Source organism: Dermacentor andersoni, chromosome 3, assembly GCF_023375885.2.
Source record: "Dermacentor andersoni chromosome 3, qqDerAnde1_hic_scaffold, whole genome shotgun sequence".
NCBI lineage: Eukaryota > Metazoa > Arthropoda > Arachnida > Ixodida > Ixodidae > Dermacentor > Dermacentor andersoni.
The window spans coordinates 41,947,986-42,167,131 of NC_092816.1; the positions used below are offsets into that span (position 1 = coordinate 41,947,986).

The 219,146-nt window shown below is 46.5% G+C and overlaps 5 protein-coding genes across 6 annotated transcripts; 4 read left to right on the forward strand and 1 right to left on the reverse strand.

Annotated features, from left to right (window-relative positions):
- Positions 1-20,695: 20,695 nt before the first annotated feature.
- On the forward strand, positions 20,696-41,490 carry LOC126516918 (leucine-rich repeat-containing protein 47-like). Its single transcript, XM_055064365.2, has 6 exons — positions 20,696-21,566; positions 23,989-24,147; positions 28,609-28,725; positions 29,473-29,591; positions 31,807-31,909; positions 35,978-41,490. Exons 1-6 carry the CDS (start codon positions 20,739-20,741, stop codon positions 36,260-36,262), a joined length of 1,611 nt encoding a protein of 536 aa, XP_054920340.1. The 5' UTR covers positions 20,696-20,738; the 3' UTR covers positions 36,263-41,490.
- A 4,002-nt stretch (positions 41,491-45,492) lies between these two features.
- Flo2 (flotillin-2) lies at positions 45,493-68,263 on the reverse strand. Its single transcript, XM_050167011.3, has 9 exons — positions 67,906-68,263; positions 64,780-64,861; positions 62,957-63,171; positions 60,425-60,657; positions 58,774-58,893; positions 57,683-57,897; positions 55,673-55,856; positions 54,791-54,937; positions 45,493-54,176 (listed from the first exon to the last, which is right to left on the reverse strand). Exons 1-9 carry the CDS (start codon positions 67,952-67,954, stop codon positions 54,144-54,146), a joined length of 1,278 nt encoding a protein of 425 aa, XP_050022968.1. The 5' UTR covers positions 67,955-68,263; the 3' UTR covers positions 45,493-54,143.
- Positions 68,264-68,492: 229 nt separating this feature from the next.
- On the forward strand, positions 68,493-114,566 carry Pp4-19C (protein phosphatase 19C). 2 transcript variants are annotated; one of them, XM_050167039.2, is made up of 8 exons: positions 68,493-68,635; positions 69,028-69,186; positions 79,430-79,582; positions 81,820-81,993; positions 86,412-86,538; positions 99,198-99,387; positions 106,671-106,749; positions 113,846-114,566. In XM_050167039.2, the coding sequence occupies exons 1-8, from the start codon at positions 68,633-68,635 to the stop codon at positions 113,894-113,896; spliced, it is 936 nt and encodes a 311-aa protein (XP_050022996.1). In that variant the 5' UTR covers positions 68,493-68,632; the 3' UTR covers positions 113,897-114,566. The 2 variants fall into 2 exon arrangements, with proteins under 2 accessions (XP_050022996.1, XP_054920335.1); XM_055064360.1 differs by lacking the exon at positions 68,493-68,635 and adding an exon at positions 73,321-73,403 and having other exon boundaries at positions 69,097-69,186.
- A 2,468-nt stretch (positions 114,567-117,034) lies between these two features.
- On the forward strand, positions 117,035-182,300 carry LOC126516865 (uncharacterized). Its single transcript, XM_050166955.3, has 3 exons — positions 117,035-117,690; positions 164,477-164,642; positions 167,695-182,300. Exon 3 carries the CDS (start codon positions 167,738-167,740, stop codon positions 169,523-169,525), a length of 1,788 nt encoding a protein of 595 aa, XP_050022912.1. The 5' UTR covers positions 117,035-117,690; positions 164,477-164,642; positions 167,695-167,737; the 3' UTR covers positions 169,526-182,300.
- A 1,797-nt stretch (positions 182,301-184,097) lies between these two features.
- On the forward strand, positions 184,098-218,784 carry LOC126516938 (TBC1 domain family member 10B-like). Its single transcript, XM_050167021.3, has 10 exons — positions 184,098-184,654; positions 189,912-190,196; positions 191,624-191,723; positions 194,023-194,130; positions 195,583-195,689; positions 195,789-195,969; positions 199,663-199,737; positions 203,286-203,400; positions 207,278-207,432; positions 208,465-218,784. The coding sequence occupies exons 2-10, from the start codon at positions 189,973-189,975 to the stop codon at positions 208,561-208,563; spliced, it is 1,164 nt and encodes a 387-aa protein (XP_050022978.1). The 5' UTR covers positions 184,098-184,654; positions 189,912-189,972; the 3' UTR covers positions 208,564-218,784.
- Positions 218,785-219,146: the final 362 nt, after the last annotated feature.

Consider the following 219,146-nt stretch of genomic DNA (forward strand, 5'->3'; position numbering starts at 1 on the left):
AATGAAGACTGTCAACGCTTTCATGAGCCGATCTGTAAATGTTTGGTGGCGAGAGTAATGGACGTTCATTGACATTGTGCCCTTTTGTAGTAGCACATTGGTGTGTGTGAACGCATGTCACCTACTATGTGCTCCTTTCTTTTCGATCGAGAACGTATGATGTGGGCTCCGCTGCTAGCTGGCGCACTTCGAATTTTTATATTCTGGTAGCATTTCCAGCGTCATAGTTGCTTCACCTTTCCGGGTTCATACCTGTTGAGAGAGAGAGAGAGAATTAAACTTTATTGTTAGACCAGGCTTCTTGAGCCCGAAGGTGGGTGGCCTCCTCAGTCCAGGTAGCCATGGCTCGCTGCCGCCGCCCGAGCCCTGTTCACCAACCGTAGCTGGCTGTCAGGGTCTTGCGTCACCAGCAGAGCCTCCCACTGGTCTTCCGATTCTTCGTCTATATCCGCTTCTTCCTGCATGTTATGGCCTGGTGGTGATGATGACGGTGGTACCTCGCGGTTATTTCTGCACTCCAGCACCATATGGCGCAAGGTGTTGGGCGTGTCCGGCGGGCAGAACTTGCAGTCTCGCCTGTAGGTGCCCGGATACATGGCGTGCAGCAGTGTTCCATGCGGGTATGTTCCAGCCTGGAGTCTTCTCCAGGTTACCGCTCGCTCCCTACTCATAGTCTTATGCGCGGGTGGGTAGCGACGCCTCTGCTTCCTGTAGTGCGCCAGGATATCCGGGTACTTCTTGGATATCCGTTCATCATCCTCGTCGCAGTCGTTGGTCCGTGTTCTCTGCGTGTCGGAGATGGCTCGGCGTGCATGATCTCAAGCCGCGGCGTGCGCCGCCTGGTTCCCCGCAAGAGACTCGTGTCCCGGCGTCCAGAGGATTTGTGCTGTTTCTATCTCGGTGTTGGTCAAGACCTGAAGTGCTGCCTTTCCGATCCTTCCGTTCACGTACCTCCTGCATGCTTTTTGAGAGTCCGTCACCACGGTAACCAGGGTCCTCTTGCACGTTGCGATGGCCAGGGCTATGCCCGGCTCCTCCGCTGTGCCCGCATCCTTGGCACGTATGGATGTGGCTGTAAGTTGTTCGCCCTTCTCGTCGACCACGCTGATTGCAAATCGGTCGTTTGTTCCGTACGCAGCTCCGTCCGTGTATCTCACATTTTCTTCTTTGCTGTTGGTGCCTTCCAGTATGTGCTTGAGCGCCTGTATTCTCGCCGGTCTCCTTGTCGTACTCGGGATGCATGTTTCTGGGAATGGTACTTATGTGTAGCTTGTCTCTGATCTCGTGGGGAATACGCTGAGGTAGGTGCCTCATCCTCGACTTGGTAGCCCAGATCTTGGAGCAGGGCTCTTCCCGTTTTTGTTAACTTTAGTCGCTCCAGTTGGTTGACGTTGTGGACTTCCTCGAGCTCTTCCCACGTGTTGTGAACTCCCATTTTGAGTAGTTTCACTGTGGATGTGGAAGGGGACAGGCCCAACGCACTTTTGTAGGATTTTCTGATGAGGGCGTTTACTTTGTCTCGTTGACTGTTCATGTCTACGTATGGGGTCCCGTAGGTGACGATGCTCCTGAGCAGCGCTTGTATTATTCTTGTGCAGTCTTCCTCCTTGAGACCGTGCCTTTTGCTCGTCACTCTTTTGATAAGGTGGGTTATTTGTTGCATTGTTCTCTGAATTTTTTCCAACTCTGCTCTCCCGGCACCGTCCTTTTGAATCAGGAGACCGCGGATGCGGAGCCTCGTTACCTGCGGAATCATGATGCCTCCCACCTTTACTTCCGGGTCTGGTATATACTGCGGTTGTCGGCCTCTTGTGCGCTTTCCTAGCACCAAGAGCCCTGACTTTTCTGTTGCGCACGTGAGTCCACATGCTTCCAGGTACCTCTCCGTTGTGTCAACCGCTTTTTGCTGAGCGTCTTGCTGTTTACCTGTCAACCCTCCCGTAGTCCAGATGGTGAGGTCGTCAGCATATATTGCGGGACCAATCCCTTCTATTTCCTTCAGTTGTTTGGGTAGCGAGCTCATCGCTAGATTAAATAGCATCGGCGAAATGACAGAGCCTTGTGGCGTTCCCTTTCGCGGTATATCGAATTTCTCAGAGCACCAGTTGCCTATCCCCACTGTGGCTGTCCGTTCTTTCAGAAAAGCTTTGATGTAATTATATATATATTTACCGCAGTTATATACGTTGAGGTGTTGCAGTATGGCTTCGTGTGACACGTTGTCGAAATCCCCTTTCACGTCAAGTGCCAGGATGGCTCTTTTGCTGTGCGTGTCCAGTTTGTCGATGACTTTTTCTTTGATCTGCAGTAGCACGTCTTGCGTGGACAGGAGAGTTCTAAATCCGAACATGGAGTTTGGGACGTGTCCGTTGTCTTCGAGATGTTCGATCATGCGCTTGTGCACCATGTGCTCATACACTTTTCCAGCACACGAGGTGAGGGATTTAGGTCGAAGGTTCTGCACGCTGATGGGCTTGTTGGGTTTAGGTATCATGGTTACCTCGGCATGTTTCCATTCCGGTGGTACTTTACCGTGTTCCCAGCACTAGTTGATGTATTTTAAGAGTGCGTCTACAGAGGGTCCGTCAAGGTTCCGGAGTGTCTTGTTTATCCTGTCGCACCCCGGCGCCGTGTTGCGGGTGAGCTTGCTCAAGGCCCTCTCGATTTCTGCTTCTGTGAAGGGCCGATCCAGTTCTATATTTGGTTTGCCTCGATACTCGTCAAAGTGCGAATCGACAGTTATGTTCGCTCTGTACCGAGGAACTTCTCCTTCACTTCTTTGATGTCTTCCTCTTTCCCCGGGTGGTTGTGTATAAGTCTCTGCACTTTCTGTTTTGCGGCGTTCTTGTTCTCCTTCTTTGATAGGAGTGTCTTGAGTACCGCCCAAGTGCGCTTGCTGCTTAAGGTCCCTTGAAGCTTGTTACATGTTTCGCGCCAGTTCTGTTTTTCAAGTTCAGAGTACTCTCGCGTTTCCTTGGTCAGCTTAGAGATTCGAATTTTGAGTTGCCGGTTGCATTTGTTGCGCTGCCAGCGTTTCGCGAGTCCCCTCCGCGCCTCCCACAGGTGGAGTAAGGGGGGGTAGACCACGGGGGTGACTTAAGACAGCTGGATTGTCTTCGTATGCTTCTCGGCTCTTTCCACGACTCCTCTGATCCATATTTCTATGTCGTCTATCATCGCATTAATGGCGCTCTCGTCTTTGCGAAAGGCCTGCCAGTCCGTGATCTTGGCTTTTCCAATCTTCATCGTCGCTTTGTGTGCGGGATGATCGTTTGCACTATATAGTGGTCGCTACCCAGATTCTCGTCCATGCAGCTCCACTCATACTGTTCGAGTCCGTGTACAAATGTGAGGTCGGGGCTGATGTTTCTAGATACACTGTTGCCGATGCGCGTGGGTGTGTGCGGGTCGTTGAGTAGCGTGAGGTGTTGTTGGGCTACGTTGTGTACATCTTCTCCTTTTTTCTTTGAGGCCGCATATCCCCAGGCCACATGTGGAGCATTGAAATCACCGACTATCAGTCCGTTATCCTTGCTCAGCTTCTTCACTTCTCGCATTAGCTTGTCTAGATCCTTTAGGTGGTCCTTTGGCGGGCTGTGCACGTTTAACACAAAGAGGCTTTGCTGCTGTTTTTTTCTCGGGTACGATTTCGACGAGGGTGTGTTCGATGCGGTGTTGGATGTCGTGTCGTTGAGCGTTGATGGCCTTCTTGGTCAGGATTGCTGTCCTCGTCTTACCGTCGGTGACGTGAGTGAGGTAACCACTGACCTTGAAGTCTTCAGCTTCGGTTTCTTGTAAGGCTATAATGTCCGGGTTAAACTGCGTGCAGAATTGTACAAGGCTGCTTCTCTTACTTCGGATAGAATGACAGTTCCATTGCCAAATTTTGAGCCGTGGGTGTTGCTTGTAGTCATCTTTCTCTTTAGTTAGCCACGCCATCTTGTTCGCCTAGGGCCTGCATGATCTTGGCTTCTCTCGCAGGGCTCTTAGGCTTCTTGCGAGTATTATCTTTCTTTTAGCATGTGGATGCGTTGACAAACTTTCTCCCGATTGAGTCTTTTTGTCCTGTAGGGCCTGAATCTGGTTGTCCATTTCGCTCTTGAGAGATTGGAACCCAGTCTGTATCATCTGGGTTACCGTGTTTTGCATAACCTGTGTTACCGTGGACATTGTAGTTTCCATCATGGCGGTGACGCTGGCGTTGATGTGGTCTTCAAGTGTCTTGAGGTCGTTCTGTTATCACCGCTTGGTTCGACAGTGTTGCTGGCTTTGGTTGTGTTGCTGAGGATGGTGGTGGTGGGGATGAAGGTCGCGGTGGTGGTGTTGGCGATTGCTGGCCCTTTTCTCTCCGTAGTTCTATAGTTCTATTTCTCGCATGAGGTATTCGAGATGTTTCTCAGTGCTAGCTTCCTTCTCTTGTGTCTTCTTCTTTTGCTGTTGTAGCTCTCGCTTCAATTCATCGTTCTGTCTTCGGAGAATCGTTATCGTGTCCTCGTACCTCGAGTGTATTGTGGTTTGAACGCCGTTATTTTCCCCCGACGTATGATTGTGCCCTGTGATGACATTGGCCCAGCTTACCTTGCGCTTGGTGTTGTTGTGTTCCACGCCCGTTGCTGGTATCCGGGGGATGCTCTGTTCTCTCTCCCTCGATCCCGATTTGGATCTCGACCTTTTTGTTGGTTCGGTCTCATTCGGTGACTGTGGCGATGGTGACATGGCCATCATGTGCTCGTTGTCGTTGGTCGTTACTACGCTGGCCTGGTACCAGAATCTTCTGTCTTGATCTTGACCGCTCCCTGACTCTCAACGGTGGCGGGGCCGGTTTCAGCTTCCTTCGACACTCTACTCGCCGTTTCATCGGGCATTCCGCAATGCTTACATTTCGGCTCGCATTGGTGGTTGTTTGGATCAGCGTTGTGTTCTCCGCAGTTGTCGCATAGTTCGTCGTTTGGATTAGGGCAGACGTCTGTGTCCTATCTCACCGCAAGATCTGCAGTACTGGACTGACTTTCTGTATGGTCTGCAGCGGGTGAGCGTACATCGAACTTTAACGTAGAACGGCACATGCGGGCCCTCGAAGGTGATCAGTGCCGACGTCGATCTTCCCAGCATTCTAGCGTAGAGGATTTTGCAAGTGTTGGTCGTTGCTAGTAGATCTACTAGCTGCTCGTCGGTGGTGCCTTCCTCTATTCCGTGAACAACGCCACGTACAGTGCCCGGAATTGGCTTGAGCTACGGTGTGACTTCGTATGTTGCCTGTCCTATTTCGATGCTTGTTATTTCCGCTTTTAAGTGCGCAGTCCTCTTCTTCGGTACTTGCCAGAATTTTTTGTTGCCACTCTGTCTGTATGATCACTTTGGCGTAGAGCTCCTGGGGTGTGACTCCGCATACTTGGGCTAATCCTCTTGCTATCACTCCGCCTTTCCACTTTGATACTTTCATACCGGCTTTAGGTCTGTACACAATCTTGTAATGGTTTTCTGGTAGCGGTGGAGTCGATGGCCAGCGAGGACGTGGCTTGCTTGCGTTGGTTTGGCCCCATGGCTTTTGAGGAGCTTGTCGTTTTCCATCATTCGTGTTGTGCCCCTTGCTGTGTTCGTATGAGAACTCCTTCTGCGTATTCGACGTTGCAATGGATTCTTTCTTCTTCTGATGTCGCGCTTGTAGCATCACCCACAGTCCGGTCTTGCATAGTGTTTTTCCGCTGTTGCTGTCGAACGTCGGCTCCGTGTCGTCCATCTCTGCTTCTTTATTTGTTATTCCTGCTATGGAGGTCGTTCGGTCAACTTCCATAACGCTTGGTTGCGGCTACGTTTGACGAGAGAAAAAAAACTTTAAAAAGCCGTTGTCGGGCAGCCCGGCGTGCACGTGGATCTCGAGGCACGACGCGCGTGGCCCCGGGCAGCGGGATCGGCAATCGTGGGTAGGCTCAGCTGGGCACGGCCGTCGCCTTGCAAGTTTCAGGAATAGTACTTGCCTGAAGAATAAACTCACGTCGGTGTGCGTGGTCTGTCTGAATGGCGTTTCTTGAGATGAGTCAAATGCTGCGGACAGTCAGGCGTTGCTAGGGGGCGATCCGCAGGAATTTCAAGCTGAATCGGGAGCACATGTATAGCAAGTCTACTCGGTTCCTGGTTTTATGGCTTACTATCATCTCTGGACATCCCATTTTAGTTTGGTCGAACCGCTGGTTTCTTTGGCTTTGGTCCTTGGGTCGATTTCGGTACTCGTTTCAGCATTCAGCGGATTTATTCAGGCGTCTTTCTCGTGTCAGTAACGAGGTCTTCACACATTCTCGGTTCTTCCACGTCGCTCATCACTGGCTCGAAATGATCAACGTGCCGCTAGAAAAGGACACAATGTCAAAGAATGGGAAAGGGGAGGGTGGTTATTCTCGCCAACAAAAATTTCCCGATTTGCTCATGATAATGACGTCGATCTTTAAGAGTGGTTGGTAGTGTAACCGGGCTCACTGTTTCTAGTTCTTTGGTGTGCTTGACTAATCAAATGCTTTTATGGATCTAGATGGCCCAACTTACGTATTACCTGTCGTTTGTTTATCGTACAGGGCTACCCGCTGTCGTCGCTTGTTCACCGCGTATACGGCGCCGTTGTTTGATATTTGTGTGTCAACTATCATGTACTCTGCAAGATCGCTAGGAATACTGAAGCGCCATGGCGCCCTTCACGCGACTGTGACGTCATTGACTGCTGACTGTATTTCAGATTACACACATTTGTGTAATTTCGTGATTAAAGTGCACCGCGTGAGCCATTGTCACAGCTGCTTCGAAGAGGCTGCGTGTACTGCCCTTATGCCAAGTCGTGTGTAAACACGTCTAGACAAGTGACGTGCACCAGCACGCTCAAAAAAATAAGAACATGTCCGCTTTACTTGATTTTTTTGTTGAAGCGAATTAAGCCTACCAGTGTTTCCACCGTAATTTTTTTCTGTACGCTGTTAGTCTTCCCATTGATCTTCGTATGCATCTGAATGCGTTTACTTTGAACAGTGTTTGAATTTGCACATGCTACCGCTATTGTCCTAATCTTGATATAAGGGTGCACACTTGATTTATTACGAATTACTTTCATTGTTCTCAACCTCTAATAACCTTACCTCTGCGTTGCTCGATAACCAAATAAAAAATGAACACTGTCCATGGTAAACGGTTACGTGTGCCGCATTGCTCTGCCTTTTTTTTTTTCGCTTCCTTCATCCGCTGCGATGAAAAAGTCAAGCAACCACGCATGCGCTATTGTGCTCAGTCGAATGCATTTTTTTCTTAACCTCGAACGTACACACAGCGTAATGGAGACTTACTGTAGAAAGTCTTTTTATTTTCCATCTTCAGTTACATGACAGTCCTTCAATTGTGCCACACAATACTCACAATCGGTTTACCATACGACCAGTGTGGAGATTTTGACTTCTTGATATGCATCCGCCGTGGTTGCTTAGTGGTTATGGTGTTTGGCTGCTAAGCACGAAGTCGCCCTATCGAATCCCGGCCACGGCGGCCGCATTTCGATGGCGTCGAAGTACGGAAATACCAGTGTACTGCGATTTAGGTGCACATTAAAGCACTCCAGGTGGTCCAAATTTCCGGAGTCTCCCACTGTGGCGTGCCTCATCAGATGGTGGTTTTCGCACGTAAAACCTCATAGTTTTGTTGGTATCTGTCATCTTGGAGGCCTTTTTTTTTTCTAACGCAACGGGTACGTGGACGCAGAGAAAAGCAAGACACGCCCACGCAGCACTCAATAGTTCACAATACGACAGCGATGCACGAAGTAACTGCACATTGGGGTCACGATATTGGAGGATGTGACGGGGTATATATAGATCGTCGTCTAGAAATGTTTTAACCGCTTTTGTGCGTTTCGCATCTAACTGGGAAAGTGCAAATACTTGCGCGCTTTCTCGTTTACTTAAAACAACTGCCGAAAGTGTTTTTTTTTTTTTTTTTTGTCATCTCCCAGCGAAGGTGCTTTACAACGCTTACCCATTTCAGATAATTTTTACAGGTTGAAGCTATTTGAACTTTATTGTATTCAAAGAAGTCTGTTACTGCACCTTGAATGATGCTGTTATTTTCGGTTTATTGATCTAAGAAAACTGTTTACCGTTTTACATTTTTATACGTCGAAATATCGTGAAGCTGAGAAATTATCTGCGTTATGTAAATTTCGGTATCTATTTGACATGTATTCCTGTACAAATGCATAAATGTATGTTAATGTACTGTATATATGCTCCTGTTTGCAGCATCTGGGATGCGTCCAGTGAAGTAGCATTCAATCGCATTTAATTTCGTTTATACAACAGTGATGTCTTGCGCTGGTTGTACTGAGCATGCATTGCATTGAACTGCACCTTGCCCAAATCATCTGTCAAAATAAAACTTCTTATTCTTGATGCCCGTCTCACTAACTCCATGTAGTGCAAAGACTGTGCCGTGCCATCCAACCGTGATGGCACATCCGCTGTCTGCAACTGGTCGAGCTACACTGACTGAATGGGAGCATCACTGGGCACCATTCAGAGTATAGGAAGACTGGCTTTCTATGAAATTTCTTCGTTCTCCACCTTTCCGTTGCGTTGCTACCAAAGACAGGATGCTGGCGTTTCAGGGCACTAACATCCGGAATTTTTAAAAAGTGTAATGTGGCGCAAGTGATAGAGATCGAAACGTTGGTAACGCGTATGCCTTTAATGGACGGCAAAACCCGTGTCACTATAGCAGTCAGAAGCAGTTAACCCGTCGCAGTAGCTGAGTGGCTGTGGGCTTCCACTGCTCAGCTCCAGGTCAAAAGTTCCACCTCGGCCACGGCGGTAGCATGTCGATAACGGCCGAAATGAAAAAGCGCTCGTGTACTTAGCTTCAGATGCAGCTCATAGACCTGCTGAAACTAAGGCTTCCTGATGGCGTTGTGCAAGTTTTTTTACATGCCCGGGAACTGCGGTAAGTCCTACTGTACTTGTACATCTAATACGATTAGAGCAGTATTCATATCTCAGAGGATATGCAGCTGGTAATTGGTGCTGTACAAAGTTTATGGCCCGGGGGCAGCCAGCTGGCGTGCATTTCACGTATAGCCAATGTAAATGTGTAACCTGCCAACATTCATCACACCATAGCCTTGTGAATTTACACCCATAAAGTTAGGGTGTACAGACAGACTGGGATGTTCCAAGGGTGTTCCCTTGTGGAACACCCTTTCCTGGAAGAAAAGGGTATTTCATAGGTGTTTACAAAGGTGAGAAAAACCGAAACACCCTATTGCACTCGTAAGGGTCAGTCAGTCAAGAACTTTATTGAGGTCCTGAGGAGGTTTAAGCCGTTGGAGATCGCACGCTGGGAGCTCCTTGGGCCGCAACCGTAAGCGACGCCCAAGTCGGGACGGCAACGTGGTGACGCTCCGCCAGTTCTTGGGCCCTCTGGACGGCCTTGAGTTGGAGTTTGAGGTCCGGGCTTTTGACGGCTTCTTCCCATTCGGGCTCACTGGAGAGAGGGCCCTTTGGTAACGCGGTACATTGCCATAGCATGTGCGAGAGTGAGCAATAAAGTTCTGGGCAGTCTGGGCAATTTGCTGGGATTTCCTAGTTGTAGTGGCTTAGCAGGCCTCGTGACGGATACGAGTCCGTTTGTAGCATTCGAAACGCGGCCGCCTGCGCGCGTTCGTGTTTGGCGTGCGGAAGCGGGTATTTCATTCTGCCTTTTCGATAGTGTGAGGTGATTTCTTGATAAGTGAGTAGCGGGTCATTAAACTGAATGTCCAGCCCCTCGGAGGCCGTGGGACCGTCGCGGCGGGCAAGTTCTCGAGCACGGTTGTGGGCCGTTTCATTGAGGTTGGGTTTTTGGGGGTGAATGTCTCTCCCCATGTGAGCGGGGAACCAGGAGAGGCATAGTTTGCTCTCTTTTGAGCTCGCTAGTAGAGTATGCGCTACCTCTTTAGATACGTTGCCGCTTTCGTAAGCCCGAATTGCAGCACGCGAATCCGTGAGGACATGTGGAGTCTGCCATGGCGCTGGCTACGGCTATCTGTTCTGCTTTAGCGCTGGTGGTCGATTTAACCGATGTGGATGATCGTAACGTTCCGTTGCCATCCACTACTGCTATCGCGAAAGTTGATGTGTTGCCGTACTGGGCCGCGTCCACAAATGCGGTGGCTTCACGATCCGCGTCGGTGCGGTCGAGAATCGCGCGGGTCCGGCGCCTACCCACCTTGTGTTGTGGGTGGACGTTTCTGGGAAACGGTGAGGCTCTGTCGTTCTCTAATTTCGCTCGGTAGGGTAACCGCGTGCTCGAGATAGGGAGATGGGGAGACATTAGCTTCGCTTAGGATTAGTCTACCGGCTTTGGACGAGGATAGGCGGAGTATTTGCGCCATAGTCGTAGCCTCAAACACTTCGTCGATGTTGTTGTGCATGCCTAGCTGACCATCCTTTGCTGTACTTGCTCTTTGTGGAATCCCGAAGACCTGTTTGATGCTCTTGCGCATGAGTGTGTTTAGTTTCGTCTTTTCTATTTTAGTTCAGTTGTGGGCAGAGGCGACGTAATTAAGGTGGCTCATAAGGAACGCGTGGTATACGCGCAGAACGTTATCTTCGCAGAGACTGTTCCTGCGCCCTGAGACTCTGTGGATGAGTCTGATCATGTTTTCGGTTTTGGCGGTTAAGTGTTTGATCGTGTGTCCGTGGCATCCGGTGGCTTCGATTAGGAGCCCAAGAATGCGTATGTGGTTGACTCGCGGAATCTGTTGTCCGTCTCTTGTGTGTAATGCGATCGGAAGTTCGTCTAGAGGAGTTAGGTAGCGGACTCCTTGGCAAGACTTGCGAAATAGTAAAAGTTCCGATTCCTTGGAGGATAGTTTCATTCCTGTGTGTAGTAGGTACTCCTCCGTGGCATCTAGGGCAGACTGTAATGCCTGCTCCATGTCTGCCAGGGAGCCTCCCGGGCTCCAGATGGTGATGTCATCTGCATATAGAGCGCAGTTTACGTTCGGGATGTCTCGTAGTTTGCCTGCGAGTCCTATCATCACTATGTTAAATAGTAATGGAGAAATGACTGAGGCTTGCGGTGTTCCGACGGAGCCCAGCGTGTAGGGGTCCGACTTAAGTTGCGAGACTCGCACTCGGGCTTCTGTCTTTTAGGAAGGAGCGTACGTACTCCTGAAATCTCTGGCCAAGGGTGTGAAAATTTTAAGAGTGCAGAGAGTATCTTCGCATTTACTCGGGTTGGGGTGATAACATGATCTACAAGAGAAATTTTCCGCCAAGAGACGCACCATAACTTTAAGAACTTCGTGATGCCTTGCGTCTCACAATATAACGAGGAAATGGAACTAATTCTGTGTCATAAAACAGCCTATCTAATGTCACCACTCTAATAACAGCTTCTCTAATATTACCGCTTTGACTTTCTAATACGCAGCTCACGCGGGTAATATCCGTCACACGTTTGTAAACATCTAGGAACGTCTTTAGGTACACCAAGAACTGTCTTACAAACACGCCGAGATGGGCAGTCTGTCTCCTAGCGCGACTGTTTATCCCGAAGTATTTTTCACTGTCAACATGTCGTGGCTTTGCGCATGCAAAGTCATGCCTTGTGCGTCTGACGTCATTTGTCTGACGCGTATACAATGCACACGCGCCGAGCTCCTTTCGAGATACCTACTTGTATATCTATGCAATCGAAGAACTCCCAACGCGTCGCCACGCATGCGCGGACGACGGAGGCTATGTTATAGCGTCGTCCGTCAGGGGTCTTCCCACAGGCTGTCCTCCCACTATTTTGCATATCACGATCGCGATGCGCGCGAGGCGACCCGGGACGAAGATTTCAGCAATGCACTCTCGAAGCCGTTTCTTATTCGCTTGCCCACGACACCCGCGAAGGAGAGCAAATGGCAGGAGAGCCGAAACGTCCACTTGATCAACGTGAGTCACAGCGCGAGCTACTGGGCGCGTGGGCTTGTTCACGCGTGCTGCGGTGAAGGAAATTGAGATGCCACCGTAGAGTAGGCGAGATTAAGACAATCGCCAAGGAGTTAATATTTAGGCCGCCCTGGTACGATATTTTGAAATTATTTGCTCGCATCAATCCAGTCTTCCTAAACTGCTGCAGCCGTACACAATGAGCTGAGCTACTCTATCTAACACTTCGTGTATTTCTTTCTTTCTTTCTTTCTTTCTTTCTTTCTTTCTTTTTTCTTTCATTCTTTCTTTCCTTCTTTCTTTCTTTCTTTCTTTCCTTCTTTCTTTCTTTCTTTATTCTACCACAAATGTCCCTGTATTTGGGTATTACTTGATGGGTGGGCTTTTAGAAACAGTGGATGATTTCTTCGATGAATTTCTTGAAATCATCGGGACTGGAGTGGTGCACGGCGCTGACGGGTAAGTGCTTCCAGTCGATCACTGTTGTGACAAAGGATTTTGCGAGTGCAGCAGTGCGCGCAGGTGGGAGATGCACTGCTCCGAGTTGCATTTCATACAACTTGGGAGATAATGCGGCTGGCGAAATTTACGAAAGGTGACGGGCATGTCACTGGAAGTGCCGCTTCGTGGTCTACAGAGGAATTTAGAGACGAGTAATTATTTGAGATACGTTCTCATCGCCCCGTCAGCAGCGAGACTGACTGGACAGCCTGGCTCAGTTCCGGGGACGTCGACCGACAGCTTGAACTGGTGGACTGGGCGGAGAAGGCCAAGCAGGCCCAGGGCCTTACTGGAGCCCGATCTCTAGGCCATGTCCCCCTTTACCTTTCCCCCTTTCAATAAAGTTTACGACCACCACCATCGGCAAACGACACTTCCGCGCTACTAGAAAGGTCAGTATGTTTCTCGTCTCTAAGTTAGGTGATGTGTCTAAGTTAGTGCATGTGAAAGTGCGTTATAGACTCACATTTTCTCTATCTCTCTCATTCACTCCCCATTCCCCTCCCACGTGTAGGGTAGCAAACTGGACTCAGTCTGGTTAACCTCCCTGCCCTTCCTTCCTCCCTTTTTTTCTCTCTCTCTCTCTCTCTCTCTCGCGTGGTTAACTACGAAAGTGTTCATTGACAAAAAAAATTATTACTTTCCCTTGTAACTACTTCTATGTTTCTGTCTCTTTTCATGTAGAGTAGGCAGGCGTTGCAAGTGACCCTTCCGGTGGCAGTTTCCAGCACTCTCCTCGCTTTCCCTTTCCGGCGATGTGTATATATGTTTTCAAAGCAAATAATAACCAGTAACCCCCTTCTAAGCAGTACGCCACAAGTCAGAAACCAGGGCTAGGATACCAAATTGGGGCTAATTTGGCTGTTAGAATGAACGACGCGCAAAGCACGGCTGAAAACGAGATTTGCTTTGAAGCCAGGTACATAATGTAAAAAAAAAAGCTTTCTTTAAATTTATTGGAGGAAGGCAAAGAAGTGCAACGTCCATAGCTACCCGCCGTGGTTGCTCAGTGGCTATTTTGCTGGGCTGTTGAGCACGAGGTCGCGGCATCAAATCCCGGCCACGGCGGCCGCATTTCGATGGGGGCGAAATGCGAAAACAGCCGTGTGCTTAGATTTAGGTGCACGTTAAAGAACCCCAGGTGGTCGAAATTTCCAGAGTCCCTCACTACGGCGTGCCTCATAATCAGAAAGTGGTTTTGGCGCGTAAAACCCCATAATCTCTTTTTAACGTCCATAGCTTATGTTCTCATCGGCTCTGTCTTCTTGAAATGTTTTCGCCGCGATTTTCTGTGAATACCAGCCCGTATTTTGTACCATTCGAACCGTGAGACCACCAGGACTCTGTAGACACCAAGTTATCAAGTGGGACATTTATTTTTCCGGGACTGTGACCACTTTTGTGTTACGACCACGCCGTCGCCGCGCTAAGACTAAGCGCGTGCGCCAGGTGCTCGGGCTCCCAGGTGCTCGGCCTACCAGGCTACCTGGCCCGTTGCAGCGCGTGCCCGTGCGAGCTCTGCTGCGACGCACAAGCCCCTGGCCAAATCCGCGAAGCATGGAAGTCCAAGTGTGTGGCAAATATATTTCCTCAGAGGAGTTAACCACCGAGATGGGCTGGTGTACCGCCCCTTCCCGCCGGTGTACCGCCCGTCGCCCCGACGACAAACGGGGCCAAAAACTATTTCAAGAACAACAACCTAGGACCCAAGACTCTCGCTTTCGCTATAGACCCAGGCAGCAAGTTAGGAATAAGGTTCTCAACGCCGGGCACGTGCTGCCACTACCAGCAAATGAGATCAAGATCATCGTTAGACTCGAAGGAGCGCTCAATATTTCCAAGGTCGGCAGCTCTACAATGAATGCAGCTATTCATCAATCAACACAACTTAACTTCGAAGACAGTCAAACCGACACAATCTGCTCGAACAACCAGCAAAACCTCATGGTGATCAGCACGCCCAGCCCGCAAAATGCGGACTGGTACGTAAGAATAAAGTCCATCCAAGTCAACGTGGTAACCCACGAGGTCAGCGCGTACGAAGCTGCCCCAGATAATACTACCAAAGGAGTCATCAGAGGCACCCCTCTCACCGATAACGCCAGACAAGTCGACGCTAACATCATAAATGATCGTAACGGTCTAGCCCTACCCGCCAAGCGAATCGGTTCTACCACGACCATCGTCATTGCCTTCGACGGATCGGACGTACCATACATGGTTCGCTATGGCGCAACACTAATACCATGCTCCCTGTACCGCAAGCAAATCGATATCTGTTACCGCTGCGACCGTCTCGGTCACCGCATGGACGTTTGCCCGTTCCCTAATAACAAGATCTGCCGGGGCTGCGGAGCTCGCAACCCAGATCAAGATCATCAGTGTACACCCAAGTGCATGTTGTGTGGTGGACCCCACCCCACAGCGGACAAAGCTTGTACTGCCAGATACAAAACGCCGTACGTTATACGAAGACGCCTCGGAGAACGCCGAGCAGCACAGCAATCAGCCCTTCAATCAGATTTCCCGTCCATGGAGACCAAGCACCGGTCCCGGGTCCCGCTCCCTCTCCAGACCGAGGGCGGGCAGTTCCAGATCAAGATCCACGTAGACTCCAGGAGCCAGGTATACCTTGGAAAGGGTGAACTTCGCAGAGGCCCTGACGGGCGTCTCGCGAGAGGGTCACATTAGATCCCCCCCCACTGCCTAAACCCAACACAGACAACACAGATATCGAACACCTTAAGAAAACGCAGTTATGCGTGATTTAATCCAAAAGCTTACCCAGAAGGTTCACAGCCTCAAACAACCCAAAACGCAACCCACACCCGACACCCCAGAACCCGCTACCAACTGCCGACCCGAAGAACTCTCAAGACTAGCCCCCAAAAAACGAGCCCTCCAAGAAGGAGCTCAGGACCAAGTACGCTCCGAAGTAAAGGACATGCTCGTAACACTCCAAAGCACGGTAGAAACATTACACAATTCTCTAATCGAATAAAATTTGATTGATTGTCAAGTGGCTTGACAATCAAATTTTATTGAGGGCTTCATTATGCATTGCTCATTTATGTGCTCATTGAAATGCGTGTTTTAGTACTTTGAGAACACAAACTTACTTGTGGTAGGAAAGGTTGCTGTTTCCTGGCTGTAGTCTAGTGTCGCAAAATGGGTAAGTGCAAAGCCACGCCATAACGCTTCGGAAGCGGTACGTCAATATAAAATATGATGAACCATACTCGTAGGAGGCCACTAGCGTCCTAGCTAGCACTGCAGCTGATGTGCTTAAAATACTTGAAGACGTTCAGCAATCGTGATAGCCGACGCAGCCTTTCGAAAGAGCGAGAGAGTTCGAAGTGCCTGCCGTCTGCGAGAAAAGTCTGGCGTTTGCAGCGAGCAGGCGTCGTAGCAGACGACACTTGTAGCATTTAGCTCAAGGGCGCAACACTTTCTCACAATAAAAAAATTTTATTTCCATAAATACTTCATGAGTATTTTTATATAAGTACATGCAGGGTTGTTATTGCTGTTGCAAAAATAAATAAACAATTATTCTCTGGCGTTAAATCGAGAACAGGATCGCACAAGAATGCATACCCTGGTGTGTCCTGGTGATAAACCATAGTAAATCATGCTTCCATCTCAAAGTCATACAAAGTTTATGTAGCGTGTTGTGCATTATATAACATACTGCAAAATAAAATTAGATTTTATGCGATAATATTTGAGTATAGCTTTGTTTACTGCGCCGCAAGCAAACACCACTATTCTAAAGATCGAAGTCAATCCGAAGCCTGTACTTCCCATCATTCCCATGTAGGACAGGCCGCCATTGGAATATGAACCTGGCAACGTTTAACGCTAGAACGTTATCTAGTGAGGCGAGTCTAGCAGTGCTATTGGAGAAATTAGAAGGCAGTAAATGGGATATAATAGGGCTCAGTGAAGTTAGGAGGCCAAAAGAAGCATATACAGTGGTAAAAAGCGGGCACGTCCTGTGCTACCGGGGCTTAGCAGAGAGACGAGAACTAGGAGTCGGATTCCTGATTAATAAGAACATAGCTGGTAACATACAGGAATTCTATAGCATTAAGAGGAAGCTTTAGCTCGGGCCCAACTCCGACGCGGCCTATTCAAATACATGTAAAACGCAAAAACGTTTTTATGAGATAACCCCTGGACCGATTTCGATGAAATTTGTGGCATTTGAAAGCGAAAGTTAAATTCTAGTGACTGTTGGAAGCGGAATTTCGATTTAGGGCTTGAATTTTCTTAAATCGACTTTCAAATATTTGACCGTTTGAAAAAAATGGAAGCACGAAGTTTACAAATTCATAGCTCTGCATCAAGAACTGATATCACGGTTCTGTAAACGGCATCCATTAGATCATTCAAAGCGGACAAATTCAATATGTCATTTTACATGTTACGTGAATTTGTCACTTCGGTTACAACGGTTTTGCAAAAGTTGTATTTCCCTATGATTAAATTTTTTTTATATTCATGTGTAACATATCAATTTTGTCCGCTTTAGATGTACTATTAGATGCAATTCACAGAATTGTATTATCATGTTTAGTGGTTGAGTTACAGAGTCGTAAACTTGATAGTTTCGTTTTTTGAAAATGTTCGATTTTTGGCAATTTTTAATAAAAAATTCACGACCTAACTCAAAAATTCGAAACCAACAGTCACTAGATTTTAAGTTTGTCTTTTAAATGCAACAAACCTCGTCAAATTTGCTGCAGTGGTTGCCGAGAAAAACGAATTCTCCTTTTACATGTATTTAGATAGGAGCACTCGAGCTAAAGCTTCCTCTTAACGAGAGGGTGGCATGTCTTGTTGTGAAACTTAATAAGAGGTACAAAATGAAGCTTGTACAAGTCTACGCCCCTACATCTACTCATGATGACCAGGAAGTCTAAAGCTTCTATGAAGACGTGGAATCGGCGATGGGTAAAGTCAAAACAAGATACAGTATACTGATGGGCGATTTCAATGCCAGGGTATAGGCAAGAAGCAGGCCGGAGACAAGTCAGTAGGGGAATATGGCATAGGCTCTAGGAATAGCAGAGGAGAGTTATTAGTAGAGTTTGCAGAACAGAATAATATGCGGATAATGAATACCTTTTTCCGCAAGCGGGTTAGCCGAAAGTGGACGTGGAGGAGCCCGAATGGTGAGACTAGAAATGAAATCGACTTCATACTCTGCGTGAACCCTGGCATCATACAAGATGTAGACGGGCTCGGCAAGGTGCGCTGCAGTGACCATAGGATGGTAAGAACTCGAATTAGCCTTGACTTGAGGAGGGAACGGAAGAAACTGGTACATAAGAAACCAATCAATGAGTTAGCGGTAAGAGGGAAACTAGAGGAATTCCAGATCAAGCTACAGAACAGGTATTCGGCTTTAACCCAGGAAGAGGACCAAAGTGTTGAAGCAATGAACGACAATCTTATGGGCATCATTAAGGAGTGCGCAATAGAAGTCGGTGGTAACGCCGTTAAACAGGAAACCAGTAAGCTATCGCAGGAGACGAAAGATCTGATCAAGAAACGCCAATGTATGAAAGCCTCTAACCCTACAGCTAGAATAGAACTGGCAGAACTTTCTAAGTTAATCAACAAGCCTAAGACAGCGGACATAAGGAACTATAGTATGGATAGAATTGAACAGGCTCTCAGGAACGGAGGAAGCCTAAAAGCAGTAAAGAAGAAACTAGGAATAGGCAAGAATCAGATGTGTGCGTTAAGAGACAAAGCCGGCAACATCGTTACTAATATGGATGAGATAGTTCAAGTGGCTGAAGAGTTTTATAGAGATTTATACAGTACCAGTAACACCCACGACGATAACGGGAGAGAGAATAGTCTAGAGGAACTTGAAATCCCACAAGTAACACCGGAAGAGGTAAAGAACGCCTTGGGAGCTATGCAAAGGGGGAAGGCAGCTGGGGAGGATCAGGTAACAGCAGATTTGTTGAAGGATGGTGAGAACACTGTCCTAGAAAGATTGGCCGCCCTATATACACAATGCCTCATGACCTCGAACGTACCGGAATCTTGGAAGAACGCTAACATAATCCTAATCCATAAGAAAGGGGACGCCAAAGACTTGAAAAATTATAGACCGATCAGCTTACTGTCCGTTGCCTAGAAAGTATTTACTAAGGTAATCGCAAATAGAATCAGGAATACTTTAGACTTCTGTCAACCAAAGGACCAGGCAGGATTCCGTAAAGGCTACTCAACAATAGACCATATTCACACTATCAATCAGGTGATAGAGAAATGTGCGGAATATAACCAACCCTTATATATAGCCTTCATTGATTACGAAAAAGCATTTGATTCAGTCGAAACCTCAGCAGTCATGAAGGCACTACGGAATCAAGGTGTAGATGAGCCATATGTAAAGATACTGGAAGCTATCTATAGCGGTTCCACAGCCACCGTAATCCTCCACAAAGAAAGCAACAAAATCCCAATAAAGAAAGGCGTCAGACAGGGAGATACGATATCTCCAATGCTATTCACAGCATGTTTACAGGAGGTATTCAGAGACCTGGAGTGGGAAGAATTGGGGATAAAAGTTGATGGAGAATACCTTAGCAAATTGCGATTCGCTGATGATATTGCCTTGCTTAGTAACTCAGGAGACCAATTGCAATGCATGCTCACTGACCTGGAGAGGCAAAGCAGAAGGGTGGGTCTGAAAATTAATCTACAGAAAACTAAAGTAATGTTTAACAGTCTCGGAAGAGAACAACAGTTTACGATAGGTAGCGAGGCACTGGAAGTGGTAAGGGAATACATCTACTTAGGGCAGGTAGTGACCACGGATCCGGATCATAAGACTGAAATAACCAGAAGAATAAGAATGGGCTGGGGTGCGTTTGGCAGGCATTCTCAAATCATGAACAGTAGGTTGCCACTATCCCTCAAGAGGAAAGTGTGTAACAGCTGTGTCTTACCAGTACTCACCTACGGGGCAGAAACCTGGAGGCTTACGAAAAGGGTTCTGCTGAAATTGAGGACGACGCAACGAGCTATGGAAAGAAGAATGATAGGTGTAACGTTAAGGGATAAGAAAAGAGCAGATTGGGTAAGGGAACAAACGCGGGTAAATGACATCTTAGTTGAAATCAAGAAAAAGAAATGGGCATGGGCCGGACATGTAATGAGGAGGGAAGATAACCGATGGTCATTAAGGGTTACGGACTGAATTCCAAGGGAAGGGAAGCGTAGTAGGGGGCGGCAGAAAGTTAGGTGGGCGGATGACATTAAGACGTTTGCAGGGACAACATGGCCACAATTAGTACATGACCGGGGTAGTTGGAGAAGTATGGGAGAGGCCTTTGCCCTGCAGTGGGCGTAACTAGGCTGATGATGATGATGATGAGGCATAGAGTTTCTCACTACATTACCATGATAGTGAGAAACTCTATGGCTTGAGGCAACGCTCATGAGAGCCCCCGTAGACAGTAGCGCCACATTTCCCTCTAGGGTATTTATTTTGAAACTCTATGGTTTTTAATCCAGCGTCTCTTCACACCATAGAGTTTCTCACTACATTACCTAGAGGGAAATCTGGCGCTGCTGCGCTGTGGTATGCATGGGAATGCTGGTATATTGTGGCTTCGGATTGGCATCGTTCTCGTAGAGACAGGACACCTTGAAGACGCGCTTGGCAAGTACCGTTCCGTCTGTCACAATGATTCATTTTCTACTAGAACAGCACATGAAAAGCTGTTTTAGCTTCATTATTACGCGAAAACATGTTTTGTTTAACTATGAGAACTTGTTGTTGTGTGTACGACTACATGTTACGTAAGAAGTATCAGCGGGCCGCTAAAGTTGGAGGACAGACGACAAGGTTCGCGCTCGCTTTGAAACAGTTGGTCGTCCGTTCTTGCTTTTCTTCGCTTGGTCATGCATCGTGGGTGAGTAAAGATTTAATATGCGTGAATGGAAACATTTTATGAAGATCTTACTTTGAGAACACGCTATTTGCGTAGCCATATCCACGTTTTAGACAAAGCCTTTTACAACACCAGCCAACACGAGCCTCGCAGACACACATACCGTCATTCCCATGACGGCACGGTGCTTCCTTAAGAAACTCCCATAGACGGTGGCGCCAGATTACCCTTTAGGTGTTATAGTGAGGAACTCTATGATCCCCATGATCCCCGACATCCATACGCCAGGCGTCGCAGTAGTCGCGGAATACGAGACTGACGCCATTAAAAGCTCACTTCTCGCCGGTTGTCACCGCACATCACCTAAAAAATGGCGCCCGCGTGGCAAGAAGTTGACCACGCTCGAATAGAAAAACGGTGCGAGCTTGTGCTAACCGGCGCGGAAATATCGAAAAAGATCGAAGAGGAATCTTTCGATGTCTCCGTGTACACTCTTTTTCACCTCAATTTTTTAGAGGTAAGCCATACGTGTCTGACGGCGATGCCCGATGGCATCGCTCGTCTTGTCAACCTCACCCGACTTGCGCTGAATGCGAACCAGCTTTCAAAGTTACCTCCCGATTTGGGCAAACTCCGCAAGCTGAAGTTCCTCGACGTCTCAAGCAACTTTCTCGAGGAACTACCTGTCGAGCTGTCCAACCTCGGAGAACTGCAAAGCTTCAATGTGAGCAACAACCGGCTCACGACGTTCCCCGACGAGTTTGCAAAGCTGACGCGCCTCATTGTGTTCAACTTTTCCAGGAATCAGCTTGAGGAATTTCCCTCATTTCTTTCTGGGGAGACCCGGTTCGAACAACTGTCCGAGCTTATAGCCAACAGCAACCGCATAGAAACGCTGCCGGGCAAGCTATCCAACACCCTGCCGTCGCTCAAATTGTTCGATCTCGCTAGCAACTCTGTGAAGCAGGTTCCAGGCGAAATTGGAGACATAGGCAAGCTTAAGGAGCTCCTCCTGAAGGATAATCCGCTGAGTGACAAGCGCCTGAAGAAGTTGGTCGAACAGTGTCACTACAAGCAAGTCCTAGAATACGTCAAAAGCCACTGTCCGCGAGAGTCGAAAGGCACGGGACAGGACAAGTCCGGTGCGTCCAAGAAAGGAAAGAAGAAAGGAACCAGTGCGCCCGTCGACGTCCAGGAGGTGCGTTCAGTGTCATGTTATTCTTGATAGCAGTAACGCTCTTGTGCAAACGCGTGTTGCTTCGGCTGCTTCGAAAGTTCGTGTGCTGCAGCGCTAGTACATTTCAGTTCTGAATTACGGTGCTAGTAGGTAAAGTCTTGCTGCATACTTCTGGATTGGCAACAGTGGGTACTTGTGACCATTGACAGGATGTCTTGAAATTTGATGCCTGGCTTTACACAACATATAGTAGCTGATTGCAGAAGGAGTGTGGTAAGCTATCCATAACCTGCAACACACCTCCTAATTTTGCGGCGTTCCTTTTTTTTATTGCCACAGGTACACTCAAGCATGTTTGTAACTCGATTAGGCTTACAGGCTTGGCTTGCAGAACTCACGGGTATTGAAATACTTGCATTAATAATTGTTAACAGTGACCAACTTGTACTGTGTGCATGGCATGCATTAAGACATCACCATCAGCTCATTTTTATGTCCACTGCAGGACAAAAGCCTCTCAGAGCAATCTCCAATTACCACTGTCTTGCGCTAACTGATTCCAAGTTGCACATGCAGATTTCCTAATTTCATCACCCCACCTAGTTTTCAGCCATTCTCGACTGCACTTCCCTTCTCTTGGCAACCCATTATGTTACGCTAATGGTCCACCGGTCATCTGCCTTGCACATTACGTGACCTGCCCAGCTCCATTTTTTTCTCTTAACCCATTCGCTGCTGCGCATGTGCGTGCAGGCCATCTGTACTGCACTTTTTTTTTTTTTTCAAAAAGCGAGCGCACATGCCACACGTTCACCTTTCTGTGCGTCATGAGCACCTAAGCAAAATATTTGCTGGACACTTATCAAAATACATTCATTGACATTTGAGAAATATTCACACTTTACTCTGTGAAGTTCTTTCAAGTCACAGGCGTTTCACCGTGTGAAAAATCTTGAAGCACTCAGGCATATGAAGAGCAGCACCACACTTTTCACACTCCCAGCGGCTTTCACATTTTTTTCCTTTAGCCTTATACACCTGGCATTGCCTTGAGGCTGCTCATTGCCGTCGCTATCAAGGAGGATATCCAATGTCTCACGATCGGAGAGAGCACGCCGTCCACTAGCCGCCGCCATTCCTTCTGTCGCCAGACATCATCACGAAAAAACGAAAACATAGAAAAGTGCGTTCAAATGACAGCTCAGTACTGCCACCTATCGGTAATATATCCAAGCATCTTCAGATAAGGTGATAAGTGCTGCAGTCTATCAGCAGCTTCAGGAAATCCTAAAATCAGCAGCTCGGTGATTCACCTGCTCTGGCAGCGAATGAGTTAACATCAACTACAATACTGGCTATCCCATTTGCTCTCTGATCCACACCATTCATGTCTTCGTCTCTTAACATTACACCTAAAGTTTTTTTTTTTTTTTTTTTTTTTTTTTAAATCCATCGCTCTTTGCGTGGTCATTAACTTGTTCCCAGGCTTCTTTGCTAATCTCGGCAAGTTTTTTTGCCACATGTTAGTATCGGTAGAATGCAATGATTGTACAAATTTTTCAACAACGATGGTGTCCTCCTGATCATGATTTGGTAATGTGTGCCTATGCGCTCCAACTTATTCTGTAAATTTCCTTCTGATCACGGTCCTCTGTGAGTAATTGATCTAGACAAATGAACTCCTGGGGAGGTGTTCTGTAGATGTCCACCTAGTGGACATGTCCATTTCCTCTACTGCTGAAGTTCCGACTGGCTGGGCTGGGGTATGTGTGAGGAGGCAGGTGCACCCAGCCAATCATTACTCCATAGCAGACGAAATGGACACGCCCACTAGGTAGACACTTACAGGGTACCTCCCATGCACAAATTCTAGAGGCTGACTGCTGATCATGAATTAATGTTCTTTTGGCAGGCTATCGAACATTACCTTTGTCTACTGCGTATTAATCGTCATCCATACTCTTACACTTCCTTTGCTAAGGACCTCAATAATTTGTTGCAATTCGTCCCTCACCTTGCTAAACAGGACTGTGTCATCTGTAAACCGAAAGTTGTTGAGATATTTGCCGTTGATCTTCACTCCTAATCTTTTCAAGTCTAATAACATGCAGCGAATGGCCTCATTTAGGGCCACTGAAAGTGGCTGCAAAAAGTTATCTAATCAGAGGACCTTTACTGCTCCATCCTTGTAGTCAGGAAGTGGAAGTAATATTGAAAGAAAAGTTAGCCATTTATTTTTGGAAGTTGCTTTGTTGTTGTTGTGTGCTACCACAATAGCACAGCAGTTTAGCAGAGCTGAGAGTTAGTAATGCATGATTCAGTGCAGTGGTAGTGCAAGATAGCGTCTTTATTCCTTTCCTTGTCGTTAAATTTTGTGCACTACCTATGCTGAACCACAATAACCTTCTATTTTATTTACTGTTTTGTCTGCTGATGTTTTCAGGTCCAGAATGCCTTCGAAGTGCTCCAACTGAGTTCCCAGAGCCCCACGGTGATAGTCACCGACGCTGTGCAAGAGGTGAGGCCTTACATCGTCTGCTGCATCATCCGGAACGTCTATCTTGACCGAGACAACCGACTTCGCAAGTTTCTTGCTCTCCAGGTAATATACTTCTTTTGCAAGCTCCCATTTATTGGTACATTTGACCCGTTCTTACTGCACTAAGACACATTTCTCCACTTATATGGAGGCCTCTCAGCATTGAATCTGGAGTAAGCATGCCTGATGCAAATATTCAGCTACTCCCAGAGTAAGTGGAGGAGTCACGCCATTGGAATATTCTGTCATATCCAAGTCACGCTACCAGCTCGAAGGTGGGAGCACCTCTGAGCGTGACGCGATGAATGTGGCGCTCTGAATGAACCAGGCAAATGTGTTCTGAGCAGGCACGTACCCAGGATTTTTTTTTCGGGGGGGCCCAACCCAAGGTGACTTTTCTGTGCAAATGACGGGGGGGGGGGGGGGGGGGGTACCTTTACTAGCACAAATATGAATAGCGCCCAGCATTCGCCATAAAAATGCGTAAACCCACAAAAGAGGAATGAAATCAGGTGTATTTTACAGGTACGCCTGTGCGATACGCCTCTCCCTTACTTGGCAAACAAAGAACCACGTCAAATGGACTCGCGCAGGAAAGAAGCGCAGGAATAACACTGCCAAGAACAAGTACAGAAGCGAACGTGTAACATAAATATTGCTTTAGTAGAATAGAACTTTAAGAAACAGCAGTTGACAACAAAGGCACACGGACTGCGCGGAGTTGTGTTACTCCGCCAGCCAAGCACAGAAGCAAACAAAATCCTCGTCATGCGGCCTTTTCAAAATGGCGTCGTACTTGATACCTCCGGAGCGTCTGCTATTCTTCAAGAGTCTTTTCATCGGCGGAAGCAATGAGGTGTGCAACAGACATGGACAAAATGTATGAAATCTGAGCATTTCACTCTTCAAAATCTGCTGTGCAGTTAATTTCACTGCTGAACCCGTTTTACTCATGAAACTTCACTGCTAACTGAAGTGAAACTTCACAACGAATAGTTGTAGCGAAGCGAGCATGTTATTGCAGTTCAATAATGAATTAGGCATTTTATTTTTGTAGTTACCGCCTTATTTGGGTAACAGAAAAAGTTTGAAGTACGAATTATTTGCAGCCTCGCGGAGGAGCAGTGGCTGGCGGTTATGACAGCGTGGGCGGGCTTCATTGCAGACTTAAGTGGAAGCTTTAGCTCGGGTGCTCCTATCTAAATATATGTAATGTAAAAGGAGAATTCGTTTTTCTCAGCAACCACTACACCAAATTTGACAAGCTTTGTTGCATTTAAAAGAAAAACTTAAACTCCAGTGACCGTTGGCTTCAAATTTTTGCTTGAGATTGTCAATGTTTTATTAAAAATTGGCAAAAATCGAAAATTGTCAGAAAACGAGACTATCAAGTTTGCAACTCTGTCTTTCGGCAACGAGAAATGATATCACAATTCTGTAAATTGCACCTAATAGTACATCTAAAACGTACAAAATTGATATGTTACACATGAATCTAACAAAAATTTAGTAATATGGAAATACAGCTTTTGCAGAACCCTTGTAAATAACGTAACAAATTCACATAAAATATAAAATGACATTAAATTTTTCCGCTTTGAATGGTCTAATGGATGCCGTTTACAGAACTGCCATATCTGTTCTTGATGCAAAGCTATGGATTTGTAAACTTCTTGCTTCTATTTTTTTCAAACTGTCGAATATTTGAAAATCTGTTTAACAAAATTCAGGCCCTTAATCGAAATTCCGCTACCAACAGTCACTATAGTTTACCTGTCTCTCTCAAATCCAACAAACTTTATTAAAATCGGTCCAGGGGCTATCTCAGAAAAATGTTTTTGAGTTTTACATATATTGGAATAGGCCGCGTCGGAGGTGGGCCCAAGCTAAAGCTTCCTCTTAAGTTGTATCCGACTATAGTAGCACTTTTTGAATTAGCTCTGGAAGAAATATGCAGAAATATATATTTGCGGAACAATTACAGTTGTTTTGGATCCCTCGTTTACTACTCTAACAAGTGCCACAACCGACTCGTATTGTTATTCGGGAAGCTACGTAACGATGCGTGCACGCGAGCCGCGTACATCCGTGTATGGCGCAGGAAGCTGCGATTCTACACGTACTGCGCCCACCGCGGAAGGTTAGAAAAACATCTACATAAGCACAGCAGAGAAATGGCAACGTTAAGCGGCTCGAATGATAACTGTAGAAGCGTCATTCAGAACACACGTAATTGTCCTCCACTTCCGGCGGCGTTTTCTCTACTTCCTTTTTAAATAAAAACGTGTTGATCCATAAATATTTTCATAAACAACGGTTACAGTTGTTCATTTTCGCTTTTCCTTCCTGTTTGGCTGTTGCCTTGGCTCTCTTTCCCAGGAGATCGCTTAATTTCTCAAATCCTTGCGACTATTGTTTCCAGTTGGCAATTTCGCACAAAAAGAGCTGTAGAATTACGGAAAAACCAGACGAATTAATGGATGACTGTCATATTGCCTATGAGTTTAAGGGTTCTTGCAGAGATCGATGATGGATGCTGTCTCGCGTCATTTTATTTTCCACCTTATCTAACCCATATCACGGGTATATTGTTCCGAGGATCTGTCAGCGTCGCGGCGAGCCGTCGCTCGAGGAAATAATGGAACAAAAAGAAAAGTTAAAGGCAATTGGTATTTTCTCTGGCCGCAACTCGCTCCACGTGCACACAGACCAGCTGACCACGAACTGAATCCCTTTCCTGGCCTCTGGATCAATCTAAACGAGGAAGGTTGAATATACGAAGCAACAACGATGGGCGTGACCTTTGAATAGACGGTGACAATTGAATGCATCTCGAGTTAATCGCGCGGGCACTGAATTGATGAGGAAACTGGCCATCACATCCCAGGAGACGCCGATAACTGCCGCCATACAAAAGGAGTAAGAAAGGCAGCAAAATGTTGACCGCCGAATAGCTGTCAAGCCTCAACATTGATTTGGCGGCGCTTTAAGAATGTGTGTGAGAAATAGTGACGTGGGCGGGGAGGGGGGGGGGTGTATGCGTCTTAATTTCGGGGGGGCCCGGGCCCCCCCGGGCCCCCCCTTGGGTACGTGCCTGGTTCTGAGCACTTAATTTCGACCACCTGAATGTAAACAGACCCACAAGAGTCCTGTAGAATGCTACCAGGTGAACTCGCATTTACGAATGAATCAAATGAGCTTTTCATAACCTTGCTCTGTTATTAATCTATAATAATATTTTTGCATCCACAGCAACTAGCAGTAATTTTTCTGTTATTGTCGTCAGTGATGGTTCTCCTACCAGTGTCGCCAACCAACCCTGCCTTGCATCAGCCAACTCTACTGCGTACTTGCAAATTTTCTTATCTTGCCGCTTCATATAATCTTCTGCCACTCTGTTCCATGTTTGCTTGCCCTCTGTGCCAATTTTGTTGTTGTAATAATTCACCAGTTATTTGCTCTATTACTTGACATTCCCAACTCCCCTTCCTAAGCTATCAGTTACCTGCATTTCCACTCTTATCAATTCCTGTCTATTAAAGGGGCACTGAAACACTTAACGAACATGGTAAGACAGTGCTTCCCTTCCGTAGGCACGTGAGCCAATATATTATTCCGCAGCTTACAATAGGGGATCTACATTCTAGCATAATAAACTGCTTGCTCTTTCCTGTCGCTCTCCAAGCCCTTGCTTTTCTTCCACCTTAGGATGTCAGCGATGAGTTACATGAAGTGCGACAACCCGTAGATGCTGGTCACTGAGTACGCACTTCCAAATCTTCCAGGAAACAGTGAAGCAACAGTTGTTAACGCATCCCGCCTGCCCTGCCGTTCTTCCTTTGTTGCCTTGAGTGCTTTAGTCAAAACGTCAGCCTCCAAATATTAGCATACGTGCACCACAGCAAGAAAAGGAACAAACGCAGTGATATGCAGAGCAGTGCTATCAGTGCCAACCCAGCTGAGAGGAACCAGTAAGTTGAGGGATAATCGGGGCAAGTGAACATTGCATCCTGCAAATCTCTGTTCATATTTGGTCCTTCTAAAAATTTCTTCGGGAACACATTTGTTTGCGGCATCGCATTCATCACAGTGTCTTGCCCAGTTTCTAGAAAAGGTGTTTCAACACCCCCTTTTGCATGACCCCCATAATTCTCTTGACCATCACTCATTCTGCAGTGCTGAACTTCAACTTTCTCAGTCATTGTGCCAGTTTTGATCCTATAAATTATTACTTGGTACTTTTGGGTGATTCTTTTGAATTCTTTGACATTGAAGCCAAGGTTTCATATGTGGTTCAGGTTTGGTTGAGATTTTGAGGAGTGAATCTAAATTAATACCAGTGTTCATAAGATTTGCATGGATCGCCAAGCCAGATTTCATTTTTTCTTTTTTTTTTTTTTTTTTACATAAAGGAGTGAAATATCGAAAATGGATTCGGTCAATTACATGTTGAGAGAAGTTAAGGTGCAAGTTCAATGCCCTTAGGCTTATCTTTATTTTCTTTTATGTTTTCCAACTTTCCAGAACAAATTACACGATACAATTTGTGTGAAGCGATCCGAGGCTACGATAGCTACTCACGACCTTACGAAAATAACTGGGAATGTCTACTACGATGCCATTGAGCCTGACAAGCTAAAGGTGAGCCATCCTGAACGTTAGCTTTGCATTACTTGTACTCCATTGAGGCATTACACTTTACTATTTTGAGCTTCTGGTTTGAAAACACTCTTGCACATAATTACGTATTACTTCAGCATAGTATTCCAACAGTATCTACCCTTGGCAAACGTTGATACACAGCTGTTTGATGCATGCGCTCCTGTCAATGAGGTTCTTGAAATGGCCTGTCAAATATTGGAGTGCTAAAGCTTCTTTTCGTGCATTGCTTTTTAGTGTGTCTCATACCATTGTGACCATGGTTGCAGCGCTGTAGCTTCATGTGTTGCATTTTTGGGCAGTGATAGGTTTTAACATATGCTATACTGGTTTTGCAATTCTGTGCTTGGGGTAAGAGAACACTGCAGTAGTAACAATTCAGTACCCACTTTGCTATCAAACTGAACAGCACAGAATGAAATTTTGTTTTGACAGTGAACAGTTGAAAATATATGGACGACGGTTTCTATTTGCAAGAAGCCAAGTGGAACTGTAATTCTATAATAGTATCTCCACTCACTGAAACACTATATCAAACTGTCCTTCATCTAGTTCTGTCTTACTCTAATGCGCTGGGTGGCTGCAAGTTGTTCAAAATCTACAGTCTTACTATGCAAAGCGTATCCCTCTGCAACTTCAGCTTTTTCATGTTTTGTCACAAATCAGTCGGCACACAAATGCAGCGTTACAGATGTTCAATAATGTGTCACTCATTGTGTGTTGTGACAGCTTATACCACTGGGAAGAAAGCAGGAGGTGAGCGGCAAAGAGCTGTATCGGCAGATGACGGAGGAAGCAGATGCCCTGCGCAAGGAGAAGAAGCGAAGCACCTACCCGGGAATATACAAGTGAGTGTGCATAGCGGTGAATCTCTATTTGCGTCTTAACCCTTTAAAAGGGCTCTGAACCACCCCTCAAGCTTGGTAAAAAAAAACATAATCTGCCAGTAGCATACGCTACTGTGAATATCTCAGCCAAGTTTTGCTGTAGTTTGCGGTGCGTGGAGCTCGCAAGTGGATTGTGAAGTCACCTTTCTCTCAAACGCTCTCTTTTCAACAGAGGGCCCTGTCCTCACTCTCTTCTGGACACTTTATTTTGTCATTGGACGCTCTATTTCATCATTGTTGTATGTATTGCATTGGACTCTGAGCTGTATTATTTTGCACCCTCCTATGAGCTGTAATATGTTAGCTGGGCAGGTTCCACCTGTTTCGTTTAATGGTTCTAGTTGCACTAATATGTTTGCTTTGTATTATCCACTTTGTGTTCTTGTGTGCTGCGCGGCTTCATTCGTGCCACAAAACTGCAATTGTATAACAAAAAATTGCTCACCTGCATGGTCCTTCATGACCGCAGTACACTGTACGTAAATAAAATAAAAAATTCCCTTAAACGGCTGCTATTGGCCGATGGCTGACATCACGCTGCGGTCGGCTACATGGTGTAGGTATCATGCCCGGCGTGGTGTGCCGCCACGAGTCAACTGACTAAGCACACTGCAGCTCACTGAGGACAAACGTGTCTGACTTATGTTTAGCGTGTTGTAGGTACAAAGGTGGAAGTCATGGAGTCTACGTTAACATCCAAAGTGAAATTTGAACTGCGCACCACGGTGACATTCAGAAGGCTGAGTGTCGTGTGCACACCCCACTGCGCCGTAGCCTTCGCAGTGTAAAGCATTGAAGAAGGAACGGGAGCACAGCAGAGGCCATGTTTGATTGCCAATAACTCCGCTTCTGCTGAACACGTTGAAGTACTTTTTGCGGCAGAATATTTCTGAAATAGCCCAGTTTCACTTCAAAGTGCCTTTCTCCACTTCAATAAAACGTGGTTCAGGGCCCCTTTAAGGTAGAGTGTGAACCATGGGATTATGTCAGCAATATGGAAGGAAACTCGCACCCACACAAAAATATGTACCTTTAGTGATGAGCTCACTCAGACATGCCAGAATCACACCCAGTTTGGTGGCTCACTCGTACTTGCACTCACCACAAATCTAACCTTGCCAAGCCCATTTGTGCTCGAACTCGTGTGCATTGGGAGTAGTGCATGCTTATTCCGATTCGTAGCTCATGCACACATACTTAGGCTCACTCACACTCAAGAAATCACTGAATTATTCAGGCTCATGGAAGCATGTGTCCACCCTCTCAGGCTGCTTTTGGATACGCAGAATCAGACTCAGAATTTGGCATGGCATATTATGTATTATGGACTCATAAGAAATTAATATTATATGTGGGTCAGGCTTATTTGAACTCGTCTGGAATTGGTGTAACCCGATCAAGCGTTGCATATAGTAGTGATAATGCCAAGATAAGCAATTATATTATGAATGGCACTTTTGAATGAGAATACTGAGTTTTAAGTTTGAATTAGAAAATTACACTTCTTCAGTAGTGAAATGGTTACTTGTGGCATAAGGCATGGTAAACTGGGAAAGCTGCAAGAATGAAGTGCGACGACAAGACCCAGGCATTTATGTACCAGCTCACCGTTGCATCACAGGCTTTGACAGTGTTGACTAAGTCTAGTTAAATGTACATCAGTGAAGGACTGCATTGAGTTATAAAGGGATCAAGGACTCGACCTAGCACTTTTCAAGAATATTTTCCTGTACCAAGACATCCAAAACGCAGAAAAATGCTTTTAAATTAGTGATGTCACACTAATGTGCCAGAGCTGAGGTCTTCACACAAAATTAAAAAAAAAAAGTTTGGCTTCCATTTTTTCACGTAATCAACCAACCTTTTCCCAAAATATGAATCTAAATAGGGTTTGGAAAGACTACTTGAACAATCTCAACTGATTTATTGTTGGTTGTTAGTGTCATTTTAAGAGCTTTTTAGGCCATTATCTTAACCATTTCTGTTTACCCCTGGGTTGTAAAATCGGATAATGTAGGCAAAGTGTGTTATAATGGGGCACTCATAAAAGCACATTTGGGTTGTTTGTGGAGGCACTGGTACGTGGTGTTATATTAGTTATGCATACACTCCTTGCTTATTTCTTGTGTTGGACAGGTTGGAAATGGTTCACGCTAAACAGAGTTTATGTGTCCAGGTACTTGTACCTGCTCAAGGACAAGGCCCTGTACCCTTTCCTGAGAGATGAATCGAAGCTGGTCATCTCCTTCCCACCAATGACAAACAGCGACGGAACGAGGGTATGTCGACGTGTTTACCTCATTGACTTGTTTTTCATAACTTACCTTGCTTTGCTTACCATAGAAAAAACATATAGCCTTTGCCCTTCCTGTTCTAGCAGCTGTGAAAGCTGAAAACGCTATGCCTGGGCTACTGCTTGACTGGTTGAAGTTTGTTACATACAAGATAAAAAGTGAAATCTTCATGAGTGCCAGGTGCATATTTTTCTTTTCCGGACTCCATATTTCCGAAAATCTACAAAAATCAAAATTGGAAGGGAGGGGGGATGCTGAAGAAACATGTTTAGCTCCACAGTGAATACAGATCTAGCGGTCATGTGATCTTCATCTGATAGGCATTCAAAGTGAACAAATTTGCAATGTTAATTTGTAGTTTAAATAAAATACTGCTTGCCTTCTTTATACAACTCCTACGAAACTCTTACTCACAATATACAGTGGCGGTATCTACAGTCAATGACTGGTTTTTTAGATGCCCAATTGTTTGGACATGCCTCATAATTCGGACACCTTCGTGGCACCGCCATGTACTCCATAGAGCCAATGTATAAAGGACGCCTGAAATTTCAGATGCTGAAACCCTCCTCCATCCGATCCTTCCGACTTCTTGCCATGACCGCAGGTCAGAAACAGCATTAATTGAAGCCACCCAAGGAGGTTTTAAAAATTGCTGGAGTGGACCTGCTCTTAAAGGGGATGGGACACCAAATTTTGAGGCTATAAAAAGCATGTTGTAGGCTGCTTCCGTATGCAAGGACACCCAGAACGAGGTATTGGACGCTGCAAACATTTCAAAATAATTTGAATTCAGCTCCAAAAAGTCATTAAAAACTCCTTCTCGTGGTCGAGACCCATCGCTAGCGCGGCAGTTATGACGTCACAGAGGAGGAACGAAAATATTGACGTCATAGCACGCTAGCACAAATACGTGACGTATGATGAGTAGGGATGAACTGCCGATTACGGAGCCTGCTGAGCCGAGCGACCGAGCATAGCCTCCACTATGACAGAGCTACAGGCATATAGAAATCCTTTCTGCAGACCCCCATGCGACGGCGGTTTTGCTCGCGAACGGCGAGATTTCCTAGCCGTAGAGAGGACGCGCCCGGGACCCATTTGTGCGGCAGCCGTACGGCGAAGCGGCCAATCAGCGACCGAGGAGTGGTCACTCTGGCACCGACGGCAGCCTCACCGCCTCTGATCGTTCGGCGCCGCCGATATCGTCGCTAGGCCTTTTCCAGTTCACTTCAAAGCTAAAGCTTGCGGCGCTTCGGAATGAATTCACCAACTCTCACAAGCCGCAATATTTTCTAACCGTTGTTGTCACTCTTCGCAATAATTATAATAATCACGACATGCACTTCGAATCGCCAGTTGTTTACCTCTGCTGGGAGAGCACGCGTACGCGCGAGCAGACGACGCAGCATCGTTTTATGTCACTATTTTTTGTGGCCCACGTGACCAAGCCATGTTGCGTTTCCTCCTCTGTGACGCCATAGCATCCCCCGGAGCCCAGAAACCGAAACCGAAATCACTCAGTATAATAATGCTATTATTAAATTATTTATCAGATATATATGAATCCCGCTGTGTGTATCGTGCTCCCTGAAGCATGACGCAACGATTGAATCAACAAACGCATGAACGAAAATTTTGATGTCTCCACCCCTTTAAAAGTGAAGCCGGACCGTTGCCATCTTACCATAGGCACGAAAAAAATGTCAGCAAATACCGGGAATATACGAAGCGTTTTCTTCCCACTCCATGCTATTTAGGATGGTTAATTTAGCCATGCAGATATAATTCAACGTCTTTCTTTCTGTTACTGGTTTTAGAAGGAAGCCTAAATGTCTTTTTGAATCTTATGGTGGATCATATCAATATGCAGCCAAAGGTAACATTTTAGGCAAGGACTTCCAGCTTTTATTTTCAAATTAGCCTAGCATTTGCAATAACTGACCAAAATGACGTGAGCTGTGAGCAGATTTAAGCTGTCACGGCACTCTTTCAGAGTAGAAGTATAGGCAAACTCTAGCTTCACCTGTGCTGGTAAGAAACCTCAAGGGCTGCCACTCCAGCAATTTTTCTTTAAAACCTCCTTGAAGCCGCCATCGCTGCCATTTTATGATCTCACGCACTGATCCGCAGGCAGCAGTACAATTTAGGCCTAGCTGCTTCGACGTTCGCTATCAAGCTTTCTGCTGTTCGATACCATATCTTTTATTTAAGGGATTCGCCGCTCTCTGCAATCGCGCCGACTTCGCCTTCGTCATCTTCGCCGATGGTGTCGGATCACAGAAAACGCGGCAAAGGTCTGAAACATTGCATAATGCTCGTTTCCAAAAGTAAGCATTGCCCCAATACAGCGGTGTTATGCAGTCTAGCATATGCAAAGTATTGCAGTGCAGGATACTAAGAGAGCGAAGAAGCTATGTCATGGGACATAAAACGTGTTCCTTAATTACACATGCGTGCTCCTGCAGTCTTCTGTCACAACACGAGCACGGAGACCCCGAATAATGGTACTGATAGGCCATAAAAGCTATTTCGGAAATTGCTGTGGCGATTTGAGCCTTTGCAGGCACTTAAAGGCATGCATTCGTTTTTTGGTACTGCCCGATTTTCCATACGTTTTTGTGGTCTCATGGAGTTGGAGAAATCGGACATTGATGTATACCTTAGATGCTCTACACAGGATGTTTATGAAATTGGGATGGCTGCTGCTTTTAGTGCACAGGTAGAATTGCAGACTTGCTGCTTCAGTTTTTCTGGAAGTTCTCAGATTTTTGCAATTTTTGTACAGAAAGGATTGATGGCATATGTTTAAAAAAAGTAATTCCTCCCAGTAGTCCCTATAATTTATCCCTTTTTTTTTTTTACACCAAACGGACTTCTTCCAAACAGCTCCCAGTCATGCAGGAAATTGCTTTTCGCATCTTCGAACAGAATTTCACACTGGCTGACAGAATAAATGCAAGGATGAGCGCTGTACAAAGCTGTCTTCTGTCTGTCCATGTTCAAAGTCGTACTGCTTTTTAACAATAAACATAAACCAAAGTGCAACAAAACAGACTGGAGGGCTAGTTGGTATTGCATGTTAATAGTTTTTAGTGCAAAGAAACGCATGACACAAGAAAAAATCGCTATCTCCTTTGTGCTTTCTCTCATGTCATGTGTTTCTTTGTGCTAAAAACCATTAACAATAACCCAAAATGCCCAACTTTCAGGCTTTTTAAATATAGAGCAGTCATCCTGCAGACTTGTACGATTTAAATTTGATGTGATGCATCGTGTGGGTGTACTAGGTGCACACGTAGTCTTATTAGGTGCCATCTAGAGACTGCTAATAAATTATTACTAGGGGTGTGCGAATATCAGAAATTTCTAATACGAATTGAATATGATACATTTATTTGAAAAGCAACTGTTTGGTATTTTTGAGTATTCATAACCAACCAAATTGTTTAACAACAACCGGCCGTTAAACTCTTCTTACTCTTCTCTATCTGCGAAACAAAGTATCACAAAGTATCAGAAGTGAAACAACCTAGAAAGTTCTCTAAGGAATGCAGAAACAAACTGATAATGCAAGTTTTGCTTTAGGTTTCATGATGGAAGCCTACATAAAAACCTACAGTTTCGCTTGTAGTCTATTATTTAATGGTTTTGTCACTCTAGTCTTGCAGCATAAATATTTTTTATACTATGACCGGTTGTTTTCCTTCATCTGTCATCTTTTGCTGCACCCTACGTTTCGGTACAGTAAGTAATACCAACTAGCCCACCTATCCATCCTATTGCAGTCCTGCAGCTTTGCCAAGGTTTTTACAGTGGTATTGTGAGACAGCAGTTAGGTCAAAGGTTGCTTCAGCCTCATGAGGTGATGAGTATGCACAGATGAGGAACATGACTTGCACTCGCAGCGGTCACAATACATATCACTCAATTGTATGACCAATTCAGCCAAAGTGAAATTTTGTTGTAGTTGGCCTGTAATTTCCCTCCATGGTGCAGTTAATGTAATGACTGTCCTGCCTTAGCTGATGTATGGTGTTCTCTCCCAACCAGATCTGTGAGCAGACGCGGGATGTGTTTGCGGAAGTGACCGGCAACAACCTTCCGTTCTGCAAGAAGGTGATGGACGCCCTGTTAGCCGAAAGCCTTCAGCTCGGCCTAGGTAACGAGGAGACTCTCTCAGAGGCGGGAAGTACTGGTGACAGTGGCGCCAACACACATAGGCTTCAGTTGGAGAAGGTCAAAGTAGTGGACAAGGACGGAAACCTGCGTGTTGTGTACCCTTCCAAGACAGACCTCGCCTGCCCGGGAATCGTTGTCGAGCAGCGGTCCGAGTGAAGTCGATCACGCATTTTTTGGGGGAGGGGCGGGGGGCTTTACTGCTGCTGTTCCAGAAATGGACTGGTGTGACGTTCCTGGTGCCCTGTGGGCATCTGGCTATTAAAAATGATAGCAAGCAAAACAGAGGTTCACTGAAAGCTCAAGTCTTATTAAAATGATAACAGTGGTCAAACAAGGGCTGTCGCTGGAGCTGCGACGAGGGTGCTTCTCTATGGACATTCCTTGCCCAAACCATGTTAAAAATTGGGATTTTTAAAGGGACACTAGAGGAAAATATTAAGTGGAGTTACATCAACGGATTATTCGTCTAGAAGTCTATCACAGTTTTTATTGTGCCAATGCGTGACCTTGGTGTGTTTGGAATCGCTACCACCCTTGCTCCTCAATGAACCTTTCCCAGAAATGCACAAGTACCGTTAGTGCCGGCCGCACTGCTGATAGTTAGGCACAAGGCATTGTTGGAAAAGGGTCCATTTCTGAAAAGTCCACTTGAATCACCTGTGCCAAAACAGATGAGTTGAATTAATCCCCACATGACCTCCCTCTCTGCTGCTCTCTCTAAATCAGCCAGTGCTGATTTCACAGGAGGTACCGTGGTCCAAAATAGATGGCACCACATTAACTTTCCATTTTTTTCCATTTTCTCATTTACAAAAGCACTGTTCTTGATATGAGTGATGAGTTCATTATTACACAAGCCTAATTTTTCTATCTAGCTCAAGTTAACATTTTCTTTTAGCACCCCTTTAAAGATTTTGCTGGCTCATCATAGTGCTACATGCAGACTGAAGAAAGATCGCAATGCCTGAGGCCAAAAGAACATGGTTGTATTGTCCGTGGCATGAGATTCGGGATTTTTGCGCCGACGGGGAGAGGAAAGAGAGGATTGGATGTTTTGGGTGACTTATGCTTTTGGTGTACAGCCATGATGTCAGGGTGTGTAGCAGAGGTTAGGAAGGTGGGCAGGGTGAAGTGGGACCGTGGGTGGGTGAAGTGGGTGAAGTAGCACCAGAGTAGCGCTTCAGTGCTAGAACATTTCCTGGAATTTTCATAGTTCCTGTAACACCCACCAAACAAAAAGAAATCAGGTTGGTGCGGGCTGCAGGCATCCCCAGAAATGGTGGCTAGGCTACTGCACGGAATGCTGAAAGTTACATGGCAGTGCTTGGCTGTCTGCAGTTCCAAAAACAAACATCTTTGCAGCGAAAGCCATAGTATGCTGCCTTTCAATATACAGGAGAACCTTGTTGATAGTTTCCTGTTTGTTGTGTTTGCCCAGCTTTTACGCCCTGAAGCGCAGGTCCTGTTTAGTTCCCACAGCATGGTGTGCATTAGCTTTTTTAGCATGGTGTGTATTAGCATTTTATGTTTCCCTTCGTGGTTGTTATGTCCAAAAACTACAGCAGCCCACCACTGACATCGTCAGCGGGGCTTATGTTAACTGCCACGTGGCTTTTGATACCTTGTACAATTACTGAGACACGCACGGCTGCATCGAAACTGAAAAAGTGGCCGTTATTATCGAGCATTTGACACACACGCAACATAAAAATTGCAAGCTTCATTTTGTGTGATTCATGGCTACGAATGCTCATAGAAAGTCTTTAACATTCACTCTAACTGCTAGGCAGCAACAGTGAGTTTTATATAGTAGGCTTTTAACTGTTTGCTAGCTTCAAATAAAGTTGTGTGTGATGATAGCTGTTTGCCTCATCTGTAGTGCTGCCACAGCATTACCAGATGTTACGTTTTTCTGGATCACTTTTCTCATAGTCCCCCTAAGAATCTAAACGGGGTTCTACAGTACTTATATGTAGCATTCAGCAGCGCTGTAAGCCAGGTTCACTGGCACATTATTTTTCTATTTAATTGTAGAGCACAGCTCTTAGGCACTTTTTGCTGCGTTGAGCATGGGCATAACCGAGCAATTGAACACAACCAAGGATTAAGGAGTGAATGCGGAGCGTAGCAAGGGATGAAAGACGGCGATAGCAAAGAGAGCCCAAGGAAGAAGGCAGAGGAGGAGGGTGCAGCATAACCGTGAGACGAAACGCCGAGAAGGGTATGGCGAAAGCGTGAGAAGAAAAGCATAGTTAGACGCAAGATGTGTTCTGCGGCGACGATCGCTACGAGGTGGCACCAGAGTAGCGCTTGTCATCTGTTCACCGGTGACTCCATTGATAAGGCATGTGACGAGCACGTCCACCGATGCCATGTATGGAAACAAAGCGCTGCATGAACGGAAGTCTGTCTGCTGCAGCTGCTGTGAATCACGCCCACACACTGCCTCTTGTGATCTCCCGATTAGCGAGGCAGTCGCACCACACTTCGTTCCGTTTGCAACATGCCGCACGTGACACGTTGTCCATGCCAGCCAATATATCGCGAAACGAACATTCAAATTTCGCATTAGGGAGTATTATAATCGTTGGTTAATTCTTTTATTATGGATTTTATGCAAAGTAAAAAGAGAAACTGAACCACTTCTGTCTGCTTTTTGTACTGTACAGATACCTTAATGTTTCTTTGTATATTCTAAGATATAGAACAAGAAAGTCCAGCATGAGAACTATCATCATAGTTGTACCTATATAGCTGAGTGGAGAAGCCTGCATTTGAAATTTCTGGTGTCATCTTCTCCACAGTGCTGCCAGGTCACGTTTACAAGTTCTGTCTATATGTGATGCCCGCTTTTTTATGGGATTAATACACACTAGTTTTAATACAAGCAATGAATGTCTCAAGCTTGTGTGTATTCCGGCTGTCAAAAGTAGTATTTCATGGTGACTGGGCCAGAATATTGGTTATACTGTGCTCACAAAATGAAATGTGACAGGAAAACTGCATAGAACTCTCTATACATGGAATCACTCGATAGTACCATGTCCACCTGCTGTGGTTGCTTAGTGGCTCTGGTGTTGGGCTGCTAAGCACGAGGTTGCGGGATCGAATTCCAGCCATGGGGGCGAAATGCAAAAACACCCATGTGCTTAGATTTAGGTGCTCATTAAAGAAACCAGGTGGCACATATTATTCCGGAATGGCGTGTCTCATAATCAGATTGTGGTTTTGGCACGTAAAATCCCTTAATTTAATTTTTAATAGTACCACATCCTGTCATAATGAATTGCTAAAGGTGGCACGAACTCTGATCCAAGTGCACGATTTGAAATTACGCCGACGTCACAAGAACTGCAGACACTGGTAACAAAAGTATGCATATTAGTTTGCAGTAAATTGATGTATTTCATTCTGTGAGCACTGTAAGTGGCTTGGGCAGCGCAATGCAAATTTGCTTAGAAAGGCATGGGTCAGGCAGAAATGGACATGCATTTCACTTTTTGGCATCAGTGGAAGTACCTGCCTTAAACTTTAAGTACGCTGAAAGATAGGATGCTTCTTTCACAGAGTGACAGCCTTAAAGAAAGATCAGAAGTTGTGCTTTTCAGCATAGTGGTGACACTGTCTGGAAAAGGAATGACACTGATCACTAATTCAAGAATTATGGGTTGAATGTTGGCAGATGTACAAACAATTTTTGAAACTGCATAGGCACATTGAACACAAACAAGCTGCTCACACTCATTGTCTGAGAAGTGTTTCAGGAAAACCGCTTCCTTCCTCCATTAAAAGTTGTCTGCCTGCACAATTTACGGTGTGTCGAACCACATTTGCCATGCCAAAGACTGTGGAGGACAGGCAGTGATGCCATTTAGACTTGCAATAGCTTCAGATTTTTAGTCATTCAAAAGATAGTTGGATCAAATTTTCAGTTAAGTTAAACTTCATTGCAGCCACTATAGCTGCTAAATGAAGGCATTTTCTGCAGCTTACGACATATAAAGCAGGCCTTATGCATATTTCCCTTGACACTAGCTGATTGCAGTAATTAAATTCATTCTTGGTTTCTGTGGAATATACCTGCCATGGCAGTTCTGCATGATGCTTTTATTGGTTCTTTGCTGTGTATAATTTTAGCTCTTCTGGGCCCATATCTACGCAAGTCTTGTTTTGTAAATGCCTTTTGCGACTGGCCATTGACACAGTGCTTGTAACCACACCAATCGCAATCCTGAGTGGCAGGAAACTCCAACACCATCCAATCAAGAAATTCTTTTTAAGACCAACTGCAATGAAATGTCAGACTGTGTAGTAAGTTTAGTTTCAGATAGTCTATTATATAGCGCTACTTCCACTAGCAATTTGTTGACTAAAGCACAAGTGGGTGCATCACAAAGACATTTCATTCTCTTTCTTTTTTTTTTTAAGTATTCGTATCAAAACTGTCTAAAGGTTTGCTGGAAATTATGCAGAACCTAGACCATTGAGAACTTCTGTGGCTTTTGGGCATGGCCTCCAAGATTGCGGCACCGACGACATGCTGAAAATCTGCTAACCTCCATATGTACTTGTCACCTGTTTACACGAGACAATTAGACAGTTACCAGCCTTGCAGCATTGCCAATATTGATTAAATGGTGCATTCTGAGCACTTATAATCAGTTTAGCCAAAGTGAACTTTCAGTGCAGTTGACTTTCAAGTAAGAGACGTCTTTTGTATAAAGGCTCTGTTGTACACATCATTTGTATTGCGGAAAGGGTAGACGGAAAGACACCAGGGGCTGCTTTCTTAAATGGTCGCTTTTGGGATTATACATTCAACTATGCGAGATTTTGCACGACTAGCACCAAACACGTTGGCATCTGTGAGTGACAGTATTCTCGGCACAGAGCCTAGGATACTATTACCTGTGTATGCTGATGCTTCCAGTGAGCATCACGACAAGTGATCATCCAAGAGCACCACCTCAGGGATAGGTGCTTTTTCATGCGTACTTAATTGTTTGCCATTCCTTGAATCAGTGTAAAAAGTGAGTAGAGCTGGAATAAGAAAAATGGTGCGTTTGCAGAAGGCTATGGTAATGGCACAACCACGTGGCTGCTAAATATTCCTTTCTGTATGCACTGGGCGATCAAGATTGTTGTGGTATTTCTTCAAAGCCAAAATGCAATTGCCCTTTTGCAAGTGGAACAACTTGTGTTGAACTAAGAAAGGCAGCTGATCTGCATGTTTTGCATTGATGAGGGCTTTGAAATGGACTACTGCTTTTACTGAACTGTGAAAAAGTGAACCTTAATTTATTGAATGTTTTAGAGTGCCACTCATCTTTGTTCTTGCGAAGCACTGTTGATTGAAGAAATAAAAATGAAACACTTGCATTGTACTGCTTTTGAAAGTAATTTATTACTGTAATATTTATGAAGGGCTGCAGTATGTACGAGGACTGTGTCGTCGTGTTATATCCACTTTACCCAAGGTGGGCCAAAAGTGGCAGCAGCTTTTACTGGCTCCGATGCTCTGTTCATGCGATTAACATTCTTTGCCTACTTCAGGCACATTGAGTATATCTATCTAGCCTCTTACACCAAACCAGTGGCCCAAGTTCTCTAATAAATTGAGCCACTAGGTATGTGGTCATGATACCGTCATGGTTGTTGCAATGGTGACATTCCATCATCGTCATCAGACTCTTATCATGCAGTCATCGCACCTGTTACGCCAACCCAGTGACCCAAGTTGTCTACCAGCTTGTGTCACTAGGGGCGCCCTGTGGCTAACGACTCGGCGCGGCCTAGGCCAATCGCGTAAGGCGAAACTGAACACACATTTCGAACAGTGGCCTCCAATTGTGCCCCAGGTACTTGCTCATCATAATACCATCATGGTTGTTGCATAGTCACCCCAGCTTCATCATGCCATCATATGTACAGTCGCTGACGGACATGGCATGACGGACCATGTCATGGTCTTTCATGCCATGTCAAGGTCCCATTGTCCTTGTGTCGCTATACCATTGTCATCATTTGGGAATCGGCAACCCTTTGTCATCAGGCTGTCGCCATCATGCTGCCTTCATCATTCTATCATTGGCTTGGTCATGGCCAATCCTGGAAAGTAAGTGTCATAACAAAGAGGGCCGATACCAAAGACAGTACGTCATTAAGAAGCCAACAAGCAAAGACACTAAGGACAACACAGGGGAAGTTACTTGTACTTACTAATTGAAATAAAGAAATAAATTAATGGAACTGAAAGTGGATGAAAAACAACTTGCCGCAGGTGGGGAACGATCCCACGTCTTCGCTTTACGCGTGTAATGCCCTACCAATTGAGCTACCGCCGGCACCGTCTTCTCATCCACTTTCTGGGGTATTTATGTGTTACTATTAGAACTAACCCTGGGAGTGTTAGCCTGTGCCACCACTCACAAACCTTGGTGGCAGATGTGGAACATCCTTTCTGCCACAGGCGTCTCGAGTATGTGATCTTTTTGGGTGAAGGCAACTGGTCGAACCCACACGTGCTACCTGAAGGCATCAATGTTGCCGGATTCGAGACCCTCGTTATGTAATGAACGAGAAGAAAGGGGGCTAACCGAGCAGCCCAATTTTTATTATTCATATTAAGAAGCCAACAAACAGACACCAAGGACAACACAGGGAAAATCACTTGCACTTACTAGTTGAAATAAATTATAAATTAATGGAATTGAGAATAGCTGAAAAAACAACTTGCTGCAGGTGGGGAATGATCCCACGTCTTCACATTACACGAAGACGTGGGATCATATTTTTGTCAACGTGAGTTGTTTTTTATTCACTTTCAATTACATATTTATTTTTTTTTATTTCAATTAGTAAGTACAAGTAATTTCCCCTGTGTTGTCCTTGGTGCTTTAGTTTGTTGACTTCTTAGTGATATGAATAATAAAAATCGGGCCTCTCGTTTAACCCCCTCTCGTTCATTACATAACGAGGGTCTCGAATCTGGCAACAGTGATGCCTTCAGGTAGCACATGTGGTTTTATTGACCAGTTGCCTTCACCCAAAAAGATCACGTACTCGTGACGCCTGCGGCAGAAAGGATATTCCACATCCGCCACCAAGGTTTGCGAGTGGTGGCACTGGCTAACACTCCCAGGGTTAGTTCTAGTAGCAACACATAAATACCCCAGAAAGTGGACGGGAAGACGGTGCCGGTGGTAGCACAAATGTTAGAGTATCGCACGCATGATGCAAAGACGTGGGATCGTTCCCCACCTGCGGCAAGTTGCTTTTTCATTCACTTTCAGTTCCATTAATGCATAATTTCTTTATTTCAATTAGTAAGTACAAGTAATTTCCCCTGTGTTGTCCTTGGTGTCTGTTTGTTGGCTTCTTAATATGAATAATAAAAATCGTGCCTTTCGGTTAACCTTCTTTCTTCCGAGACAGTATGTGTCGCATATAGCCGAAGTAATAGAACTTTCAGAATGACCGCTGCAAATTCTAAGTAAAGGTGTCTTCAGCAATACGATGTGTCACTACATTGTTTGATTGCTAATCACATTAATATGAAGTCATTGCAAGATAGGTTCTGCCAGCATTTTAATGTGTCAGCATTCTTTAGGTACTTCACGCACTTTCTGGGAGCTGTAATATCTAGTGTGCTTGCATAACCATTTTTCTGCTTATCTGTGTCACTAGCTAGTCAGTGGTTGATTGGGTAGCGCATTGGGCTGCTGTGCTGGGGTAACAAGGTTCGAAACCAGCCATCCAAACAACTTTGGTCACCGTTTATACTCGACATGCCGTTCAACAAACCTCTTTCACGCCAACATAGGTCACAGTATACCTGGGACTGGATAGGTACCACTGTTCGAAGAAACGCTTTGATGCCAACTTGGAGTACTGGGTATCTGCCAGTCAGTCTGTGCTGGTCTCCACTGCACCTCTTTTACACCAACTTGGACACGCTGTGCCACAAATGTATCGGGTATGTGCCACTTTTCAATGAACATTGTGCCCGCCAACGCTTTAGCGAGCTGCACCATGATGCACTGCGTACGTGACACTCTTCAATAAACCTATCGGCAACTTGGGTCACCGATTATGTGCCATTGACTGTGGCACAAGCGAGAGAACAATTCTCGGCCTTCGCAGGCACCGACGTGCCACGCTTGTTTCCGAGGCCACATGCGGACTCTTCAGCAGTGCCACTAGACTGCACAGCACGTCCAGAAAGAAACGCGACAGAGAAGCCCAATTTCTGCACCGATGCATTTCTCTAGCCCAGATGGTGTTGAGTGTTCTTGGGGAATCGCAAAAGAGGAGCCCCGCTGCAGTGAACACCTCATACGCAACTTGTTTCGACGTTGGCAACATGTTCTCTATATTCTATGCTAGCACATTATCGACAGTCATCGCGAAATGGGTTCTGCCAAAATTTCTTGAAAATATAGAATCCAAATTCCCAGCTTCGGAGCAGAGATGAATTTGTTCGAAAGTAACAGTAACCTGACCTGGTTGAGAAGGTAAGGAGGCCTTGCATGCGAGCATTGTTTTGTCTTTCAACAAATCCAGCCTTCATGTGTAACCATTTACTGTGGCCAGTATCTTTCTGGCATCTTTCACTTCACTGGAGTCCTTTATGAGGTGTCTGTTACCAGCTCCTGCCTCTTCTGTTGCATACTCTCCATATAAATAAATAAAATAAATTTGCTCCCATCCGTAGAGTTCCCACGAAAATTACGGGAGGGAACTTTGACACTGCAATCAATCAGTTACCATGTCAATGAGGGTTAGTACATAGACTTGTCCAATATTGGTGCTTGCAGCTTTGTTTACTATGCTTTATCTGCCTTAATTGGGCCAAATCTTAATCCCATTTTCTAAACACACGCGGCATCATGACTGCAGATGTGTGCAATCCCTGTAATTTTTGTCATTAGTAGCCATATATTTTGTTGGAAATCATGAGTCTGCAAAGTCACAAACCTGCTTGAAGCCAGAAGGACGAAGTTTAGGCAAATCCATGTATTAACCATCGTCCCAAGCTAGCTGAAGCACCATGCTGAATGGCAGCACAACAGTCCCCTCTAGCCTTTTTTTTTAAACTCGCTCCCACTCCTCTGCTGGCCACCATTCAGGTGTCACCAGACAAAGCTAGACAGTGTGGCCAACAGCAATGTTTTCCATTCCTAAAATAGAAAAGCAACCACTTGCTATATGTACAGCGGGAGAGAAAAGTTTCTGCGATTTGTTTTTTTCACAAGGCTAACTGTGAAAATGAAGCACGACAATAAGCTTTGCAATAAATGGTTGTGTAAGTACTAACAAGACGCACATGTTTCCTTGGATTACTTTCACTTCAGAAAAGTAAACATACAAATGAGGGAAATGGTAGAGAAAGCTGCAAAAATGTAGTTTATTGTCCGTTCACACTGGCGATAGTTGCAATGCAGCAGAGCTCATGTACATTTTTTTTTTCCCCGTCCTAACTCTCAAAGCGACACTTTGATGCGAGCACAGTGAACAGTGCTGTGCAGGAGCCTTCAAAGGAGGCATGTGCCAAAGGTGTGCAGATACTGTGGCAATGTCATAGGTTTTGTCATTACATCTAGCAAATCAGAGGAGTAAAAACATTGCAAGGAAATTTAGTTACAGCACTTCAATTTCCGAGTCAAGCAATTAGCTCTTGCCCACTGAACCTTTATTTCAAAAATGTGGTACAGACACTATAAAGAAAGAGCAACTGGAGAGCTTTGGTATCAAAACCATTGCTTGCTATGCCTTAATTTTACACATTTCAGGGTGAAAGCATGTCTTTGATGATTAGAACTGTCTGGCAGTAAACTGTGGCATAGTCGCACAAGAATAGCTTACCAATCAATATCTGGGTGACATTCTAATATAAATGTTGCAGCAGTCAAGGAACATATTTTTGATTCGATGGCTGCATTCAGTATGACTATAAGATTTTGCACTGAAGTACTCCAAATATTTGCACATACCCAGCACAGATAATTTGTGGCATTGTTATAAATACACAAAATTAAGAAGAGCTCTGCACTTCATTGAAAGTACAATGAATCAAATATGTCCACCAGCTGTACTGAACACCCACATGTAGCCACTTGATAAAAAAAAAAAAAAGAAAGAAAAAGCACGCTTCTTGAACACAAGTTCAGGTCTAGAGCCGCATGCCTTGGATTTTTCCAGTACGATTTGTTTTACAAGGAACTCCACTGAATAATGTTAAGAGGTGGCAGCAAATGTCTCAACAGATGTAGAAGCACAAAAGTTGTTCAAGGTTGACCAGGACCTATTTTTATGTAGATGGCAAAATCTGCTGCAGCTATAGAATTAGGTCGATTTTTCCCCAAGTTTGTATCATCTACGTTTTGGCACTGCTGCCATAACTTTGGCAACTTTTTTTTTAAGTTCCTGCGGTGTAAAAGGAACCAGGTAGCTGCTGCAGCCCATGACATTTTGTGGCAATATGAACATGCCTGCAGTTTACTTATTGCCTCCCACTCTTCAAATGCCAAAACCATGCACACACTCGTGTACATGACGGCCTCGTTAAGCACAGTCCACTTGGAAAGTCAGCTGTATGACATCGTCTTTTGTTAGAAATACGACAGCACACCACTTGCGGCATCATAATCACAAGCACATAAATGCTGAAGGATAATTTTACAACATCCAAAAATTTCCTCGCAGTGCTTCTATTCGTATACCTTCTTAGGCAAAACTACTGGCCAACCTTGAACAACTCTTTACAAACCATGCAATGATGTCCACACTGCACAAGTGAACTCTGCCTCTGAAACATTATGTAATTACTGTACGTTGATGTAATGAGAGCATGTTCATCATGCTACACCATCTAACAAGGTGCTCCACGGCTGACGCTGTTCGAGAGAATTAAGAGTGCAGTGTCTTGCTCATTTAGGCGCTAACACACAAATATGCCCATTTCGTTATGGTACAAACATTCAAAAGAGTACCCGACCACACGCCTGAATTTACTTACATGAAATTATTTCACACGTGATGGTCAGCCAGTGCACCCCTCAAGTGTCTCTCGAACACTTGAAACCAAATTCCATGCAATAGGTGTGCCGCTTTGGGAAAATCTTGGTATGCAATACCATGTCGACAAGGCAGCCCAGTATTAATGGCTCTTCTGGCTGAACTCGTGACTAACTCGCGCTCGAATTTTGTAGAACGGTCTTATGTCGCACTGTGTTTTGTTCAGTATCGTCATGCTTGGACGCAGTGCTCACGTGTTTCATCCTGAATGAACCAGAAGCACACATCAGCGGCAACACCAGATTTTGAAAAATGTCCCTGTTCTTTCCACTGAGAAAACCTGCAAGCTGCGGCCTGAAAGGATTAGCTATGCGTATCCAGTTGTCTCGGTGACTAGTGTTTTGCCCTTCTAGGTCAGACGGTGCCACCATCCCACCTAGCAGACATACTTCTAATCTAATCCTGATGCAATCAAGTACTGCGCCCGAGCAAACAAATCCGAGTACTGTACCTAATAAATCCGAGTATTGCATTATACAAAGTCAACCTTGAAATGCAACTTCTTTGCGAAATATGAGCACGAAAAAGCTCATAACTTAGCTGCAAGAGCTAGTAATACCAGGCACCATCACCCACCGACATGATGCAAAGTACACGAATACTTGGGGTTTACGATTTCATGCATAAAAGTCAATCAAGCCCATTTCCTCTATAGTACTCTACTACCAGTTCGAAAAGCTCAAATGTCGCACTAATTCAAGGCATTTCCAGGTGTCCATAAGTCACACAAGCACACAAGTCCCTCACAAACTCCACTGCAGTGGGCAGCAATGCCTGATCTAGCAGAACTGAGAAGGCGCATCTTTTTTTTTCTTTTTTGCCTACGGCACAAAGGCACCACGACTGTAGGGGAAATTAGCAAACCTGAGCACTTTCTTCACATGATAGCGCACTAATTTATCACAAATGCTTCTCACAGATTGCCATGCGAAACATTCAAATCAAGTGGAGATCACCACATTGGCAGAAGACTAATCCAGCAACTGGGCAAAGCACAACCCTCGCTAAAGGTAGTCGCAATAAGTGCCACACTTTGATAAATATAATGCAGGAAGCCTTTTGGCAACTGAAAACTTGACAAAGAAATGGTATTAGTATTTTAATGCAAACTAACAGTGCATAACGCAACCATATGTATATGTAGGCTTTATGCAATACACGAAAGGGCCAGATGTGTCCCCCAGGAATCTGCATTTGCATTGCAAAGCTGTACATTGCTGTGGTGAATCGGCCCACTGGGATTAAAGCCACAAGATACCCTCTTATTGTATTTGAACACACCTAAGCCAATGTCAGCATGCCCTTTCGCTTTCACCCTCACAATTCGCATATCCGCGCCTGCTGGCATAGATAGGTCGATTTTCTCGTGAAGCTTAGTTGCACGACTACTGAGTTTGCTGAACTTTGAAGTAAGAAAGGTGGAGTACAAATTCCTTGCACTTCAAAGCAATTTACAGTCTTCCTCTTCCATTTCTCTTTTCTCTCTCCTGTTCAAGTGGGTTGGCATGGTGTCCCTTTTAGGAGACTATTGCTAGCTTGCTTCTCTTTCTATGTGGTGTTTATATATGTTTACATGATTCTAATAATAACAACAAACAACATAAGGTGGTATAAGAAGCTGATAATTTCTTTTTTACTTATTTTGTGCAATCACAGCTAATTTCAGACATATGCCATTGTTACAAAGTCACTTGGGGTGGCTTTGCTTTCCCCCAAGTAAAATTCCGTAGGGATTGAAGACAACTCGAGAGCAAGAATCTGTACCATATTTTGCGTACTGTATCATGGTAAAGCATGCTCAAGGACTGCAAACTACTCTGATGTCAAAAGCAGTCCCCAAAGAGATGAAACATTTCAGCCTGCCTAACAGGTCAAATACTCCAACATCTCTTTGCAATTATGCAGTTTAAATGTGCAAACTTTTTCTACAGCTCCTTAAATGCATTTTTTTTTTTTTTTTGCCAGAACAGCGGCTAAGCTTCGTATGAGAAAGGACAAGCTACAAAGATGACTGCCTGCTCAGGGACCACCCCACAAAGGAAACTTTCAGCCCAAAACAAGCCACCACAGCAGAAGGTGCCTTCTCCACTATTACAATAAAGAGCTCTCAGCTACAAGATTACTACAAATTGCATTTTCTAAACAAAATTTACAAAATACGTGCTGTATTCCATGTTCCGAATCAGCAGCACTAGCTGCACAACTTTTGACAATTTGATCTGATCAGCGAGAATTGCGTTAACACTTGCCAAATTTGCAAGCCCACTGTAAAACAGTGCCAAAGTCCTCCGCATCTATGTGGCAGTGGCAATGCTAGTGACAAAGACATTAAACTGCAGTTACCAGAGCACCGCTCGATAACAAAACCCACAAAAACAGAGATGAGCAGAAATTTCTCCCCCTTTTACTTGGCACAAGTAGACTCATTCATGACTGGGACACTGACTAATGACTGGATCGAGCTAATGACTGGCAGTGAAGGAGCGAGACAGTTTCTTGAATGTCTGTGACCTGAATGGCTGACCTCGGCTGTAATGTTCGCTACTTGCCATGTCATTGCAGGCAGCACAACAAGCACGCTTGAACCTGATTGCTTTGAGCTCTGATATTTTGGTTAATTCTTCATACAGAACAGTACCTGTAATGCTACTGTCTTGCTGCACAGTTCACAGATCAGTTGAGCAAGCCCGACAGAACTAGTTTGCTTTCCTATTTCTACACAGCAGTCCAGGATCTGGTGGTTTAGGTGTGTGAAGTCAGTTTTGTGCACTACATGAAATGTTTTTTCCAAAATTTTGTGAAAGCTCATATCACATAATAGAAATTCATTCACATACTGCTTGGCAGAGAAATTCAACCATTAAAGGGGCCCTGAACCACCCCTCAGGCCTGGTGAAATAACAGTCCACGGTTAGCATACGCTGCTGTGAACATCTCAGCCAAGTTTTGCTGTCGTACGCAGTGCATGGAGCTCGCAAGCAGAGCACGAAGTCACCTTTTTCTCAAACGCTCTGTTCAGCAGAAGCCTGCTCCTCGTTCTGTTCTGTACGATTTATTTCGTAATAAAGCAGATTCCCATATGTGGTTGCTACTGGTAGCTGCAGTATGCTACGTAGTGTAGATACCACGGCTGCCGTGGGGTGCTGCCACGAGTCCACTGGCTAAGCACATTGTGGCTCGCTGAGGACAACCACATTTGGCTTGCATTTAGCGTGTCGTAGGGACCAAGATCAGAAGTTGTGGCATCTACACTAACATCCAAAATGAAATTTGAACTGTGCGCCATGGTGACATTTAGAAGGCAGAGCGTTGTGGGCACACACCACTCCGCCATAGCCTTCGTAGTGCAAGGCATTGAAGAAGGGGCAGGAGCTCAGCGGAGGCTGTGATTGATTGCCAATAACTCCGCTTCTGCCGAATTCATTGAAGTACTTTTTGCAGCAAAGTATTTCTCAACTTCAATAAAAAGTGGTTCAGGGCCCTTTAACAGTACTGCAATAGCACAGACACTCAAAAGTGGCCACAGCAGCTTTCATCTTCACATATAAAGAGGCGCTAAGGAAAAATGCTCTCATCTTTATATAGATACCTTTAAACTTTCACTTCTTTGGCAGTGTAACATGTTAATATTTATGAGGAGGCATAAAGGCCTACTCTTACTTCAAATTTTAAGCTATACCACGGCGTCTATGATGTCTCTGCAATGCATATTATGTAGGGGTGTGCGAATATTAACATTTTCAAATACGAATCGAATATGAATACTTAGCATTGAATATCGAATAATTATATGCACATGCATTTATTAGCAAGTTCGTTTATATTAACATGTTTGAACACAGCAATTACATTGCTATTGGTAAAAAAATTAATCAGTAAGCCATTATACCAAAATCTTGTGTGTTTCGGTCATGTTATTGCAAAATTGAATAATTTCTGCAAGCTGTCTGTTCTTGCCAGTCTAAGCCTTATTATACCGCATAAATTTCGGGTAAACTCAGAGGCATTTGACCCTGTACCAGTCGCCAATCATCGCATTTGCTGTAAAGATTAACCTCAGAATTGGGGGTGGAACCTGCAGAAGAGCGCATCCTCGCTGTTTGCAAACCCATGCCCCTTGTTACTGAAAGGCTGGCTTTCCTGCACAGCTTTGTCACCTTGTGGCTAAGCATCTTTTACAGGCAAAATTTCATCAGCAGCATAAAATCTTAAAATTCAGCACAAAATCATACACCTTCTTAGAATAGATAGAAAAAACGCCAAGAACCACAGCCAGCAATATAATCGATTTGTTTCGAATATTCATATCTAGTCTAATATTCAAAAATTTTCACATAGCTAATTTTCAAATCGAACACGAGTAATAAAAATATAATGTTCGATAATATTATGTAATAGTATATTTTCGCCCTCGCGGCTCATTGAAGTAGGTCGAGTATGCACAAGTGGTTAGATTGCTCTTCTGCTTACTTTTTAATATAGACCAATGCCTATTTTTACTGATAAACGACTAGCAGCAATCAACATCTGACAAAATCCGACATTATGGAAAGCTACTGCAGAATGTTTTGTTTGTTTGTTTTGGGGAGGGGGGTCGGGCTAATTTTGACGCAACAGTGCCCCGACAATCGTTAGTGCATTTTTTTAAGTTTTCCAAACCACCACTTACAGTCATACTGACCAATTTTTAGCATTAGAAGTGCAATCTAGAAATGTAACTGTTTGCAACGTATTTCCTTAGTGTTTCTTCAATACCTTGATGATGATGCCGAGAGCAGCAACGCATTCAGAGCACAGACACAAAAGACACTGTCCACCATAGTTCCAAGTGAATCCCGTGGCACCAATGTTTTTCATCCCTGCTCGGCATGTCTCAAGCTTTCAGAAAATGTTCATTGCAAATATTTTGTATTCATAGAACTTTTATTACGTTTCCTGCGGTCCCTGGCAATGAATAAAATGCTCAGAAAGAATGCAAAAACAAACGAGTACAAGTACGAACACTTTGAACTGCTGAGGTAAAAAAGAAAAGCAACAAAAATAAGTTGTGTAAATAGGAAATTTCTCCTAAATGATGTCACCAGGAACAAGGTCAACATACCAAAGCAAAAACACGGAAGTGTGACAGCATTAATAAAAAACAATACTGTACACAGCTGAACACAAGAAAGATGCTTCTAAAGTCGTTGTACAAAATGAAACAAAAGCACTGCCTACTGTAAAACATGTGAAGAATGTGCAAAAAACAGCACAGCTAGCTAGCTATCTATACAGTGCTTTAAATGTCACGAAAAGATGCCCACAACTTCGGTAACTTAAAATGAACAACACAAACTTGCAAAAGTTGATCACTGAACTGCTTTCCACAAGCAATAGTGATGAGAGATTTCTAAAATTAGAGCACACATTTTGAGATACAAATAATAACACAGATCATATCTACAAATCTATTGTATTCAAAAGAATGATGCAAAGCTAGGATTAAAAGCCTTCACTTCGTTGTGACAATTGTCTTCATGGCTTAAAAAGAGTTGCCATTGCCAATAAAAGCTGGGACAATGCTCTCGTTAGCAATAACAAATGACCCTTGACATGGTGCTGCTCTCGAGAGTATTGCATTTTAGTTGCTAGGTATCTTTGCAATAAAGAAAGAAGCGACTAAAATTGTTCACATGTTACTCGCACATACTTCCTGTACTCAAGTAAAAGGTTTGGAGCGGGCAATCATTTCACATAGACGAATTACCAACACTTACCTTTAAAAATACAGCTTATCGCTAACCAGTCCAAGCAACACGACCTTCATAAGTTGAGATTGGCTGGTGTGGTATCTCAACTGCCTATATTGGAATAATGGCTGTATGCTTTCGATGAACATGCTCATTGTCAGTCTCGACTAACATTAGCGTCAAAGTTGCCACAACAACCTCGCATCATTACCTTGAAAGGAACATCTGTGTTCTAATGATTGCATACAGTTCGTAGACGACACAGCTATGAACGAAAAGTCTAGCGCTACAAGGGTGTGCGTCGCTGCAGTACATGGCACAGAGTCAATTTGCCACTTTGTTTTACACACGAGCACATATCAATGCAAATTATTGGCCTGACTGAACGTGGGAAGATGCAACACTTCTCAATGACGAAACTGTGGCTATGTTGCATGAACACTGCACGTCAGATATCAACAGTGCCACACGAAGTGCTAAAACATAAACGTGACCCTTTCTTCAACATGCAACTTATTGAAAAGAATATTGCGCAGGCTTGCATAGACAGCTTGTGGCTGTTCTCCAATAAGCATGTACAACTGCACAGCAGAGTTAGTAGAACAAAGATAAAAAGCTGAGAACATCCTGAAACACAGAGTCGAGAATGCTATTTCCGAAACGAAATAAAAAAATAAAAAAAAACAATGATAATGTAAAGCTTCAAAATAGAGAACAAAATGAAACAGTCTCCAATGACATTCCGCATCTGCTCGGACACATTATGTGCGCATGCTGCAGCCACGCACAAGATTGGGCAAAGATTTCTTCCAATCAAAAAGTTTGGAGGCACTAGACGGTTTTTTTCTCTCTGGTTTGCTGCAGCTTCAGGCAAATTGCCCGCAGGGAGTGCAGCATGTCATTTTTCTTTCTTCGCACTCTCCATTTTTACTGTCCAAAATAGAAGTGTATATTATGCGCACCTAGCCTTCCCCCTGCCTTGGCTCCCTCTGATTTATAGTAAGCGTCGTCTGACCGTGGTGGGGGGGGAGCCTGACTAGCTGGGTCACCCTCAAAGAGGGGGCAAAGCTAATGAAGCAACACAGCAAGCACACGTGTGCACACACACACATACACACATGCACACACACAGACACACTGCGACAGATGATGCTACAGTAGGGAACCCCCAAACTTCCGTTGTGTTCCGGCACCCTTTGTTCCTTTCCTGCCTCTTCTTGCACCCCGAGAGGTTATTTCGCCATTCCAGGTATCTTAGACATCATCTGTGTAGGGATGAAAGGCCAAGGATCAGATACAGACGACAACAAACGAATAGGAGTTCAACATTCACTTTTTTTGCAACACTCTCACACTGACAATGTTACATCCTGTGACATATGGCTGTTGCAATAGTTTCTGCATATGCCCTGCAACATGTCTTGATGCAGTGAGATTCGTATGCTAATACAGTCAATCCTGGACATATCAAATTCGAAAGACATCACAATATAGGTAATAGTATATTGGTAACTAATTCTAAATATAAATGTGTCTATCTGAAGCTCATCTGAAAACTCGGCAAGCATCAGACAGTTCCCGTGAGATTATGAAAAGCAGGAATTTGCAAATCTGTTTCTACAAGGCTATGTCAAATGCATATAAAGTTTACTTCTTTTTTGCCACATACCGTATTTACTCGAATCTAACGCGCTTTTTTTTTTTTTTCAGATAAAATGAGTCCAAAAATGGCGTGTGCGTTAGAATCAAGTTCGACCCTAAATCTGCATTACCATATCACCATCGGTATTTCAAAATGGCCACCTCATACGCACCAATGTTCTTAAACTTCAGTTTCACAGCTCCGCTCGGGAGGTGGCCGAAGTGGTCACCTACTCACCTTGGCGAGGTCTACGCCCGTCAAGGCTTGGACGGTGGGAGGTATCTGGCTGACCAGCTTGGTCACCTCGGCAGTGGTGCGGTCTTCTCCACTGGTCATCACAATCTCTTCAGTCTTCGCCAATGGTGCTGACACTTCTGCTGCAATCTGCATGTGCAAAGAGAAACATGGCCGATGACAGGCAGAACAACAACAGCAATACAGACAAGACAAAAAAAGTATTTCCCGAACAACAGCTGGTACAGGACTTTACTGCTATTACCTATCAGGTTCTACTACACGGCAACAGAAGTTTCGCTTGAAGGAAAAGCTTGCTCCATTTCTACTGCCTTTGCACATAACCATGCTAGGAGGCTGTCTTTGATTGTCTCTCCGTCCTTTGATGAACATATCAAAGAGTCAAGCACTGACAAATTATATTCTTAAGTTTCAAACTAGAACAAGAATTCTGATAATGCATCAAAAATTCGAAAGGCATGAGAAGTTATGGCTATGGCACCAACAAGGTAACGGTGAAAAAAATCATGGGTTCAAACAATGACCCTTCCATTTTCCCCTTGAAGAAAAAATTCCACATGTAAATCGTACCCAGATAAACACTCTTGATAAAGCTCTTAATAACTAAAACCAACCTCGAACAATCCTTAGCAGAGCAAAATCTCTAACTGTTTTCAGCAGCACATTCACTGCTGTGGCATCACGGCAGTGCGTAGTGCACTGTAGTGAAGCCGTACAGCAGGGAAAAACTGGTGCATTACCTACTTTTTACTTGGAGATCTCAATTTCCAACGGGCACAATACACGCAAAAATACAGCAATGTACCACTATAATGACCATTACAGCTGGGCACCTCCAGTATAGACATCTGGACGGCAGCTCACCTTTGGTAAGGTGTCCAGCACAAGACTGAGGATGGCAGCATCTCCGAACTGCTTGTACGCAACAGCCTTCATACGCATCCGCTCCGCATCAGCCTTTCCCACGGCTTCAATAGCGTACCCTTCCGCGGCACCAATCATCTTGATCCGTTCTGCCTCGGCACGGGCCACATCCACTGTCTGCGTTCTGCAGTCATAAAATGCAAGAGTATAACAGGAATGTGTCAAACAGATGGGTTCTTTAAGCATACACAAATTGTATAGTACACGACCGTTTTTTGCATTCCACCCACGTCAGAGTGTGTCCATGGTTCACTAGAACCAAACCCGCAGCCTTGTGCTCAACAGCAGAAAAATGTAGCCACTGTGTCACAACTGTGGCTGAACAGGAATCTACTGAACAGTGATGAAGTGTAGTCTATTGATGGTTCCTATGAGGGAGACGCATGACGAGCACAAGTGAGCAGTTGAATGCTGTGCGAGCACTACATCTGCTGGTAGCAAATGACAGCTGAAAATGAACATAAGAGGCCAAAAGCCAGCCCTGTAAAAAAAAAAAGAACACAAGAGACTTCTGATAAAACTCCTAAAGAGCCCACAAGCAAGGTAGGGCAAATTAGGTATGACAGTCTGCAAATTTGCGTAGCCACCCGAAATGTCACTCAACAACACTTGAAACGTTTGTGCAGAGAAAGCAAACAGGCCCTCTATCCCCGAGTTGCCGTTGGCAATGTTGAGAGTTTATGCGACTGCTAGTGTTCGTGAGGAATACAAGACCTGGTGATGTCAGCAAGGACGACAACACATGAAACCGTTACAGCTTAGAACGCGGACATGCCACTGAATGAAAGTAGAAATGAAGGCACTCTGCCACAATGCAAATTTCTGCATAATGCACATTTGACATACAGATCTCCAAAGACCATATTGTTTTGCACATTCAGACAGCAACACTGCTCACTGCTGATTCTAGAAGAGGAACACCACCATGAAACTGCATCACAAAGCATTACCTTTACTACACCTTTTAAAGAAGTGCTAACAGTTAGTAATTCAATGGCCTCTTAAAACTGCCAATAGAAAGCAAGATTCGTCAAGACATGATTAACAGGGTAACACTGGCAATTTTGTCACTTTGGAGAAGTGCTTCTAGGTTTCTTGTGCCTTCTTGCCAGGCATAAGAGTTCAATCCATACGAAAATGCACAAAAACTTAGCAGGAACGCTCGACTCTTGCCTTCCTTAATGTTTTACCCGCATGGGTCTCTCGCTCCTGGAATCTGGCTTACTCACGTAGCACCTGTGATGCCAGGAGTCTAGTTATGTAGCAGTGAGAAAGATAAAGATGGTGCTAGTGTTCCAATGCTAGTGCCACCTGACGGCATGGATGCTCAGTCTAGAGGAACTTGATTCCTCCTCTTTCAGTGCAAGATAGTGGCGTGCACAGACTGACTGGGCTTGTCCGTGCATTTCGCGGGATTGACACACGGAGGCCTTCCAGATCGTTCAATTGCGTCTGCTTGCATGTTTACGTAAGCGTACTGATCTTCCAAGATTACCAATTCACAGAAAGTATGTAACTCTGTCACGCTGTTCGATGCACATGACCAAAGTTCCCGGAAGTATTTATGCTGCATTTCGTGGACGTGTGAAAGAATGCTGCCAGAGTTAGCTATTCAGCCTAACACAAACCAACAACAATCATTAACAGAGCAGTGGGACGTACAGTTCGCCAGCGTGGACCTGGGCATGCACAGAACATTCTAGTAGGCAGCCAAGACCAGTGGAGCCCTGGACTAGATGGGCCACCCATCAATTTTTGACCCCTTTCCCCACTGTTTACTACTACTACTGCTATTACTACCAATTTCGTTCAAATCCGCACCCCTTAAGGTGCAACAAGACGAATATCCCCATCTGGAAAGCCTACAAGAATGCCACGGGACTTTCAAGGTCACCCGAGTTGTCCGCTAAAGGCCCTGTGATGTGAGCACAGTGATGGCAGGTACTACACCTCTTTCCTTGGGCTATCATTTCCACACGATAGGCTTCAGCCTCGGCAGGCAACCGGACAGTGGCAGTGAGCTCCTTTTCTCGACGCAATATCTCCTTCTCCTCAACGGTGATCTGCTTGCGCCGCTCCACAACGTCGATCTCGATTTCCTCGTTACGAATCCTCTGCTTCATCTTGGCTGCCTGAAGCTCATATGCTAACTGCGCCTCCGCTTTCTGCAAAACAAGACAGAAAAAAAGGCACACACAACGATTTAAAACATGCCATGCTATAAACTGGCATTGTTAAACACAGCAGTGGAGCAAAATGTTGTAAGATTTTTAAAAAGTGACAAGGAGTCTCTTCGATTTGTCATTCTGGACAGCCCAGGACTGCCCGAGATGCTGCATGCAGCAACACTCATTGGTTGAAAGCTGCGTTCTTGGGCACTTTTGGATGAAAAAAATGAAGAGGTCATAGATATGGCTTTCTCCGGCCTTCTATCAGAATTAAGAAAAAGCTTTGAGAAATAGCCCGGCTTCTTTATGAAGTTTAATGAGGCCTTGTATAGTGAGAAAAATGCCACGTCTACTCAACAATTTATGAACGTAGGCTGCATGAATGAATGCTGACTACTCTACTCTGTATTGAACATGTTTTAACCACACAAGCTAAGTTCTCAATCATCCCACCTAGCGTGCTTATTCATACAAGAATTTTAGTATGTACAACATTCTTGAAAATCAACAAAAACCAGGACAGATGTCATGGATATATGTAACGGCGTTAGGCACAGGCTCCAGAAGCGATTCTCGCTCATTTAATATATATATATAGATATATATATATATATGTGTGTGTGTGTGTTTTAATTTAGTTGTTGGCCTGCAGAATAAACTGAGTGGTGCATTTCATATAAACATGTATAGCTGGTTTTCTTCAATAAAGTCATGCAGGAATCTATGACGTTGACACTAAATCCATTGATGTTAAACAAGCCAAGCAACAAAAGGTATACAAATAAGACAAACAGAAAATTCAGAAACTTCCTAAAATTATGAACTGACTGTACGACAGAGAGGTGTCAAATGAAACACATAGCTCCTTCTTACCCGTGCATTGACTTCACCGTCAAAATTGGCCTTCTGCAATGAGTACATCCGGTTTGAGTCCTCAATTTTGGTGTTGGCCCCATACTTGACATCCATGGCAGACTTTTCACATTCCGCCTCCTGCAAAAGAAAAAATTAAGGAGAAGAATGGCATACCAGTCAGGTTCAATAAGCGGTTAGCCTATCAAACCAGCTTAAAACATTTACAGTAGAAACTTGTTCTTTGTTATGGAAGAAAGCGCAAGAAAACAAAAACATACTACTGACCAGGAAAACATACGATCTGAAGTCACTAAAAAATATGGCAGACTCAACTGTAGTTGACATCTATGTAATCAGAAGTGTTGCACGAATAGTTGCAGCACGAGACAATGACGAGCACACAGTTCGTGAGTACCGAACGATCTAAGATCCACATTGTCATTTTGGCAGCTTCGGCTGGCTTACTACACACGTGCTCCTTTAATTCAGCCTGGGTCAGCAGCTTCTTTGAGCAGAGGCATTCTGGCAAGATGTTTTGACGTGCCTATTCATCAAGAATCGCTGTGGCACAAGACACAAACATGTGTCAAGCAGGTAGGACCCGAGCGACCTGAGGCCCACTATGTTCTTTCCTATTGCATATTGTTTAAGAATAAACCCCATGCAAGCGATCTTGCACACGACAGCGACAAGCGATGCGATGAACATGGCTGTCGCGTTCACTCGTCGCCTACAAGTCGCACCCAATGCGAGCTATGACTTCAAGCAACGTCTCCCCAGTGTTGCCGGTATGAGAGCAGCAATATAAGCGCCGAAACTAGCGTGACGCGTGCTTCATTAAGTTGACATGTTTTACTGTAAAAAGCAGCATAAAATATTTCTGAAAGTCTTGCAGTAGGTTCTTATCCTTGCACATATAAAAATTCAATTGTTTGCTCATTCCGTGCGGCAATCGGAAGTACTTGAGTTATGTACATCCAGTTCCGACTTCGCACTATTGGCTAGTCTCTCGTAGTGCTTTCGGTTGACGAGCGACGCATTCTAGATTTGCAGAACTGAGCGATCGCGCGACAAGACCGAGTGATCTGTTCACGCGATGGCCCGATCCATCGCTCGAAGCCTTCGCTCGTCGCTGTCGCACACAAAATCACACTCATGGGGTTTAGCCTTTAAAGTGGCTAAGGGAAACCAAAACAAAATCGAGCTGGTGGGAGACGCCGGAATACGATGCTGCCAGAGCAAAACATGCTCATTTCGCATTGCCCGAAGCACGGAATGGTGGTGCGTTTTGGTTATCGCCTATTAAAAGCATGCAGTATACTTCGAACAGCACTATACCACACACAAGCACATGCTGTCAAACAGATAAATGAAGACGATTATTGTGATAGGGTTGGTGGCGATAGCTGTGAATACAGCGTGCAATGGCCAGTGAGGAGATTTGCTGGTACCAGCATAGAAAACTGGGTGCGAGCACTGCGCAGAAGCTGCAGCGCTGGGCAACTTCCTCAAGGCACAAGGGATCAAGCCACCGTAAATTGTACCGTCTGATTGCAGTTTGCCGACGTATTGAAAGTTGGTACAGAAAGATTGTGTTCTTCAAGGACACATTTTTCATAGCCCTAGTTTACAAGCATCAGATCGACGTGCTAGCACAAAGCCAACGCACCCTAATGCCAGCGTCCCGCTCAGCCTGGGCCACACCAATGTCGGCATCTCGCTTGACGGCCGCAGTGCGGGCGCGTCCCAGCGAGGTGAGGTACTCGACCCGGTCAAAGACATCCTTGATGGTGAAGCTGAGAATCTCGATGCCCATGCGCCCAATGTCTGGTGCAGCAACCTCCCGAACGAGTGAGGCGAATTGGTCTCTGTCCCGGTACACCTCTTCCACTGTGAGCGTGCCTGCACACCAGAGAGAAGGGCGTGACCAACACTGACTGAACTCAAGCTGACACTTGAACCAACTTGAAGAAACATCATGGAAATATTCACACAAGTTTGCTCAACTGAAACCTTAATACAGGGCCTTTCTATGGGTAGGGTGGGAGCGATGTAAAATATCATCAGAAGCAGCAACAGCGTATTTATGTACACTGCAGGACTAAGGCCTCTCGCATCAATTGCCAACTATACGTCAGGCTTTCACCACCTGACCCCATCTTATGCTTAAAAATTTCCCAATAGTATCAGCACACCACCTAGTTCTCTGTTGTCCTCAACTATGCTTCTCTTCTCTTGGCATCCATTCTGCAACTCTAATGGACCATGTTGCACTTGACTTCATTTCTTCCTCATAATGCCAACTATATTATCAGCTAACCAGGTTTGCATAACGCCTATAATTTTTCTCTATTGCTCATTGTGCAGCCCTAAACTTCTAAGCTTCTTTGTTGATCTCCAAAGATAACTATCCCGGACAAAGAAAAAAAAAAAAAAACATGCCAGACATGAATAAAAATAAGGGTGTACTTAATGTAAATGTTTGTTGATGTGAATAGCAAAGGGGCATTTCAATGTTAAGGAGGGACACGACGGTATGAATATTAAATTTTGAAGCGATGGTCACACCTGAATAAAATTTAAACGGCACATTTATTATACCATTACTATAAGCCTCTGGGACAAATTTAATTATTCAGAATACTATGAGGGTTGACGGAGACGCCCTGTCCCGTGAGACTGTCACAAGCCCGTGCATCTGGCATCACTCACGTGTGGAGCCTCTGTGAACAAGGTTCCCTTTTGCATTTTATTAGATAAGCAGTACAGATGTCCTGTCTAGCTCAAGGTACCCTGCTAGAGTAGATTGTTTTTAAAGATAAGCTGGCACCCAGAAGTTATTCAACACAAAGGTTAAGCACATTTTGTCTTTGCAACTGCTGTCTCACAAATTTGAAGGAAAGCAGAACAATAAGTGGAAGCTATGCTAGTGTGCCTAATATTTTGGGTGGGCAAATACAACTAAAAACATCTGAAAATCAGTTATTTTCACTGCAGTAAGGGGCTAACTGCCAAAGGTACACAAATGGTGCCTACATCTAACGGAAAATGAAAAATTCACCAAGGACTATTATAGTACTCCCTAATGCGAATTTTGAGTCCAGCTACTGATGTGTTTTGACTTCGCGGTATATTGTGGCAAAGAATTCGATTCTGAATTACAGGGTCCTCTAGGCAGTGGCACTGAACCTCTGCTAGGGTAGCTTCTTTAGCAGCAATGGCAGACGAAGCATTTCCACCAGTTGCAGCAATCACTGTACCAAAAGAAAGCATGAACACAGGAACATGTGGCGCACGTGGAGCGCACTCTCTAGTGGCGGTAGCGCAGGCAAAGTAGTGCATGCGCAGGGGGTCTGCAGCCAACACCAGCCCTTTGTTTCCATGGTAACGGGTCACGCACTTGCCACATGCCTAATCGCCACTGCGAAGCATATCTTGTGCAGCACTCCACTTTCTTGCTGACCCTTTCACCATACTCTCCTCTGCTTCTCTCCTTGCACTCTCGCCATCTTTCATCACCCGCTGTGCTCCGCATTTGCTCTTTCATCATTCGTTGTGCTCGTTCACCCAGTTACGCCGAGGAAGCCGAAGCTCAATGCAGGAACTGGCACCCAAGAGCTGCACTCTAAAAAATTGCTGATGCTCATTCATCTTCGTAATTAGAAAAAGCATGTGGAAATAGGGCCGGTATAATATAGGAATTTTTTTCATTTGATTGTATTCCTTTCTTATTCACCACTCGCAACCGGCCAATCGTGACAATAATACCAATCGGCCAATCCTGGTGCTTTTCGTGCCAGCCATTGAAATTTACTAAGCTGTTTTTGTAGCTGCTAAAACCTCGATTTTAGCTTTCAGTTTTTGTTTGCCAAGTTACTTTTTTAATTGTATTAATGCAGAAGGTCCTTACCTGCGGCTTCTAAATACGGCACCACCTGCATATCCTATGTGTCACTATTATTATAAGAAAGATAGATTGATTGACAATGTAAACAGACTACCAATTGAACCAGTGACAAAGGGCACAAAGAAAAAAGAATCTCAACCTAACAGCAGACCCATAAAGAAAAAGAATGAATCCAACAGCAGACGTTGCTAATCTGAAAATAATCACCACATTTGCACAGCCCAGGATAACACCAGGTCTTGCTGTTTCCCATCTTTCATTCTCTGTTATAACAGCAGTAACAAAGACACGCACCCAAGATTGCACGCAGATGTCCTTCGAGGGTCTGCAGGATAACTCCCTTGATGTGGTCAACGTCCTTGCCCAGAAACTGCTCGGCCGCTGTTGACAGGAACTCCTTCTCCGTCATCACCTTGCACTGTGCCACTCCGGTCACAGTCAATGGCACACCTTGCGACGTCTCCACATGTTCACAACGGGGCGTCAGTGTCATCACTTCCAGCGACAACCTGGAAAAGAAGTTGCCAGGCAACAGCCTCCTCAAACACAAAAGGCAAAGAGAAATCACTGTGGCTCTAGTTCTCGTACACTCCTTAAGTCACTTTGGAATCAAGTGCATTGAGGGAAGTACTAGACGGCACCTTCCAAGAAGTCTGCTTAACATGTCCACTGCGATGTGGGTCATGACAGTTATTCCCACTGTGCGACTGTGCAGGGCTTTCCTACAGTGCGCAAGCGATGTCTTTGCTAGGAAACAACAGAGAGGCAAATTGTTGCTTCTGATTAGACATGTTGTGGCGCCATCTCTGTGCACCTTAAGGAAGTTTCAAAGGAACACAACTCTCTGGTGGCTAACCAGTGCGCCACTGAGCACTGCCGAGGAATGTGACAAGTGACCCACCGGTGGGTCACCACGCACATTAATCAGGACTTCAAAAAGTGCCACTGCAGTGAATGTGTCAAAGGAATACTAAAGAGAAACACTAAGCCCATATATAAAGGCAATGTATTCTGCCAAAGCTATATTTCTTTCATTCCCATGAAGCAGAAATATTGATTAGTAGTACATAAAATGAAGGGCAAACTTGCCTTTTTGAATTCCGTGCCTGAACAGCAGTGCCAGTTTGTCAAAGCAACTTTGCAGATTTCAAAGTGTTTTCTTGTATTTAAACCACTTTAGCACAGGAGAGGTTATTCAAGCTTGCCAAGCTGAGCCTTCCATTCCCTTACAATAAAATTTACTAATCCTACCTTGTTAATAAACATGACGCAATACAAGGTGCTGTAAGAATCTGATGTCATGGGAAGCTAGCGCAGGAAGTTCATGGGGGAGGGTTTAACACCTATGTTTCATTTTTGGGTATCTTCTTATTTAAGAAGCCTCAACTCACAATAAGACAGCTTTCCAAAGCATTCTAGAAAGTTCATTAATATATCTTAATTTGGCATTTCTCTTCTGCCTCCCTTTGACAAATGGGGCACAACATGCCAACTCATGCACATTATCTCTCCATTTTAGTATTGATGACAAGATGGATAATGTATATTGCGTCATCTTGCAAAAACAGCAACAATCAATATCAAGGTTGCCAAAATGCAGATTTTCCCCAGAAGTGCACGCACTGATGCAGAAGGGCCATAGATCTGCACACTCGCTCACAAATACACTGATTCATGCTTGCTATACACTGGTTTCACAGGCAGAAAACAGATCATTAGCAAGTGAAGTGTGCATGTGGATGAGTACGAAAGGGAGTGAGCGCTGATGAGCGAGTTTATGCAGGTGTGAACCGAAGTCAGTTCTGCTTAATGCGAGTACAAACGAAAGTCACTGACAGATTTTGAGTAGACGAGAGTATGAGTGGCTGCCTTACTGACAGCCAGCCATACTCTCGTCTACTCAAAATCTGTCGATGACTTTCGTTTGTGCTCGCATGAATGGAAGCAACTAAGAACACAAGTGAGTGTTGACGAATGTGAATAGGCATCGGTAGGAATGCAAGAGAGTGCAGGCGAGTACGAGTGAGCACATAACACGCGAAAACATTGGCGTGTCAGTATCGGTTTATCCTGCCGACCTACGACAAGGACAGATCTTTGCAGGTTAAAGCACTCACCTTTGTACATCTGTGACCAGCCACCATGCCCAAGCCCAACCACCAACGACCATCTTTTTGCCAGCATTCCCACAGCATCCACCTGACACAAACCAACAAAGCTGTAGAACAAGCACATGCTCTAGTTCTACATATATTGTTCAAAGAAGAGCAAATAAATGACAAGAGGAGCACTAGTGACAATTTTTCTTTCAGTGTAGGAAAATTCCAGAGTGAAGCGACAAAGCCCAAGCTATAATGGAGCAACATCCTCAGTTGCAAGAAGACCATGTGGTGCAACCTTGAGGCTGTGTTTCAAACTCAATCAGCATGTTTAACTTCCCCATTAAGAACTTGGAACAAAAAAAAGAAGGAAGGGACAAGATCAAGAACCTGTCCCCTTATGTCTACTCATCTGCATACTTGTGCGTGCCGAGAAATTCTTACAGGACAGTAAACGCATTCTTGTTTTTCATTTTAAGCATACGTCAACATGCTAGTTTTCTTTTTCTGTGCTGAATCATTCTAATAGTAAGCCAGTTAGATGCCACTACACCTAAACATAGCATGTGTGCCATGGTATTATTAAATTCTGGAGTTTTACCTGCATCATGGCATTATTGTGCTAGAAGCAACTATACAGGTTGATAAGCCACTCTATGCAGATCTCCTTTTTCCTTCACCACAGTGTTTTCCACAGAACCATTTGCATTTTCCACTGGTTGTGTCAACTGACTCATTGCTGTAACAGTATAATTTCTTACAACATACTTAGATTTGGAAAAGCAGAGAATGCTTGAACTGCTCACTTAAGTATTCAGGTAGCTTTTCGAAAGGGCCATCTATGCTGCAGCACATGGGATATGTTTCAGACTTTTTCAAATTAATGGCCAGTTTGCAAGAAGCTGCCGCTGTTCTATTTCAAAAATCTATAACAAAAAAAAAATAAAGTTCGAAATTTTAGCGCTCTTCACTAATTGGTTCCTTCCATGTCGCTTTGAAGAAGGCAGGTCTGACAACTAAATGAATGTAGCCATTGTCTGTGTGGCTTCACTCAAGCAGATTGCCAAGAAAGATGCCTTCGACATCTGGGGCCGTCGCAGGGAAAAGTGTTGCTTAACACCACAGCACTACAGCAAGGACCGAAGCAGTCAAAGGAGCAGCACATAGTGTGTGAAGCTGAGTCACCCTACATTTTTTCCTTGCTCGACATGTAAGCCCAAGTACATTTATTATGCTTACATCGGCCGAGTTTTCACTGAAGCCCTCTACACACATAGTAATTAAAAAGACAAATTAAGGTAAATCTCGTTCCTCCAAACAAGTGCATGCACAAAATGATAGGCGTACTACTACACATACACGATTTAAACAACATGCTTTATTTCAAGGCACAGTTCTTGCGCAGTTATTATCCATGCATCTCAACACTGCTGCACCTAAATAACCTGTCTCAAGAGTTCACCCGCCGTGGTTGCTCAGTGGCTATGGTGTTAGGCTGCTGAGCACGAGGTCGCGGGATCGAATCCCGGCCTCGGCGGCCGCATTTCGATGGGGGCGATATGCGAAAACAGCCGTGTACTTAGATTTAGGTGCACGTTAAAGAACCCCAGGTGGTCGAAATTTCCGGAGTCCCCCACTACGGCGTGCCTCATAATCAGAAAGTGGTTTTAGCACGTAAAACCCCATAATTTTTTGTCTCAAGAGTTGCGCAGCCACACAGCTGCTGTAGAGAAGTGACATGCTGTACGTAGTAGAATAAGTTATGTGGAACAGTTGTTTATGTCACTTCTCTGATGAAACTAACCAAATAATGAATTCATACCACAAAGCTTCTTTGACATGTCATCTATTTAAAGTTCCAGACACTTGATTAGATAACAGAACTTCCAACTGCGATAGTGTGCATATGGAACCGTGTGATGAACGGACAGTCTGCCATTGAGGACCTTCGAAAAAAAATTGCAATTCGTGCTCAAAGTCCGCTGCGTCTAATCTTCGCCCTGTGCAATTCATCGAATAAATACAACGCGGTAAATATTTCCCGGCGTTAGTTCTTTTTTAAGCGGTGTTCCAGGTTCGCCATGCGCCTTCGATTCAACAAACCCTCTGGCCGTCGGCGTGCGCTAAAACGAGTCGGACAGGAAAAGCGCAACAAAAATACGTCCACGTGTCGGGGCCCAGCAGCTCGGCTCCGCCTTGATAGCCACTGCCCTCTCGCATGTTTTCGCCTGCGCGCGCGTCCTTCACCGACATTTTTCTTTGCTTTTGCGCAGTCACGTTTTACAGGCAAAACAAAACAAAAAGGAAGCGCAACAGCTAATCGCGTAAGCTGTGAGCGGGGCGTGACCATAGTCGATCCAGGTGAATGCGCACCCTCTGGCACGCTATTAAAAGGGAAAGTTTAGTCGGTAGGTTATGGCTGAAACTTCGATACTAGAGTCTCGGTCGGTCTGTCCGGGAATCAAACAGCGTTTTGCCAAGTTTCATTTTTGGAAGCGTGAAAGCGCATTTTTTTATTTTCCCGCAGCGCAGTCTTAGATTTGATCGCACAAACAGTTTATCAATCACGCAAACAACCTGTTTCATTTTTGGAAGCGTGAAAGCGCATTTTTTTTATTTTCCCGCAGCGCTGTCTTAGATTTGATCGCACAAACAGTTTATCAATCACGCAAACAACCTATTGCCAATCCGCTGCACAGCCGTTTGGCGCTACGGAGAGCATACGGCGAGCAACGTAGTTGTGCGACGCGTGCGAAACAAGCATGTAGGTAGCAAAACATCCAGGGGCGCAAGATTATCGCGCGTGCTGTTCGCGAGTTTAGTGTCCCCGTGCTATTTGCCGGGCGCGCGGCTCTGCGCCCCTTGTTGGCGCCGGTCTCGGTCAAGCTCGGTCAGCGCCTGCTCTGACGTACCGCGCTTTCGTCACCGCTACGTCTCGACGAGGGAAAAAAGAAGCGACAAAATGAAGCAAAAGCAAGAGCGCAATCGAAATGTGCTGTTTATTTTACGAGTAGGCCTAGGCGGAGCGGCTGTTTTCGTGTGTGTGTGTGGATGCGGCTATGCGGTTCCCCGTAGCATCGGAAGCGCGGAGAACGAGCGGGCCGAACCGGTGCAAGGAAAATAAGTAATCATAAGCGCACTCACCGGACACTATGAGGGCCTCGTTGGGGCCAACAGTCTGTATGTTGCCCATGATTTATCAGTTTATCCTTCGAACTAGTCGCACTCCGCGTGCAGCAGGGATCGTATTGCAGAGAAGGGACAAAAGACGCCGTCGCCGCCACTCAGTGGAGCCAGTGGAAACGCGCTTTGCCGAAACCCACCATGGAGTAATCCGGCGTCGAAATGCGCCGTCAGTCGATTAGGCACTCGTTCGTTTGCGTGTCCGATGCGGCGAAGGGTGCTAATGGGCGTTCCTGCAGGTATTTCCCAAAGATGATAGCGGTGGTCGCAAGCGCCAGGACAACTCCCACTCCGGCGAGAGAGCGCGGGCGAGAGGTGCGCCGGCTTACGTGCGTGCGGGCGGGTGTACGTTAGCAACGGTTGTTAGGCAAGCGCCATCCCACATTTGAGCGTGCTTTAGAACAGCTTAAGGCCACTCTTAATTTGTTTCATGTCGTAAATGACCGCTTTATTTTGTGAGTAGTCAACTAGCGGGCTATAAAGTTCTGTTTTTTGCACAACTCCGAAACTGCGCGCTCACTAGAATCGGCCAAATCCGGTCACGTGTCGTTATTCTTCCGTCCCTTGTTTCGTGGTGCGTCCAGGCCCTCCAGGCGCCGAGGCGGTGTGACGATGGTCCAGAATCGATATTTGTGATTTTTTTTCTCTTTTCACCCGGCAAGCTGAATTTAAGCAAGCTGTGGACGAAATGGCAAGTCTCTTCCTGTCCTTTATGCGCCTGTTTTGTCTACAGTTAGCAGTTTGTGTTCGTAGCGCCTTGCTGGAATGTGGCAGCGATGCCAGCACAGTGGCCAGTGCCTGTCAACCGTGCAGCGAAGTTGGTGTGGCGTTACGGGAGCCCTTTCGCGCTGGTTTACTCGCGTGTCTAGACTTTGGTTCACTAGGTTACGTCGTTTCTTATCTACTAGAGGATATCACGTTTGTCATTATCCAGTACTGAAAGTCAGTGGTGTAGTATGTGTTCTTCCTGCTGGCGTAACATCCGATGACTCGCATATGCATTACGCCGGGAAGTCGGCGATGGCTTCTTACCGCGGAACCGTTCGGTAGCTGTAATTGTTTCGCATCTCCGCGTTATCTCAGGATGGAGGCATGGGCGATTGCAGCGATCTCGATCGCCAGATCGAGCAGCTGCGAAGATGCGAAATCATCAAGGAATCGGAAGTCAAGTCACTCTGCGCAAAAGCCCGGGAAATCCTCGTCGAAGAGAGCAACGTCCAGAGGGTGGACTCTCCGGTCACCGTGAGTTTCACATCAGTGGTTTTGATACAGCCACTGGCCTGTTACACTGCGTCAGTATCTTTTGTGCATATGAGTCACTTCGAATCTCATGATTACTGTGTCGCTGTGTAAAGTGGGATACATGTGGCGATTTTTCTTTCCCTCGGTGCTATCCTCGTATGCACAGTGTTTTCTTGCAACATCGATAAATTGAGTTATCTGCCTTCAGGATTATACACGCGGTGACTCGTGTATAATAAGAGAGTATTTCACGCGTCGAGTAGGTAAATACGTTTTGGTTTAAGGGAGCGTGACCTCCCGTTTCACTGTATGGGAACGAGCTTAATATGTTCTACATCGGGTCGAGCAGTGAGTTCAATCATGACCTGAATACTCGCGACTTACTGTAATATAGTGCTTAAGTGCTTCCGCTTGTGTAGTAGCGTATTTTTCGCATAGCGATTACACCGGGGATGTAAATTTATGAGTGTGAGTAGCTGGCAGTGTTTCGTAAAAAGAATGTAAGAGCATTCTTAGTTTACGTCCAACATGTTGTACATTCTTGTGAAGCAACGTTCTTTGTACCTTAGCAGTGAGCTTTAAGTATGTAGATACTAAGATTATAAATGCAAAAAAGGGGTATGTTTGTATACAATCTTCACACATTGCAAGTGTATTTGGCCAACAAAATCTGCGTGTTCTACTCGAGTCTATATTTCTGAACGGGTACCTTGCAGAAGTTATGCGCTACTGTCCTTAGTGGCCAGGGACTTCGTAGCATATCCTTCTGCAATGTATCTGTATTGAGCATGTTACTCATTACCAAGGAAATGTCTTGACCAGTCAGACTTTTGTTGTGAGAACTGCATTTCACCAATGGCAGAGGGCAAAGACACTAGCGTGTCAAACTTAAAAGAACACTGAAGGGAAAACTTTTTTAATCTCTATTAGTAAATCACCCATCAACAATACCAAAAAGGCCACCCTTACGGTGAGATGCTCGGTAAGCCAGATAAGACACAAGAACGAAAAGCAGGTGGCACCACCATCATAAAGTTCCCACATCAGCTTGCCATGACGTCATGAATTTTGAAGGCGTCTGCTCGAGCTTAGTTAATTCTTTATAACAAACAAACAAAAAAAAAGGACCCAATTGTATTCTAAGAGAGCCACAGACTGAACTTAATAAGAAGTTTTAAGAACCCTTATGGAGCCACAACTGCCCAAATTCAAAAAGATGCTTTGAAATCCACAATGTCACAATATTATCGGTGCTGACATTTTGGTGAAGCTTTTCAGAAAAAGAACTTTGACGTTCATTTTCCTTTCAAATAGTCAGCTTATTATCACAAAATCAACATAACTAGAGTTATTCAAAAATACTTTGAGTCTAACCAGACTTACTGTTTTTCTTTAGTGTGCCTTCAACATGGAGCTCCTTGGTGTGACAGTTCGCCCTGTGTTACCTTTGAATGTTAACACTCATAATAGAAATTTTTTTTAGTTCTTTGTGTCATTCATCCTCTTGTACTCAGACAAGCTGTTAACAACGTGTTGTGTTGCTCAAGTGCGAATGAACTCTGCCACTTACCAGGAGACGGTGTTTGGTGGGAATAAATAGTGCACACTACACTCAAAAGCTCCAAAAAATATGTTGATTGTTTCAGAAAAAAATGAAATGCTGAGATTCTGCCTGCCAAAAACACGATCTGATTATCAGGCATGCTATAGTGGCAATTTTGACCACCTGGGGTTCTTTAATGTGCATACGATACGTAGGCATTTTCGCATTTCACACATATCAAAATGCGGCTGCCGTGGCCGGGATTTGATGCCGTGACGTCGTGCTTGGCAGCACAATGCCCTAGCCACTAAACAACCACGGCGGGTAGTTGTGATTGTTCAGAGGTCTGTGGCAGATAACACAATCATTCCACCACTGCAAATGGATTAGTACTAATTGGAGAGGCGGATGTTACTTGTTCAACGAATCACAGCATCCGGTATGGTGAACAGCATGAATTATGGGGCAGTAATTTACAAACAAGACAGTTGCACTGATGTTTATTAGGAGTCAGAGTATACAGGAGAGATAGACATGTAGTATGCATCTTTATTTTTGTCTCTTATTTCTGTTATATACTGTACAACTACAAATGAAGTTCACTTGATAATTAGCACACTTTCCGATATTTGCACTTTTCATCATATTGAGCTGGTTAACCAATGCACCTTTTTTCAAGCAATCCCACATTGTCGCGGAGGGGGGGGGGGGTGCACTATGGAGAAAGAATGTACATAGAGCGAGCAGGCTTGCCCATTTGCCAAGTTGGCGCTGTGGGAGTACGAAAACAACAAACAAATTTGGCAGGGGCACTTAAAACTGCTTACATGTAGGAATGCAAAAGCATTCTAGTAGCTTTGGTGTGTGAATGAGTGAGTAACAACTTTATGAATTAAAGGGGTGAGAGGTAAGGGAGGCTGAGCTACATAGGCTGCCAGGCTGTGCTTCTTGATGATGTCGTCAGTTTATGCCAGGGCCCATGTCTTAGTGTCTCGGTCAGCGCTGGAGAGAAGGGCCTCCCGTTGTTCCTCTGTGGGAGGTAGCGAGACAAGGTCGGCAGGCGGGCACTCCTCCGGGAGAAATGTTTTCACTTAAGTACTCATCCACATGTTGTCGTGCACGGTGTAAATTTGCATGACGTATCTTTTGAGACGTGATGGCGGTGGTACACCTCGTTTTATACACTCATGATTTGGCGTCGAGTGTTGTTGTGCTTGTTGTTTGCTGTCACATATGTAGCTCCTACCCACTATGGGGGATTGTCCAAGAAAAGGGCACGCCAACATTTTATATTGAGGGATCATTGGCGCGTGGTAGAAAACGATGACAATGATCCAGACACCGTAAAAAGTGTTGCGTGAAACTTTGCATATAGGGAAGACATGATGTTGGGTTCTATAAGGCACTGAGAAATTTGATGTCAATCCAAGCAAGCTTGACATGTTTTTACTCCTTGCGCCGTTGGCCGTTTTTCGTACTCTACTACATAAGCGGAAACACTTAAGTTCTATATTAGAGTAAGTCGCAAGTATTCAGGTCACGCTGCCGCCGTATGTTTGCAAAATCTGGCATATAATGCTTTCGCATAAAAGGAGAAAGAATGAGGTGCGATTTCTTTCTTGACGCTCCTCATGACATAGCTACACGTCCACAAGTTACGCAGTTATTACCGAGCTGCTGCCCTTTCACGGAGAGCTAAGCTCTGCCGTAAGCTTGTCGCCTCCATCGTTTACAGAATGTCGCATTGCTGGATGGCGCATTGTGTAAACAGAGACCATAGCTTCCTACAAGAAAAGGTGTTTCTGCCTCTTCTGCTGCCATAGTGGTCTGAACAGTAAAGCGCATAAACCTTGCGAGTAAACGGCCAGTGGCACTCGGCGGTTGGTTGCTCATGTATTGAATTTATGGCCTGGCTACTCCCCATATTGCGTTCATGTGCCACGATCAACCGAAAGTATAGTAGTTCGCAATACCATTTTCCTTTGAGCACATTGGTCACAAGTGAAGTAGATTGCTGCTTCTAGGTGACAATCTCTTTGAAAATCAATCTAATCAGCTGCAATACATAAAATTGGCAGTAAGGCGTTTTTGGGCACATGCTATGTGCAGCACTGTTCAGACCTTAAAACACAAATTGCAACTACTAAGTGATATGCATGCATAAAATTTGACTACCTGCCACAGGCAATTCCTTAAAAATATGTTTGTTATACATACATACAGGCTGTTTATATACATGCAGAATGCACTACTGTAAGGCTAAGCCTTCACTTTGCCACCACGCCAACACTCCTGTGATATCGCTGCTTTCATCCCTGTCATAAAACCATGTTATGATTGCTAAAGAGAAAATGTACTCTTGATGCTTCATACATTACTGCACGCCAATTCCACGCAAGACTACTCATTTTGTGCAGTGAAACTTAAGATTGCTTGGCTCCTAAACATAATTGACTCTTCTTTTCGTTCATTTTGTGTGCCAGGGTAACACCTTCCGAAAATACTTTCCGAAAGTGTGTTCAGTAAACTTTCGTAAGTGTTTTTCGATTTCGGCCAAGGTGTCTTGCCGTAGTCATGTGTCTGGGTTACAGTTGGCGATGGCAAACTGCTGTGAAGCACAAACTCACTGTTCTGACATCTAGATGCCATGGCGCCATTCTGGTGGAGGCAGAAAGCAAGTGTTTTTGCTTATTGAAATATTCTTGCCTGTTAAAAGGGTTCCGAAACATCTCTTTCTTGAAACTAAGCAGCATGCTCGAATGGGTGCGATTTCTTTCAGGTATAGAGATTTGTATAGAGAATGTTCCGAATAATCAATGTGGCAGTGCGCACAGTGCAGGAAGTAAGTTCCCAGGCAACTTTTTTTGAAAAGGACTTGATATGAAGGTGATATAACGTATGCAGTGTTTGCTTTCATCTTTAGTACTCTTTTAAAGTACAATGAGAAGACAAAAGAGGAACGACAGGACAAGGCACTTAGGTACTCCCACTTGAGTAAGTGCTTGTCGCAGCTCTGTCTTGGTCTTTTCATTACGCTTTAATATGTTCTGAAGATGAATGTCAGACAACTATCCTGCTTTCCCGTATTGCTAAAAGGTTTACTTTTCACCATCCCCTCCTGTTCATTGGTTCCTCCCAGCCGTTATAATGCCAATAGAAAAGCCCTACCTATCGCTTCTTTTTTGTTTGTAACACTTTGAGGCTGGCATCTGACAAAGATGCATGAGAGTGACAAAGGAGCTGTGATAGGATGGGTGGAGTGCTATGCTTGACAACCAGCAATTTCTCATTTCCTAAAAATCTGGAACGGTGTGCATGCATGTGTGTGTCCATGGCTGAGGTCTATGGGCCATCACTTTTCATGTAGCATTTGGCATTGTGTAGCATGAGGGGAAAAAAAATGTGTGGTTTTGAAAGCTGCAGGAGAGAGCAAGCGATCTATTATGCAAGATGAAAGGTTTTCTGCTGCGCGCAGTGAAATAATTTTTGGTTCGTGACAGCATCATCAGCACATTGTAAACATTTTCTTACCATACTCAGTAAGTGTTTCAGTGTGTCACGCATACGTTAACGCCTGGTACGCTTGCTTCAGCGGGCGGAAGGAACACACGAACGCAAGATGCAATACACACGTAACATTCATTCAATAGGCTATTTTAGTAACAGGAACACACGGTCAGATTCAACACTTATCACACACGGAATGCGTCCACCCTTGCTCAGCTTTCCGCTCACACTACCGCGTTTACAAACGTCTGTGCGGCGATCGTCTATTCGCTGTAGGAGTGGCGCTTACAGTACCGGTTCTGTTCGAAGCGGGTATCGGCGTCCCCCGGTCTGTGGTCCGTCGATGCGATCTGGTCGTCGTCAGTCGTTGTTAGTGTCCGGCGTCACCGATGCCCCGGTCGACGTGACGAAGGCACGGTCGCTGCGGGGCTGTCGCGCTCCGGCAGAGCGCGGCTCGTGCCGGCTGGCGCTCCCGGTGCGCGCCGGCCCAGCGTAGTTCTCCGGACGTGACGGTGACTGGCTGTAGCCAGCCTCCGCGCGTCTACGTTCAGCGGCACAAACGCTGACGTGTCCTGGCAGGTAGGTCCGGGCCAGCGGTAGTTACGGGGACATCGGACATCTGCTCGCCGAGCCTGGTACTCGGGCGGGACGTCGATGTGTCGCCTAGGAACTGGGGCAGGACCCAGAGAGGCGATCTCCGGCCGTCTTCTCCTGGAACGCTGCGCCCTGGCCACCACGTCCTTCCCTGCGCGCGCCCCTTCTCCAAGATGGCGGCTCCACGCGCTCGCTTCACTCCTTCTTCCTCGTCTTCCTTCTTTGTTGGCGCTTGTCACTCCTGACAATGGCCCCCCTGTTTTCCGAGTTTTCGCTCCGCGAAAACTTCCCTCACTGCTCGTCACCTCTTGGATTTACACGGACACTGCACTTCACTTCGTCACACCACATATAACTTCATTCGCCGCTTCTTTCACCCATCACTGCACTTCACCGCACTTCACTGCACTACACCACATATAACTTCACTTCGTCGTTTCTTCACTCACACATCACTACACTTCACCGCACTTCACTGCACCCCCGCGCACATCACGTAGGCACGTAAGTTTCTGCCGAGTCTTAACACTACGTCAATGTCAACGACAGCAGCATTCACAAGGCATTGTATTCCGCGAGTGTTTGAGGAAGACTCCTCAGAAGCTCTAAACACTATATGCATGCGCAGCAAGCTATTCCCCAGTATACGAACATATTCACAAAGTAAACACGTAAACGAACATATTCCGCAAAGTCAGTGATGTCCTTCGTGGCACGTTCAATCATGTGGTCCGTGAACTCCTGCATACCGGTTCTTGTCTGACCTCGGTACAGCAAGACATGAAGTTGTGCACTGGCCCTGGCTCTCGACGGCGGCGCCTCATCGAGACATGACCTCGGGGAGGGTGATTTGGATGACACCATGAGTTGGCGCGGGACCCAGACCTGCATGCCTGGGGCTTGTCAAAGTTGTCGGACCCAGCGATGACACGTCCATTGCTCTTCAATTCTTGAGCCCGTCTTTCCTCACATACGCTCAATTTAGACACCGTGCTTGTCATCTTCACCTTTTGAGGGATCATTTCTGTCGTTGGGATGTCTGCTTGGTATGGACTTTCAGCAGCCGACTCTGTGATGACCATTCCTGTGTCCTTTTGAAACGGTTGCTGAATAATAGGCGTATTCCCTAGAGGTAGCTTTGATATTAACCATTTTGGTGTGGTTCTCTGACATATCTCGCAAGATCGCACAAACCGTTTAATGTCACTTTGCATGCACGGCCAAAAGAATTCTTCTGATACTCGGCTGGTCGTCTTTCTTACTCCTTGATGGCCAGCCATTACAGTGTCGTGCGCCAACTCGAGGACTGCTCTTCGTAGACTCACTGGCACTACTAGCTGTCGTGTTTCTCTTCCATCGTGGGTTCTGGCTATTCGGTACAGTAATTCTCCAACCTTCTCAAACTTATGTACGACCCGGCTCTTCTTATTCTGAATCCATTTCCCTAACATTTCAAAATAATGTCGCAGCGTACTGTCCGCTTTTTGCCTTTTCTTCATTTCCGTCGCGGTAATATCGATGCCGGTGCCTGAAGTATTCTTTATACCGACATCTTTCCTATCCTGGTTCCTTGTGCTTTTCTCTACTGACAATATGCTAGCTTCTCCGGTATACGGATCCGAACTTCTTTCGTTATCTCTGCCCCCGGCTTCGGTGGATTCATGCTCCATCCTACATGTAATCTGGATATTGGGAAAACTCCAGAGGGGATCTGGATCATCCACTCTTCTGACTCCTGGCACATTCCCAAGAATGACGTCGTAAAGCGGTTCTTTGACGCACCGGGCTTCAATCCAACCGCAATAATAAGGCGTCAAAAGCAACACACGAGCCATAGGCATTCGCCTTACTGTACCATCCGCCAATCGAACTGGCGTTTCTGTACCGGTGATATTTCTTTCCGGCACCATGGATTGTCTTACCAAAACAATGTTAGACCCAGTGTCTCTGAGTACAGACACTTTTCGTCCCTGCAGCATTCCCACTACTACTGGCATCGAGGTTTCCGGGTCTTCTGACCTCGGAGCCGTCGGGACAGCACTTGCCTTGTCGCTGGCCTCCTTCTGTTCTATTCGCGTACTGTCAACAGCAATGGGATTTTTGCTCTCAACAATGCAGGCAGTCTTATTTTCTGGCTTAGCTCGGCAGGTTCGTATTGTATGTCCATGCCGTCCGCACCCCTCGCACTTCAACGTCGAACTGCGAGTACGACCCAAGGGGCAATTCACAGCCCGATGCCCTATCCTGTCACACATAAAACATTTGATTGTGCTTCGAGTCTGTTCTCTCTCATCTGGTGTCTTTTTATCTTCCTTCCCCTTTCCCAAATTCTTTTGGCCTTGGGCTTCTAAATAGCGGTCGGCGTGTTCAGATAGTTCCGCCACCGTCCTCAAGTTGCGCTCTTTCAGGAATATTGCCACGCCCTGATGACATGATGCTAGGAACTGTTCTGCAATCATGTTGTCCCTCAAGTCTTCGAATGTCTTCTCTATGTTAGCCATCTCCAACCAACGATCAAAGTAGTTGGAGATTCGAGCGGCGAATTGCTGGCCTGTCTCGTTATCGTGTGGCTTGGAGCTTCGGAATTTATCCCGGAAACCTTCGGCCGTTAGTCTGAAGCGTTGTAGGAGAGCCTTCTTTACCTTGTCGTAATCTAGTGCGTCAGTCGCTGACATCCGGCTGTACACGGCCAATGCTTCCCCCACGAGACACATACTCAATCCCGTCGCCCAGTCACTCTTCGGCCAGCCTTGTCCAGTTGCTATGCGCTCGAAACGCTGCATGTAGGCATCTAGGTCATCTCGCCTTTCGTCAAAAGGGGCGATAAGCTTTTGGGGACACACTGTCACTATTCTCTGAGGTAGCACGTCTGAGCTATTTCCTGCCTCTTCTCCACTGTTACTCATGCGCAGCTGCAATTTCTTTTCTGTAAGCTCTTTTTCCAAAATCAAATTCCTATACGCACGCTCGTCCGCATCCTTCGCTCTCTCCTCAGCGGCCTTGGCTCTCTCCTCAGCTGCCTTCGCTCTCTCCTCATCTTCCTTCGCAGCCTCTCGCGCCTCTGCGCGTTCTTCTCTTAATCGCTTCTGTTCCTCGTGATACAGTGCTATTATGGCCTCAGCCGACATGCCCGCGGCACTCCCTGCCGTCATCAAACGTTCAAGGTCCATTCCGCTGCTCAAGACACACCGAGGCACGTGACAAAGTTAAAGGGATCCTGGCAGGCTCGCCAAATGTTGTCACGCATACGTTAACGCCTGGTACGCTTGCTTCAGCGGGCGGAAGGAACACACGAACGCAAGATGCAATACACACGTAACATTCATTCAATAGGCTATTTTAGTAACAGGAACACACGGTCAGATTCAACACTTATCACACACGGAATGCGTCCACCCTTGCTCAGCTTTCCGCTCACACTACCGCGTTTACAAACGTCTGTGCGGCGATCGTCTATTCGCTGTAGTAGTGGCGCTTACAGTACCGGTTCTGTTCGAAGCGGGTATCGGCGTCCCCCGGTCTGTGGTCCGTCGATGCGATCTGGTCGTCGTCAGTCGTTGTTAGTGTCCGGCGTCACCGATGCCCCGGTCGACGTGACGAAGGCACGGTCGCTGCGGGGCTGTCGCGCTCCGGCAGAGCGCGGCTCGTGCCGGCTGGCGCTCCCGGTGCGCGCCGGCCCAGCGTAGTTCTCCGGACGTGACGGTGACTGGCTGTAGCCAGCCTCCGCGCGTCTACGTTCAGTGGCACAAACGCTGACGTGTCCTGGCAGGTAGGTCCGGGCCAGCGGTAGTTACGGGGACGTCGGACATCTGCTCGCCGAGCCTGGTACTCGGGCGGGACGTCGATGTGTCGCCTAGGAACTGGGGCAGGACCCAGAGAGGCGATCTCCGGCCGTCTTCTCCTGGAACGCTGCGCCCTGGCCACCACGTCCTTCCCTGCGCGCGCCCCTTCTCCAAGATGGCGGCTCCACGCGCTCGCTTCACTCCTTCTTCCTCGTCTTCCTTCTTTGTTGGCGCTTGTCACTCCTGACACAGTGCCCCTTTGTAGAATCACAGGTGGTCAAAATTCATTTGGCAGCTGACAAAGTGTGACATTGGACTAGTTAGTGCATAGCTGTCAATGTTTTTGATGCAAAAGTTTAGCGGAGGAAACAAGAAATGAACAGACACAGCGACAAAACACTGTTGTCTCCGTTACTATTCAGCATAAGGTTCGCAATTGGGGGTCAACCATCTACTGTGGGAAACGTGACTCAAGGGAAACGTATAACCATACTGGCTTCTAAAGCTCGAGCTTGATCATTTTGCAGATGCGCTTCACATGACCGAAAGATGGCCGTTCTGCACCAAATTGAAACAGCGCAAGGATGTCTTAAGGCACTATACCTTTTCTGAGGGAGTACTCAATGAACCTTGCATGGCACAAATCATATGTTCTTTTTCTGTCTGTTTCTTCATTGTTCCACTGACTTTGTGCCACAAACATTGCTTTGTGCCCTTCTGCTATGACACCCCTGGAGCTCTTATTTAATTTGGGCACACAGAAAGATCAGCCACTCAAGCAAGTCCCTTTCTGCAACATGTTGCCTATTATTTTCAGGTATGCGGTGATATCCACGGCCAGTTCTATGACCTAAAAGAGCTGTTCAAGGTGGGTGGAGATGTGCCCGACACTAACTACCTCTTCATGGGAGACTTTGTCGACCGCGGCTTCTACAGCGTCGAGACCTTCCTTTTACTTCTTGCACTGAAGGCAAGTGCTCCATAAAATGCTCTTTTGAGATCTTACCTCCACATTGAGATATCTGCCATGACTCAAAGCTTCTCCTCAAGCATACCAATCACAGGGCAATGTTGCCAGTCAACTGAGGTGTTTTTGTAAAGATTTTCGGCAACATTTATGATGCAAAGTTGCTGAAGAAACTCCTTATCACTGTAAAGTCCAAGGACGAACCAGAGTAGCATCATCTCCCCTCCTCCAACTTTTCCCTTCAAACAGTGCCAGCAGCACTGTCTAGGGAATCTGCAGAGAAGCTCCAGCTGCAAATGTTGCCCCTGTTGTCAACGTGCTGGAGCACGTTGACCGCTCTTATTCCTCAGTATGCATTTCTTTGTTTTTGACACTGGATAAGCCTGATCCCACATTGTCACTTCTCAGAACGTAGCACAGCCCTTTTACCCCCACACACCATACTAATATCCTCTCGAATGCTTAAAGGGACCTTATGGGGAGCACCCGCCTCCATTTCCTCCCGCGTGCCCGCGGCGTCCCGTTCGCACATGGCGACGGGACGGGCCGGCATAGACATGGGAGAGAGGCACTACGCACCCTCCCTTTCTCCGTCGCTCCGATGACGCGCGTACCCCTCTTCCCCCACGCGGCTCACGGGAAAGGGAAACGTATCCGGCGGGCGAGGAGGACTTCCCCTCGCAAAAAGGTAAAAAAGCATAAAAGCGCGCGACCGGGAAAGACTCCCTCTCTTGGGACGCCGACACCTTGGACCGCCTGAACCACAGCACCTGCCGCATCCCGTGAGTGATCTCGTTTGTCTGACCCACCCAGACAACGAGGCAAACCTTTTACTACTATTACTGAGAGGACGTCCCTTTGCGAGTGTTCGCTATTGCTAGTCGCAATAAACGTTGTTACCGTTGACACCGCTGGTTGCCTTATTCGTCCGAACCCGGCGTAGTCGCGATTCCCGCGCTACGGGTTGGGAGTACCACGAAGCGACTGCGTGGGGCTAGATCCGGAGCTCGCCTTCAGCCCTAGCCGCACGCAGAGTGGAACCCCCACAAGGTGAACATTAAGTTAACATAGACTGTCAAAATACCCTTTCAGAAACTTTGTAGCACTTGTTTTGGGCCAAGAAATTACTAAGTTGCAGAGAAAAATCACGACTGCAGTGGCCGCATTCCTCTAGCACAATTCAAATTGCCCACGACAGGCGAAGCAGTATGACACAGTGCAAGTCATTGCCCTCTTTCACTATGCAAGAGTTCGCACTATATTTTTTGCACAAAACGTGACAGGGTGCATGGCCAGAGACCGAGGCAAGACAGGGATGTAGGCCATTAGGGCATCCCAAGACAATCACAGGCACGCAGCATTTTCTGCAGCTTGCAGTTAGCACGGGCGGTGCTGGATTGAGTAACAATTAAACTTTTTAACCATCTGCGTCATCGTCTAGGGTAGCATCAATTAACTTTTTCTGTGAATCGAATAGAAGTGACGAAGCAGCAATTTCATTCTGTTATAATGCAACGTAATTATATTTTTACTATCTGTGATGAAGTAGCATTAGTAACAAAGTTATAATGAGGCAATACAACGTCAGCTGGCTATATTTTAATGTCGTAGGGAAATAGTAAATTGGGCCTTGCACTTACCTCTATTTTTTGCTCACTAAATCTCTTTCTCAGTAATATTGACATCACAGACATATTTTAGCATTAACTTATCAGTTTTGCACGACTTAATGTTTGCCTTAGTGTCCCTTTAACACTCCCCAATTTCAGTGAGAAAGTCATGGTGTGCCTTGCAGACACTGCATTGGACTGATGTGCTCACCAATCGCCAAGTACAAAGAATGTGGACATTCAGCATGGCACTCATTGGGACGTGATCTCGGCGATCAGTGAATAGTGCACTTATTCCTACATGGTCACGGATGTTAATGATAAATGGTTCTACTCCAGTTATTCTAGAGTCTTTAGTCCACTCCAGTGTTTTGAGTTGGCTCTGAAAGTGTCTGATTACAAAACTTGAGTGCTCTATATAGAAATGCGTGTGATTGCCCTTACTCACAGCCAAGAAAAAGCTTGTCTCGCAAAAAAATTAGTTACTAGTCATGGCATTTGCTAAGTAGTACAGAGGGCCACATACAAGGTTACACGTGTGCTACAGGATGTCCCGTTGTTTCTGCTGTCTAACGATTGACCATGTATGAGTGCATTGCAGCCATTGTGAGCCTGTGCTGCTGTGTGCAGGTGCGCTATCCTGACCGCATCACACTGATCCGGGGCAACCACGAGAGTCGACAAATCACACAGGTGTACGGCTTCTATGACGAGTGCCTGCGCAAGTATGGCTCTATCACCGTCTGGCGCTACTGCACGGAGATCTTCGACTACCTTTCCCTGTCTGCTGTCATCGATGGCAAGGTACATTGCAGCAGAATCAAGCCAGAATGCCGGTAGGAGTAGCTCACATAGGAACATAGGCAAGCTGGCGTGATATCGGTACTCAGGCCAAGAACTGGGCTCTGCAATATTGCACTGCTTATTCCTACCTGGATATATCAAATTTAATAGGGATCGCAAAATGGAGTTTTAGAAATGTATTACAAGGGTGAGTCAAATGAATGTGAGCCAATACGAACATATGAAAAACAAAGTACTTTATTTAAAAGTATTTTCCAATAAATAAATAAAAATGAGCATTTAGACATTTGTCCCACTGTCTCGTAAAACTCCTTGGGTTGCTGCTTCAAAAATCCTGTAATGGACTCTTTCACGTCATCATGTGACACGAATCTGGTTCCCTTGAGCTGTCTTTTTTTTTTTTTTTTTAAATTGCCCAAAAATGTGGAAGTCACAAGCTGACAGATTTGGGCTGTATGGTGGATGTTACAGTCTTTCCCACTTGAACTTTGCCAATTTGTGTTAACCACATCAGCGACGTGGGGATGGGCATTGTCGTGGAGCAAGATGACCCCACTCGTCAATTTTTTAACCACATCAGCGACGTGGGGATGGGCATTGTCGTGGAGCAAGATGACCCCACTCGTCAATTTTCCACGTCATTCTTTCTTGATTGCGACACGCAGTCAATCCAGTATTTCACAATATTAGAAATGATTGCTAGTCTTTCCAGGTTTAGCAAATTCAATCGCTAAGGGCCCCTGATGATCAAAAAAAAAAAGTCAGCAGCACCTTTCTGACGAAAATGATGGCCTTTGCTTTCTTTGGGGGTGGTGAATTCGAATGTTCCCACCATAAGCTTTGATGCCGTGTTTCAGGATCGTAGTAGTGGCACCATTTCATCCCCGGTCACAATTGCAGACAAAAAGTTGTCACCCTCATTGTGATACTTTATCGGATGAGTCAAGGCTGTGCCGAAGCTCTCCATCTTCTGGTGGTGGTTCAAAATTTTGGGCATCCATTGTTCACACAAGAGCTGATAACCAAGATGGTCGTGAATTATAGTGTAAACCAAACCATGACTAATGTTCACACGCTCTGCCAGTTCATCTATGCTTATCCTCCGTTCTTGTCTAATCAGCTCATCAGCCTTTGCAGTTGTGCCTCTCAACTTGAGAAATCTAGAAGAAACACTGAGGCGAGATCGCCACAATCATCTCGCCACGTACTTCTCAGTGGCTTGCACAAGGAAACCCTATGTCCGCCAGCTTTGCATGCTTTACGCAGGAGCGTTGCATGACTAGGAGCGCCGGGTATACATGGCTGTTTAAGGCGCTGGCTGATTTTAGCTCAGATTTGACAGCAAGGAAGCATTTCGCAGTATGTTCAGTTTCATGCCACATTTGCAGGCAATACTTGCCTGTTTTGTTCCCATTATAGCTGAAGTGCACTTCATCTGCGTTGGCACCACTTCAAAAACGTAGATTTTGCTTATACAGAACTGGCATCATCTGTCACCGCCATGGGTAAACACCTTCAAGCGCATCATTCTATTCAGTAAACCGAATAGTAACTTTATAGAATGAGTTGGGTATTCTCATGCATTGACAGTCATCCTCGATCGTATCTGCATCATTCTTAAAGCAAATGACTTTGTTTAGATCTTTCACCTGTTTTCGTGGTCGTAGGTTGGTGGTTATGGTTGGACTTGCAAAGAATGTGTGCTCTCACACAACTGTGCTGCAGGGCAAGTTTGTTGCCAAACACCTATTATAGCTCTTTAAAGGGGTGAAGACATCACAATTTTCGTTCATGCGTTTGTTGATTCAAACGTTGTATCATGCTTCAGGGAGCACGATACACACAGCGGGATTCATATATGTCCGATAAATAATTTAATAATAGCATTACTATACCGAGCGATTTCGGTTTCGGTTTCTGGGCTCCGGGGGATGCTATGACGTCACAGAGGAGGAAACGCAACATGGCTTGGTCACGTGGGCCACAAGAAATAGTGACGTAAAACTATGCTGCGTCGTCTGCTCGCGCATACGCGTGCTCTGCCAGCAGATGTCAACAACTGGCGATTCGAAGTGCATGTCGCAATTATTATAATTATTGCGAAGAGCGACAACAACGGTAAGAAAATATTGCGGCTTGTGAGAGTCGGTGATTCATTCCGAAGCGCCGTACGCTTTAGCTTTGAAGTGAACCGGAAAAGGCCTAGCGACGATATCGGCGGCGCCGAACGATCAGAGGCGGTGAAGCTGCCCTCGGTGCCAGAGTGACCACTCCTTGGTCGCTGATTGGCCGCTTCGCCGTACGGCTGCCGCACAAATGGGTCCCGGGCCCATCCTCTCTACTACGGCAAGGAAATCTAGCCGTTCGCGAGCAAAACCGCCGTCGCACGGGGGCCCGCGAACGGCAAACGGCGTGCGGCGAGTTTCCGTGCCGGTAACGTGGACAGGCCCTCACATTGAGAAAGGCCAAGCGAATGAGAGACCGCTCTGAGCTGCCGAACTATGCGACTATGCGAAGAGAGAAGCGGACAACACGAACGCCGCATATCCTGGTCCCTTTCGGAGTCGGCCGGCTCAAACGTAGGCCCGCCCGCTCGGCAACTCGCCGCACGCAGTTTGCCGTTCGCGGGCCGCCGTGCGGCGTTCGTGTTGTCCACTTCTCTCCTCTTGTGTCCGTGCCTGCACGCCTTACTCTTTCTTTGAATTAAGAAAGGATTTCTATATGCCTGTAGCTCGGTCATAGTGGAGGCTATGCTCGGTCGCTGGGCTCAGCAGGCTCCGTAATCGGCATTTCATCGCTACTCATCATACGTCACGTTTTTGTGCTAGTGTGCTATGACGTCAATATTTTCGTTCCTCCTCTGTGACGTAGTAACTGCCGCGCTAGCGATGGGTCTCGACTACGAGAAGGAGTTTTTAATGTCTTTTTGGAGCTGAATTAAAATTATTTTAAAATGTTTGCAGCGTCCAATACTTCGTTCTGGGTGTCCTTGCATACGGAAGCAGCCTACAACATGCTTTTTATAGCCTCAAAATTTGGTGTCCCAACCCCTTTAAGACACGCAGGCTTTCACACGTACTGTCCACCTGTAAAAACCGCATCAGATGGGCTGGCTAGCGCCTGTGTTCTCTGCGGAATTATGCAGTGAAACAACTAATGCTACCCAAATATCCTGGCTGCAATAAATATATGCCTTCAAGCACACTGTACCTTTAATAAAGCAAATACCGTATTTACTCGCATAATGATCGCACTTGTGTAATGATCGCACCCCGAACTTGTCGCAGCGATATGTCGTGTGCCAAGTCTAGCTAATGATGATCGCGCTTACCATTTGTCGAATGCTGTCAAATGCTACGCGAACGACTCTTGAAGCCATACCGAGCGGTCTGCGCGCACCAAACATTCTTAAGCAGATGCCTCATTTCATTCCTTTAATCACTTTCCGCATTTCCATGAAAAAGAAAAGCTAGAACCAAACTTGCCTTGGCTTTATTACTTGTAGGCTTCATAATGGTTTTGGCCAACAACGACGGCAACAAAGGTGCCTTTCGATTCTTTTCATCTGCACTCATGGGCACGCAACAAATCGTGAGTGGCAACGATAGTGGCCACGTTTGCACGGACACGTTAGAAGTGTACCCTATTCATACGCTGACGCTTGTAGCGCAGGTAAGATATTCGCCCACCTTTGGCGGAAACGTGCCGTATTAGGATAGTAGTGAAGACAAATGCCGCAGTTTCCGCAGCATGCCCACCATGTGTTTCTGTGTCACTGGCAGCTAAGCACGCCCATTTCTGTTTCTGTCCCCTCAGAGTGGACATGGCTATGTTATTGTCGCAAACTTGCCGATATTAACTATATTACTCATTGCTGATACGGAAGAAGCTGTTTCAATGCGCAAAATGTACTCGCGAGAAGAAAAAAAAATCGCGTTTGGCGCGTTCGGCTTGCTCTGCCGGTAGCCATGTTTGTTTAGGTGTCCCGCACCAGTCCCGCACTATTACAGCGCAATTGTACAGCGGCAGCCGCCTGCTTCATGGAGTTTCTTACAATAATTATTGTATGAAACTATATGGCCTGCTTGACGTGTTGTCATCCAGCAGCAAATGTGGGGTGAAAAAGATTTTTTCGCTGAAAATTTTACACGCGTAATGATTGCACCCCTGAGTTTGCGTCAATTTTTTTTTTACAAATAAGTGCGATCATTATGCGAGTAGATACGGTAGCTTTTGCAAAGTGTTCAGCTATTCGCTTACATTGACAATGATTGTTGATGGTTTCTGCATGAATTGTTTTGACACTGCTTATACTGTGTGCTCCTCTTTAGCTTCTGGCAGCCTCTGTTTTGGACATTGCTTGTTGACCAATGTTTGTCAAGTGTTCTTAACGGCTTCTGCTCTCCTGACATGGGCAGATCTTCTGCGTTCATGGGGGCCTGTCTCCATCCATTCAAACCCTGGACCAGATTCGCACCATTGACCGCAAGCAGGAGGTGCCTCATGATGGCCCCATGTGCGATCTGCTCTGGTCAGACCCTGAAGGTGAGCTCTTATATTCCTTGTGGGCAGCAGCTTGCACAGTGCAAGCTTGGTGCATCCCAGAGGGAAATGCTGCGATATCAGAGAGCTTTTGAACAGCCTCTAGAGCTGCTGACTGGTTATTCACACTCTGCAGCCGGCCCTGAAAACCAGGTTCACTAGAAGAGGAAGTGTCTTCATTCTGCATGTGGCCAGTAAAGCTTGTCAAAGCATAGCTGTTGCCTAAAGGCCAACAAAAAGAGGGGCACAGTCGCCGACCATTAATTCATACATGCTTATTTGGACATCTTCATGGCACCGCCTGTTGTCTTACAGATGTAATGTAAAGACAACCGAAATTTCAAGATGCCTCACAGTGCTCCATTTGATAATTCAGACTCTGGATACACCACTGCGTGCTAGTTGGCCACCGAGTGCTTTGGTTTGTCTGTAGCACTTCTTCAAAAGCGAAAATAGCGAGGCCTAGTTGATCCAGTAGTTGCTGACTGCAGCCAAATCGTGGGACAAGCCAAGCCACTAAGTTGTAAAGGCAGGATTTATGGTCTGTTTTGCCCATTCTGCACTACCAGCTTTTTTGCTCCTTTAATGTTAAGGGGGAATGTGGCAATGAAAATGTTTTCTTTTTAATTATTTATGGGAATAAATTGATGAAATTTGACATGCAGGTGTGGTTTGTTATGCTGCTATCGTAACTGAAATCAGTTTTGTGCTATCTGTTACAGCTTTCAAGTTACAGCACTTGACAGCCTCTAATGGTCATCCCCAGTTTATTTATTTAATTTACAATACTACCAGTCTCTATTGAGACTGTAGCACTATGTGCGTAATGAATGAATTGCACATAAGCACCAAGGTTCTCACACCAGCATGTTCACAAAGGCCTGTTCTGTGCAATAAAGCTATTAGGTTATTTTTTAAATGCTTAAATGAGCGTAATTTTTTTTTACCTTTCCTGTGCATATTGTCTTAACAACTTTTGCAAAAAGAAAAACATTACACATTTTTTTATGAGATGCAGATAAAGATGGACAGCTTTATTGCACTCATCATTGTTTTATATCATCATCATCATCAGCCTGGTTACGCCCACTGCAGGGCAAAGGCCTCTCCCATACTTCTCCAACTACCCCGGTCATGTACTAATTGTGGCCATGTTATCCCTGCAAACTTCTTAATCTCATCCGCCCACCTAACTTTCTGCTGCCCTCTGCTACGCTTCCCTTCCCTTGGAATCCATTCTGTAACTCTTAATGACCATCGCTTATCTTCCCTCCTCATTACGTGTCCTGCCCATGCCCATTTCCTTCTCTTGATTTCAACTAAGATATTAACTCGCATTTGTTCCCTCCCCCAATCTGCTCTTTTCTTATCCCTTAATGTTACACCTATCATTCTTCTTTCCATAGCTCGTTGCGTCGTCCTCAATTTAAGTAGAACCCTTTTCGTAAGCCTCCAGGTTTCTGCGCCGTACGTGAGCACAGGTAAGACACAGCTGTTATGTACTTTTATCTTGAGGGATAATGGCAACCTGCTGTTCATGATCTGAGAATGCCTGCCAAACGTACCCCAGCCCATTCTTATTCTTCTGATTATTTCAGTCTCATGATCCGGATCCGCAGTCACTACCTGTCCTAAGTAGATGTATTCCCTTACCACTTCCAGTGCCTCACTACCTATTGTAAACTGCTGTTCTCTTCCGAGACTGTTAAACATTACTTTAGTTTTCTGCAAATTAATTTTTAGGTCCACCCTTCGGCTTTGCCTCTCCAGGTCACTGAGCATGCATTGCAGTTGGTCCCCTGAGTTACTAAGCAAGGCAATATCATCAGCGAATCGCAAGTTACTAAGGTATTCTCCATTAATTCTTATCCCCAATTCTTCCCAATCCAGGTCTCTGAATACCTCCTGTAAACACACTGTGAATAGCATTGGAGAGATCGTATCTCCCTGCCTGACGCGTTTCTTTATTGGGATTTTGTTGCTTTCTTTATGGAGGACTACGGTGGCTGTGGAGCCGCTATAGTATCTTTCAGTATTTTTACATACGGCTTGTCTACACCCTGATTCCGCAATGCCTCCATGACTGCTGAGGTTTCGACTGAATCAAACGCTTTCTCGTTTTATAATCTAAGTGCAAAAGGCGATGATTTTGTCGTGCTTCGTTTGAAATGGCACTTGGATGACTGAAAGTAACTGCACAAAGAATGAAAACTGTGAAAACGGAGCTCAAGTTATTTGTTGTAAAAATTTAAATATTTACTTTGAGCATCTGAAACCCACCTGAGGTGTAGTCTTTTGGCTGTGAAGACACATTTTCTTTACATCTTGATGTCGTTTTTCGCTTCTTTGCAGCAGTTTCGAGCGTGTTAGTTACCTTTTTGATGCGTCATGCATCATGCAGAGGTATATGAGAGTGCATTCAAAACGTCCGCTTTTGTCTCCTGTCGTGAAACCTCTTCATTAGTGAGAGCTGCTGCTGAAATCCGCAGCTGAATATCTGATATCACGTTGCCGTAGGCCGTTCTGAACTTGCTTCCTTTGGGGCTTATCACAGAACACGTGTGTAAGGCTGCCACGGTCATCAATCACATTGACGGGAATGCACTGCTCGCTGCTGTGCAAATGCGCGCGAGAGAGGTTCATCAGTAATTCAAATCTACAACAGCCAGTAGGAGCACTCCCTGTGCCCCATGTGACTACTGCGCCCTATAGTGATGCCGCTTTTGCCTTTCTTTCCCTCGCGTTTGCTGGTTTTGTTTTTCAGTAGAGAAATACATCGCTGCGGCTATCCGGTCTCTCCTATTTTCGATGATACCAGGACGGGGGCGCTGTCTCAACGGATAGCTAATGGATAGTGAAGTACCTGACGAATGGAGGCTAAGTAGGATGAGAATGATATAGTATAAGGGAAAGGGGGACAAAGCTGACATAAATAACTACCGGCCTAGAACAGTGACGTCAGTGGTTTACAGGGTGGTTATGCAGATTATAAAGGACCGACTGCAGACATGGGTAGAGAATGAGGGGGTGCTTGGAGAGCTACAAAATGGGTTCTGGAAGCATAGGAGGCTAGAAGACAATCTGTTCTCACTAACACAGTGCATTGAAACAACTGAAAAGGAACACAGACCTCTGTGGCTGGCTTTTTTAGATATCAAGGGAGCCTATGACAGTGTACTTCAAGAGGGCCTGTGGGGCATTCTGGAAACTTTAGGAGTGCAAGATGGAGTAACCAATTCCTTAAAAGATATCCATAGATGTAACCGGGTGATTATACAATGGGAAAAGCAGGTTTCGGAGCCTGTAATGATTCGGCAGGGGCTTAGGCAGGGGTGCCCATTGTCACCTCTGATGTTTATGCTGTACCTACAAGGTTTAGAGGCCAAAATACAGCAAAGCGGACTCGGCTTCAACCTATCATTTTTCAAACAAGGAAAATTGATTGAACAGTCATTACCAGTACTGATGAACGCGGATGATATTGTGTTAATGGCTGATAATACAGAAGATCTGCAGGGATTGATGGACATATGTGGTACAGAAGGAGACAGATTAGGCTTGAAGTATAGCAAAGAAAAATTAGAAGTCATGATTTTTAATGATAACATTTGCGGTGAGCATAAGATATAGGAGGCCACGCTGGAAATAGTCGATAAATGCAAGTACTTTGGGGTGTGGATAAATAATGGCATTGAGTATCTGACAGAGTACGAAAAACATCTAACGACTAAAGGTAACAGAAGTGCAGCGATTATGAAGAGTAGGGCACTGTGGAACTACAATAGGTACGAGGTAGTAGGAGGGATATGGAAGGGGGTAATGGTTCCAGGCCTGACTTTTGCCAATGCAGTTCTGTGTATGAGAGCAGAGACCCGGCAACAGTTAGAAACTAGGCAACGTGGTGTGGGTAGGCTCGCTCTGGGAGCACATGGCACGACGCCAAATCTTGGGGTGCAGGGGAATCTGGGATGGTCTTCTTTTGAGGGCAGAGAGGCTAGTAGCAAGGTAGCAATTGAGGAGTGTTTCAGAAAAATGGGGGAAATGTGGTGGGCTAGGAAGGTTTTCAGTTACTTATACACGAGGAATGTTGACACAAGGTGGAGGAAGCGAACTAGAAAATTGACAAGCAAATACTTGGGCAGCAGTGGGGGTCAGGTAAGGAATAATTGGTCCAGAAAAAGGTTAAGGAGACAGAGAGGGGTATGTGGAAAACAGAGATGCAAACCAAATCAGCATTAGAGACATACAGGACGTTTAAGCAAGAAATAGCCAAAGAAAATATTTACGATAACTCTAAGGGAAGCTCATTGTTGTTTGAGGCCAGGACAGGTGTACTGCGGACTAAAACGTACCGAGCCAGATACCAGGAGATAGATTTGTTGTGCGGGGCATGTGGAGATTAGGAGGAAACGGCTGAACACCTGATACTTGCTTGTAAATAACTTCACCCTGCAGTTGAATGTAACGGGGAACTATTCAAAGCTTTGGGTTTTAAAGACAGTGAAAGAAAAATAGACTTTGAACAGGTAGAAATAACTAAACGGAGGCTATCTGAATGGTGAATAATATCAACGCAAAAGTAAAGGAGTAAATACTGTGGGGATGCGTGACTCTCACGCCTCCCCTGAGATCTAGTTTTCCCGCATAGCTCGTCTCCCGCAGGGCGGCTTCGCCCGCGGCGGTCGGAGTGGTACAAGCGCGGTGCGAGAGATGGCGCGAGTGTCGCGCCGCTGCGGGGTTACTTGGGTGCGGGAAAGACAAGGGGCTGTCTCTTGGATTCGTTACTGCAAGCGGGACGGACGTACCGTGCCGCGCGTGCGCCGACCCATGCTTCTGCGAGGCCGTCTCGCGTGGCCGCCTTGGAATGCGCCACCGTTCGCGCGACTGTATGCGCGAACGACCAGGCGTTGGGATCCAGCATGGGGCGAACATATTCGCCAGCTATGCGGTCGCGGTGAGTCGGACTTCTAGATTTGTCGCGCGCCCATCGGCATGTTTTGTGGATAGCAACTCTGCTAGCTGGCATTGATCTATGAAAGGTGCAATAAATGCCCTTGTGATTGTTTGCACTACTGTGTTGTTGTTCCTTTGTCCCAAGAGTACGGAGGAGAACCCTCTATCTCCCACAATACATAGGTATGCATGCATATAGTACCATTCAAGCTAGGTGGCGCACGTCGCCGCCGCCTGATTCAAAGGGTTGAGCCTCAATCATCCATCCATCCAGCCGAATGGTCCACAGTATGACAGCGCCTTCCGAAGCCAGATTTTTTTGCAATTTTTGGTGACAGCACTCTAGGAAAGTGCTGTCTTCTCTGTTGGTACCACATGTTTTGTTATATTTCACCTCTAGGTAAATGAAGGTTCCAGGATCGTGAAAAAGAAATCTGAAAATAAAAGAATTTGACTAATTTGACCGATTCAATTGCCGCGTCCCCCTCTAAATAACGATGCAACATTGGTGGCAACATTGGCGTCAGAAATTAGGCAACATTGGTGTCAGAAATTTTTGTTGCTCAAAATAATCAAGGAGCTTCAAATGGTGCTAACTCCATCCTAGATGTTTCTAACGACAAAGGTGTCAATGAGGCAAGAAATGTGCCGACGCAGTATTGGAATGAAATGTTTTTCATTGTGGTGTTAGTTTGGTTCCACTGAAAAACGTTCCATTCTGGTTCTGCTCCAGAATGACAAAAGAAAAAAATGATCTGTAACAGTTCATAACAGTTTTGGTTCACATGCAAACATTTTTGAAGCAAGTAATGATAAAAACATAGTATTTACTTTTCTGAATAAGTGAATTATGAATTCCGAGATCACATTCAGTGCGTTGAGCCAAGGCACTGAGCATGATCTCAGAAGCAGCGTGTGATCGAGTGTACTTGCAAAAATGCGAGACCGATGTCCCGATAATACAAACTGAAACGAACGATAAGCTCTTCACCACGCAATCCCTGGGTTTTGCTACAATGCCGATCATCTAGTGCACCAAGCGACAGTCTTAGATCGGTGGAGCTCTCAAGCCGCTATGGCTCGCACTGTCTCTGCCTGAGATATACGTGCTAATTTTTGACGTTGCCCGAAGTCGGTTTGTTTGTTTTTTGTTTTTTCGAATTACTGACTTTCCCCTTGAACTGAGAAACGATCAAAACTATTTCGGTTTCACTCCAAAACGAAATAATAAATTATGTTTTGGTTTTGTTTCATTTCAGACAAATGTTTTTTTCATTTGGGTTTTCGTTTCATTCAGAAACACTGTGTGCCAGGTAATGGCTGTTGTGAAGGAGCCCACGCTCATTCAGCAGTCAGGCCACAGTTGACCTCTGTTTCAAGTTCCAGAGATACAGATTTAATGCATACATTTGACTGTACTTTCATCGCTCTTCAGCAACAGCGCAGCATGACGATCATCAAAACAATCGCCTATCTTCTTTTACCCCTGTTCTTTTTTTCCCCTCTCCACTTGGCGAACAATGTCACTTATTTTCTGGCAAATCGTTATTTATGACTTCCTATTCTGACTTTTAGATGGTTCCCAGCTAGTCTAAATTATCGGTCAGCAACCAAATTTATTTGCATCTAAGCTCTCGTATGGAAACCTTGTTTACAGTAAGACCATGGAAACAGTTATATGTTCACATGCACTTCAGTATGTTGTGGAACCCCATTGATGCATTCTTCGGCACATTTTCGTGGCTGCTGCGTCACATCTACATGGTACCGACCTACAGCCCTTTGACTCCTATGTATCATGTTCCCATTTGATACCTTTCCATTCTGTTATGTTCCCGTATTGTACATTGCATTTTAATGCAGTGGTCATGTAAATTTAGCAATGCAGAAGCAAATTCACTCTCACACATTGCTGAGAAAACGATAAATGTTTACTTGCAGTTAAGCCTGTAGAGTCCCACCTGTTGCCCCATCTCAGAATGCTGAAGTACAAGATTGTCAGTCGCGACAAATGTGTCTAGGCGCGGTGGTGGTTTTTGCCAGTCCCTTAAATTTAGTCAGCTTCGCCGAAATGTGAAACGGGCTTAACAGGGATGTAATGCGGCACAGCTGACTTGAAAAATTATGTGGCGAAGCTGACTTTAGAAAATTGGCCGCCATTGTGCAACATTATTTTCTTGCTCGAAAATCGGGTGTGCATTAGATTTGTGCTTGGGTTAGGAACTTTAATATCATTTCTACATTAGCTTACTACATTGGAGACAAAAAATGGGTGCAAATTTATTTCTGGGACATGTTAGAATCGGGAAATACTGCCAAATGACTCAGTGGTGTGCTCTGCCATTTTTGAAGCGAAAGAATGAAATGGCCCATTGAGCGAAAAATTACCTAAACTCACATTGCCATTGGCTGCAACCCCAAGTCACGAGCATGTATCGACGGAGTTCCCATTGGCTGCGGTGGCATGTCACGAGCTGCACCTCGATGGAGCAGAGCAGGTGAAAGGGAACACCTGCTGCAGCAGTAGCGTGCGAGGTGTTGCATGAGGGGAGAGGGCATCACCAAGCCGCCACATCACCCTTGCTCTCGGCGCGAGTGCTTTTTAACAGGGCAGAGCCAACGCCTCCTACGTTTGCCTTTTGTTTTATGACGTCATGCTACTTGGACTGAAATATTCACTGTCAAGCCCAGTGTGACGAAAGCGGTGACGTCAAAATCATTGCGGCTTACCTGGGAACATCCCCATTAGATTCTGTGGCAGTCAGGCAAGATAGCATGGCACCATGGATCGTAGTGCCCAGACTTGTGCTACCTAGAAAGCGTTGGCAGAGTGGGCAAAAGGGAATGCCTGCTGCACGGTAGTGCACCAGGTGTTGCTTAAGGGGAGAGGGCGTCACTGCAGCGGTGGCATGTGGCGTTGGCACCACAGGCTGCTGCTGCTTGCTGGCTTGGGCAGCACATACCGCTGTAGCACATTACTCGCAGCATGAAACACAAAGGACCGCTCAGCGCTGTTCAGTTGGACATTAACGCTTTTGCATGCACAACTCGTAAGAAGTGCTTAGGTGTCCTCGGATTTCTTTCTGCATCTCGTTTAATTCAAACCGCCAGATAACTCTATCAATTTCGTCTGTCCCGTCAGGGTCTAATTAACGGATTTCGACTGTACTTTATTTTGAGGGGACACCGGCAACGTTAAAACTAGGAGATTTCCCTTTTTGTTATCAAAATGGCTGAATTTATATGCTGCCAAACAAGTGAAGGGGGACTGCAGGGTGAAATAAACTTCTGGTATTGTTATAAATTACTTCTGCAGGGTGAGTGGTAGTGCGCCAGAGATATCCAAATAATTTGGCACGTGCAAATTTTCTATGTCCAAGCAACCTTTCAGTAACTGGATAGGTAGGTGTTCCTGTTTACAATATATCGTAGACACAGATGTGGATATCTGCACTCGTGGCAAACTCTATGGCACTGAGTTGAACCACAGCATGGAGCACACAGAACTCAACTGCAACATATGACTGTACAGTATTCTACCTAGCTACTGGTACAGTAAAACCTCGTTAAACCATACGCACTTAAACAGTACTTTCGTTTTAAAAGTAGTAAAGTCAAATCCCCAACTCAGTGGTTATTGAGCATAATGTGTTTTGTATCCACATAAACCATACCAGCTTATTGCGTACGTATTGGTTAACATGTACTGTTTCCACTTTTCGTCGCACAAACACGGCAGTGCGTCTCCATCGGGCGGCCCGGCAGAACAACAAGCCTCAGAGATCAGAACAACAGCCTCCAAGTGCCCTGTGCGTTTGCTCATGAAGCCATGTGACCACTGCGGCCATGAAGAATCAATTGGCCATATTTTGTGCGCCTGCCCGCAGTACAGTCCACAGAGGGCATGCCTTCGCCACGAACTTGACCAACTGGACGACCAACTGCTATCCGAAAAAAGAATTCAACATCGATAGGACCTACCGTCATAGAAGAAAGCTGTGCAAGCGCTATTGCGCTTTTTGCGATCTACCGGCCTGTGTGAACGACTTTTAACTGGAACGCCTTTTGTGTGTGTGTCTCCATGTGTGCGTTTTTTTCCCCCTTTTTTTTTAGCATTTTCCTCTCTGTCATCTTTTTAACCCCTATCCCCCGTCCCCAGTGTAGGGTAGCAAACCAGAGGCTCATATCTGGTTAACCTCCCTGCCTTTCCTCTTCATTCTCTCTCTCTCTCGCATGAAGCCACATCAACACCAACATCATTTCGGCGCCATGCAGAGAGCGTTGTGGCATCATGCAAACAAGGACTCACATCATGCTGAAGCTTGAATTAAAAAGGCGTCGGGTGCCCAGCATAGAAGAAAAAATATACATTGTTTGTGCTATCGAACGTGGCACGAAGAAGTCCGCTGGCACACGACTGGGATCTACAGTGGAACACCGATTACGTGACTTTCTCGAGACTTCGAAAAGCGTCATAAGATGCGGCCGTTGTAAAATCTGAACATAAAATATGCCTATAGAAATGCTACTTATTTAGTGTGACGGATTTACGAGAAACTTCAATGTAAACTACTAACATACTCTGCAAAGCTTGGAAACCCAAATTACCAAAAAAGTAAGTGCGATAAGAATTAATGCTGCAGTACAGGTACCAATCATGCTTTATTCAAACGAACCATTACGCACCCCACACCACTGCCGGGATTCCCGCCAGCCGGCGCGAACTTTAAAAAATGTCGGCAAGTTTTTTTTTACCTTGTTTGATACGTGAACCAAGAGCTTTCGCTCGAGTTGGGCAAGGTCCAAAAGGAGGTCCTCTGCGGCCTCACGTGAACAGATGAAGTTCCGGATGCCGTCTATGTGCCGTAGCACCTCAGTGAATGTGGTAGGTACAGGCACGGCATCTGTGGCATCGTTTGATGTCGCAGCGGTGTCGGCACTAGGCAAAGCCTCCTCAATGGCGTCATCTAGCGACACCTCGCCGCAGATCGCAACGTTGTTGTCGGCCTCCACATACTCGGGGAAGGTCATGGTGAGGTTGAAACCCACGAAATTTTCGTCGGCGAAGCCTGCATCGGCCTCGAGCAGCATCGAGGTCGTTGTGTCCGCAGCAGAGGAGGCAGTCTCCCACTTAAAGCCACAGTGCTTGAATGAGTTAGCGATTGTGCTTTGCGACACTGCGTTCGACGAACTGGCAATAAAATGCATGGCGTCGAGCGCAGTGATCTTTTTTTCTGACTTGCTGTGCTCCATAGCCGCCAGCCGACGCTGCACTAACTGCTTCCGGTACCCTTGCTTGACGCACTTAATGATACCGGCATCCAGCGGCTGCAGCCGGCCTGTGCTGTTGGGCGGAAAAAAACAACCTTTATCATGGGACATTGTGTGTCACGTTGCTCCACACAACTCAGAACCTCCGCTGAACGATGGTTGCTAGGATTACGACAAAGAACATGTATGATAAACCTAGGCCTCTCTGCGCTGCCTTGTCGGCGATCTGCTGCTGGGAAACTGGAAGGAGAGAAACAGTTCCCCAACGCGACGAGAGGCGACGCCGCCGAAAAGAGAAAGAGAAGGTGATTGTGGAGAAGAAAAGGCGGTATTTCAGCACAGCGGGTGTCGTGGGCGGCTGCTGGTGGGGGGAGACAAACACATCCCCAACGTGACGAGAGGCAACACCAAGATTACCAAAGAGAGCTCTGTAGAAATACTATAAGGTAATGTGTTCTCTTCTCACGCTATGAAACACTTTCTTTTCCTCAGTCAAACATTTAACCTTTTTCCACCGAGTAAGTGCAATGTTTGTGTTTTGAGAGAATACTACATCTGTCTAAAGCAATTAGTGTTTGTTTTCGTTGTCCCCTTTAAGCCTAAGGGAACACTAATTATGAGGTAAAATGTGTCGTCCTTGCTGCTAATGGTGTTCCTCTCTGATTTCCAGTTGTTGAAGAACATCACATCATCCACATCATTTCATTTGTGAAAGCAGCTTGTTCACTTTTACCCCTTTAACTGCGAAAGATTACTCTTAAGCTGACAAAGAAATCTTTTACACTCGCTTGATATTCCACTGTACTTTTATGTCATTCTCAAGAGAAAAAAAATATTTGTCTTGCAGTGCTTTGACAGTCCTATGTGCTAATACAGTAAAACTCTGGTGATGCAATCACAGCTGGTACGAATTTCGGTGTGATACGAATTGGTAACCTTCCGCAGCCGAAATACATTGCTACAGTAAGGAAAACATCTGCTGTTCCCAACACATTGCTACGCTGCTGTAGATCATACAAACATGTGAGCCACAGTTCCGGCGGTGGCCAAGCCAGTGGAGTGACCGGCACAGACAAGCCGGCACAGTGGGACTTGAGCTTGATCTGTAGTCACTAAGCAACTGGCTACGTCACACGGCTGCACAGTCTCTCATTGGTCCCCCTGTTGAATGGACCGGACCACATCACAGCCTGATGCTTTGACCATCGGTGGAAAAGACGAAGACTGCTGCTTCAACAATGACTGCGGCACCAGCCACAACAGGCTATCCACGACGGTCGAAACGCCCCTTGCACTCTATGTGCTGAGGGGTGCAATGGCGAGCGAAAACATTCGTGAGGTCACGTGTGCACACCTTTACGCCTTCCAGAAGGCGATCGTTGACGGTTTCGGCAAGAAGAAAACGCACGTGGATAGTAGAACCACGTTGATACGTTTTTCAAGGAACTGTGGAAAAAAGTAAAAAAAAAAAAAACATAACAGCCACGGAAACATAGCTCTGAAGAAGGCCAGCAATCACCACAGCTATGTCATAAACGGCTCGGAATGGTTGCCATTACACTTATCGGACGTCTCGGCGCTTGTACTGTGACTGAGGACGTTGCGTGCGTGTGTGTGTATAATTAAGGGACATGTACAATGTTTTGTGACAGTGGCCCCTTTCAACTCTTATATGCACCACTGCAACATTTTGCCTATGCTTCACCGCATAACACGGCTCCATTGCGGCGAAGCTTACTGAAGAGAACTAGCAGTTATGCTACGCATATAAGACCCTTACCGACTCCAATATAAATGTGATGCTGCACTCAATAGATCTGGCCCAGTGTGCGTGGTTCCCGGTGGGCTTTAACTGATGCACACCTCGTTTATGGTGCTTCACCAACTGCTCTGTGCACATGGCTTGTGCAACTTTGGTCGCTTACTACAACATGTCGGTCGCTTGTTGCGACGCAACAGTCACTTGTTGCAACGTACAAGCCGGCTGCAATGCTAAATTGACATGACCGCCACATTCAAATGCAACGTAAGATGCACAAACATTACAGACTGGCGACGTATCAAGGGGAACATAATACATACATGGAAGTCAATGGGATTTAGGTCAGGACTGCGAAAACGCAGCAGCGAGGAATGTAGCAATGGGGTTCCACTGTATTAGGAATTTTTGCTGCTAAAAATAAATTCATTTTTTTCTTCATTTTGTGTATGTTTCGATACGAATTTTGGGTGATATGAATATTTCACACAACCCCGTGAAATTCGATTTTACTGTAAATGCATAGCTGTTTGCAAACCTCGAAAGTGTTGTGAGGTGCTGCCTGTTTAAATAAGTATTGTTATGTATCTGTAATAGACAACAAGGATTGATTGACTGTCTGTAAGAAACAACATTGATTTCATGATTGAGTGATTGAATGAATTATTTTTGCTCGCAGACACGCAGGGCTGGGGGGTTAGCCCGCGAGGTGCAGGCTACCTGTTCGGCAGCGACGTGGTCTCACAATTCAATGCAACCAACCACATCGACATGATCTGCCGTGCCCACCAACTTGTCATGGAAGGGTACAAGTGGCACTTCAACGAGACCGTCCTCACCGTCTGGTCAGCACCAAACTACTGCTACAGGTGACTGATCACATTCTGCCTCTTTGGATATCACAATTAATCTACTGGTTCTTAACTTGGTCCAAACACAAATGCAGCCATTTGTATTGGAGTTCTTTATGTAAAAGGCAATCGGATGTACTCCTACTTTTTCAAGTATAACTTCTATTTCCCTTTTGCCAGTGTGGGAGACCTTGAAAGAGCTTTCGTGTATACAGTCAAATCTCGTTAATTCGAACTTCCAGTTTATTCGAACTGACGCCATGGTCCCATCAAAGTTATGTGTATTCCAATGGACCAATACGCCCGGTAATTTGAACGCACAAGCATTTGCGGCGGTTAATTCGAACATACCGTGCTCCAACAATGCTCTCAGCAGCGCGCCAAATCACGTGGAGGCACCTCCAACCAGCATTGCTCTGACCCCGCCATAGAGGAGAAAGGCTTAGGAAAAACCCTTAAAAGCCACATGCGAAAAAAAGCAAAGAAAAGAAACGTGGTGGGAATTTCACCCGCTCTCAAAGGGTAAAGTCGCCATTTCTGCGTCGCGCCGTGATGCCCCAGCCACACTAGTGGCAAAATGCGCGCCATGGGAGGGATCGGTCCTGGGCCGATTTTTCGTGGCTCGCCGTGGTGGCAGGCGAGCTGCTAGCGGAGGAGACCAATAAGAGTGGCCCCTACGGTGACGTACGCACGGGAAACTGGTATCGTGCGGACTCGCCCGACTGCCCTATTCGTACTCACGTCTGGTTCAGCCGGGCCGCTTGTTTCGCACCATCGTCTGCTCGCGTCGGCTCTCGCTTGCACTTGTTTTGGTTGCCTTGGTTGGTCTCGTTTGCACTCGTTTTCTTTACAATTATGCATCTAAATCTAGACATCTCGATGGAAAAGTTGTTGGAGACAGTACGCCATATCTGATTCTGTATGCCAAGACAGACCTTGAATGGAAGGGCTCATTCCCTCATTCCCCTCGTCTTTTGGACACGGCGGCGCCACAGCAGAAGGGAGCACACCTAGTGATTATGATCAGTGGCAACAACTTCGTGATCTTGATATGACATCACTCGCGTTAAGGACCCAGGATGAAGAAGGTAGACGCGTCAATCTTTCAGCAGACGAAGGAAAAGACATGCAAACATGCAGAGGGAAGTAGCAGTGGAGGCCCAGTCCTGGCCTTGCCATCTCCGCTGCCGCTGCTTCAGTGGCAGTAGGTGGCAGAGGTAATTAGCACCATCCAGCAAGCTGGCAAAAACGCATATACACTACCCTCCTGCCCTTCCTCACACCTATGCTCCCCTCTCCCTCACTCTCAACCCCCTCGTAACTCCCTCATCGACGGTCCCCATGCGCGCGCACTCGCCTCCAACCCCACCGGCTTAACCTCAAACAAGCTCTAATGTGACAAACAAGCTCTAAGGTGACGCGATCTCACGTGATCACTTATGGAGGTAGTTTCGTTTTCGTGAGACTCAGCTTATCGCAGCACCGAACCCCTCTTAAGTATGTGGCCAATGGCACTGATAACGAGCTCGGCACAGTGGCAGAAACACTTGTTGGGGATGCTTTCGGTGCGACGTCGGCCAAAATTTTGCGAAAGTGAAACTATCTCCAAAAGGGATTGCCCAAGAATTCCGCCCAAGGAAAGCTATCTCCACCACAGACGACAGCGATAAAGGAAGAGAACTTGTTTCCAAATTGTCTGTTCATTCCAACTTAGGCGGACGTGTTGCATAGCATCGACAACATTTGGCAGTTTGTTTGTGCACACGCAAGCGTCGGTGACTTGCTTTAAGATGTTGCAGCTCTCGAGAGGAAGCTGATGCTTTGTGGCTGAGCAAACATCCAGAAAAAAGATCATTTATATTTTTTTAAAGGTGAGAATAAAGATTTGCTCGCACTTCCTCCAATTAAATGGTTGATTGCCAATTGTTTATGTATAATTTGATCTACCTCCCTTTGAGCAGTACAAATTCGTGCCACAGGCCTATTCATGTAGTCTGTACTCGTATTTTGGGCAAGACTGAGTGTCACTGCCCATGCAGTGAAACCTTAATGTAACGAACCTCCATCTAACGTATTCCTGGATTTAACTAATTTTTTTCATTCCCCAACGCCACCCCCATAGGAGCCCGTGTATTTCTGACCTCCATGTAACGAAGGCATTGTGGCAATTGATATTGTGGTTTTTTTTTTATTTACTTATTTATTTATTTACTTGCATACCTACAGCGCCCAATGTTGGGCATTAGAGTAGGGGGAAGGAATATACAAATGATGGAAATACAGATGATTGATGTTACAAAAGGATACATCTAATACACAATACAACAAAATATTGAGATTGAAAACACAGTACTTAACACAACATTACACCTAAGGTTATTATGAAATACAATATAAATACACTTGAGTACATAATACAACGCAATGATATTATTTATAATTATAATAAAGTAATGGAAAAAAAGAACAGCGAGTAAGGCAAAAAGCCGCGGACAGAGAAGGTTAATCTCCCATTCTGTCCGAAGCGAAACACATTTTAGAACTAAAGATATAAATGTTTCGACAACAAAGTTTCGAACACAGATGGCGTTGCCGTAACAATTTCGAGCGGCAGTTTATTCCAATCATGTACAGTTTTTGGAAAGAAGGAATGCTTATATAGGTTGATACGGCATTTGTAGTCTTGTACCTTTAGCGGATGATCTGTTCTAGGTGATATGTAGCTTGGGTTCTTTATGTATGTGTCCCTGCACAAACCAGTCTTGCCTGTGTGAATATTGAAGAAAAGTTTAAGTCGCAAATATTTCCGTCGGTTCTCGAGAAGTGGCCATCCCAAGTTAACACGTTAACAAATTTTTTACTCTCATTTATTATCGTGAGCAGAAGCTCTACCAAAAATTCAGGTAAATAATGCGTAACATTTGTAATCTAAATAAGGAAAGCAGCTGATCGCGAGAGGAACGCATGTGATCGCATTGCGCCAGAGCAATGGATCCTGTGTGCCACAATGATGATGAAAGCCACTAGCTGCCCTAGCCGCTCTGTGACGAGCAGATCAGCCTCTGCATTTTTCGCTTATGCATCGGAAAACCAGGTGTCACTACCATGCCTGCCTGTTTTGCCTGTTTTAGTTTTCTTTCTTTCTTCTTTAGGCTTATGCGTGTTGGCATGGCATGAGTGTATCGCATGTCAGCAGTGTATCGCACATTTCTCGCGATATTTGTTCGCTTCGAAAATGAGTTTGGCGAGAAAGCACAAAATTTTCGCTTTCGAGGACAAGCTTTCCATTGTGAATGCGGTTGCTGAGGGCGCGAAGAAGGATTTTGCTGCCCGGTTCAATGTTCCAGCCAGCACCCTGTTGACTATCTTGAATGGGAAAGAAAGCATTCGCAGTGCATTGGAGTCGGGCACAAGTTCGAAGAAAAGTTGTCGAAAAGGAAAATGAAGTTGTCGACTTATGCGAATGTGGACAAAGCCATGTTTGCGTGGTGTTTGGACATATGGGCATGAGACATGCTCATACATGGGGCAGTCTTGCAGGTGAAAGCAAAAGATTTTGCATTGGGCCATGAGGACTTGAAAGCCAGCAATTGATGATTGCAAGGATTTATGAGCCAAAAACGAATCATTGAGAAAATCATTAGCAACAAGTCTGCATCTGCCAACAGCGATGCTTCTGCATGGTGTTTTCAGCTGCTACGAGGCCGCTGACGTCTGCAATGCTGATGAGATGGCTCTGTTTTATCAGATGTTGCCAAATCGCACACTGGCACTTAAAAAGAAAGACTGCCGTGGTGGTAAGCAAAGCAAACTCCGCGTGGCGGTTTTGCTTTGTGCCAACAGCAATGGCAATAGCAAACGAATCCTTTAGTTATTGGGAAAAGTGCACAGCCCAGATGCTTCAGGGGAACGAAGTGAATGCCAGTTAAATGTGTGGCCAATTTTAAAGCATGGATTTCGTGGGCAATCTTTTTCCAACTGATTGAAAGAGGTCAACGAAGACAACAAGCGATGAGGCCACCAGATCTGCTTGCTGCTCGACCATTGTTCTGCACACTGCATTGAGAGCCTTCAGACGTCAAACAACGAGTTGATATATTTTCCTCCCAATTGCATATCCCTGATACAGCCATTGGACAAAGGAATCAACAGCTTCAAGTGCTGCTACAATCGACGACCTGTAATTCGGACTCCACGGGGAACATAAATAAGTCCGAACTATTGAATGTCCGAAAAATATGAAAGTATCCAGAAAAGGTCACTTTATTTACGATTTAAGGCCCCTGTGCACAGAACAAGTGGTCAGTGTGTTGCTGCATGCACTTCCGTTTATGTGCAACAAAATCCGCCTGTATTTCTGCCAGTCTTGAGTTTCACTGTACGTCGATGCAAGTAGTGGAAAGGCTTGAGTCAGATCTGCATGTGGAAGGCTCCAGAGCACATGGCACATCATCATCCGAGTCAGAGTCACTGTTTGACAGTGAGAGAACTTGCTCAGTTATTTCATCATCATTCAGTTCGGCACACGACAAATGATGTCCGCATTTGAGCTCGTGGTAGGCGGCAGTTCAGCCTCTTCAGTTGTGGAGTCTGGCTCATTCGAACTGCGAGGGCACCGTTGGTACCATTTGATGCAGCCTATCTATAACTTCGCGAGAAAAACTTCTTGGGAGCCAGCAGAGTGCTGTCTGGAACGCAAACTAAACAAACAAGCACAGCATGGCAGAATGCTATCCGCAAGGCAAGCTCAACAAACAGAATGGTGATAGCGGGCTGTGCAGGGGGGTGCTGGAAAAGAATGTGATGATGGCAATGTTGATGCAACCTCACAACTCAGGCTAAGCCTCCAAGATTGGAATTTGCAGTTATATCTCAGAATTGTAGAGTGTTGACCAAGGCAAAGCCTCAGAGATGGCCATCTAGCACGTAATCTCTGAGGCCATACTTGATGTTTCGTTGAGGTTGCCAGAGGCGATAATGGCAGCAGAGTTAGCATATGCTGTAGCCACGGACGTAGTCCAGATAATGTAATGTAGAGCTGGCGGCTATCCGAAATATCGGTCGTCTTTATACATTAAGTTTATGGGGCCATTGGCGGTGCCGCGGAGCTGTCCGATTTATTGATCTACAAGTGTACTGCCGTTCGGTGATAGGTAAGATCCTCTTGGACATCCATTCTGTGCTGCAGAGGAAGATAAACATGTTACATGATATACATGATAAACAGACTGCTACGAAAAGGAAGCCCAATGCACTAAAGTATGTGTAACTATTTACATAGGAAAAGGTTAGTGGTAAACCCTCAGGCTGATACAAAGGTCACGGCTCCAGTAGACAGTCCACCACTTCCTCTTCCTGTCCCTTCTGCACACACGATTTTGTCCTCCACCGTAACAATATCTCAAGCAATTGAGGTGCTTGCTGCATCATGGCAGAAGTTTGAACCCAGAGAGTTTCACATTGCTTCACCAAGGCTCAAATAAAGGTCGTCCAAACTGGTATCTGTGGCGATGAAGAGGAGCCTGAAAACCCACCTGATGTCACCGAGTGTGGGATGCGCTGCCTGTAAATGGTGGAGTGCCTGATGACATCGAACTTGGTCTATTTTTGTATGCTGACAGTGGCACCATATGTACTGAAGAAATGTCAGATACGGCGCTTGTTGAAATCGTGCAAGATCGCAGGCACGAGGAAGGGGCATCAGAGGCAGATCCGCTGTTTGCTGTGCCCGCCGTGAGAGAGGTGATGGACACATTTGACATCTTGCGTCATTCCGTCGGCGTCCAGGATGATGAAGCCACATTGCATAATTTAGCTTTTTTGGAGTGCCGCTTAATGTCATCAAACAGGCAGAAAAAACGAGCTGAAATCGTGTAGTTTTTTCTCCTAAATAAATGTTGAGAGGTGAGCTCACCTGGTGTAAGAACTCATTTTGGGTGGTTTATTTTTGTGTTTTTTTTTTTCCTTTATACTTCCCAATTTTCATGTGAAACTGCATTTAACGAAAACCTGTATACTATAATGAAATATTGCAGACTTTCTTCAATTTATTTACATCGAATTTAAACTGCATTCTTAGTTTTTTTTATTATTATTATTATTATACTACACCTGGACTATGCGGCAGTTTTGCGTGGCCCCCTCAAAGTCGTATAATTGGGGTTCTGCTGTATGTAGATTCATTCGATGGTCTCAAATACTTCACAAACTTTGAATGCCGAGGGCAGACAAATACAGTCATGAGTAACAGTGCTCTGGCATTCTTCTTTTACTTTGACGTTATCAGGGAACAAAAGATTAGTTACAAATGAAGTACTAATTGTTTGAAAACAACTTGTATTCGGTATATACAGCTGCATTGTATTGGCTATCTCTTGTGTCAGTATTTAAAGGGACATTAAGAGAAACACATAATCAGTTGAGACTGACAAAGTATCTTTCACAACTCTGTAATCATTAATTTAGAGGTAATAGGTTGATTATTAGAAGAGAAAATTAAGATGCAAGTTTCGTTTGTGAATTTTGTGCCATTATCCCAGTGCAGTGTCATGGGTTACAATCTATTTACTAATATTTGGGCTGTTTTAGCTCAGTAAAAAGCTCTTGAAACTTGCTAAGTTCAGTGTCTGGCAATTTTGAAACAGAATGTAGTCCATCTTTGCCGATAATATGTTAACTAGGCGCCAAGCAGACACCGTCAAAATTCGTAACGTCACGATGAGCTGGCACGGGAACTTTCTTTGCAAGGTGGCACCTGTTTTTTGCTTCAGCATCGTTTCTGGTATCTTAATGAAATAGCCAATAATAACCCACGCAATTAGTAAATAATAATAATAAATAAATATTAGCCTATGCAACTCAAATAATTCTTTATCTTTAGTGTCCCCTTATGGGGTTTACAGATAGCATTGATTCCTGGGTCATTACAAAACGCTGATGACTAACAAATGCTATTGCCGATTTTAGTCGGACCTCGTTCCTTAGGGTTGTATTCCCAGCTTCCGCAGCCAAATTCCAGAAACACCGAAATGCAAAAGCGATTCTGTACCAGCCATCGGGCAAACTAAATGACCCCGAGTGGTCAAAAATTTTATCCAGAGTTCTCCACTGCACCTTTTAGAGCCCACATGTGTTGTGAACACCCAATCAAACGTTGAATAAGTGGCTACAGCTCTAGTACTAGTGCACTTAGTGGCTTTGAAACTTTTGACAAAAAGAGTATGTTGCAGTGGATCCTTGTGACCTCTTTTTCCACACTTCTCCTGTGCATTCCCACCTAAAATGTTCTTGCTTTCCCGTAGGTGCGGAAACGTCGCCGCCATCTTGGAACTGGATGAGCATTTACAACGGGACTTCACTATATTTGAGGCTGCACCCCAGGTTGGTCTTCTTGTGATAAGGCCTAGAGTTTGCGGCAGCGATTCATGATATTAGCTCAGCAGCTTGCTTGAACTTGTGCCCATATATAAAGCTGCCGTGAGGAGTCTCCATGACAGTGGAACTGAAGGAGTGACATTGTGCGTGTACAGTTGCCAACTGATAAATCGGACAGCTTCGCAGCACCGCTGATGCAGTGCATAGGCTTAATATCTAAAAGCGGCTGTAGCTTACGCCGACTCTGCCATCATTATCTCTTCTGGCAACTTTGGTGAGACAGCAAGTATGGCCTCGGAGATTACAGGCTAGGTGGTGATCTCTGAGGCCTTGTCTTGGTTGCAGCACTACGTTTCAGAGATTTACCTGCAAATGCCGATCTTGGAATCTTTACCTTAATTGTGAGGTCGAATCAACATCGCGATCATCATATCCTATTCCGGCACCCCCGCACATGGCCTGCTATCGCCATTCTGTTTGTTGATTTTGCCTTCTGGACAGCTTGGCCACCATTCTGCGCTTGTTTGTTTAGTTTGAGTTCTAGATAGCGCTCTGCTGGCTCTTGCATGAACATTCTTGCTGATGCCTCGAAGGCAGTGTCAGCAGACACGCTCGGTAACTGCTTTCGTCGCAGTGACGGTAATGAGCCCGACTCTGCAACGAGCTTAAAGGGCCCCTGAAATGGTTCGGACAAATTTTGTAGATGCGTAGGGTACAGCTTAAGTAGAACATTCACACCACAATTTAAGTGAAGCGTTACGTATTAATGGAGCTACAAGTGATTAGAAGTTACCCTCCTCCCTAGCCATGCTTTTCCTCCTCAACTCGTTCGCCAAGCGAGCGGGACTAAACACCTCCTAGTTCTCTAGAGGGTGTTGACTAAGCTCCGCCTGCACTGGTTCTGCATCACGATGCGACGTCACATCATCCACTTCCGGTTGTTTTGGAGCCCGCCCGATCGAGACCTCTCCGCTAGCCACTTGGCCGTCGACCCCAAGCGAGAGCTATCGAAGCAGCGTGCATTGCGAGCATTCCGTCGTAGTGCTGAACATGTCTGGTATTCCGGTAACCACAGGCAAGCTGGTCATTTCGGCAAATGACTGGAGGCATAAACTCAAGCTGATGAAGGAACTTTAGCGTAGACGTACGTGAGCGGCCTGATCGGTCTGCACGGTCCAGACACTTGTTGGCGCAGCGCTTAACCAGCCAAACAAAGCGCTAATATTGCTCTAACCAAGTGTAAAACATTTTAAACATTTATAAAAACAATGTGTTGATGATTACACTCCTGCGAAAAATACACACCAGCAGTAAAGAAGAATACACTTCATTGCTGCTACTGTGTATGGTTGAGCTCTGTGCCACCAGGTGGCTGCACCGTGCAGACCATTCACATTTGCCCTTCTGCTCATCTCATGGCTCATCCCGTTACAGCACAGTCAAGCAGCCAGACCCTGTCCCCTTGCGCTTGCGTTTGCCCTAATACTGGACTCGCGAAATGCTATTGCGTTAGTAATCTTCCAGTGTAAAGTGACGGCCACAAACGCGCAAATCCTGGCGCCGATCGGATGCCCGATGGCCCCGATGCACAGCAGCCAGTTCGCTCGTACGCTGCCTTGCAGAGGGACACGATGTCGCAGCTTGACATATTGCCAGTCGCTACGTTTGCAGTCCACAAGGCAACAAAGTCGAATCATAGTGCTCGCGAAAAGACTGAGACCGACTCTGACCGCGGAGCTCTTGTCAAAATGGAGTACGTTGTAACACAAGCAAATGACACTTGCTGTGTGCCGGAAGTGCTTAAGTGTACTGAAAAATTGTTCTTGTGCTTTCTTTTTATGTTACTTTCTTCTTATAAAAACAAATTAACTAACATTCTAACTATTGCGAAGATCATTTGTTTACCATAAACTTGGAAAAATTATCGATCACGCGCCCTGGTCAGCCAATCGGATAGCTCACCCCACTGACGTCATGTGGGTGATTTCGGTCATATGGGTAGGGGCGGCTTAAAATTCCGCTGAGCAGTGTGCTTCGATCGGCAGCGATGTGCATTTTAAAACCTTATAATAAATTACACACTTTACGCAGAGCACTTAGATGTGTCAATTAATGATCAGAAGGACCTACTCTAATGACTCAGTTTGTTTGTAGAAAATCGTCAAAAGTGTTTCAGGGTCCCTTTAAATGCAGATATCACTGATGACCTGTGAGAGTGTGGTGTGCCGATTCCTGTCGCCGTTACATTTGATTACTTAGCGGGCGTTGACAGCGCGGTGTAGTCGTGTGCCGAACTGAACGGTAATGGAATAATTGAGCGAGTTCTCCACTGTCAAATAGTGACTCTGACTCGGATGGTGATGGTAATGTATCGTGTGCTCTGGAGCCTTTACATGCGGATCCGACTCGAGCCTTTGCAGTCCTTGCATGAACATACAGCGACAATATTGGCAGAAATACAAGCAGACTTTGCTGCACGCAAGCGGAAGTGTGTGCGAGAGCACATTGACCACTTCCTTGCACAGGGGCCTTAAAATGTGAAGATGTCTTCTTTTTTCTTATACACACTTTTTTTTTTTGGACATTCGATAGTTCGGACCAATTTGCAATCTCAGTGGAGCCCGAATTGTCGGTCATTGACTGTGCAAGGTGTCTCTTCACCTGGCAACTCCTTGCAAAATCTCATGTGTGCACTGCTTGCCACAGCAAAAATGGCGCTGCACTTGCGACACCTATCTGGCTAACATAATTATGTGCCTAACACCCTGCAATGTCCAACATATCGTATGTGCTATATGGCATTTTAATACCCCAAAAATGTGGTTTGGGAAACATAACAGATGGCTGGAAAACATAACATGATTTAGGAAACATAACTGAAAATGAGAAACAAATGGATAACCTATTGTAGCATTCTTGACATGCTAGAGAGAGTATTCAGTTGCGGATAGTTCAGCAAACCAATTATTAGAGCGCAGCTTTTAGGCGCCGGCTCTCGCGGCGAGCAGTGGCATACCTCGGTGACCCTCATAACAGAGTGAACAAGCACAGCGAAGGATGAAAGAGCGAACCCAAACTGCAGCGGTGGGTGAAAGACGGTGATAGCAAAGAGCACAAGGAGGAAGGCGGAGGAGAAGTGTGCAGCAAAACCATGAGGCAGAAAGCGGAGGAGGGGGGTATGGCGGAAGCATGAGAAGAAAAGCGTAGTGCCGGCAAGACAGGCTCTGCCGCGACGATGGCTACGAGATGGCGCCACAGTAGCATGCATCATACATATGTAAACAAAGCGTTGCATGAGTCTATCTATGGCAGCTACTGTGAATGATTGCACACCATTTGGTCATTGTCTCTTGAAGCTGTTGAATCACCAGCTGGAACATGTCGCAGCCGACAAACGCAAATTTTTGTCGCTAGAAGAGAAAGCTCGAGTTATGACCCAGGCTGAAGCTGGAAAGAAAAAATCAGTCATCGCGGAAAAATTCGGAATTCCGGCGAGCTCTCTTACGACAACATTGAAAAGCAAGCATGCTATAGCCAAAGTGTAGCTTCAGGGACATCAGCAAAGCACAAGAAAATTACTCGGCCGGTGTACAAGGCCTTGGACAAGGCAGTTTACACCTTGTTCATGGAGACGCGGGCCAAGGATATCACCCTTAGAGAGGATATTGGCAAAAAGCGCTGGATTATGCCTGCATGCTAGGAATAGGTTGCTTTAAGGCAAGTGTAGATTGGCTGAACAGATTCAAGTCACGCCACCGCATCATCAGAAAAGTTTTTTTGTGGTGAAGCCGCTAAGGCGGATAGTGACCGCACCACCACGTGGATGGCAGCCAGCCTCGCAGGCATACTGAAAGACTATGCACCATAGGATACTTGTAATGCCGATGAGACTGGGCTCTTCTACGAGATGCTGCCTACCAGGACTCTGGATTTTAAGGGGCTGCGCTGCCCAGGAGGCAAGCACAGAAAGAAGAGAATAACCGTGCTCCTGTGTGCTAATATGAACGGTTCAGACAAGCAGCCGCTTTTGGTCATTGGTAAAAGTGCCCAACCATGCTGCTTCAAAGGAAATCGGAGCCTTCCCGTGAAGTAAGTGGCTAACACTCGGGCATGGATGACGCATACTATTTTTGGAGAGTGCGTCGAAGCCTTCGACTGGGACATGGACAGGTAAGGCCGAAAGGTTTGTCTACTTTTAGACAATTGTTCCGCCCACATCATTGAGGACACCGAGCTGGAAAACATGCAGTTAGTTTTTCCGACCGAACTGTACATCTGTCATTCAACCCCTCAACCAAGGGGTCATCAAGAGCGTCAAATGGGCCTACCGTGAGCACCCTATTCAAAGGCTGCTTGTGAACAAGCACTTAAGCCACAAAACAAAAGTGGACCTCTTTATGGCGCTCGAAATGATTGCCACTTCGTAGTGCGCGACGAGAAGCGCCATAATCTGCAACTACTTCCACCATGCTGGGTTCACTGCAAAGGCTGCCGAGACTTCAGACTTTGAGAATGAAGGTAACGATGGAGAGGGGTCACCGTCTGACGAAGTCGCAGCCATGTGGGCAGCCCTGCCGGAAAGTAATGTGCATACCAATGTACATCCTAACAAGTACATTCGAGCCGACTCGTGCATGGTGGTGCACGAAGAATTGACATACCAAGAAATCCTGAAGAGCATTCGGGAAGACTGCGTTTCGTCGGATGAAGATGAAACAGCCACGCAACGTAAGCCCAAACCACGGACTACATCGCAGGTCATGGACGCATTCAATACAATCAGGCATTGCATCGGGTCCCAGGACAACGATGAGGCAATGGCTCTGCTGGCGGCATCCAAGAGTCACTTTGTGCCATTGCTTGGCAAAAAGCGCAAACGAGCTAAGCTGACCGATTTTTGGAATTAAAGCTTGCTTTTTGCGTCAGCAAGTCACGTGTCGCCTATGTATTTGATGTCAGGACAATGAAATTTTTCGCGTGCCCCGTCAATTTTGTTGTAGCGGGATCCAACTGTACTAGTAAATCTCATGGGTCGTCGCACGTCGCCATTCCCAGCCATCACTGCCAACCTGTTGTGATGAGCATGTTCACCTATCTGTTTCACAGCTCATGTGGCGTAGTGCCGTTGGAAGCGTACTGCCCGATTTTCATTGTCGATAACCAAAACGCGCTACCATTTCCTGCTGCAGGCAGCATTAAGTGAGCGTTGTGTTTTGCTCTTTGCAGCGTCATGATATCGTATTCTGTTGTCGCCCACCAGCTCCGGTGCTAATGTTTTTTCTCACTTCTCGCACCATGGGTGGTCAACATGATGCTCTGCCCGGCATCGCTGCAATATCGTGGCCCAGCTTGACCCATGCCAAATTTGAGGATCGTGAACGTAAACTTGCCAAAACTGCAAGAGCGACAACTTGGGCCCCACCAAACTGAAGCGTGTCCACGTTTCATGCTGCAACACTTCATGCAATGCTTCGCATTAACAGCTGAATTTTTTATTCTCTTCGAATCTTACATTTTCCGATTTAGTCCTTTTTTTGTGTGTTCTTTATCCAAGATGTTATGAACGAGGTTGTATGTACAAAAATCATAAACTTACTTTAATTTTCCTTCATGCTGATGGTCTTCCCTAGCACACAAAATCCTTGTTTCTTGATAGCTGCGTGACGCTAGAGAAACGCAAATATTCTGTTGCTACGTTATCCGAAAGGCAAATGTTGCTGCTCCTAAAATTGCTCATAATCGGAATTCATCAGTAGCACCACTCAATAAAACGCAGTAGCACCACTTAAATCACAATTTTTCTCTATCTTTTTAATGCTTGTGCTTCCCTGGCTACACTCTACGCCCCCTGCTTATTCCCCTCCACCTCCCTCATATAGGCTGGGGGAAAGTGAGCTATGCATACATATAAAGGCTGCTAAGGAAAGCAGTTCCTGCTCTGACAAAAAGAAGTCTCCTTGTTTCAACATTGGCTACAGAAACATTCCTTGTTCAACCACTGTTAATCACTTCAAGCTTCTATCTTCTGGTGAAATTTTATCCTATTTGGACTTCACATCACTTGGTGTACAGACAGTTTATAGCCCGGTTTGTTTTCTTGCTGAGTCAAGGAACAGAAATATATTGAGGTGACCTTCCATACCACAAACAATTTCCATCCAGAGTAGAAGACTGAGCTAGTTAGTATTCAGATAGCATGATTCTGATGTGCTACTCAATATGTTATACTTCATGTCATTGCAGTAGCAAGCGCAGCGTTGAAGGGTGTTTACTTTTGCAACCTCAATGGAAGGGTGGCCAAGCACAATTAGTGCAACATGGTTTTGGAAACTGCCAGCCTGTTAGACAAACTATGGCAACTGTACCGCCATTTACTTGCATGTAGTTGTTAGTGAGCTCTTCTACCCTGACCCAAAATGATGGTAGGACAGTGATTGCAACCAAAATCAGTCGCTAAGGTTGGTGGACTGATGTAGTGGTGTTAGAGGGTTCACAGGTTACCTGATGACAATGTCATCTCATTACCCTAAGTCATCACTGGTTAAACACAAAATATAAATAGTTCAAAGCACCTGAGTGTCTGGTAAGGTGCTGTTAAGGCAGTTCCCATTGCAGTAGTGCAGATTCATACAAAACTGCAGGACTCTCTTTCTGTAAAATCGAGGCTTTTACTTGCGAACCTGCCCGGAAGTGGAGGATGTATGCTGCTAGGTTCCTTGCACCACCACCAGACAGTGCTTGCATCTGTGGTGCGGGCTGTGCGGCGGAAAGAAAAAGAAAGAACCAGAAAGCTTGCCTTTGCACATAAGCAGCGGCAGCATTGCATTAGCCTCTACAATACCTGAATAAAGCCTTCTATGTCACTTCGTGCAAAGATTCAGCAAACATAAACTCATATTTTGATTCTTTATGCACTCGCACAAAGCTTGGATATATATAGATTTCAGAACGTTGGATCTGCTGCCTTTTTTCTTTCTTTTTGTTTTCCTTCTTCTTTTCTTTCAAGACTTTGAGTTCAGCACTTGTGACTTGCAGATGAGCTGTCGTTGCTTGGTGTGGTGGTCATGTTCAAAGCCTTTTTCTTTATCATTTCGCCTCGCAGGAAAGCAGAGGGATCCCGACCAAGAAACCGCAGCCGGATTACTTCCTGTGACAAGTCCTCCTGCATCCTTTTTTTTTTTCTAATTATTATTATTGCACCCAAATGTTGTACACCCGTGTCATATGAGAAAGACTTCTCTTGAACTGAAGACAATGCGTTTTGTTCACATCGACATCAGCATGGAAAATAGTACATGGCCTCCCCCTTCTTGCAAGATGACAACCATCAGCTTGTCTCTATACCGGTTCCTTCCCAAGTTATCAATGCTATCCCATATAGAAAGGGTGAAGACCCTCCTTTTTTGGCTGAATGCAGCCTGGAAGTGAGCCAGCCAGGACAACAAAGAGATTGTTGTGCCACTTTCCCGGCTGGGTCGGGTCATTCTTTTCATCATCAATGCTGCGAGCTGAAATTACATTTGTTGCGTGGGTTACAGGTATTCTTTGCCTCTTTTCTTCTAGGTTTTGCAGCTGTTAGAGCTCGTATTTTACCTTGTTTGGCTGTTTGTTGCCTGAGGACCTACAAGTACTATATATAATATTTTGTTGCAGTGTACAGATAATGAACTCCTAGCTGTTCCTTTTTTATTAAACCTTTGTTTCCTTTTGCGTGTAATGATTTGTTTTTTCTTTACATTGGTTGGTAGCAACTTGTGAATTTCACTAGATCATTGTAAAGCGGAACGCTATTTCAATAAATGCAAGGATGTGCCCATGTTTTATTGACCGTGTGGTGTCCTGTATCTGCTGACCACTTTGTGAACAGACTAGGGATGAATGAAAGGCTGCATTGCACAGAATGGCAGTTAAGCAAACTGGTAGGGATTTGCAATTTGAAAGGACAGGTGCACAAGAGTACGAAACACAAACACACAAAAGGAGCAAAAAGGATAGCAAAAATGCCATTCGTGTTGTCAAGGGCTCTCTGCTACTTGGTCAGTTGCACGAAGCCCGTACGTTCCAGAAAGGGTTGAGTGTGTGTGTGTGTGTGTGTGTATGTGTGTGTGTGTGTGCTATAGTCTTCATAGAGTGCATCTCATTACATGCTTCACTTGAAGGACCCCCGGTAGTTTACCAACAGCACCCTTGACAAGATGAATCGATATCTGTAGTGGGCCCTTCTGATAATTCTAAAGCTAGCTTTCCAGTGAGGCACTTTGGCCAAGCTAATGGTGGCATAGTTACTTTTTCACTCCGTGCTTACTAAAGCGGTTAGCTTGACTTATGACATGGAGAATGAAGACGTGGCTCAGGTGATGAGACCATGCACAAGAGACAAGCCAAGACTAATACCATCATTAGTTGTGCAAATACACTATGTGGGAAAGTGCACTTACGAACTAAGAGAACTTTTTTTTTTCATTGTGATTACTGTTTCTGGCACTTTCTTTATAGTGGTTTAGTTTACTTGTTTTGCTCATCTGACATATTGACCTGCAGCGCCACAAAGTAGCTGCTTGGTGCAGTGCAGTGCTAATTCTGCACAGTACTGCACGAATATATTTTGAACAAGCAAGCAGGCTCATTTGTGTTGACTAGATCTCGCAGCGAATAGCTGTTTAACGTGTATTGCGTGGCCTTTGACATTCCCTGTAACTAATGTCACCACCTTCAGGAAGTACAAACTGCAAGAGTGTATAGAGCAGTTCACTGTTAAAGGGAACACGAGTGCAGAGCATGTCCGGATTTTCCTCCCTCACAAGTGCACATTTGCGTAGCTTTGCAGCAGATAACTTGTGGTTGGTAGCTCAGACTCCTTTTGGCACATCTGTGCAGTGCACTGACATTGATTCCACAGACACTTGCAGCAAGGTTGCCAGCAAAGTGTGTGCCACACATTTGAATATTCCCTTTAACAATGAACTGCACATAGTAAAAGCATATTTATGGCAGGTGCGTTTCAAGCTGCTTATAGGTTTCAAAAATAATGAAATGCCAGCCACGGTTGTCTTAGCACTGGCAACTCTGTGCCTTTAGCTGCTGCACAATTCCATGCAATTGGAGATAGGATAGAACAGCTATTTGGCTCCTTGCAAATATGTGCAGTGACCCATATATAAATCCAATGCTGCTGCCCCCCCCCCCCCTCCCCGCACACATTTGTGTGTATATCTAACATGCCCCAAATTAAATATCAGCTTATCAAACAATTCTGCTTGCAGTTTGGCTTAAGCGAAAACTGCTCTTGATGTTATGTGCTGGCAAGCCCCAAATGGAGTGGCTGTTCACTTGATTTGCTTGCTCATTAGGTGCCACACTGTGGCATGTGATTATATAGCGCAAGCTTAATACCACCACAACACGGGCACGTAGACGAAAATAGTCTGAAAGAGAACGTTGGGAGACCTAATCCTAAGCCTCTTGGTCGCCAGGTAGCACGTTTGCCATGTTGCTTTTACCACGAAGTTCACATCTTGCGCTCTCCATTTGGCATGCAAGTGTTCCAAGATGCCCGTAATCCACGCGCATCTTCCATTAATCTGCGAGTTTCTTCTTTAACTTTGTGCGTGTGTGTGTGAAAGAGGGGGCATAAAAAGGCAATGTTTCTCGCTAACCGGCCATGTCTGCTTTCTGGAAGAAGAAAAAGCATTTCGGGTCTCCAACTCGAGCGGAAGATTGGGGAACGAAAGCCGTGCCCAGCTCTTCGGGGAGGGGGGGCTCTACCGTCGAGTGCAGTCGGCTGGATCAAGCACGTAAGGAGCTTATCCCTGACGCAAATAGGGGCAAAAGCAAGAGGAGCCGGCGGCTCCCTAATCTATCGTCATTGCTCCTTTTGCTCGCACTCGCAAGCGGAGCCCAAGCCGTGCCTACTGCTGGCGCGCGCGCGTTTCGGTCGCCGTGGCGGCGGCTGCAGCAGCAGCGTCGGCGTTTACGTAGGAGCGCCGTATTGTGGTGTCTATTCAGTTTCTCCACTCCGCTTCAAGTCCGACCATTTTTGGTTATCATATATAAAGTTCATATTGGGAAGTTACAGATCTTTGCGCCATCTATGGGCGCGATCCGCTACCAGGTGAAATTTAAATGGTGGCGTAATTAATATGTCCATTTAGTTCATTTTTGTCAAAGGTGGTGCTACAATTTGTTGACGCGAATACAGTATCAGCCAGTGTGCGAGCTCTTGAAACATGGTGGAGACTGGTTGAGACTGGTGGCGTGTTTGCGCCCAGTGTCGGCACAGGCGGCATCTCCTGCCGGCAGACGACGCGGCAGCGGCGGCTGCTCCTGCCTAGAGGGAGCCGCGGGCGCCGCGAGAGGGGCCCGGCGACGACGCGCGCTTCGTCGAGATTGTAACGTGGTTGGCCCCCCCTACCTTCCCTACATCGATGAAAAAAATTTTCCTTTTCAGTGCTTTTCCTCGCGTTTTCAATATACGTGAGCCGTGTTTCGGGCCTGTGCGGGACATCGGCGAGTGGAATTAAAATGTGACAGCATCTCCCGACATGGAGCGTCTCCCGAAGCGCCTGCCGACGGACAGACCCGGTGGTGGTAATGCCGTCTGCGGACCTGGCCAGGAATGGCGCTTTTTTTGTGCATCGCGAGTGGTTTCTCTTCAAGCGCTACGAATGATTAAAAGCGAGGAGGTGATTAGGCCTACCGCTTCGAGCCCAGCTCGCCAACTCATCTGTCAGCGTGCGAAGTCTCCTACCGTCTCCATGGTGAAAAAACGGTGCCGGAACGAGAGGTGAACGCGGCGTCGTCCCACACGAGCGTCCGTCGCAGGAGAGCAGCAAGAGACGCTTGTTGTCTTGCTTTATTTTTTTTTAAAAACTCGCCTCAATCCACCCCGGCCCTGCTCAGCCCCGCCGCTGGCTGCCACCGACGAATTGGCGCTCGATCTTCGAACAGGTGAGTAGCACGGCACGAGCCGACCGTTCTTTTCTATTTTTGATCGCGTTATCGGCGAGACCCCAGGCCGGCCTGCGTGTCTGTAGTTTAGCGCGCCTCGCACGCAAGTCAATCAGCACCCCCACTTCTTTTCCCCCTATTTCTGACAAGCGTCCGTCTCCGCTTGGAAACGGACCAATCGTCGATGCGATAAAAAAGGCTACGGGGGGGAAAAAAAAGATAAATCGCGCGTGTCGTTGACTTTGGCGGCGAGAGGCTGTGCATTTCACGAGCCCAGCGGCACGAGCGCGTGCATAGCGACGCGAGAGAGAGAAAAAAAAAAGGGACGCGAGGCGTTCTTTTAATTATTATTCTCGGCCATTTTCTTCGCTCCAAGTTCGAGGCGTTCGGAGTGGTTCCCGAGAGAGACGAGCTTCAAGAGCGCACCGGGTTTCCGATGTAGGAAGTCTGCTCCTCAAGACGCGAGAATAATACCAAGTAGGTCAGACAGCCGACCGGCAGCGGCGAGCGCGAGAGCGAAAGAAAAAAAAAGAACGGCGAAAAAAATAAAGAGAGCCAGCCAGCCAGCGGGCTGGCTTTCTTGTTGTTTATGCCGCCGCCACGCTTTGCTGTGCTCTTTTTTTAGTGCGCTTTTTCGCGCTGCCATTGAGCGCGCAGACGGCGGAGAGGAGAAAAGAGAAGCAATCGCACAAAGATAACAACCCTAAACAGTTCTTCTCTCTCTCGTCGCCTCCGCCGCCGCCGCTGCGAATGCCGCGTCGCCCGCAGCCGTCCGACGCCGCCGTTGCGACGTCTGATATTTAAAACAGAAGCGCGGCCTTTTCGTAGTTCGCGAAGGTCTTGGTGCGATTTGGAAATGAGATGCGATGACTCTTTCTGATAGTTAAGAGTTTAGTGCCCGTTTCGCTTTCCTTTCCCCGTTTGGTTTGCAGCCGGATCTTTTTTTTTCTTCAACTTTGGCTTGTTGGGTTTCTCTCGCGCTGTGTTTTGCCGGGCCGGCGATAAAGGTAGCCGCCACAGCCATCATTCTCAGCTGGCGGGAACGCTGCTGCCGGCAGCCAGAGCAATTAGGCCTAATCGAACATGCACAACGGGTTCTAGCGCTGGTGTTCAGATCGGAGGGTTCTTGCTCGCGCTGAGCGGTGCACTAAGCCTAAAACAGTTAGGCCTAAATGTGAAGCCTAATTTTTTTTTTTCGTTTATTTTTTTTTTATTCCTCCCACGTCGTCGAAAGAGTTGAGGGCGAAATCGCGACGACCGTCTGCTGCCTCGTAGTTAAACATTTGTGGCACTTGTCGCGTGCGTCACGTTCACAAACTCAATGCGAAACAACGGCTACTTTGGCGGACTTGTTGGGGCATTTTTTTAGTCCCTCCCCCCCTTTTTTTTCCCCCTTTAACAGTACGTTGTAGCCCCACAGGCTGCTGCGAGCGGACGGGATAGGCGGCACGATGCCGCCGTTATGTGTCCCGCAATTTTTCTTTCCTACAGCCTTGTGATGCTTTCGCCGGCATCTGCTTGCGTGGCGCAGATTGGAAGCTGTCGTTCTACGCAACGGTGCCCTCACCACATGACCAATTTCGCGTTTTCCGCGGCATGACGCAATTGCTTCAATTTGTTTATTGCTTTCTTTTCTTTTTCTCGATGACTGTTAACATATAGTACTGATACTTGTTCTAGTTGGAGATATTACATCTAGATGCTATGGCTCGAATAAGACGAAACGCTTGTATTGTACATTTTATCTCTTCGTGTCCCTGTTTTTCGATCGGTATCATCCATTTTAACATACGTGTCGATCATTGCCTCCCATATCGTCTTGCCCATCGCGGTATTCCCGCGCTTAATCCTGCCCGTAACGCCAAATGTTGCGTGCGCCTCGCGCGTGTGAGTCAGCCAACGAAGCAAACAAACTCTTCCGTTACGTGTTGGCGCGGGACATGGCCTCCCCCCCTGGTCCTTGGCCCATTGAACCTGCAGCAGTTGACCTTTTTGGCACCTCTTCCGCCGGTGCGGAGGTCCGCGCGATTGTTCTAGACGCGGTCTCGATATCCTCGATGCGCGCTCGCTCTCCACTTCACGGCGGCACGTGTTCCGTGTTTTTCTTATAATCGGCGTTGTTCGTCTGTTCTTACCGACCTGCAGCCGAATAGCGTGCCCTCGACGTTGTGTACACATACGCACGCGCCCGCGCCAAGTTCACGGCGACGGCGGGCGGCTTCGCGCGTTCATCCAGAAGATTCCGCGTCTGCCGCTCCCTCTCTTTCTCAATCGCTCTATATATTTCCATTAAACTTCTTTTTTTTTCATTTATTATTATTACTTGGCTTGTTTACGTCGCAGCCGTCGACGTCGCAGCGTCTGGCTCGCCGCGCGCGGCGCGCCGTTGCGCTGTAGCCATTTGCTTGAAACGGGGCGCCGCTGCTTATGCCGAGCCGCTCTCTCTCACACGCCATTTTACTCCTTGTTTTTTGCGCTCGACGGCGTGTCCTTCTCTTTCTTTCCATATCCGCCTTTTTTTTTCTCCTCGCTCTCTCTTCCCGACGTTCGCCTCTTTTCCACTCTCCGACGGCTTCTCCCCCCTTCTCCGGCTCTGTCTGGAAACGCGCCTCGCGCTCGTCTTCTCCGGCGAGTATTTTTTTTCTTTATTATTATTATTATTATTCTTGCTTCTTGTTTATGGTTTCTTTTGCGGTGCGCGCTCGTGTAACAAAAAGTATTAGTTTTCGCACCAATCGACTCTCGCAGCGCCGTTGTTTTCGTCTTGCTTCCTGCAACGTTTAGTGCATCGCTCATGTTGTGTTAAGAGGGAGGGCAGTGGATGTCGACGCTTAAACCAAGGGGGTGGGGGGCCTGCACGGCTGGAACGATTTTGTGCGAAGCTTCTCGTTCTCCTTCTGTCCAAATGCGCCATCCGCTTTGTAAAATGTCGTGACGTGTCGACTTCTGGAGCACGCGCGCATATCGCGCCTGCGCCGTTTCGGGCAGTTTCGCGGGAACAGCAACAGCAGTAGCTTGAGCGGCAAATGCATGGGCTGCCTTTCGCGACCGAGACATTTCTCTGGGTTTATTTATTTTTTTTTTTTCTAACCTTCGATGGGTTGACGCTGTGACGTGTAGCTCGCTCGTCGCACTTAATGCCAACCCGCGTGCTAAACTTTTTTGTTTTGTTTCTTTAAGCGCTTCTCCTGGCCCGATTAAAATTGCACTTGAAAAACAGTCTGGCATAAGTGGTTGGTGGAGCCCGCTTCGGCTTTCGCGAATTGCTCTCCGTGTCCAACGGCTCGAAATTTATTGCCAATTATCCGACTTGAATACGGCGTCGTCCATTTCTCTCTTGCCCGTCTTGACGAATACCACCTTAACTATTATACGTGGAGCAGACGCGTCTGCGAGGTGTATTTAACTGCGGCGTCGCCCGGATTCCTCGCGCCAATTTAAGGCCGCGCAATAAATACGCTGCTTATAATAGCCCAAGTTCGTGTCATCTCGCGTCTGCTTGGATCGGCAGTACGAGGAACATATTTCAGCTGATGTTATAGCAGGGTGGCGCGACGCGGAAGTGCCCTTCCATGTGGTTGCTGCTTCGGGGTTACAGTTGCACTAGTGAACGTCATCAGCTTAGAACACTGCCGGAAATCCCTGCGTTCTTTGCGGTATTCAGTTGTAGCGAACGAACTGTCGTGATTTGGTACGTGGCAGGTGGCGACAAGAGAAACGAAGTGGAACTTGAATCCGAACGTTTTCTTCGAGGCAAGTGTCACGAATCTGAAACTTTTCTATTTTGGTCATATAATTTGCCAGCTCACTCAATCGTAAATTAATGCCGGCTGAAGTTGAAAGTAGGCGAAAACGTAGTCACCAACGCAGGAGATGGCTTGCTGAAATCCTTTGATCGGGCCACAGGGAAGCGTCTCGGGGAACTTAAAAGCACTAAAGTAGGTCTCATTGTCATCCATATATCCATAGTGCCACCAGGAATGGAAAGCTACTGCATGGTACGAAAAAAACAGATGAAACCAAGACAATAATTTGCGAGAACTTCAGGATTAATTTGAAGTTTTGCCGTCCAAATGCGTGGGTCATATTGACGGTAATGTCATCATCACGCCGTCGTCGTGGCACCATTGCCATCTCTGCTGGCTCCCGGCTGCGCTCTTGGACGATTCGCCGGTACAGGGCGTAGTGCAAACACCCGCCCGCTAGAGGACGAATCGATGCGACCCGCGGCGGCAGGTGATGCATGTATGCGCAGACGTGAGCATTAACGCGCCGTCGTTGTCAAGCTATCGTCGCCATCCAATCGCCGTCGTGATCGTTCCATCGTCGTTTTGTCGTAGTGATTCCACTGCCATCTCTTCGTCGTCTTTCCACTTTCGTCGGCCTACTGTCATGTCACCTTCGTCATACCGTCTGCATCATTCCAGTATCAGCATCACGTTGTCGTCACAACGTCGTCGGCCTACTTTGGTCGTCTACGTTCCGTCGTCGTAATGCAATTGTCATCAGTGCATTGTCGCCATGCGGTCGTCATACCGTCGTGGTCATTACATTGTCATCATTTTGTCGTTGTGATTCCCATTGTCGTCATCATACCGTCGGCATCATTCTGGAAATCGGGTCACGGTGTCGTCACGCCGTCGTCGTCTCTCTCCAGCGTCGTCATCTTATGGTCGTCGTGTCATTGTTATTTTTGCATCGTCGTCGTGCCAGCGTCATCCTATGGTCGTATAATGCCACTGTCATGACATCGCCATGGCATCAGCGTCCTTCAGTCATCATTATGACGTAATTATTCTAGTGTCGTCATGCCGTCTCCATTCCATCGGTGTCGTTGCGCCGTCGTCATACAGGCATTTTCTTGCCGCCGTAGTCGTTCCGTCGCTGTGTTTCCTTTGTCGTCATGCGTGGCGTTTGCATGATCGAGCGCAACGAAATCATGTTGGGCGAGGCGTTCCCGGCTGGGTTGTGTGGTCTCTATGTGCAAAGGATCGCTAAGCAAGAATAGCGCTCTTCACAAACACTAACGGAAGATTCGCTTAAATCGATTCCCACAGCGCGTGTGATCCGCAGTTTTTTTTTTTAATTATTATTAGTAGTTTATTAATTACATCATTGTTCAGAGGGCACGATTCTGAGTTGATGCGCGTCAAGTGAATTGCTAGACAAGCATTGCAACAGTCGGTTGTTGCAGCTTCAGTTTGTGCGACTTGAGCAGTACATACGCGAAAGCGGCGGCAGTGTTAAACTGGCCGCGACTTCTTGTGCGCAGTATACGTATTCGGCACAGCACTTTGCTTCGTCCTCGGCGGAAAGCATGTTACAAAGCCTTCCATGCACGAATGTTTCATATTCCCAACGCAGCGCAGCTCAGACAAGCAGATATACCGTGGCGCCTTGCATTCACCACCAGGGTCTCGCGTTTTGTACTACCTGAAACCAGTAAACGCGCCACAAAAGGCGCTGTTGACCGGCGTTTCCGCAGCGCCTCCTGGGCAGGGAGCATCGCTCTCATTAGTTCAGGCGACCGAACGGTCACATTCTTCAAACATGCGCTCGTTGATAGTGTACACCTACAAGGCACTTGCGTGTGAGCCACGCGTTGTCATCCTTTTGTCATTTGTTCGTGATTTCTCTTGCAGTTGTACTTATTCTTACTTTGTGATCAACGCCGACTTGTCTTTCTTTTTCCTCTTTCATGATGTGTGTTTGTTACATCGTTTTGCATGAAGTCATCAATAGTGCAGCATGGTTCGGTTTCGTGTTTTGTTGCAAGTTTTGAACATGATATCGTCGTGGGGTTCAAAAGCTCATGACCGTTTTCCCGCAGCATGAAAGCTAGACTGCTTTGACTCCAATGTTTCCGATCGATCACCTTTGCTTTCTTTACTTCTCAACAGCCATTGTTTTTTTCTGTTGTGTTGTGCGAGGGCACTCAATTGAAGAAGAGCGCCCATTTCCCCCCACCTCTCGCTAATGAACGAAAGACAAGTTACACCGTTGATTATAATGGTGTATTGGCCTCCCCTTTAAAACGGGGTGGTGACAAATAGTAACCTAGCCTGCTTGATTTAATTTGCATACCTGATTGAACTGCCACCTGTCGCCGTCAACAGAGCAACTTACCCTAGAGCATTGCTTTCGATATCAGACTACCCGCGCTGTGACGATCTCGGAGGACATGTCTAGAGCAGTTTAATAAGAACGCGTGAGTAAAATCGAACAAGTGGTCTATTACACAGTGCTTTTCTTTTTCTATCTTTCTTGTCGGCTATACAGTGCGGAGCGATCGAGCCGCCCGATCTCCAGCTTCGTGCGCGTAAAACCGAAACCTCTTGTGTCACGCCTCTTGTTCCCTCGCTCGTGTAAAAGTCGTAAGAGGGCTTCGTTGCAAGCAGGAAGGAAGGAAACGGCTGGGCCGAAAGTAAGTTAGTGACGTCGACGCTGCAGGTTTTATTACGCGCCGCCACTACTGTGCGGCCGCTGCGGCTTCCGCCTTTTCCTGCTCTCCGTGCGTCTTCGTTTTTTCTTTCCTTCTCCATCTTCCGTCGTCGATCTGTCGCTCCTTCCTTCGTCCTTGCACCTCCCTTCTCCTTTCCTCCTTGTTCCTTTTCGCGCTTCGCTCACGCCATTCTTCTTTCTCTCCGGCGGTTCTTTCTCTAGAGCAAGCCGTCTGGGTCGCCGCCGTCGTGTTATTGGTTTGTACCGTGTTTCTCGGCCGCGAGAGCGATTCGCTTTCATACTTCGCGTTCGCGCCGTTGTTTGCCTTTTTTTTTTTTCTCGCTCGTTTCTTTCTAATAGAAAAGACGAGAGCCCTTTCTTCCTCGCTCGGCTGTCAGACCCGCTCGATGCGGTGACGTCGGCGGCACCCGTCTCTCGTGTTTGATTGTCTCGGGCGCGAGTTTTCTATCTTCGTACCGTTTTCAATGTTTTTTTTCTTTACTTCCTTGGCCTTTAATCATTGTTTCGCAATGAAAATCTCCCCGCTCGCGCCGGCGTCTGGCGCTGCTGTTTCGTCGGGGCCTTTTGTTTTCCCCGCTGCCGCTGTGCGCGCTCTCTCGCCTCACCTGCGCGTCGTCCGCTCTTCTGCTCCGTCTGTCTGGTCCCTCCTCCTCGTCTTCTGCATCGCTCGCGAGCAACGATTGATATGCGCGCACTCCTTTCTTGTACTACCGTCTTGTTGCTTTTTTTTTTTTCGCCCCGCCTCCTTTTTTTTTTTTTTTGTTTACTTTGCTCTTTCCCGCGTCCTCTGTGGCGGCGGCAGCGTCGCTGTTTGTTTTGGGCTGATCGTCTGGGCAGGTTGGAGGGCAGGCGAGCGGTATTTTTCTGTCTGCGCCGCCGCGCTGTTCGTTTCTCGGGCAGACGCGGAAAGGGAAGCGGCTGTAATGACGCGTCCTTGGCCAGGGTTACGCCGCGCGCCGGTAGTGGTGGCGGTGTTTGTGCGTCTGTTCATGTGGCGGCTTGTTGTTCGGTGAGGCGAAAGGCCGAGCGTTTTCGCGAGGTCGTTTGTGTCCCTCTCTCCCCTCGTCTTCGGTCTCTCTATCGCTCTCTTGGTGTGTGTGCGTGTGTATGTGGGGGGCGCGCGCGCGCGCGTAAGATGTGTACCTTGCATTTGTGCGTGGTTCGCTTCCTGGGTGCGGAGTTGCGCTTGCCGCGCGCGCGCGAGAGAGAGGGGGGACAGGTGAGAGGACTCGGCCTCTTTCTCGCCGCCCGCGGGTTGAGGGACGGACGTTGCCCCCCCCCCCCCCCCCCCCCCACACCGTATGATCGATCCTTGTCGCCGCCGCCACCCGGAACGAACTGCGAGACCGCGCGCCGCCGTCGCGCGATTGTAGTAACGTGCTCTGCGAATGTGAAACAGTGTTGCAGCGGGCCCGGCGCGAAGAGCGTGCGTAGTCTTGCGTGTGTTTGTGTTAGCGCGCAATGAACGTCTTCGGTATCTGCTTGCCATTGCTCTTCGCGCGCTTGGCGATAGAGGAGACCAACCAGACATCACGCCACTGAGCTCGTTCTTGTCTGGTTCCGTTTATTTCTAGCTTCGATGTGGCGCGCTAGAGCGTACACAAGTCTCGCGCAGTCGGGATCCTATAAATCAGTAGGTGCAGATAGAGAGAAATTGCGAAGAGATTCTCTCCGGGGGCTTCTGATCTGAGGAATTTATACGTCGGTGTTTTCATCTTCTGGTCGATTAACCAGTCATCCTTTTCTTTACTCTTCCTGATAGAATCGACAAAAACGAATGGGACACACGATGCATTGTGAGAAAGGGCACGCAGACGCTTGTCTTAGTTCGTGCCGTGTCATAACGTTGTTTTATCTTTGTCGATGACGCTTGTCTTACTTCGTGCCTTGTCATAACGTTGTTTTATCTTTGTCGATGTGAAGCGACCAAATACAGGGTTTGCGTCCTAGTTGTTGCCGAGTGATCCCGGAAAGAGAGAGTACGCATCGATTGGCGCCGAGGTATGCGCGTTGGCGCGGCGCTGCAGTCGACCTAGGTGTTTTTCTGTCGTTTTTCACTCGGGCAAATGAAATTTTAGTGATGGCTAGTTAAGATGGTTGCCTATATTCCACATCAGCGCATATGCCTTGCTCGCGTGGTATCGCGTCACCTTCGTCTTACATTCAACGAACCATGTTCCTTTTCTACGGCCAGCCTTAACGAGTGCGTGGCCTCGTGTGCCAGAATGACGCGACGCCTGTGTTGACGCGTGGGAAACGCGTCTTCATGTGGTTGACGTAACCGCGCGCCATGTGGTTCGAGTTGTGTTCTGACCTATGGTAAAGCACGTGTGTCCAAAACCGAATCGCAGTGCCGTTGTACGGGGTTGGGTTAGCCGTGTGACTCTCTCTCTCTCTCTCTCTCTCTCTCTCTCTCTCTCTCGAGGAAGTCGCTACTATATAGGGAGCTATGGGTAACCCTCGGCAGAAGCATGCCCTGGATATATGCTGGAATGACGGACGCTTGACAATTTCCTAGCCAGCGTTGGCGAACATCCACTGTCGGAGGATGCTATTCGATATGGGACCGTGGCGTGATACTACTACCGCGAGACGGACTAGGAAAACGCTGTTGGGGCTACTTCATGACACGAAACTGGATCAACGGCTTCAGTATTGGACCGCTGTCTTCTCTACTATTGTAGCGTTCACTTCTTCCCTCCACTTCATCATCATCATTCATTACTTTCGCTCCCCCTCCCTTTTCCCCAGTGCAGAGTAGCAGACGACTAGAGCATCGCACCAGCAGAAGTCGGCGTCTACTCCTTTCCTGTCAACAAAATGTCTCTCTTCCTCCCGTATCCCTCTGACATCTCTGTTGTTCTCTCTCCCTGTCATTTTACTCCCCTATACCCCCAACTCCCTCTCTGCTGACCGCCGTTCAAATGTCAGCACAATGCTGTAGACAGGTGAAGTTCGCGGTCGGCAGCAAATTCGTTCCCTTTCCTTATATCCTAGTAAGTGACAAATGATCTACTACTGCCATAATTCGTTATGCGGTAACCTTTCTAAGCATGCGCGGCGCACGTATAGAGCACGCAAACAAGTTGCTCAATGTCGGCGTAACTGAAAGGGCGAACGACGGTCGGACGCACCAACGCCAGCTTTCCATTTTTTTTTTTTTTTCGTTTTTTAAACCGCTGTTCTCGCAGTGAAATGGCGACCTGTGTGGCGACTGCAATCGTCTACCGTGTCAGAGGTGACGCTCGTAAAGAATCGATTGGTCCATCCCTGTGCCATGTGTGTGGGCTCCTCGTCTTCCTTTCATCCCTTGTGTGGGCGGGCGCGGCCGTTTCGTAAGAGCGTCGCGCACGCAGTTTACCGTGCGATGCGCGCGCGCGACACCTTGGGCGCCGTCGCACTGCCTGCCGAGCGACCTCCACGCTTCGCTGGACGTGACCGGACCCGTCAAATGCCCGTCGGCGCGACAGCAAGGACTGCAGAAGTGCGGCACTGCTCCCGCCTTCCAGTGCAGCCGCGCTCTGCTTTTAACCGTTGCTTTCTGTTTTTTTTTTTTTTCGCTTACCTGCAGACGTTTTAATGAATAATTAATGCAAAAGAAAAAAAAAATAACAGGGCGGCAGTGTGTCGCTTGGTTTAGAGTAATATAATGGGCGACGTGGCAACAGATGATGTTTCCCAAAGGAGATTCTTTGGCGAAGAAGGAACAAATTGAGCAGCTTTTGGCGGGAATCGAGGAAGTCTGCGGGCCATCTTAGCCGAGATTGTGAAGGCACCGTGCGTGTGTGTGTGTGTGAGAGAGAGAGAGAGAGAGAGTAACGAAGAGAAGTGATGTCACCAAATGGCTGAAGGCTAGTAGAAAAAATAATAAAGGTACCGATAAACCAAACCTAACATAAAAGAACCAACCGTTTGTGTGAACTGCCGCGCAGCTCCCGCGCTGCTATAAGCTGAGTCTCAATTGTGATGCGCTCGTAAAAATAGCCGCGCAACTGGCCTCCCCGAGGGTCATTCGGCGAGCGGACTCACTGGGACGGGTTGGGTATACGACACAGCGTTTTCGGCGGCGTTAATAGTTAACCCCCTTTGTGTGGCGAGCGGTGTGATGCTTCCGCTGCCGTTTCTATTTTTGTCGCCGCTTCCTCGTGTATCGTACTATACGGTGGCCATTCTCTCCCCCCCCCCCCCCCTTCGCGCTCCAGAACGTGACGCACCTCCATTTCCCCCTTTATTCTTTTTTCATTTCTTGCCGCGCGTTCTATTATTATTTTGGTTAAAAAAAAGCTCGGAAACTGGGTTTGCGGTGTCCGTAGTCACTCCTTTCCGGTATATATACGCGCCGTCGTTGTCGAGGCCCCCCACACAGCCTCATCCGCGCTCGCCGCTTGCCCCGTACGCGGCGAAGAAGTACAAAAAAAAAAGAAATGTCGCTTCAACGCACAGTTTGGAACCCGTGTCGTACGAGCGAAGGTTTCGTGAAGCGGTTATACTTACACGCTATGTACACAACTGTTCATCTCCTGCAACGCGTTTTGCACCATATATCTGGCGATCGCGTGGCCCCGGCCGACTGTAGGAAGCGGTGACCTCCACCACGCGATTCAGCGCGACCGAGGAATGGCACCGTCTGCGGGATCGACCCACTCGTTCATCGCGCCGTCTTTCGGGATCAGCCCCTGCAGTGTATATTATCTCCTCCGGCAACATGCTTGTTAGAAAGCGTTGGAGTGCCTCAGACAAGATGACAATAGTTTATATATGGTAATAACAGTGATTTGTACAAAAGAAGTGTAATACCTTCTGGAAGAGAAAGAAAAACGCAACTTGCATCCATGCTCGGCAAGATGCCGACCGAGCAGACGCGCTCGCGAAAGAATTGCGTGTAGAAAGTTTTGTTGCTTTAATGAAACAGTTACGCGCTCCAAGACGTACACACGCTGCACTGGAGATACTTAGGCACCGTTTGTTGTTTAGTTGCGTAGTTGTTTAGAGAACAGAGCCGGTCATTGGCACATATGTGAAGTGGATAGTACGGGCATAGTATAAGTCGCTTCGTTATATACTTATACGGGCACCCCCCGGGTGACCGCAGCAGCAGCAGCCACGAAGAGCAACTGACGCGGCTGCGGCATGTGCTGCAAATGGGAGCCGGACGCTCTGACCAGTCTGTCGCTTAATCTTTCGCGGTTTGATGATGTAAGTACCGAACCACGGTCGGATATATCGCGAAGCCTTCGGGGCTTTGCGGGGTCTTGCGCACAGCGCGGACTCCGAGAGTTGTGGCGTGCCGCTGTTGTCTGCGCACGTGGGCGCACTTCTGTAACGCATAATAACGCTGTGCGCTTTGCAAAGATAGATGGCGCAGTGAATGAGTTCTGCTGCCGCCTCGGCTTTCGTTTTGCGGTAAATTGTCGAGTTCCGAGCCGGATCAATTGCCGATTGCTCTCTCTCTCTCTCTCTCTCTCTCTCTCTCTCTCGCCTGCGAGAGTGTGTGTGTGTGTGTGTGTGTGAGAGAGAGATAGATAGATAGATAGAGAGAGCGAGCGAGAGAATGATCGCGTGGCCACCGGAATTCGTCGTCAAGGTGCTGCGCAAAACTGCGCGTTTTGGAAATTGTCGCTGCAGGAATTGCTTCTTTTCTTTTTTTCATTTGAGAAGGGAAGCCCAAATTCCTGATCTTAAGAGGCTCGTTATTATCAGGAGCCGTTCTTAGGTTGTGTGGCTTTCTTTACGAAGGCCTGCGAAAGGCTTCGTCTGTCTGTCTGTCTGTCTGTCTGTCTGTCTGTCTGTCTGTCTGTCTGTCTGTCTGTCTGTCTGTCTGTCTGTCTGTCTGTCTGTCTGTCTGTCTGTCTGTCTGTCTGTCTGTCTGTCTGTCTGTGTCTGTCTGTCTGTCTGTCTGTCTCTGTCTGTCCGTCCTTGTTTGTTTGTCTGTCTGTCTGTCCGTCCTTGTTTGTTTGTTTGTTTGCTTGTTTGTTTGTTCTATAGAAGCTGAGTGACCAGTACGGGGGTAGTTCAGAAGCACAAAGAGACGGAAAAACGAGAAGCGATACCGGGTGGCATGCTGCATATATAGCCGGGACACACGACGCATTAAATGGCGGAAACTGCAGTCAACCGGCGCCGGCATGCCGAGAGTATAGACACGCGTTAGGGCACGCCACCACTAACGTTGCAGTGTCTGCGTGCAGTGCCTTTTAAGCGGCGGGCCGCCCCCAGAAGTTGCGCGACATGTATACTCTGTACACGGAGCAGCTCTATAGATTGCGCTTCGCGCGCCAGCTAAATTGTAGGCGCTCTTAGCCTTCCTCCGAGACAGCGGCCTTGACCAGGCACACTAGTTAACTTAATAGAACACGTTTTGCGGAGCTGTGTATAGTTAGCGCGCGTTTAGACGAAAAAAAAAATTTTTTTTTTCTACCAGAGTGGTCAGCAGCGATCTTCTTGCCCACTTTGCATATGCAACGCTTATTTATTTTCCTAGATATATAATCTCGTCTGCTGTTCGGATGTTTCTGCACGTAGTGTGCGTTCGTCTAGTAATGTGTCACGTGGTTCACTGCGTGTGACCCGCACTTTGCTGCAGTCGAGGATAATCGCTGTGTACCGCGTTTCCTCTAATTTTTTACATATTGCATGCGTGGCGCGGGTAGAGCAGTTCGGCCTGCTTGAATTACCTGGAGAAGCGGACAACACATCCACGACGAAATGCTCCGGGCATAAAATTAAGCAGATTCCCTGATTAACATTTATTATTATTATTATTATTATTATTATTATTATTATTATTATTATTATTATTATTATTATTATTATTATTATTATTATTATTAACTTTGGGGCTAATGTTGCTATTGTGAAATTGAAGCCAAGCAGCAGTAAAGTCATGTCCGCCTTTCAGAAGTTCCAAGACCGAGGCGCAGATGGAACCAAGGAGAGAGCTTCCGCGGACAAAGAAAGCGCGCTAAAAAAAAAAGAAAGCTCAACACCATCGAACGAGCAGCACGACCAATCGCTGCTGCGGCGACCGTATTGCTCACCACATGATGATGGTATTACAGCGAAGCTGTTAGCCTCTCGATGCTCGGCATTCTTTCGTGTCCGTCCGCGAGCAGAAATTATCATCATCAGCAATGGCTCGTACCCCCGTAAGGCAGATAGGATAGGATAGATAAACTTTATTTAAAGAATAATCAGAATAATCGTTAACGGTCGGCCCCCCTAGTCCAGGGCTCCGCTGGCTCTTGCCATATCTTCTCAGCTCTCTAGATCAGCTTGAGCTGGTCGCCGAGGGCCGAGCTGGACAGCAGTGCCTCCCATTTGCTCCCTCGTGGTGTTCGTGACTTGGTCTTCCACGTTGTGTAGCGTGCACTCTCACGTAATGTGGTATAGTGTTGGTGCGGCCCCGCCCCACGGAAATTCGTCCCTGTAGGATGTGGGGTGTATGCGATGTAGTACGTGTAGCTTCCTGTAGGTGCCTGTCTGGAGTCTATACGCCAGGTAGCGACATCCTCTGTCTTTAGATTTCGAAGGGGTGGTGGATATCACAAGCGAATCCTCCCTCCGTGGTTATTCACCATGGCTGAATACTCGAGGTCGACAGGGTCCGGCTCTTTTGCAGCCGGCGTATTGGGTGCTCGGTTATGCGTGAATGCTCGAGCTGCTTTCACGGCGTGCAGGTTACCCGCGATGCCAGCGTGGTCCGGTTTGTGCGATGTTTTTTTGGATGATGGCTTGGGTGACGTCCTCAGTGACCTCCTCGAGTATTTGGGCTAGGACTTGTGCAGCAGGCTTGCTGGGAATCCGCGAGGATCGTCAGTGGTTTGTTTGCGTGTTGGCCTTTGCGGATGGCTAACGCGATGGCCAGCTCTTCCATGATCGTGCAGGCGCGGGTCGATGCACTGGAGGTAACGCGACCTCGGCGGTCGCAGACCACTGCCACTGCGCCCTTGTTCTTCGTCCCGTGCATGGCGGCGTATCGGGCCGTTGTATGGTACCTGAATGTTTTCTCCGTGAACTGGGACCTCGCTGTCCTCCTGCCGGAGTCTAGGTTAGGGTCCATATGTTGCGCGGTATCGAGCTAACGTGACACCTGTCGTGGACGTGACGAGGTATCGAGCAGGTTTCTTGGGTTCGTGTTGTTGTAGCTTGGAAGCCCAATTTTTGTGGGACCTGCCAGCCCGTGCGAGTCCGCGCAAGTCTCTGTTGTTGCGAGACGTAAAGGGCTTTTGTCAGTTCGCCGACAGTGTTTTGTAATCCCAGCGCCAGTAATTTCTCGATGTACTCATCGGCAGGCAGACAGCGGTCTTGAAAGCCATACTCAAGAGCGTGCCGGCCTGCTTTGCTTCGGACTGCGTGAGATGGTAGTAGGGCAAGCTGTATGTGATTCCTCTCACCACCAGGCTTCCGACCAGTCGGAGAGTGTCCCCTTCCTTCGTGCCTCTGTTCTTGGATGTTACGCGGGTTATCACGCGTGATTTTGCCTTGACACTTGTTTTGAGGAACGCGAGCGTGTGGCTGGCCCGATGTGCACATGGTTATCCCGGCCTCGCCAGATTTGTGCGACCTGTATGCATGCAAGAAGTTGCGATGATAGTGGCGACGCGCTTTTGTGGCCATGCGAGGCGCTATATAGAGAGCTCCTTGCTTCGAGCAAGTTTATTGATGCAACTTCCCGAAGCAAGCTAAGTTGGCGAAAGAGAAGTCGTTGAAAAAGTTCAGTGATCTTCTATTGGTTCTTAGTCTCGCTTCCGTCTAGCTTCCTGCTCCTTATGTATAGTGTGCCTAAACGTAAATGTGTGCGTGAAAACTGCCGGACCAGTTTTCAATAAAGTTAACTCTCTCTCTCTCTCTCTCTCTCTCTCTCTCTCTCTCTCTCTCAGGGTAAACAGACATACACACAAAAAAAAATAATACGTGCTGCTCTTTTTCCTCGCCGCCCTGACCCCTTCTCCTTTTGTCATGTCCGTGAGTGCTATTATTTTTGCGAATTATAAGGTACCTAGGTTGTCAGGTATATATCTACATGCGTCACCAGAGCAAGAATTGTATCTATAGAGCAGCGTCTCGTCGGCGGGACGTGAAAAACGCGAAAGAAACAAAGGCCATCACGACAGCGAGTAGACAAATGCCAACTCGCAGACTGCGTATATCGGACGAGCGCTGTCAATTTAATTTGGTGTGACAATGACGCCAGGCTGGCGTGGCAAAAGAAAAAAAGAAAAGTAGTAACATAGTTTAAAAGCGTCAGAACACCTGCGAAGTGCTGTACTCTGTTCCATACGTAGCAGTTAACGCTGTGGAGGCTAGAGAGACTTCTTGCAATGGCTTCGTCCGCACTTCGGTATAGTTCGATTTTTTTTTTTTTTTTACCGCAATTGTGCGCAACTGCTTTTTTTTTTTTATGTAGGCTCAATATTGAATAGAACAAGTTCTACATTTTAAAGGCACACACACTGCGGTATACGGCTGCTAATGCGTTGTTTTAGATCATTTTTATTTTTGTTCTTTCTTAGTTTGTATTATTATTATTATTATTATTATTATTATTATTATTATTATTATTATTATTATTTGCGACCCCTCGCTAGGAGCTCCACGTGCATGCTCGCGTGAGCGAACGCTGTTCGCGCGTAGCGAAGCATGGACGCGGAGTGATAACTTTTCTTCACCGAACTTCTTGCGTAGCTTCCACAGCGTTGACTGCTATGCATGAAACGGATTATAGTTAAATATAAGCATGCAGTGCGTGTTAAATGTACGGGTTAGGCTGCGATTCGCTTAGTAGTGTGCAGCACGCGTTCAATTTATCAGCTGCGGCGCGGGTTTGTGTTTACGTATACACAACGCCTGTCGACAAAATCTTCGAGGCCGGACCTGAGTGAGATCAGTTACTGGGCAATCCGAAGCTTATAGGTGCGTAGAGTTCTGCCCTTCTCGATACCTGGATATAGTCGGAATACTCGCGTAATGTCTATAGCTTCGATTTTTTTTTTCCGAATTTAGACATGTCATCAGCATGTCGGAAGGTGTAGCCATGGGTCAAGCATGCAGTTGCCTGCGTGGCGTGCTGGTTGCTCAGCACAGTGGCGTGGGTTTTCGAAGGGGGCAGTGTGCAAATAACGCTCGCGTACTTGGATAAGGGGCGCGTTAAAGAAGCCCGCGGGAGCGACGAAATTTACTTGTAGCTTTCCACTGCGACGTCTCTCCCAGCACCAGTGTTGCTCGACTTGGGACAATGTAAGTAAATCAGACATGTCGGATGTTAGTACGACTAATTCCCAGTGACAACCTAAGAATTCAGCAGAAGCTCTGCCTACAACAACAACAAAAATAATGTACAGCACATACCCTGTGTTCTTACTTGGTCGCTCTGTTGTGTACGTGTAAATGGTTTCTCTCTACTTGTCCTTTTATACCCCCGCCCCATCACTGCTGACCACGGTATAGGCCGTTACGTGATGCAGATGCGCGAACGTGGTTGGCTGGCACCTCTGTACAATTTCTTTTTTGAGTTTAGCAGTGGCGTATGTTTCCCGAATGAGTCGTTTAGGTTGTCACCCGGCTTACGTGATCGGTCGCCACGTACATCGTATTGGATCCGTGCGTCCCAATGGCGACGGGGTGACTTCGACACCAGCCGCTACCCGCCGTGGTTGCTCAGCGGCTATGGTGTAATTGGGCTGCTGAGCACGAGGTCGCGGGATCGAATCCCGGCCACGGCGGCCGCATTTCGATGGAGGCGAAATTCGAAAACACCCGTGTACTTAGATTTACGTCCACTTTAAAAAACCCCAGGTGGTCGAAATTTCCGGAGTCCTCCACTACGGTGTGCCTCATAATCAGAAGGTGGCTTTGGCACGTAAAACACCATAATTTAATTAATTTTTAACACCAGCCGCTGCTTAGTGTGCCTCGATGCCCAGCTGCCGTTGTCGGTGGCATCGAGGCACCCTACCGGTGACTATTATCATGATAAAATACTGCATCGGGCTGGCATTTGCATCGGGCAGGCATTTGACAATGGCGGCCCGATGCGCTGGCGCAGCTCCCTTGCGCAGCAGCGCCCGCTCGTGGTCGTCTTTTCGTCACCCCTTGCCCGTCGACGACGTAGCTGCTGTCTCGAACCCGCCTAGGCGGTGTATAGTGCGTATGTAGACGCGCGCGCGTATGACGGCAGCGGCTGTCGCGCCATGTGCAAATACAAAAGCTGCAGCTGTGCGTGTCTCGTCGCAGCTTCGTATATATGTGTATGCATGCAACATCGCCCTCGCCCTCTTCTCGTCTGCCTGCCCGTCTGCCCGGCTGTCTCGCTTTATTCCCCGTCGCCTCCCTGGAAGAAAATTTCACCTCCACTCTCCCCTCCCTCTCTCTCACTTCGCTCACTCGTCGTCGTCGTCGTCGTCGTCGTCGTCGTCGCGCTATCGGAGTTTCAACCCGCGTGTCGCTCCCCGCTGTGTGTGTGTGTGTGGCAGGCGGACGCGACAAGGCCGCGTGGATTTCATTCGCTCGGCGTCCTCTAAATTTATAATGCCAGCTCGCGGCGGCTCGGCTTCGCGTGTCTGGCGGCCGCGACGCGCTCCGCACACCCACGCACGCACGCACGCAACGTCTACGCGTATACAGCTTGACTCGATGTATACTGAACTTGAGGACATAAAAAGTGTGTCAATTGGAATGGAGTCTTGATTTAAATGGCCTCTGAGCACGCCGAGTGCGCCGGGACTGTGTGTGTGTGTGTGTGTGTGTGTGTGTGTGTGTGTGTGTGTGTGTGTGTGTGTGTGTGTGTGTGTGTGTGTGTGTGGACGAAGAGGAGTGCTGTGTGTGCGGCGGCTGTGTGAGGAGTTAGCTGGGCGATCGAGCGAATGTAGCCTTCCGAAGAGTCGTGTTTAATGCACTGATTGCGGCTGCGTGGTTTGAAGCAGTTAGTTAATCGGTTGACGTAGTGTGGCTTAGGCGAGCGTTTATTAACACTGCGCCTCGGCGCAGCATTAATCGCGAACGGCACCTTGGGGCAACGGGCAGAGAAAGAAGAGGAGGATGATAAAACATTTATCAACGGACTCGCGACGAAGCTTCTATCGCTGTAAAACGGCGAATGTTTAATCCAGGAAATCGCGCTCACCGTGCCCGCTGCGTCCAAGTGAATACAATCAAAACAAGAACAGTTTTCATTTTTAAAAGATGCAATGCGGTTCACAATTATTGGGAACGCTGGTGATGTGCGGCTCTCGCTTCGCTATAGCACCCTCCGCGCATGCTACGAATGCCGGCGGGAGATATAATACACTCCATAGCGGTCTAGCGTGGCTTCCGAGATCACAACGGCGCATGCCGATGCGATATCGGAGGCCTCTGAATCTGGAAATGTGCCAGCGCGCCACCGACCACATCCCATTTGCTAAGCCGGGACTCTCTGCACACTTGCCAGAGAGCGGGGGGAAAATTCGCACGTGCTCTATGTACTTGTGTGTTCTCTTTTAACGGTGGACATGCGCTGTACATTCCTCAGCAGTATGTGCAAAAATCACTGGATTCGTTTCTAGAAATAAGCAATGATTACTCGACCTGCGTGGATTCAGTCCGGCGTGTTATAACTGGTATAAAAAAAAAAAAAAGGTTTCTCGCTTGACATTTAGTTTCATCGCACTTTTATGCTCTAGAGGGCACCAGATTCGTCGGTTACTTACCAACTCGTCCATTTCGTGCTTGTTTGGGAGCAGTTTTCGAGCTCAAGAAATTGTACCGGTTTCAGAAACCTCCAGATCAGCTTCCTTTGCACAGCGAAAAGTGCAAACGGTGCAATAGTAGTGCTCTGGAAGGTTTATCGCTGTAGCTATTGAGGTGAGCCTCTCTCTCTCTCTCTCTCTCTCTCTCTCTCTCTCTCTCTCTCTCTCTCTCTCTCTCTCTCTCCGTGTTTGTGTGTGTGTGTGAAACGCACAGGGACCTCGAGTTCTTCAGGGGCAGGCGTGCGTCGTTCTCGATAGCTACGCCGTACCACCGTAAAACACTCCACGTCCTGCGCACTTAGTCGACCACCTCTGTCGTGAACTTTGCAGGGCGCTTAACGACCGCAGATCAGCGCGTCTTTTTGTTAGTTTTCTCGCGTTCCTTCGGGAGCCGAGGGATACGTGTGCTATCTCTGACGTCTACCTATAAAACCGACAGGCTCTACCTATGCTCTGGTATGCACGCCTCCGACCATGCATCGAACCCCCGGTACCGTGCGCCGTGCCTCAGCCAGGCCAGATATTTTTCGGTCTGTTAACTCTCCGAACTCTCGTCCTATTTGTGACCATCCCAAAACGGTGGTACTAATGTTGAGGCACGTGTGTGTGTGTGTTGAAAGGAGGAGAGGGGAATGACACGGAGAAGTACCGGCGTGGTGCTCCCATTGCGATGATCACAGAAGGGCCGTTGCCGAAATGGTCCCTCGCTCGATCCTGCTCGGATGTACCAAACACGTGACCGTCTCCACACTAACAGTGTGAGCGCGGCTCGCACTTCCTCGCGAGTTGCCGCGAGTACATTCTCTTGCTTTTTGATTTTTCTGTCTCTACTGCATGTACATCTGAATAACTAGGTGTGCGCTTGCGGTGGAGGGTATATATCGTACGCCCATCGCTTTCCCGTTATCTCTCAGCGCGCGCGCGCCCATATTTCTCTCGGTAGCCCGTTTCGGTATCACGCGCGATCGCCGAAGACAATCTCTCTCTCGCTCTCTCTCTCTCTCTCTCTCTCTCTCTCTCTCTCCAGCTATAGGCTTCACGTTGAGCGTGACTAAACTATACCACCCTGACGGTCATCTCGTTCGATGAAATCTCTCCCGTTGGACGCTTCGCGGGCGCCGCGTACCTGACAACTGTATAGCCGCAGCACGCACTCCGCCGCATATTATTATCTTCGCGTGCTTTCTTTATTTTCTTTTTTTCCACCTCCTCCACTCCGAAGGTGCTGCAGTGCACGCCTCGACCTCCAAAGTGGGCGCGCGCGCGTGCGAGCTCGTGCGAGCTCGTGCATTTGTGGAACGCGTGCTCTGCATCCCTCTTTGGTTGTGCACAGTTTCTTCCTCCGCGCGCGCGCGCGATATACTGCAGTTCGAGCCGAGGTCTCTCTCTCTCTCTCTCTCTCTCTCTCTCTCTCTCTCTCTCTCTCTCTCCTTGGTGCACTGCTTCTTGCGATGCACTACAAGCGGCGAGAAAGGCATCCAGCCAGGCCAGGCCAGGCTGCGTTGCCCAAACCAGCCTCTCGTGTGTGTGTAATCTGGTTTTTCTAGTTGAGAGCGGATAATTAAGGCGAGCACTGCTGGGCTGTACTGCTACCCCCCACCCCACCCCCTCTTTTCTTAGTTACTGGCCGGCCACGTGGCCTGCGGGACGTGGCGAGCCGCCACCGCGTCCCCCCAACTGCTGCTGCTTCTGCTGCCGGTGGCCGGCGCCTCGCGTTGCACCCTCATTTTTTGCGAGCAAAGGCGACGTCGCGGCCTCGCCAGCCAAGATCGTGGTTTATTCTTTGCGTCCCGGTCTAGGCGATGTCACTTTTGTTGTTGTTTTAAATTTGCTCTAGCCTCTTTCTTTCCTTTCTCCCCCCCCCCCCCCTTATTTTTTTCTCTCTGTCTTCGTTTCCCTGCATTTGGCCGCGCTGTAACTCTGCGCCTGATGTCTTTAAGTAAGATGCATTCTTACGACTCGTAGAAAGCCTATAAATTGTCCGGTCTTTGTACTGTGTAGGGCAAATACTCGTCGTTGGACTGCGTGTCGTCCTTATAAGCAAAGACATTCTCCAGATTATTTCTCTGTGTGTAGTCGAAGTCGGTTGACGCACGCACGCACGTGTTACGTATACCGTCGCGATCAAAATTGTATGGACCGCGGTTTCGGGAAAAAGATTAATTTCCCCGAAGCTTAGTCGCGCAGGCTAAAATTGATGACTGCGGCCAGAACTTCACCACATAAACAGTCGTCCATGCATTAAGGAATGAAGAAACTTTTTTTCTCTTTTCGAAAGCGTCAGATGGCCAACTCAGCGAAGAAGCCGGCGTCTGTCGTCAATAGCCGCGAAACGGCGCCTAAGCTCGCATTGTCATTGGCTGCGACGCCACGTCACGAGCGCACCTCTACAGAGAAGGGTGAGGGGAGAGAGAATTCTGCTGCCGCATTAGCGCGCCAGGTGTTGCGTGAGGGGAGAGGGTGTCGCCTCGACGCCACGTCACTCTCGGAACGGGCGCTCCTCGACGGAGCACAGCCAACTTCTCCTAAATAGCAGGCATAAGCACTCTGGTTTACGACGTCATCCTACTTTAGACCGAAATTTACACTGTCAAACCCCGGCGTGACGAAAGCGGTGACGTCAAAATCGCTGCCGCTTACTCGGGAGCATTCCCATTCGATTATGTGGCAGTCGGGAAAGGTAGCATGACGTCATGGATCGAAGTGCACAGGCCTTGTGCTGTCTAAGAGCCGTTGGCGGAGCATGCGACAGGGAACAGCTGCAGCTGCAATAGCGCGCCAGGTGTTGCGTGAAGGGAGAGGGCGTCGCCACGTCGGTGGCATGCGGCGTTGGCACTGCAGGCTGATACTGCTGCTGCTTGCTGGCTCGGGCAGCACGTACTGCTATGGTGCATTACTTCGCAGCAAGCTCGGAAGGACCGCCCATCGCCGTTCAATTAGACATTGATGCTTCCGCTTTCACAACTCGTAACGCTTGCTTATGTGTTCTCGGATTCTTTTCTAATTACTTGTGGTCTGCAAACTTCTGAGCAGGAGTGGATAACATACATACATACATACATACATACATACATACATACATACATACATACATACATACAATTACATACATACATAAAGACAGCCGTTACTGTGATATACTGGCCGGAGTCCTATTATAGGGTGCGTTTGGTGCCTACATACTACTCAAGTCAAAAGAAAAGAAAGGTTTGAAAAAGTAGTCTATAAAACGTCTAGATAGACCAGTCCTTTTGTCACCTATTACTGTGTCTTCATAAAGGTATATATAGCGCACCAAGGCTGCCACCGTCAGCCATACGTTGGCCAACCTGCTCACGGTTCGACTCACTGGGGCTCGCTCAGACTCGGAACCATTCGTGACCGTGAGCCTATAAGTCAAGATTAGCCGAACTAATGGGCGCGGCGAGTCTCGGTAAATCGGAGCTTGGGTGTGAGTCTGAGTGATGAGTCAGAATCGCCTGTGATTTAGATTATGTGCGAGTCGATGAGAGTTTATGCGGGGCTGATAAGTCCACACGATCCCCACCGATTCCGACTCCGTGCATCCATAAACGGGGCTGAGCCGGTGATTCCGTGAACCTGAATGAGTGAGTGAGTGAGTGAGTGAGTGAGTGAGTGAGTGAGTGAGTGAGTGAGTGAGTGAGTGAGTGAGTGAGTCCTCGTTTAAATACATGTTTTGCGAGCTAGTCTGAGCGAGTTCTGGTTTATTTTTGCCGACCCTAGCTGTCATCATCTGTGAATATATTCCTTCTTTCTTTTTTGATCGGTCGGAATGTAGAAAAAAAAAAGCTTGTGCGCTCGAGATTTAGGTACATGTTAAAGAACTCCAGGTGGTATAAATCGATTCGGACCCTGATCCGAATATACGATGCCGTGGATAAGCGCTTATTCAATTTCGTTACACCTATATGGCATGGAGGGAATGCTACCGGAACCAGCCCTGGGTAATAAACGATCGAACGGTTTGGACGCTATAACGTAAGCTGGTAAACGGGACTTCGTCGTCGGCTCATACTCACGAAGGCGGTAACGAAGAATAGCGCGAACATACAATCAAAGAGGGAAAATTGTGCAACTTGGGAACAACTAATTTTTTAGGCGCCTTTCTTTCTGTTCTGTTCCGTGGGTTGCTTTATTGAACCGCGACCTTATGCCCCCCCATTCTCGCACGGGTGTTCTCGAACGTCGGAGCGGGACCACCTCGGCCTGGAGCCCAACCGGTCAAACGGGGCGCGGTGTCGGAGGGGGGGGGGGGGGGGCATACATGACGAGTCTAGCTTGAAGCGGCCACATCGGCGCCGCGAGAGTATATGGTGGCTAGCGAGAGCAGGGACGGGCTATCAAGACGGTGCTCCTGATGATGATGGAGATGGCTCGATGGGCGGAGGAGTAGGAAGGCGACTCGCCGCAACGTACATACAAGGGAGAGTTGACCCCTTTTTTGGCTGTTGTTTTTCGGTCGGCTCGTTTCCTGGTTTATTGCCGTTCTTTTGTTTTTTCATCTTTCTTTCTTTTGCGAACGCGCGCGCTTGTTGGGGTTGTCCGCTGATAATGACGCATCGCGGCGAGGCGACGCCCCTCCTAGCTTTTATTTCTGTAGCCGAGGGGGGGGGGGGGGGGCAATTTTCGGGCTCATTTACTCGGACAAGGTGTTCGTCATTGTCCATCACTCCTAGGAGCGTTGTTGCCGGAGGCGACCGTGCGATTACTTTACTGCTTTTTTTCCTTTACACTGCCTCTTTAGTTTCCTTTCTTACTATCCTGATAGGCTGTATGCGTGCGAGTTGTTGACGCCGGGGGGGGGGGGGGGGAGGGGGGGGGTTGACCACGCCACGCGTTTGGACGGCGTGGCGAGTTAATTTCTTGTCTTTAAGGTTGGCCGGGGGATTCCCAGCGTTTCGCTCGAGTATTGACTCGCTATCAGTTTAACAAACGGCGTTATAACCATTCAAGGTTACATATATTAGGGTATCGCGTCGCGCGACAACCTTCACGCTGCGCGGAGCTTTTCCTGCCCTACATTTGAGATCGCTTACGTTGAATTCGTGTCGGGTACGCCTTCCGGTGGCAGTGCCGCGCGAGAAACGCTCTGTAAGGTGCAGGTTGAAAGACGCCGTGTGATCGCGACGTTATAGTGCGGGCCTTTTTCACCATGCGGCGCACTCTCGTAGCGCCTCGGTTAAAATTAAATTTTGGGATTTTTGGCGTGCCAAGAACCACGATCTGTTTAATAGACACGCCGTAGTGGGGCCTTTTGACACCTAAATCTATATACACGAGCATTTTTTTTATTCATTTCGCCTCCGTCCAAATGCAGCCGCCGCCGCCGGAATCGAACCCTGGAGCTCGGCAGCGCAACTGCTCGACGGCTGAGCAGCCACTAAGCTACCGCGGCAGGTGCAGCTGCTGTAGCCCAATGTTCTATAACGCCCTTGTTCCTTTGAAAAGCATGCTAGATAAGTTAGCTCATCGGTCAGGTGTTGCCCGTCGAGACCTCGACATGCGAACATGATCTGTTTAAAAGGCCACTATTTACAACAGCGATTGTTTGTCCTTCTTTCTCTCCTCTTGTCTTTGTTTCTTTCTTTGGGGTAAAGGAGAAGACGGACTCAGGTACAGCCCTTGACAAAAGTATACGGGCTATATACACAGCGCCTTATCCATATATATGTTCGGATGTGAACCGCCGTGGCGCTCCTGACATCTGCATGGCGAGTGTACGAGAGTTCTCGCCTTCCGGGCGCTGTAACTATAGTTGGCATTCAACAGCAAATCTCTCAAGCAGCCTGTGTGTAGCCAGCTGACAACGTAGCCCCGTACTCTTTTGGCAAGTAGTGTGCACGCGCTGCTGTGCTTGTACTGCGGCAGGCTGGAAGCAGTGAACCACGGAAAATCTCCACTTCGTACTTCTTTGCCCGTGTTTCCAATTCGACTGACCGCACTCGTAAAAATCACGAACAACCGAAGCCCAGCTTCACGTTCTTTCTCAACTGTACTGGGTGGTCTAAATACTAAAGCTCCCGTATTGTACACCGGGCGCAATGTTGGTATCAGGGGGGCTGGTGGGTTATTGGCGCTGTGGGCGTCACGGTGATGCAGGGGCTGTCGATCTTTTTTGGACTCTGGGTGGCGAACTGTCCGCTCCGTCGCACACTACGGCCGCGCGCTACGGTGCGTTCCAGTTTAACGCGATTCACGACGCATGCAACGACTGAAAAAAAAAAAAAAGAAAAACTCCAGAGAAGTAGCCAACGAGGCGCATCACACGCGAGACAGATCTGATAATTTCAGCTTGATTATAGGACTTCTGAACCCCTCTGCGTTTAATGAAATTGTTACATCCTTTATTGCCGGAGGCCGGGTACAGACTGGCGGGAAGCCACCGTCACGTGACACATGGTAACACAGGGTTGCTTAACCCCAAGATTGTCCCGCTATAACACTACTGCCTCGTTGCACCGAGTCCCCGGCCTCGGCTCATTTGTTTCCACGGTGCGCGCGGAGCGTGGCCGGGCCTTGGTCATCTTGCGAAGCCCTCCCGAGAGAGGCGCCTCTTCCTGGCTTCGATGGGTTGTAGGCTGAAGGAGAGCTGGCCGTGCCTTTATTTTCACGCCAACGGACGCAAAACCCAGCGCGACGACGGAGGACAGAGTAAAGGAGGGCGTCACTCGAGGGTTCCCACTGAACAAAGAAAGAAAGAAATATACAAGAGAAAAGCCCGCAAGATCCATATATCAAATGGAACGCTGCCCGTGTGGCTATGTGAACGTATAGGTGTCCCATACGAAAAACCTGTATGCTCCTGAATATATCATACGTTGCATATGTTGTATGGGAACGCACCGGTTTTTATGTAAGGCATACCCATACGTTCACATACGGAACAAGTCCCATATGTTCATATGTAATTCTTTAGTATGGGGCGTACGGGTTTCTTTTTGGTATGGTTGCGTCGTTTCAAACAAGGGAAGACGCCCGTTGCGTATACCGCGTAAATTCGGCGAACACGGGAAGTGGCGAAGTTCGGCTCTGCCGCGGGCGGGTTTTCTCGTTCGACCCGCTTGGCGAATTTGAGCCTTAACGACGCCTCGCATTCGTTTATGTTTTCGTCGCAGTGGGCTCCGAGATGTGATGCCCTGTCTGCCTCTGTTGGGATTCGGCTGGCTCTCGTCGACTTCATGCGAACGAGGCTGACGTCGTCGAGCGGTGCACGCGATGATGCATTGGCATAGCTGCTGGAAGACATTTATAGATTTGAACATATACGTCTTACGCACGTGTTCTCTTTTTCTTCTTTCTTTTTCTCTTTTTCTTTCCTTTCTTCCGCTAAGGAAACCTCGTAGTGATTTACAAACGGCATGGCGAAACCTGCAACCAGCCCCTTGAAAGCTGAATACTCGTTTAATAGTAGTGCCGCACTTATTAGTAGCGCCAGCCGCATTCCCAAGAGGCCGGAAGGAAAAAAATAAGAAGGAAACGTAAGCTTGTATATAAGTATAGTCTTGTGCGAACGTGAAATAACCTTATAGGTGGTCAAAAGTAACGGTTTATCGCTTTGGAACGTTGAACCCCCATTAGTTACAAAAACTGGAGAGAGAGAGAGAGAGAGAGAGAGAGAGTAAACTATTCAAGAACCCCGGTCCGGTTCGCCCGCTTTGTTCTAGTTGTCTGCCAAGGCGAGCGTCGTGATGAGCTCGATCGTGGCACGCACGTAGTCGGAGGCGGAGTCGGCCAGCCACTCCTCAAGTGTCGTATCGGTCTACGGGTGGGCGAGAGTTTGGCAAGGCTAGCCTGAATAGCGGGACGGCTCCCCGGACAATCCCACAGAATGTGAGCACCATCCGGGAAGCCGCCACGTGCCATGCAACCAGGCAAACCTTCTTGTGTGTATAGTGTTGGAAGTGTGGGCACCCGAGAGAGTGCGTCTGCGCACGCCTCCAGAACAAAAAAAACTGGACGAAATGCCCTTGAAGGACAACTACGTAATCCCTTTCAGAAAACGGCGCAGTATTTCGGACACTGGGAAGCCAGGGAGTTCTCTTTCTTACGTTTTCTTATTTTTCTCTTCCCCTCTGCCGCCCCCCCCCCTTTTTTTCTTTTCTCTTTTTTTTTCCCCCCTTTTTTTTTCGCCACCGCTCCTCGGAAGCTGCACGTCCACGTTTGCGCCCGCGTTTTCTCTCTCGCTCTGCTCCAACAATTGTCGGCCGCGCTCGTGTTTCGTGTGCGCGAGTGCTTTGTCTGAACACCTGCCGAGCCTTTTTGCGATGGAAACGGCGTCCGGGCGGTGAAGTCGCGTTGCTGGCCGTTGCTCGCCGATCGAGCGCGCGCGTTGCCCCCCCTTCCGAATAATACGCGTGCGCGGCGATGGCAGTTGCAGTCGTCCTCTCTCCCTCTAGGCCTAATTAATTGTTCGGATATTTTTTTTTCTTTGTTTATTTTTTTACCTTCTTCAGTGCGTGACCCACACACAATGCCGGACTGCTTGCTGGCGCGCCTGCGGGTAACCCCCCCCTCTCTCTCTCTCTCTCTCTCTAATTGATTCGTCTTTGTTTTCACTTATGCGCGTATTGCCCGCACAAATACAACGGGAAGTTCTGATCGGGCTTTTGTATTGCGTGGTCGACGAAGCGGCTGCGGTACCCGCCGTGGTTGCTCAGTGGCTATAGTGTTGGGCTGCTGAGCACGAGGTCGCGGGATCGAATCCCGGCCACGGCGGCCGCATTTCGATGGGGGCGAAATGCGAAAACACCAGTGTACTTAGATTTAGGTGCACGTTAAAGAACCCCAGGTGGTCGAAATTTCCGGAGTCCTCCACTACGGCGTGCCTCATAATCAGAAAGTGGTTTTGGCACGTAAAACCCCATAATTTATTATTATTATTAAGCGGCTGCAGTGTAAAGCTGTTCGTTGGAAAGGGGGCGTATTTTTTTATTATTTATTTATTCCGTTGGAATAAGATCGAGCCGATGCCGCAGCGCCAGCATACACGCCGGTTCCCGGGTGTTCTTTTCGCTTTGTCATGGCGACATTTGCCATATTATTAATTTATTTAAGAAATCGCAATTCGCACACGCAACGAAAGAAAGTGCACTGCCGAGAACCCGTTCTAATTCTCCTTCCAAGAAAGGGAAAACAAACCGGGATTATTGTGTCGTCGTTGTTGTTGTACCTTTCTTTTAGTGTTTGTCCTAACGCAATAATAAGTTCGATACGGGTTGTATATGCGCCGTTGTTGTTGACGTGATCGTTGCGCCGTTGCCGACCTCGTTATTAAACGCGCAAGCGGTAACATTGGAGTGCGTACTGTCGCTTACACGCGTGGGCGTGTTTGCCGGCCTCGATTAACTTTTCGGGATTCGCGATGATCGACTCTCTCGGCCGCCCGAGTTCTCATTGCTCGCCTAGCTTCCGCTGAACTGCCGGCGTAGAACGAAATATTTCACCGTCGACCGTGGTGAGCCGTGTTTCGCGCCGTGGAAGCTCGCCAGTCAGGACTCTTGAGCGCATCCCCCCCCCCCTCCCTTTTTTTGTTTATTTGTTTGTTTTCTTTTCGCAGGAGGCAGGCGTGCGAGCGAGTACCGGACGCGGGCGGGCGCCGCAGGCTTGACTCCTGTGCCGCGTCGCGCGTCGTTAGACAATTCCGGGCAGTGCAGCCAAAAGCTGCGCACCACGTAAGCCAATCAGAGAAGAGAAACAAGGGAGGATAGGTATGGGCTGCTGACCCCCGCTGCTCGCCTCTGATCGTCCTCCGCGTAACGCCAAATGGATGAAAAAAGAAAAGCTTTCTCGGAAGGATTTGGTAGCGAGCAATGGCCGACCCGTTCTGCGAGACGCGCAGTAGTACGTACGCAGCTTGTTCTCGTTGCCGCCGATTGGATTGCGCGAGCCCGCCCCCACGGCCTTAGCTGCGCTGCACGGAACTGGCAATGACCGAACGGTGCGTATAGCTGGCCGAGCGCCTGAAAGGAAACTCTCGCGACACTGCGAGTCTGGCTCGCGCGCTCGGTGTTCTGTTCGACGCGATGCCTTCAAAGGCTGCGGCGGAGTGGGTCGTGTTACGGCCGGACCTCTTTGTAGCGAAGTTGCGGGAAATAACGAAGGAAGAGAGGAAACCCCTCTCTGGCGGTGCCTGGCCCTCGCTGGCTGTATACGGACTTCAGCTTCCCGAGCCACGAACGAGGTGGCGATGTTCGATCCAACCCCGCGACGGCGGCATTCCGATGGGCGCTGGGTGGAAGAATTTCTCGTGCGCCGAGGTTTCGGTTGTTTGCGCGAAGAGCCCGGGGCGGTCAAAATTATAACCCCGTGCCTTCTGTAGTGATTGCGTAGTTGCATTGGAATGTTAAGCCCCGTGAATCGTAATTAAGGAAGGAGCGTGTAGGCATTTTCTCTGAATAAATGGCGGGTAAAACGAATAGATAACTTGACCCTCCCTATCACGAAACTACGGATGTAAAGGAGGAAGCAGTATCAGTTGTTTACCATGCACTGGTAACATGCGAACGTATAGGTTACTGAGATGGCAACTCCAGGGCCTCAACCATACTTAGCAACACTGTACGCAGTTTTCTTTCTTTTTTTTCTTTTTAGTTCTAGAATACGAAAAGAAAATTATTCTTTGACGTTACGTTCGCAATCCTTCGGCAAAATTTCGCCATAACGAAGCGGTAGGTGTTGGGTTTATAAAAGTACTCTGCGTGAAGTTGGGCTGTAATTCGTATTGCTCTTGAACGATGGACGTGTCGTATACTGCAATACAGAGACCGAAGACCGGACGAGTAAGTAATAAAAGAGGTGTTCTAGGGCATTCTAAATGTTGCGCGTTACACTGACGGTATTCGCCGCTTGAACGCCGCTGCGATGGCGGTATGCGGAAGCGGGTGTGTGGCGACCACCATCGGCGGGTATCCATCCCACAATTACCGCGGCACTTCAAACTGCGGTGTATAGGGGGCTAGAACCTCGCACCCACCGACCCACGGTCGTCGTCGTCGTCGTCGTCGTGCAGCCCCTCGAGAACCACGGAGGGGGGCGGGCCTGTATTGCGCCGCCGCATCGGACGCGCGAGGGGTCTCCCTTATTTCGTCCTTTGTATGGCCGCCACGAACAAAGACGACCGCGATGACGCTTCGCATATACTATACACTCGATCCCTCTCCAGAAGCCCTAGCTCCTTTCTTTCTCTCGTCTCTCCTCTTTTCCTTTCTTAATTTCAATCCCCACGCACGCGCTCACTCAACCCCATACGCACGCGCGTCCGCTGACGAAGCGGGCGATGCGATGCGCTTTCTGGACGCGCGAGTGGTACGGGCTGCGTCGTCCCACGGCACCCAAAGCAGCGCGCGCGCACACACACAAAAAAAAGAGAGAGGTCCCCTGCCTGCTGACTCTTTCTTTCGTTTCGTTTTCTTCTCATTCGAGGCTGAGTCATTCTCGTTTCCAAACCAGCGCTAAGGGGCGGAGGGAGAGGAGGATGACGAGGCTGCGCGCGCGAAAGTGGCAACAGCACAAGCACGCACACTCACCGGCCCACCCGCTCGCCCCCTTCTTCTCTCCTGCGAGCGTGCCTGAGCGTAAGCGAGAGCGCTACAGGGTGCAGGCGGCAGGGTTTCAACCCCGAGCGCAGATCTCTCTCGAGATTGTGTGTGTGCGCGCGCGCGGGGTTGGCTTGCCCCGCCGTTGGGGGGGCGGGGGGGGGTAGCACACGGGGCATGGGATGCAGAATGGGCGTCTAGTGTAGTGGAAAGGGGAAAAAAATCCGGGAAGAAAGAATTGAGGCGAGAATCTGGCGGTGAGGGAATGTCGGGAGTATAGTGAGATTGCGGCGGCGTGTGCATATATACCGCCTCGCCGTCGCTTACAACCAGCGTCCCGTGTTCTTTTAGGCTCCTCATCTTTTCGTCGTCGAGGAACGTTGACACCGTAGACAGTCTTGACAGACCTGCAGACAGGCCGCGTGCCTTGCGTTGTCTACAGGGTGATTCTTTTCGGACGGGAGCGAAGGCGTCAAGATGGGCGCGAAAGGGAGCGCTTTATGTCGTCGTCGTCGTCTAAATTCTCCATCGTCGTCGTTTGTCGCTTCTCCTCCTGTTGTTATCCCTAACCAAAAAAAAAACTGTTATATAAGTGTTATTCTGTTCTTATTGAATTTCAGTCGCGTTCCGTATACTTTCTGTTGAAGTTCTGCTGAACGACATGCATAATTCCTATGAGGGATATTATCCTTTTTCTCCACCTCTTCTTTTTTTTTTTTGAGCATGTCCATGCGCGCCCTTCGGCAGTTATTTGAGTGAAGCTGACTTTGTATCCTTGATCTTTCAAACACCCTTCCCCGGGTGCAGGGTAGTCAACCAGGTTCAGTAAAACCTCTCTGCCTTTCACTTCTTTCTCTCTATCTTTCTATGCCGACCGTGTTTTATGTCCCACATTGCTGCAAAGCCGCCATAGTCAAAGGCAACGTTTGGTCAGTTTGGACTGGTAACTAGTTCAGAACTCTTTTACACTCACTTAGCGGGGATAGTTTGACTGTATTACTAGAAAAAAAATAATGAAAGCTAATCTTTTTTTATTTTAATCTCGCGCAGATCGAAACCTTATTGTCGGTGTAAAAAAAAAAAATTAAATTCTGGGGTTTTACGTGCCAAAACCACTTTCTGATTATGAGGCACGCCGTAGTGGATGACTCCGGAAATTTAGACCACCTGGGGATCTTTAACGTGCACCTAAATCTAAGTGCACGGGTGTTTTAGCATTTGGCCCCCATCGAAATGCGGCCGCCGTGGCCGGGATTCGATCCCGCGACCTCGTGCTCAGCAGCCCAATTACACCATAGCCGCTGAGCAACCACGGCGGGTAGCGGCTGGTGTCGAAGTCACCCCGTCGCCATTGGGACGCACGGATCCAATACGATGTACGTGGCGACCGATCACGTAAGCCGGGTGACAACCTAAACGACTCATTCGGGAAACATACGCCACTGCTAAACTCAAAAAAGAAATTGTACAGAGCAACCACGGCGGATTATCGTCGGTGTGACGTCATGAATTTTAAGATTAATTTTGGAAGTATTTTGGTCGTTTTTGCGCTGCTGTACGAGACGATACTATACGGCAAACCCCGGGCGGCCTGTGTGGTACATTGTGGTCGCTTACTCGACGTGTTTGCTAGAGAATGTGATTGCAAATTCCGTGAATGCTACTACATTCCTAATCTAGTTCCCACATAGCCACCACCATTATAAATGGAACGTATTTGCAGAAATGTTCCACTTACTATATGAAACCTGTGCAGAGCGAAATTATCGAAATGTATAGCGCAGGTCTTGCCCATTTTAGACGTTTCAACGGAAATTCGGTTGCGTTTCAATTCACTTTCCGTTGGTTGACCTTCTATTGAAACGGAAGTGAGTATTGTGCATAGTTTTGGCTAGCGGGTGTTACGGTTCACTTTGTGCAGCAATGAATGGAACGGATTCCAAACGCCTTGAGACACGACGTGCACCTAATAGCCGCGCTCGTCAACGGGATAAGACTTGTCCGTCGGGTGTACGTGTGCGACGGGATTATGCACCACTGCAAATCCTGCTCTCCCTCTCTCCTACGTTCACCATCCTCTACGCCAGGGAGTGGTTTCTTTCTGTATTCCTCTGTGTGGGTTGACCCGTCGTGACCTACGTTCACCCCCTCTACGCCAGGGAGTGGTTTGTCTGCGTATTCCTCTGTGTGGGCTGACCCGACGTGTCCTATCAGGGAGCATGAGAGAACGAGGTTGCCCGGGTGGTGGAGGGTATAAGAAAACCAGCGAGCCGCCACGTGGGGACACGTCTTCTCCGCCCTTGCGTGCAGGGGCACGCACGCCGAACGTTTCTGTAATATATATATATATATATATATATATATATATATATATATATATATATATATTGCCTTGGGGCGCACTGCTCACCCGTAATTGATGTATGAAACTTTTGTTATCGTTTTTACATCACCTCGTCTTCCATTGCCGAGCCCTCACCGATGGTCAGCCTGGTTTGAACTCCAAGCAGGCGCTGTTGAATGTTGCCGAAACCCCGTCCCCTTAACAACTGGTGGCAGCCTTAGCACTAGGGTTGTGCATCTGGGGATCTTTGAAGGAGGAGGAGAAGGAAATTGTGATTCCGGATCTCGGGGGGGGGGGGGGGGGGGGCTGTGAGGGAGCGGAAGTCGCATGTTTTTTTACCGCTGGAGCGTTATTTTATTTACTGGCGGGCGAACCGAGAAGGGGGTCTGCCCAACTGAACCATCGTCGTGAGAGCCTGTAGACTCGTTTAATTTTTGAAGGGGCCGGGAAGATTGTGTAGGCAACCATTCAGTCCTGGTGCTGACCGGCACTCACGGAGACCGCGGAAGTGCGACTGGTGTTAAGAGATCTAAAAAAGAAAACCAGCTTCAAGTCTAAGTGTTGTTCTTCGGTGCGAAGGAAATGAAGCGGTATAGGCTTTCTGCACCTTCGCGCTACTCGTAGCGCTCGAAACCAAAATTTCTCGCGTCGTGCGCTCTTTTTGACAATCGGCTTGACGTAGTCTGTCGACTTCTCACAGACTGTTATGCATTTTATAAGCTTGTCGTTTTGTCTGTCTACCAACCGTCGTGTGGAAACGTGCGTAACAAATCTATTTTCGTTTGTCAATTTGTGGGCAGTATAGCGAGACGGAAAAAAAAAAAACGTGAGGGGGGGGAGCTTGCAGACTAACGCTTGTCGATGGGCCCGTGATCGCCGAAGTCATTTTTTTTCCTGCGTGATAGTATCTCGAATACAATACATTTGCAGCCTTTTGCCGTATCACGTGTGACAGCATTCAGGCCTAGGGCTTATCCTTGCATAAGCAGACTGTACCTGCCTATTCTAGCGGGTGGTTTTCCTTTCTTATCGCGACCTCTTTTTACCCGCGTCGCAAAGTTACTGCGAGTCTGCTTATTTTCACTTATCTCTAATTCACAGCTGTGCAAACGTGTTTAACTTGCAATAACAAGTTATGCAAAGTGTTTGCGCTCCATTTTCTTAAAGACTATTGTAAGAAGCCTCTTATGTGTCATATGTTTCTCCGAGATACCTGGTCAAAAAATTTTGCTTGTTATGGCAGCTTAGTGTTTGCAGTGAGTGGTCCCATCTATAAATAAATAAATATTATATTCTTTAAGCATGTGTCACGTGTATTTTTTTTTAACATTCCTTCCACGGTCGACGACAGAAAGAGTGACTCCTTAAGTTCACAGGCCATCTGTAGATGGACTTGAGGAATATTTCGTTGGAAGAGAGTCTTTGGTACATCTGGCAAGGTTTCATTTGGAAAAAGAATGCACTCAAAAAGTGCTTTTATAACGTGGAGGAGACCTCAACCGCGCCGTCGCAGAGGCGGTGGTGCTGCTACGAGCTAGGTTACAGCTCCGCAATCTGCTCCCGATGATGTTTCTCGCGGAAGTGCGGGCAGAAGATGCGAGAGTTCCTTGCGCCACTATCTGCATGTCCTTCGGGGAACACTAGCACTAGTTGTTGCTCACAAGCATGAGGAATAGTAGGCCCCCTATTACATTGCCAAATTGAGTCTGCTTTTCGAAATACTGAAGCTCTGCAGCATGAGTGCTCCGTATCGCCCGCTTTGTTGCACTCTTAAGTTAAGGTGCATTGGAGAATTCACGCTTCTGCAATATAGAGGAGCGGCCACCCTTATCGTCAGCAGAGGCTCGGCGCAAGCCAGAAAAGCCGCAATAACGAAGGGCAGGTAGGTGGCCACAGCGCCCTGACGTTCCGGCACCAACTCGCCGTTATATCGTATATTTTAGCAGCGTCCGTTCTCGCGGATTAAACTTGCATGCGCCTCGTCTGGCTTATGCCGTATTGGTAAAACACTGCATCGTCTCCAGTAAAAGACCGCCATAATTTTCTAAATTAACCAAACACTAACCTGCTTGCGCTTCATACCTTTCTCTGTCGTGCCCCCGTCTTCCCCATTTCCTCGCAGTGAGATGGTTCGTTTTGTATACGAGAATTGCAGTATTACCCATCCTCATCTTTATAGACCTCGCGGCGAATGTGCCTCTCGATTCCGGGCCGTCGAAGACGTGCCTGTTTTTTGCACATCGTCCTCGGCAACATTTGCCGACCCATTGTTCGTCGAAATAGACGGTATACCCACGCTGCTGCTGCTGCTGCTGCTGCTTCTGGGCAAACTCCGGGAGCGGGCGGGCGGATGCTAGAGTGGGCGACACGGGGTGGGCGCAGTTTTCTTTTGGGTTGCGGGCGAGAAACCGGTTCGTTGGGCAATATTGATTTCTTGAGGGAAGAACGGGGGGAGCGCGGCAAGGCTCCGGCGCGTTGTGTGGTGCGTGTCCCTCTCCGCATGCTTCCCCTCCCCCCTTTCCCTGCAGACGCGTCCAACCCCACCGTCCCTCACATGGAGGAGGGCCTCCTTTATATCCCCCGGACATTTCTTTTCCATTCTTTCCTCCTTGCCCTCGAGCGTATTTTTCATTCGCGCGCCCCTGATGAATGTCCGCCCCAGGCGCTCGCCGCCATCACCGTTGCGTAGAGCACGCTGCGACGGAAGCAGTAGGCCTGGCCGCCTGCTTGTTTGCTTGCTTGCTTGCTTGCTTGCTTTACTTTCGCCGCGTAACCGCGTTGCGCTAGCGGCAGCGTGGGTGCCGTTAAACAAAGAAGCCTACGCCTCCCCCTCCCACGCGCGCGCTGACGCTCTCTCGCTTTGCATTGCGAGTGGTAGATAGGCGCGGTATAATGGCCGCGTTGCCTGCTTGCTTGTCGCGGCGTCTGCGCCTCCTAACGTGACTCCTGGGCCCCGGCCTGATTGCGCTGCGAACGGGGTGACTCACGATAGTTTCGCGTTGCGCGGGCAGAAGGCTTGGTAGGAAGGAACGAGAGAGTAGGCGGGACTTTTTTTTTTTTTTTCTTGCTACCGTTACCATTTTTTCCGTAAAATTCGAAACGGCGTCCTCTCTCTCTCTCTCGATTTGTTTCCGGCTGATCGAGCTAAAAATATTTGTTGTGCTGCTAGATCTCCACCTGGACTTCGAATGCAGTACCAATATGTGTAACTGAATGTTACACATACTGGTACTGTTACACATAGTGATACTGGTACACATACTGTCCGTTTTGTTTTGTCTTGTCGCATTTTTTAAAGCAAGATCAAAAATTCAATCCTGCCACTATGTCTACATTTTGCGCTGTTACTAGCAGGATGGAAAACCAACAAGCCCAAGCTGCTATTCTAGCGAAATACATTTCTAGATGTAGTGTCTTCTTGTCTCGTCCCTTGTCTACATTTTGCGCTGTTACTAGCAGGGGTACTTTATTCGTTTTAGTGAACCGAAAGCTAGCCTCCCTCATCCGTTGGTCCACATACTTCTGTATTCGTATTCTACGTGTTCGAAAATACAGTGACTTGATTGAATGCCGAGGAAGAACGGAGTGTTGCCCTGAGGCCATATTTATCACCGATATGCCGTTTTTTTTTTTTTTTCGTTATACCTTTGTCGTTCGTCATTGGCTCGCACAAAGCGGCCGCCTTGCGCTATCGCCGGGATCGGACGTCGACGGGATAGATAAGACATGGACGGAATGGGAGGAAGAATGAGAGTTCTTACAAAATGCGGCCACTGGTTCCTAACAAATGCTGTGCGTGCGGCACCTTGTAGATAACGGGAAGCTTGAGCCTCCTGAACCTTTTGGTGCCACGCGAGAAAGCCAAAAGCACGTATACGGCTTATGCGCTGACGTCATATCGAGGCCGCCATATTCTTGTACAGCCAGTACGATAAAGAGCCACGCGTTACTTTCGTTCCTTATCTCCAGCAGCACAGTGAAAGCGGTGAACAAGACACTTACAGTATGGCGTACGTGACGTCACACGAATGCGTGACGCAACACCTACGAACGGCGGAGCGAACTAACGCGACCCGTAGCTTTCGTTGAATGAGTTTATTGACAGAACATTTCTGTCTCGCTCTCAATATTGGAGAGCTGTCGAGCAGTAATTTACTTGCGTTGCCTTTTTATGGCGACTAATTATGAACGCGCGACACGTACAGTGAGGCGCCGGACACCACTGATGCGTAAACACGGACATTACATGATCGTGCTGCCGAAAACCGAATCAATTCAACGCTCGACGCCGCTTTCGGCGACACAATCGCTGTATGGCTTTCAACCAGAGCACAGGGATATGACCGGCGCTCGCTGTACGAGACCGATTTTGTCCTCGCAGCGGTCGCTGGCCAGCAGTGCCTCCCATTGCGCCGCACTTGGATTTATGATTTGGGGACTGCTGTTATATAAGTTGGCATTCCCATGTGGTGTTGTCATAACTAGGCCGATCCCGAAGGCTGTGCAATCAAAGGTGGTCGCTTGGTGGGCCGATCCTGAACGCAGGACGCAATTTGTGACCTCGCAAGGGTTTTAGCGCGGTCTGTATATACGTGAGTCTCGTTTCACGCCGCTGAGGCGTGGAAGGCACAATGAACAGTGCACGGAGAAGTTTTGGGAGAGGATGCGCTTGCGGACGATATTATAGCTAGCTCCGCGCATATCTACAAGACATTTTTGAACGCTTCGATTTTAAAACGCAGTTTATCACACAATGTAAACAAGTGACAATCATTCAGATCGTTCAAAGGAGTAAGGAAGCCGGGTTAATTCATTATCTTGTACTGCTTCAGCACAAGCGATGCTGTCGGGTTCGTGACATCTTAGCACCAATACATAACGTAAAGAAAAATTACGAGGATCCTACACACTGTTAAAGTCGGCGTAAGCTACGCACTGTATGATTCCACACTTGCGCTAAACTTGTTAGCTTTGCTAGCGTCAGTGAGCGTTTCAGTCGTATCAAATGGCTATCGACCTGTCACGAGCAGAGAAGAGTGGAAAAGGTGCGAAGTGATCATGATCAATTCGAATCTATCGCGCTGTGTGATCGTTTTTGTTTCCACCAGGTGCCGCTACACGCATCTGTCGACTAAAGCCTCTCTATTTGTCCCCGTGGTTTGTAGAAGCGTTCTCGGACGCGGCCACGCGGTTCTAAGCGAGTGCTGGCTTCAGTCGTCTCAAAGCGCTATAGGCACGAGAAATGAGTGGTGGAAGCTGGTAACTAAGCGTGCGTTAGAAAGCTGGCGCCTGCGGGCTATTGGAGCGTTGTACAGCATGCTGAAACGCTTGTTCGCACGCACCGTCGGCGCGCAGCTTCCTTTGTTCCACTTCATTTTGAAAATTGGCTCTACGTAACCTAAAACACATGTCTGCGTTAACGCAACGTCACATTACCTCAAAATATTTAACAGAAGAATCTACATCGAATAATTTGCGTCTATCGAATCGCACACTGCGTGGGATCCGTATAATCTTTTTATGTTATCATGTCATCTGCTTTGCCTCTGTTTATTTTGTTATCATTCCTACTTTTCTAATACGTGTAAAGAAGGCTGATAATTTAGTAATCGTGTCATAACCCCTTTAGAACGTTATCGCTGTATTGTATCGCGACTGCGTCAAATTCCGGGTGTCTTTCTACTTTATCAAATTTACGACGGCAGCTGGTTTGTACAGAGAGGGTGTCACAAATGTTTCCCGGTTTTACGGTTTGCGTCCTGAAAAAAAAATGAAAGAAAAAAACGTGACAGAAACCTTCTCAAGGTGGCTGACCACGCTAACGCGATTAGCATTGATGACGCAGTGTATCGACACACCGTATTGTCACCGCGAAAACGCGTCATGTACGAGGCGTGTGCTGCAGCCGAGCTCCTCTCGCATTTCCCCTCTGGACGCGCTGCGCCATCTATCGGTGCTGCCGCGAAGTCCGTGCGTGGCGCGTGCGTTAATTAAAATTAAGACACGGTTGTCGGAATGTATATGACGCAGGTTTGATTCCACCCAGCAGCGGAGAAACGTTTTTTTCTTATCATCGGAGAGCGGCATATATCCAGTCGCGCATACTCAAAATCAAAACTGGCGGGAAAGAGGCTCGTTAAAAGAGCGGCGCATAGCTACTGACACGTACCCCCCGTGGAACAATTAAGTATACATGCCGGTGAGGTTCATTGAAGAGCGTTATGTACCCGCGGTGGCACATACCGACATACCTAGTGACCTGAAATTGGCATAAAGGGGGTTCACTGAAGAGCCAGCACATTCCAGGAGGCACACATGCCCGGTGACCTAAGTTGTTCAGATGGTTGGTTTCGAACCAAGTTCCCTCAGCACGGCAGCGCGGTGCTGTGTACCCGTTGTAGGCTATGGCGAAACCAGTGACCTAGGGACGCGAAAGAGGTTGTAGATACAAACTGACGTACCGACAAACTGCAAGCTAGATGAAGTTCCCAAAGATTGCTGATCGCATTAACAAAATAATAAGTATATAAAACGTTGCGGCGATGGTCGAACTTATTGTAAAGCTCAAACCTAACGTAGGCATGCTGCTGACGACAGACCCGACTACGAAATATATCTGTAGCGCAGTATTGACGTGTAGTGCAAGATCGTATGATCGCAGGCACGGACTTTAAACCGCGCACAGCTGGTGAAAGTGATGGAAGTGGAGGCTCATATTCTTGGTGCGTGTGTGTGTAATAATAGGTCGCCTTCCCGATTAATCAGGAACAAAGCATTCAAGGGAAAAGAAATAATAGTGAAGAACGGTCGCTTCGCAGCGCCGCGCGTTGTTCTGGCTTCCGGCGCAGTCAGCTGTTGGATGAACGAAAAAAACAGTAAGGTCCGGGCTCTTTTTTTAACATCTCGCGGAGCGGCGAACTTTCGATGACACATCCGTGTAAACGATGCCTTCTCCTTCCTTTTTTTTTTCTCTCTCCCCCTTTTTAAATTTCTGTGTACAGCACTGCTGCTTTCCGCACCGCCGTGTCCAGCTTGCTTTTGAAACATGCAGTCTACCACCGCAGCAAGAACGGCTTCGCGAAGCGCATGGTTAGCGATTTGGCAACTCGTCGCGGTTCCCGCAAACCTAGCATTTCTCTCTCTCTCTCTCTCTCTCTCTCTCTCTCTCTCTCTCTCTCTCTCTCTCTCTCTCTATTGGCTCCGTATAAACTTGGCAGTATGTAGGCTCCGTTGTGTCAGCGGTTTTTCCTGTAATATGTCCGTAAAAAAAAAGTTATTACTACAGAAGTTCGCCATCAACGCTATGTATACCATTTACCCCCTTTTACACTGTTACTGAACGAGGCAAACCCGTCGCACTCGTTGCCATTCCCTTCACTCTAGCTCAAGTTTTCGTTATTCCAAATACTGTTTTCTTTTTTTTTTTATAATCGCTTGTGGCATACTTGTTGAGCTGGCCGATTGCTCGATGAGGCGGACGTACACTAGAAATCAATATGCATATTTGACGAGGATTGGCAAGGATTGACTTATTACCCTGTTGGCGCGACATCTTCGATATAGTTATTCTAGCGCGGAGACATTTTCACACGGGCACAGGAAGGGACGCGCATTTTTGCCTAATTAGCGATATTGTCCTAATAAGCTTTTTAGTTAATTACTCGCTAACGCGTGTTCTCCTTAACTGTGCTGGCGCTTTTCCTTAGCTCTCTTTATCGGGCAGGTGTCGCACTTCAACACCGAGTTTAATATCATCCAAAATATACAATTTCCCACAATATTACCGCCGGAGGGATAACTGGCGTTGCGACGCTGTTGTATGCATGGGAATCCTACGAGGGGGTATAGCTTCGGATTGTCATCCTTCTCAGACACCTTGGAAGTCGCGCTTGGTTAACACCGTCCCGGAAACGTCTGTCACAGTTCTTATTTTCTACTAAAACGTCACGCAAAGAGGTGCTCCTTCTCTTTTGACAGTATTACTCAATTTATTTAGTTATTTATTTATCCAACAAGACGACTTTTGCTTTGATGTACAATTATATGAAACATTTAAATTGTCGGCAGGCTGCTAAACTTGTGATAAGAGACGACAAGGTCAGCGCTCGAGTTGCGACAGTTTGTGATCTGTCCTTTGCTTTTCATCGCTTGGTCATGCACAGCCGGTGAGTAAACTTTATTGAAATATGTAATGCGGGGTGAACGAAAACGTTTTGCTAAGATTTTATTTTCAGGAAGCTTCATCTGTGTGTCTGTATCCGCGTTCTTTTTTCCTTTTTCGCCAAACGGCACAGCGCCCATTTGGAAACTCGCATGTAGTCGCATATTATACCTCTATAGGTAATCATCTCATGAGAAGCCAACAAACAAAGGCACCAAGGAAAACATAGGAGAAATTACTTGTACTTACGAATTGAATTAAAGAAATGATAAATTAATGACAATGAAAGTGGACGAAAAAAAAAAACTTTTACAGAGCATCGCACGCGTAATTCGAAGGCGCGGGATCGTTCCCCACCTTCGGCAAGTTTTTTTTTTTTTTTCATCGACTTTCATTCCCATTAATTTATCATATTTTAATTCAATTAGTAGGTACAAGTAATTTCCCCTATGTTTTCCTTGGTGTCATTGTTGGCTTCTCGTGATGCGAGTAACAAAAATCGGGCCCCTCGGTTGAGCCCCTTCTTTCTCGTTCTCTATAAGTAATATTGTACAAAAACTCTACGATCCCAACTTTACATTTCGCCACGAGTCGTCCTTCTCTTTTGCATTCGAAAAGCATGCAGTAGAGTTTCTACAACTTCCAAGATATGCGTGTCAGTATTAATTTAAAAGTGCCCATATAGCTTCCGCAGCGTTTCCTGCATGCAGCTAAGCATGCGAAACGCGGTACGGAGTCGATCGCGCTCGCGTGCTGCACGCAACTTGTTCGCGCAGCTGCTGTCTCTGGCGCGCCTCGCACGTGCTTTGTCTGCGCCGTGTACGGTGCTGCGAAGAGGGGAAAAGGTCGGCTGGAAAAACGTCGGCTGCCGCGTTCGACCGACCGCAGTGGAATGCGCTTCAGCTTTCGCACGAGCTCGTTTATATAATAAGGTCGAATGCGAAGCGCACGACGCGCTGTCTGTTGTACGGCGCTCGAGCAGTCAATCACTCGCTGATATTGTCATGTGGGGGAGCCAGACGTTGTCTCTTTCTTTCTTTCTTTCTTTCTTTGGTGTCAGCCGCGTTTCGCGAAAGTTCATTTCGATGCAAACAAGCTGCTTCCCTTTTTTTTCCTCGTGTTTTCTTTTCTCTCTTTTTTTTTTTCTTTGTTTGGGTTGCCGTGAAAAGCGAGATGAAGCGCTAAGATAGGTGCGGAGCCGTTAAAGAGTTGTTTCTCCTTCATCTTCTTCTTATTCTTCTCCTTTTTCTTCTTTTTTTTTTTTTTTGAATCGTTTTAGCGAGGCTTAACTTGACATTGTGCGTGGTCATCGAGAGTTTCTAACTGCATGCGCCGTTGAACACGTGACCAGAGATTGAGGCTAAAGGTCCGATATAGTTAGTTACTCTCGCGTTTGTTCCGATCAGTCTGAAGTCAGCGCCGAAGCTCTTGTGCGCAAAGTGATCTACGCTGAAGAGAACGCACTGACGTGGATTAAGGGTCACAGTAACTATAAATGATGGCTCGAACACACGCTATATATATATATGCTGGTTGGGTGTTCCTTATTTCCTTTCTTCATTCGAGACCCGTTCTTTCCTCATCGAAGAACGAGCAGTAAAGCGCGTTGCCTCTCAACCGCACTCGGCCAACACGGCGCGCATGTAGTGTAACTTTCTTTCTTTTTTAAATAAAGCTACACACGGCGCCTCTGTTTGAACAGCAGGCTCCCTTGCGCCCCCCCCCCCCCTGTTTGTTGAGGGAGAGAGTGCATTGGGCGCGCGCACTGCCAAGCATCGCAATATAATTTCTCGCAGAGCTCCGGAAAAAAAAAAAGAAGAGATTGTCACTAAAAGAAAACGCGCCGGAACGTATGACTTCTCTCTCGATCGGCCACTTTTGGCGGCACGCTTTACTCTCTCTCTCTCTCTCTCTCTTCTATTTCTTTAGTGGCACAAGCATAGAGTGACATTCTTGTTTCTTGCGCAGCACTTCCGGTTCACCTCCCGAGACGACCGTGGAGGAAATTCAAGATAGATAAGAAAAAATATAGTACAGTACAAAATTCGTGGATTTCATTGTAGATATGATATCAGAGCATAAGTTTGGTTACAAGTTGAGTTACTGAAGCGTCTGGAATAAGTCTAATTAATTAGAAATCGCGGATTGCCGCACACCAAAGCGCAGAATCGTACACTTTAGAGGCCCACCACGTGAGCATGAGTTTGGCGAAATTCCTGGAAACCCGAAAGCTATGACGTCGCTGATGACACACACAGGAAGGTGGCACGATATTTAACCGGCTAATTAATGGGAACACAGGTGCGTTCGGGCGTTGCGTTCGTCTAAAGTCGACCCAAAGAAAACCAACGCCGAGGTGCGAGTGCCACTAAGAGATACCGAAGTCAAAGGTTAGGGTCGCCTACCATTTTCGTTTTCCTGTTTTGCCTGACGTACGTGACGCTCATCGCAACGCCTCGCTCGAGCTGACGGGACGGCCCGTCATGTTGGCGCAGCCCAATCAGCACGCGCCGAAAGCGATGCCCCCCCCCCCCCCACACACACACACAAACACACTCCGCAAGTAAATGATCGAAACTGCAGTCGCGGTGCGACGGCTGTCGCGCGCGTGCGGAGATGAATGCGTCAAGCCGCGGCCTGCGCTTCCCACGTCATGCAACCAGGATGGATTGCTGACGTGACGCTTCGTGTATACCTTCGTTACGTCACCTTTGAGCGCGTGGAAGCGGTATGCTTGCTGTATGTATGTAAGCATGGAGTTCAAACCGTCCGGACTTGACCGATTCCGAACGTAGTGGCGTTGGAGCGGATTCCGAACGTAGTGGCGTTGGAGCGGATTCCAAACGGAGTGGCGTTGGAGCGGATTCCAAACGGAGTGGCGTTGGAGCGGATTACGAACGGAGTGACGTTGGAGAGGCTAAATTCTCCCCTCGTGACTTGCGAGAGAGAGATGACCTATTGTCGGCGGCGTGCATGAATTAGATGTGTACGGAGGCGCCACTGCTCTTGTGTATGCGGGGCGGCTATCTTGAAGCGCGAACTGTGGCATCTTCGGATGGATACTACTACTACTACTACTACTAATGATAATAATAATAATGATGATGATGATGATGATGATGAAACAGGCGAGGGTTGTTTTCTCTCCTTGAACCTTTTATGGTCAGAATTTTATTATTGAAGCGAGAAGTTTGTGTTTCGTGCTTTGGAATGGCAAAAGGCAGGCAGAAATAAAACAAGAAAATATCGGTGCGGTTCTTGCGACATATCGAAGGCCTTTCTCCTTTCGTCATGAATCGCCAGGAACTCTAGGCGTCGAAGGCAGCCTCTTGTTCTTCGGACTGACGGATATGATCCTGATGGATATGAACCGTGGCGAAAAATTATTGGAAGACCATTTCTTGTGCGACTGAAGGCAAGAGATTTGCGCCACCCAAGGCAAGGGAACGTGTTGCCTTTGGCAACACGTTCTTGATGAGCAACACATTCAGTGATGCCGCCGCTCAGAAGCCTAACCTTATCGTGATGCGACGCGTGGACATTTGAGAAAATATCAGGGAAGAACAGTGTTTATTTGCTGTACCAAGTCCACAAATTTTATGTCGTTATGTTACTCGCGCTCGGATTTCTGAGATTGGTTTCGGCGTTGCTTTTTTCTCTGCGTCGGATATTTCTTGTAAAGCATTGTACGCTCTACAAGAATCATCGAAACAGGAATAGTTGAAGAGTTTCTGCCGCCACGTTTTTCAGTTCGTCGCATGCTTGAGATAAATGGATACTCACTGCGAAATTCTTCGGCCGCGACGACAGCATCTAAATGTCAGATGTTTTCTGTGCACTGAAGTCCAGAACGAACGTGAACCCGTCCTTTGGCTCTCTCCGCATACTTCTATCTGTCACGCGGCCGCAACTCTAAAAGGACGCATGTCAGCAAAAATTGAGGGCAGTACAGACATGCATACGGCGACAGGATGTGTAAACTTCCTCAACTCGCACGCTGCGCAGCATATCTATATAATTGTCGCTCTGGGACGTTAAACCTAACCAATCAACAATCAATCAACCTGTCTTCTTGTCTGATCACTGTTTAAAAAAATCGGCGCCAATCAAGACGTCTATAGCCAGCTCGCCCAGCAATAAATCTTTTGAACCGTGCTAAAGGAACAAAACTCTTCTGCGGTGTGAGGTCAACTGCTGATCTTCTTCTCCTTCTTGCCAACAGTGAAAAACGTAAGCGTGGCCTTTAGCATGGGTTACTTGGCCCTGCATCTTTCATTTGGCGCCGTCGAATGCGCGTTGCCGTATTCACTGTGAACAGAGAGAGCGTGATCTGCAAGTTCGAACGAAGCGACGGAACAGTGAACGAGCAAGTGCTGCGACTCATCTGCACGCAGCGAAGTCGCATCGTGACTGATTTGCAGTCCGGTCGCAGCATGTGTGTGTGTGTGTGTGTGTGTGTGTGTGTGTGTGTGTGTGTGTGTGTGTGTGTGTGTGTACACATACAGACATGCAGACACTGCAGTCGGCGCGGCTGGTGGGGCCAGCGCGAACGTGATTGGGCCGGCGATGTTTGAGCGTACGGTTTCGATGGCCCACCGCACCGCCATGTTTGCAGAAGAAGCCACTATATGTTTGCTGTGCGCTCGTAGGTTTGTGTACGTGTGTGAGCAGCTGCATACGGCTCTCTTATATTGACCAGAGAGCCCGCGGGGAATTGGGGGAGGGGGGGTCAGTTTGGTCTTCATTGTCTCCGTTAGTGATCGGCAGTTCTCTTCTTTTTTTTATTCGCCATAGGAATGATAATAAAGTTTGGAGCTTGTATTTCGTCAATTAAAAATTGTTTTGTGTCCCTCGCGAAAGGGAAAATTGTCATCGGCCTCAGTGTAGCATAAAGATAGAAAGCAGCAGCAAGCGTGTCCTCCGCATTACGGACTTCCCCGGGACTCTTTATTTAAAAGCGAAGCGTTATATGGTTAGGCGAAACGAAAATCCGTCTGTCCACGCCTGTGTACAGAAAACTATCATCATCAGCAAAGGCCCGACCGTCGTCGTCTTCCACAGCTGGCTCGTTGGCGCCCCTCGGCGCAACCGCGAGAACGCGCTTGTGCCGCTGCTTCCGCGTTCGTCGTCGTTGTCTTCTTCCGCAGCTTGGTTCCATTGCCGCTCATCATTCCAGCGCAGAATTTCGCTTCTCTTCTGTCGTCGTAATGGGGAGGCGGAGTTTACGGGGGTATTAGCCATTCATTGTCTTGCGTGACGGACAGATTTAATTTTGAAACAATGTAACCTCATTAAGAAACAGAGACGCAACCAATAATTGAGAAAGACTTTAATGCACCGTCGGGATTGACCCAGTGATAAACACCGGGGCCGTACGTTCCAGCTTCGCTGGGTAACCATCTATACGAAGCGCTTGAGCGGTTTTTAAGTGTATTGTCGCCGTCGCATCGACCGTGAGAGTGTCCCTGTGTTTTCAGAACCGCTTCGTTTGTCTGAGCGCGAACGTTGATCGGGCCACGTGTTCTTGTTGCCGTTGCAGCCTGAGGAACCGGAAGCAGCAGCAGCGGCGGAAGCGGAAGAGCATCGTCTTCTCCGGCGGCGGCCGCTGTCCACCGCCGATGGGGAGCCATGGGGAAAGGGGGAAGCCGGGCGGCTGACGCGCGCTTCTCGGACAGCAGCCCTCTTCAGCCGCCGGCCATTCGCCGGTGAGCACTGCTCTCTCTCTCTCTCATCTATGCACTATTTTTTCTCCACTACTCTTTTAATCCCTGTCCCTTTACCTGTACAGCGCTGTGGAGGTGCCCTCGCACGAGAGGCAGTAACGGCGCTGTACTTATCTCTTCTATTTTCTCTTTTAAAACCACTCATCATCTTTCTCTCTCTCTCTCTATGTGTGTGTGTGTGTCTGTCTATCTGTGTCTGTCTGTATGTATCCCTCTCTTTCCCGGCGTGCGCCAAGAAACAATGGTTACTTGATGCGCACCCGCCGTGATGGCGTGGTGGATATGGCGCCGCGCTGCGAAGCACGAGGTCGTGGGATCGAATCCCGGTCACGGCAGCCGCACTGCGACGGTACGGCGAAATGCATACATATATATATATATATATATATATATATATATATATATATATATATATATATATATATATATACCCACTACGGCGTGCCTCAATCAGATCGGAGCCTTGGGCTCGCAAAACCTTAGAATTTAACTTGATGCGCGCCGTCTCCCCGCGCTTTCAATCTTCGAAGTCACGTGATCAAACGCGTGCTTGGAGAGGAGAGCGCACGTCTCCTCCTCTAGCCCGGACGTGGGTGGCGCATGCCGGTCTGCGCGAGTGAGCGCTTACACGGCCCTCGCGCCGTGTCCTTGCGGTATTGTGCGGTGGGTGCTAAGGTTTAGGGCATGGAGTTTCTCACTCTATTACCTAGAGGGAAATCTGGCGCCACCGTATATGGGAGTTTTCTAACGAGCGCTGTGACGTCATGGGAATGAGTGTTTTATGTTCACGTTGGTCTGTGCGTGCGTGACACCATTTAATTAGCAGGCGAATGTTTACTACAGTTTACGGCGCGACCGATAAAACTATACGAACGTTACTTCATGTAGTTTAACACTTCGCTGTCGCAGTTAGTGATTCGCCTTTCTTGGCGAAACTGCGCGACTTTTTATACTTTCATCCTTGCAGCACTTACCAGCCTTAGCTTCTGCGGTCATCTAGTTCGAATTTTCAATATATTTACGCAGTAAACGCATTTAACGTACTTTTGCTGAGGAAGGGAAGAACAAACGTCAATTTAATGTTCAGACTGGAGCTAGCGCATTACTGGCGAGGCGTAACAATGTTTTCAATCAAGTACTTGCAACCTCGCATACGTACGTCCCAAGATTGGCGTAACCGAGTTGAACTGCCTACCAGTAGTTACTTAAAAGACTGTACAACATAATAAGTTTCACTCGTTACAGTTAAGGAAAAATTGAATTCAGCGCACGGAATGAAATACGGTAACCTGAAGCTCTGACTTTATGCTCAGAATAGAATCTTTGTTCTGTCACCCGCATTTACGCCCTATAATTTCACTCAGTGCAGGTTTCGTTAATGTGTTTCACAGCTGTCAAATCGTCGGACGTAAAGTAGCTCGCCGGGCTGCGGCTGGCGCGACTGAGCTTGGCCGCGCGCGGACCCTTTCTATATATATATATCTTGACAGCCATCTGCAGTGGGTACAAGTCTATAAGCGCGCCGAAGGCTAGTGGGTTCATGTGCGCCAAGTTCTCGCCGCGTAGTTCGCGTTGAAGCGAGAGGCAGCGAGGTCAGTTCGCTCGCTGCTGCTGCCGCTCTTCCGCACGCCAGCGTTTTGACAGCGAGTGTCCGCGGTCATCGAGCGAGATGTGTTCATGTTTGACTGTGCGCGCGTGATAGTAATAATGTTAGACTGTGCGCGCGAACTAGTAATAATACCAAGCTTTCGCTGTGACGTCTTTCCTCTAGCTTGCGCGGCAGTCTCAACTTCCTCCTCCTCTTCTTCTTCTTCTTCTTCTTCTTATTATTATTATTATTATTATTATTATTATTATTATTATCTTTTGTCATGCGGTTACGCCGGCGGCGGCGTAATTTCTTGGTCTATGGTAGTGTTCCTGTATATGCTACCGCAGGGAGTATATGCTCCCTGCGGGAGCATGTTGTTGTTGTTGTTGTTGTCCTATGTGGCCGTGGCACATACCCACAGTGGGGGATTGGCCAAGAATCGGGCGGTTTAATTAGGTGCCTAAAAATAATAATGATAACAAGGGAGTACAGGAACACTAGTCTATGGTGGCGTCCTCGCTTTCCTCGTCGTCATCTCGGCGAGCTTCGACGCTATGCATGCTCACGTTCGGCGCTAGCCCGACTGGTCTCCTTACTCAACCTAAATAGAACACACTTTCATGTTATATGTGCTCGGCTCGGTCACAATAATGCCTGACCGATACACGTAGCGCTATGCGTGTTTCGATGCGCTTGGCCGCACATAAAAATGCCTGTCGATATTTTAGCGCTTCGCCGCATTGTCCTTGACAATGCAGAGAAGCAACATTTACAGGAGCTCCGGGCAAGGCGAACTCGGGAGGCCCCGGGAACTACACATAGGGGGAGCGCGGAAGTAATAAAACTGTCGTTTATAGGTAGCCGTAAGGAGATGTGAAAATACGAAAATGCTGTCATATGAGTACGGGGTTTCGACCCTTACATCAGTCTCGATACATCGACCTCGGCGTCGCGGTTGCGACGATATCATTGCGCCGTTTTAAAGTCGGCTCCGAAAGGTCCGTAGCATGATAACCTTCGACGACCTGAGAGATCGCCTCTGCTCTTCGCGAAGTTTTCTTCGTGCCTTGTTTTCAAAACTTGGCACCCGATGCCCTGTATCTTCGGTGCATGCATCATGCAGTCATCGTTCTTTGGTGGTCCTGTCCTCCTACCTTTCCGGCGCTCGAGCCCGCCTCCTCTGCAGCTGCTTCTTGTCCCATCCCTGTCATTATGGATAAGCGACCAGCCTGTGTCATTAGGCTGTTACTAACGGCGAGACGATGCCACGTTGCAATCGAACTGAACATTGCTTTTAACAACATTGATTGATTGATTGATTGATTGATTGATTGATTGATTGATTGATTGATTGATTGACTGACTGACTGACTGGCCCCGACGTCTCGACCAGACGACGCGTTTCGAGGGCCGTCGCGTGACCTCTCCTCTCGCCCCGCGCAGGCGCCGTCCCGGCTGAACCCTGGAGCTTCCCCTGGAGCGGCGCATGCCGCTGGGCAGCAGCGGCGGCGGGGGCCAGCCGCCGTCGGGCGTCGGCGGCGTCGGCGGCGGCGACTGCTACGGGGCCCCGCCGACGAGCAGCGGCGGTGGTGGCGGCGGCGGTCCGGGGGCCCCGATGCAGAACGGCGCCTACTCGTGGGTCGGGCCGCCGGCGGCGCTCAGCCAGAAGAGCTGGCCGCCGGGCTACCAGGCGAGCCTGACCAACCTGTTCCTGAAGAAGAACCCGCTCCACTTCGGCACGGGCATCTCGCAGCTGGCCGCCGCGTCCTCCTACCTGGAGAAGATGTCCTCGCTGGGCGCCGCCGCCGAACACCACCACAAGTGCCCGCACCCGGACGCCAAGGACAAGCCGTACCCGTGCGACCTGTGCCACAAGTACCTGACCATCTGCAACACGCTGCGCGACCAGCAGCAGCCGCGGCCGTCGCACGGGGGCGGACCGGTAGGGCCGCCGGGAGTGGGGGGCGGGCCGCCTCCCCTCGGGGCCGCCTCGGCCCTGGGCGGCCCGGCCGAGCGCAAGGGCGGGGGACCGCTGCTGGGCTCTTCGGCCTCGGCGCAGCAGCCGCCGCCAGGACAGCAGCCGCAGCAGCAACAGCAGCAGCAGCAGCAGCAGCAGCAACAGGCGGCGCTGACGCCGGCGTCGCTGCTGGAGCGCACCAACGGCCACGGGCACCACCACCACCACGGGGGGGCGCACCACGGGGGCGCAGCGGGGGGCCACGGGGGTGCGCCCCGGCCGCGCCCACCGCCCACCAAGCAGTTCCTGTGCCCGGTGTGCCACAAGTACTTCACCCAGAAGGGCAACCTGAAGACGCACATGATGATCCACACGGGCGAGAAGCCCTACTCCTGCCAGGTGTGCGGCAAGAGCTTTACGCAGAAGGGTAACGTGGACACGCACATGAAGATCCATACGGGCGAGAAGGACTTTGGCTGCGAGGCGTGCGGGAAACGCTTTACCCAGAAAGGAAACCTGAAAACCCACGTGCGGAGCGTGCACACGAAGGAGAAGCCCTTCGCGTGCGGCGTCTGCGGCAAGTGCTTCTCGCAGAAGGGCAACATGCAGACGCACATGCGCACGCACAACAAGGAGGACCGTTTTCCGTGTACTCTCTGCGGCAAAACGTTCTCCCAGAAGGGGAACCTCAAGACGCACATGCAGCGTCACACGGGACAGCTGCCGCCCCGCCGCTACGGCTCGCGGGGCTCGCGCGCCACCCAGGCTGTCACCGGGGGTCTCCTTCACCGGCCTCACTTGGCCGCCGCCGCCGCAGCCTTTGCCTCACTCGCCTCCACGTCTGCCCAGCAGCAACAGGGCACGTCGTCGCCCAAGCCGCACCCTGGCGGAGACAAGTCGCCCGTGCGGGGCAGCGGTCCCCCGACACCGCTCAGCCCCGACCTGCGCCGCGGGCCTTCCGAAGACGCATCGCCCGGTCCTCCCAGTGGAGCCGGCGGGCCTGACCCGCCGCGGCCTTTCTACTCGGCGCCGCCGACGCCGGCGCCTCCGCCGCCGCACTCGCCACGCTGGCTGGTGCACCCGCGCCACTACGACGGCGGGTTCCAGGCGCCTCCTTACCCGTCGTCGTTGCACCACCCTCCGCTGGCATCGCGGCTTGCCCTTCTCGGCGCCGGCTCACCGCAGCACCAGCCGCACAGCGGCGCCGCGTCGCCTGACGACAAGGCGCCGCAGCACCTGGGCTCCACTGGGAATCCTAGCGGGGGCGACTCGTTCCACTCGCCGGCCAACCCGGACTTCTCGCAGCTGCTCGAGTGAGGAGCCGGGTCGTGACGAGGACACACAAGAAGCCTGCGCCGCGTTCGCCCTCTGCGCCCCCCCACCCCATTCACGCCCCGGAGGGCGTGCGCGGCCAGCCCTGCTCAACAACAATCGCCACACCTCCCCCAACTCCTGCCCGCACTCTTCTTCGGACCAGGGTTTCTCTCTTCCTTGGCCCTCGTGCTGCAGCCACTGCTTGGCACCCTGCCCACCACCACTACAACAACTGTACATACTGCTGCAGTGTGCCCTCCTCTCACTTCTTTGTACCTGTCCTTCTTTTATTCCTCTGTTTCTTTTCTCAGTGCTCAGTTGTTTGACTTGCCCTCGGGTTCTCCACTGCGTTCTTCTCTCTTATGTGCGTGTGGGCACAGCAGTCTGTCTGCTGCAACGTCTACAAGCTCACGCTATGTGCTCCTGTCCCGTTTTTCCTACCTAACCCGAGTCTCAACCGTCAACACGCTCACTATATGGTGCGAGGGTCTCAATTACTTTCAAGGATATCCTCTGGTGATAAACCACGAGGGGAGCATGCCCGGCCTGCCCCAATTTTTTATGGGTCTCATACTACAGGCAGAGAGCTTTTTTGCACAGGAGCTTAGGGGCAAAACACTTCTAGAACCACACAGCGGGGCAATCAATTTTTGGCTAGGGGTGTTGGATACCTGGCTTTCAATCACTGAATCATTCATTACTAGTGTTGATTTTGTAAAACACTTGCCAAATTAATTAGGCTCCGTTCTCTTTTTCGCCGTACAAGCGCCGACCTACCGTGACATTAAAAGGGGTGCTCCGTCTTGTCTCTCTGTCCAGCACAACCGAGTCGCGAGCCGCGAGGTGTTGTGTGTATGTGGGCAGAACAAACAAACAAAAAAAAAGGTGTCTGTGATCGTTTTCTCTTCTCTTCACTGTCACAACATTGTCCACCCTTCTACACTCATGTTGCCTATATTTTTCAAAAGGTGCCAGGGTACACTCAACCTTGTTAGCCTCCCCGTCTTTCATTTTACTATCATAACCCGTCATCTGTTGCAGTCAGAACTTGTGTGTGGCAAAACAGCACAACCTTTAGCAGTAAGCGGCTTCTAGGAAGGGCAAACATTCATACCTAGGCAGTCCCCCGTTTCTGATGCGTTCCCTCCAGGTTGTTACACATGAAGCCACTACTTGTTTTTAGTTTGTAGAACATGATAGTGGATGACCTGTAGGCGTGTTCCAGCGATGGACACATGTGGAAAGTTCTTAGGCGTTGAGTCACTTGGATACATATGCCGCAGAATGTGCTATGTGTGTTCTAAATACTAGAACATGCACATGGTGGAGCCATTGCTATGTTCTGAGCATACGGAGGGGAGAGAACTGTTAAAGCCTCATTTGCCAAGCAATTGAAGTAGCCGACTTCCTGGAGCTGGTCTATAGATGGTACAATATGCTCTTTACTGATCTACGCAGCCATCTCGGGATTATAACTGGTGCAGCATACATTGGCACTAAACGCAGTGCACAAACAGTGCGCAATCCAGTCTCTATAGAGTAGAATCACTTTATTCCTGCAACTATTCAAGCAGACACTGCAAAGGCTGTATATATGCAGAGGTTGTCCCATAGTTGGAAAATAAAATGGTTATTACCGTGTACCATAAAACTGTAACATTTTAGTATCTGGAAGTACGTTGCATCTTTGCGACACTGCTGAAGGTGCTGTTTGCCACACACAACTGGCTTGACCTCGATTTGTTGGCCTCGGTTCTCAAGCACGTATTCACTCTGTGCCACTGTCACGTCACGTCACTTTGCTGTCTGCTCTGGCGCTGTCGCAATAACTTCCGAGCTGCAGCGCTTTTTCCGTTCGTTATCTGCACCTGCTTCATCACCTTTATCACTTGATTCTTGCATGTAAGAATTACCTCTTACTGCATCACTATCCGTCAAGTCACTTTGGCCTTTTGTTAACTTTGCCCCCACTTTGCCACTTTGTTCACTTTGACCCTTGATTCTCAGAGTCTCACATGCTGTTTTCTCATTTTGGTTTTCTTCTTGGACACTCAAGATGCGCCACCTTGTTCCCCTTCTTCTTTTCCTCTTATTTTGTTTGTTTTGGTCTTTTTTAGCCCCCTGGAGTTTTTCTGGTCTCCAGATGCTCTCGATATGGTGCTCTCTCACATTTCTCGTTGTGTCCTGCATACGTACTTTTGGATCTCACAAGTCATGGCACAGACTTTTTTTCCCCCCGCCTTTATAGCTCAGCTCTCGCTTTCTTTGTTGCTGCCGTTTTACAGTGGTGGCGTTTTTTTCTGTTTCCTTGTCTTATGTACATACAGGTTTCGTTCATTACGGTTGTCACTTCGTGGCACCACTGCTGCTTCCCCTATATTTTTTTTTATTAGCTTATTTTTTTATCCATCATTCTCTTCAAATCTCACATGGCGTGATGAAAAAATTACTGCCGTGTTTTGACCATGTCTCCCGTCGTAGCTGAATTCAATGTCCCGTACATGTCACTGTCGGTGTGCTTATTGGGAAAAAAAAAAAAAGAGAAGTGGCGAAGATCAAAAGAAAAAAAAAATAGTATCGTAAGATATATACATATATATTATATATATTTACATATAGATTACATCTCATTGTTTTATGTGGCCCATTGTCAGTCTTCTCATCTATGTCACAGTGTGCTTCACTTCTTTTGTTTGCTTTTAAAATCCCTACCCTATTCTTTGTAGGAGACAATTCTTGGAGATTTAGTCATTCTAATAGTTGTTTATTCTTTAGTATATTTATGTCTCACATCTCTTGCATGGCTTATCTGTGCCATTGAAATTTGGCCCAATCTACATCCAGGTTATCGGTGTGGGGGCTAGTGAAGTAGCTGGAAGCTTCCATCTCCACTTTTTGTTTATCAGCCAAGCATTTTTTTTTTTCTGTTTTGGTAGAGTATCTAGCCTAGGCATGAAAACAGAACAAGTGAAATAGCATGTGAAAGTTTTAATGAACACAGTAAGTGCGAGTCTTAAAATACAGTTTTTTTTTTTAGAGAGGTCAAGATCATCTAGAGGCAGTTATTGGCTGTGAATGGTGCATTTCTTGATCTATGTTGTCGCGAACGTGTCCATCATTGCTCACCCCCTGTAGCATTGTCTCCTACAGGCTCCTTTGTATTCTGTCTTCTCAATTACTTTTCCATTTGACACTCATCTTGAGTTTCCTTGGCCTTGTGTACGCATTTACTTTCACAGTTTCATTCTATTTTCCTGATTAGGTTTCGATTTGCTTCTCTTCATGCCTGCTTACTGACCGTCATCACGCGAAAACTCGTTCCAAGTAATCACAGCTGTCCGTGCAATATGGGAAATGCGTAATTCTGTCATCATGTGCTATCTTCCCCCGTACTGATCCAGCGGCACTTCTTTGGACTGAGAGTGGTCCCGAATGCCGAGGACTTAAGTTGAATGACCTGCACGGTTCAAGCTCGTCATAGAAAATGAAATTGGCTTGCAAGAGTACTGAGATTTGTTGGAGATCGACCACTGTTTAGTGGGGAGGAAGCATTAATGAAACCAGGCAGGAGGTAAAAAGTTTGCACCCGGAACCAGCACTGTTGCTGCATTAAACCAACACTAAATGGTGAAACACGAAATCGGGGGAGATCGGAGGCAAGATTTTTCATCTTAAATTTGGCGCCCGAACGGTAATGCCAACAATGTCAGTGCAGCGTCGTGCATTTCAAGTTATTTTCACGCGTACGGCCAGGTTACGTGCTGGAAGAACTTGCCAAAAGATTCCAGGTTGAATCATTGCTTACTTTCGTATGAAGTGTAATCCTCTTTGTGTACAAGCATTTAATTAGCCAGGAGTAGATGCCTGTGGAATCCACGAGGGTGTAAGGAGTTTATGCGAGGATTTCAAAGGTGGTGTCGCCATCCGTGTTTATTTACGGCGCTTACTAAGGCTTCGCTTGCTGTGAGACCTTACTATCTAGTATTCCAGAAATGTAGCATTGAAGCTAGCTAAACTTAAATATCTTTCTTAAAATAGCTAGCTTTAACAATATCTAAGTATTGGTGCAAGGAAAGCCAGCGTGGCATGTTGAAGCAAACAACAAAAACAATGTATTCCACTTTTATTCGCTTTCACATCATTCAGTAGCACCCAGCATTCTTTGAAGTATTTTTACAAGCTTTTGGGGTAAAAGTTAAAGAAATACAAATTTAATATTAGAAAGTTCTGTCCTTTTGCTTCTGTGTTTTAAAAGTGAGCCTTGGTGCCGGCATTGGCTGTCTCAGCAGTGCTGCTGTATTCGCACATGAAGAACTTTTCATTTGAGAAGCTTCTTAAGAGCTCAGCTTGCAATGCTACTTGCACTTACCGAAAAAGAAATGTGCTTCAGAATTGGGCTCTGTCGGAGAGGTTTCTACTTGTATTGTATCCAATAATTGGCGAATATCCAGCCACAAGAAAGTTTAGTATGGCCAGTTGTCTAGGCGATAGCACAAATATGAACTTGCTAGCTATATTGATACTCGCATCTGTAGGGTATTGAATAGGGGTGAGATCTTATTGTTTTTTCATTGTTAAAGTATGTCAAGCCAAATTTCTGGAAAGGCCTACGGGGGCATGTGCATTAATTACTCTCCTTCATCGAAGACACTTCTTTTTACGTAACGAAGGATACCCCAAGAATGTATTAACTTGTGTATCAGAAAATTCTAAAGATTTATGAAATATGCTAGCTTGTTGGCAAAATTTACTATCTTTAGAACTAAGGCAAACATTGCTCATTTAGGTTTGCATTTACTGCAATATGTGCCTAGTTGGCATGGCACCACAATGCTCCCAAATACTACTGCTGCATTTATAGAACTGTAATTGTTTTGTTGAAAGGCGCAAACTGCCTCAGTCATACAAGGCTGGAGTCAGTTTAACGTGGACTGAGTGGGAACATTGATTAATCTCTGTTATAGACATTTCTATATGACTGAAATTTACCCCTCTAAACTCCTAAGTTCTTTCATTAAAAAGTTTACAGAGTATGCTGTGTTCCCTTCTAGCAAATTATTGTGCATCATGTCTGAATTCGATAAATGTATTATACGTGCAGTTCCTTTTATATTGTCTCAAGATATTAAGAAGTCTGTTTAAGAGACTGTAAGGTTCGGCATGTAAGGTTCACATCTAAGGTTCGAGCCTAAATATCTGAGAATATGAGAATGAAAGGAATCAAAAGCATCAAGGAATATGTTCAAGTGCCGAGACTCAAATGCCCGATGCAAACTGACTCGATGATTCGTCTCCGGCAAGCAAAGCCAAAGAAGCCTGTGACCTGGACAAGTACAACTCGTCCTTGGCGATATTGGTACAAAATGCTAGGATGTCTACAGCTCAGGCTTGGTTGTTAAAGAGTTAAATAATTTACCAGCTCTAAATGTCATTTTAAAATAGGAAAGCTTTGAAAAAGGCCATGAGTTTAGTTAGTTGAAACTTATCATATGATGCATTTACTTGACATTAGACTGTATCTGTGTTGGCATAAACTGTACAGGGTTGCCTTTCTTTAGTATGCCCAGTTCGTGCCTGGCGGCACCGCATCAGGTGCTCCATCTCCCCAGACACAATTTATGCAGCAGAAAGTGTAACAGCGCTGTGTGCCGAAAACTGCCCGTAGCAATTTATCCAGGAGTTAGTTCCTCCGAACGAAACTGGTGAGGCATTCAAATGCGTAAAGGGCCATAGTTTCAGCACCGTATGCCGCGTATATGTTATTCATGGCAGGTCTGCCAAAAAGCATGGAACAGCAGTTGACTTTGACTTGCATGGACTTTTCTCGGAGAGCATTACGGCACATTTGTGAACACCTGTCACGTCACTTGTGATTTGTGTAGTGTGTCCTCCTGTGATGTCGCACGGTGCGGAAGGGAGGAGGCGACGTCTTTTGATGATAATGATGAAATGGTTTAGTTGTGCTTCTCCGCCGGGCGCGCGGTGGCTTAGCACAGCAAAGCTGTCATCTTTTCAAAACCTCCCTTCCTTCCTTCCGACGTTACCGGTGTATCGTACATATTCCCCCCTCCCCCCCCCCCTTCGCGCGTTTTTTTCCACGATTCCTAATTGTGGGCCAAGGTTACGTGAGAGAAGCAGTACAAAGTTGAGGGAACAGTGTTGGCACTGTTCTGAAAGTTGTTTTTTGCTTTCTGTAATCCCTCCTTCATGTCCGCACTACGGAAGCACGTTTGCACGTGGAACTCTCCAGCTGGGCCGTGATGGAGAAAATTTTTTAGAATGCAAAAAATGCTCACAGAACACCGTGAGCTGAGGATGCAAAGTGTAGAAAGCACGCACGAGCTTATACTGATGTGAGTCCTCTCGGTTAATTTCAAGCGAAGTCGTCTATTGCGCTGCCTGTCGGATGATCCAGTTGCGCCTCGCAGCTGCCCATAGCTGCGTCAGCTCCCGGAGAGTGGAACGTGCACGTTGCTTGCCTAGTGCATGCATGAAAGCAACTTTCAAGGTATAGGTGGACTTTATTTTTTCTCGAAATGCGTGTTTTAGTTGTAAAGAGACGAACTTTCAATGGGTCTGCGCATTCTGTGTTCGGCTGGTGTCTCGCAGAGCCCTCCTCTTCACTTGTCATCAATATGTGGGTCCTCCCCGACAGGCGGCGCCCAACATTTCAAACACTTACCACCAGCGACTTCGATTGAACATGACGTGCGAATGTTTTCTATGCTTGCTGCTTGGGCTCTGCATGCCCACCAATTACCCAGCGCCAATTTTGTGGCGACACGCACGATCGCAGGCTCATTGAAAATTCTCTCCTCAGTGTCTCGTGCCGTTTGTCCTTACTGCATTCTTGTTCTCTGATGTCATTCAGCCCTTTCTGTTTTCCTTTTTGAAAATTTTGCCGTGGTGCATTTTTTATAATCCTTGTTTTCATTTTGATCGCTCGTTGGTGTACGTGTAGTGTTGGAAACGCTGCACTTGTTGCAGCACATTTTTTCCAGTTTTCTTTTCTTGTGTGACCCAGTGAAGCAGCGAAAGGTGATGTTGCGATTATTTTGCTTGTGGGGTCATTCCGGTGTTTGTGCAGCATTTGTCAAGAGGGATACTATAATGAATAAACTTTGCCCGTCATGGGCTAGGCGCGTTTGTTGGATGGGCGGGCCATACGTCAGTGGTTTTACCAGGCATGCTTTGCTGCCGAGGTGTCACGAGGGAGATAGTAGGTAGGTGGCGGCACGACACTGTCGCCGACATTATTTACTGTTTTAGTAATAAACCAGCATATTGTTTTACACGTTCTCCCTCCCTTTCTCCCTTTTCCAATGTCAAGAACCTGTGAGGAAAAGGAGAGGCACAAGATTAAACAAAAAAAATGAGCTAACATGTCCGCATTGCAGGATAGGGCTCGCGAGTCAGTGAAATGCAATACCCGCCCATGTGTGTGCCGGGCGGTCCTTGATCATGTGCATGCATTCAAGCAGTGGTGTGTGCGTATGTGAGCACTTGCCAGCGAAGAGGGCAACACACACGGCAACGTTTTTGTCAGACGCGGTTCCTGCGGGCGGCAACGCTGCTCCGTACGACGGAAGATATCGCCTTGCAGACGACGTTGACAAAAGCAACAAGAGTGGACAGTGGTGTTGAGTGCTGCAATAGTGGCATGTGGGACTTGTTGGCCACCATTTGGGGGTCATCACGAGCTGGAACTCTCGTGCCGGTGACGTGCTGCCCTCCTTCCCCACGGGAGTAGGAGGGCACTGGATTCTTTGTATACGTACGTGGGACACGGCGATCCGGCAACTGTGCAAAACGGATATGGGGCGGGGGAAAAACGGAGGTGGAAGGAGAAGACGAAAAAGAAGAAGAGGGGGCTACAAGATTATGTGTGTGAACTGCGAGTTCGCGCTACGACGAAGCATTGTGTCAAGAGTGTTTGTTCACTGTCTTTCATATATATACATGTGGTTTCTTTTTTCCCCTAAGTACAGCTGTCTTTCTTTTTTTTATGTTGACATGGTTGTTGGGTGGATGTCCTAGTAAGACTAGGCTTCCTCCTTTGGTTTCCCTTCCCACTCTCGCTTTTTTTCTTTCAAGTTCTTCTCACCGTGACTGTCTTCTCTTTTATGAAGGTGTGTCGTCCGTCAAGAAATGTGTGTGTAGGGGACTGCTGCGTTAGCAGCGCATGTTGCCCGTCTGTCCGGCCCGGTGGTCTTCTCAAAGAAGGAAAACGAAACAAAAAATGAAAAAGTGTACTGTCAGTAGTAGTTCTCGTAGAAGTTGTCATCGTTGTGGTCTGCAGAGTAATAATGTGCACAGTCGCCACCGAGTTTGGATTTCAGTTCATTCTTCGCCTTGTGGTTTTTCTCGAGGAAGCTTTGCATGTTGAGGATGAGAAAAGAATCCCTGTAATTCAGCACAGAATCTGTCTAAAACAGATTATGTGCTACTAATGTTCCAGATAATGAAATGCAGTCCTTGTTGCTAGTGGTAATAGGTGCATTGCATTTTTTCTTTTTTTTAAGCGACACCATTACCTTTGGAAATGAATAGATACTCAAGTCGTTTGGCTCTCCAGGGGCATTTGATAGAATTATGGCTGAACTTTTATTTGGCAGTATACTTTATCATACATGAGCTCTTAAATTGGTCATCGAAATTGTCTCAGTTTGTCGTCCACCTTTTTGATCCTGTCTCTCCCTTACTGCATGGTGCAGACTTTTTGTGTATCTTTAATTTCGATGTTTTCTTTTGGCACATGCTTTCTCATTTTTGTTTTTCATCTTATGATATGCAGTAATATTAGACACATTTCTTTAACCTAAGTTCGAAGTGTTAAAAAAAGATAAGAGCAAAGCAACAAGAGTTGGCCCTCTGTTTCTTCTTGGTTCGGCAGTTCCTATCGAGCCAGATTCTGTGATAGCCGCAGCAGCCCTGCAGAGCTTTTTATTTTTTTTTCTCGCATTTCAGTCAGTGATGTACAAGATAGTATTTCCTAAAAGCAGTGAGGTGTCGTGCCTAGCTGGTCGCCAGTGATTGTGTTCTGTAGAACGAATGGGGGCTGCTCGCGATTCATTCCAGCAAAACTGCTGCTTCCTTCCTAACTCCCCCTCTTTTCTTTGGAGAGGAACCCCCCCCCCCTTTTTTTTTCGTACACTGCTCAGTCAATTATTGCAAGTGGTCATAAACAGTTTCTTTTTTTTTTTCCCCGGCATCTTTTGATGAAACTATGCAGGGTATAAAGTGGTAGAAAGGTGCGTCTCGAAGGAGGAGAGACTGCAATCTAGTCTTGCGACGATGCGTTGATTCTCCGACCGATCCTCGCGGATCGCCCTCTTCTTAGTCTCCTGTATGTTCTTTTTTTGCTTTATTTTTTTATCTTTTTTACCACCACCCTTTCTTTTGTTTTTCCCCTTTGGGCAGTCACTAGCCCATTTTTGATCTCTTACGTTTTCGTATTTACTTGTGGTGGCCGACTGGACGAGTCTGCAGACAACGTGAACACTGATGCATTTTTGTCTTGTCTGAGCCTGTTGTGCTGAGAGTGGATAGAATGTGTGACAAGCGTGCTAAAAACAAATGTTTACTGTGCATCCGTAGTAGCTCGTTGCCTTGGACAACAATTTCTCATTTGCTTTATTCTTTTCTTTCTATTTTAGTGGTAACTCGCACTGCATAGGCATGGTAAAGCTTTTTTTTTTTTGTAGAAAACACCAGCTCGCTCAGAAGCCGGCGTGACTTCGACCAATGTGCCAAGAAAGAAGTAAATCAGCGAGTTGAAACTGATAAGGTCGGTCTCGCCTAGAGCTTCTTAACTCCTTAAATATTGTATTGAAACTATGCTTTATCTAAAGACACTCTTCCTTTTTCTCTCAGCAGGTTTAGTGTTTGAAAATGCCACAGAAAAGTGGCTGTAGTCCTGCCAATTCCTTCACCTGCTGCTGGTTAGATAGGGAGCTTTAGAAATGGCAGACGCAGCGGCTGCAAAGTTGGCATGCAATGTCAGCCCAACGTATGAGAGGCCCCCAAGCCAAGCTTGGGAGTCTAAAACATGCACAGTGTTGCCGACACCATTTTTCAGCTCTGCTGAAGTCCTTTAGCAAGCTGCCTATGTACTTTTTCTTTGGACTGAAGTGCTGAACAGATGGAGACATGAGCACATGAAAACACCCACCATGTGTGTCTTCATTTTGCCGTGCAATGTGGTGTGCGTGTTTACATTCTTGTTTTTCCCTATGTCTCATGCAGCCCTCCCCAAGGAATGCTCAACCAGCTTAACGAAGTCGCACCTTGCCTGCGTCTGCCATTTCAGAAACTCTCTTATTATTCTTTACCCGAATTTAGTCCCAAGTTTACTCTCTCACTCTTCTTTTTCCCTTAGAGTTTCTGAAACGCTCGTCTTGCTTGTGGAATGAATCCCACCGGATAAAAAAAAGAGAATATGGTTGTTTGTAAAGATGCTTGTATTTTTACTAGAGTGCCCTTAGGCATGTCGGTTAGAGGCATAGGTAACATATTGCAACCTTTGTCATGCGCCAAGTGTACGTTGGTGTAGCAGACAATAGGCTGCAAGAAGGATGCATGAAAAATAAGACACTTTGAATGTAACGAGTGGAAAGTGTGCGCATGTCGCTGCACACGGCTCTTCATCGAGCAATGCAGCATCTGCCGCCTATGGCCCAACGGTGTGTGTATGTGTGTGTGTCTGTATGTGTGGGAAATATGCAATGCTACTGTCAGAAACAAAAACAAAACAGGCAGGTGTTTTCGGATGGCCCGCCACCAAGCAAGAAGAAGACTGTGATGAAAAAAAAAAAAACCAACCAATTGAAGCGGGAAAACGAAGTTCACACTAAAGGGGGAATGAACGTTTTCCGCTTTTTGGTTTTTTGCAAATTAAAATGAAAAAAAGAGGCGTTCTCTCTCTTTTTTTTCTCCCGTGGTCGCTCCTTCTCAAAAGAGGGCGATGGGGTTTTTATGTGATGCGTGCAAGCGGCCTAGCCGTGCCCCAGTTCTTCTACTTGCTTGCTACTTGTGTACCGTGTGAATCCCGTCTCTCTAGGCTCTGTGTAATGTGGTTGCCTCTCTTCTCAACTTATTGAGCGCGGCTTTCTCTCTGACATTGCATTCTATCTTTCTCTGCCAACTTGCATATCTTTTTTGAGAACGCTCCATGTTTATTTTGTTGTTGTGATGGCTGAGTTTGTTGTGCGTGACCATGTGCGACAAGAGAAGCAGTTTTTTCAAAGTAACGGTGCGTGCAAAAGAAACCTGTGACCCCGGTGCGTTGGTACTTGTCGATGTGTGATCGAATCTCGTTATGTCTCGACCCTCTTCCCCCCCTTTTATTTTTGCGTGCTTTCTTTACACAGCAGTGGAGGAGCATATTTAGAAGAAAAAAAAGAATGCGAGAGTGTGTTAAAGCGAGAACAGGAATTTCATTTTGCTGCCCTTCTGCCTGGAATCGTGTTCCCATTGCACCTCTCTGGTCTACCAGTGCCTCCTTTTGTTTTTGCCTGCATTATGCCACCTGTTTTACCCCCTGCAGTGTCATGGCCTGGGAACTCGATGGGATGAGGAATGATTTTTCACTCACAGTCGTCAATAGTTAGGGTACCTGCACGTCTATGGTACACAGTCATCACCTGATCCTTAAAACCCTAAATGAGGCTCAGCCTTGTCAGGCCAGAACTGTCTTTCTATAAATATGCTATTCACCATGGCGAATTGCTGCCTCTGCTACTGCGTGGAAGTACGTTACGCCATTTAAAAAAAATTATTGGCAATTTCTTTGTCTCGTGTTTCTTTTTTCTTCCACAGTGAAAATTTTAGCTTACACACCACTTGCAACTGACAGCAGCTAGGGCAATCACATCATGTAGACGCCACAACAGCAGTAGTTCGAGTAGCTAGCTACCTTTCCCTTGCAATGGAAAATGTTGATGCAGATTGTCATGTTGCAACATCTGCAGGCACCTATCTGTACCAAATGATTTATCTGGCTGACATAATAGCCCTATGTATCCAAAGCTTGCAGTTCCAAGCACGTGTCGAAGCTCACCATTTTGCAGCCCCAGCTGTTCTTTCTTTCTTTCTTTTTTTTTTTGAGCATTTACATTGCTGCTGCTGCTACCTCATTAGCAGCTGTGAAACCCATAACAAATGCTTGTTTACACAGAGATGTAGGTTTTTAGACTGTTGTGACGTTATGAGTGGGGCTGCGCGAAGGTTTTGACAGATATCACGTGGTCGCTGCTCACCCCCGGTTTCCCAGACCACGACACTGGTGGAGGTTGGGGGGATAGCCCTGCTTGCTTTGCTGGGCATGCGCCCGTCTTCTAGACAGTTGCACGCGCACATTCGGTTGCCGCAAGGTCCGCCGGTGGTGGGCTCAAATGTGTGAAGTTGCCGCCAGTTGTCAAGGGCATCGACGTCGTGCGTGCTCTGTTTGAAGTTGCTGCCCAGTGTGGTATTGGTGATATGACATGCTTTGGTTTGGCTGCCGCGCTCCCGCAAACCGCCGAAGAGCTGGCTGCTCGCCCGCCCCAGTCCCTGCCATGTTCATGATCGAGGCGGGATGGTGGTGGGGCGAGCTGCCTGTGCCGCTGCCCTCCATCTCTACACTTTTGTCGTTTGTGTGCTTTGATGTTGCCGCTCGATAACTTTTTGCCCTCCCCACGCGACTCTTTGGCTGTTCTCATAGTCTCCCCATCCCTCTTCCTTCCACGCGGAAAAAAAAAAACTCATTTCGAATAAACTTTTTTTTAGTTGAAGTCTGGAACAGGCTTGTCTGTGTTTGCTTATTCGTTTGTCTAGGTTCACAGACACTGCGCGTAGGAAGTTGGGTAGCTAGATGTTGGACAGGGGCGGCCTTAGGGAGAGGCAAGGGGCAGCCGCCCATGCTTCCTCCAAAGCTTTAAATTATGTTACGATTACTGTGTTATACGAAAGTCACATGCATTTTATCCACTTTTGTAGGTAAGTAGGTGCAAAATCATAAAATATATTGTTGTAGTGTCTGAGGTCAATGGAGCAAGGCAACTTAGAGTGTTCTGTGTTGCAGCTGGACTTGTTTGTTTGCATATCTTTAACCCTTTACCTGCCAAGTTCTATATATATATATAAAAAAAAACGTTTTTGAAAATGCCATAAGTGCTTGTTTGAATCGGTGCATTAAAATAATGCCCGTCACGCACTCGGAACATTTGTTTGCAGAACATCCATGCAACTTTAATTCTAGAGAAAGTTGGCTTCACTACACTGCTTGACGTTGCCATTTTCAGCGCCAATAAAGTGAACGAAAAGTTGACGACCCAATATCACAGAGTGCCATCCCACAGTCATGACAGCGCGTATGCGTTCCTTTCTGTTAGGGCGCAGCTCTAAGCGAACGAACACAGCGAAGGAGGAAGGTGAAAGCGTGAAAAAAAACTTGCTGTGGCTTAGCTAAGGTTAAGCCCAGGATGCGAAGCATACTAGCTTTTATTTTAGTTGTTGAACCACTGTTTAGCCTGGTGAACTGCTGTCGCTTGGCTATATTTGGTTCGGCTAGACGAAGAAACAACTCATGCAGGCGAGCGCACGAGCTGAGACCCGGCTGCGCGACCCGGCTATGTAGCTACGCGGCCGCAAGCGAGCGCACGAGTTGAGCCTCCGCTTTTGCAGCTGTTATGACGTCATATGGTAGCTACGCGGCCGCGCGCGGCGCAGCAAGAAAGAGCTGGTTGTGCGGCTAGTATGCTTCGCATAAAAAAGCGCAGTGTGGCGACGATGGCTACGATATGGCGCCAGAGTAGCGCCCGTAGAGCTGTCAGGCGGCGGCTATGAATCGCGTACACTCGTCACCCACGCGTTTTCTTTCGCGATCTCCAGTTTAGTGAGGCACTCGATCGTGTCGCGCTTTGCTCCGTTTGCAACGTGCCGCGCGAGACAGATTGTCCGCGTCAGCCAATGTATCGCGGAATGAAAGCACGCATAGATCTGCTTCGCTCAAATTTCGCATTAGGGATTATTGCAATCGCCGGACAATTTTTTATACTGTCGCTCTCGATTCCATGTTTAGTCTTCAGAAAAATTCTCACTGATTGCCCTTCACGTGCGGCAGTTTCTTTGCGGAATGCTCCCGTTTCGAAGGAAGTTCCCAGCCCTCGCCGAAACGTCAGTAAAATCTTGGTATTTTTCCTACCTCCTCCTGTTCTTTGTCTTGACCTGCTTCACTGCTCGATCCTGTGATTCAACGCTTCGCTTTTGTGTGTGTGTGTGTGTGTGTGTAAGTGTAAGTAAAGAAATGCTCTGAAGAGTGACTTTTAAGCCCTGACATAGAATAAAGAACCAACTGCCCTGAGTAGTGGCATACTTTTTCCGTGAGCAGTCGCGTGGTCAGGGTGTATACATACCGGGCACGTGACCCGCCAAGTACCCGACGGACCCCTCCCCACCCGTGCTCCCGACTTTCTCACCAAACTCCGTCCCTGGTCAAAGGGTGCACCACCTCCCTTTCGAAATAAGTATTCTGGCTACGCAATGGCTAGGAGGTCCTGTTTCACAACGCGCAACCTGAATCTCTGACTGGTAATAATACATAGCTGAAATTCTCGTAACTGCCAGCTCGCCAAGTTCGTGCAGCTAAGTCAGAAGTTCCCGAAAAAGGCAGGGTCAGCGCGCATCTAACAGTAAAGTAATCACACTTGTTTCTTTGCGCTCATCGGCTGACTACTCAACAGCTTTGCTTTTTACGCCTCACCAATACCAAAAGGTATGGTACCAAAGGTGAAGTTTTGAACTTGGCGCCAGTTTAACTGTTCGTTTAAATTCGCAAGTGTGTAGTACAAAAAAAAAACACGGTACCTAATAACCAATGTTTAAAAATAAAAAAATAGTATTTAAGTATTTTAAAGCACTTTTGTGGCGATTTCTTTCTTGCGCCACGATTCACTACAGACTCTTGTAAGTGTCCACATCTCAATCGCCAGTGCATCACCCTGTTTCGCTTTGTTGTCGTTTTTTGTTTTCTGCTTAAGTGGATCATCCGTGCTTATTTGTCCGTCCGGAGTAGTTCACGGAAGTTAGTTTTGCTAAATTAGTGACTTCAGGTCTCAGCATATGGTTTTGTAGAAGAAGCGGCCGCCCAACTATGTAAGTAGCTTCTTAATATCTGTGTTCCGCTCCCGAGTGCCGCTCCTCAACAACAAACACCGTTAGTTCGCAGTACAGGGTGTAGTAGGAAAGTAACTGTGAACCTTGCTTCCGGACACGTTTTTTGGGGCCATCGTTGACTTCTGATTAAGATTGCTCTGATCAGGTTCAGTGACATCACCAATGCACGGATGCTTGAATAAATCTTCGGTCGTGTAAACATCTGCTCGACAGCGTGCTCGAAATGTTAAACATGCCGACTTCCTTTTGCCCAAGTTGGTCAAGCAGTTCGAGTGTTGTTTGCTACACAACTATGTCGCTAGTTGACTCAATCCGACGCCGCCCGGCAGGACGGCAGTTCGTGACACCTGGGCTGGACATCCGATCTGATCGGGGAGGCGTCACGGCGCCGCTTCAAGCAGCTGTGTCGGCCTGTCGACAGTTTTCGATGTCAAAAGCAAAATAAGAAGCGCGGCGCTGTCGATACTCCTCGCGCAAACGCGCGGTGGCATGTGTTGAACCTGACTAACGTGTGTTTAGAGGAAGCGGTAAATAATGACGTCAGTCTGGTTTTTCATTGTTTACCACTTGCAGCACCTTATGGCAATCTCGCGCTCGATATCGTTTGTTCTGCACGGGCGGACGGTACACTTTCCCTCATAACGTTCTGCTCTAGTTATTCCACGGCGAAAATCTGCTTCGCCGTTGCATCGGTTATGCGAAACCTGCCCGCCACGCGAAAGGAATTGCCATTTTGCACAATGATTGCTCGGAAGAACGGATAACGGTCATCGCGGTTGATAAAACGCCAGAGAGGCGCGACGAATAGCGAAACGTAAGCAATCACCAGGCACGTCGTATTCGAGGTGTACTTGCGGAGTCATAGAACTCCTACCTAGAGTTTTACGTTATCCTTTTGAAATACGAAATACGGTACTACGATATTAGAGCATTCAACAGGTGACTGTCGTTAGGTGATATTTCTGTTCACTACACAGGGCGTACATATATGCTGTTGTAGTTATTTTGAGTGTCTTTTTTGTCTGTGTTTATTTAATTTATTGATTTTTGTATGCAGCTGCATTTAGCGAAAGTAGCAGGGCAACTCTCACAAATTAAGAGGTGTACGGGAAGTGTCAGGCCCATGACACTTATAATAGTTGCAGCTATTATAAGCACATGCCTGGACTGCCTCTCCAGTCTGAATAGCATACACACATTTATTTTCTTAAATAGCCACCTAGACCTCCCGATTCTTTTTTTTTTTAATTTATAAATGTCAGCCTGGTCAACCAGCACATGCAAGTTCATGCCCCCCCCCCCCCCCCTCTTCTTTCTTAAGGTCCTGCTCCTTTTGGTGACCAGATGCATGCTTGTCTGACATGCACATGAAATAGCTTCAGGTTGTTTAAAATATGGAAGAAACTTCTCAGAATTATTGTCATGCTGCTTTTTGTAAGGTAGGAAATAGAAGCACAGCATATTTGTGCAGATAGTCTACGAAGCATTTAGTGTAATAAGTTATTGTTGTAGAAAGCTGCTGGTACTTTCTTGTTCAGCTTGTACTGTACAATAATTGTTTTTCTTATTCGTTCTGTGGCTTGCATGCAACTAGTGTCAAGGGCTGGGCTTGCTGCATACCCTAAGCAACACTGTTTCTTTTTTTTTCTTCTTGAATTCAGTAAATAATTACCTCATTCTTATGAATGTGCTGCACAAAACAGATGGATGCTGATAGTCATTTAGCATACAAGAGGCAGCATCAAACTGTAACGACTGGATACATAATGTAACTGCTCAATGGACATAAAACAGACACAGAACACTGAAGCTACCAAGGCTAGGAACACATTATCGAGAATCAGCTACACAGTGTAGTGATAGGGTTGGTGACAAAACAGTGTACTTACAGCTTGCACCAATAGGTCAAGGTTTGTCACAGTTTAGGTCAGAGCACCAGGCTGCTAGCGTTTGATTGGTCTGCTCACTTACATTCTTATCTGCAGTGCAGCTCTGTTCACTTGTTGCTGTACTTCTAAATGTTTTCTTGGGCTACTGTGTCATCGCCATTGCTGCATCGCATGCAGTTGCCACTATGCATTATAGTTTGCATGCTGTTTTAGCATGTGCATAGTTTATTAGCTTCTAAAAGATGTGCATCAAACTTGTGTCTTGATATCAGGCTAATTGCATCATGACTGATCAAATCTGATAATGGGACAGTGCCTTCATTATATTGTTTTTTTATATCAATTGCTGTTGGCGGGCCAACAGAAGCTGCTTGAGGTGGTGCCATGACGCCACTCTGATCAGATCATGTGTTTGACTCAAGTGTTATGCACTGCTGTCCTGCAGTATGGCATCAAACTGAGTCAATTAGTGATGCTGCACTGATAATACACTTGACCGTTATGTAAACTATTCTGTTTACTTTCTGTTATTTCTGCCCATTCTTTAACTGTGCCCGCAGTTACGTTTTGTTGTCTGCTATTTATGCGTATCTTCACTTCGACTTGCGCGATTTCAGCTTTGTGAGAACATGTTAACCGCGCATCTTTTTCTATGGTCTGAAAGCTTGCATGACGCAACTTGGCCCTCAGAGATTAGCTTTATCAGTTTTCAGAAGTGTTGGCTGTAGTGCCTACCACTGCGGTGGTCAAGGTTAGCAAAATCCTGGGAGCTCAGAGCTGGCAAATTATTGTTACAGGCAGCGTGATCATTAACTTGCTATGCAGTGCTTCATTAGTACAGCTATTGACATATTCTATGTGGCAGGAAAAGAATTTAAAAAGGTACACACATGTGTACACTGTTCTTTTGGGTGTGAGAGGCAAAAAGAAATGAACAAAATAGACAATAAAGTTAACTCACAGCTACTGCTCATCCTGATTGCCATACAAGAGAGCAACGAAAGCATGCGCGTCAGGGTTATCAGTGAGGCTGACATCACAATTGCCACGTGAAGGCTAGAGGATAGCAAACACTGCAACAATGGCATGTAGTGTGCTCGTCACCTCTTGGCCACGTTGCCATTTCTATACAAACTAAATTTTCTTGGCATATCTTTTGACCTTGTGGCATTAGCTAGCACATCTATGTTGTATTTTCATTCCCACTGCCTTCCAAAAGTGGTTTCCTATGTCGGAGAAAACCTTATAGGAAAGAGCTCTCCAGATAAGTATGCACTGCTGATAAAGAAAACATACAGGGAAGCATGTATGAAGGTTTCCTATTGGACTTGGCAAAAATAAAGGCGTTGTGATTTGCAATATGGTGGTTCTTCTCTAAACTGTTTCTTATTTTGCATGGTAATGGTTTGAGGAAAACGCTATGAAATTACCTTTATGCAGATAACTTTTTTAGGTGAAATACCAAATGCAAATAGTGGATGCAGTGTTGAAGTGCTAAGGGCAACGTATAAAGAAAATAGGTTTCGATGCCTGCATTAGCTAAGATACCATATGGTTTGCAACATAATGAGTGGCATATGTGAAGGCAATGGGAATTCAATATGATATTCATATTGCATATTGATATTGCATATTGATATTGCACATATCAAGACTTCATCACACAACAGTACTGAGGCCTAAGCTGGTTCAGCAGTGGATAAAAGTAGCATGGAGAGAGAGGCAATTAACACGTAACACTTTTTCTTACTCTCCTTCCTTCCCTCTGTCTCACACACACATGCAAAGACCACCTGTCTGTGAATCGGGATAAGGATCATTTCGGAGAGAAAAGAGCAACCATAGGCTCCAAAACATGACAAAAGTTGAACTAAATGCTAACAGTGTGAATATACTGACAGCCTGCAAGAAAAAAAATAAGCTGAAGCACCTGCAAAATTAAAAACTAGGAAACTGGGTAGCCAGGATTCAGGAAGGATGGTAGGTTCTGGAGGGTACTTCAGGGAATTCTCTGCAACTGCAGTATATACCAGTTCATTAAGTCGAACGAACAAGTGTATGTGACAGTTGTATGATCAGCAATGCCTTGTGTAGCCAAGACAGTTCTCTTAAAGAAGCACCAAAAAGAAAGAACCAGCTGGCTATAAAGGGGAGGCTGAAGTCTGTGTGTGAAACTGATTTCAGAATGATTGCTCCTGCCAAATTGCCACGGTTGTGTACATCGCTGCCAAGGTAAAAGGGGGATGTTTGAAACAGTTTGGCCATGTGGTGATATTAAAGATATCTTGAAGCTGGGTTGTTGAGGAGAGAGTTCTGTGGTTAAGTAGAATGAGCTTACACAAAAAAAGTGAGAAAATGTTCTGTTGCTTGATTGTGTTGAGATGTCACTGTTAACGTTGGTACTGGCAGCTAGAAATAAATACAGCTCAGTCTTGGGAGACCATGTTAAAGGAATCATTCAGTCTTCTCGAATGTATTCGGATTTCAGCAATGCTGTTTTTATCAATGTCAAAAAGAATGAGTATATTTTAGGGCTGCGATGAAGCTCCAAAGCTTTTATTGCACACTTTCTCGGATAAGCAAGCAACACCATGTCGCTAGGCTAACACGCCCAACATCACAGGTGGCTCGTTTCACTATTCACATTTGCGGACAATTGCCAATGAAAACTACAATCACGTAGAAAGCCTATCTGCTGAAAGGAGATAAAAATATTTCGGTGACGAAGAAAGAAAACACCACAAGGGCTTATTGTAGGGACATTTCTGGCACCTTGCTTTATAATAAGTGCTTTCTGTACAGTCAAATTTTTGTTGTAAGTATTTGTAGTGTGAATTGGATTACAGTCGTCATGTAGCACCATAAGAAACGGACAAGGACAAGAAAAGGTGACACAAGCCTTTCTTGTCTGCAACCGTTCTTTCCACTGCTCGCCAACTCACCCGAATACCAACCATGGTGCACTAAGGAAATATGAGACAAACACCACTGAGAGAGTCAAGAAATTAAGGCATGCTGCTTGCTGTAAATGTTTTTCAAGAACATGTAGAGTGTTTTCAATACTTGTATTTCAGCCGACGCTTTTACACAGAACCCCTTTTGGCACTCTTTGTTTATGTAAATTACTTTGCACCTTAGATGATGTTCATGCTGCTTTAATATTGCCGAACTATTCCAAGGAAGGGTTTGAACGACTTCGGTGACGCTTTCTAGTTCAAGCCTCTGTGCCTTTTGGGAGCTGTCTCGGCATTTATTGGAGGGGAAGGGGGTGGCATGATTTATCAGCATACAAAATTGCAAGCATGAAGTTGTGTGACACCAGCAGGAACTGTACTGGCTTCTTGTAGATGGCACAACACCCCAGGGGCAGCAGGTGTACAGGGCTGAGCTGATTGGTGGTGACACTTCATGGCCAGCAGTGGGCCCTTGGGCGAGGAGGAGGGAACCCGATGGGGTGGCTGGGGAGGAGAGGAGGATGAGGATGCAGGCAGCGACATCACCATGGACAGCACAGCCACGAGCCTGGTGGGCTGCCGGCCGCGCAATGGCTCACTCAGCTCCGAGGCCCCCTCCGAGGCTGTCCCTGACAAGTACGGCTTCCTGGGTGGATCGCAGTACACTCAGCCCAATCTGTGAGTGCTTTCTTCTCTCTCTATCTGTGTGCTTGTGCGTCCCTATGCAACTAGGCTCTTGGCGCCCTCCTTGCCTTTTTAAAAGAAAACTGATTTGGCATCTTGTTTGTAGCACATTTTTTGTTTGTTTGCGAGTGACACGAGACCTCAGACATCTTCTATTTCCTCTTCTTGTTTGTTTAGTTGTCTTTCTTTCCTTTTTTGTGTGAGCTACACAGGGTTGCCTCCTAACCGGTTTTACCCTTGCATGGCTGTTTATTATTATTATTTTTTTCATGGTGCTGGGTGCTGGTTTGACCCTCTAACCGACATGCTGTTCACCGATTTTCCCTAAATTGGTGCATGCATTGCAACGCTCTGTCTGGTGTTCATACGTAGCAAGCAACTAAATTGTCTCAATGAAGTGTATTCCCTCCTAATTTCTTAAACTGTTCGCTGTCATAAAACTTTCATGTTATCAGAAATTGCGACACACACATGCACGCACACACACACACACACACTAAATTGTCTCAATGAAGTGTATTCCCTCCTAATTTCTTAAACTGTTCGCTGTCATGAAACTGTCATGTTATCAGAAATTGCGACACACACATGCACGCACACACACACACACATCTTTCATTGAAGTTCCAATCATGCAATGTTTGTGCACAATGTATCACCACTTCATTTTGTACTACAAAAGTGTTGATTTGTCTCTAGCTTTGCCATTTTCGTCAAATGCATCATTACGTTTTCTTTGCTTGTTTTGTGTCGCACTTTTCATTGCGTTTTAATTTTCACCGCTTTGCTTCCGTTTCCCATGACCTTTCTTGAGGCCTGTAAGGTATTACAAAATAAAATTAATTTCATTTCACTTATTATCACCTTATCATTTATCATCACTACCTTGATTCACCAAGCAGCGTAAGCTCTGCACTGGTATGGTGTTCTGCACGTACATTAGGTTGTGATTTACAACCCTAAACATCAATGCTTAAAGCCTGTACGCAGGCAGAATCTACCAGAAGCATTCAACACACTTGCAGTAATTCGCAGGCTTCTGTCATAGAGACGTGCAAGATTGACTCTTATAAACTGCTATTTGAGAACAATGTAACAGGGAAACTAGCATTGACAGAACCTTCATGTGTTCGAATGAAACTAAAAATGACCCTTGTTGTTCATTTTAGGGTCAGTTTAGAAATCAATAAATAATGGCTGAAGTGCCATGTACCATGTTCATTTGTGGTTTTGTTGCGCATAATACAGTGATAAAAGGCTGGGAAAATGAAGAGATAACAATTTACAAATTTACGTTTTGCATGTACAACAGTATTTTTACTGAGTCATTTTGCTGGACCATGGTTTCTGTGGGAAGGGAAGTTGGCTTGCTTCGAGTTTCTCCTGTGCCCCTCGCATGATGTTGTGCATATTTTGTGCAGGTCACGTCGTGTACCCGTTGAAGTCCAGTGGAAGCGCGAGCTGAAGTGGAGGGACATGCTGGAGAATTGGGAACGTTACATGACCAAGCATTTTAAGAAGGTGAGGCACTTGCCACTTGCTCATGTTCATATGCTTGTGAGCTACCATGGTGACACTGGCTGTTCATTCAACCAGTGTAATTAGGTGCTACTGAAAGTAAAGGTTCTTTAAACACCACTAAAATGCTCATTGATGAGTTTCTGAAAATGAGATGATGTTAGGTAACTTGTCCATAATGCAAATGGTACTGCTGTAAGATTGGGTTTAATGTGTGTGTGTGTGTGTGTGTGTATGCATGCATGCATGCGTGTGTGCGTGTCCTCTCTTCAATGGGTACATCTTTTAGAATACACGGACATTTTTGAGAACAGCCATTCATGTAAAAGTGTACATGAACCCTGATTCATGGTACTAGTGAAACTGTGTTAAATGAAGACAGGCAAGTCCAGATCATGTTTTTGATGCATGGGCTCTACATTCGTAGTGATGATACACTAACTTTTTATAATTTGCCTCCTTCTTTAGCTGAAGACTGTACCAAACCAATAGTACAGAACACTCGGCCAGTTACTATGGGTCGGTTTCTGCTGTGAGGCGCACAAAGCTAGACACAGTTAACACAAATGCTGATGCTTGTGTTCACTGTCTAACTTTCCATCTTGTGGTTCTTCTGTGGCACCATTACACCATACCTACAAAGTGGCCCAAAGTCATTTGAAGTTGTGTTTCTGCTTACCGGTGTGCACAATCCAACTTGTTTACTTCCGAGTGGTCGATCACCTGGTCACATGCATTGTCTGCTACCAGCAAAGCGTGTGTGGAGGAGAGGCTATCGTATTGTGCAGCTGCCACTATTGCCTTTTCAGTAGTACAGCGCTGCCAAAGATACTACAGTGAAATTTTGTTAAACCATAGTTGGCCAGAGCTCGGAAAAAGTACACACTAAATGGTAGTACTGCTTAACCGAAATAGCATGAGATCGCCCACTGACCTGTCAAAAACGGAACTCAGAGAGAGTGCGATGAAAGGGGAAAAAGACATTAAGTATTTATTCACTTCGCATGACAAAAGTGTTATTTTCGTTTGATGCCGTGGCGGCTTAGCAGCGATGACAGCGGCCTCAAACTTACTGAAGCCGCGAGCCAGCTTTTCAGTCAGCTTTTCAGCCCACCCCCTCATCTCGGCAAACACTTGCATGGCAGATTCCCCGTTGGCGTTGCATGTTCTCCGTGCACATGAGTGGTAGCGCTGCAGGAATCTCTGGGCGCTTTTTTCATTGCGGGGTGCTGTTCTCGTTGCAAGGATTGCATTCATGAGGCTAACTTAACGCGCAACTTCTACTACTGTCGGACCTGAATCGCCCGCGCTGTCGCTTACCATGTCGTCCTCATCATTGTCACTAGTCGACACTTTGGCAAATACAGAGGCAACGATGGCGAAAAGTCGAACCTCGTAGCCGACATCTTTTCGCGGTCATTTGCACGACGCCACAACGCTCTCTGGCACAGCGCCGAAATGATGTTGATGTTGATGTGGCTTCACACACAAACGCACAGGGCCCTTGGAGGCCGGGCAGCCCGATGGAGACAACACACCGCCGTGTCTGCGCAACAAAAAGTGGAAACACTACGTGTTAACCAATACATATGCAATAAGCTGATACGATTTATGCAGATACAAAACATTATGTTCAGTGGCCGGTATGTCGGGGATTTGACTTTACTATTTTAAAATCGAAACTACTGTTTAAGCGGGTACGGTTTAACAAGGTTTTACTGTAATCAGTTTTCTTTTTCTTTGCCTGCAGTTGTGGTTTAACATTCAGTTGTGGTTCCCATGTTTTTTTGCACTGGGGTGCACAAAGTCGTGATTTTGATATGGCCGTGTGCATCTTCTCGCGGCGACTGCTCAAGCATTTATTCTTCTGGATCACTTCTGACGCATTTCTTCTTATTATAAAGCTTTTCTTTGGGACAGCAAACTGATACCCATAAATTTTGCTAGACATTTTTCTCAATCTCTTAGTGTATAGCATATCTGTGTGTACGCTGTTGTGTGAGTACAGCGTTTTTCAGACAAAATATCGCTCACAATAAATTTTTGTTGTATCACGAGGTTTCGATCATTTCCTACCACTGGGAACAGCAATAAAAGAAAATGATGACCACAGGGACACAGTTCTTGCAGAAAAAATTCAACCCTCAAAGGGTCAATGCACAAGATTTCCTGTTAACGTAGATAATACCCAAGTCTGTGAATACTAAAGTCCATAAACACCTTTGCTTGGTTGCCTTTGTGCTTTTCTATTGAAGTACTAAAGAAGTCTGCTCGTGTTTACATGTATGACCATGATTTTCAGGTGAGAGACAGATGTCGAAAGGGCATCCCATCATCAATGCGCTCCGTTGCCTGGCAGAACCTGTGCGGGGGCCGGTTCCTGATGGAGAGCTATCCTGGGAAGTTTACGGTGAATAGTTTGGAAATGACTAATCGCTGCAAAGTGTAATTTGTCCATGTAATTTGTCCAGGCAGGAAGAATGTGTTACTGTGCGCTTCTCCTTTGAGCTGTTTCAGCAGGGTAGCCATCGACTCTGCTGCAGATTTGTTTATTGGCCACTAACGTCTTTCATATCCTGAGGCCTTGTTTGTTTCTGTCCATGTAATTTACCCATTTAGAAATGATTATATAAAATACATATACATAGTGCTTTAGGAGCTTAGCCATATGGAATCATGTAAAGGCACATTAATAGCTTGGTGTACCAATATGCAAATGCTACATTGCAACATTATGATGGGAAAAGTTTGACACTCTATGCTACACTGAATTCGTGTGGTCATTACGGCTACTTGTTTGTTAGCGAATGTCAGCTGCAAATGTTAACATAGAACATGTTATACCTTGCACTGACCTTACACGTCCTGCATTTGTAATGTGCTGTGTGCTTGGCCAGCAGCCTTTGCAATAGGGTCGCTGTCACCACTAGTGACCACTGTCAGTCACCGGTTTGAATGAACCTTAAGTGGGGCTGTGCGCTTTACCCTTCCGCTAATATGCTAGATAGACAGGTTTGTGCATTTGTCGCCGCAATAATTCGGAGGAGGCATACATAGCATCCGTCCAAGCTTTCACCCATATGCTTCAACCAACACTCCAGTTGGTTGAGCAACGTCCAGCACTCCAGGTGCAGTTGGGCAATGTTCAGGCACAGAGAAAGTGTGGATCTGCATGCCGTGCAGCGTAGAAAGCTTGGTGCTGCACACACTACCTGTGCCGAGTGGCATGGGCACTTTTTTTAATCTGTCATCTCACTTCAGGGGCACCCTTTTTTGTGCAAGATTGTGCACAAAAGGTGAGGCTTTCAATATTATACTGATAGGAACTTGGGACTCTTCTTTAAGAACTCTTTGCAAAGATTATAATGCCTCTTTTCAGTGAATAGGTTACCTATGACCTCTGGAAAAAAGGAATAGTTTACCTAGGCGTGTGCGACAACACGGTTGAGATTGTTGACGCTGGTAAAATACAAAGCACTACTACTTACAGTTAAGGCTTAACATGGCAGATCTGGATTTGCTGCTTTCTTCACAGCAAGACTTTGACTTGATTTTCACTTGCAAGGTTAGGGCTGTTAGTTATACTTAGGTTAAAAAAAAAATGTTTTTTTTTTTCTACTTCATTTAGAATTACGGTTGCTGGTATTGGACAGGTATTACTATTGTGAATATGCTAATTAGTTGTCTCACTTGTTTGTTCTGTGTTGCTGCATTCTTTTGCTGAAACTGAAACTTATTACACAGCTTCATTTGCGTGTCCATTATGAATTACTGTACTACCTGCTGTGTTTCTGCTGATGGGGAGCCACAAAAAATGAAGCTAAAGTATGTTATGCTATTCTGTTTGTGTCTGCTTCCCTAGGAGCTGGACAAACACCCAGGTGACCCACGATGGGTGGATGACATCCGTAAAGACCTGCATCGACAATTTCCGCAGCACGAAATGTTTGTGAAGGACCATGGCCATGGGTAGGTTGCTCAAAGTACTGCGCTTGCCCGGTGATGAGTTTAGTGTTTTCTCAGAGGTTTGTTTACATTCTGTCTTCCTACTACACCTGTTTTCGGCAGGCAGGAAGACCTCTTCCGAATACTGAAGGCCTACTCGGTGCTGAACCCTGCAGTAGGCTACTGCCAGGGCCAAGCACCTATTGCAGCTGTCCTGCTCATGCACATGCCGGCGGAGCACGCCTTCTGGTGTCTTGTGGCCATCTGCGACAAGTACCTGCGAGGGTACTACAGCCCTGGACTGGTGAGCTAGCCTACTGCATGTCATGGTTTCACCATGGTTACCCAGTTATCAGTCTATAGTAGTTGGAACTGTCTCGGAGCACTTTATGCCAAGTGTCTACACCTTGATCATCATAACTACAGCAGAATAAAGGCCTCTCTCAGTGGTCCCAGCTAATTTCGTCCAGTACTCGCCCTGGCTGTTTGTACCGATGTTGCCAAAGACAAGCCATACTCTTCAGTTATGTTCGTGTCACGCATTTTTTCAGTTCCTTTCATTATCATATGTTCAGATAATTATGCTTGAACCTTACATGTACACTGAGTGAAGGTGTCCTTTTCACAGCAAACGTGTTCCATTAATATCGGTTGAATATAAGAGATAAATCACACATGTAATGTATATTTAAAGTATGGACATTGGGTGTGAGCACCATTACTGTAAACAGGTGCTGCCGTCATTTGTGCGTCAAAAGTTTGGTCACTTCACACTGCTCTATCTCAGCAGTCTCGGCAGTGCTCGCTCAGCTTGCAGTGAGCAGCCTATTATGCGGTTTAAGAGGCTTGTTATATCATTTTGTATCCAGAAACGTTGTCCTTTGCAATCGACAATCACTGCCTCCTGTATTAGCAATGCAAAAGTTGCTTTGGAATGCTCGGAACACTATATTTATTTTAGTGCTCATATCAAGGGGCTTGCATCGGAGCTCCTATGCCTGCACATCCCAAAACGTGCATTTATTTTGGTTAGTGCCACTGCATCTTGGATGAAAAAGCTGTGCTGCACTAATTAGACCTGGCCTACATTTTATTATGCAATAGATCTGTAGTCGTGGCATCATATGTAAGATTTCCATTTGCCATGCAGAGTCTATAGATGTTGTAGATGTTTTCCATTCCAAAAAAAAAGCCATTGGTATACCTTTTTTTTTTCCTAACAACAAATCGCATAAGCAATGGTTGTGACATTGTTGTGCCAGCACTGCATAAAATCAGTCAGTTTCTGCAGCACAATGCAAAAATAGTTTACCAATATTTCATTTCTTTTCTTGACGTTGTCTGTACTAAAAGCAGAAAATACATTTAGGTCCATCCTCTGTGTCCATCAGTGCTGTGAAAAATGGACAGCACACGTTTACACGCCGCTGTCTGCTATGTGTCAGCGAGAAATTATTAGGACAGTCATCTCTCAGGCTAACAAAACTTGGCGCTATACATAGACCTGACCTAAGTTTCTTGAACTATTTTATGCCTAATTGTGTTGTTGTTAAGTGTTAAGCTAAGAAGACTCTTCACACATACGTCACACACTTACAATATGAAATAGCATGTAATAGAAGACAGGCAAAAAACAACGACTGAACAGATGGAGGGATGACACAGGTATGCTTGTGCAATCAGCAAAATACCTAAAAAAGTGGCGCTCTTTGGCCACTTTTTTAATGGCACAAGGGCCAGGTGGCCCTTGCGTCATTAAACATCAAACATTCATTCATTCATTCATTCAAAAAACCTCAAATCATACCAACAAAGAGGTCTTGAACATCGTTAAAGGATTCTCTTTCATGTTCAAGCAAGCAATATGCTGAAACCCGTTACATTGTGATACTGTTCATACTACTTAGCTGCAGGGCCTACAGTCTACCTTTAGTGGAGGAGTGGGCCCCCCTCACACGGTGGTGACGAGTGTGCGTGCGTGCATGTGCATACACACACACACACACACACACACATACATATATATATATATATATATATATATATATAGCAGTGAAGCATTGAATCGAATGATCCAACAGTGAAACAGGCCAAAAATTAAAAACACGGTGCAAGGTCTGACTATACGACCTACAGTGTTCGGTTGCCAACCTTCAGCAGCTTAGCTAGTGTTAGCTGGGACATCCTATATAATTCACACGACAAGCAAAAATAATGATTTGGGGACCGCTTATACCACTCTCTTTCGGATCATTTTATTTTAAATTCAAGAAGAAGTAAAGTTCATCAAGTACTAAAAATCAAGCACTTGGATATAATTGGCATTTTGGAAACATATCTTTCAGGAATAATTCGTGAGGTAAAGGGTATCTGAACTCGAAGCAAATAAGTCTAGCTGCAACAAAGGACATCATTTGCCTTGCTTTATTGACAACCTCACGCACTACAACAATATATTTTATGGCTTCACACCTACTTGCCTACATAAGTGGACAAAATGCCTGCACTTTGGTATAAAATAGCATTCATAGAGCACAACTAAATGGATGAAAATTAACTGGTAGCCTAAAGAAACCAAACGTCAATCTTGACTAATTCACGAGCAGGTAGCTTCACGCTCAGGTGGCTCATTAAACAGTATGCTGTGTCAGGAATCTTAATCAAACAAGGTTGGTGACCGTCATGTGCAGTGCCTCGGGGAAAATGCATGCAGCAGTACAAGCAGCAGTACGACAATACCTGCTTTCCTGTTTTCGATTGTATGTCATCAACTGATTAATCACAATTAAATCATTAATTGAAAAATTGGAGTTGGAATTACCCCGCACAAGGCATTACTGGTAATAAAGTTGCCTCCAGTGCTTGTCGAATGGGTGCCGCAGTGCTACAGTTGACCTGCCGAGGGGAGGGGGGAGGCGGCGAGCCCCCCCCCCCTTAAAATGTGGAGTGGGGGATGGGGCCCTCCGAGCCCCCTTGACTTTAAGCACTGCTTAGCTGCATCTAACAGTTGGGTAGCTCCTTTCTCGTATCTAAATGCTTCACTGTTGGAGGCCAAGTCCGCTGATTTTGTGCTTACGTGTAAATGCTCGCTTTAAAAGTGATTCACAACGTTTAGTGATCACTCAGGCTCCGTAGAAGCTATCACACTATCCGTAAACTATCCGTAGCTATCCGTAAACTAGTTGTTATGCAAGGCAGCACATGCAGCAAAGTTTGATGAAATAGTGCAAAAATACGCCGGATTTTCTCATATGGCATACCAAATAGTCAAACCCCCAAACCATTCACTCTCACTTAAAAATAATAGCTACAAATGGCCGAAATTGCTTGCTGGTACAATGCAAAACATAGTGCACTGCACCGACATGTAGCAGGCACTTCGCACGTGATCTAGTTTTACACGTCACTCGTGCGCTGGCGGTAAATGGCGCCACAGTATGTCCTGCAACAAACAGAAAAATTGGTGGATTTGTAGATATCTTTTCAAAAGAATTTGGGAGTTAAGAGGTTACATTTCCTAAGCTCATCACCCCATCTGATTTTTTGAGAACCCAACAGTGGTTCTCATACCTTGGCACTCATTCTGCTACTCTGATTAATCACTGGTCACCTGTCCTACATATTACATGACCTTTCTAATTCTACTTTTATCTCTTAATTTCAGTTAGAATATTAGCTACCCAGATTATCTTTTTCTATCTCATTTCTCGCTCATATTGTGATGTGCTGCTTAGTTAGGCATTGTTGCAATATTCATGGCAGGAAATTTGGCTGTTTACTGCTCTTCTCCTGCAGCTTGGCTTGAAAGATTACTTTATTTCTCAGCGGCTTGTTTATTAAACTTTTGTTGAATGAAAGCTGGTACGCTGTTGCGAAGTTATTGGCAGTGACATTAAGCAGTGCTTTGTCTTGCTAGTGTTGTGTGGGCTGAAACTGTAATGCTTCTCGTTGAACGCAACTATGAAGTTACCGTGTCATTGTTCTTTGATCATTGCAGGATGCCGTCCAGCTGGATGGAGAAATATTGTTTGCACTACTCAAAAAGGTTTCGCCCTCCACACATCGTCATTTAGTGAGTATTGAAGCAGCCACCTAGAGGTGTAGTACAGTAAACCCTCGTTAACTCGAGCTCTGATGTCTCGAAATATCGGCTAAGCCGAAATTTTTTCCTAGCTCGGTGTCAACTCCTTATATTTTTCACCTCCTATCTCGAAATGATTTTGTGCCATACTCCGCATATCTCGAAATATCGACTGCAAAAGTGTCAGAGGTAAAGCCACTACCCAAAGGTGTCCAGACTTTGTGCACGCCTGTGGCATTGCCAAAAAGTTTGTGGCAAATTCTGCTTGATTCTACGTCACCCTTATCCTTCACTGTTCATGGCCGGCTGCAATCTCATTGGTAATAATGCGAGCGAAGTGTCGTTCTGGCCACTGACGTGGCGCGAGAAGGTACACGTGACCTCCGCAACATGATTGCTCACATGTGAGCAGAGCACTGTCGGTTTTCTTGTTTGCTATGCTCTGCTTTTCTATGTTAGTGAATCTCCGCACTACATCAGCCGAGACGAATTTTCATTGCCATTTGTTATTGCACTTCGTCAGTGGTCATAGCGATGCTCTGCCCACATTATTAATGGGTAAGCCGGCTGAGAACGGTGTATGAAATTGACATGGCTACAATATCGCGTCTCTAGGGCGGTATTCTTGGCCGATTACACTTTGAGTATATGTGCACCAGCGTTTTTTTGGCTCTGTGCAAGGACCGTCATAGCCTGTAGACGCGCGAGGTGTCGAGTGCCGAGTCACACAATACCTCGCAAAAGTGATTTGCCAAAAATGCCGCTCCTGATATATTGAGTGTTTGCGAGAAATTGAGTGGCTACTGGCGCCTATTTCGAAAGCCTCTGTGTGGTCTACTTGCGGCCAAGGGCTTATATTTTCGTGACCTTGCTTATCTCAAAACTCCACTAGTCTGGAAATCTTTCTCATTTGTTACAACTTCGAGCTAACTGGGTTTTACTGTACTTTACAGTTGTCTTTTGTTGCTTGCATCATGGCCTTTCTCTTTTGTGCTCACTTGCGCAGATTGTTTACAGAGCCTTTAAAGGCCAACTGCAATAAAATTTTTGACCTTGTTAAAAACCAAATATCAGATAGTGTAGATGCAAGGGTGTTTATGGGAAATAGCCTGCCCTAGTTGCTTAGTGGCTATGATGTTGGGCCGCTAAGCACGAGGTCACGGCATCGAATCCTGGCCACGGCAACTGCATTTCGATAGTGGCGAAATTGGAAAATGCCCGTGTACTTTTATTTAAATGCACGTTAAAGAACCCCTGGTGGTCCAAATTATTTTGGAGTCCCCCACTACAGCGTGCTTCATAATCAAATTGTGGTTTTGGCATGTAAAACTCCATAATTTCTTTTTTTGTGTGCAATATTTTTTCTTTGAGATACAACTAGCTGCATTATGAAAAGCTAGCAAAAATAGTGGTTTTTGGTACCACAACTGAAAAAGAAAGTGACGCATGACCTAGAACATGCAGCTTCTCGGCATGACCTCCAAGATAAGGTGGGTGGCCACGGCATGCTGAAAAATCTCAAAGGTGACTTGCTAGGACTTGCGTCATATGTGCTCGCCACCGGGTTCACACGTGGTTTACTCAGGTGCTATTTAAATGTTTCTAATTAAAATACTCGGCAATTACCAGCCCTGCAGCTTTGCCAAGATTGTTTTTGCTTCAATAGTTATATACGGTAGAACCTCGTTCATACGTTTTGGAAGACAACCACAAGAAAAGAACGTACTATCCGGGAAAACGTACAATCCAAAGTAACTACAAAAATTTGACACTCAACTATTGTTGACATCTACATAGTGCGAAGCGTAGTGCGGATTGTTGCCGCACGAGACGCCGACGCATGTCGAGTTGGCGGTGATTCGGCGGCCCGAGAAGCGTTTTGTTGTTTTTCTATTGCGTGGTGTTTTAAGTGGGTGACGGGAAACTGAACTGAGATCGAGCTGGTGGGTGACGCTGGATGCCGCCGAAGTGAAATGAGGTGCCCACATTGCACCGCCTGCCGCATGCAACAGCGGTGTGTTGGGATTATAGCTTACTAAAAGCACGCAATATACTACCAATGGCACTACACACCGCGTGCTGTAAAACAGATTTGCCGGTACCGGAATAAGAAACTGAGCCTGCGCCGGCATTTTTCATGCGAGACGAGCGGGCGAGTATTGTGGTGAAGCTATCGCGGCGGGCAGCTATATACTGTTCTCGATCGCGTGCGCCTCGCGCATTTTCTTGTTTACACGGGCTCCAGCGGCCGGAAAATGTATCATACAATCACAGTTTGGCAATGTATTGAACGTTGGTGCCGAAAAATCGTGTTTTTTCGGGAACGTATGGAACTGCACATATGAACGTATAAATGTATGAACTGGTAAAAAATGAGCATAACTCTAGGGTCATTTTCTGTGTTCTCATTTGCGAACGTTGGCGCTGGGGAAACGTACGTAACGGGTACGTATCAACAGGGTTCTACTGTACTACCCATTTATAAATAATTTAGCCATAGTGAAATTTCGTTGTAGTTGGCCTTCCAAGCACTGCTTATGTGAAAGGAGTGCTGTTTATTGCATGTGACCATTGTGGTATCATTTAATGAAACCTTGTTGTAATGAAGCCGCGTTTGAGATGACAACATGTAGTACGTTGTATATTATCTGCTATACCCAAGAAACACAGGTGTGATGCCTCTGAACAACAGATGAAAGGTTTCTTGTAGATTTTCATGAACTTTTGGCAGCTTGCCGTGCCAATTCATGGCATGTGGACAACACTAGATTACAAACGCACCTTACATATTAATATGCAACCATGCTATTGGCATGATCACACGGTGTCAGCACATTGTTGTGGTGTACATGACCCGTCCCTATACACAGAATTAGTGCTTTGCCCTCCCAGTCAAGCCAAGCAGTCAAACACCATATTGGCCATATTGCCATATTGGCCAAAATGCACATATAGTCTTCGATCTCTTTTTTTTTAGTTTTCAGTTCATTACAGTACCAGAACACTCTGAAATAATGTATGGCCAACCGAATTTCATATATCTATGTTTATCATGTCAAGGTTCAGCTGTTGCAGAGCTTCTCGAGCACTAATGAAGGCCAACTGAGTGCGGAGAGATAGAGAAGTGCGGTTCTTCTCTGTAGAGCTCTGAAGTGCTTTGAAGCGCAGAACTACCCTTTAACTTGGCATAATTTAAAGTTGGTTGAGTTAGTGTAAATCAATCTTGCAAGATGCTGTGTAAAGGGGCAGCAGTGGCGTAGCCAGGGGGTGGCACACAGGGCACTTGCCCCCACCCCTGAAATTTCTGTGCGAGTATACAGCCTTCCCAGCCTCCCTCCCTTCCCCTCCCTTTCACCAGTCAAGTGTATGCCCTCACCCGCTGCCTCTGAAAAAGATTTTGGGCTATGCCACTGAGCGAGACAAATGAAAGAAGCAATAGGGCAGGTGCTTGCTCCACCGTTATCTTCTCTGTCATCTTTGTCCACTCTTCAGCAACCCCTTACCATACCTTTAAAGCCGGCTTTTCTTCTTCCGTGCAGAAAAAGCAGCGTGTGGACCCCATCATGTACATGACAGAATGGTTCATGTGCGCCTACAGCCGCACCTTGCCTTGGGCTACCGTGCTTCGCGTGTGGGACGTTTTTCTCTGCGAAGGTGAGGAGCCGCTGCAAAGTTGCCCGGCACTGGGCTATTTGACCACAATGAAAGCCTCATGTTGATTTACTCTAAACATTGCAATGTTTCCGAGTGCATCGTGTTCCCCTGCACCTAAAAGTAACTTACAAATCCTTTATCAAGCTTGAAAGTGCTGTCCAGCTGAAGTTTTATTATGCGTACCGGATGTTTCATGTAACTTGAACTAAGCTTTAAAAATAAGTGGTACATCTCACACGAACGAAACCAACTGCGCGCTCTTCTAGTTGACCCAAGTTACTCAAGCTTCTTGGACTGCAGTTAGTTAGCTAGTTAGCCAAGTTCAATCGTGCAAATTTCTTAAACATTTATTTTAGGACTTGTATTTGATTCTACAATTGTAGAGCGTGCTCAGAAACACCCAGTGAGGTTATTTTCATGATGTTATCTTTAATGTAGTTCTTTTTTTTCCTTGGTATGAAGAAAGCCTGCAAAATATGAGAAGTATGATGTCCCTGCACACTTTCACATCTGGTATGCAGTGCATGCTGTTGGACAAGTCGGTCGTACATCGTTAAGCAAGATGCTACGCAATACAAACATGGACGAGAAGAGCACTGAACCCGTCCTTGTGCTCTTCTTGTTTATGTTTGTATTGCGCAGCACCTTGCTGGTAGGCAGTCTTCTGAATATTGTTCCCAAAAAAATGGCAGCCACACGTTTCTTGTAAAAATGTGTGATTGGCCCTGGCATCCAAGCAGTACTTAAGCACCATAATTACAAAGATGGAAATTTGCCGAGATCTGAAATGATACGCGCTAGGGCTGCGCCAAAATGGATCGAAGCTCTTGTTGACTTCTTTAACTTACATGCGGGCCTCTTTCTTTGTAGACACAATTGAGAGCACTGCACACCACATGAGTAAGCACCTCATTTTTCATATTTCGTGGGCTTTCCTTCAGAGCCCCACGAGCCTCATAGAGCCCTCTAAAATATAGCATCGTGGAAACAACTTCATTGGGTGTACAGTTGAACTCTGCAATAACGAAACCATTGGGGCAAGTAAAAAATTCACTTTTGCGAGAATCCCATTGTTGCAAAATGAGGCAGCACAGATAGGGAATGTGTCACGACACAAAACTTTACTGTCAAAATTCTCTCAGCCTACTTTGGCAAGCCTAGCTCAAGGCTACAGAACCGTATTGCCGACAGCTCAAAGTGTTCTCTATGCTGTCATCACTGCATCGGTCAGCGATAGCAGCACTGCCATAGAGAGGTATTTATTTATTTATTTATTTATTTATTTATTTATTTATTTATTGTACCCTCAGGGCTGAAGCATTACAGAGGGGAGTGGCAAAAACATTTCTGTGACAACATACACCAATACATGAAGCTATATAATGTACCAATATAATACAACTACAATATTCTAATCTCAAATCAGATTATCAATACAATTCATCAAACTATAAAACAATGTAAACTCACAAGAAAATGATACAGGTAAGCACAAGCAAACAAGAAGAAACAATGAAATAACATGAGATAAGAAACTGTTACTGTTAGTTGAAACATTCTTAGAAAGTTGATGGTCTGTAATGTCTGCAGTGACAGCAGGAAGATGGTTCCACTCCTCACAAGTTCATTTTGTTCATTTTTGTTCATTTTTAATTAATTTGGGCAACACAAATACAAGGTTTGTCCGCAAGGTAAGGCAAAAGGAGGGCGTAATCCTCCTGACTAAGGCCCTTACCTCTCTGGAGCAGCAGAAGTAGCAGTCTACTGATAAAACAAAATAGAACTAATAAGACACAAAACTTCAAAACTATTTACAGCAAAATTTTAAACACATTGAAAAGTATCAACCGTTTGCCAAATAGCAAGTAACTAAATAAATACAGCACTGCAAAAATAAGAACATTTTGGTATTAACAAAAGTTATACATTCAGAATATAACATTAATAACATTACTATTGACATTAAGGGGAAGTCCTAGGGAAAATTGAATGCTGTATTATCCCTTGATCACTTTTGGACATCTGATCAATTTCTCGAGATATCTCGTAAGTAGACACTGGACTCACTAGTTACGTCGGTGCCAGGTGCGGAAGTGTGCTAGGCACTTCCACACCCGGCACATCCGCAATCAATCAATACGGCCTGTTCGAGTAAATATACGTCCAGCGACACCAAATCCACAGGCTATGCCTGTAGAGTGATGCTGAAACCAGCGTTCTTGCAGCAAGGGATGCATATTCTTGGCCTTCCCGGACGATCACTCAATCGCTGCCGGATGCTGTAGCCACCATCTCAAGCACCGTAAACAAAGTGCACGTTGGTGGGATGTGGATTTATTTGTTCTTGCTGCACTTTTCTCCCTGAGCCACAGATTATGCACTGTGCTAGCTACGCAAAAATGGTTGTCACATGTTGGTAGAGACATGCGGCTGTGCCATTTGGAAAGCGCAATCAACAAACAAGATGGCAGCCATGACGTGTTTCAGGCCCACGCAATAACTTCCGGCATTTGGTTGTTTTTGTGAACAAAAATGATGGCACCCACACACTTTATGGAGTCTGCTGCACTTGCGCGAGTAGGTAATATGTGGGATAACATTCCTGCAAAATAAATCGATGCAGGATCACAGCTCAGTGGCGTTTCGTTGTGGAGAGAGACGGTAAATGCATTGAATCGTTTGGCCATTTGCCGGAGATATGAAAATATTTCGTTGTCACGAGAATTTTATCGTCGCTGTATTTCGTTATCATGGGTTTCGACTCAAGCTTAAGCCCTAAAACAAACATTTGAGAATTTGCATTATTGAACTTAGCTAATTAACTAGCTAATTGCACTTCAAAAATTACTGCAGTCTGAGTAATCTGAGGCAACTACAAACAGTATATCATTGGTATCTTTTGTCTAAAGTGTAACGCACTATATATATAATGTGTGGTTCAAGTTATGAGAAACATCTGGTACTATATGGTGAAATTGTAGCACAACTTGGACTAGACTAAACGTGGGGAGAAAGAAAGGCTAACCTCATTTGTTCTGCCCAAAATGTAAAGCAGTGGCAATGATAGTTGGCACAATATGACGCACAGTAAGGTTTTGTCTGTTTTGTACAGTATCAATTACAGAACAAATTGACAGTCACACGTGAACAATTTTCAGAGAACCATAGCTCTTGCATAGCCCTTTTGCTTTCTCTCTCCCCTTTTCCTTTGGACTTCACAGCATCATCAGTTACTACACCTTTGACCCCAACCGGGGATGAAGTGAAGAAAATGAATTATTTCTTTCACGTTGGTGCTAGCTTCTTGTTTCCATGGGGCATGTATGAAAGTTTCCATGCACACTCTTAAAGGACAACTGTAGGAAATGTCTCTTCGGCTAAATTTGTTATAAATGAATAGCCTATATACCATTAAAGCAATCTTGGCAAAGCCGCAGCACTGGTAATTGCATAGTTTTCTTGTTAGCAGCCTTTTACACAACACCTAAGCAGACGATGCTTACACCTGGTGGTTGTTGCTGTGACAAGCCCCAGCATGCCACCTCCGAGATTATGCAGCTCACCACGGGCAGTCGCAGGCGCCGCTTTATGGTAGAGGTCATGCCAAGGAGCCGCATGCTCTAGGTCATGCATCATTTCTGGCGAGTGGTAATGGCGGCTTTTTGTTTTCCAGTTTCTGTATAAAAAACAGCTACTTTATCGGCGAGCTTTTCGTGACGCTTTCGCTCCTCTTTCAAACGTCAAATTTGGCGTGGAGGCTCCTCTTATGTATGCTATCTTAAAACTAGGGTTTTTCTCGGTGCTAAGTTTTGTTGCGGTCGGGCTTGCAGTATGTGTTGACTGGCCACTCTATTCCTTCCTGGCTGGCCTCTCTTAGGTGTGAAGGTGCTTTTCAAGGTCGCTCTGGTGCTTCTGCGAGGTGTGCTTGGAGGAGGAGACGTTGGCAAGCGCTACCCAGCCATGTTTGAGACGCTGGAGGCCCTGCGATCTCTGCCCGGGCCACTTGTTCAGGAGGACTATCTCGTCACACAGGTATAATCCCTATTGCCTTATTTTGTTACTTTGAACAACTCTTTCATCAGAGGGTTTCACATGGCAAGCGCAGAAACTTACACGGTTTGTCTCCACCCCTTAGCTCCACTTCCTGAGGACATACGGACTTTGTGATGCACTTTTAGTGTTCGCATGCTGCTTAGTGTTGTGTGCACTTTTCCTCCTTTTCATTTTTCTCCTTCTTTCTTTATTTAATTGCTGGTCTCCTTCTATCACCTTTAACTCCCTATAACCTTACCCCAGTACAGGTTAGCCAGCCGGTATTACACAGGCTTAATTCCCTGTTTTTCCCTCTCATTTAGCTCCTCTATCCACTCCTTAGCTGTCATTGTGGCTCTTACCAAGGCTATCGTATTCGCTCCTCTCTAGGCCATTCATACACTCATTATTTATGAGCACAATTTATTAATAATTATTTTCTCAATTCATTCCTTTAACCTTTCATCACTGCCTCCCATGTGCTACTACATGCCATTACTGCTGCAATTGGCCACTCTGTGCTGTCATCATTATCACGTGAACACTGCCATGTGATGTTTTCGTTGCAAAGACAATGTATGCTTTGCAGAAGAGAGGAAGGAGATTGCTTGTGGAGGGCACTTCTGGTATATCAGAGCTCCAGAAGAGCAACTGGGTTTGTAGTAACGTCTTGTATTTGCACATATCAACACATGCGGCAGCTTGAATATCTAACAACAGCATAGTGTATTGAACACTGATGCTTATGGGCGTCCTATAATTAGGCATTCTTGGAAGTGTCGCTTTGCTCCAAGAGGCCAGAAAGTTTGAATTGGCCAATAAAGCCTGAAGCTTTAATTGAATTCAGCAGCTTCAGAATGAAGTTGTAGGACCACATGGACAAGCCAAAATCATGCCAGCACCTCACAAAGTGGGCGATAGCATAAATGAAAGAAAAAAATAATGCATTCTCATTAGTCCTAACTCGTTCACATTTTATTTGCCCACAATGTGCAGTCTTGCAACTGTTTTTTTGTCCTTTTTGAATTTCAGTTTGTTCAGCTAGATGTCACCAGCCACGACATGATGAAGGAGCACCAGCGACAGATTGCCAAGCGGCGGCTTGCGCAGCTCTCCAAAGTGAAAACCTAGCACAGGAGTATGGGAAAGCCGTTAGCTCAGCAGCTATTTGTTGGTACATAGAAGCCAACAGCAACTCTGTCTAGAGAGAGAGAGAGAGCTAGGCTTCTTCTGAGAAACGTAATCCTTCTTTAAAAAAAGAAGCAGTGTATGACAATGCTGCCAAAGGCAGTCTTAGGCTCCTCATGACAAGCAGAATTGCATGAAGGGTGGTGCTTCAGTGTTAAGTCATGTTCTAACCTTCATTGGTGAAAAGCACTATACTACTCAAGGCTTTCTTTTGGGGTATCCGGCCTCGATCAGTCACTTTCGGGGATGCTTTCACTTTCACGTGGTCTAACACCCAGCGTGATGCCTCACTGAAGTGTTGGGAATCTTGTCAATGTGCTTTGAAACTACGCAATGTGAGAATAATGCAGATTGGAGGTATGACATACCTTTGGTCACATCCACATCAACTGGCTCAGTCAATCAGTGTGGACTGATAGGGATATCCCTAAGAATTATCTATGGAGAATGCAGCCTCAGTTGTCTCCCAGCTGTATGTGATGGATGGCAGTATGCAGAAATTTTTCGCGTAGTAGAAAAGCATTTACAAGTGCCGACACTTTGAGGTGATGTGATACTGTAGAAGATGTATGGCTATAGCCTTTATGACGATTGGAGGCAATGTGAGGGGATCATACTATAGTGGTGCACAGCAGCGCACACTAATGAGAGAGGTTTAGCGTACCGCTACTGTGACATCACTACTGTTTTAGTCATCTCCCAGTTTTGCACATGCTAGCTTAGCCACACCAGGTGCTTAGTGCACCACGTGGCTTAGCTACGTTGCACTTGCAAAGATGCTCGAACAAGCCCAAGTCTCTTGACCTATTGTAGCTTAGCTAGGTATATACAAAGCTGGCAGATGGCCGAAACAGTAGTGCTAAAGTAGATTGGAGGCGGTAAGCTGAAACTCTGCATTGAATCCAACAAGAGCCCATAGCTGTGGTAAAGGACATCGCCATACAAAATCTGCCTGGGGTAGTTTCTCACTGAGAAGCCTCCGGCAATATAATCCCAAGGAGCTGTTTCAGCTGTGCCTGGCTTTGATTCAGAACTTGTCAGTAGTAAACTTTAGCTTAATTACAATGGATTTACTGCCATTTGTGACTGCTTCCATATGCTAAGATCATATGTGAACTTTCATGCATGACATTCGTGAGATATTCAACAATTCATAGCTTGATACTGATTATTGACATCAGTTGAACACCATAATCGAGGCACAAACATTGCTAGGTGGGCCTCCTCAACGAAAATCCAGCAGCTCGCTAGTCTAGTCATAAAAGTCGTATGAATAGTATCGTCTTTTAGCTGAAGTTCCCAAGTAGCATAAATTGTAAATTGCACCACTGTGTCTGCCTGACATTCTTAACCTTGACTTCAGGCATGAGGCCGCTGCTTGGTGCAAGTTGTAATCTGTAGTCCACCGGAAATATCCGTGAGGATACATCTACTCGTTCTCTGTATTGCTACCTGATGGCTTAAACAGCGGACCATGGTACCTATGATGGTGGGAGCATTATGGCACAATGTCTCTTACATACCCTACTTTCACACATGTAACCCACCTCCTCATATAAGCTCCACAGCCCATTAGAGCTCTCGGGAAAGGTTTAAAATATTCCATTCAAGTAATGGCTTGAACATCGTTCTAACTGTTATAAGAGCAATTCAATACCATTGCCGGCACCAGGAAAAGTCATCACTGGTGCCCTCTGTTGAAGGCACGGTTTGGCTTCACAGCAATGCAGAGCATATTTATGTGCAAATTTTGCCTTCAAATGTAAGTTCACGGCAATGCTCACAGCATTGACATGAACCAGCTCGTGAAGGCAACATTTGAGTATTAACTTGAACCTGCACTTTCTTCTTCAGTTTCTCAAGCTTTTGGTCTATGTTATATGCGTGCAGATATGGTAACGTTCATGTCAATGTTCACAACAAGACGCTTGTTAGCTGTGCGCTATAACTGCCTTTCTGGAACACTGGATTATTTCAAGCTGCTTCTCCTCCCTTAACGTGTTGTGGTGGATCAATGTTGCAAAATTGTTGTACTCACTTAGCCTCACCTTTCTCTCTGGACAAAGTTGGCTTTGGCAGATGTGGTAGCATTGTCAAAAAATTATGAACCATACTGAAGCGACTTCTGCAGTAGCTGAAGTACTGTGAACCACTGTGAAGGGACCAACTCTTCCACAGCCTTTCGCTATAGCACCCTTGTAAAAGGCAGCAATACAGGAGATAAGTGTTAATACCACCACACTAGTTAGAGTTGAAGACTGCTTGTGCTTGTGTGTGAATGTAGATGACAGTAATATAGCTACACATCTGTTCTGTTCTTTTTTCTTTACTTTATCTACAGTAGGCCGACAGCAGCCTATCTTTCTGACATTTCTGTATGGCTGACCATTTGAACACAGATTTCAGTCATTGAAAGCCCTCTGTTTGATGGAATGGGAATGTCCACGTGATGAGGATGGACCACATCCTAAATGTGTAACGATGTTCGGGCAAACTTATTTTCCTTGTCAGTGTGGATGGTACTTCAGTCACATTTAATCTAAGTGGTGCACACAGACAGTTGCACTACTATGACCAACAAAATACCTATATTGATTACCGAGTTTTTGGTAATTGGTATTGCAGAGTCTGCAGAGGGACTGCATTTGTGTTTCACCTGAAGTTCAAATTCATTTCATTTTCCTGCAGCCCTGTTGTTGGCGGCAGCGTTCCTCATCATGTTCTATTAGAGTTACTTGTGTTGCTGTGAATTGGTGCTGTTTTCTGGAACCATCATTTACCTGAGAACTTCCACTTGAAGAATGCTTAGATTGGCTAAAGAATTTGGGCACATTCTGGCCGTTCCTGGCTCACTTAAAGTGGACCAACACCTGCATCAACTGTATCACCAGACAAGTGAGCGTGGGATACACCAGCGCACAACAATGAACAATAACAAAGCATGTTTATTGGCACTCCTTTAAATGCCTAAGAACTTCTAGAGAAAGCACAACCTGCACCCTCTGGTACTGGTTGAAAGAAATGCAAAAATGTGAGGTGTTCACCTACTTCCTGAATGCCTGAGTGAATTTTTTAGCCAGAAGCACAGTTGCAAGTTTTCGTGCGTGTCTTGTGTTAGCATTCTCTCACATCATCTTGGTTATCACTCACTAGGTAGCCCACTCACATGAAAAGCTGTCAGGTTGTACCGAAAGCTGGCTGACACAGTATCCTTCATCATCAGATGCCTTTTACTGCAGTTGGGGTATTGCGACAGAGTTAGCATAATGTGGAAGTGCCACCAAAAGTGATTGTTTCAGAACACATGACCTGCAGTCAGCACATGGCAGCTATAAATATAATGCATGTAGAAGGGACGGTGTTTATGATGAGTACAGCGTGCGTCAAATTACGGTGCACCAAGCACGGGGACATTGAGCGAGTTATTTTTGAGTCAGATTGACAACCTGGTTTGTGACTTGTGCTTAAAGGGACGCTGAAGGGTGACAGTTAAATTAGCTTATGCTGGTAGGCTATGTTTTCGAAATTCTATTTGTTGTCTTGTGGTGGAAAAGGGTAGATTTATTAATCGGGAAAACAATAGGCCAAGTTTTTTACTTATTTCATTAATGTCAGGCCCGATCTGCGTCACCACTCTTCGCAATGCTAATCTCATCTTGATAAATTTGGGCCACTTCTGTGTGGGAATGTGTTCAGAAAGTTGCTGAAGCGAGTCATTGTGAATCAATTTTACTGAAAGTGACTTTTTTTTGTGTGTATGGCTTATTTTCAAACTTCACTCCATCGAAAACGCTTTTAAAGCTTTTTCACCCAAATTCTTCATTTATTAAGCGTGAAAACACTGCACCACTGTCAAGCCAGGTCAGTGTTGTCTTCGCTTTCCAAATTATCACTTTCGGTAGAAGAAGTGATCAGGAGATTATCACCATCCTCCTCACTCGAAGTACACCCTAGTACATTGCTTTCACTCTCAACTTTCACTGTCAGAGTTGTACAGGGGCTTTTTTTCACACTTGCGTATGAGCTGCCAGTGGCAGACACCAGCGTTCCAAATTTGCCAAAAAGCACAAAAAGTGTGTGATTCCAAACAAGCAGCCTTTGAGATCTAATAAACGTGCCCCTCCAGCGGTGATGAAGTGGCTGCCATCTATGTTGTAGAACACTAAGACTGAATAAACACGATCTTCAAAGCACTGAATTAGTGCTGCTATCTATGTAGTAAAACACATACACACACAAAAAAAGAGAAATAACCGCAAATTTTAAATGTTGGCACTGCAGACGTCTGTGTGTTATAAGAAAAGCTAAGAATGTAGTTGACAAGCTCAGCTCGTCCAAAGCAAAATTAACCAGAATCGTGCTGACGAGCTGCCAAGATCTATGACATCGCAAGCTCCTGATTCAGAAACGCCAAGGCACTGTTGCCACCAGTATTTCGTGTCTGTGTAATTTCTGGCTTATCAAGCCACAAATTATGCATGCCGTAAGACTGACCTATATTTGGTATTTCAAGAAATGTAGTCTACTTATCTCAGCTTGAGATTATATTCCCCTTCGGTTTCCCTTTAATAATTCAGGCCAGCATGATTCACTCGTTCAATAAAAGTCAGCCTCTGAGCAGCTGGCCTGATGCACTGCTTTGCACGTTCATTAGTGTACAGTCTTTTGTGAGAAAGTAACAAGAGTACTTTGGTGGCTGGGTCTTGCTGTGTGGTTACTTCGATGTCGGGTCTGCAGGAGTGCTTGTTATGCCTAGACACTTAACAGTTAAAGGCTGGATATACCTAGGCAGAGACTGTCTGTGCTGTATTGGAGGAATGAGAAAGTGGCTGATTGATTATTTATTGGATACTGATCACTTTTAGCAAGAATGCGAAACGTATTGTTGCCACTTCCTCCTGAAGGAGTGTGCTCTTCAAGAATGAGGTTAGTTTCGTTTTCTTTATTAAACTAAGTAGCTGCATTCTCGAGCGTGAAGTATGTTTGTTAGTTTAGCTCTGAATTACTTTTTAAGCATGTGCTTGGTGTAAAGCCTGTTTCACATGGTGCACCTTTCCCAAGGAAAAGTTGAGGCATGTTTTACTGTCCGTATGGTATTCTGCAAACTCTTTCAAGTGACTGTTTGCAAGTGCCATTTTTCGTGCTTGAGGAGGAAATTATTTTTAGACTGTCTTGCGTTGGGGGTAGCACAAACTTAATACAACATAATGAAATTTAAAACACTTCATAGCATAGCTTGTTTACTGTTATTTTTCTCCTTATTTGTTATTTTTCTTTTCGTCCTGGTAGCTTATAATCTATGGCACAGTAAAGTTTCCTGTAGCCTCATGTAGTGATGTTCTTCAACCATACGTGCTGCCTTGTACATTAGGGGAGGAGGGCAGGGATAGTAAAATACGGTGAGCAGATTATGCTAAACCGAGACAAACATCTTCATTCCTACACTTGGATATCTGTTGCTGTTATGTGGTGCTAATTTCCATGCTAATCCCTATACTGTGCGCAGTAAACTTCAACATAAGTGACAGCTTGTCTGTTTTGAAACAATGCAAAGCTTTACTCACTTCTGTACGCATCGTGAAAGTTTATTAGTATAAGTGCAATTCAAGTTGCAGCATAAGCAGAGTTATGGCATAAATTACAGTGTATGTTGAATGACGGCAAAAGTTGAGTTGTAGGATAAGCTTAACAGTGCGAAATCACATACACTCGTGAATTACAAACCAGTTATCCATGGATTAGCGAGATATTCACGCAATGGGAAACATGTTTGCTTGAGTACCTTATCTTTTATACCATATAGATTCGCGCAAGGGCCGCACCTACAACCTGGCAGCCCAAAATTTCGAAAAAAGAACTATCAACTGAGAAGCAATCATATTTCATGTCCCAATACCCTGCACGCACATCAGGGAATGTCCGTGCACTGATATCCGTGCACTGTCCGTGTGTGCCGCTACTAGATGGTACCTAGTACCTTTGATGCTATGCTACATCCGGGGAACCAGGGTGTGCACAAATGAAAGCTGCGCCGGCACCATTTTGACCGTAAGGCTCAGTCCCGCATAACGGCCGCACCTCGTCAAAATTGTGAGAAAAAGAAAGTGCGACCCTTGCACGAGTCTATACGGTACATCAGATACTATGATATGAATGTCTGTAATTAGATACGAAGTACTAAAGGAGTGATTTGGGGTCTGGGATGTGTCGCATGACAGCATCATTTCTTTTCAATGCTTGTCTGACTAGCAAACTTTGCTGGCATCGCTCTTCTCACATCACAAATTGCAGTAGGTGTAGGCAGCTTTCTTGGCAAATGCTAAGGCCTGTCAAGCCTTAACCTTTCTGCGCGCAGTGTGGGAGGATAGGTTGCAATGTTTAAGTGTTCTCCTATAGGCTGCCGTATTGGTCTCTTCCACAGAAGTGGAGGGCACATTAGTTTGCCCATTTTCTGTGCAAAATGTGTGTTTATCTTAGTTGTTGAATACAGTTTGTTCTGAAATGAGTGAACAAGCATTATCAAAGCAGCACTCGCGACCAGTGAATGATCCGTGCTGACTGACTCATTAGCAAGCCGGCCCCCGTTTTTTTAAACAGTAAATGTTCTTCACTCTTTGTTTTGATGTTAAGAATCAACTTGCCATCATGCATTGCTTCTCCTTTCATTTCTTCTTTTTTTTTTTTTTTTGTAATACGCAGTCGATACACAAGTCTTGTTGTGTCTAGCTCTTGGCTTGCAGATGCAATGTTTTAAAGGATTCGTTAACGATGTGGGGAGTGGGGCTTTTAAGTTATTAAGTGTATGTGTGCTGTTATGACACTTTTTGGTGTTCTATTTGCTGTTTGTGCAGATTTGTTCGACGGTCTGTAGCAAAGATCTCTGATGTTTCATGCTTTGCTTTCACCCACTGGTTTTGTAATACTTTGTTTACCATGGCACCTTTGTTATCTTTATATTTTATTCTGTTTTCAGTTCTTCTTGTTTTCAGAATGTTTACATTGTTTTGCTTTTCACTCTCTTTCTCTTCTTGTCGTACATTTCAACAGTGCAAATTTATCATGTTGTATCACAATTCTCGCTTATTGATGTTTTTGAGCTTTTGTTACTGTTGCAAACAGCCGCGGGACGTATTTATGTGCATGTTACATGGTACGCTTGTCGTGGTTTGCGGGTCCAGAAGTAGCCAGCTGTTATTTACTTTCCTAGAACACACGCAGTTTGTTTATTTATTTGCTGTCCACACTCCTTGTAACTTAGTCATTTAAATTACTGGGGAAAACAGTCTTGTACAAGAACCTATTTTAAGTGTTTTATGGTGATGGTGTGTCCGCATGGACAGTAGAGTTTCCGACATGTTTTTAGAGACTTTCTGCTATGCATTAAGCTTATGTAATGCCCATTCTTTTTTTGTTTTGTATATTTGTCTTGAAACAGCTATTCTTCTGGCGTTTTTTCTAACGCTCGATTCATTTCTTCTTGGCATCATGTAAACTGTTGCTCCTCTTTAAGGTGCTAGACATTATGCTTTTGCTTCAGTGACTCTCCAGTGATGCTTGTATTTTGGCCACAACCGCAAAGAACAACTAGTAATTGTGCACCATTTTTCTTTAGTGCTTCTCTCTCTCTACATTCCATTCACTCTGCTTCGCTTTTGCAATTTAGAGTACAACCTCATTGACCTTTCATAGATCTTAGGTGCCACAAAAACACAACTTGCACTCGATGTTTCACCACATTGCTGTTTCCTTCTGCTGCATATGTAAGCAAGGGTCTTGGTAATAGTAGAAGTATTTATGCCACAACCCACGTTATCTACTCTAGATGAACCCAGACTGCAGCTTCCTGTTTGAGTTATCATAACTGTCGCACTAGCTTTCAGTGGACGCCTGCTCGGATTCATGGTACAATCATCAGATATTTGAATGGCAAGAGCAATATCACATGTTACAAAGACAGTAATACTGCATATTTATATGTAACACTGGCAGCATAGCTTACAGCAGTGAAGTAACTGCAGCCTTTCTTTCCACTATGATTCGGTGCTAATACAGTAGAACATTGATTTAATGAAGTTGTACCTAGAGTTAAAAATATAAAAAAAAAATTTTGTGTGAGTTGCATTTGAATTGAGGCCTTCAGTGTTCATGGTGTGGTGAAGCCTTTTTTTATCACGCACAACAGGATCACATAGAGCATTTTTTTAGCACATCTAAATGTGTCACGGCCACTTTTCCAGACTACATGTGCTGTCACATCATGTCTCGACGAGCATGCAAGAACAACCTTGCAATTACACTAGTCACCGTTCGCCGAAAAACAGCATCTTGGTGATAGCAATGCACAATAGGCATGAAACTACGAAATATGTGCATTGAAATTTCTGCTTTACGTAAAACAATTTTCAAAATGTTCTAAAATTTTGATTTAACAGTCTATAACTTGAGACTAGGGCCTTTGAAAAGCTTGTTTATGCAGTGCACAATACATATTTGTCAGATTTGGAAACCTTTGTAAATAGAGCTTACAGATTTGTGTTGTTTTTGTTGTAGAGTAGTGTGGTTGGCAAATTGCGTGGTTAAATTTTTCAGAACTTGACCAATTTTTTGGCAATATTGCTAATAAAAATTCAGACTTTAAATCAAAATTCCGCATCCAACCGTCGGTAGAATTTATCTTGCGCTCTTTAATGAAACAAATTTAACTCGGGTCAGTTCAGTGGTTGTTGCAAAAGGAAGTCATGTGTTTCACATGTATTTGAACAGGAAAAAATTGCAGTTGGGCTCAAGCTAATGCTTCTGCTTTTGGGTTGCTTGGATAAAATACGGTTGGAATTACGACGCAGTTATTCTGCAGCTCTTTTTCAAATGTGCGCACTGTGTGCAAGGTAGTTGCGACTGTGCAGCTCTTGATTGTGCAGCATGGCATTGAACCGCTTATAAAACAGCATGGGCTTTGAAAATTTGCCTAATGTTTTCAAGTAAGAGCTTTAGCTTCACTTCATTAGGTGTTAATTGTTCATCTGAAGTCTCCAAAACATGGATATATTTGACATATGCCTAGTCACAATGGCAGTTGGAGCTTGCCTGCTTCTCTGAAAATAAACATAGACACTTGACCAGCCATCACAAGATAGTGAAGTACTGCATTTTCTCGAGTTTAACCACCCCGCGAATTATAGCGCCCCTTCTTTCCAACACCAACAAGACTTGGGGTAAAAGGGTCAGAAAAGAATACATGCCACTGTTTCACTTACCTTGAATTTAAGCACCCTTTTCCCACTTGATCATAAGGACATGAAAAGGAATGGAGGAGGTGGAGGGGTTATATTTGAGTAAATACAGTATTTGAATGTGTACATCACACATGGCAGCAATGGGTGTAGGACACCAGGTCAAGTGGTACAACTCCCATACCTTGCAGGACTTTCGCGATGGTTTAAAAAACCGAATTGTTAGCTTTGCATTCAAGTCTGGCCACCCTGGCTGTAGAAATCTAAAACAGTCATTCATATAATGAAAGGCTAGATGTACGATCTGTTCCCGAAATGCATAGCCCAGCATGACTGTCACCATGATAGCCACAAGTCATCGTTATGATGGTATTTTTGTTGCTGGCACTCACTTCGAAAGTCCTATAGAGGCCACTCTACTACCATCACACAAACCCAGTGACAGAAGCAATAGCTTCACTGAAGCCCTCCCGTTGGCGTCACTAAGGGGTCTTTTTTTTTTTTTTAGAACAGTATGTACATCTTGACAGAGAACCGGAGTAGGCCAATATGCACCATATCAGAATCAGAAGATATCAGAAGATATCAGAATGTGGGTAGGGAGGGGAACAGTCCTGCCCATACAGTGCCACCACTTTTCACATGACAGCCCATACGTTATGTACGCTTGACAATGAGACACACATATCGAGTCATTTTCTCTGGCTGATAATTTGCACGTGTGCAAATGCCTTGTAAAGCCATTTCTGCAGAGTATTATTTTTGTGACCTGGACTGCCTGCTTGGAACGGTACAGGCTGTTGCACTTTGTACAGAGTCTAGTGCACCGAGTATTTTTGTATGTAGATGCCTCCCTTTTTTGAGTCCATGTTAGATCCATGTGCCTCCTGTTATGTTGCAATGGTGGCAGTAAAGCTTTTTTATTTGTCCTATCTATCCCTTGTCTTCATTGGACTGCTGTATCTCATGAACATGTCTGTGCTCATTGTTGTGGCCCAGTGGCTACGCAGAACTCAATCATTGGCAGCCGACTATGAACACTTGTATTCAGTCAACCACTTTGCTTCTGCCCCCTCGCTGTTTAATGAGCTTGCCTCATTGGCACCCTCCCACAGCTGACCTTCCTCCATTTTGACCGTACTGTTCGAGATTCCCATCACCTTGAAGCTGTTGACGACAGTGCAATTGCCTTAAGGTTGCAGTACGTGCTGCATGGTGCTTTCCCGTCATCACCAGCAGAAAACGCCTGAAAGCACGATTCGAATCAGCTAAACGACGCACCACAGTACAGCTGAC

Bases quoted from the DNA above. Each gene is read 5' to 3' on its own strand.
- Flo2 (XM_050167011.3), bottom strand. From the start codon at position 67,954: ATGGGCAACATACAGACTGTTGGCCCCAACGAGGCCCTCATAGTGTCC. The intron at 60,658-62,956 runs GTGCGTGTCTTT...TCTGGTGTGCAG, and splicing joins ACATCTGCGTGCAATCTTGG to GCACGCTCACAGTGGAAGAG. The intron at 55,857-57,682 runs GTGTAGTACCTG...TTATGACTGCAG, and splicing joins ATGATAGCCCAAGGAAAGAG to AACGCAGACAGTGGATGTGG.
- Pp4-19C (XM_050167039.2), top strand. The intron at 81,994-86,411 runs GTACATTGCAGC...TGACATGGGCAG, and splicing joins CTGCTGTCATCGATGGCAAG to ATCTTCTGCGTTCATGGGGG. The intron at 106,750-113,845 runs GTTGGTCTTCTT...TTCGCCTCGCAG, and splicing joins TATTTGAGGCTGCACCCCAG to GAAAGCAGAGGGATCCCGAC.
- LOC126516918 (XM_055064365.2), top strand. From the start codon at position 20,739: ATGGCGCCCGCGTGGCAAGAAGTTGACCACGCTCGAATAGAAAAACGG. The intron at 21,567-23,988 runs GTGCGTTCAGTG...TGATGTTTTCAG, and splicing joins CGCCCGTCGACGTCCAGGAG to GTCCAGAATGCCTTCGAAGT. The intron at 24,148-28,608 runs GTAATATACTTC...CCAACTTTCCAG, and splicing joins GCAAGTTTCTTGCTCTCCAG to AACAAATTACACGATACAAT.
- LOC126516938 (XM_050167021.3), top strand. From the start codon at position 189,973: ATGGCCAGCAGTGGGCCCTTGGGCGAGGAGGAGGGAACCCGATGGGGT. The intron at 195,970-199,662 runs GTGAGCTAGCCT...TGATCATTGCAG, and splicing joins GGTACTACAGCCCTGGACTG to GATGCCGTCCAGCTGGATGG. The intron at 207,433-208,464 runs GTATAATCCCTA...TTTGAATTTCAG, and splicing joins AGGACTATCTCGTCACACAG to TTTGTTCAGCTAGATGTCAC.
- LOC126516865 (XM_050166955.3), top strand. From the start codon at position 167,738: ATGCCGCTGGGCAGCAGCGGCGGCGGGGGCCAGCCGCCGTCGGGCGTC.